At 40.1% G+C, this 230,712-nt stretch overlaps 6 protein-coding genes across 22 annotated transcripts; 3 read left to right on the top strand and 3 right to left on the bottom strand.

Annotated features, from left to right (window-relative positions):
• The first annotated feature begins 12,295 nt into the window (after nt 1-12,295).
• On the top strand, nt 12,296-81,374 carry PPP1R13B (protein phosphatase 1 regulatory subunit 13B). 5 transcript variants are annotated; one of them, XM_071557418.1, is made up of 18 exons: nt 12,296-12,789; nt 38,600-38,747; nt 45,911-46,030; nt 46,591-46,658; nt 63,784-63,885; nt 64,626-64,800; nt 65,145-65,341; nt 67,073-67,213; nt 68,037-68,217; nt 69,834-69,989; nt 72,387-72,556; nt 73,383-73,884; nt 74,417-75,186; nt 76,720-76,857; nt 76,935-77,068; nt 77,785-77,951; nt 78,750-78,949; nt 79,839-81,374. In XM_071557418.1, exons 1-18 carry the CDS (start codon nt 12,781-12,783, stop codon nt 79,878-79,880), a joined length of 3,420 nt encoding a protein of 1,139 aa, XP_071413519.1. In that variant the 5' UTR covers nt 12,296-12,780; the 3' UTR covers nt 79,881-81,374. The 5 variants fall into 5 exon arrangements, with proteins under 5 accessions (XP_071413519.1, XP_071413522.1, XP_071413518.1 ...); XM_071557417.1 differs by having other exon boundaries at nt 12,301-12,789; nt 67,073-67,237; XM_071557421.1 differs by lacking the exon at nt 69,834-69,989.
• ZFYVE21 (zinc finger FYVE-type containing 21) lies at nt 77,513-96,709 on the bottom strand. 3 transcript variants are annotated; one of them, XR_011697985.1, is made up of 9 exons: nt 96,562-96,709; nt 90,010-90,060; nt 88,130-88,298; nt 86,498-86,573; nt 85,736-85,827; nt 84,859-84,912; nt 83,264-83,406; nt 82,263-82,453; nt 77,513-79,114 (listed from the first exon to the last, which is right to left on the bottom strand). XR_011697985.1 is itself a non-coding variant. In XM_071557423.1 (8 exons), exons 1-8 carry the CDS (start codon nt 96,682-96,684, stop codon nt 82,418-82,420), a joined length of 744 nt encoding a protein of 247 aa, XP_071413524.1. In that variant the 5' UTR covers nt 96,685-96,709; the 3' UTR covers nt 81,026-82,417. The 3 variants fall into 3 exon arrangements, 2 of the variants coding, with proteins under 2 accessions (XP_071413524.1, XP_071413525.1); XM_071557423.1 differs by lacking the exon at nt 77,513-79,114 and having other exon boundaries at nt 81,026-82,453; XM_071557424.1 differs by lacking the exons at nt 77,513-79,114; nt 84,859-84,912 and having other exon boundaries at nt 81,026-82,453.
• Nucleotides 96,710-96,889: 180 nt separating this feature from the next.
• Nucleotides 96,890-113,509, top strand: XRCC3 (X-ray repair cross complementing 3). Of its 5 annotated transcripts, XM_071557427.1 has the most exons (9): nt 96,890-97,243; nt 97,372-97,451; nt 98,925-99,037; nt 99,384-99,521; nt 100,601-100,813; nt 106,576-106,730; nt 109,216-109,428; nt 110,464-110,510; nt 111,486-113,509. In XM_071557427.1, exons 3-9 carry the CDS (start codon nt 98,983-98,985, stop codon nt 111,706-111,708), a joined length of 1,044 nt encoding a protein of 347 aa, XP_071413528.1. In that variant the 5' UTR covers nt 96,890-97,243; nt 97,372-97,451; nt 98,925-98,982; the 3' UTR covers nt 111,709-113,509. The 5 variants fall into 5 exon arrangements, with proteins under 5 accessions (XP_071413528.1, XP_071413527.1, XP_071413526.1 ...); XM_071557426.1 differs by having other exon boundaries at nt 96,890-97,451; nt 98,909-99,037; XM_071557425.1 differs by having other exon boundaries at nt 96,890-97,451.
• Nucleotides 113,510-114,351: 842 nt separating this feature from the next.
• KLC1 (kinesin light chain 1) lies at nt 114,352-164,420 on the bottom strand. 7 transcript variants are annotated; one of them, XM_071557432.1, is made up of 16 exons: nt 164,060-164,420; nt 146,093-146,354; nt 142,653-142,883; nt 140,604-140,682; nt 138,534-138,759; nt 137,940-138,027; nt 137,136-137,237; nt 136,372-136,545; nt 136,132-136,231; nt 135,230-135,279; nt 135,076-135,143; nt 133,560-133,668; nt 130,186-130,323; nt 124,767-124,897; nt 120,120-120,186; nt 114,352-118,784 (listed from the first exon to the last, which is right to left on the bottom strand). In XM_071557432.1, exons 2-16 carry the CDS (start codon nt 146,351-146,353, stop codon nt 118,719-118,721), a joined length of 1,890 nt encoding a protein of 629 aa, XP_071413533.1. In that variant the 5' UTR covers nt 146,354; nt 164,060-164,420; the 3' UTR covers nt 114,352-118,718. The 7 variants fall into 7 exon arrangements, with proteins under 7 accessions (XP_071413533.1, XP_071413534.1, XP_071413532.1 ...); XM_071557433.1 differs by having other exon boundaries at nt 130,213-130,347; nt 164,060-164,419; XM_071557431.1 differs by having other exon boundaries at nt 130,186-130,347; nt 164,060-164,419.
• Nucleotides 164,421-180,112: 15,692 nt separating this feature from the next.
• On the bottom strand, nt 180,113-188,826 carry COA8 (cytochrome c oxidase assembly factor 8). The gene is made up of 5 exons (XM_071557439.1): nt 188,685-188,826; nt 187,553-187,750; nt 186,034-186,097; nt 184,255-184,345; nt 180,113-181,707 (listed from the first exon to the last, which is right to left on the bottom strand). The coding sequence occupies exons 1-5, from the start codon at nt 188,808-188,810 to the stop codon at nt 181,602-181,604; spliced, it is 585 nt and encodes a 194-aa protein (XP_071413540.1). The 5' UTR covers nt 188,811-188,826; the 3' UTR covers nt 180,113-181,601.
• Nucleotides 188,827-188,866: 40 nt separating this feature from the next.
• BAG5 (BAG cochaperone 5) lies at nt 188,867-194,120 on the top strand. The gene is made up of 2 exons (XM_071557438.1): nt 188,867-189,113; nt 189,477-194,120. Exon 2 carries the CDS (start codon nt 189,506-189,508, stop codon nt 190,856-190,858), a length of 1,353 nt encoding a protein of 450 aa, XP_071413539.1. The 5' UTR covers nt 188,867-189,113; nt 189,477-189,505; the 3' UTR covers nt 190,859-194,120.
• Nucleotides 194,121-230,712: the final 36,592 nt, after the last annotated feature.

Here is a 230,712-nt window from a genome sequence, read left to right on the forward strand (position 1 = left end):
GACTGCAAAGAGTTTTCTTTTCCCTGAAAATTGAGAAGTCACAGATGTCTTACTAGGATGGGTCATTAGTGGTTTTTGCAGATAGCTGTTAGAAGTAACTCCATAGCAAGTGTGTTTTGGACACTGTAAGAACCTCTGCAGTCTCACAACAGTGTTCAGAACTACACATACTGAATTCTATACCAAGAATACATAGTGTGTAAACCAAAATTGGACTTCATGTCATGTTTTGTTTAAATTTAGCCTAATCTGCTTTTGAGAAGATTAAGAGGCTTAAGTCATTTTAATGACTTAATGCTTACGTACATCTTTTTAACTACTTCACTAAAACATCTTAAGTCTTTCAGCTTGATTAAAGTTTTGCTTTTCAATCTCTCTTACTGCAGTATCTGGCCATAACATAAATATTTTGTATTTGAATACTCAGGAACTTGATGACTTTACCTGCTGTTGGTAAACATTCCAAATGTTGGGTTGCCTTTAATTTCTTCAAAATTTACCCTTATTCTTATGCTGAGTAAACTTACCACTGATTTTTCTGAAAGCTGTTTTACAGAAGGCAGGTACAGCATCACTGAATTTGAAAATTGTCTTTCATGCATTCTTGACATGTCTTCCACCTTCCATGGTGTTCTTATTGCACCTTCCCTTGATATGCTTTAGCTGATTCTTTAATAATTTCTTTTATGGGTTTTCTGTGTTTCCTCACCACAGAAGAATGAATGAGAAGTAGGAAGAATTCGCTGTTTGTTGAGGGGTTTTCTTACATAAAATCTCAACCATCCAGAAGAAGGGACCATAGAATGAAAACTGGAAGAAAATTGAGCTTCAAATGAATAGATTCTAGGCCAGTGGTAATTACAGGGTGGGTGAGTTGTGGTATACTTAATAAGCAGTAGATTGAAAATTTATGCCAGGTAAGAAACTATATGTGTATTTGTAATGCAAATTTATGATCACTAAGTTGTAGTTCCTAAGATACCACACATACCTGCTGTAGCAATTTTCAGTTACAGAGCTGAAGAAAACAACCAGGCAAAAGCATTAATCACTGCAGGATTTGCTTCACCTTGGCTAGAACTAGAGCACTGGCAGTGAGGCACAGCGTAATGTCTCATCTGGATCTTATTGTTGAGAGGCAAGAGGAGTTTCTGCTAGCCTGGCCTTGGAGCACAGTTAACTGTACTTTTAGGTAAACTTAACCTGCTTCAAAGCTTTACACTTCTTATTATCTGACTTGCTTGATTTTCTAGTAGGGAAAGAAAGCACATATAGGCAGCAGTGTCTGGGTTATAAAAACAACAGTTTCTACTGAATGCCATATGCAACTGGTTCTTTCATTGGTGCTTCTCTGCCAGAAATTTCTATGAAGGCCACACAATATTCCCTCCTTTGTGATTCTTAACACAAATCTGCAAAAACCAGGCAAAGTAAGACGGCTGTTTATGTTTAAATAGATGCTTGGGGTTTTGATTTGAGTAGCATACAGAAGGAGGAAATTCAGTCAGTGGCTTGACTCAAAAGCAGAAATCAACACACCCATAATGTGTAACACCTGTAGTACTATCTATCTGCTTCTTCCTCTATGCTGAAGGACACCAGGCAGTGTAAAAGACAATAGAGGGAAGCTAGCTAAGCCATTGTAAGAGCCACTTCATATTTACAGTGAGGTGTGGAAGGAGCAATTAATTTTTATTGCAGCACTAGCACCTGGAGTGTAGCCTGAGGTAGAGAAGCACTGCAAGGAGTACCCACCCTTGAAGTGAATACTGTTCATTTTACGATGTTCCTTTTTTTCTGCTTTATCTAGGGTGATTTCTAAAGATAATTTAAAACAAAAAGGTTTTCTTGTTACAGGTAAGTGTCTGTACAGATAATACTCAGCTCCTGAACAAACTAAATGACTACATAAGATCAGGACTCTAATTCAGGGAGGTAATACTCATCATGATTCACAGCTAAACACTAGTGGGGGGTTTGCTTAGTGCTCATTGACAGATCATGTTGTTTCCATTTAGCTTCTGCCTTTATATTGCTGACATTTTTAAAACAGGATTGCATTTAAACTTTGTGTAGTAAAATAGTTCAGCAACTGCATTTTTTTGTTTGTTGCCTGTGATAAGACTTCAATGACAAAACCTGACTGCTTGCTACCTTTGCCATGTTAGTGGAACCACAGATATCCATAGGGGTTGAAGAGCCTCATGCAATTACTGCAGCACCATCTTGGCTAAGTTTTGCTTTGGCACTGGAAATTTGAGGTTTTTAAATCAATACAGAATATGAAAGCTCAGCATTATTAATGTATTAATAATGACAGTGGTAATGCAAGATATGGTCTTTCTGGAGTACAAGTACTTCTGTATTTGCTCCTCTATGCTGGGTCTTATTTATGACTGGAATTTCTCATTCTGGAGATCTGGGATTTTTAGAATATTTCAAGTGTTTTCCTACAAATAGGAATCTCAGAGTATCTCCTGCATGCTAATAAAGTATTACGGAATACTCTAGGGGAGCAGCAAAATACAGTCAGAGCCAAGGAAACATTAGTCACAGGGCCCAACCTACTTAAGGTCTTTAATGGCTAACCTGGAAAAAACCCAAATGTATATTCATGTTAATTTGGAGGATGAGTAAAGCTGCAGGAAGTGATCCAAGGTAACTAAAACAGCTGAACTAGTCTCTTGTTTATCTGAATCATTACAGCAAAGCACTCTACTACAAATACAGCCCAATATAGAGCTGGTATCTACGAGTGTATTGTACTTTCAGTCCCTAAGGAAGGAAAACTGGTATCAGGTGCTCAATAGACACAGGTGATTGTGTGTGTCATCACCACCAGCTGGCTGAAATGAAACGGAGGAAGTCAATGTGTGAAATCTCTATTGTTCCATTCACGGAAATCTTTAAAGCCACCAGGAAGGAAAGAATAGCAAGATGGAGATTCCCCGAGGCATTAAATATATTAGTTAACAATTCGCTAAATGGAGGAACAAGAAGTGACAAGATAGTGCTTGAACAGCAGGCTCTTCAAACTATAATTCCATGACCTATAGCAACTAACATTTACCAGCTAATACTCTTTTTAAGAATATAAAGCCACATGACTCTGATTTGGTAATTTATGAAAAACTCAAGACAGTCTTGTAGTCTACTGCACTGCTGCAGACAAAGTACTTGGAAACAATTGCTCTCTCCTAACTCAAAATGAACTGACCACCACAAGAATAGATAATTTGAGAGTTTTAATTAAATTCTGCCAAGGGTACTATGATGTCTTTGGTTGTGGTTTAGCAGTAGAAGTACTCTGGCAGCTACACCAGCTTGTGGAGTTTCCACCCTTACACTGCAGTGCCTTGCTCCTTATAGTTGTGCTGATAGAAGTACTTGTGAATTGGATTGGGCAATTTTTCATAATTTTACTGGTTTATTTCTCTCATAAATAGCAAAACAAGCACTTTCTGGGATTTTTTTCCATTTTAATTTGGACCTATCTCCTGATCTTGTTTACAGCAAAAGCTGCTTTACAACTTGCATTATAGCACAATAGTTTTGGGGTTTTTTTCCAGAAAAGGGGCAGAAGCATCAGAATTCTGGCCTCCCATTTATTCACCAAACTTCCCTAAGTCCTTGTGTCCCTTGCAATATTGCAATGCAGGTTTTCTCCTCATGCAGCTATGCACATGATCAAAGTACTGTCTCTCCAGTAAAAACTGTCATCACTGTCAAAGTCAGAGGAGTAAAAAGAATGCACAACTCCACCCTGTATACAAATCAGGAATGTCAGCTTGTGTTCAGCAGAGGCAGAGCCTCGCTTGCTTCCTTCCTCTGGGGACAGCATGGCGCTTTCGCGAGTTTATACTATCCCTTAATAATCTGGACAGATAACAAGCTAGTGGGGAACAGGGCGAACCATTGTATGCTGATACCCTAGTGCTTAATGCTAGCAGGAAGAAAACTTTCACTTCTGGAGGATAAATTTGGTAGGGGTTCACCAAATCAAATTATATTACTGGTTTATTGGTTATTATCAAATGAAAATACACTTGATTGACCTTCAGAATCCTGAAGCAGCGTTTTTAATTAGCATGATCTTTAACTATTTCATATCCATATCATAACAGTACCTTCAGTGATCTGCTGGGACAGACAGTAAATTTCTTCAGAGCTAATGAAGCATGTTTGCTAGAAAATAATAATGGGGTTTGTGTGGGTGGTAGAACTAAGAGCAGTGTACTGAATGAATCCCATCTGTGGTGACTGCTGCCCACACGGATTTTTTCTGCAGTATCAGTTGTAGCCTTCATTTCTTGTTTTAACCTGTTGTGTTTAGCATGCTTTTGATAATATTAAGAATTGCTGCAATTAAGGGGAAATTCTTGAGGTATGAAGTAGAAACTGTTGTGAGATGTTTCATAGGGAATGCTACATAAACAAGCAAAATGGCAGCAATAAACTGAGCATGAGCAGAGTATTATGGGGAAAAAAGGAATTAATAAAATGGAGTAGAATGTGAACAGGCATTTGATAAGGGACCAAGAATACAGGGAGGGATACCCTTTGGAAGGGGTCTAACCAAAAGAATTTCCACTTTTTTAATTAACTCCATTATTTATCTTGATGAGATATTTATGCGTCAGTCTCAAGCTATACTTCTTTCCAGCACTGACTCTTTACTTTTGATGCTTCAGGTATAGCTTTTACTTTAGTGCACTTGCACAGAGAAATAGCTTTGTTTAAATTCTCTTATACCTGACATTACAATTCTCTCTTTATAATCCTGTTGTTTTATTCCACATAACAAATCACATTCAGTTTGAAAAGGAAAATTCTTTTGGTCCCAGTTAGGATCTCAAGACATTTCTTTAAAATAATTAGCTAAAATTTAAATTCTTAGTTTCTTTCAGTAAGCTAAGAATTTGAGTCATACCAATTTTAACAAAGGATCTAAATCTAAGTGTAAATAAACATATAAATACTTTTCAGCATGCTTTGATTTAGTTAATTCTTTTGGAGTAATGCAACTGGAAAAGGAATCTTGCAAAAAATACTTTTACCTTGCTTTCAAATTATGTATTCTTATTACTGTTAACTATCACACCTCTTAAATTATGCTAGTAAGTTAAATATGTACTCTGGCCTGTCTAGAAGGACAGAAACAGAAGGCAAGAAAAAAAATAGAACTTTCCCCTAGCAAATGCAAGAAATAGAGAAAAGATTCAAGTTACTTTACCTTGTGCTGTAGCTTGTCCATTTATAGAATAGAAATACTGGTTTTGAATTTGAGACATAAGCAATAGACAAGCCTTTAAAGTAGCATCTCATTATCCCCCGGTAAGTAGGTTATTATTGGGTGTACTCCTCCATGATGAACACTCTCCTCTCCAGCCTTTTAAATATTCTGAGGTTCAGCTTCATCTTATGATAAGTTCTCTGAATAAATCAACCTAAAATAGGTTCTAAACACATACCAGTGATACATTTTCTACTGTCACTATTTCTAGAGCTTTTCACAGAATCATTTTTAATAAGGTTCCATCAATGCCCTACACAATTCATCTGCCTTTACTGTTGACAGTCTTCTATTTATGCAGCTAAAAATGTAGTAATTGTAGTAAACCTTGTAGGATCACACCAGTAAAAATAAAAATTATTCAGAAATGTATTTCTAGAAGATTACAAACCAGAGCACTTGGAGACAAAATCAACTTGTCTCATTACAGAATCACAGAATATATTGAGTTGGAAAGGGACACACAAGGATCACTGAGTCCAGTCCATGGCCCTGCACAGCACATCCACAAGAGTCACACCATGTGCCTGAGAGTATCATCCAAGTGCTTCTTAAGCTCTGTTAGGCTTAGTGCTGTGACCACTGCCCTGGATAGCCAGTTCCAGTGTCCAACCACCTTCTGGATAAAGAAACTTTTTCTAACAGCCAACCTAAACCTCCCCTGACAGAACTTCAGGCCATTCCCTCGGGTTCTGGCACTGTTCCCAGGACTAGAAAATTGTTCCTTTACCTGGAAAAAGAGTATGTATACAAACAGTTAAAAAGGATGAACCTTAAGCATCAGTAAGGCATAAAACCAGTATTTTATTTTTGTAACATGGTAAAAACATCATTGCAAATATCCTAGATTGCATCTGCTGGTTAGATTACCTAAGTGTAAATGCTCTTCTATTAAAATGCACTATTAAAAATGTGTCTGTGGCAGAAAAACTCAGATTCACAATAAATTGTATACAATTGTATACAAAACAGCCATGCTCTGGCAATTTTGGGGAATCAAAAAATCCAAAAGGTTACATATACATCTATATTTATATGTATGTGTGTGTGAGAGAGAGAGTGCAGAAATGTTGTTCATAGATGTGTCTCTTAAATCAGAACCACATCCTGTTTGACAACTGCTATGGTGTTTTACTTGCACAGATTCAATACTCTATTGTTAGTTTTTGGAGGAAACTTATCATATATATTCTGATCTGTAAAATCTGTAATGAATACACACACACACACACACACACAAAAGGTAAAGAATGTTATTTCCAGTAGTGTAGTCTTAATAATATAGTTATTCAAATACTAAGTATAATCAGGTCAGTATTTTTTTAATACACATTTAATTTGATTTGTAATTTTTTATCCTAGTATATGTGAGCATTTACTTCTACTCAGAGGCATGTTTTGCTCTCTACACCTCTTTGGAAAACATCACTTTGTCAGTAATTGCTAAAAAATACTTTTCAGTATATCTCAGACTTGAGAATTGAGCAGAGGGCTCAATTTCCCAATCTCCCCTTCCAATCTGTAATCCTTCAAGTTCACCCATTCCCAGGTACAACAGCAGGAAGCATGAGCTCTGTTACATGATACTCTCTGCATGTCTGTTTTCACTAGGTCTACTCTCCTCAAGTAAGCTAACTAAGAATAAGACATATTCTAGTGGAAGATGCACCTTTCAAATTAGAAACGACTGGGTTTGAATATGGGAATCATACAGATTTAATATGGAAACAAACTTGGATCTGATACAGCAGCAAACGTAAGAACAGAAAGCAGATCCTTTTCAATTATAGTAAATAAGTAGTTGCCCCATCTAAAACAGGGAAGTGATGTGGCTAACAGAAAAATTGATTAGCTGCTCACCATTGCTGCAACATGAGGTAAAAACTAATCATGGATCACAGAATTCTGTGTTGGGCCTTTGGCTGAAAGAGATATATTTAAAATCACTTCATACAGAAATTGTTAAAAACACGTGAGTACTTCACTCACTAAATCATGGCTGAAATACCTCAGAACAATTTTAGACTTACAGTAACAAGTTAAATATCTGGACTCAAAACATGATCCATCCTTTCTCCTCTCAAATATTAGCCAAGTGGTACACTCACAATTACAGAAAATGAGTAAAGACTGAAGCATTTACTAGTTACTCTATCCCCTAGCTAATTAATGTTTCAACTAAAAACCCATCATCTAGCTTATCTCAGATACTTCCATTCATCATGTGGATATTTAAAATTTAAGAAAAAAATTTTTTTAAAGAAACATCTTGAGACCCCAAATCGTTATACATCTTGAGGTGCAAGCAGAGAGAACCTTTCCCAGAACATTTATGTTTTTGTTTTCTCCACATCTTTGAATATAGTTAATGGCTTCATTGTTATAAACTACAGGGGAGCAGAACAAGATTTTCCATGTATAAAAACGATGGCATGTCATTTGTCTTATAGGGCTGCATCTTCTGTAGCTGCAACATCAAACAATACCTGTTGGTGTAGGAATTTTATGAGACTCGATAGCAGCATATTCCCAGTGAGGCCGCAGCATTTTCCACTAAATATGCTCTTTTGTGTCATGTGTATGGGATTAAGAATACAATTTATGTTATTGTTTAAAGAAATTACCTCTCTAATCCACCAAATGCAGGGCTGAAACACATGACATACCAGACACCCAAATCCCCGGGAAGTGCACAGAGCTATGCTACACACACATAATGCTTCACTCCTGCTTTAATTGTCACACTCCTTTTCAGAATGATGCACCGAGTGTTGGGCTATGGAAATTTCAGAACATGAGTCACCTAGTCCAGCATACATTACTTTAGAATATTACAAGGCAGTGATGAAAAAGTATCTTTCCCCTGTTCACGTGTTTCAAATACTGTATACCAAACAGACATCAAAGTGTTTCCTTTAGGTTGTTATTTGTAGTTTATTTATCTCTGAACAGGTTTGGTGGGGTTTGAAATGCATTGGCTGTATATGAATTCAAACATGGTAATGTATGACTACTGTGCAGTATGAACTCACTGCTGCAGCCTTAGGAAGTGAGCTTGATTCTGGAATGAGAGGCTACATAAGGCCACAGTAACAACTTAAAATACCTTTCCTTTGAATTTACACACTTGTTTTACACAGTATTTCACTAAAGAGTTTAGGTTCCTGCTGTGAAACTCCCCTTGAAACATTGTCTTTTTGTTTGTATCGTCTGTCACACAGCACTGCACCCACAGCCACCACCTTAACTGCCTGGCAAGATAGAAGTACTTGTGTGATTCAGCTTCTAAAATCGCTTACCTACTCGGGGCCTGTTCCTCCTGCATTACAGCAAATGCAAGTTTGGAAAGGAGAGAGTTGTATTCTGTAATAAAGTAATACACTCATTCATCTAGAAAAGAGACTTATTTTTTTAATATACATACAGAAAAAAACTCCAACACTCCCACCCAACCCATACTGACTTTTTAGAGATTTTATTCTTCTGGTTGTGAGGGAACTCATGCCAACTGTAGCCATCCACAAGTCTGCTATTTAACCAGAGCTAGTCATCCAGGCTCCATCTTAAATCAGTACAGAGATAGGCACCTTCAAAGACCAGGAGATTTAGATAGTGGGATGAGTATCTCGGCATGGAATGAATTGCCTGCTGAATGGCCTCTCTCCCCTCCCCATCCCAGGTTATCTGTAGAAGGAGCCCAGATGACTGATTGAGACTACTCATCTAACTTTTAGATTACTAAAGTTGGATAAGATGGATCCCACCCTAAATGTTTGACCTCTGACACTGTTTCTGGCTATAAATAGCAGTATCTGTTATTTAAAACAATACCACATGAAAAGGAAAGGTGTTAAATTAATTCCAAAGAAACACTTATTTTCCTGTGACACTTCCACAGTGTGAAAAGATTTTCCTATGGTCTAGCAAAGCAAATGAATGCAAAACTGGAGAACACTTAAATCTCAGAAGGTAGGAAAGTTCATTTTCCTCCTTTTGTCTATGTATAAAAAAACAAGCAGGAGAGATTCAGATGTGGTAGTTTTAAAAACTTTAAAAACATCTACATTTGAAAATCTTGTTAGAATATACTTAGGAAACACAAGTAGGATTTGGAATTCCATCACCTCCTACCTGTATCTTTGGAAGTCTCTGCTTGTCCAAAGAATAACATTGTGTTTGATCAAGTAAGAGGCCTGGCAATTTATTAACTGCAGTTAATATCCCTTTTTTCAATAAATTTGTGTTGAATACACACCATGTTTTGGTAATTTTTGTCTGTACCCATAAATTTTAAATATGTTACCAAAATGCTAAACGACACTTCATACATTTCAATGAAATTTCACTTTCTAGCTAAACACAACCTCAGTACAGATCTCAAAAACTAACCATACCATAACTAATTAGCACTAATTCTTCTTTTACATATACATATATATATATATATATATATATATATACATCTGTTAAGCTGCAGTGGTTTCAATTTGTAAAGTTAAATAGAATTGCTGTTTTTTTAAGAGCCAAGAAGAGAGGAAAAGGTATTTGTACAACATGTTTTAATACTTACACCAACAAATAAGCACAAACCATTTCCTTTAGAAAGAGGCCAACAAAATTAGAACACCTTTCACACAGGAAACAGATTTGAAGCACATAATTTGGGCTCTGTATTTCTGGCTTTATCTGCTTCCATAATTCCCCAAATCTTGACTCATTTTATGTAGTCTCAGTTACCCAAAACAGGCAACTGACTTATAGATATCACTGGCCCCTTTAGCCAAGAACCATAATTTCTACAAAATTGGACCAGTCATTCGGTGTGGAAATGCATGGGCAATAGGGGTAAAAAAATTCTACATTATTTATTACAAGTGACCATTTGCCTCCTCACAGTAAAAAAACATTTGTAATTATAAGTTGGAATCAAAAAAATTTATAAAGGCTGCTCTGTTTCATAACTGCTGAAAGAGTGGTTCCCAAAAAGATTGTTCCATGGGAGATGTTAAATAGTTCATCATACTGCAGGTAGAGTTTTATGTCCTACACTTTGTAAATATTGGTTAATATTTTTTTTCCTAATTTCTGTAGAAAAATGGAGATGGGAAGGGATAAGACAAGTGGTGTTTTCAAGGGAAGCAGAAATAGGAATAGGAGCAGACTTGCATATAAAGTACGTGCTCTACCTTTTGAAGACATTTCCTCTTAGCCCTCAGTATCCAGTCTGTCTGGTTGCTGCATTGGCTGAATCTGCATCTGCCACAAGCAACACAATGTTGACAAACTTCTATACTAGAGGCCATTATTCCAACAGAGGAATTGTGTGGAGGAGTGTCTGCTTTCCCAGCAGCAATTGTCTACATCATATTCTCCCACTCTTCATTTTGTCAGCATTTCTGCTGTTGCAGGGGAAAAGTAATGGTGGGGTAATATTTACAGTATTTTAATTTTTATTATTCTTCACTGAAAACAGGGAAAAGTCAGCTCTCAAGTGTACCTGCAAAGAAATTACAGACCATCTGAGAATTGTAAAATTAACCCAGTCAATGAGGAAGACTGTAATTTTTAAAGAACAAGTGTGACAAAAGGTACACAATTCCCTTGCTGTTAAAACTCGAATTTTACAATTTCAAGTTTAAAATTGGAATTCCTACAAGTAGATTTCTTTTCACTGCTGTTATTTTGCTGACTAAAGTTCAGTATGAATTTAAAGATAAATCCCCCATTCCCCCCTCCCCCCCTTTTTTTTTTAAGATAGATGACTACAAGTACATTAGAGCCTGTTTCATTCAGGTCAGCGTAGTTGCAGGATCAGTTTGGCTATTCTGAGTAAATCCTGGTGTTCTGGGGTCTGAAGTACCATTGTTTTACTGATTTCCAAAGCTCCATGTGTGAGGTAGAATCACAGTCTACAAGAAGCTGGGTATGATATTAGTGTTATTGCCAGTGAGCCACACTCCAGTTAGTACTTGCAAAATAATGTAAAACTGGCAAAGTATTATCATGTGATGCTAATAGGTTTTCCTTGTAGGAACAATTTATTAAAAGAAGCAGAGGATTTGACCTATTACAAAGCTGCCACCAGAGCCTGCAAATACACTGACAAGGATATGCAGTGAAATCTTAGGCATGTATATATTAAGATGATTTACAGAATTATCTGTTATAGAATCTTACATGAATAGGTAGCACCATACAAGCTCATATTTGAGATTATTATGCTATTATCACTTATCCTCAAACACACAGCTATTATTTAAGCTCCTTAAAAACTTGTTATAAGTTTTTTTCACTTCTTGCTGAGATCCATCATGGTGTTCTACAAATAAAATAACAGAGACTGGAAACCAGCCACTTACAGAAACAGTTGGAGCACTGAGTAGGTCCATGCGTGCTGTAGATTAGGATTTAAAGGCTCACAGCAATATGAAATTTGTCTACATTGCATGTGTTGCAGTACCAGCATATGGTGATGTTTTGACTTCTGGTTGAGCTTGGCTTCTTCCAAGCTGTTTACTTTCATCTTGCTGTTGTAGCTCTACGGAATGCGATACTAGAGAAATGAAGAGATAAAACCTTTCAAGCACGAGACCAGATCTCATGAGTCTGACATCAGGACAAAAATACCTTCCCCTCCTGCTGCTAAGCGGAGTTTTTGCACATCAGCGGGATTTCACAAGGAAGGGACGGTAAAAGGGAGGTGGCGCTACACATGACGTTATCCGAGCCACCCAGGTGTGTTTCGGTAGACCGGGACAAGGTGTTGGGAAGCGGGCTGAGCTCTCGGGCACGGCAGAGCCCCGGCCCGCGTTACCGCCCCGCTCCCCGCACGCCCGGGGCCGGGCGGAGCCGCCCCGCATTCCCCGCATTCCAGGGGCAGAAAGCGCCCGGGGCCGCTGCCCTTTCCTACCCCGCCCGGGCCCGCGGCGTGCCCGCAGCCCCGGGCAGTCCGCCCAGAGGAGGCGGCGCCGCCGGGCCCGGCCCGGGGGCAGCGCGTCGGGAGGAGGAGCGGGAGGTGCCGGGCCCGGGCACGGCCGGCGGGGCGAGCCCCGCGCCGAACGCGGCGCTGGGGGCAGCCACGGGTCCCGGTGGGGGAGCGGGTCCCGGCCCGGCCCACGGTGACGAACGGCCCCCCAGCACCGCCCCGTACGGCTCCGCCCCGGCCGAGGAGGCGGTGGTGGCGGCGAGTTAACCCGTGGCGGGGCGGCGCGGGCGGAGCGGAGCAGGAAGCGCCTGGGGAGGGAGGCGGGAGCGGCGGCCGCGCTCCGGAGGAGGAGGAAGGGGGTTGGGAGCTCGGCCGCCGTCGCCGCCTTCGCCTCTTCCTTCCGCCCGCTGCGGGGAGCGAGGCGCGGGAGGCACCTGTCACAGCGCCGGGGCGAGCGCGGCGCCCTCCGCGCACACGGGCGGCGGCGGCGGCAGCAGCAGCAGGAGAGGCCCGGCTCGGCACGGCTCGGCTCGGCGGGCCCGGCGCGAGGACGACTGCGGAGATGATGCCGGTGAGTGAGAAGGGTTTGAGTTCGCGTCGCTGCCTGGCCTGGCGCCGCGCTGCCGGGCGCTGGGACGCCTCGCCTCTTCCTGCGGGGCTGCCGGCGGCGGATGGAGCCGTCACCCCGCGGAGCCCCGGCCAGGGGCGGCGAGGCTGCGGGGGCGACGCGAGTGGGGCCGCGGGTCGCCGCCGTCCCTGGCTCTGGGGGGCACGACCCACTCCTGCCCTGCCGGGCCGGGGTCGCGTCCCTCCGGGCTGTGCCGGAGCGAAGCCCCCCGTGCCCGGCGGTCCCGGGGACAGCGGGGTCGCCCCCGGGTCGGTGCCGCCGCCGCGGCCCGCGGGGAGGCGTGGGGTGGGTGCACTGTGTTTGGGTGAGTGGGTGTGTGGAGTGTGGGTGTGTTTGTTTCGGGTATTTCTTCCCGATCCCGCTCCCTCGCCGCCCGGGAAAGGCTGAGCCGTCCCGGGGCAGGAGGCTCCGGGCCTCGGGCCGGGGGTCAGGCGAGCTCGGGCTCAGCCACGCTCCCCCCTCGGTTCTGTCACCGCTTTTGTGAGACCGTCGCTTATTTACCGAAGATAAACCCCTTCATTTTCCCGCAAACAACCTTGATTGTTTTCTGTGACAGAATCCCTGTCCATTTCCTGCCCCCCGCTCCCCTCCTGTGTCGCTTGAGCTGGTGCAGTGGCCAGGACAGAGTTGTTCCTGATGACTGTTCGTTTTATGACTGGATCCTCTGGGACGGAGTAATAAACAATCACATTCCTTTTGATGATTTCTTTCAAACTCTATTTGATCTCAGATGTGGGTTTATAAAATAATCCATGCAAGGGACTATCTCCCATGTTGTCTCTAATTCCTGTAGAAATGAGGTTTTTATTTACAGTTCCTCTGCAGTGTTTGCAGCCGAATCACTGCAGCAGAATGCTTCTCTGGGAGAACACTAAAGCCATCTTTTACAAAATGTCATTGCTGTGGATTTGTTTCATGACTGAGAGGAGGAAATAAACAGCTCAAACTATGTGTAAAATTTCAGATTGAAGAGTATGGGTACTATTTAAAAGGCAGGTATTTAACAAGCTTTATCACATAATGTGCTCTTCCAGCTGCTGAGTTCCAAAATACTCCATTGATACTTACGAGGATGTCAGTCCACTGGCCACACTAGAAAGCAGCAACAAAGTTCATGGAGTTAGACTTGTGCCATAAAGATACCGATGTTAGCTTGTAAAAACAAAAACAAAGTGGTAGCTTCTTTATCTTCTATTGCAACCTGGGTTATGCTTTACATTCACATAATTCCTATTAAAAACCCGGCGTGTCAATGACATGCTAAGTCAGAACAAATGTATTTGCTTCCCTTTGCTAACCCTTGTGTGGGTTTCAGGCAAAGTCACAGCTTAGGTGCAGTGATTGACTCTTAGAAAGTTCCTTTTTACCTATTTGAGAGTTTCTGCCAGTGTCTCATGTTACATTCTCGCTTGTTTCAGTGTAGCAGTTGTTTGTGTTTATTAGACGGTGTTAGAAGATTCAGAGGTTTTACTATGTTTTTGAAACACACTTCAAAGCATTTTTAAATGATGGATGAATTTTAATAAAAACAAATTACTTTGCTGCAATGGTAGTAATGTTGCAGATTAGAGCTTACTGCATCTGAGTCCTAAAATAATATTTTTTTTTCTAAAGAACTTTAAGATGTTGTTCTGGACTGTCTATCAGTCAGGAATGTGTGTATTTAAGTAAATATGTATATTTAAATAAACACTGTCAGTGGCTTTAGTCTTCCAGTTTCTCATCCCAGCTATTTTATTTTTGAATTTCAAGGATGAAAAAAACCAACTCCTTTTACTAGACTCGGCAACATATAATATCAGAATAATATGAACATATAGCTGTAGAACTGGACCAAATGTTTTAGGTTTCTTACTTGAGATATTGTATTCTGAGAAGGGAAAAGCTCGTGATTCAGCTTTTTCCTGCCCAAACATTTTGAGTTTTCATTTGATTGTGGATATTTTTGGTTTTGTGGGTTTTTTATATCATTAGTAAAAGCACACAATAGCAAGAGGAAAGATTTTAATACTGCTAGACTTGAACTGTTGTAACAAGTGAGTATCACTAAGTTTTGTGTCAAGAAATTAAAATTAATGGTAACGAACTTCTGTAGTTTCTTAAGACTCACATTTATCAGACTTCAAGTAATTGATCTGGCCTTTTTTTTTTTTTTTTGCATGTTGTACAATGATTTTTAAGAAGAAGCACAGAAAGTTATCTGTTTTCCTTCTTTCCTGTGTTGGTGGTTTGTTTTGGTTTTTTTCACCTCCCCACATGAGAAACAGTGTTACTTCTGAGAGATTTTTATCAGTTACAGTGTCTTTTGTGATACCTTCCTCTCTGTTCTTCAGCATCCTTTAAGCCATATGAGGATTTTATTTATCATCCTTTTTCATGCTGCTTGATTTACTATGTTTTTGAAAAATACAAAAAGAACTATGTTCCTGGCCCTGAACACAGCTGGACTTGAAGAAGAACTAATGATTTGGACTGCAGCTTTCTCTCCCATTTGTTTGGTTTTGGGTTTTTTGGTTTTGGATTTTTTATTTTGCTTTGCTGACAAGGCATTTCTATTGTAAACTCTTTCATTGCCTTCAGGGCATAAGGGCTATGTTTATGATGAGCTTATGATGGTACACTGAATATCACCTCTGCTAAGGAACACACTAAAAGAATTGCTATAAGTATGCCTTGAAAATAGTGATTTATCTTCACTGAAAAATATATGTTAGTATTTACTGCATTCTTGGAAAAAGTTGTGCAAACCTAGAACTATGTGATATCCTTTCAAATATTAAGTCATTGGGATTAAAACAACCACAAGTGTATTTATTTGCAAAAATATTGCTGATATTAGCTTCTTTTTCAGCCTCGTAGTCTGTAACCTGATTGGAGGAACCTAATTATGTATATTTTTTTCCATTTGCCCCAGTAGACATTGTGGGGATTTTTGGTGGTGGTACTTTAAATGTTGTGGTTGAAAGTGTGTTGTAAACATTCCCTTAAAGAATGCAAACAATGCTTTTTCTTCTTGGATGGTAGTTCTGAAATTATCTCTTGTGTCAAGTGTGAGCCATGTCCCTTGGGCACTGGGGTACACACAAGAAAAAGTCACTTAGCAATAGCACTCTTTTCTCACTTGCAGAGATACAGTGAAATAAAGAGTTACTACAGTTGAGAAGCATGTAACTCTTCCTATTTTTGCCTAAATTTTGGGTGTCATTCTCTTACAGCACATGTGGGATAGCACACCACACCTAAGGCTTAAAACTATGTAGAGTCTCCACATGATCAATAAAGGATGAGTGGTGATGGTGGATGCTCTGTAAGAAATTGTGGTGGACTGAATCTTTTAGGAGTAAGAGTACTGTGTGTTCTAGCAGAGCTTTTCTGGTTTGCCTTTAACTTACTAGGCAGAAATAAGTTGCAGCATCATTCACATTTTTGGATGCATCTAGAAGGTTCCTTAATCATAGAATCATAGAATTGATTGGGTTGGAAAAGACCTCCGAGATCATCAAGTCCAACCCTTGGTCCAACTCCAGTCCCTTTACCAGATCATGGTACTCAGTGCCATGGCCAAGCTCACTTTAAAAACCTCCAGGGATGGGGAATCCACCACCTCTCTGGGCAGCCCATTTCAATGCCTGATTAACTCTTTCTGGAAAGATTTTTTTTCTGATCTCCAACTTAAATTTCCCCTGGCAGAGCTTGAGCCCGTGCCCCCTTGTCCTATTGCTGAGTGCCTGGGAGAAGAGACCAACCCCCACCTGGCTAGAACTTCCCTTCAGGTAGTTCTCGACAGTGCTGAGGTCACCTCTGAGCCTCCTCTTCTCCAGGCTGAACACCTCCAGCTCCCTCAGCCTCTCCCCATGTGACTTGTGCTCCAGTCCCTTCACCAGCCTTGTTGCTCCTTGTGTGACTTTGTGTGAGGTTTGGAGTCACGGACTTGTTGGTCACGTCTGTGTGTGTAGGATGAGGTTGTTGTGATAGTTATTTTCATAGAAGGGAGAGTGAAAAATTTGAAGTGTGTTTAGTGCTTTTATTGTGGTTTTTCCTAGTTAATTTTGTGAGAAGCTTCAACTCTTTTCCGAAGATGACCATGACTGATGCATATTTTATGTTAGACTAGAAATTTGCTACACAAGTTCCTACCTGTGAATACAAATAACATGATTGATAAAACACAAACTGAAGATGAGCATCTGCAATAGTTATTTTCTAGTTAAGCTATCTTCCAGGTCAGTTAAGAGAATTGGTGGGTTTCTTTGCATGGTTGGGGTTAGTTTGTTTGGGATTTTTTTAAGGGAGTACACACTTGTCCTGTATTCAATCTAAAACATTTCCCAAGGAGCCTGAAGTGGACATTGCTTATTCCTAATTTTAAACCAAAATATTCTTAAATTACTGTACACTGTTCTCTTCCCTTAGGAAGGTCACTACTGATATAATTATATATTGTAAAAGTCTAAAGGAAGATGTTCCACTTTAATGCACTTTAATATTATGAATTTTCATTAAATTAAATTAGGAATTTTCAGTGATATGGAGATAAAGTATATTGTGGTTAATTCAGAACTGTAGTTCTCAGCAGTACTGATATCATCCTTGTTTGCTGAATAAATCTGAACTGATGGTAGAGAATAATTTGCAAGTTTATCAGCCATTATTAATGGAGTTATTTATTGCAACAAAGCTTAAAGGCCATTTCATGTTTTTATGGATCATGTCACTGTTTTTCTAGGTTGACAGAATATGGCCTATTCTGTGATACAAATAAGTTCATCAGCTTTACCATGTCAACAAAAAGTCCTATTCATATGCTACTCTGATAATAGAATATTTAAATATATTTATTAGACATGTGTCAGTTCTGTTGAACCAAATGAGAAAACTTTAAGGTAAAGGATACTTCTCTTTTGTTAACATAGATGTGTTTGTTGTCCATTGCAGACTTCAGAGAAAATCAGTATTTATTTGACAACAAAATTCCATTCCACCAGCTTGATTTATGTTACTCTAGCAAATCCAACTTTGATGTGAAACATATTATTTTTAAAAACCTAGCTTATTTGTGTATTTATACTTAGATAGCACACAGCTGTGGAACAGCCCCCATTATGCAAAGTTTTCCATACATAAAATACAGTTCTTTTTTGTAAAGAATTTGCAGTCTAACACTTGGTACTAAAACCAGAATTCACATTTATTATCTTTTCAAATGTCTGGAGGCTTTTAGATAATTTTATTTTGTCTTTGTAAGCTACAGGTATCTTTAAAAATAAAAATTCATTGTTGAGAATAGACATTTGAAGAAGGAAAGAAATCAATGCCTGATTGTGGGGGTAGAGGAAAGGTGTTTTGCTCCCTTTACCTCATGACTCACTGTTGAATTTACAAGTCTTATGTGTCTGTCTACATTAAAAGCTCAGTATTACCATAGACTGATTACCAGCACAAGATGGCTCGAAATACTTCACCTCTTAGATGGGCATGCAGGCCTGGGATATGGGAGGTTCATTCCTGGGCTTGTGTCAGACCCCAGTAAAATGAGATACTTTTTTTCCTCAAACTAAAAAATTATCTTAGATGATTTCAAATATCTTTGAAATCTTTCTACATTTATGAACCATTTTTCCATCAGTCTTGAATCCTTTGTCTCACTAGTTTTTAAATTATTGTAAGATTTTCAAGTAAACAAATATTTTAAGATACTAATTTTAAAACTTCCGGTCAGTACATTTTTCTGGTAGTTTGGAAATCTGTGGTTAGAATCTATTAAACTTGGAAGCTTGTAGTAATCTCGAATGTTCTAGGCAATTTATCCGTGGAGTGTGCTCAATATTTTGAGGTTCTGAAAGCAATTCTTTTATGACAGACAATAATAGAATTATACTGTGCAATAATAGACACCATCCTTCAGAAGCAGATTTGTGTGTCAAAGGCAGGAATGGTACCTGGAGGACAAAGTGTAAATTTTGTCATAACTCAAAAGACCAGCAGGAATATGAACTGCTTAGTGGAAGAAAAATCCTGTTTCGAACTTCAGTTTTCAGTTGCTTTACCCGGATTTTGGGTCACTCCGTTATCTTTTTAGTTCGTGCTTAGAAGCAAGGCCATGTAATCCTGCTGGTATGGAAGAGTACAGGTTTATCATTGTGGTGCAGTAGAATGTCAAGCAACTGAATTCCTTTAGGGGCTGAGGTTTCACAATAGGGATGAGCTGGGTTAACCATTTCCTGCAGCCGGTGGAAGAGGCTTCCTCTTCCTTCCCACCATTGGCTGTGGATGGACTGCACCGCTTGTCCCAGTAAACTGATACAGGTCACTAAAAAGGTGAAACACGGTTGTATCCAAAGGATGCTGGAAAGATACATGTAGATGTGTGTGTGTGTATGTGTGTACATACATGTACACAGGTGTTTGTGTTGCACTGTGGCTGTTGTCTTGCTCATGTTGGTGCAGGAGGGAGCAGAGTGCTTGGCTGACTGAGAAAGGGATGGGAAAGTGGAATCTCTCCCTTCAAGTACTTTTGTTTATTCTGTTTAGCTTATTGTGAAGCTGTACCCCGGGGCCACACTTTGAAATTTGTTCTCTGGCCATTTAGCAGGTAAATAGAACAGTGAGATGAAGCTAAGGGTCTCTGCACTGCAGTGATGTTGTTACTTCAGAGATAAGTTATGGTTTCACCAGTTCTCACATCTTTATTTAGTACCCAGTAACACATTTTCACTGAAATGGGAAAATGTAAGGGATATTGGGGTTTTGGTAAAGTATAAGGTCTTTGAGGAAGTCTTGAGAAACAAATATGATGTTGGAACCAAAAAAACCACAAAAAATAATAAAACTTAACTGGCAGTTGCTGGTCTGACATTTTTTCTCAGTATTGCATTCCTTCTGATTTCTGCCCATTATTTCCTTATCCTCTAGATTCATGGCATGATTTAACCTAGTTCTTCAGCAGTAGAAGCAGAATTATGATGATTTTTTTGTTTGGTTGGTTTGTTGGGTTTTTTGTTTGTTTGTTTGCTTCCAATTCATTGCTTTGCTTAGCAGCAGAATAAGAATCTGTAACTATGAAATGCTTTATTTAAGGAATTCCAACTTCAGCAGGAAGCAATCTAATCTAAAGTTACGTATGTTGCAGACACTGTATTTAGCCCATGTGTCCTCATGTCTAAGTTTGACAAAAGGATTTTAGTTTTCACGTGATTAAACTGTTGTTTACAAATTCAGAGTAGGGGGGGAATCTGAGGCTTCAGTTTTGTGTAGGTGGAATTGATGTAACCACAGGGGCTGCTGAAGTCCTGCCTCCCTGCAGCCTTCTCTCTTGTATTGGCTCTCTCTCGTACTTATCTGTTTCTGTGCTGAGCTGGTTCAGTCTGCATACTCAGCAGGAAGTTGTTAGCCTTTACTTTTTTTCCTTTCTTCCCTCTGCACTCCCACCCCCCCACCCCCCCCACCCCCCCCGGATACTTTCCTGCCAGCTGAGCTCACTGAAAGCAGGGTCAGATAAGCACTGGAAGCAGCACAAGAAAGGGCAGAGTTGTGTTGATGTAGGGAAGGATGTCATCAGTTTTATCAGTTTAGGTTGTTTGGTTTTTTTCAGCCTGAAAAAACTCCATGGTGGTGAATGAATATGGTGAGACACAAGTAGATGCTTTTGGCATGAATCTGTGTCCCAAGTGGCAAAGAAGTGTAACTTCCCTGCTCTCTGAAGTCAGAACAAGTAAACAGTGCAATTCCCAAAGTCTGCTGAGCTGATCTAGGAGAATCTCTCCAGTCCCAAATCCTATGGGCTGACCCCATGCACATAAGCTCAGTGCACTGAGTAGCATCTGGATTAATTCTCTTTTCTAATCTCCTGGGAGCCAGTTGGACACTGGGAGAGCAGCAAACCTTGCTCAGTTTAAATCCAGAATGTGTCTGTCCAGACCTACTAAAGTGAATAGCTGAAAATCGTTGAGAGTTCCCATACTGGATGAAAAAAGGAGACAGGGCTGCATTATTAGTTTGTGGAGAAAAGTATTGCCTGCATTGCTCTCTGATGTTTAAAGGGAAAGAAACAAGGTGGTTGGAGACTAGCAAGGTTTACCACAGTCATTAAGTACAGGCTTACCTGCATATAATTCTGTTTTTTAATTTCTCAAAGAAGCTAAGACAAGTCTTAGTTTATAATAACATCGACAGTTTGAGGAGACATACTTTGAATGCATTTTTGCATGAGAAAATCCTTTTCTAATCCTGTTTCCTAATGTAATTTGTCTAGTGTATGATTCAGGACAGTGCTGCACCTGTTGGCATTCTTACTCCTGTTCTGCAGGTGATACCTTCAACGTACTTATAGTACTTTCAACATAATTCAACTTTTTTCTTTTTTCTTTTTTTTTCCCACCTCCTCCCTGCCATCTCCCATACTTGCTACTTTAAAAACAAGCAGGCTTCAGAAAACCTATCTAACAATCTTCTAAAATCTTAACCAGGGTGTTGGTCAAAACCTGATCTGAATTTTATCCCATGTACCCAGAGGGGATTTCAAATTACTTAAAGCCAAAATGTTGTCGTAATGTGCCCTTAATAAATGTTACAAATATCTCAGTCACTTCCTTTGAAAAGATGCAGAGTAAGGAGAGGGGTTTTTTTTTACATTGCTATGGTAAAATTGATGTCTGTAAAATGGTTGACAGGCTGTTAGTGTTTTGAAGGGAGAATAATGTGATAGCCAGAGCATAAACTGTGTGATGGTATGGACAGCATGGGAAACCAGTACCTCTGACTAGTTAAAACAGTTCAACTAGTGGTTTTGTCCCTGAAACTGTTACCTGACTTATTTGGGCATCTGAGACAGTACCAGCACCTGTGAGCTGACAGCCACGCTTACAAATCCTGTAAGGTAATTTTTGTACCAGGTGGGTATGTGAGATACTTAATGTAGTGAAATCCATAGACAGAAACAGTCAAACAGGGTTCTTGGTGTAAAGCTGCTATTCAGAGATACTAGCAGAGAAATGGTTAGATTTTACTGCCCTGTATTTAAAATGCAAGATCTTGGAATTGAAATTCTGAATGATTCCTCAGGCTAATGAATGGGTTAATTACTATTCAGGCACCAAACAGTTGGACTGTGTGTGCACTTTGGGAGATCACTGAATTCTTGAAACTGTCTTGTAAAAATAAACTATGAAACTCATGTCTGTTTGCAGCTTCATCTCTGCATGCAGCTCTGAATCTCTCAGCATGTCTGATGCTTAATTTCCTTATGTCCTGCTTTATTGTCCCAAGTCGTCTAAATTTCACTCAATTTTAGCTGCAAGTCTGAGTCACATACTTCTAGTAGTGGAAAAAAATCTGTAATGGTTGACCTCTTTTACACTTGTAATTCATGTCAGGATCAATATAAGTATTTTAAAACCATATCGCAGGGGTTGGAGTCTGTTCTAGCCCATGTCAGTTGGAAATCTTTTCAATCCTTTTTCTGAATAGCTATTTGGTGTATTAACAGTATAGTGTATTGATCATTTTATTGTCCTTTTTTAACACTTCAATAAGGACCTGCTGGATAATGAAGATGCTATAAAAATCCAAGCTTTACTTTGAAACAGATATATTTCAAATCTTGTTCGCAGAGGTCCCCCCCTGCCAAATTCCTGCTGTGCTTTGGTTTTAGTTTGGGGTTTTTTTCCCCCTGATAGTGAGGAGTAGTAGTATTTGGTTTTGTAGTATAGATAGAAGGTAAAGTGGTGAAGGAGGTTTAAATCAGTTTAAACTCTGAATTATAAACTGTTCACTGCAGTGTGACTTTGAAATCCAACTCAATATTTACATTGGAATAATTTAATTTATATATCAGCTATTGTAGTTTGCTCATTTTCAGCTAAACATAAAGAACTTTTGAATTGGATTCACTTTCACATGTACCAACCTTTAGAATATTTTTATAACCTTTTTATAGAGAACTTTTTATATATATAGTTCAGAATTTTAACCTGAAAAAGGAACATAAAAGACACACTAAATCGGATGATTTACTATACAGTGTTTCCGATACGGTATTTTTCTGTTTCTGGGTGTTTCATAACATTCAACCCAACAAATCTTTGTCATTTGAGTCTTCAAGGCATTACTGGATTACCCCCATTTACTGCTGCTCCCTTCCTCCAGTCATCTGAAGCTCCAAAAACTGCTCAGCTCTGTCTCTGAAGAACTGAGCATTGACACAAAATTACAAGTCAGCTTGATCTGGAGTGTGCATGTAGTTGCCCTTATCTTTTCAGAAGCAGGAAAAAGCTTTTGGTCAGCTTTTTCTTATTATCTCACAAATGATATTGAAATTTTTCAAGCATTGAGGCCTCAACAGCCTCTTTTCTTCCAGTGCTCAAGGATGAGTGCTCTGATTGTGTCTGAATTTCTTTATAAACCTTTTGTCTTCCTTTACCCATGTGAAGACCAGAGTATTTCAATCATCTTTCTTGTTAAATTCTACAGTTTTCTTGTGAGACAAGATGTGTCCAAGTATGTGAAAGAAAGCAAAAATATGAATGTTGTCATGTAGCTATTTGTGTATGTTTTTGTATATTGATGTCTGTAGTCATACTGGGATGAATAGCCTGATATCCCAGAGACTTGGAGATGCCACTGTGTTTCCAACATCTTTTGGAGAGCAGATTGTTAAATCCCTTCCATACAACCCAGCCCCATATGAGGAAAAAGGAAATGCTCACCAGAAATCATTCTCTGTGTACAGTATTGAGTGTACAGTTGTTACTGTAATGGAACTTAATGATTTTTACCTCAGTAAAATAGGTTTAAGAAATGTATAAACTTAGTTGTCAGTTTACTGAAGGGGAAGTGATAAGTAAACCTGTCTAATTAGGTGCTATTAATTTACAATGATCTATGAAAATATTAATTTTGTTGCTATTGTTGGGGTTGTTGTATTGTTGGGGTTTTGTTTGTGTGGGTTGTTTGTTTTACTTCTCCCAGTATGATCCATAGATTTTTGATTGATCCTACAGGAGAAAGTGGAAGAGAATATAGAGAAAACACACAAGCTGTTTGCTTTTTTAAAAATCTTGTCCACAAATTTTAAGAAGGTGATTTTCATCTGGAAGCAATATCAAGGTGTCTGTTTAAATTAATTTTGAACAAATATGAAGAAGTTTAGCTTAGAAGCCCTCTGTGCAATTGTGAACATTTGTAGTTAAATATGTTTAAAATAAACAAATTGTACATTTGCACATTAGGCACTTACAATATGGCTTATATAGCAAGAGGAAAGAAGTGACAATAGTGAGAGGGTAAGACAGTTTGGCAAAGTGGAAAAAAAGTTACTAAAACAGGTAAGCCTTAATTTGAAGTTAATTATACCCCCTGTGCAGTGAGGTGTTACATTCCTGCAGAACTCTTGCTTTTCTTCGTACTTCTCTATACTTTTGGTTTTCCTTTATATCCCTTTTTTCTCCCTACGTCATTCCATCTAGTTTTCAGAGATCACAAGTGTCTTCATATTAAAGTACTTTAGTGGAGTCAAAGATGCATTTACTTTCCTACTGAGTGATTTACATAATCTGCAGGTGTGTGGATTTGCTAAATATGAGCTTTGTCACACAGGAAAAGTCTTCTTGGATCTTATATGGGGGTTTTTTGCATTTAGTAAAGGATCATAACTTATGTTGCTGAAATATTGCATGTACTTCACCTCCTTCATTTAGAACATTCAAAACCCCTTAACATTTTTGTGAGGAAAATCCCCTTGTTTCTTTCATTTAGGATTTCGAGGCTGACATGTTAAGCAACCAGAGGCTGTGGTATTTTCATCTCTCTGCGTATATCCCAGATTTGTATTTACCTTCCTGACAGCAACACGTTCAGAGCAATGAGCCAAGGAACTGCACGGGATGAGGTGCCCAGTGTGGAGATGATACATCCCCAACTACAGGAGAGAAAGTGAGGGGCTACCCTGTGTTTGTATTGTTTTGTATTATTTATCTGATTTAACAAATTACACACAGGTGGTTTTGGTTATTTCAGAAGGGGGGAGTGACAATGAAAAAAGAGAAATGCACCAATACACGTTTATTTTAGTTTCTGTACTTTTGAAAGGACCCAGTTATCCAATAGGGATGGCAGGCTTTTACTGTGTGACCCTCCCATATATTTCTGGGGTGTGTGTATGTCTCGTCCTCCTGTGAAAAGTAAGGCTTTTATAAGTTTTGATGGGTTATTTAGAAGAATTCAGCCACCAACACCCTCAGTTGAAAGAGTGGCACAATATGTGTTAATATACACCCAGCTTTTCCTGTCAAATATTTATTCATGTGATACAGTTAGTTTTTCTGGCAGATAAAGATACAATCTGGTTTTGGAGAACAACCAGATGAGATTTTTCCATTCTTTGTAGAGCAAAACAACCCTTCCCTTTTAAAAAATATCCTTGAGTTTCTCATGTATTAAAAAAGTTCTTAGTTGGTAACAGGTTAATTTTTTTAAGTTTCACCATTTTAAAGGTCTGACATGATTCTATCAATTGTATTCTCAGACCTCTCAACATGGTATGTGTTTGCTGAGGAGGAAGGAAGAATACAGCATAGGGTCAGAATGTTTTTGTTAGTGACAAAATGAGTTCAGGGAGGACAGACCTGTTTCTGGATGTTGGAGCAGGCTAGATACAGAATCTTGCCAGCTTTGCTCTGCTGCTGCTTGTGGGGAAGGGTAAAGTACCAGTGCTGTGGTTCACAAGTGAAGCTGAGAACCCCTTTTCCCTTCTTGCAGTTAAAGTGTGAGGTGCAACAGAGAAGATGTAGCTCAAAGCTCTCTTTGGGGAGAGGTGGGTTATCCAGCTCTGTTGATCTTTCACGGTGTGGGGGTTGGGGGTTTTGGTTTTGGGTTTTTTACCCCCTTGGGTCACTTGCTCACTCCTCTCCCTGTTTTCTCTGTTAAGGGTATGGATCAGGCTGGAGAATATTCTTTGCTCCTGCAATTGGAGACAGAGCTGAATGCACTGTTGGTGCCATTGTCCCTTCAAGTCAAGGGACAGCCAATGTTTATCATCATTCCTGTCAACACTGTGCAGGACCCAGAGTGGGGAACAGACAGAACAATCAGTAACATAGTTCACTGTTTTTTATTCTCTGCTGCTGGAGTTGTGTCCAGCAAGGAGACAGACTTTGCCATGAATGGAGTAGTGCTTGAACTATAGTATGTTTAGGCATAAATAAATGGTGGAGTTGTTTCTTTTGTTTCTAAGCTGGTTTCTCCTTTTAAAACATTTTTCCTGACTTAAGAAAACCTGTCATGGAAATGTCTTTTGATAGTTGTTCCGTTCATTAAGACTTCAGGATTTCTGCTCCTATCATTGTCCCCTTCAACAGGAAAATCATTTCTTCATCTTTTGAGAGAGAGCCTTAAATGTACATTTATTTAAGATAAATGCTTACTGTTTGTCATGATTATAATAGCAAAGATTACTATTGCACAATGAGAGGATAGCAGAGCTCCCCTACTGCAACCTTGCCTAATTAGGTGAAACCTGATCTAGCCTATCTTGTTCCTGTCACAACTGTGGCCTGTCTTGTTTCTTTGGAACATCTTATCACTGCTCGTCATTGCTGCCTGAATTAATGTACCAGTAGACCAAAAATACTCCATCTAAGTAGTTTTTCACTGTAGTTGTAGCACAGAAACTGTTCTTAGGTTTTAGCCCTACACACTATTTTTATATTTGCTGCTGTTTAGAACTGTCCACATGAAGAATATTTTAAGGATGGTTCTTCAGAATATTGTAAAAACATCAAAAGGGAAATCTTGGCTACCAGGAAAGACGGGACTTAACTCTAAACACTCGACCAGGAATAGAATTATAAAAAAGAAGGTGGGAAAACATTTTTTTTGTTTATTTGCTGTAAATGTAAGCATTTTGAGATTTCCTTTTGTAATATCAAACAGTATATACTTACAGTGGATTGGAGTGTGTATATATGGGATTTTTACTTGAAGATCGTGGATTGTTGCCTTATGTGAGTTTCTCCTGTATATGAACTGTCTGAAAGTTTTCATTTTACCTTGCGTGGGTTGATATTATTGTTGTTGTTTGTTATTATTATTATACAAAATTGGACGTCTGAGTGTAAAACAGAACAGCTTTTAATTTTTAAATCTGCCATTATAAAACTAAGGAAATGTATTGGAAGGAGTTAATCTACTCCTATGGAAGGAAAATTCTGCAGGCTGCCTGTTGAATCCCTAAGGATGTATTCACTTTTCACCTTTTTTTTTTACCAAGCCAGATAACATCTTTACATCTAAGATTGAATGGTTGGTATTCCCTGAAAGCAATGCACTAAACAATGAGTATTTTGTTAATACTTTCTGCTCAGTGGGAGAAAGCCATGGCAGTCCCTTCTGCTTTCACTCTATTGAAAATAAAAAGGAAAGAATAGTGTTGGTTTCAGTTGTAACATTACATACATTTGTCTGTCTGTAGGTTTGTAAGAGTCGTTCCTTGTTTGTAGAATAAAACAATTATGTTTGGTCCTGCAAATCACCTGCATTATTTGACAAATAGTGTGATCTTTAGTAGAAATACTATGTTGGTTGGTTTTGTTTTGGTTTGTAGTTTTACTTTTTTTGTTTGATGGGACTATTTTTGTGTGTGCTTTGTTGAAAAGATAAAAATGCCTGTCTTTGTATCCTGTACTTTTTTGATGAGAAGATTTCTCAGTGCAGTAGGTAGGTCAGGCTTTTATGGAATTCAGTGGATTTTTGGATGACTTTGCTGTAGCTGTTGACAAGGTCAAATGCAACACTGTAGAAACATCAGCACCTCCCTGTCCTTATCCTCGGCCAAAATATTTTTAATAATTTGAGAACACTCAGTTCTGTGATACAAATTCAGTGGGACACTTTTGTTGCATGTGGATTTTGGAGATTCTTTTCTTTCAGGGAAATTGACCCAAACCCTCACGCTGAACTCTGCTCCTCGGCTTTGCCTTGGGCTGTCAGACTGAGCTTTCTTTCCAAATAAATTGCAGTGGTGCTAATACCAACATGTAAAAAGCTTGAATAGGACTTTGTTCCATATCCGTACCTAATACAAGTAAAATACTAAATTTTTTGTCTTTCTTGCCTCTCACCTGGTTTGTGAGTCTTGTGTGAGAGTGTCCTGGTTTGTGAGTCTTGTGTGAGAGTGTCCTGTTTTGTAGAGTTTGGTGTTTCAGGGGTTTTTGTGTGTGTAGGTTTTTTCTTGGATTTGGTTTTTTAATGGGCTTTTTTGTTTGGGTCAGGGTTTTTTTCAGACCTTTAATTTTGGTGAACGCAACTTTTTTTTTCCCTGACTGGAAAGCTGAGATTCCAATGTAATAAAATGATCTCTGAAGCTGAGTCATCTTGGATTCATTTAGTTTTGTTTTCAATTTATTGCCAGTTCACCCACGTTTACTGAGAGTTTTACAGCACTACAGTTGTGTTGTTCTTCAGCCCCTTTCCATAATGATTTGGGGAGTAAAATATTTAATAGTGTTTTTTTAACATATTATTTGTATCTCATCAGCTGATGAAATGGAATAGGCAGTTAATACTTTAGGCCTGTTGTTCAAAGCTTGTCATGCATTTGATGTGTGGTGTGCTGATTACCCTGTCAGATATAAATGGTTTAGACCTCTAAATACTGGGATTAAGTTGTGTGGGGGGTGTTGAACAGGGAGATGCAGTTGTAGTGCCACAGGGATTCCTCCCTCCTTTTCCCTGAGGGCTGTGGAGCTACACCTGTCCCTTTACTGAGGGTCCCCACTTAACTCTCTGAACCACTTGATTTGAAAGACCCTGGGTCAGAGGTGTGAAGGACACTTAGAACTGTGGGATTTGTGTTCACTTTTTATCAAAATAGAGCTGTTGGAAGTCATGGACAAAGGGACCTCATGAAAGATTGCACCAGTGCAACTATTGTTTTGATCTGGAGTCTTGCTGTCCTCTGAACTTGTGAATTTTCCTGCCTATTATGGTGTTCCATGCATTTGTAGATGCAGTGACTGCTGCAATTTTCTATGAAGAGTTTGGCAGGAATCCATTATTTAAGGAATTCTCATATTTGTAAGCCTAAACAACTATTAAAATAGTTATAGTAAGTCTCTTTGCTAGTTTCTTAAATAGATTAGCAATTTCTTTTATATTTGATAATCTGCACAAAAATTACGTGCCTGCTGATTTTTATTTGTTTCTTTTCAAGGTGCTTTAGATCAATCTCATTGGAACTTGGCAGGCAATACTAGATGAGGTTTGTTATCCTAAGATTCACAGAAAAAAACTATTCCTTAATGAAGACAGCAAATGTCAAAAGAACCTCTGGGACTTTTTCAGAGCTGTTTGTTTTGAAGATCAGTGTTGTGTTCTTGGTTGATAGATGTTAAGTCTCATTTGCTACAATTCTATAACAAATCAGAGAAAGCAAATTTGAAAGGTGACAATACTTATTTTCATGTATTGAGTTATCATGGACATTATGAGGGGTTCAGGAAGTCCAGCAGCAACTGATAAAAGCAGAGAGTCTTTCAAGAAAAGCCTCCAGATTCCACCTTTTAATAATAGTTCTGTATATAGAATCATAGAATCATAGAATTGATTGGGTTGGAAAAGACCTCTGAGATCATCAAGTCCAACCCCTGGTCCAACTCCAGTCCCTTTACCAGATCATGGAATCCACCCCCTCTCTGGGCAGGCCATTCCAATGCCTGATTAACTCTTTCTGGAAAGAATTTTTTTCTGATCTCCAACTTCAATTTCCCCTGGCAGAGCTTGAGCCTGTGACCCCTTGTCCTATTGCTGAGTGCCTGGGAGAAGAGACCAACCCCCACCTGGCTAGAACTTCCCTTCAGGTAGTTCTAGACAGTGCTGAGGTCACCTCTGAGCCTCCTCTTCTCCAGGCTAAACAACCCCAGCTCCCTCAGCCTCTCCCCACAGGACTTGTGCTCCAGTCCCTTCACCAGCCTTGTTGCTCTTCTCTGGACCTGCTCCAGTGAAGAATAAAAAGGTCTCCTTTTATAATCTTTGTTGCATGATGGAGAAATGTGCCTAGCAAGAAGTTGTCAGCATACCTGGTGTTATCCCTGCCTTCCAAAGTCCCTTACACGGTAACTGGTGTCTTGACAGTCCTTTGGTAGAATTATTTGTGTCAAGGAGCAACAACAAGATCTCTTGCTGTTTCTCCAGATGCAGCAATTTAGGAATCAAGCCAACAGATAATATGATGCAGGGATGTTGAACTCATTCTGTGCCAAATTATATTTTCCCCTAGAAAACATCATAAGAGCCATATTTTATAAGTCCCTCTAACTTCAAGCTGTGTTGCTTTAGCTGCTCATGTTCAATATTGCACTTGGACAGATAGCCTTTTAAAATAATAGTTTTATTTGTGATGCAATCGCTTTGGTTTTTTAGCTAGTCGCTTTTAAGCTGTACTCATTTTTCCCTTCTGTAGCCACAAGTTTACTGCCCACCTTAAAATTTTAATTTATTCAAATCTCAGCTCCTGCTTGCTTTTAACAGAACTGTCTGAATCTAAAAGAAGACGTTCCAATGTTGTGACAAACAGCTTCTATAATGTCTGGAGAACTGGCAGTGGTTCATTGCCATGGATTGACTGTGACTTGTAATAGAACAAAGTATGGTCTAAACTCTGATGTAGGATTATAATGTCTAAATAGTCGTGTCACTCTTCTGTCTTAGGCAGATGCTGGAAATGTAACATTTGCTAGGTCATTGTTTTTTTGGCCCTATTCATATCTTGCTCCTCACAGCCTGTGGAGTCTGTGGGCTGTTTGTGTTGTTTACACAAGTGAACTTTCAGCTGCTATTGTTTTCATGAGGTGTTGTTTTCCTGGAGCTCTGGAAGTCTATCCGTTAACTACTACATACCTTTCATTTAATAATCTGTGGGTTTGTCCTGCTGATGATAGTTGGTGTTTCCTTCCTTTGTCTTATTTCCCTGCCCTACAGAAATCCTGCACTGCAGGTGTTGGAGGCCTCAAATTCCAGATCTACAATTGATGATGTAGCAGTTTTTTCTTACAGTAACAAAGAGCAAGAAAGTGTCATAAGCATCCCTTCAGCAAATAAATATCAGGTCAGTGGAGGTTTTTGAAATAGTCAGAATCCTGCTGAATACCTGCTGTCATACATGAAAGCTCATGAGGAGGGCAAAGGCAAGTCCTGAAAGTCCTGAGAGGAAATGGTTGTGGATTCTGTTAGATCTTTAAGCCATCACATACATGTGGGCCTTAACCAGTATTTTCATAGAATCATAGAAACAATGGGGTTGGAAAAGACCTCCGAGATCATCAAGTCCAACTCCTGGTCCAACTCCAGTCCCTTTACCAGATCATGGCACTCAGTGCCACGTCCAACCTCAGTTTAAAAACCTCCAGGGATGGGGAATCCACCCCCTCTCTGGGCAGGCCATTCCAATGCCTGATTACTCTCTCTCTCCTACGTTTTGATAAGGCTTTTTTTTAATGCTGTACCTCTACATTTCTCTAGGAGGAGTTAAGTACTTGTGGCTTTTTTTTCCTTAATTAAAATGATTTCTGTGCCCCAGCAAGAGAAGTAATTTTATGCACAACTATTGTCTGACAAGCCCCTGGTGGTGTTTTCAGTGGGCGTGTTGTCTTGTGCAGAGCATGTTGAAGGGGGATATCAATTAAGGTGGGTCAATTTCTTTTTTTAAGTGAACACAAAATAGCAAGTTAATGTTAACTGGCATATCAGCTTATGCAAAAAGTGCCTTTGTGAGATAAGTACATTAAAGTACATTTAGGCAACATGAAATTTTTAGATTTGATCAAGTCACAAATGTTATCCTTAAATAATGTCAACTTTTTTGTATTTTTGAGTAACCTGATGAATTCTTGAATTTATCAATAGTAAAATTTAAGGTTTTAATATTTGTTACTAGCCCATAGCTGAATACTTTACATTTTTAGTGTCTGAGATTTATTCCCAATTTTGTGTGTTCTTTGACAGGCCATATGGCTTCAAATTTGAAAGTGTAGTAAGAAACTATTGGTTTCACAGGTCTACATTTTGGCAGAAAATTTTGCTCCTTTTTGTATTCCTTGCAAACTAATGTTTAGCAATATGGAAAGTAAATGCAGTTATTTCTCACCTCATATATGGGGAAAGGAAACAAGATGATGTTAGAGGACAAAAATCTCCTAATGAAAACCACAGCAATTGATACTGAATTTGCTAAATGTCTTAATGCTCCTATTTGAAATGACTCATAAGAATATGCAAGAAATTCTTCAATTGATCTATTTTGAGTCAAGAAAGTGCCTTTAGATGGTTTTAATTAAAACAGTTCTGTGGTCACAATTTCATAGTCTGGTTTGTTTTAAAATGTAATTGCTTAAAGTTTCACCTAATGAAGTCTCTAATCTTAAAAAGGGTCAGTGTTCATACTGCAAATAAAGTTAATATTCAGCTTTAGTGCTTGAAATACTCAACTAGAATTTCTACTGCTGTAGCTGAGGCAAGTTTTATGTAACGGCATGAATTCCAGGCAACCAAACTTGCATGAGTAATTGATAACTTGTAACTTTTTTCTCTGACTATTCTACGTGTGAACTTGTGCATATCACTATGTCTCATCACCAAAGGGGTGATTTTTCACCTCTTCATGTTTTGCTTTCCTCTCATCCTGTAGTTCTTCTAATAATTGTAAACCTTTGTCTTGCTCAAAGTTCATATTTGATTGATGGGGCTGTGACATTTCAGTAAGATACAGGTTTGGACATATCAGTTAAAACTGTTGTAGTAGTACCTTGAATATGGTGAGTTCCTGGGGCTCTCAAGTTCACAAAATCAAGGGTGAAAGTTATTAAAGCTTTATGGGACATGCCAAAGTCTCTACTGTGCAGCCTTTGAAGTCTTTTCTTCATTGATTCTTCTAGTCTTGGAGTCATAGGCACCGCTAAAAGCTCTGAAATGGCAAAACCTGTGATCACAAATAGATGTTTTGGAACTCTCTGTTAGGGCAAAATGCGTGTTGAGAGGACAATGCCTTCCAGGTCCTGTGAAACAGAAGCAATGAAGTTGGCATTTCTGCCTGAAACATGTTTTGTACTTTAAGTTCATTGTGTGTCAGCCTTGTATCTAAAATATGTGTTCACTAATCTGCTGAAACAGAAGGGTTTTTTATTTGGCTTTGTTGTTGTTGTTCATTTACACAATGAAATTTCTAGGTTAGTTTAAAGAATAAAAAGGCAAAGGGAGAGTCTGGTATGACCAAACAACCGTGTGTGAATTTTACCATATTAAGTGTCCAGTATGTCCTTTACTTGCATCATATGCTTAATAATTCTTAAATTGACAGAACTATTAAAACAAAATTCTCTATCATTCATTGCACCTTTAATATCAGGTAGGCAAATATCTAAATTTGAGTAATGAGACTAATGGATAGCACAAGGGGAAAAATTCATGGTTTTCATTTCCTTGGGATGTGGAGGTTTGTTTTCTTAACATTTGGCTCACTGCTTGAGGGATCTTGCTTCTAAACTCTCATAGATGTGATTTTTTTTAAAATTGATTGTGGATGTAAAACTATATGCAGAAAAAGTAACTATCCTCTTACCAGTCTTTGTCAACAGCTCTAGTTTTGAGTGGAAACATGGGGTTTATTTTAAAAAAATTGGTTTTATGTGAAATAAAAAGCCAGCTGAGTAATTTCCCACCTTGATCCACAGAATTCACTATTTCTCTTTTTCTAGTTCAATATCAATATTGCTCTAAGAAAATAATCTCTGGCTTGTTTTCAATTCTAATGTTTCAGCATGACCTGAAGTAGTACCTGTCTGATTGCTTTCTGATAGCCTAAATAATTCAATTTGCTGTGAGTGGGGTATCAGGAGAAACCCATTTATTTTGCAATAAATATTGTTATCAATTGTCTGACTTAGTAAATTAGCTTGTGCATGAAACAATGGAGGAATGGGTGTACAATTTATTTCTTCTTATGCTGCAGTGCTTCAGGTCTTCGTAGCATCAGGAAATAGTTGAGTGAGATGTAGTTCTTGTCTCCACACAAATTTTTAAAGAGGATTTAATTAAATGTATGCATGTTCTTTTTAATCTTTGATACTACGTGAAGATTAAAAAAATTGTTTTTTCAGTAAGATTGTAGAAAAATGGTAACGCAAAGACTTCATTCAGCAATTGGAATTTTAGCTTTCTAGGCTATATCTTAACTAAAAATCAATATGCTACATCAGTTGTTTTTCTGATGGTGATCTAGTTCTATTTCAGTCATAAGTTAATTGCATTGGACAAGGGGAGAGCAACTGAAGTAGCAAAACTCAAGTAAGGAAGTCAAGGTACTTTCTAGAACAGTCTGACCAAGCTCATTTAGAACAAAGGACATCAGATTTGTTTCTACATAGTTGTGAGGCATTTAGTTGTGGTCCTGTGGAATCTCTGCTGTGTTAGACAAGTTATGAATAAATCTCTGATTCACAGCTCTTGGAATATTGGTTTGGGATGAAGAAAGAGATGAACTGGATAGGTACAAAAGCCTAAGGAGACAAAACAATGTTTATCAGCCTGATCAGCAGCACTTTTCAGCATATTGACAGCTTGCTTGTGTCTAATGTTTTTTTAATCTCAAACAGCAAATGAGGATCTTCAAGGGAAATAATGTCATCACCTTGCAGGTGCCTGTAAGGTGTGATGAGCAACACAGAAGAAACCATAAAACCACCTGCTAAGCACATGGAGAGCAGAAACAGGTGTAAAGGACCGATTTGACACAGGCTTTTTGATAGAGAATGAAAAGTGATAGGAAATAAGATTACACTTCCCAATAAGGAAGTGAAGCCAAATAAATTGTGCTTATCAGGACTGATAGCGAAAGGTAACCAGGTGAAGGCCATGGCATGAGGAATGATTTTTGCTGTGGTAGTCATCATGAGAGAAAAGCACACCAGTGAAAAACTGGGAAACTGAGCAGGCCAGTTTCCAAACTGAGAGCAGTAGCTAGACCACTTGATGCAGAAAAAACCCTCTAACTCTCTCTGTCTTAAATATGGTACAGAAAAAACAGAGGCAGATCTGAGACTGAGGAAATGGCCTGTACAGGGATGGGTACCTGAGTGTTGTGATGAATGAAATCTATGGAGTCACTGGAGAAACATGGGTGAGGACTGTGTTACAGCCCTGTGGAACTCGAGTGCCAAGCTGCCAAGTCATAAGAGTCCATTGAAGATTGTCAATATTTCAGCTTTCTTAGCAAGAGCTCAGGTCTAGACAGATAAAACTGTGTCATCTCTGAATGATGCCTATTGAAATTTTGTAGGTTGCACTATTCAGCTGTAGGAAGAGATGAGATGATAAGAAAAAGATCTTTTACATTTACCCCTATTTTCTACCTCCTTGAGAAACTGCAGGAATTATGAAGTGTATCCTTGAAATAATACAGAAGGTATGGTTTGAAGAGGGAATGGAAAAAAGGGGAGATGATATACTAAGAGGAACACGTAGAACTGTTTGACGAGCATCTGTTGGGCAGAGAAGATTTGTGTAGAGTACTGATTTTTAGTCTCTCCTGGAAAGGAGGTTGTCTCTAAGCTGAGAAATGAGATGACAGCAGTTTTTAAGGCAGATTGTGAGGTCTGCTGTAGCTTATCTGGCAGGGAAAAGATCTGAACCGTGAAGGGATACACTAGAGTTTGTGAGGAGGTTTAAGAAAAAATAATCAAAAGAGATTATAATTCATGGGAGTTGGAATAAAGCCATTGGTTTAGTAGCAGGACATGTAGAGGGGAGTAGCAGACAAGGAACACCCATGTCAGGAGTGAGGAGAAAGGGGGGTGGAGGGTGGGTGGGTGTTAAAGATTTGGAGCTTGATGTTCATTGTGGAAAAAGCACCTAATTTAAAAGCCCTGAGGTGACTTGCTCTTGAGTGTTGGGTTGATCCTACTGTGTGACATTGTGTTCAGGTATTAAAAGTTGTGAATAGTTGAATTGAGAAATTACCAAAGAAATGCTACAATGGTTATGATAATGGGGTTTATGCAGCTGTTCCTATTTATGAATCAATTTTAAATGAGAAATCAAAGGACTTATCAGTTCTCCTGTGTCCTAATCTTTGCCTAAGGATGTTTTTTAATAAGTCTGATCTAGTTCAGTGTAGCGTGTATTTCATGTGTACACTTCACTTGTATTCTTCAGCATCAAATTTTCAGGCTCCATCAATGCTTCTTTGTACATTATTGCTATTAAATACCTATTATTCTTATTCCATCCCCACCACAATAGTGACAACTATGGCACTGACTTGCAAAACTGATTAACATTACAATATATTAATACAGTTCAATATTTTGAGTCTTCTTGTGTATGTTTCAGGACATTTGTTTCACAATACAGAGTTTCAGTTCCTTTGGTCTTACTCAGACAACCTGTTAAACATAAATCCTTACTTAATCACATTTCCTTGGGTAGTATTATGACAATAGTTGGCTACAGCACTTTGCTTCCTCATTAGTGAGATGCTTTTCCCTGGGCTGAAACTGTGACACAGAGCTTTGCAGAAACAATACTGGTGCACTCTGAGCTGAGGGAGTCAAGTGGGGTGGTTGAAGCACAGCAAACTTTGGCCTGGTCTTGCCAAGGGGTCTGTGAGTTTATGTAGTGCTTGAGCTCTGAATTTATGCAGGATTGACTGAGATACGTAGGATAACTCACACCTCCAAGGCTTTTCTTTCTTTCAGCCTGCCTACAGAACCAGATAGATAATCCTGAAGACATGAAACAAGTTTTCTGTGCCAGTGTTACTTTTACAGCAATAAAAAAATCCAATCTTGGAAACTATGTAAAACCACATGGTGTTAAGCCATACCATTTAACCTTTCATACCAAGATACCAGGTCATTCACACAAGTGATTGAGACAGTATGCATCTTTATCATAACTTTAGTAAAGCCAAGGTCTCTTGATATTCTCATAAAGTTTGGGAAGCTCAGGTTTTATTTTGAAATTGCTACCAAGTGTTACAGGGAAAATATTTAGAATAATGGCGTTAATAACTTTCTGTCAAACTGGTGTTGTTTAATTTACTTACATATTATATATTCCTTCAATTTAACTGCAGAGGAAAAAAATGTGTTCTCTAATACCTCTGTGGCTAGAAGAACTAGGGGTTTTAAATAGTGGTAAGGAGAGCTTTAACTAGACTTTAAGAAACTTCCTCTTGCAACAGGAATCCTGGATTTCTGGGGTGGATGGCTTGGGGAAGTGGTGGAATTTCCATCATGAAAGGCTTTTCAGAACAGGTTAAACGAGCATCTCTGCAGAGTAATGCAGGTATAGCTGATCCTGCCTGAGGCCAGGAGACTGCATTAGATGACCTCTTAAAGTTTCTTTTAAGCCTGTTGGTTTACATTCATATATCTGCCTCTTTCTCCTTAGATATGAGGTTGAATTCCACTACTAGATTCCACATCAAATATTTGTTATGTAAAACAATCCATAAAATCTACAGCCATTGAATATTGTGACTATGTCTGAGTCTTCTGTTGAGAGAAAAATAATGTTGAACTGTTTACAGTAGGCGGTTACAGGCACTTTAATTATTATCTGTTGGCTGCATCCTAAAGCTTCCTCCAGCTTGTACTACAGCTTTTACTAAAGCTTCCTCAATGCTGCTGGTGGAGAAACTCAGGGGTGAATTTTAGCATATTTACAGTCTGGGTTGGCTGCTTTTTGTGTTGAAGTGTGGGTACTTGAAAACTTCAGGATACAGCATGCAAACTTGGCAGGCTGAGGGAGAGTAGAAACATGGACTGAAATAGCCTGGAGAACTGACAGGAGACTGAGAGCTTGAAGCCTGGACTTTCTTGGAATTTGTCCTGTGTCTGCTTCTAAATTAGACACACTGCTCTTGCTCAGTATCGAGCTGTTATTAATGCAAATCTCCAGTTTGGCTGATGTTTGTCCCCCACAGATAAAAGTATTATGAATGTTTTTAAGAACTGCCTATGCAAATTGAAGCACAACTTATGTTTAAGTGGAGAGTACTCTTTTAATGAAGAGCTTTTAAATACTTAGGTTTAATCTTTGCGGTTCAATATGTGATGCCGTATTTTGTTTATGGGAATGATCTGGAAGAACTTTCTTAGCAGACAAAGCTACTAATTTTGTCATATTCACTAGGGACACTTACTGTTTTGGTATCTTTTGCCTTCTAAACATCATGTTACCTCTGTTCCATCCCCAGGAGTTTACAGAGCAGTATTGTGACTACAGATGGGAAATTAAGGTTCAGAAAGAATGGATAAAATATTTTGTTTCGTTTTAAGTAGGAGCTTAGGGTCAGGAGTCTTTCAGTAGATTTAGTGTATCATAGGAATACTTGTCTTTGGATACAACCTGAAGCTTCTGGTTACTTTGCCAAAGTATGTACTTATTTTCAACATGCAAATGCTGTGATTTCAAGCATCTAACATACCCATAGTTGCTTCCCTCACAGTCTTATTTTCAGACAGAACTAAACTATTTCAGCTAAAACTTTTAAAAAACCCCTGTCAATTCAATGCACTGTTGGAAAAAATCAACACAGAAGTCTAAGTCTTTGTCAAAGTTACAGGAATATGAAAACTACTTTGGAACGTCGTAGCCAGTCATAGTCATACATTTCCATTTATAAAGAGATTATGAATTTTACCAATAAACATATTTTTGTTCTTTTTTTAAAATATTCTGCTACTTTTTGTCTTATTTGTTTCAGATGATATTAACTGTGTTTCTGAGCAACAATGAACAGATTCTGACAGAAGTTCCAATTACACCAGAAACAACCTGTCGCGATGTCGTGGAGTTTTGCAAAGAGCCTGGAGAAGGGAGCTGCCATCTGGCTGAAGTATGGCGTGGAAATGGTAAGTAAAATGTGCAGTGGAAATGGATTTAAATGTGTGTACCAATTATAAAAAAGTAAGGCTGACTTTTAAATATTATTTATTTCAAATTGTACTTTGGTTTTTTCTCTTAGCAAACTGACACAAAGCATGGTAAATCACTATCTGTAGAAATTAATGTAATTCCTGACTTTTTTTTCCTGTTCTGTTTTCTTCCTCAGCATGAACCTCTTGATAAAATACATATGTAAGATCTGTTAATGTTCTTTATTTCTGTTTTCCAAATAGGATGAAGGGTATTAAATGACAGTAGGGAATCCCAGGATGTTTTCTTACAGTCAGTGGGTGTAGATTTCCACCTGCATTCTTTTCAGTCCTATACCTCACTGTTAGGTGTGTGAACACAACCTGAAATTTAAGGAAGGGTATAGAATTTTTTTCCTTCTGTGTCATGAATAGCAGATGTTCTATAGACAACATTATGCCAGAATATGGGACATAGTATATCCAGCCTATTCATGAACATTTCTTCTCAAAGATCTGACAACTTCTTTTGGGGCAGGCAGGAGTGCTCATTTCCTATTTGTGTTGCAATTGTTATTTCATAGAATAGCAAGGCAGGCAATTTTTTTCAGGAATGTGTCAAAATCCATGGATAGATTCTCTTTCTAGATGGATTGTTGCAATTGCATATACTACAAACTTCCAAGTTAATCAGTGTATGGATGTACTTAAAATTGGTGGATGGGAGAGGATAACAGTTAGGCCTGTTCATAGAACCATAGAATAGGATCACAGAATGGTTTGGATGGAAGGGACCTTAAAGTTTGTCTTGTTCAACCCCACCCTGTTCTTCTCTCTCAGTTACTGAGGTCACACACACACACACCCACACCCACCCACACAGTTCAAGCTGTTTTATGTAGTTTGTTCTATATAAAGACTGAAGAGGCCATAACTTGATATTGAATTCATAAGTTTTGCATGGAGGTGTTTTATTTTGGTCAGGGGCTTTTTGTTAGACAGATAAAATAAACATTATTCATATGCTTTGGAACTTTTACATGTTAGCAATCTAGAATATCTTGCTCCTGGGCCAACTATTCCTACTCTTTCCTAAACTGTTCTAAAACTTTGTAAAGAGAAAAGGTGCCTTGAGAAATAATTTCCTAACTGGATGAAAACTCAGAATTTAGGCAAGAGGGAGCAAGGGAGAGGTTAAGCATGTCTGCAATTCTAGGAATACAAATTCAGCATATGATTACTTAGGAAACTGTCTTTAGGGTTAGAACTTGCTGGAGGGTTAAAACTTCTTCAAATTGGAAATTTAGATGATGGAGAGTCTGATGTCAAGTGCATCATAAATTCCTAAAATGGGTCTGCAGCCTTTTTTTTAATGACACTCAGATATCCCTAATATTTTCCAATCACTTATCCTTGAAAATGTAACATATTTTTGCTTTCACAATACTTTGTGTGTGTACTACTTAAAAAATATAGGGAAGAATGCAGTCAACTAGCTTTAAAGGATTGCTGGAAACTGTAAAAGTGATCCACAGCATCTTCCTGAAACACTTACCTTGCAACGCTTGGACCTGAGAAGCACAGGTTTTCTATGGTAAAATATTTTCTCAGTCTTAGAAGTTATCTGCAGATGCATTATGTTATTTCTCAAAGTGTTAGACATGTAAAGCTGAAAGTTTTTTTTTAAAGTGGGAAATAAAAATTATCCAGGAAGTTGTATGGAGGGACTACAGCTAAATTTTGGGTATCTACTTGTGAATTATGTATGTTTGGTCACGTTAAAGTCAGTGGAGATCTGGATATTATGATGAGTAGGACATGGAGATCACTGATTTCAGCTGGTTTTGTCTGTTAATTTTGAGCGCTGTAGCTCACCCAGTTTTCTGAAGTAGAGATTTACAGACACCTGAGTGTAGGAGCAGAGTCCTGCCCAGACCTTCTACTTGTTATTGGCTCCAAGTTTCTTTTATAACTCAAGTGGAGACATGAGGTTCACAAATCCAGCTTTGCTTGCTGACATCCCAAGGTGACAACTGCGCAGATCTATTCCATTGAAAGTGTGGAACAGAAAAGACTAGAGAGAATGAGAGAACTGAGCACTTGCATGTGTTTCTGGATCTTTCAAACAGGCCTGTACTGTCATCAGAAGAGATATCCTGGACCCTGCATGCTGCCTTTAAGGTTCTCTGACAGAAATTTCGGCACAAACATTTATTTTCTTGTTCTTAAATGTAGGATATTGTTACAAAGTCTGTCACCTCATCTTCTTGACCCAAAGTCTGGGGTGCATAAATTTCTCAGTGAAATAGTTTGGGTTTGTTTCTTTTAACAGGGTGTAAATATGATAACTTTTCCTTTTGCTGCTTCTGAGAGCTAAATTGAGCTGTTTCCACTGAAGTTTTTAAAAATAATTTTGCCTAGAGCAAAGATCTGATGTGGAAAACAGGAGTTTAAACAGCTACATGAAAGAGTTAGAACAACAAATCTTTTAAACTATGGTTCTGAGTTGGAAGTGTGAAGCAATTTGCAATGACACTGCTTCATGTTCTGCCAGTAGAAAAGCATATTTTATCTTTTCTGTTAGACCATCTCTGACAACTGAGCCCTTGTCCTCAAGGAAGGTTTACAAGTGGACATTTTGGAACAGAAAATTCCAAACAAAAATTAATACAGCAAATCATGAGCTGAATAAACACATTGGATTTAGTCACACACTGTAAGTGGTCTGTTTTCCTGGCAGTCTCTCCATGTGGCACAGATGACAAATAACTACTCTCTCTATAAGAGGGAGCTGCCTACCTGTGTTCTTGTGAATGTGCTTAACTCCTCCCTCTCCTCAGGTAGCCACACTTCTTTTAGGTGGCCCAACTGAGTAATGCAAGTCTATTCCAATTCAAAGCAGCAGGATTTGTGGATTGTAGTTTTATTATGGGTACAAAGAACAATGTCTGTGCCCAGAAGCTCCTGCCCAGAAGCTCGTCCATTTTCCAAACTGTATTATCTGACAAAATACTGTCTTTTCTAATAATCTTCCTGTTCTAGATGTGTATTTACAGATAAATGAGAGACACTTCATTTTTATTTTTAGAGGGTGAGAGAGACTGTTTTTCTTCCAGGAAAATGTTATTAAAATCTATGGAAGTTGGGTTCCAGAAATTATGTAAGATTTCTAGAGTTTGGAGGAAGATTACGATAGCCTAGCTGTTGGAAAACATGTTTGTTTATTTATTGTTGTAACTTTTATCTGTTTGCTTTTGTAGGACAAAAAATGGTTGAAGAACTTCCTAAGAGTTGTAAAACAGTTTAGGTGTTCTTTGTATTAATGTTAAGAAGCTGATTCTTCTCAGAGCTGCATGGCCTAAACATTTGGCTTATTTACATTTGACTTTGGTGTTTCATTTTCTGTTCCCGCTCCAGTTTCTTGAGATGACTAATAGCTGAAAAAGTCAATAGCATTCTTGCCTGACATATCGGTATATTTGTACCACCTTGTGCTATGTCAGTTTCAATCTTCCTCTTTTTGCATAGATTTCTCACTGTAACAGAAGAATAAACCAGAATATTCTTCCTCATTCCCCTGCTATTGCAAATAGCAGTTGGTATGAAGGTGGAAAGACAGGTGTGATGCCAGGAACTTGTAGTATGTTTCAAGAGAGAATGGATTTCAGCCTTTAACTCCACCCAGTAATTCACTTCATTTACACCTGGAATACCCTTCAGCAGTTGGTCATAATGGGTATTAATGTAGTGGTAACAGAGGCAAGTGGGCGTGAAAGGAATAGTTGCTTACTACAAGTGTACTGCAAACCTGGGGGGGGAAAGACTCATTCCAGATCTCACTGTGAACTCCCCTACTGTGGAGATAATCCATTACTTTGTATTCTGGTTTCATGTAGAGCAGTCATAAATGTGTTTATTACACATAGCAGGATACTTCTAGTCAGGATAAAAAGAGATTCCGAAGCCTGAAACTTACTTTAAGTAGTGGGTATGTAGTTCCAACAGAAAGATTTTGCAACTCTCTTCTGAAACATCAGTGCAGTTTCTGTGTTTGTCTTACAGGGTGTTACTTTTCAGAATACTTAAAACTAGCCCATCCTGAGTACTTTTACTTAAAGGGAAAGGAGTTGAGCTCAGTTCTCAAAAATACTTGTGGAATTTTGATCCAATTTAAAATCTAAGCCAGTTTTGGCCAATAAGTATGGATACATGCATACATCATGGTTTGCAACATGCTTGTTCATTAAAACAGATGTTCTCTAGATAATGTTTGATGTATTGCTAAAGTATAGGGACCCACACTCTTTGTTATTACCATACACCCTCTCTCCTACTTCACCTTTTCTTCATACTTTTCTCTTTAAATTTAAAAAAAAAGTTGAAAATAGTATTGTGAAAACAATTAGTGGCAAGTGTGCAGGACTGAGGGTTGGATTTGAGAATCCTTATGGGTCCCTTCCAACTCAGCATATTCTGTGATTCTGTGAAATAACAATTGGGAAAAGTTTGAGCATTTCTCTTTATTTTGTTTTGATTTTGGCTCTTAAAGAACAGAGAGAAAATATTTCTTTGCATTATTGTATGTATGGCCAAACTTCGCGAATGAAGATTTGGGAAGGGCTGTCCCCACGTGGGTGAGCCCTTCCAGCCTGCGCAGTGGATTTTAGGTGAGGCTCAGCGTGCGCAGAACTGGCCCCACCATTTAAGTCCTGAGGTTCATCTACCACGGCCGAGCGAGCTTGGACAGTGCCAGTGAAGTCCTCAGGACTTGAACCTACAGCACCTGGCATTTCCCAGGAGGTCTCCCATCCAAGTACTAATCCGGGGCTGACCCTGCTTAGCTTCCGAGATCTGATGGCAGGGAGGCATTTAACTGCCCTTTGCATTATTATACAGCAAATAAAAGATCACGCTGTCTTCTTGCAATTTTAATAGATTTAAAGGATTTAAACTGAGGGAAGGAAAGGGGACTTCAATTCTCACCATGCCTTGTGCCAATTGTTAATGTCCATTTCTTCTTCCTCTTTTTTTTCTGAATCTGTGTCATGTAGCCAAGTTGCACAGAATGGTTAGTGCTTGTACATCTTTCTTTTCTCTGTTTCAGTGATGCTTGTGATGCTGTTATTACTTTAACCTCATTTCTGTCTAATTTAGGGCAACATATCCCAAATTGTTTTTGTAAAAGAACTGCAAAAGTAGTAAAAAATGTCTTTGCCATTTCTTTCAATTGTCATGTCTGAAAAATATTAGCCTTAAGTATTCAAGGTACATTATGTAAATGAATCTTAGTTTGACTAACTCCTAGGATCAGGGCCTTACTTTTAATGGGAGAACAGCTTAACCAGGAGCGAGGCTGCAGCCATTCCTCACCATTCCAGAATTAGCCCAGCCTTGTTCACACACCCAGTTCCTTAGTACCTTCTTACCCAGCTTCAGTTCTACCTAGCAATTTTTCTGTTTGGGAGAAATTCCTCAAGATTTTTATCTTCAGTGTCCTAAAGTCTCTGAACTAAACCACTTAAATATTTTCACGCTCTGTGATCTTTAGAAGACTCATGCTGCAATTTTAGTGGATATGCTTCAAAGCACTTGAAATCTTACTTTACTTTAGGAGTTGAAAAACCTGAAAATCATGTTTTTAAAACTCCTTCTCAAAAACTGAGTTGTAATAAGTCACTGACTTTATTCTTGTGTGCATAAACATTATTGACAATGGCTCTTGGACTCCACTTGAGTGAGGAACAAGATGAAGTTAAGAAAATAATCTATTTTTTTAATCCAGGTGTTGTGTTTTTTTAGTTTGGTTGGTTTTGTGTGGGGTTTTCTGCAAGATAAGTAACCAGTCAGCTGATGAACACAATTAATTCATGATTTAAATGACCCTACCCCATTGACAGCAGCTGGATCTAACTGTGGCTAAATTGTGTTAATCACAGATCTTTTCAACATGACATATTACATGCATTGTGAAACAAGTGATAAAAATGTATTGTTCTTTAAGTAATACAATCAAGTATCCCAAGAATAGCAAGACATCCATGTGTCTGTGTAGTTCACAATTCCTATAACTTTAGTTGAATTTTGTTATATGACAGTTTATGATGCGGTTTTCTCAAGCTTTCCCCAAGATTTCTCTTATATCTTTGAATTGTTTTGTTTTCTCATGTCAAATGGGTAAAGTATGAAATGGATAACCAATTGTTAGTGGTGCTTTTCCTGGTAGGGAGTACTATGGTTTGGGTTTTGGCAGCCAAGATCATTTTGCTTTTAACAGTGAAAAACACAAAATTCAGCTTTTGGTTTCCATTGAAGCCTGATTTTTTTTAGTAGTATTGGTTTGACATGATGCTGCATGTAGGAAACTAACTAAATACTTCTAGTATAATTTTACTCTATTTAGAAGATGTATTTTAATACTGTGCTTAGTAATAGATCTTAAAACAGAGATTTTCTTACCTTAATAAAAACATTTGATAATAAATGCAAGCATAATTATGGCAGCAGTGAAAAACTTTGCTTTTAAAATGTGTTTTCATTTTGAAATACTGATTATAGTGTACAGCATCAATTTGGAAGAAATAACTACATTATGTTTTCCATTTCTTTGGGGAAAAACAAGGGTCCTGCTTGCTGCACAGAACTTAGTCTGTATTTGTTCAACGAGTTGCTGGTGATTCCACATACACTGGGCATTGGTGTCTGTCACAGTGTATTGAAGTGGGAGCACCTGCTCAAGGTCTTAGGAGATGTAATGTCAATGTAATGATAAAGCTTTTAGGCTGAGTGGAAACCCAGAGGTTCAAACTGAATGAATCACTTTAATAATAGAACAAAATACCCATCTGGTGGTGATGGGGAGCAAAATTGCTATTTCCTAAATCAGGGTTTCTAAACACTGATAGTTTTTTTTGTATGATTCTGGGATCTGGTATGTCCTGCTGTGAAACAGCGAGCTATGTCTTAGTAACAAGTCAGCTTTTAGTGCTGTGCACCTACTGCCTGCTGATGCCTGTTTCTGTGACTTTGCATAAGACAAAAGACATTGGACTGATTGAATTGCTACCCAAAGGGACATTGTGATCATGAATAAGAATTTTGTATAACTTTGCTTGATTTAAAGGAGTTGTGACATGTTTTTATTTTTGATCTTGTGCTTGTAGAACGTCCCATACCCTTTGATCACATGATGTATGACCACCTACAGAAATGGGGTCCCCGCAGGGAAGAGGTGAAATTTTTCCTTCGTCATGAGGAGTCACCAGCTGAAAGCAATGAACAGAGTAAGTACAGTTATCCTGTCCTGTTGTTACCAAAATATATTCCAAAGATTTCTGAAGCGAGTTTATCAGTTCCTCAGTGAGCTTCCATACCTATATGTGATACAACTTCTTTGTACCAGAGCCATTTTGAACCTTCCTCAGTGGCACATTTATTCTTGTTCTCAAATTCTTTTCTACCAGTCCATTGAGAAACAGTAAGATCAGTTTCTATTCTGCTTAACTTTGATCCAAAAATATTGGTGGATATTAGAGACTTGAGAGAGTTTTTTCCTGTTTAGATAAAGCCCCTACATTTGAGAGGGTAGAATTGTTCTTTCTGACCTCCTACTCTTTCAATTGCACCAGAGAGAGACTTGGTAAACACCTTTGCCTCCTTTTGAAACTCGGATCTATTCTGCAGACATCACTGGCAGAAGTTTCAGTGTCTTTACTTTCTCAGTACTTCATGCAGGTATATTTAATAAGGGTGATTCATAGTACATTCAAGAACAGATTCAAGAGTGAAACTCATTTGTGTTGAAAACTGAACTTTGCACTAAGAGTGATAACTTTACTTTTAGGTGTCCGCCAAGCCCAAACTCAAAGAAATGGCATAAATATACCTGTGGAGAAACGTACAGAGAATGGGGTATGTAATAAATCCTAAAGGTTTGGATAAATGCCACTCAAATACCTAAGGTTTTAAAAATTATTCCTTTTCAAGATATTATGGTGAGACCTGGTGAAAAATATATCAGTCTTGTTCTGGTGTGACTATTGGTTTTTGTGATAAAGTAAATGGAACAATGTCTTTTTCATCAACTACTCTCAATTTTCTGACTAGAAAGAAATTCACATATATGATCTGAGAAGCTCCAGAGTCTTATTAATTACTACAATTCTAATCTTCATTTTTTATTCATTCTGTGTGAAATAAAAAACAGCTACATTGTTCTTTCATGCCAGTATTTCCTGTCCAGACATCTTTTCATGTTTGATGTATCTCACTGATATTGATTCATGACATAGCCTCATATGTTAAAACATCAGTATTGTATCTAGGGATTGGGATGTTGTCAGATTGTAGAAGAGCCTGCACACCCCTCAGAGCCATCTCTTTATAGTGTCTTTTATGCACTTGGTTCATTTCTACACCTGTTCTTTTTAACTAAAATATAACTAAGTTTCTAATTTAAAATGCTATTACATAGCATAGGCAACCTGTGAATCCTGGCTTGAACATTGTCTGTTTCACAACTAAAACATAGAACATTTCATTTAAAATTACCATGGATTAAAAACCTTCTACTCCTGAGCTGAAACTCCCCTTTTACTTTCTTCTCTCTTGTCTCCTCCTCAATACTAATGAAGACTCTGCAGAGCATAGTCTGCTCTTTTTTCATCAGGGCCATTCTACTGCCTTAATCAAAGCACTATAGCTATAGTTTGCTGTTTTTAAGCATTTTAAAATTCCAATAAAAACATTTGAGCTCACCAATTCATAGTTATATTGTTTCTATGAAGCACTGTCAATTTTCAAATGTGCACATGGCTCTTTCTCAGGGTAAAATAGTGATAAAAAAGTTTAAAAGCATACAAATAGGTTTTTCAAGCTGAGAAGTCACAAATAAAAAAAAAACAACTAAAATATTAAACATAATTGTGCAGATTCAATAATTCTATGCTTGCATATTGCCTGACAATTAACATCTAAAATTCACACACGCATGTAGCAACAAAGTTGTTTAGTCAGTTTGCAGCAATTTGCAGCTTGTTTTGTGTATGGCATGTGGACCCAGTGGAAGGAATGTTTTTCCCTATTCAAAACAGTTAATCTTGTATTGCTTTCTGCGTTCCTTTTCTGTGGAGAGCAGTGGCTGGTCCCCTCTGCTGCACAGATCCGTTTATCCTGCTGCCATTGTCGTATCGACAATGTAGTGAGATCATAGTGCTGTAAAGTGCTGGGGGGACATAACTCTTTCATGACCTCCCTCGATCTATTCCTCCATGTAGGTTGTAGTATTTATACTACATTTGAGACATAATGTATTTGAAAATTAGGACTGGCATGTGCAGACCTTACAATCTCACTTCTTGGCAGCACTGAAGTTTATGATAACATGGATTTGTATTTAATTCAATTTGCTGTGAACTTTTATAGGCAAAGCTTGCACCTGGTAATTTGAATAATATTTTATTTTTTTAAAATCCAAAATGGTTGGCCACAAAATTAAAACTTGTTAGGAAACTGATCACTTTAAAAGGGACTTTTACCAGGTTTAGGAAACTATTTAAATATAAGAAAGACTAAAACCTGACGGTGTTGTAATAATGTAAAATTGTGGTGGAGTTTGTGCTAAAAGTAGTACAAATTAGGTTTTGAAAGTGTTTAAAACTAAGATTTTTAATTGTGCTAAGTTTTAAATCAAAGGGGGAGGGGGAAAAAGAGGTGGCTTCAGGATCAAGGATTTAATCAGCTTACACTTACGTAATGCATTAGGCTTATTCATTGTTACTGGCATGCTGAATGTTAGACTAGCACTAAAATCCACACAAACCAATGGAACTGAAGACAGCTCAAAGCTTATCAAATACTCTGCATTCAGGTATATTTTTATTATGTATACTGTTTTAATGATGAAATAGTTGATTTTTAGTTAATATCTGGTTAAAGCTGCAAGTGTGACATGCATAGGAAACTTTAAGATGAGTGTTTGCTTTTATTGAATCAAGTAGCCCTGGAAAAAATGATGGGCAATCTATCTGGAATTAAAACTGGATGACTCTATTAATTGGCATTTTGTCATATGCAGTAGGATTTTTTTTGATCTTTGAAACTATATGTGCTTGATCAGCAATTATTTAAATATTGGTTAGCTTAAAATCACATTATGTAAATGCTTAAATTTCATTAGATTATCTTCCAAGTTAAAAATAGAACAGGCTAAGTTGCTTCCAACGGTGAAACATGCACTGTTGTAAAAAGAATACTTACCTGTAAGTGTTCATCTGAAAGCTTTGCATTCTGCATAACAATGTCTAAAGGAAAAACTATGTGAGATTTTGTGAACTGCCAAGTTACCTTATTCCTGGGATGACATTTTGGGGTTTGCTTTTGGTTTACATCTTTCCTTTTTGGAAGTGAAATTATGCTGTAATCAGGACCTGATCTCTTTCTGCCACTACACAAAGATATAGATATGTGAAGCTAAGACTTATATAACTAAACATTTCATCTTCCAAGGGAGATTGGACAGTATCTTAGGAAGGAGTCTCCTCTCTGAGAACAGCTGCCTCTTCCTTCTCTTCCTTTCTTTTACTTGTGTAACTGAGTCAGTTGTATCTGAACACGTTGTAACAGGGGAAATTCTAAATGAATATGGGGGAAAATCTTTTCTCATTAAAAGTAACAGGTATGGGAACAGAGTGGCTGGAGTTAATGGAATTTCTGTGTAGCTGAATAAAGTCCTGAGCAGTCTGAACTGCTCCAGTCAGGGCTTACTGGACCAAGTGACTTCCAGAGAGTTCTCCCTACCTAAATTTTTCTTTGATTCTGTAATCAGTGGTCATATAATGCTGGGTCTTGTTTGCTTCCGGATGTCCTGTCATGATCCAAGCCTCATCCCATAGAACAACGGCAGTCTGAGAACAGCGAGGCAGAGCAAATATAGGTGTAACCACTGGGGGTCAGTGGCAGACAGGAGAGGGACTGGGGAGCCCCATCCTGGTGCAGCACCAGCCAGCCATCCCAGTGGATCAGATGTGCTTAAGGGAAGTTCCAGAAAGAGCACTGACCCGATGATGATACTTGTCCAGAAGTTTCTTGGAGATGAGAAAACAGGGAAGCAGCTGTACCTCAGTTGGGAAAAATGGATGGGGTACCAGCAACATTATTTGAAATCAAAGGTATTGAACTGAATAAAAGTAGATTAATGTAGTGAAAAAAGTCTATATATGAAGAAATATGTTTGCTGTAGTTGTTTGGTTTAAATTATGTTTTATACTTGGTAATTTATTTGGAGAGCATAAAACATCAGTTGGTGGTTTCCTGTGCCATTTCCATTTTCTTTTTAACTTATTTTTGCTGTTTCTAATAATAAAATTGCTCCCTCTTTTAAGAGACTGATATCAAACTTTTTTCTTAATGGATGTCAGCTGATGCCTTTGCCAAGAAATACAAAGTGGAACCTCATTTCTCACTATGGAATTTGTGTTAACATTAGTGTAAAAGGATCTTGTATAGAGGAAGAAAACTTCATCACTCCTTCAAATTTTCCTAGCATTGAAGCTGTGACCAACAGATGAGAATTAAAATTTTGTGCTGATTAGGTAACAGAACTGATCTTCACTATTTCTGCAAAATAATATAACAAAAATTTTATAACAGGTAGTCCAGCTGTTCTAGCATCAGGAGGATCTTACGGGTTCATGCTGGAAAAATTCCTAGGAAAATTCCATTAACAGCTGGGCTGCAACTTCTACATATGTGTACATGCAAAGCAGTTTTTCATAATTCTGGTTTAATTTAGTAGAGTGAATGGTTGCTGATGGAGAGTAGATACCTGCTGATGCAGCCTCTGTGTTCCCTTCCATCATGCCAGTAGTAAAGCTACACTGCTTTGGATGGCCTGTGGTATGGCTTGTCAAATTTTAGGCTTCGAGTTTAGATAGATTTACATGTGGTGCCAAAACCCTGGAATAGAATTGTATATTGTTCTTTAGTTTTAACCCTTGGATCTGTACAAGTGCAACCAGATAAAAAGGTATTAATCATCTAATGTGCATTTTGTCAGGGGCAGGGGGGCCATTTACAAGTACAATTTTACGTGCGAAATAATAAATTTAACCTGTCAGGTTAACAAAATCTAATTGTGAGGAAAAAGGCAAACAAATTACATTTTTAATAGAAGTAGTAACCTCAAGAGATGAGAAGTACATTATATGTAGTTGCTTGAAGTTTCTCATTTAAAATATTGAAGGATAAAGAGCTTAGTCTGGATAGAAGTTGTTCTTCAAAGCTGAGCTGCAAATTCAATTTAATATAAGCTTGTAAGTACTAAGTACTTTCTGTTTGTAACATTTAACAATGTACCTAGAAGAGGCTGCCAGTCACATAAGACTGGTTTTAATCAAATTTGTTCAAAATGAACAAATAACTGTGTCACTGCTGAAATACTTACTCTGGGGACTCATAGAAAAGTCTAAGCAAATAATTCCATTAAAAGAATATTTAGAACAATTTAGACACAAGGAGTTCCTTCAGTTTGAAGAAAAATATTTTGTTTCCAAAGAAATTTTCTTGTAGGCTTCCTGGAACATTTTGACCTGCTAATAAAAGCATAATTAAATTAGATCCAAGTTTTCCTGATTTGCTGCTACAACTTTCTCTGTTGCTTTTGTTACAGAGGTAAACTATTATTTTATCTGCCACTCTTAGTGTCATAGGTGCTCCCTCATCTAAGACATACATTCCTAAAATTATATTTACCTGTCAGAGAGAGGAGCCTTGCTGCACCTACAGCAGAATTCTGCTCCATCAAATTCCTAGCTCAGTTCCAAGGTCTGCAGACTGATACAGTTATTTAAGTCTGTCTGAAGCGTTTTCCAGACAGCTGGCAGTATTTTGTTCTTAGAAAAAATAAAAAAAAACTAATCCAACTAAAGGATTTAAGGGTAAAAAATTGAATTAGAAGGGGAAAAAAAGAGTACAGTCTAAAGCTAATTTTAATATATACAAATAGGTTTTGAATCCTTGCTGGACTAGAAATCCCAGTCTCTTCACACTTCAGTAAAGGTCAGTTACATAGGGAAACATCTCTACAAGACTTATAATTGTGTGATCTTATAAGAACTTCTGTGAAACTGTAGGGAATTCAAAAGCTTTTGTACTCATACTTCACTCTGAGGCATCTTTTAAACTTTTTAGGCAGAATCACACAATTCTTGGATTTGGAACATCATGAAAGGTGTTTTGACCTGTCCTATGCAATCTCAAATATATTTCAGCCCATAATGGGCAATGTTATTAGATGCTTAAATATATGAGAATGACTTCAAAAGTTTCATCACACTTTCTCTGTGATTATTTGCCTGTTGCTATTTTATTTATGATAGCATTAGTTTATGACTAATATTCACTCTTAATGTCTGACAATTTGTTTTAAGGAGTGCAAGGGTTGTTTGAATAATCAGGACTAGGAAACATTCTTGGAACCCACTTGGAACATTGTGCAAGCACTGTTTTCCTCTATATCTTCTGCATGTATTTGCATAAATTTTAGTCACTCTGGATACCAGATATTTCTCTAGATGGCCATGGATATGAGAGATACAGTACACAGACTGGTATTATACAGACACTTACACACACTCAGTTGTAGTATACAGATTTTGTAGTTCTGCTGCTCTTCTGGGCATCAAAGAGAGTTGTGTTCCACAAGTTACAGAAACCAAATATGTGGTTTTCTAGTCCATAACAGCCAACAGATTTTGCAGAGGAGGAGAGACTTAAACTGCACCACTTACTAAATCTACACCTTCAGTTCCCGTTGTGTGACTCCGGGGAATGGTCCTGTGCAGGGCCAGGAGTTGGACTTGTTAATCCTTGTGGGTCCCTTCCAACTTGACATGTTCTGTGATTCTGTGGTTCTTTTTACAGCTTTGGCGTTGCTTTTCCTCAGTCATGGCTCTGCAGTTTTACGGTACTACTTAGTACAGATATCTGTGGAATAGGGAGGATAAGAAGTCCTGTGTGTGTGTGTTTGTTTAACCTCTAACTATGGTCTTTATTTTCATATGTTTGTATTGGGAACATGGAGTGATGCGATTCACCATTTTCCCCAGGTTTCTAACTAAATGAGGCATGTGGAGAATTGCCTCCAGTTATCACTGCACACAGAGATCCTGAGTTGCTTGGCCCTTACATAAAGTTAGTGCAGTGTAGACTAAGTGAGTGTTTCAGCTGACACATAACATTATATACAATAGCTCATAAAGTAAACGTTACTTAAAGCCTTAATTTCTTATTTCATGGAGTATTGCTGTGCTTTCACAGCCCTTACACCAGCACTGTAAGCTTCAATGCCTTTTGTCACAGCTGTATCCTTTTGCAGTCACTTCAGTATCATTTTTAGTTAAGTCAAATATTTTAATGATAAGTACTATAAGGAAGATGGAATTTGTCCTTTCCTTTACTTCTGTAGGTCCTTACAGGAGACAGGTTATGAAATTCATGATGTCAGTGCAGAGCTGCAAGAGCTTAATTGTGAAAGATTGAGAGTTTTGACTGTCCCTCTGTCTCTCTGAGCAGCTTTCAGTTCTGAGCAGGAGACTGCTGGTATTTACAAGGCCAACTATTCATTTTCAGTCCACCTTTAGAGTTTTCTTTTATGTAGCTGTGTCATCTGCAGATCAGTGTTTTCTCTCATCTTTTCCACAGTCTCTGTGGTGTTTCTTAAGCAGTGCTGCTGTGGCCTCCTTTCTCTGATGCTCCGTTCCATGTTCACTGACTTGTTCATTCAGTTTCCTGTCCATCTCGCCTCTGGACACCAGGCATACCTATTTCCCACCTGCATGTTTTTCCCAGGCAAGTGAACCTTTCTCTTTCTCTATTGTCTCCACAGCTGCCTCCGGATCTAATTGTTGTTAGGTTTGTTCCCCCCTGCAGTCTTCCTCAGATCAAAGCCGAGAAAAATGAAAGTCCCTCTGGCTAATTTAGGAACAAGGGAGTTCAACTTGTTTTTCTTCTCCTATTCCTAGTGGATGATCTTACTCTGCAGCTCATACCTTTTCTTGCTTGCTAAAAATAAGCCTGTTCTTTATGCAGCTGGAGTAGTCACTGTATTGTGCTTGGACATAGAGTTCTTCAGTGTCCTTATGGAGACCCATTTGGCTGGATCTCTTGTGTAAGTGCACTGAATCATGCTTGAGTTACTTTCATGAAAGAAGGAAGACAAAGTGAACTTGCATGTCATTTGTGAGTTGGACAAGGTAAATTACATCTTTTTATGTTTTGGGTTTTTTTTATCTCCTGCAATATCCTAACTTTTAGACACATAAGAAATTGTTAATGGGGTTTATTGTTTTCTTCAATGTTTAATATTTAAAAATCCTTAAGTCTAGGTTTTGGCTTGTTCCAGTCTTCTCTGGCTTGCAACTTCTTGATTTATCTGTTACACACCGTACTTTAGATTTATTTCTGGCTCATGTATTCATCTAGCTGCATCCAAGATTTAAGAGAAGCTATAGTATATAGAAAAAGGCATATAGCAAACACTGGAAAGGTTATTTGCATAAGATTGTGTTATCTATTCTGACTGTACAGTTTGCATTTTATCTTAGGCAGTCTCTGTTAATAAAGAAACTCTGTTAAGTTTCAGGTAGTATAGTTTGCTGTCACTTCAAAAAGTAAAATTATATACAAAAATTAATGATTTTCCTGATCTTTTTTGTGTTCAATTTTGGCAAAGCATTGGTAATACTTCAAAAATACAGTGGAACAAATAATTCCTGTGTTTTAAAGCTAAGTTTTCTATATTGTTTTATTTTCAGTTTAGCCTGATAACTCTGAAAGAACTGTGTATTGCTCAACATTTTCCATTGAATATGAAAAGTGCAGTGAATCAAGCTGATTATAGTTGACAGCTGACTTGATCTTACTGTGATTAGGTCTTTTACTGCTGGCAAAATCCACTAGTCTTTTCCGTTAGCTGATTGTTGATGGATGCAGAGGGACAGCTTTTCATATTGATAAAGAGTTTGGGGAAACCTTTATTTCATACGGCGTAAGATTAAAAGGTATCCTACCTTGTATTGATTGCACTGAGGCAAAAAGCTGTGCAGGAACTCATAAGATGTGTGTACAGTTGTTGTTTTGGCTTGTTCACAGCAAATAGTTAAACAATTAGTGTAGACAGAAGGTAACAGAACGATGGAGTTGGAGCACATTGAAGCGACGCAAATGTTTGTAGCTGACGGACAGTGCTGCGAAATAGAGATGTGCTCTCTTACAATTACATGGGAAAATAGCAAACAGGTAATTACTTTCAGAATTTGTTACTTTTACACTTTCATGGACATGTTATTTAAATGCTGTGTGGCTTTTGCACGTTAGGTTGCAGAACCGTGGGTTTAGTTGTCACATGACTGGACTGCAGACTGACACTGTATCTCTGAATTAAATTCTTCGTTAATCAGATTTTGTTACATGCATTTTCTATCTTCCTTCAGTTTTAAGACTTTATCAAAAGCTTGTTAGTTAAAAGTTGACCATGATATTTTGGCTTTTGACACTTTGGTTTGATGGGAAGTGTGAGTTGTACACTAAGGTCACAACATATCTTTCAAGTACGGGATACTTGTTTTCAGTGCTTTTGTGTTTTTGAAATGTTTTATCATACTATTCTCATATGAACAATATTACATCACCACAGAAAAACTTCATATTGAAACAATTACTTAAGGGAAGAATAAACATACAGTTGGTGCTAAATGTGTTACTCAGACTAATGATAAATGCATCTTATCCATCCTTAGCAATCCTATCAGAATAAGCTGTTGCTTTTCTAAAAGACCCAGAAAAATACAGCTGCAAGACTATTTCTAAAGGCACTAGACAGTGTATTTTCAGCATGTATTGTAACTTGTCTATTACGCAGAATCTTGTGAATACAAGGATTGGTGTTGTAAAAAGGTCTGACATTTTGTGCACAACTGATATTTCTACAAGACTGTGTAATCTCTTTTAAGATAATTTACTTTTCTTAGGAGTATGAGGTTATTTTAATTCAAATCGGCTACTGGATATTTTAGTCAACACTAAAGTTAATATAAACATGCTTAAGATTTCTGTGGCTGTTTAAAAGTGGCTGCAAGGACAAGGAAGAAAGTAGTGCTTTAAATAAGCAAGTTTCAGATACTACTTTCCTAAAAGTAATTTATAAGCAGTCTATCTCAAATGTAGCAGGTGTTCAATGTATACTTAAATCTATTTGTAATTTTGAAAATCTGTTTTAACATTGTTTTCATTTTTGTTAAATTTTGCGGTTTCTAGCTCTTCTAGACAAAATAGGGAACAGCCTTACTTGTGAGATCTCTAAGAAATATAGGAAAACAGGAAATCTGGACTCTGTGGCTTATGCTGAATAGATTAAAACATTTTATTATAGAGTAACTTACAGGCATCAGCAAGTTGGAGCAATTGCTAACAAAAGAGTGTAGATAAGAGATGTTACCCTTTTATCAACTATAGATAGATAGATAATGTGATTTTTTTCAGCAAACTGTGGTACAGCTGAAGTGAGTTTATTCCAAGAAACTGTCAGTGTATTTGTTTGCACAATACAGTAATATCTTATAACATTTTGGAGTAAAGTTACCCCATTCCATTTGTAATGTTAATTTGGGAGTATTTGAGTGTCAGGAGATAGCACATACTAGGTAGATTTTCCTTTAATTCCCAATATTCTGGGTTCCTTTTCTGGGTTTAATTAGCTGTTCATTTCCATTAAGCTAAAAAAGGCACGTGCTATTGTCATTGGATTCTTTAAAATGGATTTCTGCTATCGGCATGTTTCTGACCCAATTAAAAAAAAATGCAAGGCAGAGCTGTGGATAAAGTCACTAAACTGGAAATAATGTCATCCATATCGAGACCAGCAAAAGCTCTATTTCAGTTTAAATAAAACCAGACTCTTTCTTTTGTCTTTATAGCATTACACATGAGCTTTCACAAAGGATTTTCAAGTTGTCTGTGTTGTGTATGGCAGTAGGATCAGGTTTTATTGGAAGTGTGGTCAAAAATCTACTAAAATTCCTAAATGTGGAGATATATAGGATCAGTATGTTTCAGAAATGTAAGAATGTCTGAATCAATAATCTTCAGCTCCATCCTGCATTCTCCTCCTATAGACTTCAGATAGCACAAGGAGGCACGTACTTTTCTTGTAAGATCTATTTGTTACAGAATTGGTGTAATAAACTCCCTTATCTTCCATCTGTTTTCCATATCACTACCATTGTGCCAAGGACAGGTACAAGTGACAAGGTATTTGATATTCCTACCAGCAACCTTTTAAAGCTTTGTTGTCAACTGGATTGTCTAAAGCATCCCTTGTTACTTTGAATGAGGCTTAATTTAGGCAAAAATGTTCCAGGTGACTGGTGGGCTTCTGCTGCCCAGGTCCAAGTTACCATTGGAGAACTAGGAAGTCTTTTGCTGGGTTCAGCAGACAAAGCAAGCTGTTCCTTTCCTTCCTTCTCTGGCAGTTTGGAGTTGTTAAGCCACAGTTGTTCTCCCTTTTGTTGTAAATGCTGCATGGATGGGGAAATGTGGGGGTAGCCCACAGGGGTTTGGGGAGGCTGAGAATTGTCAGAGCCCTGAGCCCAGTCTGGAATTCACTGGCTGGGGAGCACTCCAACCTACCCCTGTTCATTTTGTGGTTGTCATTCTGATTTGTTCTGGGAAAATGCTCTTTTATGTAATACACTTCACTCCCTTTTTTGTCCACATGCTTGTATACCTAGTTCCAGACCTGTCAGTTGTTTGTAATGTAGCTCTATAGATAACTGGGGTTTGACAGCTCTACAAAGGTTAATTTCTAGTCTGGAGATAAGTTTTGTATTCCCTCCTGTGCCCTAGGAAGTAAGAGGAACTCCAAACTGCTATAGATTATGGAAAGCTGAGTCTTCTGGTATGTGCAATGAAATGAAAGTATTTACTTTGCATTTCTATGTTGCCATTTTAAGCCTTCTCAGGAGCAACTTGCAGTACCTCTTTTGCCTTTTCTGTCCATCCTTTTAGGGTGGTGAAGACGTTTTGGTTTTCCCATGGCAAAATTGTCTCCTAAATGAATCCCACATGGGGGTGTAAGTTCTTTCATGTGCATAAAGGAGTTGCTGCTTGGATTTTTCTCTGTTACAGTTTCTATCTCCAATAGTACTGTGTTTTGGGGGGAGTATTTGGGGTTTTGATTTTGTGGTGAGTGTTTTTCCCTGTTCCACCAGCCTTTAATAGGCTGGTATTGTCCCAGTTGGGATAGAGAGTGTTTTATTTCTTTCTTTCATATTTATTCTGGTTGAGGATACAGTTACTTTTATCAATTCAGGAGGGGAGGTATGAAGGACTTCAGACAAGGAGTGCCTTTTTTTGTTTCAGGCTGAAAGGCCTTATCTGTATTACAGTTTTAGAATGGCAGTCTATGTAAAAAATAACCAGTGTAGCTGGGCTGCAGGTGGGATATATTCTGCATTATCTTCAGTAGCTGCCCTGTATTGACTTTTTAATAAATTAACAGGCGGTTGGAAGTAGAAGCAGGAAACTTTCCATTTTGCCCTTTTGGCTGAAGTCAGAAGCAGCCCTTCTGGGCTCCATGGTAAAAGCTGAGGCCCAGACTTTCTGAGTCTCCATGCTGGTTGATTTCCATTTTATTTAAGTTATGTTGCACATTGGCAATTGGTGGTTTAACCTCACATTAATTTATGACTGTGATAAAGAGGGGGGTGGAACAAAGCACAGAAAGAGAAGTAATAAATGAGGGAGTAAGGATGGAGGTGACAGGGGTGAATGATAGGAGGAAGACTAGAAAACATGAAAGAGTTCATTGTACATGATTTGAGTGTACAAGAATATGCATAGGAGAAGGTGAAGCTTGGCCAGTTTCAGGAGGTACTTGAACTTAATGGTTCCTGGTGGAGGGCTTTGGGAAGGGAACTTAAAAAGATTTGTGTGGGAGATGGGTGTGAGCACCTATCTTAAAGAGAAGGAAGTAATAGATAAGGGAAATTAATGACATGGTGGTTCTTGCAAACCTAGAAAAAGATCGAAGAGATAATGTGCAGGAAATGATTGGTAAATTCTTGTGCTACTCTGCTTTTCTTCAGTTAATTGGTCAGAGTATGCTTTACACTGACTGTTTGAGTGGCTGGGTGTTGCTGAACCTAAACATGAGACTGCCCATCATTAGAATATTTGTTGTTTTCCTTTAATTTCTTCTGAAATCATAACAGTTCCAAGTGTGGGTTTGGTATATGATGCATTGTTATTTTCAAAGAAACTCTCTGTTCCTACTAGTGCAAACTTAGAAAATTATCAGAAATAAGTATCTTCATGGGTTAAACATGGACGCAAAGAAATGGGTAAAATCAGACCACATCCCAATTCTCATCTTTTAAAAAATAATCTGTTCAAAAGGTTGGTCTCATGGGGTTTTTATTTTAATATGGCATAATTAGATTCCTCTTTAAAGAGAGTTTTCTGTTGGGAGTAAAGGCAAAAAACCCACTGAAATCTGCCCTTACTGCTTACAGTTGCCCTTCACTACAGTACATCCTGCTTGTCAAAGAAATATTTTGAGTTTAGGTGCAATTTTTCATTTACCCCTGTGAGTTACCAATAAGCCCAGAAGTATGTAGACTGAGGTGTTTGTGATACTAAACATAACAGCATAGAAAGGAAGGAGGAATAAGAAAATGAATTTTCAGAGTGACAAGACTAATATGTAGAAATACATATTAAAGGAGGTTCCTTTCCTTAATTAAATGCCTAAGGTATGATTTGTTTTGAGGCTGCTTGTAAACTGGTTCCCAAACTATTTAATTACTAGTGTACCATTCATCTCACCTGTCTCAAAAATATTAATCATCAAATGGTAAAATATTAGCTTGTAGTAGGAGGATGATGTCAGAAGCTGAAACTCCAGTTCATTATAAATTCTATCTTTCATCATGACCTTTTCAAGTGCATGTTAAACATGTTAAATACAATTTTTTCAAGATTCTTGTCAATATTAAGAAATTGGTGAATATAGGTGTAAATTATTCTTGTCTATATGAGACATATGTAATACTTCCTTAGTGCCTAATAATGCAGTGTCTGCGCTATAGCATTTCATTTAGGAATTCATCTCTGTGTAAATGCTTCTGTGAATCAATGAAAAGAAATTTACAATTCAGCAAAACTGTCTGCTTTGATGTATCACCGTGTAGCAAATGAATCTGTGGAATCTGGAGGAGTAGGTACTTGTAGTGGCTTTTTAGTGCCTCCTTCAGAAGTCAGTTCTGTAGGAGGTCGATTTCCCTTGCTGCAGGAGAAAGGAGGAGGTCTGGGCCTTAAATGTGATAGGCCTGTGTTTGTTATGAGAGGTGAGTGTCTTACTCTGTGGATGGGATTGTTAATAACTGGCATGAGCAGCACAAACTTAAGAATCTGAGCATTAAAGAACTGAAAATGCAGTGCTGTCTTTGCCTTGCATAGCCTGCAGTTCTGAAGGACTGAGACTGACTTTTTTCAGTGGTGGTGTTTGCATACAGACAGTAGACTCAACTATATGAAATGCTCCAAACTAATTGATATAACTAGATCTCAACAAGAGAAAGCTTCAGTGTTTTTCATGCTGCTTCAAAAATGATGCTGTCCTGTTTTGGAGACCTGGAACCAGCAGCAGTTCATCTGTAAATAACTGACTTGATGTGGAAGTGGAATTCTGCTCCTTCTGTTTCCTGCTTTTGCCATGTGGAGGAAAAGGAAAAAGCTGCGAGTGAAGTTACAGGTTCAATGCTACGTTTCCTCAGCTGTCTCTCTTCTTTCCTAAGTATAGAGTAGCTCTTGGAAGTGAAAGGGACACTTGTTTGTATTCAGTGAGGAGAACATTAAAATATTTCTCATAGGGCGTTAGTATTTAACTGGGTAATTATCACTGTTTCCCATGGTCTTGTGCTTTGCCAGCTGTAATAGATTTTTGGACATTAGACTTTCTAAATGGAACATTTTACAGTAGTTAATAGCTTCTTCAAGGAGACACTAATATTTGCATTAATCTTACAATTAATCTTCTATATTTTACATGATACAAAATAATGTGGTACTTTTTCCAGGCAGTATAAGATTCTTTCAGACATGCCTATTAAAAGCAGTAAAAATTCTGAGTTTTTGGATTAAAATGAGTTGGTTGGGGATTTTTTTTTAATTATTTGTTTGTTTGGGTTTTTTTCTGGTGCTTTTACAAATTGGTTTCTTATTGTCATTGTTCATTTCAGGTTATATCACCCATTTAGAAAATCTGTAATTTTCACATGTTAAAGTCGCTTTTTTACTTTGAAATATGCACAACTTGTGTACAGATACCACGTTTTGAGTCTGGATACCTTTTTAACAAGATTTCTTAGCAGAATAAAACATCTCTCTATTTCCTGGCCAGTGTTATACTCACAATCACTACTGGAAATAGAATGAGCTATCAACGTTGTTAATTTAGACTGATGGTTGAAGCAGAAGGAAGGGAAGCACTGGGACAACTTTATGTTGTCTTGATGCAAGTTGTGTATTTCTGAGACAGAGCACGTGTATATTGAGAAAATACTATCTGTTCATACACACTGCTCTTTTTACTTTTCAAATCACTGACCCCAGAGGGAAGCCTTCGTGCCTTTCTGAGCCCCTTGTAAGGATTGCCTGCAGAATCCAGCAGAAGCAGATGTAGAATTTTATTTTTTTCGGACAGTTGATCATGCCAAAGGAAGTCAGCAGAGCCTGAACATGTTTTGGCAGCAGCATGTGTTTTTTCTGTGTTGTGTTCTTGTCTCAGATAAGCACATTTTGGTTTGTCGATGGTACTTCCAAAAGCTGCCTTACTTTCTTGGCCAATTAGTGCCTTTCAGTCACCCATCAAGGGTAAAATGTCTCTCTTGGTTCCACAAGTGTGTACAAGTTATTTGGCCGTAGGGAATATTGGGAAGGATTCTTCATATGTCATGCTCATGAAAAAAGTACACACTTCTAAGTTCAATTTTTTTTTAATAACTGTATTCACTATCAAAATGTTGAAGTAGAAAATTAGTGTTTTGAGTGGACTTTAGCTTTTTTAATTACTTTACTACTACAGTTTTCATTATGGTTGACTAGTAAGACAAGTTGCAGTTGTAGTGTCCAGTAAGAATTACAATTTCACTTCATAGTTTATTCAGTGGGAAATGTTCAAACAGGGACGAACTTTATCTGAACATTTTAGTTGACATGTCTATATAATGTGTCTAAGATAAAGCAGCTTTAAAAGAGAACGATCCAAAGCAGGCTCATTTTACTGACTGACCTTGAGGTGCATCTCCTACCTGAAGAATTATATGCAGAAACATGAAATATTAATTAAGGTAGGAAAAATCCCCCCAAAAACAACACCCTCCCCCAGCAAAGAGAAATCATTGGTTGGAGAACTGACACTTATGTAGGAATTTGATGTAGAAATATGAAAAAAAAATCCATTCCAAGTGACTGAGATACTGTGATATCAACAAGATATTAGAGGAGAACTTTACTTTTCTTATATTGAAGTACAAGTATTGCAGGGGATATTTTGACAAGACCACTGGAAGTCAGTAGGGAGGGCCCAGAAAAGTGGAGCAGCTAAATCAGCTTTCCTCTGGGATCAGGTATGATCAGATCCACAATCTGATGTGCGATCAATTTGTGTGTGTTGGCTGATTATATTTATTTAGTTATTTTCTGTATGTTTGTAAAATATTGAGACCTCATTCCATTTTGTAAACATTAATCTGAAACAGTTTTATTTATGAACATGTCCAAAACACTGAATTATCTTTTATTTTTCAGCAGTATGGACTATACTGGGGACAGGAAGCTCTGAAAATGCTATGTTGTTTTACTGAATTTTTAGAGTGCAGTGGTCCAGCTTTTACATTGATCCAATAAATTGACTCGATTACATGCCAAGATTTTGAAAGAGGTGTTGTGCGGTTCTGAATTTTGCAGCATAATTTTTCAAAGTCTGGTATTTTCTTTCTGTGGAAATTCTCAAGTTGTGCAGTTCTAAGGTGACAGGTTTTGGTTTTCTGAGCAGCAAAGCAGGTGTCTGGGAAATGTCAGCTTCTGGAATCTCTCCTGTTACACTGCACTCTCTTGACACTGTGTAGGAAAAAGTGTGGTTGAAGTAATTTAATGTCTAGATATAAATTATACTTGTTGATAGAACTATAAATATACTGAAACAATGCATTATTTTTTTAAAACTCGTGAGATTTGGTCTCACACATTATATGAATTTTAAATAATTTTGATCACTCGCCTCTCTATTCTTATTTTGTAAATTATGTGTTAGTTTTGAAACACAAAAAGAGTGACAAGGCCTTGCTACATCTTGCATTTCATTCAAAGTAACTGCTTACTTATCCAAAGGGGATAAGCTTTACTTTGTTTCACTTTGTACAGACTGGTTTTCACAGATTCTCACCTTAAATGCTCCAGTGTGTCATAAATTTCACCATCTTTAGATGTCAGCCTAAGTGATCCTTTGTATAAAGGTTCTCATGTGATCTTGTCCTGCAGTAGGTCAATAATGTGAACTCACAGCACTTAAAGCAACCAAGGCAGTTACACTGACAATGTTAGGAAAGCAAAGAAACTTCAGATTACTGTACTGCTTAAAATTCCTGATAACATGTGTGTTATCTCACGTGCCATACCAGGACGGTGTGGCAGTGCTACCAAACATCTGAACAGAGCAGAGTTAAATGTAGGAAAAGGGCTTTTTTATCCTCTTGTTTTGTCTCAGTGTTTTCCTCTTTCATTCACTTTTTGCTGCCTCTGCCCCTGTGCACAGTCTGTGTCCCTCCTCTGTGCTCTGAGGTTTCTGACTTTTTCAGAGGTGTCCAACCTCTGAGGACAGGGAGGAGGTTTTAGCCTTCCCCTCTGTGGGGATCTAGCCTGTATCATCAGAACACTTAATATACATCAACACATTAATGTAACATTTTCTGTTCTGCAGGTTGGGAATCCACGTGTTGAGCTCACTCTTTCTGAACTGCAAGATATGGCTGCCCGACAACAGCAGCAGATTGAAAATCAGCAGCAAATGCTGGTTGCTAAGGTAATAATTATATACAGATCATCATAAAAACATATTTTCTTTGAAATATGCAAACAGAAGTTTCATGGATAGAGAAAAAACCACACTGTATAATTTCAGATAAGCTTAAGAAATTGCTTAAGAAATCCATCATTTTACCACAATAATCTTAGGCTGGGCAATGCACAGCCTTTTGGTGTAAATGGTACTATAACAATTTAAGTCATTACAAAAATATTACAAGGGTTTATTTGATGGAAATGATATTACAAAATGGACAATTTTCTTTGTGGGCCCAGCAGAAGGACTGTTATTTAGAAGTGAAATGCTACCTTACAGCAGCTTGTTTAAAATGGTGTGCTGCACATATTTTGTCATCTTTGGGAAGTTGGATAACAGCACTGGAAATATATTTAACAGAAAAAACCCTGTTAATAGTGTCAGAAAACAAGTGCCAGAGGAAACTTCACAGATGTGTTTGAGTGAGTGTTCAGTCTAGGGTTGCATTTGCATATATATGTGAATATGATATTTTTGGTTTTAAGAAAAGTCTTGAATCTCTGCTCTAAAACAGATTTGTTAACTTGCTGTTAAAGTGTTTTTCCAGGACTGACATGTATTTTAACTAGATCCAACCTTTTCTGATTGTGAAAATAAAAAACCTGACTGTAATGACAGATTTTTCTATGTTAAAATCGGGGGGTTTTTGAAAAAAATAAATGGGTAACAGGTACCTCTTGTCTAAAATCTCATTTTGTCAGGAACAACGTTTGCGTTACCTGAAGCAGCAGGAGCGCCGTCAGCAGCAGTCTGTGTCTGAAAGTGAGAAGCTCCAAAAACTTAAAGAACGTGTTGAAACCCAGGAGACAAAGCTGAAGAAGATCCGAGCCATGAGAGGACAAGTGGACTACAGCAAGATCATGAATGGCAATCTGTGTATGTGGAATTCTTGGTTTGTTTTATTTGCTGTTCACTGCATGAGTAGCAAGTAATGAAGCAGGATTTCAGGGAGAATGTTTTTGTCTTACAGGTGATGCTGTGTTTCCATGAAAGTGGTGTATGACAGAACTTTTGTTTGTTTTATATAGGCAAACATAAAGTCAGAATAAGTTTTCTCTGACTATTAGGAAATCCTATGACTTTGCAAATTTGCAATATGTATTTTAGATTCACATGCATGTACGAGTCTGTTGTATTTATTAATACCTGTAGAATTAAAAAATTAACAACTTCTGCTTTATTTAATTGGGTTTTTTTTACTTTTATCTTGTTCATGTTAGCAACTGAAATTGAGCATATAAGTGCCATGTTCCAGGAAAAGCAGCAGGAGCTGCAGGCTGCAGTGTTAAAAGTGGATCAACTTACCCAGCAACTGGAGGATTTAAGGAAGGGGAAACTGAACGGGTTTCAGTCTTACAATGGACAAATGACAGGGCCTGCAGCAGTAGAATTAAAAAAATTGTATCAAGAGCTACAGGTAAGTAACAAAAAGATGCTATTTGGATTATAAATGCGGATCTTAAAAAGCTGGATTACTGCTGTTTTGGATGGCAATTTAGTTGTTACATCTCATACAAGTAGTGTATTGGAATGCTGTTAATGTGCTGTAGCTTTTTCAAAAAGAACTTCATTAGCTTTGTAACTATTTTTGTTGTTTCTTAAACAACAATGATGCAAAGTGTGCAAGTGTTCTGAAGGGCTTTTCTCAGCGTCTAATATGGAAGTACTGAATGTTCACATAATCTATTATTTGTGTTAATCTCTCTCAAAAATTTGTTTTAGAAGTTAATTTTGGTCCTTTTCTATTTTGCAATGAGCTGGGTGTATCAAGCTCACTTAGACGTCATCTTAACTTGGAGATATGACTGGACAGTGAATAAAATTAAATTTACTGTGAAAATATTGTCTGGTGTAAACTAACAAAATGCCTATGAATTAAATAACACGTTTTAACAGAGTAATTAAAAATATGGGCTCCACTGTATTTCCTGCACTGCAGAGTGCAACACAGCTGCAATATATTCATAAAGTGTTCCCTGTGTCAATACTCTGTATCTTCCTCCAAGAAGATTGATATGTCCAAAGTGTAGTTATCACATGAGTAATGAAATATTGAGTTTACATTTGAAACTTTGTCTATTTGTGGGCTAGCATATCAAGATTTTGAGGGCTTTTTTATTTACTCATGTACTTTTTTCTGATCAAGGCAACAGTCTAATATATTTAATATTTTAAAATTAATTTTAATTTCAAAATTACTCTTACTTTACATGTGCAAATACAACATAGAAATTGATCCATTCTGTTTTCATGGATTAGGAGTAAGGGTCCTTTTTCTTTCTTTTGTCCCCCTTCCCCATTTATACAAGGCATATCTGCCTCTGAGTATTTCTAAGTGCAAAGATGCTCAGTAGACGAAGATTTATCTCTTGTGCTTCACAATGATCCCAGACATGTTTATCAAGACTTAAATTTGCCTCAGGTATTTTTTGCACGTAACATTACCATGAAAACTGGAACACTGAGACAATGTCAGAATTATTGAAGGTATGAAAAAATGCCAGTGGCAAAGCAAGAAAAATAATTATGAAGACTGTCATGGTTGATTTAAACCATAAAGGTAATCCATCTTCTGAGCTACTGGAAACCTGCTGTGAAGGTTTCGGTTTAATCCCCATGCAGAGGGGAAAATCTGTGCCCAGTCCCTGCACTCACAGTTCAGTTAACCTCCCTTCCAGACTTCAAGAAGCTTCATGTAGAACTGGAAGCAGAATCAATAGCATAGTTTCTGTTACATGTTTTGCATCACTTAGTTTTCGTGATAGACAAACAGTCTTGGTTAAACATAACTTTTAACAAATATTTTCTATGATTCAATTTTTCACAGTAGAATTCAGTTCTGAAGTATCTTTATGCCTAATTCCTCAATCCATTTCCTACAAATGGGATGAAAACTATATGTATTTAATAGGCATTCACTAAGGGTTTTTTTAGGACATTCTTTCTCTGTTTTCTTCTAAGAGCTGTTCGTGGTCCAAATGCTAATTTGACAGGATGTGTGGAAGTGTAAATTAGAGATGCCAGAACAAGTTGTTGATCCAAATTGCTTTGGGTTTTTTAACACTGTATTAAAAACCAACTTGCCAACAGACAGAATGAAGTAACTGTCCTAACAAGTGCCTTTTTCTTTTATTTTTGCATTTTGAAGATCCGTAACAGGCTTAACCAGGAGCAGAACTCCAAGCTGCAGCAGCAGAAAGAACTCCTAAACAAACGCAATATGGAGGTGGCCATGATGGACAAGCGAATCAACGAGCTCCGTGAACGACTGTACAAGAAAAAAGTTGAGGCACGTCAAAAAGAAAACATTCCTGTAAGATAAACTGTTAAAAGGGCCACACTTCAGTATATCAAGGGCCTATAAAACTACATAGAATCTCACTTTTTCGCAATCAAGTAATGCAGTTACATCTAAAGAACCTATGTTAAAAGCATCAGGCTTCTTAAAACTATTTTAAGGTTTCCCACAGACATCCAAAAACTGTTAGACACAATGTGTCTCCTTTTAGTTTTCTTTATGGCACATATGATACTATATTAAAAATCAGAGTAGTTTTTATTTCTAGGATGGAAAGTATGTGCTGTGCTTCAAAGCAGGAACACATAAAAAAATTGGGTTTTATAAACCACTGATCTTACAGCATGGAAAATGGATAAAAATATAAATGGTCTGATAAAATTAGTTTTAATAGTTAGTTGTCTGGAACTTTAAAAAGAAGGACTGGAGAGATCAGTTCTGGATTTCCATTCCTAGCTTTAAGACAAACCCCAAAACCAACATAAATATTTGATAATTTAGGAACTCATTTTAGACTATTTGCCTGAGAAAGTCACAACGCAAGAGACCTGACATAAAGTTTCTACAAGAGATGAATGTGCTGTGACTAAGAAATTTAATTTTTGAGGTGTTGATTTTAAGGAAAAAAAATTGTGCTCTCTACTACTTTATTTTTTTGATCTTGTTATAGAAGCATGGAGTATGATAACTTAATTATTAATGTGTCTTGGCTACAATGCATGGTTCTAGAGAATTAACTTTAGACATTCCTGTTCATGCACAAAGGCCCAGATTAAATGGACATTCACGTTTCAATTTGTCTGATTGGTTTTAGTTGAATCGTATTAATGGAACTTCATCACCTCAGTCATCCCTGAGTGCTTCGGGAAGGGTGGCAGCAGTAGGTCCTTACATCCAAGTGCCAAGTGCTGGCACTTATGCTGTACCAGTAGATCCAGTTAAACCACAGTCTCTCACCATTGCTTCCAACTCAACACACGGAAGATCAAAATCTGGTAAGTACTTGTGTGATGTTTATTAACACATATGGTTTGAAAAGGGGAAATAAAGAAAAGGAGTAATCTTGAAAGTCCCAGTGTTGACATCATCTCTGTAGTGGAAAGGGCAAGTTTTAATGTCTTGATCCTGTTCTGAGAATTGGATCAGTCAGTTGATATGTGGTATTTTTGCCTCTCTCCAAGATTTTTTCTTAGGAGATTGAATGTTTTCTTTGACATTTTACAGTCTGCTACACCCTCAAAGGAAGTACATGTCCCTTCAAAGCTTCTATGTTGTGTCTTTTAATGGCTTTTCAATTAGTTTGTGTGTTTGGATATAATGAAATCAACTTTGTGGCAAACTATATTACAAACAACTACTTACAATGTGTTGCTTTTTGCAAAGTAAAACAAAGTTAGTGAGCAAGTGAAAATAATATTACTTCTCAGAAGGAGACTAAATTTGAACATAGAATAAAACTATGGGAAGTTTTTGCTCAAACTGAGATATGAAAATTTGTGGTACTTGAAGCATTTCTGAAATTAAATATCTTTAATATTGATGCTGTTTAGTTGTTTCTGCCTTACTTATTGAAGAAGCTTCCCCTCCAGAGTACTCCCCAGAACTCTGGCCAGAATTGGCTCTCGTGTCTCCCATATTTAATAATTTCATCATGACGTTTCTGCCTGAAGTTCTCCATTTTGGCAAGTCTCAGCTCTCTGCTCACATTTTGGCAAAATCAGAATTCTTAAGAAATTGTTAGCTAGGAAAACATGCATAATACAAATAAAAATTCATGATGCCATTGGTCTGACCACAGGACTTAATTTACCTGGTCTCCTAGGAGAGATAAAAATGGGATGAGGAATGATCAGTACACCAAAGCTTCTGCAATATTCACATACCTTCAATACTCAGCAAAATTTGCAGCATGCTTCCAGATGGGGAGGAAGAGAAGGAGGGAAGACAATCTGAACCTCTCTGTAGGAAAGAATGTCAGAAATGCACCCCCAAAAACCCCAAGGACAGGAAGTAAAACTGTGCAAACAGAACTTAAAAAAAGACCCCAGTCTTTTCCGTTGATATTAGTGGTTTAACAATACATTTATAAGCTAAAGGTATTCAAAGACTGTACAAACCCCGTCACTGTGGTTTTATGGAAAATATGGAATGACTCAATTGTGGGGTCAAGGGACAGATTTGCAACAGTTTCATTTTTAGACAGATTCTTCTTCCACATATGGGAAAGGACAATTCATAACTTTTAATTTCACCAACCAAAACCAATTCATAATTTTGTAATATCAGCATCCCAAGATATATACCTACCCACTTCTAGACCTACTTCAGGACTTTATGATTTTATAAAAGTAATTACTCTGCCTTAGGACTGACTTTGTGTTTATTACTCTAAAGATACTTGAATGAAGATCTGTAAAATAGATTTATGTAGGGAGAAGTTATATGCTTCCAAGAAGAAAAGAAATTTAGAATTTATTTCGACTGTCATGCTTTTATTTCTCATTATCTGTGTTCCTGTTCTAATTTTCTCCATTGTCATTGTTATAATTTTTCCACCACTTTTTTTCTTTCTTTTTCTGTGTAACTGGATCTGCCTTGGTGTGCCCGGTAGAGACAGACTGTGGGTGTGTGAAAAAATCTCCAGACACCTGGAAGGTTTCTGATTTAGACATAATAGTGGATCCTATTCTGTCACCTCCCACTTCTCTTCAGTCTGCTGTTCACAATGTCATCCGCCTGGCACCTACTCTGTTTGACACCCAGCACTGTGAGTCTGTAGAAGATCTCTGGCTAGCTAAGAACTCAGCTTTAATATGGTCATCTGAGCTCTGGCATACAGATGCATATTAAACAGCATCTTTAGAACAAACTTGTGTTGTGGTCTGGCATGTAGAAGATGCTGTTGAAATGTAAAATGATTGAGAAGTTGCTTTTCATCCTTGAAAGAAACAGATTTTCAGCAAATTCATCCCAGGATTACCAGGGTAGCGTACCAGGGATGAGCTTTCTTCACTGGAAAACCTTGACATTTTCTAAATGTTATTGGAAAATTTGTGGTAATCACCAAAGCATATTTAAACTTATCTCAGATTGGATAGATGTGTAACATACAGTCTTAGTTTGAGTTAATTTGTGAGAAACTTTGAATTTCCCAGTTGCATTGACCACAGAGTTGGGATAAAATCTCACTCTGTCCAAGTCAATATCAAGAATCTTGCTGCTTTGCATTGGACAAAAATGTTATACTTGGAGTGCACTTCAGTTGCTATAGTAAGTATGCTGGATCCAGACCTACGACCTTTTTAGGTAAAGTCAGAGAAAAAGCACAAATCCTTTTGTGTCTGCATGTCACTGTCTTATTTATGTAAAGTTGAAATACGCCAGGTTGTTTCTGTAAGTGCTTTCATCATAACTAAACTTGCAGTTCAAGATGCTTTCATGTTCAGCATGAATCAGTTATAATACCTTTTACTGATCTTCAGATCAAAAATTTTACTGAATCATAACCTTACTGGAGTTACAGATGGTCATATTTTGTTCAATAAACATTGATTCAGTGTTTAGTTGGGAAATCTGCCATTATTTAGGGTTTAAGTGTTTAGACAGTCATCTTTTTTGGTCTTGATAACCAGATCATTAGAAACAATAATGAACAAAACCCGCAACAGCTTCAGTTCTTGGATGTTGCCAGTACTAAAGCTGGGCCTCCTTACTTTGCTTCCTGCAATTTGCAAGTGTGAAAAGTGATTTCTGGACTATTTACTGTATTCTCAGTGTAAACATATGTAAGTGTTAACCCTGTTTTGAGGGATACTCAGGAAAGAGGGTAAGGCTCATGAATAAAAAGTAGAGAGTGGTGATGTTGCATTCACTGTCATTAGAATGCTCCTCTGCAGCTTATTCTGAGGGTGCCCACTATATAAACAGATGATGGCGAAGAATTCTAGAAATAGTCCTGCTGATTCCGTTTTCTGTGAGCTTAAAACTGAAATGAAATAGGAAACTTTGCCATTAAATACCTGATTTTCATTTGATTCTGTCTTACTATGGGGTCCAGAAATCTCAAGGCATCTGCACACTCACAACACTCCTCCATTTTAGCTGCTATCCTCTAGTAAAGTTAGTTACATGTTACATGTCATCTTTACTGATCTTAAGTGCCCCACTAAGATAATTAAAGGACATAGGGAGGGAAATATGTTTTCTGGTAATTATATTATTCTTATATATAGTCTATCTTTATTTATAGTCATGATACTATTCTTCATAGAGGAAGAGAAACCTAAAGCTTAGTCTTTTAAAGGCAAATCAAATCTTTAGGACCTAATATGAGATGTATTTGGTTACTATAAACTACATCTAATTATTAGGCTATTTAAACTTTCTTGCTTACTTAGAGAACTGAAACTGAATAGTCTGTTTGTAAAGTCATGTATCAATGTATCTAGGACTTCATCATGATTTGTTGCTTCAGTTTATGTGCAGCATAGTTTTTTGCATATGATGAAGACAAAAGACCATGACTTGTGTCTTGACACTTGAGCTGATATTGTCATTTGACTTTATAAAAGTTTTTTAATATTAAATCTCTGGGGCAGTTCTAATCAGTGAGTATGTTGAAGAAAAATAAAAGGTGAGTTAACTCCCACTTCCAGCAAAGGAATGTGTGCTTTTGTTCCACCCTGCTGTTAAAAGGAGTTGTTACATCCTGTTATGAGTGAATGAATCTAGTAACCATGGTTTAAATTTGGAGTAACTCCACTTGGAGCTTATGTAGACTTAACATTTAGCGTAGTTTGACAGTGTCTCTGGATAGTACCCAAATAATTGTCTTATGAAGTGTTTCTGTAAGGAATTTTGTTCTGAATTTTTTTGCCTTCTAATAGCAGAATATGCAACACTTAAGCCAAAATTTTAACCATCTTTTTTTCTATAGCAATTTTCAGTGCAATTCCAATGCCAAAGGGTAATGAACAGCACATTATAGGCAGTGATTTGGCTTTCAATATTAATAAATGAATCAAACATTAATAATGATTCATCTCTCTTTTAGAATCAAATAAATCCTGTTGTAATCTAAGCTATTCTATTTCACATGTTGTTTTGTTTGTTTGCAATGCTAGTATGGATTATTTTAAATGTAGTATTTCTGTCTGTTTTCAAGCTAATGATGGAAATTGGCCACTACTTAAACAGAGCTCAACCCCTGTGGTAAAACCCCCTCAGATCTCCAACACAGACTGGAAAGAATCAAGCATGGACACTGCTTTAAAACAAGGAACTATATCCAGCCAGCCTGTGCCAACTTCAACATTAGGAAGTACTGATAAGCTGGTGGGTTTCATCTCTAATATATTTATAGATTTGTTTTGCTGAAATGATGAATCTTCAGTTATGAGTTAGGTACATATTCTGTTACCTAGCTGCTGTTTATTTAAAAAATAATCAAGAAAGTGATATTTGTATTCCTTCTGTTTCATTCTGTTCTTATCAAGTTGTTTTTTGGTTTTTTTTTTCCAATTTCAGTTGTTTGTATTCTTTCCTGTTCTTTTAGATATCTGGTCTCCCTTTTCTCTCTCTTTGTTTCTCCTAGTCATCTCCTCCTCCTACCTATTTTTCTAATTCATACGTTTGTTAGCCTTTTTCTTTGTTGTAGATTATTACTATTTCAATGCACTTTTTTTCTCATAAAAATCTCACAAAAGATGTCATTAAATCCATCCTTAAGCAAGTCCTGCTGTTGTCTGTCTGCACTGTTGTTTTAGTACTTTGTAATTTCTTTAAGACTATAATCTTTACGGAATAAGTACCCAGTCTTTAAATAGTTTTGGTTAACTCTGTTATTACACTATATGTTGTGAAATATGTTATCAACTAGACACTGAAATCCAGAACCTAGAACAAGTTATTCAGGCTTGGCATGTGTGCAAATAGCTCTGAACTGCTATGTCTGTGTTATAGCTGAAGGTTCCTTTAAACAGTGGACTCTGAGGTTCTGTGGTAAATTCAGGTAGAATCATATCCAGTGATTAGGGAACACAAATTGTTTGTATTGACTTCTTTGCTGTCCCACAAGATCGTTAATATGTTTTGTTGAATGTTCTTGCTCACAAGTATTTTATTTAGTTAAATGGTATATACTATTCATTGTTCTCAACAGGGTCTTGACCTGGGGAAGGTGCCACCAACAGTTCCTGGTGTAAGCAAACAGTTGCCTCAAAACTACGGGACCTACCCAAGCCCAGTTCCCTTAGGAACAGGTTCCACAAACTCCCTGGAAAGAAGGAAAGATGGGAGCCTGCCCAGACCCGGCACCAGCATGGCAAACCGGCAGAGGCCCGTCCCGGTCCCGCCGCCCAGCAGCATCCACCAGCCCAGCTCCTCCCAGCAGATCCAGCAGAGGATCTCGGTGCCTCCCAGCCCCACGTACCAGCCCTCCGGCCCCCCCTTGTTCCCGGGAGGAGACGGCAGGCCAGAGCTCCCTTTGACTGTGGCAATCAGACCTTTTCTAGCAGATAAGGGATCAAGACCTCAGTCTCCCAGAAAAGGGCCACAGACAGTAAACTCCAGTTCCATCTACTCAGTGTATCTTCAACAAGCAACGCCACCAAAGAATTATCAACAAGCTGTGTACAATACCTTAAATAAGTCAGTAAAAGCAGGTAGAATATCTTTTACTTTGTTTTTTTTCTTTGAAATGCACAGTTAAGATCTAATTATTTGGCTTAGTTTACTTTCCACATCAGTTTTGAAAACTCATCTAAATCTATGAGGAAAGTTATTTTTGTCTGCAGCGTGGCAGCAAAATGATTTCATCTATTTTTGAGGTTATGAATAAGTATACATTGATTTACCTTTTATTTAAAACGAGATGCAATTGGACCAACATAGCCTGGATTTACTCTACCAATACTTTCTTAAGTAAGTTGAAAAACTAATGTCTAGGTAAGAGAGTTTTTCTCCTCTTACTATTTTCTTATGAAAGAGGAAATACATTCTAGATGATACTTGTAACTTATAATTCTAAGAAGCATCAGCATCACCAACAGGTAAGTATTGCTGGTTTGATAGTTTCCAGTACAAATTTTTGTTTTCTGTTTAGTGTCAAACAAGTAGCAAGAGAGTTTATTTGTAAATATTTTATTATGTAATTTGAGAACAGTTTTCACTGTTTTCCAACTTTCTTTTCTTCAGTTTATGGAAAACCTGTATTACAGTCTGGTTCGACCTCTCCCTCCCCCTTGCCATTCCTTCACGGTTCTTTGCCCACCCAGACTTCCTCACAGCCTCAGCCTCAGCCACAGACTGAGGTCTCTGAAAAAGATCAAGAACTGGAGAACGCTCCACCATCCAGTGAAAACAGCAATGTGGAAAACATTCCTCGTCCCCTCAGTCCCACTAAGCTCACACCCATTGTGCACTCGCCCCTGCGGTATCAGAGCGATGCTGACCTTGAGGCTCTGAGGAGGAAACTGGCCAATGCTCCACGGCCGCTGAAGAAGCGCAGCTCCATCACTGAACCGGAAGGCCCAAGTGGACCAAATATACAAAAATTATTGTATCAGCGCTTTAATACTCTGGCTGGAGGAATAGAAAGTGCTCCTTTCTATCAGCCAGGCAATCCACAGGACTTCATAGGCATCTTAGCTGACGTTGATAATGGGAATGCCAGTACCAATGGCAATATCGAAGAACCAATTCCTGTGCAACCTACAGTTCCTCTTCCTGATGAGCCACCCCCTTCATCAGATGCCAATGATAATGAACTACCTTCTCCTGCTACCGAGGAACTGATAAGCACTGAAACCACAAATCAAACATCTGAGACAACCGAAGACAACAACAACAACAATCCTGCAATAGTTCCTTCTACTGAGCAGTCACCCAGTCCCACGCCAGAGGTCAGTTCTCCAGTAGAAGAGGAAGCTCCTTTGCCACCTCCTCTTCCTCCTCCACTTCCTCCAGTAAGTAACACAGGAAAGAACAACTTCATGAACTATAGAATTACTGTGTTTAAGCATAACTGAAAGTCTGTAAGCTTCTGCTGAACGGTGTGTTTGCACTTTGAGTTTGATGATGCCAACAGAAAAGAAAACCAGGGGAGTGCCAGGGAGAATTCTGATGGATTAATTTCTTCACTACTGCAGCTGTTTAATAATGAAAATATGTGTAGAGGCAACAGGAGATTGTGTACATACTTTAGGTTTTAGAACTTTCTGGACATTCTTGTTGTAGAACTAATTCTGGAATTTGGGATTCCATTAAAAATATTAATTTTTTTCAATTTCTCCAGGCCTAGAAAGGTAACTATTTGCATGAAACTAAGAATAACCTATGTCAGTGTGAAGTTTTTAATTTTCAGGAAATAAGAAATAGCTGTTCTGGGGAAAATGCCCTCCTCTTCCCCTCTCAGCACAGAGGTGCGAGACCAGGGTTAACTCCAACGGGGACACAGCTGACTTGTGACAGCAGAAATGTTTCTCTAATGAGCTTGTTGCATAGTTTGAATTGCTTCCAAAGTCACTCCTCCAGCTGCACCAAAATCTTTTAAATACTTGTCATTGCCAAAATCTACTGCATTTGTAGAATTGAAAAATACAGAGAAAACTGAATTTTATTCTTAGTTGTGATATGACTCACACTTTGAAACCCATGTTGACTCAGGTAGGGACCTTGCATTCCTCTGGGAACTTGACTGCAGTGTGCACAAGGCCTTGTGTGTATCTTCTATGAGGACATGGGCCAGGATACTTCTGGGAGAATGGAATATGCTAGCAACTGATATTCATACTGTGCAGGGTTTATTTTCCAAACTGAAATAGCCATACTAAATAGGACCATAAGCAAAAACAGATCTTAGAGAGCTGGAGACTAAAAGCATTCCAATAATAGATTACTTTTTCCCCAAAAAGTGACAAGGACACCATGTAAAGAATTCAGAATATTCTCAAAACACATTTAAATGTGTTTCAGATCTTGAAAATGCTTTTCTGCACTTTCTAGAATGTCACGTAAAATACCTTCATGTTCTGTACTTTTTGTTCCTATGCAAAACTCTCAACTTGTCAGGCCTGAGCTACAGCAGAGACTTCTGCTAATTCAAGGCACAGATTTCTCTGAGTAGACTGATAATTAGTCTTAATGGTGCTGTGCTTTCCAGGCTAAGCAAAAATTTTCACATTTCTTAGACAACCTGCCAGAAACATGTTCTGCTTATATTAGATACAATTAAGATGGTGATGCTTAAAAACACTGACTTAACTGCTTCATACCTTATACTATCTTTTAATTAGAAGCTTCCAGGTTATATCGGCTTGCTTTTTCATTGTTTAACTGCATAAGACATAGTAATATATCGAGCCTTTCCTTTAGAGACTTGTAAATAGAAATGTTTCCATAATTCTAAATACCATTTAAGGAAAATGGGGTTCATAGCTGAATCCTTTTTATACTTGTAACACCTGAAATGATGCCTTCCAACCTTCATCCCTACTCAGACAAAACGTACCAACTTGAAGAAACCCAACTCAGAAAGAACAGGCCATGGTTTGAGAGTGAAGTTCAATCCGTTGGCTCTCCTCCTAGATGCTTCTTTGGAGGGAGAATTTGACCTGGTACAACGAATCATATATGAGGTAAGCTTCTAAACAATGGCAACCTCATTCCATATTTAGGAAAAAGGAAGTGCTGAACTATTTTATGTTTTCAATAGGTTGATGATCCCAGTAAACCAAACGATGAAGGAATTACACCTTTGCATAATGCAGTGTGTGCTGGTCATCACCACATCGTGAAGTTCCTGCTCGATTTTGGTGTAAATGTAAATGCAGCAGATAGCGATGGGTGGTAAGTGTCACGATTTTTAACCCAGCATCTGGGAGAGACACCATTTGGATGCACATTCAGAATTTAGTCGAGTCCCATTTTGAGAACAATTTCCTGCCCCTTTATCCCCAGCAAATGAGCACTTTCAAAGCTCTAGGTGGAGGTGAACTCAAATGCAAAGTTCCACTGTGTTCAGCTCCTCAGCAAGCACACTTAAAACATAAACTAGACTGCAGTTTGGCTTTAATTAGTGGTGTAGTTGCATTTCTTGTTCAGATGCTGAAATAATTAAACTAAATAACAAATGACAAAAGTTAATTTGCTTAAGTTTCATCACCATAGAACCCACCTCAGATGCTGGTGTTCTTGAAGAATCTCTCCTTACAGGTAGCTGGAGTATTCCTGGAGTGTTTGGAGGGAATCTGAACCCTCACCTTGGTTTTACCTTTCAGGTTTTCTTGTATTGGAAAATACCCTTCTATACCCAGCAGCTCTCTCTGTGAGCTGTGAAAATCAGTATTTTTGCCATCATCTCTTTTATAATGCTTGGCTTTACTGGAATCAGGTAGATCTTGGAATCCACTTCAGTTACTTGAGTTTTGGACAATGCATAAACATGCTATAATCCTGAAGAGCAACTTCCTTTCAAAATAGACAGGCTCTACATTACAAGAGAAACTAGTTGGGACTCATGGAAGTTTATTTTTTCACATGTACACTTTTTTGCTTTATTTCAGGACACCCTTGCATTGTGCTGCTTCTTGCAATAGTGTTCATCTCTGTAAACTACTGGTTGAATCTGGGGCAGCTATTTTTGCTTCAACTATAAGTGATATAGAAACTGCTGCCGACAAGTGTGAGGAGATGGAAGAAGGTTACATTCAGTGTTCCCAGTTCTTGTATGGTAAGCTATGGCACTGCCTTACAAACTGTCTTAGCTTTTGTAATATTCATCCTGTTTTGTCTCTCTGATCTGCATGAAACATCTGCTTAGGCCCCATACTTGATGATATGGTCCATCATGTGCCTGTGCTTTCAAAATGCTAAAACCAGAATTGTCTTCTCATTATGATGTTGCTCTTCGTCCTTCTGGTTTTTAGTTACTTCACAGGCAAAATCTAATGTCATGTTACATATTTTTGAAGCTTTAATTTGGCTTTGTTTCAAGAAAATGCTTCCACAGGGAGGTTTTGACAGTAACAGTGGGTTGTCAAGTATTTTGACAGAGATACTCCAACTTCCAGATGCACAAATTTCTAGCAGATCGCATGAATAAAGAAGTATACTTTATGAAAAATTAAACAATGTGTTTAGTTACTAAGAGATATTTTGCAATAAAAGCACTTTGATGGAGCAGACAAATTTTTAATTTCCATCAGAGGATACAAGTTTCATTAAAGCTCTGTATGTCTCACACTGTGTGACTTTCAAAAACGTCCAGTGTTTCAGTACAAGGCGTGCTGTAGGAAGCAGTATCCATTGCATATATAATAAAAACCCTCATGCTCTAAACTGTTCTGCAAGATTTGGCTCTATCATGCAGGTAATTTCTGACAGCATTTCACCATGGAAGTGCTGAAAATTGTTCACGGAATTTTATTAATACGAGACTAATATTTGGGCTACTGTGTTTTTAAAAATCGCAAAAGGCAAAAATAGGCTATTTTACCATCTAGTGTGCTCTCCAATTTGTTGTTAACAGGAGTGCAAGAGAAGCTGGGGGTGATGAACAAAGGGGTGGTCTATGCCCTGTGGGATTATGAAGCCCAGAACAATGATGAGCTGTCATTCCATGAGGGCGATGCCATTACTATTCTAAGGCGCAAGGATGACAACGAGACGGAGTGGTGGTGGGCCCGCCTCAATGACAAGGAAGGCTATGTGCCTAAAAACCTCCTTGGGGTAAGTTCTCTTTCAGTAAGTCACCCTCTCCCTTCTGTTTTCCCCTTGCACCTGAAGTAGGAACACAAGATGGATCTTTGGTCAGTCCCTCTATGCATCATCTGCCTGTACCACTATGAAGTGCTGCAAAACAGATTATCCATCTTCCTTCTGGCCTCTGTGTCACTGTAAACAAAAAGCAGAGGCTACTGTTAAGGAGATTAGTGCTGGTTTTCATTTGGCAAGTTGGTATGTTTAATACAGTTTATACTTTAATAAGATTTCTTTCCCCTTTGGCTACAACATAAGAGCCCTTAACTGAAAGCATGGTGGCTCTATTAGCCAGCTTGAAGCCTTGGCACAGAAAGTTCTTTGGGAAGGTTTTCAATACCTGACATAAGATCAAAGGTTATGGGTGAGTTGAAAACAGGAAAGAGCCTTGAAGATAACTACTATGGGCAAGTCATTCACACTGCTCTCAGTCAGATGGAACACTGTTGTCATGAGAGACCAGGAATGTAAGGTGACCAAGCAGAGATCTACAGCAGACGAAATGTGCAAGAAAACCTTGAAGAACAGGAAATAATTTCTCTCAAGTTCAGCACAGGGAATTCTTTTACTATGTAAAAGCATCCTTTGTCTAGTCTGGATCTTGCTCTAAATGCATCAGGTCATTTTCAGGGCAGGGATGTTGCTGCTGCTTGTTGGCAGGAATAAGTCAGCCCTTGGCCTCCTGCTGCTTCTGGTTTAGTTTTTCAGAAGATGCCTAAGAACATGCTGTAGCTTACAAAAACCTCAGCCCCCAAAACACTTCACCACTCAGTTCTTGTTAGTAAGTACCCCTTGATTATAAATTACTTAAGTTGGTATTAACCATGCAAAGCCTAATATTTTTATTCTGTTTTTTTAGTTATATCCACGAATAAAACCTCGACAGCGAACCCTTGCTTGAGTTCAGTTGTACAACAGTGCAATACCGTGCTGGTAACTGGAAACTTCAAACATACACTGGAGCCATCGTTTTTGATCATTTCACACAGAGAAATAAAACTATGATATTTAGTTTTAATGGTGCTTTCTCTTGTTAAATGGACAGCATCCACGACTTTCAAGATCTGCAGTTTATACATGAGGATCGTTTCTATGTGACCCACCACTGATGAGGAGAGCGATACCTCCACTACCTACAGTGTTGCACCAACTCTCGTCTAAAGCAATGTTTTGAGTCAGAGGTCCGTGGTAGGAGCTTTCTTGTGTTCCATGTTCAGAGGTGTCACTTGCAGAGTGCAGATGCGCTGTCTGGTATGCTCCAACCCCCCCCAGCAACTGTCCTACGTCAGGATTTTGGGTATTTTGTTCCATACCAGTGAATGTTGAGTTCTCATTACTGATCAACTCTTTGGGTTCTAGGACACGAGACCTTCACCTGTTACATGCATAATTAAGTAGTTACCAAAGCTTGATGTAGGCTAGGATTTTAGGTGGCAACATCCTAAACACTTAAATCCTAGTCTGGACAACCCCAGCAAAAGCTTTACCTAGTCTAGCATCTTGCATTATTTGCATTTAGAATCAAGCTAGAGAACTAACAAACCAACAATATTCGTACACTTCTCAAAGTCCCTACACAGTATTTCACATGGTGTTTTATTTTCTTATTATTCAGCCTACAGCACTGGTGTTACCTCTACAGATGTAAAGGTTTCCCTACTAACCACCTGAGCTTGTCCAGCCTGGACAGAACAGTTAGTACTGAAGTTGCAGCAGCCTAAGGGATTTGTATGTCTGCAGGGATGAAAGTGCAATAGTTGAAAAGGGTAAGAGTCGGGTAAGGGTTATACTGTGTTAGCTGAAGTCTGCCTGAGTCAATCTAGAAGAAAATATGAAGGACTGGATAGAAGGACAAAGAGGGTCGTGTAGATGCCAAGTCAAGAAGAAGAAAGAAACAAGGTTTAGAGAAGGATTTAAGAAAGGCCATAGCCTATTTGAGGACAGTTTCTGTGGTTCTTGGCAGCCTACACCTGTTGCCAAGGCAAGTTATGCAATAACCTGTTCCACTACATTGTAGTTTCAAGCAAAAAAAAAAACCAACATAAACAGGCACTTCACTGGAATTTTAATTGTACATGATTTTATATACCAAAAGTATATTTTGAATTTCCCATTATAAGTTTTAGCCATATTTCTTGTAATTTTATCCCATTTAACAGTATGCAATTTGATTAATTCTTCATGTACAAGTTCTGTGTATAATTTATATATCCATTTCTGCAGTGCTGTAACTTGCTTTTACCACAGGTTAGCATTAACTGTATATATTGTGGTGAAAAGTGAAAGGGTATTATTGTTGAAGAATTTGCTACATGAATGTGATGAATTCAAGAGCCTATGATACACTAATTCAGAGAACATGTAAATGTGCACAATAAAGTACTGCTAAGGCATGGCTGCATCTCCACTCTCTTTATAGAGGTCACAAGGGCAGACATGGCTTTGGTCAGTCTGCATGAAAACACTCATTGTACCTTGCCAGGTACTGTCAACTCACCTTTCCTCCCTGCTTTATGACCTGCAGTGAAAAGCACTTGCCAGATGCTTTTGAAACCTCCTTATCCTAGTGTTCCAGTGTTCCAAATGTGACAAAATAATTACCTGAGCACTAAAATTAGGGTGCTGTTTATAAAAAAGTCACAAGTTTCAGAGTTCAGGGACCACAGTGTCCATCACTAAATAAGTTTTATATCACAAAATTAAGTATCACCTCAGTCTTTTTAAATAAGTGAATTAATTTATTCATATTTGTACATTAAATTGTATACAATTTCAGATAGCATTACAGTTAGATTAACAAAAGCTAGTTACCAAAAAAGAAAATACAAAACTAAAAATTATTCTGGAAGCTTATTTCTTACAGAAGTTTCAAGGTCATGTTCATGTAAGTCAGATTTGGTGGTATTTGGTGAAATATTTTGATGTTTAAAATGAAGTGTTTAAAAAACCCAAGTGATTTCTATAAAATCATATCTAAGGCAGATTTTTTTTGTACATTGATTTTAAATATTTGGATAGAGGGAAAAACCTGAGATCTATACCCAAAAGCTATTCTCTGCAGAAGAGACATACACATTTGTTTGCTTTCTGTAGCAAACAGTATATATAATTGTTACTATAAAAGTTGTGCTGTACATTAGCTGTAGTGCAGGTCACTTTCATATTAAGTGCCAATAGAGGCTTAACAAAATATACAAAGTCTTAAAAGGTGAGGCTGTTTAAAGCATTAACTGTATACATATTGCACACTACCGTGAATACTCATGGTTCAAAAAACACTCACATTGCATTTGCCAGTTCTTACATAATGAACCACACTGGAATGAGAGAGTAAAGAACAGCAAATATTTCCATCTGTCAAATCAGCAAAAAGTGAGAGGCAGGTCTGTGGAGGCTGGTGTGTCTGTGTCTTCCCTCAGGAGGCCAAGTCTGCAGTTCTCACTGGTCCCGGGACTCATAGAGAAGTTTTGTTGCCTAACACAGGGACAAAATGTCATTGTGTTAACTGAACTTTCACCCCTCCAAAAACCTCCTTTAAATCCAAGGCTTTAAATTCTTGCTGTTTTCCTCCATCTCCAAGGCATGTACAAGCATTCAGGGAGTGCTGAATGCACTCACACGGTGGCAGAAAGTTTGAGCACACTGTGCTGAAGAGAGTTAAATGCTGGGGTCAGGGGGAGCTGGGGAGCTCCACACTGGCAATAAAGCGGCAAACAGACACACACTTGCCTGTGCAAGGCACCTTCTAAGTTACAGTTGTGGTGAGCAATTGATTAGATAAATGAAGATGGTGTGGCATTGGTTTTTTACACCGTAACTTTTGACTTAGGAAATATGAACCTTCAGTTTCATTACCCACACAGGGTGCCAACAGCAAAAGATTAAAGTCTTCTGTTTTCAAAAATCAGTAACTTCTCTGAGCCTTCATAAAGTAGCAAAAACAATAAGCTAAGATTCAAAAGAGTATTTCAGAATGCAATTCTTCAGCCAGAAACAAAAACCTAAGGAACTTTAAAGTCTAATTCTTACTTCTTTTCATCGAATGACATATGTAATTTCTTGGGAAACCCTTTAGAATGCCAAATTTGTTCAAGTATCTAAGGATAAAGCTCAAGTCATGTTCATTACAGCCATCCACAGCTTCTGTTTTCTAACCAATGAGGCCCAAAAGTCATTAATAAGTAATAGAAATACTCCTAAGACTGCATGCTCTCTTTAGTGCTACTAAATTCCTCATGTAAAGACTTTCCTCAGCCTTCTCTAAGTTTTGTGTGTGTTGCTCACCTTATGCATCGCTGCCAGCCAACTTGCTGACAGCTTCTTGTTACAGCTGAAATCCTCTCCGGCAGTAAATTTCATCTGCATTACCTCCTCAGACCCAGGTACCTTATACTGCAGAATCATCCCTATGGCACGAGTGTTGCCTCCTGGAAAGAGAAATACCATCTTGAATAGCAACAGGCTTTGCCAACCAAGTAAAACAACTTCCCCCAGCTCATGAGCATGTTTCATGAGCTCAGCTCACTGCACCAACAGCTGCTGCTGCACCAACAGCTACTGTATCCAAGGAGGTTGTGGCCACAGCTGGCAGTGGAACCTGCAGGCTCCATATTGTTTAACTCTCTTTGCCCATCGCTGAGACAGAACCTGCCTGAGCCATCAGGCAAAGCCACACACACCTGGAACACCCTCATGATTTACTATCACCATGTTCATACATCTGATACCACAGTTTCAAGCTGTAGCTGCAGTCTGTAAAGTGAGTTACTGGTGTCCAGTTTGATGGCAAGGTGGGATCCCTGTTGAGTACACAGTCTGGTTTAGCAGTCAGAAGTTGCTCCAAAACTGACAAAGGTTGGGAGATGCATTCACCAGACTAGGTAATAGCTGGCAAATTTACTTCTTGAAGGAAATTGCTACAAAAGAAGCTGCTCTGACAACAGCGCGATAGCGAGGTGTTTGTGTGTCTCTTACTCTGGCTGCAAACATGAACGTACATCAAAGGAAAAATACACAAAAATAAACAAGACTTTTATAAGCCATGCTTTACTGTCACTATTTCCTGCAACAATGGAAGATAAACTGAGCCCTAGAAGCAGCACCAGCACCCACAGGACACTTTGTGAAGTTCCTGTAACAAGTGTCTGCATGAGAGGGCTCCTGGAGGCTGTTACTGCAGTATCTGAGGAGCCAAAAAAATCACAGCCTCAGTCTAACTAACCCAGTCAGAAGCCCACACCAGGGTTTATCAAGGCAGCTATTTATACCTCTCCTAGCAAAAATGGAAATTCAATTTCATCACTTGCTGGTCAGAATAACAGATTAAGGGACTAATTAAATCAGTGGAAATCAAACACCTACAGCCTTGACTGGTTTGCCCATGTCTGGCATTTCAGGACCTTACTGATTGAGGCAGAACACACCTTGCATGGTAAGAGGTCTTCTTTCTTTTAAAGATATGTAAAAGCAAGCTATTAATTATCAGTTTCAGTGCAAAGCCTTTCTGGGCAACACACAGGGAGAGTATTTTTCACTTCTGGTATATCCAATTCAGTACACCTGCTGAAGCAGGTGATGTGTAACCTTGTACCACTGAAGATACTGTTTCTTATCTTCCCTTCTCCCTTCCAGCATGGACAACACAACATTCATCTAAAGAAGTCCTTGAATGCTTTAATTCTCCTCCAAAGTGTAACAAAACATTCATTCATTCTTTAATAAACAGACAGATGGGAAGGAACAGATGCATGTCAGGTTTGAACACAACTCAAACTGAACAGTGATAGATCAAGCGAATGAACAGAAGTGCAGGGAAGGAGGATGTGAGGGGGGTCATTCCGACATGCTGGGTGAGTCATGCTCAAAGTCACTGGTGATACCTTCAGTAACAGGCTGGCTCTCCAGGAGGCTGGTGTAAGTGTGAATATCTTTTTCTACCATCAAGAAGGAAGGCAGGCAGAAAAAAGATAAAGCAGTCAGAAGAGTTGTGAACAAGGAATTAAAGCAGACTCAGCAACACATCTGGCAGATTTGAATACCAAGGTAAGTTCATTCAGGTTAACATGCTGTACTGACTGAGTACTGCACAGACAGGCTGTGCAATGAGAAAAACCCAGCAGTGACAGTGTTGATAAAGAACAATTATTGAAACTCCTGACCTTCTTTGTTCTCATTTCAGTCAAATCATATTCAAGTTCATCCTGAAACACTCTAAAATCTGGTAAGAGATGAGGCAGTAAGTAGCTGCACTCTAATACTGGTGTTACCAGTTTCATTTGGCCACCCTTCATCTTGAATGAAATAAAGAAAGCAGAGTTTAATTATTATTTCCCTCCCCCCATCCCAGTTTCACTCTCTTAACTCTTTGTACCAGCAGTGGGGAAATCCCAGCTGGGATTCTGACATGAAGCTACAAAAGACTAACATTTCTGTCCCATGAACTATTAAATCAACAGACATTTTATTTATCCAAGAGAAAGGATGAGAACAGATGACAGCTGCTGTTACTCAGGTTTATGGAGAGGCTCTCCCATATTACAGCTGTAAAGGAATTTCTCAATTCTTAGGTTTTACCCAAAATTCCAGTAGCCACAGGGAGAGGGTTTCACACCCTGCACCCTGTTCTGAGAACAGCCACAATTAACACAGTTACACTGAAGTTACCAATAACCCAGAACTGCACTGTCTAGTTCAAACAATAATTACAACTTCACTTTTTTTTCTAAATAGTTTATTTGTATTAAATGAAAAACTTACCTCCAGGAGTAAATCCCTCTGTAAGTATCTGAACAGTCGAAATCTGTATAATTTCAATTTCATAGTGGCTGTCTCCATCCAAAACCAGGTATCTACATAACAGAAGGAAAACTTTTAAAAAATCTACAATATCCAGGCCAAATCAAAGGTGAAAAATAAACACAATCCCTCAGTGATGCTGTTTGTGTTCTTTGGGTAAGGAGGTAGAGAAATCAAGCAGCAAGTATTACTTTTCCTATAGGAAAATAACTCCATAAAACCTTCAGTTCAGTTTGCCAGAAGACCCATCCAAAACATTTTAAAAGCATTCTTCCAAAGCTCTGAATGAAGTGAACACAGAGTCCAAAGTGGTCTAGTCAGCCAAATTATAGGCGATGACCAAAGCAATGCTTTGATTGTAACGCTGAACAACAAGGTGCCGTGTTAGAATCATTATGAATCAAGCTTTTTTCAGTGACTACAGACTATTCCCTTCTCCTGCTTCCTGTGATCCCCTATTGGAGGGCAAAAACTCTCTATTCCAGTGGCACCAAGAAGCATTATCAGTGAGTGGAGGTCCACCCTCCCAAGGCATTCCTATGCACACTCCTAGTAGATTCAGACTCCGGAAATGTTGTATGTGTCCTTTCCACCTGGTCACTCTCTCCAATATCCCTCAGAGCACATTACTCTTACAGTATGTTTAAGTTATTAGATAATAGTAGAGCTCTAAGTACAAAAATACTACAGTTTACAAGTGCAATTTCTATCAGTCTTTCTCACCTCTGGTTGTTGGAAAGTCGACAAACCATGAGTTCAGATTTATCAGATGTTCCCAGAGTTACAAAGAATGTAGCACCTGGAAAGAAATGTTTTAGTATTCTACTGCAGAGCTCAAGAAGGAACATTCAAGTATCAAAAAGGGTAACTAATTTTTACTTACTGTTAAACTAAATTGGGTGAAATCGGAGAATAATTGAAATGTTAAACTGATTAACATCAGCAGAACACTCAAGTATAAAAATTTCTTTAATTATCATGTTCTGAATGACAGGACCTTTCACATGTGCTATGTAATTTCTCCCACATGTGGTAGGAATGCACATGATACCTAAGATGAATTTTTTAAAAAATGAGAAGAGATTTGGAGGTGGCAAAAATAGGCAATTAAAGACCCTACATGGTCATCATAGCACAAGCTATCATTTCAGTATTAAAAAAAAAAGAACAATCTTAGAATGTCATGTCTAAGTAGGACATGACTTTCAGTCCTAGACTTCATAAACAGTTAAGACACCTCTTCTTTATTGCTGAAGGCTGGCTCAGTCTTGCTGTGAGGTCACTGAACTTCAGCCTTCATGTTACGTTTCTTCCCCCTCAAAACTGCTTTGACATGGGGGAAGGTCATTGTTGCTACCTTAGAGAAGTGATTCATAACTTCAGGCAGCTTACACACCTAACCCTTTATTTCCTCCAAGCCTCATGGTCCCTGTGTTACCTAATCCCAGCACTGCTGGCCTGGGAAATGAAAAATAACAACACGGAGTGTGGCTCTACAGCAAGTCAGGAACAACTTCAGACTTTAATTGCAGAACACCACTTCAAACAGGACGAGCTTTATAAAAAAAGTCTTTAATTTAGAAGACACTGTCTGAAAACTCCTTGACACCCTCATGGCAAAGCAGGGTGAAGAAGGATTTGTGTGCTACAGGGATGAACACTGAGTCCAGGACCTCTCCAGAACACCCATGCTCATCAGACTTAGGGCTTAGCCTATCCATTATGCACACTGGCATCATGCTGAGACACCATCAAAAGGGACTGAAGGATCACAGAATAGTTTTAAAAAACTGAAGATTCAGCTTTTTTAGTGTAATTGGAACACTAATTACTGTATTGCATGTAGTTTTAATCCTATGGAAAATTGACCAGTCATGACAATCTGCCATCAACCACAGCTGTAGGCCATGGACAAGATCAAAGCTCTCAGATGAAGCTTGAAACAAGCACTGTATCTTGTTCAAAAATATTAAAATACTCTCTACTGTAAAGTATTTTTCATCCTTATTTAATGGCTAAATAGATGAAGGAATATGGCTACAAGATGCATTACTTCAAGGAAAATACCAGCTGCACACACATATGTTCTCACAGGCATTAAAAATTTGTCTTTAACTAAATCACTCTTCATAAAGAGCAGGAAGTATAAACTGAAGTGTGTAAACATTTCTAAGAAGCACGAACTTCCCTCTAAATAAACCAGTAACACAGAATTGTTACCTGGCAAACCAGCAGCGTGACAAAAGAGAGACAAAACCACAGCTTGTTGGACGAGAGGCATTACTGTTACTGTTTGTGAGGATTTGAATAAACGCAAACGGAGATCAAACAGCAACATCTGTGCGGAGTCCTTACCATTCATGAGCACTTTGAGCTGCTTGTCGTAGAACTCCGTTTCCTTCTGCGAGACGAGGGCGCACTCCGCGCACTGGCGCACGGGGTCCACAAAGCACATGCGGGGCAGAGGCACTTTCTTACTGCAGCACTTGTCACAGAAACACTTCCCACACCTCCGGCAGTGATGCTGAGCAGGAGAGAACGTTTCGCTTATTTATTCACAAAGGAAACGAGGAGTTTACAGTTACATCTCCTCCTTCCCGGCAGTTTCTCAGGTGTGAAACACACAAACTGAGGGACAGGTAAAGGAAATGTAACTGCTACAGTGGCAGACAACAAAAAGGATTGAGTGTAGCATGAACAGCAGCACTCTAAGCCTTTGCTGGCACTCTGTAAAGATGATTCTGAAGCAGATCAGACAGGAAAGGGCTTCTGCAGTGTCCAGCAAATCCTTCACCTCACTATCAATAAACACCCAAGAGTGGTTTCCAGGTCCCTTCCCACTTCCAAGCAAACACCTTGAGAAACTTCAGCTGGAGTTTCTATTCTTCTTCAACTAAAGATACTACTCTGAAAACTTATTTTCAAGTTTCTCCCAAGGAAAAAACACTAAAATCTTTGTATTTAGAATCTGAAGCTATTCCTCTATCAGAAATATCAGGCAGCACAGTACAAATCCAGTGAAGGTGCAAAACCAGAATATTGTAATGTGTTTCACAGCTGTCAAATTGCAACAAGTGGCCTGTGCTCCAGATCACTCTGGGGTGTGACAGTGCCAGCCCAGCAGATCTTCCTGATGCAAGTTCTCCTGACAGAACAAGTATTCCCAGGCAAGCAGGAACTAACTTGTGGCTCAAAGCAAACCCAAACAGTTTGATACAAGGAACTGATACAGTGCAATTTTGGTCTGTGTCAGGCCTTACTTCCAAATATTATGCAAAATTCTCTGGGGTACCCATTTCCCAGGGCCACCTCCAATTGCTTCCCAAAGGGAACGCAAGTAAATTACAGCAGCCTGTTATCTGGTATAACATGAGTGTGTCTGATTTAAAATTACTCCTTCCCTCTCCCTCCAAAGAATAAATTAAAAAACAGTGACTTTGTCACTTGCACTACAAGTCACACCTCCACACCTTTCTTCCCTTTCACAACTGCATGGGAAGAGAGTGTCAGTGTTGTCATATAAAGGAATGATATTCCCTCCTAAAAGTCACTGTTGGCCTTTTTTGGGAGTGTGTTTTCCTTCTCCATGTCATGTTCTGCACACCAGCCTGCATTCCACAGTGACCTGCTTGCTGTTATGCAATGAACATGATTTAACTCCAATGTTGGTGTTTTCATACAGAGAGATACATACTAATTATGTAGTTTACACTTTCTACTTTAATCAGAAAATCTCTATTCCAAACCCAAGATAAATCCTGGTTTACTCCCAGGACAGAAGGAGAATCTGAGTTTTGATTCTTTGCATTTTAACAATACAGTTCTTTAATGTAAGATTCTAATTCATTATTTCTGAAAACATTTTTGCTCACATTTCCCCAACTAATTTTTCTCTCCAAACACAACAGAATTAGTTGATTTGGTTGCTGTGTCAGTAGTGATGTCAGCAGCCCATTCCAGCATGATTGTCCCTCACTCTTCCTTTGAGTATAAATTCTGCAAGTACCCAGTAATTTAAGAAAACCTCCATGTATTAAACATAAAGTAGTAAGAAGCATTTCAAAGAAACAGAACTAAAAACAAGGACTGTACTCTGAAAATGTAGAACAGAAAGAAAAACTAAGTTACATCAGACTTTGCAGTATTCTACTGAAATCCTCTACATTTAACTCAAAATAAGCCCATATGAGTATTTTGCAACAGTTACTGCTTTATATTTAATTGATTTCTCTTACCTTTCTAGTTATGAAGTCAAATTTTGTATCACACTGCATACATCTTGGGCACTGGAAAACAGTACAAATTAAGATTAATCTACAAAATTTCTAAATCTTTAATTGTACCACATATACAAAGAATGAGCTTTATATTGTGCCCTATAAAGAAACACCTCTACAAAATTCCATCCTTTATCTTTCCACCATGAATGGCTTTCATTTAATATCGATGTAACAAAATAACATCATCCCTATTTGTAAGACAAAACGTTGCCAAACGTCCCCCTAAGCAACAGTGCACCTGCCAGAAGGCAAAACTGCATCTCAGAATTACTTTCCATGCTTGATAATGTTTGGCTGTCCAGACAGTTCTATATTCCAGAGTAAATGGTTTTTACAGAAGTTTTTGTCCTCACTGTATTATCCTCTGCTGACTCTCTAAAACATTGTTTACATATTTTAGTGCTCTCAATACTCACGCATTTTTGAAACATGCTTGGTTTTCTTCCAAGCCACAAAGACCTAATTTTTATTCCAGCTACAAGAAGTCACTTCCTGAAATATCTCTTTCCTAAAACAAGTTACACCCACACTCCTCCCAAAAGAACTGCCAGGAAAAAAAATGGAGTTTCTCTCTCACAACTAAGTAGAGTTTAAGGGGTGACAATTTTGATTGTCTAAACTACCAGAAATGATCAGTCACTTCTGCACAATCCAATTTTTCTGTAAATAAGTGACCTACCAAAGGGCTGATACTCAGCCATTGGATCACTGGATTTTCAACAAGATTTTACATTTTTTAGCTACTGTATCAAAACTCACTCTCCAAGGCTTAGAATGCAATTATTTACAGATTTATTTGCAAATATTAACACAAACTTATGCCTGACATCTGACTCAGGAGAACATGGTTAGATCCTGTAGCAAATTCTGTAACTCTCCAAACTGAAACTCTTCAAACCAGACTATCTCAGACTACAGCAGAATGTTATTTTAAGCACATGCCCCAAGCCAAGCAGGTGCTACTTGAACACAGTAATCACCCTTTGCCGTTAATTAACATATTTCAAATTTAACCCTTTTTCTTCTATAAATCCCTTCAAGATGTTACAACTATTCTTGGGGACTTTGCTCAATCACTGTCACAAGTTCAGCAACTACAGCCAAAAAAGCAGCACAGCAGCTAAATCAAAAATGCTCTTGAAACTGTTCCCACTCTTTTAAAGCTTGCTAATATTTGGTAATAGTTTACATGAAATATTCTGATGTCTAAACAGCCATTTAACACATTAGAGAGTAATGGCACATAAATAGCCACTTGCAGAATTTGTTACAAGAAGCTGTTTCTGATCCCACACAAAAGAGAACTAGAAGTGTTCCTGAATTGTCTCAAATGACACACAGAGCTAAGGCTCCAACCACCGCCTTTCACAAGGGCTATAGAAAAGCTTATTCCAACACTGACTGATGAATAACCTTCAGCAAGAAGCAAGTTCAGCGTTTCCCAGGCAGCACTTTACCACTCACACCACATCCTGCTCTACAATGATCTCCACTTGGTGTCTTAATTTTTGATGTATGGCTTAATAACTTATCTGGGAGCTGGACCTGGCAAGAATTTTGGCATACTTTTAATTTACTTGGAGTCTAGTTCTTATTCTTAATGCAAATATGTGGGAGTTTTTTTGGTTGGGTTTTGGTGGTGGTGGGTTTGTTTGGGGGTTTTGGGTTTTTTTTCGGTTGGTTTGGGATTTTTTCATTGCTTCTTTGGTTTTTGTCAAAAAGCAGAAAGCACAAGTAACAAACTAAAGGGGAAAAAACCCCAAACCTCACCAAAACCCAAATCCTTCTAAATACTGTCCTGCATAGATTTCATACACAATGTTATGCTAAACACCGAAGTGCTTTCAGGAAGGAACAAAATTATCCATCCTCTTATTTAACATAAAAGCCATAGAATAATATTTCTGAATTCCAGACCCATGATGATAACCTTGCCTGATACACAGAGCAGTCATAAATAAATCAGAAGTCAAATGGCATATGGCAGTCAGCACTGCAGGATGGGATTTTCTTGGGAAATTGTTCTGACACAGGTAGGTTTAATACACTGTTCCTTAAAGGAATTTCTGCTTTAAGTAACCAGAACCAACTGAACTCATTTGCATAATATCAACTTCTGCTTTGCCTGGGACAAGATTCTTACTGTAAAATATCTTGAAAGGTAAATTTTTCCTATTCATCCATACACCAAGAGAATTAGAATGTGACAAGTACTGAATTAAGCTTTATTGCCTGAAGGAGTTTTATCACATTTAGAGCGAAAGAAGCACCATGTCCAAGTTACTTTTCATGTCTTCAAACAAAATTATGTGAAGAAAAAAATGAAATAAAAATTCATGTCATAAGTATATTCAATATCACATACAATCAACCACTAATACTGATATCAGATTACTTCATCCAGCAAGAGGAAAAGGGAAGAACATTCACCAGTTGTTGCATCTTGGTATTAATTTAAAAATCATAGAATCATAGAATTGATTGGGTTGGAAAAGACCTCTGAGAACATCAAGTCCAACCCTTGGTCCAACTCCAGTCCATTTACCAGATCATGGCACTCAGTGCCACGGCCAATCTCAGTTTAAAAACCTCCAGGGAGGGGAATCCACCCCCTCTCTGGGCAGCCCATTCCAATGCCTGATTACTCTCTCTGGAAAGAATTTCTTTCTGATCTCCAACTTCAATTTCCCCTGGCAGAGCTTGAGCCCGTGCCCCCTTGTCCTATTGCTGAGTGCCTGGGAGAAGAGACCAACCCCCACCTGGCCGGAACTTCCCTTCAGGTAGTTCTCGACAGTGCTGAGGTCACCTCTGAGCCTCCTCTTCTCCAGGCTAAACACCCCCAGCTCCCTCAGCCTCTCCCCAAGTGACTTGTGCTCCAGTCCCTTCGCCAGCCTTGTTGCTCTTCTCTGGCCCCACTCCAGCACTGTTGGAGAGAGCTGGTTCATTACAAATAGAAAGGAACTTCTCAGGTGTTTGTTCAAGTGTCATAACTGATTTTCGTAACACCACCGATCCAGCCAGAGTGAGAATCCCCCAGAGGAACAGGAAGTTATAGTTACACTTCACACGCTTTATTTGCATATATAATGACACAGCGATTCAAGAAGTGATGCACAGGAACACCTGGGTGAGCTCATTAACACAGTGAACCTTTGCAAGCAGGGAAGTTCAGGAGCTGCCCAAATCCCACCTGGAACACATGTCACCTGAGAAGATGATGCCAGAAGGGGAAATGGTACAATGGACACAGGGCAGAGGTGGCTCATGGTGCTTTCTGATGCTGCAGCTGCCCCAGCTCACCAGCACTCCAAGAGCAGCTCTGACACTTCACCAGAGCTGCCTCCAAGCCTGAGCCAGGGGAGGACCATGGGAAGCTCCAGCAGCGACTGAGGAGACCCAGAGAATCACTCTCACCACTGCTGTGAGTTCCTCTGCAGGACACAGCGGTCCTCAGCCATAGACCATCTGTGTACACCTGGATATCACAAGGTCTGGCCACCTCTTACCCTGAGATTAGCTCAGTTGGTTAAAACTTGGTTGCAATAGTGTCAAGGTCATGGGTTCAATCCCCTGTATGGGCCACTGACTGAAGAGTTGGACTCGATCCTTGTGGGTCCGTTCCAACTCAGAATAGTCTGTGATTATGTAAATGAAAATTGACTCCATTTCTAGTCCAAGATTTCCTTAATAGAAACAACATCAGCTGAGCTGTGTTGGTGCTTTACAAAGAAAGTCTGGGTCAGACAAGACAACAGGCAGTGACCAATATTTTAAGCTCTGTCTCAAGTTTAATGATGCCCAGCACAAATTTTCACATCATCCACTTCAACTCACCATCTGCATTATAAGTAAGACTACCAAAAGCAAAGTTTTCAATAGTCCTGCTTCATTCTTACACTTCAAATTCTTCAAAGTAACCGATATTTTAAGACTATATAATCTTGTGACATAAAATTAAAGTCTTCAATTATATTTCAGTGCTCTATAACCTTCACAAAGCTACTAACTGCCATAATCCTCAGGTGGCCTTAATGTTAAAAAACCAACACAACAGACTCTTCCTACATAAGGCAAATAAAGCTACTGAATTTGTGAGTGTTACTGGCTGCACAGCAGAAGCCAGTGGATTTGAAAAGTCAGATTAGCACTGGCTAATACCAGTCAAGGTCTTGTCTTGGACAAAGACACTTAGCTTTCAATTATGGCTGAGATGGTAACCAGAGCAAGTATTCTCGACTAATTCATTAGCTAGGTAACACTGTCTCTATAAATTTCATTTTTTAAGCAAAACATGGGGTTTCTAAGGTTCCTTGTGTATCACATATCTGCTTTATTAACAAATGCATTTAAAACATTTGCCTGCAATACACTTCCTCTCAACAGGAAATATCACCAAGCCTGATGCAAAGACAGCATTCAGTCATAATTCAACATCATCAGACCACCAGATTATGGGGGAAAGCTGAACTCCAAGGGGAATGAATAACAGCAGTACAACTATAAGAGAAAATTCAAACTAACAACACTTTTCAGACTGATGTCTCTAAAATATACAGACTTAATTCTCTAAATATATCTAACTAGTTTAAATAAATCCTACTACAAGCCTCAAACAACCTTCAGCTGAATTAAGATGGATCTGTGTATCAGGCTGAGTTTTGAGTACCTTATTTTCCTTAAGGAAACCAGCCTGCCATAATCAAGAACTACTGACATGCTAAACTGCATTTCAAAAGGTCAGGGAGGAAACCCATTTCAATTTAACTGTTACACAAACCATATCTGCCAGGAATCAAGTTTCCAGGTGGCCCAGGTGAGTGCAGAAGTACAGCAACTCACCCACGCAGCTGAAGGAAAGCACAGAGGGAAAGAAACCACCTGTAGCAAAGTCTGAGCAGTTGTTGTGCAAGCTCAGAGATAAACACACACCCCACCTGCAACACGCCCAGAGCCCCAGAGCACACGCGATGCAAGGGTGGGAACCTGGGCAGCTCCAAGGACACTGAAAACTTACCTTACCCACACTCCATACAGGACAGAATCACAGAATCGATTGGGTTGGAAAAGATCTCCAAGATCATCGAGTCCAACCCTTGGTCCAACTCCAGTCCATTTACCAGATCATGGCACTCAGTGCCACGGCCAATCTCAGTTTAAAAATCTCCAGGGATGGGGAATCCACGCCCTCTCCGGGCAGCCCATTCCAATGCCTGATTACTCTCTCTGGAAAGAATTTCTTTCTGATCTCCAACTTCAATTTCCCCTGGCAGAGCTTGAGCCCGTGCCCCCTTGTCCTATTGCTGAGTGCCTGGGAGAAGAGACCAACCCCCACCTGGCTGGAACTTCCCTTCAGGTAGTTCTGGACAGTGATTAGGTCACCTCTGAGCCTCCTCTTCTCCAGGCTGAACACCCCCAGCTCCCTCAGCCTCTCCCCATAGGGCTTGTCCCTTCTCCAGCCTTGTTGCTCTTCTCTGGAGCAGAAAGGAGCTGCTACTGATCAGTTTCCTAAGTATGGAAGACAATAACTTGAGAAAACTCACACTAGGTATTAAAGCAGATCGCTTGTTTAAAATAAATTGAAAAAGTCAGTTTCCAAAGAGGGGTTGTTATTTCGGACAAAACAAACAAGTGCTCTGCTGCTCACCCCCCTTCTGGCAGCACAGGCTGGCGCTGCCAGAGCCGCAGAAGCTGTGCTGGCAGCCTCAGCCTCCAGAATTATTATTACTTTTACACAGAACTTTGTGCCTCAAGAGATACCAGGCAGAGGAAAAAACTTTCCTCCTCGTTCCTAACCACGGCAGGACACAGTGTTCCCGTACAAACCAGCCTGGCCACGTCCGTGGCTGCCAAAGAATGGCTTTGTTTGATGACTCGCGGCTTAAATTCACGTTGGCTCATCTAAAATAAATCCCCATTCCGGTCACATTTAAATGCACTGGCGTGTGTCCACCCCGCGGAACGCTGGCAACAAATAAACACACAAACAAAGGGTCCTATGTTGTGTCAGCATCTGGCTGCGGGCACCGGCGGCAAATAGCGCAGGTTACACGAAATTAAACACAGTATCATGATCACATCATTTCCTTGGGAAGTATTTAAAAGCAAAGTCGACTGAGAGTGTGAGTCGCTCAGTGCTTGTTCAAGACGACGAACACTCACAGAGGGGGACAGGAGGGATGGTCTAACTCTAACTGCCTTAACACTTTGTATAACTGCTTTTAAATCTGCACAGCATTGAGAATCGGCTCCATAAACATGTAAAGACTTCAGAGTCGCCTCACTAAGCACTTAAAGCAGCGCCGCACAGCTCGCTACACCTTTAACTCTGCAAGCCGCTCGCTGATTTTTGAGACGGGGCCGCGCTCCCCTGACGAACGAGTGCTGGTCCCAGCCTTGCATCCTTTAATCCATTAGTCTGAGAGAAATAAAACGAGGTGAAAGGGGAACGAGAAGGGGAGTAGGAAGGGAAAAGCGGAAGGAAGTGCGGCGCCCCGCCCGCGGCGATACCTCCTTGTCGGGCACCCAGGGCGGCTCGTCGAGGCCGAAGGGGCTGCGGGCGCCGCGGTGCTCGGGCACCATGCGCAGCCCGCTCGGGGACCGCACCAGCTTCTTCGCGTCTCCGCCCGACATCTTCCCCCGCGCGCCGCCGCGGCCGCGGGACGGGCAGCGCCTCCAGCCAATGGCCAGCCAATGACGGCACTGCGCTCGGCCAATGGGAAGCGCGGAAGCAGCAGCACCCCGCCCACCCCCTCGGCGCTCCCAGCCAATCTCGTGTCTCCGGCGGCTTGAGGCGGGACTGCCCCGCCCATTTCGCGCCACAACCCGGAATCGAAGGGTGCGGGCGCCTCAGCCGCGCCCCCCGAGTTCCGCGTTGGAGGAGGCGCGGGAGGCGCCGCACCCGATCCGCGGGCGGGAGGGCTCGGTCCCCGAGGCCCCGAGGGGCGGCTCCGCCGAGGACGCGGCTGCTGTGGGGGGGCCCGCCCAGGCCTTCTGGCCCGGCCCGGCCCGGTTTGGCCCGGCCCGGCCCCGCGGGAGGGCAACGAGCGCGTCCCACCCCCGCGGCCAGCGGCGCCCTGCCATTGGCTGTTGCGCCGTGGCGGTCGCTGGGGCGAGTTTTGATTGGCTCTCGGAGGGCAAGCTGCTCGCTGATTGGCTGCGGCGGCCCCGGCGGCGCGGGGTTCGTGACGGGGTGAGAGCGGCGTGGAGGCGCACGCTGTCCCTCAGTCCGTCCGTCTGTCTGTCCATCTGTCCGGGGCCGGGCCTGTGGGCCACCTCCGGCTGCTCCGTGACCCACTCCGGGTGTTTCCCTCTCCCCAGCTCCTCAGAAGTGCGAGGGCAGCACGCGCGATGTTTTGGAGCCCTTCAGTCCAAGGTCGTCGTAACCATGATTGGTTTCAGTAAGTTTCGGCTGCTAACCCTCGTCGGAATATTACTTTACATAAGTAACTGTTATTTCTCCTGTGTTTGGTTTGTTATTGGCATCCATCACAGCTTCTCCTCCCCGTGTTGGAAAAGGGGTTGTTGGTAAGTCGTGTGTTCTCACAGAACTTCTGGATGTGGCCGCAGTCCCTCATAAAGATTATCAGATTGACACTGGGAACCTCACAATGCTTTTCCAGGCAGCCCCAGTGCTGAGCTGCTGAAGTCTAGACCAAAGTATTAAAAGAACTGTTTAATGTTGTTACAAGAAGCAAACAGATTTTAACGTTTTAATATTAAATTTGCTTTTAGTTAATAAATGTGTGTTTGACTGTCCAATGCGTGAATAGCCTTGGCTCATCCCAAATTGCACGAGTGAGATTTTTCTTCTATTTGAGAATTAAAAGCTTTTGTGAAGAGTGTCAGAGTAGAAATGACTGCATTTGCAAGCTTCAGTCCAGAGCAAAAGCACTATGCAGAAGTACAGGCAATTAAAATTACTGGTAGTTTTAAGTGCAGGATTATGAGTTGAACTCTTTGGTAGGATACACGTGAACAGCCACCTGAGACTTCTGCCAATGGGATGAATCACAGAATCATTAGGGTTGGAAGGAACCTCTGGAGATCATCCTGTCCACCCCCCCTGCCAAGTCAGGGTCACCTAAAGCAGATGACACAGGAACAGGTGCAGGTGGCTTTGGAATGACTCCAGAGAGGGAGACTCCATGCCTCCCAGTGCTCTGTCACCCTCAGTGTAAAGAGGTTTTTCCTCATGCTGAGGTGAAACTTCTTGTGTTTCAGTTTATGGCTGTTGCTCCTCATCCTGTGGCTGGGCACCACCAAAAAGAGTCTGGCACCATCCTCTGGGTACCAGCCTTTGAGATATTAATAAGCATTAATGAGTCCCCTCTCAGTCTTCCCTCCTCTAGACTAAACAGGCCCTGCTCTTGCAGTCTTTCCTATAAGAGAGGTGCTCCAGACTCCTAGTCCTCTTTATGGCCTCTGCTGGGCCCTTTCCGGTGGCTCCTTGTCTTTCTTACTCTGAGGAGCCCAGAACTGGACACAGCACTGCAGATGTGTGGCCTCTGTAGGGCCAAGTAGAGGGGGAGGATCACCTCCCTTGACCTGCTGGCCACACTCTTCCCATAATGTAATAATGGCTATTACATCAATTTGTTGTTGTTGTTACTATTATTACTCTTCCCATAATAAATAACTATTACATCAATTTGTTGTTGCTGTTATTGTTATTATTACTCATCTCATAATATAACTATTATATCAATTTGTTATTATTGCTGTTATGTAAATAATTCACATAATAATAATCCAGGAATAATTGTTACTTCTCTAAGATAACTGTTGTATAAATTATTTAAAAGAAAAATGAACCAGAAACTTCTGACATTGATTTATGCTTCTTTTTTTCTTGCATGTGTCTGCAATAAAAGCCACTTTAATCACAGATAATCACGTGATGTGCTGCCCATCACTGTGCTGTGTCAGGAAATGGACTGGGACCAGTTTGACTTGAACCCTAAAACAGTTGCTGCCCTGAAGAAAGGTAACTTAATTTGCCAAAGTTTCACTAACAGATCTGCCACTACTTCCTTTATCTATCTGTGGCTATGTAGCATGTAGATGGACACTAACACTTTAGAACTATAATTATTTCATAAGCAAATTTTTGAGTAATTGGAAGTGATGCCTTTAACCTATGCTCCAGTAGTCATTTTCCAAACAATTCTATGGCATGTGTTCATACATTCAAAGTGGTGAGTGTTGCCTGCCCACCTTACAAGAATGCAGTGTGGATAAACTGAGCAAATGAGTAGTAAAAACTGGGAAAACTTTTCTGTGTTAAGACTGTAATCCAGCCAGAAATTTTATAAAAATTCTTCTGATTTCAGCTGACATAAAATCAATAAAAGAGATTTTAAACCTTTCTGGAGCAGACCTGCAAAGACTGATGAAACTCTCCAGTGCAGACATACAGTGCCTGCTGAAAACAGTCTCTCGTACCCTGAGGAAGAACAGCACACTCACAGGTAGTGCAGTCAATACATAAAAAGGTGTTCTATTTAAATCTTAAAATAACTGTCACTGGGAGAAAATACGGGTTGGGCTCCTGACTGACACAGTAATGTGGTTTGAAAACAAAAATGAAAGTGTTTTCATTGTGCTGTAGTGAATTATTTAGCTGTCCTAAGGGGACAGCTCCTCTGAGATGTGGGAGCAGATGGAAATGGATGGGTATCATTCCTCAGGATCAAACATGCTTGAAACAGGGCAAAATGATTCTCCAGTCTGAAAAACTTAATCAGAGGAACAATATGTTTCCTTTTTCTTTCACACTTTCTGTCACTCTCTCTCACTATTTTCCATTTGGACTAAGACTAGTTGCAAAACTTATATATTAAAAGCTCTGTAAACTGCTTGGGTATAAACACCTCATTCCCAATCAAGCAGGACATAATAGTTCCTCCAGTACAAATGCTCCATGGCAGCTCTATACCTAAAGTTTATTTTCCTGTGATTGTCTTCAGGCCTTGCCCAGATGCCTGCTGTGCTCTTTTATACTCTGCTATAGCTTTCCATTTCCCCAATTGCTGTGCTTGAACCTTGCTGTCAGTGTTTTCCCAGAGTGTAGCTTTCCATAGAGACACCTTGTAGGTGGAGAAAGGGGAAAAAAGGTTGAGAGGAAGGAAAGGGCTAAGTGTAAATTACCAGTTTTTGAACAGACACTCAGTGGTAGGCCTTGTGGGGAGAGGGAACTGGAAAAGACCACCCAGAGATTAGCTCAGTAACCCTGAGATTAGCTCAGTTGGTTAAAACTTGGTTGTAATAATGCCAAGATCATGGGTTCAATCACCTATGTGGGCTGTGGATTTAAGAGTTGGACTTGATGATCCTTGTGGGTCCCTTCCAACTCAGAATAGTCTGTGATTCTGTGTGTGTGAATTAGGAAAATTCTCCTTCAACAAAGCAAGCATCCCTTGAAGATATGAACCTTGTAGACAGTCTCTATTTTGTATTATTAGTGTGTTAGAAAGATAATAAATAAAATTGGGTTTTTCTCTCTTTCCTTTTTGTTTTTTAATCATAAAAAAAATCCCAAACATTGCAGCCCTTCAGCTCTACCAAGATAAGGATCATCTCACCTCCCAACACCAGAGGCTGAGCCTGGGATGTTCAGTGCTGGATAACTTGTTAAAAGGTGGCATTCCTTTAGTGGGAATCACAGAGCTTGCTGGGGAGAGTTCTGCTGGGAAGACTCAGATCAGTTTACAGCTGTGCCTGTGTGTGCAGTATCCCTACAAATATGGTGGATTAGAGTCTGGTAAGTGCTGAAAATTAAGTGATTAATTTGCCATTTGGAGGAGTGTACTGTTTTTAAGAACATTATTAGAGTAGTTGCTCATATTCAGAGCATGTCTAATGTCAGGAATAAGCTACTTAGTGAGCAGGGCACCTTTACAGAGAGAAAAGCATTGTGCATGTCCTACAGCACAAGACAGTGTGATTCAGAATTACTGTTGGCTGTTGTTTGCCTGCCTGACACTGGGTTGAGTTAAACACGCTCAAATGATGTAAGAAAAGTATTGCTGTCATGAGTACTCATTGACTTCTCAGGTAACAACCTCAACAAAGCAGCTGGACAGGTAATTTTCCACAAACATCTTGGGTATCCCTCGCTGAGGATTTGAAATTTTAAAGAATATTTCGTTTGATAGACAGTAATAATAGTGATTTACAGAGTAAACTTGATGGAAATGTAACTGAAGGAAGGGAACATTGTTTTGTACCTGTGATATTCCTGAGTTTGCCAAAGTGATGTCTTTAAGCAGAATTCTAAATATACAGGTTTATTCTTTGATTTGAGGATATTTTTACCAATTCTATCACATTGATCTAACTCGTGTTGTGGGGTTTTTTTACTATTCTGTGCTGCCTTAGAACGGGAGGAAACTTGTGTCACTTCTGAGAGTTTGGTGTCCTGGTAATCTGCCTTAGGTGTGTTTTCTCTCTTTGTGCCTTTCATGCAGCACTGGCTTTATTTGGCAGCTCAGTGGTTTGTCGTGGGGAAACTTAATAATTTCTTAAACTATATCCACCCACGTGGAAAAATCATGGAATGTAGAAATTAAGATCTTGCTTAAAGGGCCATAGTTAGCCCATGGCTTACTTTAAGTGGTGTCATTAATGAGAGCAGAAGCAAATATATTTGGTTTGATTCCTTTGTGTGGTGGTGCTAACTGCTGCAAATAGAATGCAGAGATGTTTTTATTCATGCTCCAGCACTTCTCCCTGTTGATGCTGAAATAAAGGAACAAACCAGAAAGAGGCACAGAAGAAGGTGCCCAACATCCTAATGGCACTCTGGTCTCTGGTACCAGACTACAGTCTTGCTTGTAGGGCTGCAGGATGGCAAGTCGTTTCATTATTTGTGTTTGAAGATGATTCTGCTTTTTATGCCCCAGGCACTCAATGTTGCTGTGATTGCTTTATCCAGTCTGTGTTCCCCCATCTACCCACTCCCCAGTGTTTTGTGGAAGGTAGGCCATCATACCAGTGTTCCTGTGAGACAACCAGAACATTTTGCAGGGCTCAGAGGACAGAACTTGAAGGTATAGAAGGTGGAAATATCCTGCTGCTGAAGTTGGAGATGTAAGGAAGAGGTGGAATCCTGATTCTTGCAGTTCTTTATTCACAGTGTGGTATCCTGCCATCTGTCACACTGCACAGCCATAGCAGCAGATGCTGTTTGCAAAGCACTTAGAAAATGAAACTTGATTTTTTGCAGTCTGTAAATAAGGGTTATGTTGGGTCTGATGAGAAATACGAAAATTAAAGCTTATGTTAAGTATGAGGAAGTTTTAGCTTTTAGGAAACTTGAGAACAGCAATGCTTAGAAACTCACAGAGCTCGAGCACTACCATTAGAAGATTAAACTTTGCTACTGTCTTAGAATTACAGTGGGCTGTATTTTTTTACTGCTAGAAACTTCTCCTTTCTGAAGTGGTGATGTTGAAATACATGTCTTTTAACAGTATGGATTTATTCTGCATTTGCTTCATTTGACTTAGTGCTAGTCTTGTTTGTAATTCTCAGTTCTAGGAGGTTGGCAGCAATGAAATCCTGAAAGTAAACAAAGGCATCCTTTGCCTCCAGGATATCTTTCTGCTGTTCTAGGAATGTCAGTTGTGTCCAGTTGCATATTGGCTGAATTTATTTTATATGCTCATATTCATAAGTAGTATGTGAATATAATGGGACAAATATATTGGAATTCATATTGGAATTCTGAATTAGAAAACAGTGTTTGCTGCTGATTGTTGGTAACAAGCTGTTTTGGTGCATGACAGATTATGTTCATAGGAATCAAAACTTGTCCTTTTGGGGGGATGAGGTTTTTAGTGGTTTTTATTTTTGTTTGGTTAGTTTTTGGAGGATGCTTCTTGTCGACAACCAGCATAGCATATTTGTTGGCCTGAATAATAGAACTGATGAAATAGCTGATCTCTGGTTTTGTGGAGGAAAGATGCTTAAGTGATCCCTGACTGACTCCTTAAGAGTCTCCCTCAGCCTGTGTCTCAGAAGTGATACCCTGACTCTTGACTTGTCAGTGTTGGCAGCTTCCTAATAATCTGTAAAAGCCAGAGGCTTTTCTGTTTTTGTTGTACAAGACTCTTATTTTTATTTAGGTCATGACTAGTCACTTGTATGTGGCTGTTCAGTGCTTTTGCCCCATAATTAGGCATCAATACTGAATTTGGTCATTTAACAATCTCTTCTAGCCCTACAAAACTGAGGCAGGAGATACTCTATGAAGCAGAACTGTTCTTAAGGAAGAATTAATTTATTTAGTTTTACAAGTGTTTCACTGAAAAATAATTACCTGAATAACTGTGTTCACTTGAACTTTAAAACTGCTGTCGTGATTTTACCAAGAACGTATCTATTGATGAGGAATTTTGAACTGAGGTTGTTGGGCTAGTGGACCAGAGAGAACCATATTTTTGCTTCTTCAGCTCTTCTCTTTTGTCTACAAGTATTAGCTGTAGGAATACCTTGTTTGCCTCGATTTGCTTGTTTATCAGGTATAAGGGGGAAACTGGGCTACAGTTCTGTGTGTGTTTGTAACAGAGCAGATTCTTGACTGTTTCATACTTTGCTGTTTCTGCCTTGTGTTTCTTCCTATCTCTGTTCTTCTTACTGAACTGAAATTATCTCCAAAGAAGAGCTTTAGGAGAAATTTACATTTCTTTTTCTCCAGATAAACTAATTCTGGAAAATACATGGAGTTTTTTCAGCAATTTTCTCAGGTTTTCTGTTTTGAAGTGTCTTGATTCAGAGTTATTGCAACATTCAAAATACAATTATTTTATCGATGGAGCCTCAATCTATCCAGAAATGCAAATCTTCATCTGGAAAAAACTCAACAACTATGAAATCTGAAGTAACAGACAATCCATCCTTTTCAAGTAAACCAAGGAGAGGACAAGGGATGCACTGCTTAAGGCAGGTCTGAATTTTAGAGAACAGATGATTTCTCTGTAGGCCACTATTGATGGTACAGAAGTCCTTGAGAACGTGGCATATTGTGCAAAAGGCTTGAATAATAGTAGCTGAGAAGTCCAGAGTATTTTCCTTTAGGAACTGTTACCCCAGCACAAGTTAGCACAGGTTTTGTGAGTCTGAAATTCAGAAACCACATGGCCTTGTGGAAGCTGCATATTTTAGTGAGATTTCTTTATTTATTCACTTGGGTTTGAATTTGTACCATTATAATTTTCAGTTTTGTGGTGTAGCTGTTGCAACATGTAATTGGCTTGTGTGAGTGAATCTTTGTGCTAGATATACCTCATGTCAAATTTGTGTTTAGGAATTTTTTTATTTACTCTACAAATTGTGAAACTGAATAACTGAGAGGGCATGAACTGCCCTAAGTAAAGATACCCACCTGCCTATCTGATACTGAGCTGGCACTGTTGAGTTGGAAAGTGATATGAAAGTCCAATTAGGAGAAAAGAACACAGGGAAGTACTCAAGAAAATTAAGTTTCACCTAATTACCTGTTTAATAATTAACTATTTAAATAGCCTTAAGCAGCTAACCAACATAATTAATAGTTTATCATGTTTTCCTTGCCTAAGCTGTACACAGGTTTAGACAGTGTTCCCCAAGCTGCTGATGTCACTGTAAACTTAATGGATTTGCCAACTTGTGGAGTCATTTTCTCTTTTTTTTTTTTTTACTTTAATTCTTTGCTGATGGAACGTCACGTGCTCATTTCTGTCTGCAGGTGTTGTGTATGACTTCAGTCACTGCAATTACCAAAGACAGCATTAATGCCCACAGTTTAAAATTCAGAATTCCATCCACATAAATGCTGGGAAAAAAGTGGGATAAGTATAGAAAACATTCATTATTCAAATTCTTAGTTTCTTGTATGTTACAATTCAGGATTTGTGATCAAATCTTGACTGCTCTGATCACTAAGTCTTTATTGTAGTCCTTATTCAATAAACTCCAAACAGCCCTCAGTTCACTCTTACAGACATATATTATATACATAATGAAATTGGGGAATTAGGAATGGAGACCATATTCTAGTGATAAATGCTATTGGCTGCCAGGGTCAATGAAAATAAAAAGGAGCCAGAGTATAATCTGAACCTGTCATTAGGTGGAATAGAAATAGAAATTGTGGAAACATTTCAGTGCCTCCTATGTGAGGCATGAATGATGGTGAAGTATTTTTCCAATCTGTAAATAATTGGGGAAGGTCTTTAACTCTCACCTGTCACAGACAATTTCTTTAGTTAGTGGACATGGGTACATTTTTTGCATTACCTGACAGCTCTCTGAGTCCTTCAGCGTTTCACGTGTGAAGGGTGTTCACATGTGAATTTACAGTGTCACTGGAGAGAGTTAAGATGAAGATGCAGTTTTAAATTTGGCTTACACTCATCTTTTTCTCATGTAGAATCTCACATTCAATACTTGGTCTTATACAGGTGTCCACCACCAAAATATTTTTAATGATATAACCATTAATTTTTACTTGATACAGTCCTGAGATCTTTCTTTTTCCACTATTGAATATAGTTTCCTATTTTTTTCAGTGGAATATGTATAGGATTTGGAAGTTTCATCTGGAAGTGGGACTCTGCACTCCCTGGAGAGCCAGTGTAGGGATGGACTGTTGAGGTGGAAATGTTTAGGATGTGTCCTGTTGCCAATCCCATCATCTGCCAAGCTGTGTCAGCAGCTTTAGCCCCTTCAATGAATGGGCTTAATCCTTAGACTTCTAAGTCTTAGCTATTAACTCTGATTAGTTCTGCAATAAAGGTAACAAGTTTTTTGTAAAGAAAATTCTGCATGTATTTCTGTTTTCTTTTCCCAGCATCTTTGAAGTGTATGGTTAATTTTCTCTCCATAATGCTTGTCAATCAGAAACCACAGTGAAAATACTTAGACATCACTCACAGCAATGTGATTGAAGTATAATGTTGTTTATCTAATTCCCATTTTCAGGAGGAGTTAATTGGAATGAGATTGGATGAGTGGTCCTCTTTAAATTGGCTGTAAATTGTGGCTATGAGTACCCTTCCAAATGTAAATTTGAAACCTAGAAACTTGAAAATAGTGAGGGAAATACATCAAAAGACTGGGTTTACTGGTTTGCGCTGGAATAGTTATTTTCTTCATAGTCCAGTGCTGTGTTTTGGATTTCTGATCAAAACAGGCAGACCACACAGTGTCACTCTGTTTGTGGGCTGGATAAACTGTGATATTCTGATCACCCTGGGCGGGTGTTTGGGTGTTCCACATCTGTGTACAAGGAGTGTCACCCAGTGGAGAGGACAAAATCCAGGTGTCATCAGGCACCAAGAAGCAAAAAGGCCGGGCAATAACAGGAAAGTCACAGGATTGAGGGTTTTGTTCATCATCAATTCAATATGGTTGGAAACAAACATGAATTTCCAGGTACAGATGTGTAGCCTTTGAGTGTGGAATGTCCTGTGTTATTTTTGTGGTATGAAGAAAACTATGTAAGAGCCCTGTTGTAATCACAGGTGGTTTCCTTGGCTGTAGGAGCTGTCTACATTTGCACAGAAGATGCATTCCCAAGTAAACGTTTGCAGCAACTCATAGAGCAGCAACATCAGCTGCGTGCAGATGTTCCAGCTGAAATCATACAGAAGATCAAATTTGGAAACAGTATTTTTGTTGAGCACGCAGCAGACCTAGTAAGTAGTAGCACAAAACAAGAATGCATAATTATTACACTGTAATCCAGTAACCATGGGGTGGTTTTTTTATATGGGAGACCTTTCAAAAGGCTGAGAGTGAACTAAGATCTGTAATGAATAAATAGTACTTAATCTGGAATTTGCTGTTAAAGAACTGTTAGGGTTTTATTATGAAATATATAGAAAGATAATTATTAATATATTTTTAGAATGAGTCATGCAGTAGATTTTGTAAGTCATTATGGTTATTGAAATGTAGTAAACTTACTGCTGCTAGTTCTACTGCAGCTCCTGAGTTTAAGGACAGGATATAATTCTGTGTGCAAAAGCTGGTGTGTATCCTGCCTATCCTGCAATACAACACCACAGTTGTTAAACTGCAGGTGGGAGGAAAGGTTGCAAAAAGGGATGCCTGGAATAGGCAATGGCAGAGCATCATCACAGCAGTGCATCTCTCTTGCCCCCCTACCTACCTGTGAGGTGTCAGAGAAGAACAGGAGGGGAAAATACACAACCTCAACACTGTATCCTTGCCTTGTAAACCCAGTTTTATACATTTTCTTGTATAGACATGACTGTTCTCTTTATTGATAGAATGTCAGAAGTTCTGTTTTCTCTAAAACTTGAAAGTAGCAGTTGTCATTCCAGTTTTGGTTTGTTTTAATTGTAGTTTGCAAGGTGTAAGATCACCTTACTTGACACTTATTCACTGTGTGGTCCAGGCAGCAGCTAAGCCACCTTTTCCATGTCCCTTTCATTAGAAATATTAAAGTTCTAATGGTAGTTCCTGGAATCTACAGAGTGTGTTTTTGTAAAAAGGAGAGAATTGTCCTTTAGTAGTACATAAATCTATCTAAAACACCTTTAAAACTAAACAACTACACTCACTGTTAAGTCCAGCACAACAGATTATCACAATTCATTGTAGCCAAGTACAGATTCAGTTTGTGTGTATCCATACACATGGCAGTCATTGCTACAGAGAGACAGGCAGAGTACAGCAACAAGTAGAAACCCAAATCTTTGTTATTTTTTTCACATAAAAATCTTTTTTTACTTGCTTCATTTTGAAGGATCCAGTTGTTCATGTATTCATTTGGAAAGAATGAGGCCTGTATGAGCAGAAGTGTTTGAAGGCAGCATAGTTACCTGTAGCTATTAAAAAAAAAGCCTTTGATATGATAATATTGTTTATTTTGTAAAAAGCAGCTCCTTTAGTAGAATAGATGTTAGTGTAATTCAGACTTGAAAATTACATTTTCCTTTTAAAATCTGTGGAATGCTGGAGGATAAATGTAATTTTGGGTGCATGTAAGCTCTTAACTGTGAACCTCTATTTAGATGTACATAGTGGCACCAGTCAGAAGAACTGTGACTCTCACATTGCTTTTTGTGCCAACACTTCCGATGGCCAGAAGCCAAGACTCTCCCCAGGAGCTGGTTCTGCTTTCTGCTAAGCTGCTGTAGCCCACTCTGTGCAAGGACCTTCACCTGACTAATACAGGCATTGTTATGTGACAGAAGTTGCACCCTGCAAAATATTTGTTAGTTACACTTCCTGCAATTGAAATGTTGGGTGACTTTAAAATACTCAATTAGTAAAACCTTTGAAAAGGAGGATACAAGTTTTAGCTACTTTTGTTTCTAAGACTTTTGATCAATGTGGATTTGATGTAGTATTTTACTGTTAGTAGGTCATTAGTAGAACAGCAACACAGTCCACAGCTTCTGTTTGGAATATTTAATGCTAGTCTTGAATCCTGAGTGTTTCAGTGAGAACAACTCGTCCCCTTCAAAGACAGGCTGAGAAAGTTGGGGCTGTTGAGCCTGGAGAAGGGAAGGTTGCCTGGAGACCTCATATCAACCTTCCAGTATCTGAAGGATCTATAGGGAAGTTGAATTCTCTGTCAGGAATTGTAGTGACAGGACAAGGAGTAATGGGTACAAACTGAAAGAGGGGAGATCTACGTTAGATATTAGGAAGTTCTTTACTGTGAGAGTGGGAGGCACTAGAACAGGTTGCCCAGGAAGGTTGTGGATGCCCCAACCTTGGCCGTGTTTAAGGCCTTGTTGGATAAGGCTTTGAGCAACTTGGTCTAGTGGGAGATGTCCCTGCACATGGCAGGGAGGGTGGGACTAAATGATTTTTAAGGTCCACTCCAACCCTGTAACCTCCTATGAGTCAATGAAAATAGGAATGGTTTAGGTGTGTAGTATTGCACCCTTGAGATTTTGAAATACCAGTAAAGAATTAAAAAGTTATAGCTACAGGTAACGAAGTTGCAGTTTGGACTCTTTGTTTTTTTTCTTAAGTAAAACTTCAAGATGTTCGCAAAAAATGCTCACTAATGAGACTGAAAATATCTCCAAGTTCCCTTAATGATTAGAAACTCCTTGAGCTCGTGTTGCAGTGACAATACCTGTAGTTACTCTCTCGCTGTGACGAGTCCTTTGCCCTGTTTCACTGCTGTCTGTGTGGCAGGACACCTTCCACAAGTGCATCACCCAGAGGCTCTCCCTGCTGCTGGCGAGGGGGATGGTGAGGCTGGTGGTCATCGACTCCATCGCTGCCTTGTTCCGCTGTGAATTTGGGGTTTCTGAATCTATTGTGAAGGCTCGGTACTTGCAGACCTTTGGAGCACAGCTTCACAGTTTGAGCACTAGATTCAGGACTCCAATAATGTGCATTAATCAGGTATGGCATCAAAATTGCTGCTTATTCTATAGGGACCGTTTAATAAATAGCTGGAGGGTGATGGTGCAATCTCTGTATGCAGGTTTCACGGTGTTGTATTTACCACTGTCAACTGAGTATTAACAATCGATGGAAGCTGAAGCTTCCTTAAGCTGATGTACTTTAAACCAGTAAATTTTAACTACTCAACGTTTAAGAACATCACCTAAGCTTTTATAGACTGTTAATGTTCTCAAAAGTTTTCCACTAAAGCTAACAAAAATAAGTGTATGTAGCAAGTGCACAAAGGATCAAGCCAAAATAACAGAGTTCTTTCTTAACACTGGCTTCAAATGCTGTTGCCAGCAGGATTGCTCTGGTAACTGCAGGCACAGTTATATTCCAGGAGACAGTGAAACACCAGGGACTTTGCTGCATTCCTGTGGAGCTCAGCTTTTTTGTGTAACTGCTGAATTACTGAAGCCCTAGAATGCATGCCCAGACTTAGCTAAACAAAAAAAAAGGCCACAATACTGGTCAAAAAGAATATTTTTTGAGAAAAAGGCAAGACACTACTCTTAGTCCATTTGCAAATCAAAGGAGCTCAAGAATGCTGGTGGTGAAACACTCACTTTTGGAATATGGCCTTGGAAAGGGATAAGTAAATGTGCAGGCAGGAAAATTCAAAGGTCATGAAATCGTTGAGAACAGAACACTTTTTGGTGATTTGGGCTTCAGTACTTTTTATCTCCAGCTACAGCCTTGGAACAGTTTTGTAAATGTGGGGGGGTTTGTGTTTTCTAACAAATGAAGCATCTAGAAGTAGTTTAATTCATACAGGCTGTAGTAGCTAAATAGTTCTAGCACTGTAAACTCAGCTTGTAGTTCACAACTGCCTTTTAGTTTGCCTTGAAAGAATAAGGGTTTTCTAACTTGGCTTCATATATGATCCAGTAACTTAGATATTCGTGTCTTTGTTCCCTTCCCTGCCCTCCTGCTTGCTAAACACAAACACACAACCACAGCTGAGCTGCAAACGTTGTTTTTCTGCTCTAGGTGACAGATGCAGTGAGTGAGTTGGAAGCTGCTCAGTGCAGTTACAGGTGAGTCATCCCCAACAGAGTGTAACAATTTCAAACACAGCAGCATTTAAACACTGTATTTTTTCTAACTCTAATATAAAACTATGAGGACATGTGAAGAGCAGTAGGGCATTTACCCAGCAATGCTGTATTTGCTGGAGATCAGCACTAACTCCTGTGCTGTAAAGGGGGAGAAGCTCTCACCTGCATTTAGGTCATAACCCCTCATCAGCAAGTTAGCAGGAAAACTTCCCTGGACACAATGGCTGATGTACTTGCTTGCACAGGAGTATTTTGCATCTCATTTTGTCTCTGATACAACTGATGGCATTTTCTGTTTGCTTAAAAATAGCAACCAAACCTTGGCAGCTGGCATTGTTAGTGGCTTTGTTAAGAAAAAAACCCAAAGTAGTATCTTTTGACACCAACATATTAGCAGGATTCAAACATACATATTTGTTGGTTGAAACCTTGATTTGCGACATAACCTGGGTGCTACATAAATGAGTGTTTGTGAGAATATCCCTCTGACCACCAAATCTGGAAACTGACAAAGAACAAGGATAAGGTTCAATTATTATTTTTTAACCTGGTTATCTGGTAAATCTTTTACTTGCACTTCAAATCCAGTTTCAACAGTTACATATTTCAAACACAGTTCATTTGGGGGTTTTTTTGGTGGTTTTGCTGTCACAAGAGGGGGCCCAGCCAAAGAGAAGCAGGTATTCCCCGTGGCTGCAGTTGGAAGAATGACATTTGTTCTGTGTAGAAGCCCTTCTCTTCCAGCTGTTACCTTGCCATAGAGAGAACTTAACATACAGTTTTGTGAAAACACCCTGTCACCTTTGTTTTAGAAGACTATGGCTTTCTATATAGTAACAAATGTTAAAGAGAGAAACAATAGATCACTTCTTCCAGTGCAATTTTGTTACAAAGGAAATGAAGATACTTCGTATGAAATTCATGCATGCAGAGTGTGCAATACTGTCTTTGTAGGGTAATGGGCAGCAGAGTTGTTCCAGCACTTGGAATAACCTGGGCAAATCAGCTGCTGATGAGACTGATGGCCAACCGGGTATCGTGGCCTGGACAAGCATCTGGAGTGGCATCACACTGCACTGGAAGCTTGAGGACTTTAAGAGTAGTTTTTGCTCCTCATCTCCCTCCATCCTTTTGCTACTATACAGTACAGCTGGAAGGTGTAAAAGGAGTAAAATGACTCCTGTGTACACAGTGAGTACTCTGCTCCAAAACTGTGTCAGAACTACACTGCGTCAGGAGTAATTCCTAGTGAAATGCCATTCTTGTTAGATGAGAGAAGTGGATGGTGAAGTACATGAACAATGGTATGACTACCTTTAGCCTTGTCTACATTGTGAAAGAAGATGTTTTTACACTTGGGTATTTGGCTTTCCCTCGTGAGAGAAGTGTTGTGGAGGAGAGTGAAGCTGTGGGCAGGGGGAGGCTCCACAGTGAAGTGGGATGTGGCAATCCCCATGTTGGGGGAGACCTGATGTCTAATTTTATTTTAATAGCATGCTAATCTAGAAACAGTATTAACTGCAGTTGTGTACCCTCTCTGTTTCCAGACCCAAAGGAACTTAAATTCAATCACTTAATGTTGCCTAATGGTGGTTCTGGGCCTCAGGCTGCTATTAAGGATAGCTGTTCTTTGAAATAACACAAGGCAGTTTTGTCACAAAGCAACTGTCCTATTTTAAAACCACTTGTTATTAATATTAGGATTTTTTTTAAAAATAGTACCAGAAATGTACTTGACTTGCTGTGAGAATTAAAATTGTACTGCCTTTGTACTAGATGAGTATGCCCAGCTTCATAGCACTTTAAAATATTTTTAATGGTTAATTTCCCCTCTCTTCCTGCTTTCCAGTCCCCTCCCTTCATAGCAAAAGCCTCTTTAGCCTCTTTCATTGGAAAAATAGCAAACCATCCCCCCCATGCCCTTGTTCTGTTTGCCTGTCTCTGAAGCTGAGTAACCTCAGGGTTAAGGGCTCTCTTCCTGTTCTTCCTGATATTCTGCCCCGCTCTGTGTTTTGCTGGATCTGGACAGTATTCTGGATTGCTGCCTCTAGCATCCTGTGTCCATACTGCTGGGCTCTCAGCCAAACTGTGGTTCTGAAGGGCATCTTTAGCTGTTTTCATTAATCTATGGAGCTATTGCTCTTCTCAGGTGATTTCTAGTGTTTAGTTACAGGTTTACATGGTTTGTCTTCCCAGCTTTGCACTATTTATCACATCTTTTTCTGCTGTCCTCAGATCACTGCCATGACACTTGCTTTTCCTATGACTGAATTTTTCCATTGCTGAATTAGGTGTGAGAACAAGCCAGGTGAGGTTACTCACAGAACTTCCAGAGGCCTCAGACCTGACCAGGCATCTGCTCTGTCGATGCCTCCTCTCACCAGGGTGTGATGCTCCCTTGCATCACACGCTCATTAAGCTTTCAGATTTCCCCCCTCCTTCTACCTGCATCCCCAGGTGGCCCAAGCAAGAACTCTGCATGTTTCTGTGGTTAGAGCTCAGGTCTGTCTTTTGGCCAGGGTTCACTATAGTAGGGAAACAGACACCTCCTCTACCTTTTCCCAGCCATCCTCTTTCAGAGTAACAACAGCCATCTTTTCACGTGGAAACACACAGCTGGGTAGCAGAAAGGAAAAGCTGTGGCTGGATGAGCACTGGCTCAACTGGAACTCTCTGGCAGAACACTTCTCAGGGGACAGCTGCACATGACTCAAGGAAAGAGACCTTTGTGACTGCCTCAGGAAGCTCCAGAGGAGAACAGGCACAGCCGCAGCTTGAAGCTGAAGGAAGAAAACTGTAAGTGAGCAGAAAGGATGAGTTGCTTTCAGTGCCTTCTGCACCCCCTTCAGGTATCTCAGGGGATCTTGTGCAAATAGCACAAGCCTGTCTCTGAATGGCTTTTCTAAAGTGTCTTAATTCCCTATATTTGGAAATGACTGTGCTTAATGGTGTTTTTTAATAAAATCCAACCATGAACCTTAGAAGTCTTTGTGTACTGTAAGGAAAAACTGAGTGCCACAGCCCAGCACCAGGGCTACCTCTGCCTTCAAATCCCTACCTTACCTCCTTACTAACAATTCACTGAGGATCAACTAATGCAGCACAGGTAACATTCCAGTTTTTCTCTTCTGTCCCAAGCCTGTGGATCTTGGACTGGAATTACAGACAGTATAATGCTCATCCTAGTACTAACTGGTAAAAAAACCAAAAACACAGAGATGTAGCTGATCATTGTGAGTCAGTCAGCCCCCACCTGGACATCAAAGCCTGGGCTCCAATCCCAAGAGTTTGCCTTGCTGTGTTCTGAACATGGATCATTCTGATACAAACCTTAGGGCTCAGTCTGCAATATTTTGATCATTCTTTTTTGCAAGTCAGCTGCTTGCAGGAATGAGCCATAAGCATTAAAAGTCAAATATGAGTCTGCCATCCAAGCCCCAGTGTACCTGGTGAAAAACACTTTTACCAACAAACTGAAATAACATTTCACCTTAGCAAGTCTTCCCATCATTGCCTATGTTGGTTCTTATTTAGCGGAGTCAGGGCAATCAGTTTGTCTCCTGGCTCATTATCACACATCCAACCTGCCAAATCCAGCTGCCCTCACAGCCATCAGTCACTCGCTCACTTGTCGGGGCTGAATGTTCATCTCCAGGTCCTGCCCCATCCCTCAGTCCATCCAGCCTTGGATGTCCACACACCACCACTGCAGCTTTGGTGCTGCAAACCCCTGGGAACGGCACAAAGTGCCTGCCTGCTCTGAAGTCTTGTGTCAAAAGTAACACTGAAGTTTTAATAAATGCAATTTAAGAACCTTCCCTTTATACAGCTTTATTCATCTTTGGATTTCACAACTCAGATTTGTATCTATACAAGAAAAAGCTTAAGTAGTTTTTACAAAGTTTTACATTCTAGAATTATTAAGTCTTTATCCTGCAAGACTACATTTAAATACTTTTCTACAATTTAAAAGAAACGTTAAATGACACTTGAGAAACTTAAACATTTTCAAATTAAACTACAGATCTGTGATGTATTGAGGAGGCCTTTTTTCAGCAGAAAGATCATATTCTGGGATCTTTGTAAAAGGAGAACCAAATTAATTTGTACTTGGTAAAGAATTCACACAACTGACCTATTAACAAATTTAAAACTTGCTAAAAAATTTCATTACAAGTTTCTTCAAATCGCAGTGATTTGCTACTGTGTTACAGATAACATTTGTGGAGGGTTATTTTCAGTGGTTTTATGGGGTAATACAGGCAGGTGAACTCTCAGTGAGATTTCATCTATACCTGTGAGGAGCAGTAATACCCAGAGAGATCAAATGCAGCATCTGAAACCCAATCTTAGAAGGTTTATTTATCTTTTTAAAATCAAATATAAAAGTCATGTACAGGGGGTGGGGGTGATCTCTAGAAGGATACACTGACATTACAAATGGTTTTCTGGTTTCACTGTTGGATTTGGGGTTTTTTTGTTGAACAGTTGGGGGGTGGGGAATAATCCAATGTAAATGTTTGAGATTTCCCTCAATTCTAACTATTTACAAAAGAAGTAAAAAGCCAGCGTACTTCTGTAAGTCGGTGACAATGACACTTCACAGCAGCACATCTTTGAACATTTATTCTCCGAGTACAGACTAACATGACCAAAAATGCAATTCTCTTAGCAGCTTTCAGACACAATACATGACCTGCACAACAAAACCCAAAGTAACTTAAACTCACCAAATACTGTAAACAAACTCAATGCAGCACTGCACACGTCTTCTTCTAGATATTTACAAGAGAAACCCACCATTTGCAAAATTTCTAGATTCAAATGGTATAATTTAAGCACAGATACTTCTCAACCTCCAAACCATTTTAATTTACTACCATTCAGGAGGACTTGTGTGGATGGGGTGTCATTTATTTTAAGGTACAAACTAGATAATGTGTCCAATGGTTTTTGTGTAAGTGCCTTCTTATCACTGCAGCACAGCAATCACCAGTACCACCATAGGCCAGTTATTCCTCCGTAAGAGGAGCAGATTATGAAACAGGTACATTTTACAGGAAAATTTAGTAAGGTCTAAACTCAAGACTAAATATTGCCAATGTTGGTAAAATAGACTGGCAGACAATCAGAGACAGAAGGGCTACAGGCAGCTTTCTATCAATAACAATTCCATGTATGATTCATTCCACATCCTGCTGTACAATCTGGGACTCACCACTGTTCAAAGAATCCAGAGGAACTGGCCTAACCTGGAGGCCTCATTATGTCTTGCATGAAGTTTCTCTTAACTGGTGAAGGACAAAAATGACAGATTAAAAGCACAACCACATTACCACGGCTGCAGTTTCCCTAACAAGAGTCTGTCACTTCTGAAACTCTTTTCTAGTTTTCTGTTGCATCAGAGCTGTTGAATTAGTTTAGTGCTGAAGACACCCAGGAACTACACAATTGGATATTCTGGATGTCGTCTTTATACAGACTGTTACCTACAACTGGAATAGAGAAAACCCAGGAAGAAAATCTTGTATAAAAGGGAACTGAGAAGCCCATCTGAAATATAAATGTACACAAACCATGTCCTGACAGTACCTCATTCATGATTCAAACACAGAGAATGTTGACTTTAACTTGTTTTTCCTACTTTAGAGTTCTCAAACTGCAAACAGCTCACTGGCTCCTAACAGGAAGGACTTGGCTACCATTCTTGAGGATTTATGGATTAAAGAAGTCTTGTAATTTGTCTCTTCTCTGAAAAAAATAGTTAACCTTTTAAATGTAAGAATTGTTTAATAAGCAGTAGCTCAACAACATAACCTTCCATCACACTTTAAAATACTATACAAAGGATTAAAACATTTAAAAGCACGGTATTAGTAACGCCACCAACAGCAACACCCTGAACAAGAAATTTCCCCTGCTATAACCATCAACACACCATAGTGTTGCACTGTGAAACTTCCTGTACACTGTCATTTGGCATGGTTACATAGTTTATGGCTATTTACATGGGACTGGGTTCTTTTGAGAGGTTGCAGAAAATAATTTTCCTTCAAAACTGAAAGATGAATGTGGGAAACATTCTTCAGTTTAAGTAATTCCTTATTACCGAATCAGTTCTGCGTCTGAACAGTTTTGTGGTATTTTGGAAGCCACGTTTTTGTGAGGCTCTCCAAGCAGAACAAGGCCCAGTGAGCGGCTCCTGCAGCAGGAACACTGTGCTGTTGGAACAGGGACTCCAAGGGGTGTTTGCAGTGAGTGTCCCAGGGCACGAGGCTGGGGCAGGGCTGTCCAGCTGCCTCCCGGCGGGAGATGGGACATGGCCAGCCCTGGCCTGGGAGCCTGGCCACAGCTCTGTGTGCAAAGCCAGCTCAGTCTGCCTTTGTGTGGAGTCTGTCTGCCAGTGGGGGCACAGAACATGCTTTGCTTTAGGGAGGAAAAAAAAAGTATTATATATTACATATTTTTTAATATAAAAAGCTCTTAATAAAAAGATTAAAACTCAAGGAGTTGACATATGAGTATCTACTGTTAAGATAACCGAGCAACAACCTGTTCCTGCTCAAGTTCATTAATGAATTGCACTACTCTGTGCTAAAACTTCTACATAATTATTAGCAGCATCATATCTCACCATTCCTAAACTGTCTCTGTAACAGGGGCACCACACACAGCTGTCTTTGAAGAGATGCTCAGATGGTACCTCCTGGTAAACATAGTTAAGTGCATTACACAGACACTTTTTCGCATCAGTTACTGTAACCAACTTAATACCAGGTGCAAACCCAGTCAAATACTTCTACTAACTACTAATTCTAATGACTTTTCACAGCCTTTTCAAATACTAAAACTTGCATATGTTCCTATATTTTACCTCCTTCAGCTGGCACTGATCTTGATGAATATTCCAGCTTTTCCCAAGTTAATTTTGTTCAGCATTTTCCAACTCACAACTATGACACAAATATATTTGTACACACACCGGTTGGGGTTTTTTTTCACTTCCTCATCCAACTTCACACAAAGAATTTTTACAAAAGAACAAAATTGCAAGCTTTATAGAAAAGCAAAAGGAAACCCAAATGTTTATAAAATCCTTAAACATACATAGTTCCAGCAGCAGTCCTGTATACAGACTATATATATATATCTATATCTCCTAAGTGGATTTAACATGGACCACACAGGTCACTTGCCACTTTTGGTGCTTCCACAGGGGCCATTAAAATCTGAGTGGTTGTTTGCACAGCAGCTACTCCACAGTGTAACACCCCAGTGTATAGCTGCCTGCTTCTGCTGTCACCAGCTCTTATGGAGAAAGGGATAAGTCTAAGGAAACATTGGGGCACTTTCACCAAACAGAGATTGTGAATTCCAGTGGCCAAGCAAGAAAGTCAACCTGAGGCTTGATGTGCCCCTGAGAGCTGCAGCTGCTGCTCTGGGACAGTTCAGTCCAAAACTTAAGTAGCTATTCTTCAACCACACAAGGTAAAAGTTGTTTCCATTTCTCCTGATGGACATGAACCATCCTATCTCCATTGATTGTGCTCTAAGACTACCATTAGCAAAGTTATGGTCACAGAGGTTGCTATTCATGCTATTTATATGTAACACAGCCCCAGCCATCACTTCTGTAAAATGTAACAGCTCAGTCTGGTGGTTCATCAGCCACAACTAAGTGCTGTTCTGCCAGCCAAGGCTTATACCATTACAAGGATCAGTGGTGCAAGGGCAAGCCAAGCCCCCCCCGGCACAGAATGCTCAACTGGAATTTATACAGTAATGCACATAAATTTATCCTTTTCTCATTCCAGTGCTCTACATATTTACTGCCACACATTTAGTTTTGCTTGCATTTTCAAACACTGCTGCATTTTGGTACACTGAATGTGTTTGTATTTTTACCTTTTTTTTTGGCTGCTGTAATAGTCAGATCTATTAAAGAAATCAATGTAAGTAGCATGAATGGGAGCAGTGCAATGAGCAATACATATCTATTGCTTTCCTTGAAAGAAAACACGCTGTGTTTAAAATTGTCCTTATTTAAAAAGTAAAAACAGCAGTCCATTGGAAAAAAAACATCTACGAACTAGGTGTTCCTATACACAAGGATGAGGAACCAAAGCTTTGAAGGTCTCAGTGCTTCTTTATTCACACAGGAATATTAACTAGCTTCTGTCCAAAATCTCAATGCGCCAAATCTGTATGACTGACACTCAGAGCTCGCGAGTCTGTCAGACAATTATTTCGTTCCTGTGTGAAGGGGAAAAAACAAACAAATACATTAAGCAAATGTTCAGATGGTTCAAGAAAACAAACAAAATTACTAGTTTTAACAAACAGAAACAAGCAAATACAATGAACTATTGGGAACTGCTCTTGATGGCAAGGGAGCTGCTTTTCCATATTCTAATAAACATCATTTCCCTCAACTTTCAACTAGCACTGCTGTAAAGTATATACACCTTTCCAGTCCTGATCCAGGCCTTACCAGAAATGCAAGGGCCCATTTATGGGAATTGCCATGAGTGTCTGTAGTGGGGGAACTACAAAAATTCACAAGAAGTGACAACTAATTTTAGTACCACAGTGTACACACAAACAAAAAGCTCCTGGAAGCCACACCAATTAAATACACACTAAGGATCTGGTCCAGGGGCATCCCGGGCATGGCACTTTGAAACACTGGCACTGTTGCTGCAGAGAATTGTGCTTTACCCTGCACTTTTTTTCTGGCTGAAGCTCACCCTAAGCAAAGTTATGCACACAGTTCCAACCACAGAAAACCCTGCAGTATGTTCCTTACAAATAATACAGTTACAACACCTTTACACCACTCAGGAGTAAAATGAGAGCCACACACTTTGGGCTTTCCTACTTCAGGACACACGGTGTCCTCACCTACAGTTTTGTTAGTACAGAAGCAATTTTATTTTCCTAAAATTAGTTGCAGTTACTGTGTTAGTGAAATGCACAGCAGTGTTTAGGAGGCAGAACATTGCTCACTTATTTGACAATCTAAGAAACAGCGAATTGTTAACAGGCAATGGGGAGTAGCACATGGGCACACTATGTACAGTTAAGCAAAATAAGTTTTTGTATTAGCAGAAGCACAACACAGATCAGACAAACTTTAGAGACTGCTCCTGTGCAACCTCAGAAACGACTGAAGTTGTGTTTAAGGGAACCTGATAATGTACAGCAATTAAGATAATTGGGCTCTTTGCAATAAAGGGGCTGAATTTAAAAAAACCCCGAGCTGAGCTTTAACAGTTCCTGCATTTTTAAATTGCTTTTACAAGAATGTAATATTCCAGTTTCATATCCACTGGAAGTCCAAAGACAGAGACTGCTTGGTATCATAAAAACCAATGCTCTTTACTGGATGGGCTTGAGCCCTTGCTTAAAATTAAGCATAATTCACAAAAGTGTCACAGGGTGATGCCTTAAGCATACACTTCAAACATCTTATTGAAGTAGGATCTTACAATCACTGTGAGTTTGTCGTCTTATTATTTATCACACTTTTTTTATCCCAAACCCTACTAGTGATATTTATTTTTGTAAGAGTATTGTAGGGCTTCTTACTTGAAAATGATCTTCAGTAGCCTTGCCACCCATGTTAAGAACATTCAGAGAACTGGCACGCTTCATGCTGCAACCAGGACAGTGAACATGCAAGGATAAACCGATCAGAATGGCTGAGAACTAACAGCTCTAAAAACACAAGTACAACCACAAGCAATGCACAGTTAAGGGAATGGAAACAATGCCCCAGAACTGATCTCAGGGACACCCCTTAAAGTAACTACAGAACTTCAAATATGTTCATATTCGTCTCTCAGTTACATGTAAACCCAAAAAATTACAAGCTCCTTAGAGCTTAAACATTTCACACAACTAATTTAATTCCAACTTGAAATAAAAATGTCAATTTTTAAACCCCATCAAATTCATACAATGGCTCAGCATTGATTTTTAAATAATTCTCAGTTTCAATTTTATGTGGCTTCTTTCAAAAGCATCAAAACATTCAGATAGTTTGGAAAAAAAAGTGAAACATAAGTACATTTGTCATGTAGGCAGCGTTTACCTTGGAAAAGCTACAACAAAAGTTAGTTTTCTGCCTCATTTAGGTAAGTCTTCACAATCAATTTTTAAAACCATTTTAAAATGCTTTATTTTAAACATTTCTAAGTGAAGAGAAAGAGGATGGTTGCTGCTGTTAACTCTGGTTGTGCTTTTGGCTTTACAACAACACTGAGCAGTGGTAACAAGCACCCTGGAATACGGTATTGAAAGCAAGAGGAGGAGAAAAATTAATCACCTACACAGGAGGTACTGACAGCCAAATATCACTGCATTAACCGCAATATCTACTGCTGTTTGAGATGAGGATTAATAATTTACCTAATTTTTACTTCTCAAATACAGACAAAATTTAATGAAAATATTTTGACATGTATGTAATGAAACTCATTATCAGCATCAGGATTCCTGTTATAGTGGTGGACCACCACAGGAATGTCTGATGTCCTTTATCCCAGTGTCTGTCCATTACTCAGAACATTCTGTGTTTGCTCTGATTTTGTCACTAACTCTTTAACTAGTTCAAAACTACCAAATGAGAGCTTTGAATGTGTATCTGATGAACAATTCACAGGACAAAAAAGAGCCCTAACCCTGCAGTGCTACCAACTGAGACAACTGGCCAATGTAACGTTTCCAGTGTCTTCCAGGAACATGGAAAGGTTTATCCATACAGATCACATTAGATGCTACCCAGTCTTCCTTTCTACTGAAGCAGGACTGCTAACAGTCCACAGCGGTGGATTCTCCGACCCTGGAGGTTTTTAAGGTGAGACTGGATGTGGCACTCAGTGCCATGATCTAGCAATCAAAGTGGGGTTGGTCCAAGGGTTGGACTTGATGATCTCAGAGGTCTCTTCCAACCCAACTGATTCTATGATTCAAGCACGAGCTTTAAATGCTTTCATAAAGCAAAGGCTTAGCAGGACAATGAGCCAGAACACAAACACAGACAACAGCTGCCACACATCACAGGCCGACTGGTTTCTCCTAGTTAAATCTGAATGTTTCAATAGCCAGAAGCACACAATTTAAAATATTTGACATGAGTGTTAGCAACAACAAAGCAAGGACTCATGCATGCTGTACACCTCTCATTTATTCAGGGTAACAGCTACAACAGAGGTTATGTATGGAAGTCAAAGGAAGTTAATCTGTAAAACAAACAAAATGTTACAACAGAAAGCTCTCCAAAAGAGCATAAAGGTTTATGGAAAACATTCCAGGGAAACAGATAATTGACCAGTAAAAATTCACACCCATATTTTAGGTTCTTGTTAAAGTGCCAATTAAAAAAAATTATTCACACCTGAAATAATTTAATTGTGGGTTGTTTTTTTATTTGTTTGGGTTTGTTTAAAGCAACATACTTCAGTCTGGCAAATGCACTTCTAATTCCCTCCATGTTAGAAACATAACTGTACAAAGGGCATGCAGTTGTTTTTCTGGTGCATAATGGAAGTTTGTTTTTCCCTTTTAAGCTGCAAATCTTAACTGTTCTGCTGTATGGTCAAAATTTTTGAAGCGAAAAAAAATAACACTAATTAAACAAAGTGAAATGATTACAGAAGTGCATTCTGAAATACGAAATATGTTTTGGGAATTACATGTTTCAAAGAACAGTTTTAAGATCTGTTTTTTCTCAAAAAGGCTTTTGCAGAATTGTGAAGAAACAATTTCCCTGGTGAGTTTTCCACTTTATTCTCTTCAACATTCTGTACTAAGCCAACAGCATGAAAACTAAGTCTTTCTTTCATCCTGTTATATTAGTGCATTGCTATTCAAGTATTTCTCACTCAGAAACACACCAGCCCTGTCAATTCCTGTTTAGAGAAGCAGAGTATAAACGAGAGGTGTAAATCAATTTCAAGATAAAGTCTTTCTAGAGACACAGGCAGGGAATGCACTGGTAAGGAGGGAGGCACATGAATCTTCTACCTGGAATGGCTGATTTCACAGCAAAAACGATTTACATCCATGCTATATCAGTACTGTAATATTCAGCTAACAAATACACTAAAACACAAAAGTCTGCATTATAAAAACTGAGTATCTCTTTTGTTAAACTCAGAAACAGAAAAAAATTAATTTTTTACTGAAGTTTCTTTAGAAAATGATTCCTTGGAATATCAATATGTACAGCTATGCTTCGTGATCTATAAAGCTGGTGATTAATACCAGCAATCTTTGCATTTGTTATTAGAACCAGCTAATATAAATTAGGATTTTAAAAGTCCGTTTACTACAGCAACAGAAATTATAATATTTACTGTCTTACACACTCAAAGTGACTATCTACATAAAAGCCTGTCAATGCAATACACTTATTTAAAGTTTTAAGATCAAATTACTCTTTGAGAACTATGGTGACATCTAAAAACCAAGAATATTTTGTCAGAAAGGGAAAATATTGCTTTGTTTGAGTCTGTTTCACACGACTGCTTTGATTTGAGGAAATCTCATCTGGTAATACAGACCCCACAATGTAATTACTGTTGGTGTGGGTAGGTGATTTTTACATGGCTCAGGTGACACAACTGAAGTGCAGACAGTGACAAGGCAGGCCCAGCTACACATCAGCATAGTTTCCTACACCTACAATCATGGGGTTTTCTTTACCTGCAGAAAGAGTCAGCTATAAATACTACAGAGAATAAGGAATAAACTCCTGGCTTTTATGGAACAGAAAACCTTGCCAGGTCTCACAGAAATGAGGAGAGAATGCAAAATTAGCTGTGGATATATCTACCTGTTCATACAAGAATATATCTGAACTATGATGTATGAACTCTGGACAGAACTGAACAGAAACAGAAAACCATCCTATAAAAATGCTAATACTGAAGACAAAGGAGGAAATCCCTTTTATTCAATTTTGGCTTGCCTTTGTTTTCCCTAAAGTATTTTACATTTACTGATTTCCTTCTTGTAATCACATGCTTTCCACAGTTTATTCCCAATTTATCATCTCAGAGGCAGTACTTAGTGCTGTATCAATAAATGCAAAGGGATTTTTGCATTTGAATTCTACTGAGTGACTGCATTATCAAGCCTCTGGCAGCGAAATTTTAAGTAAAAATTCCAAAGATCAGATCAGGCTGAATTTAAAACAGATATGCAAGGAAGCCAATTCTACATGTACTGCAGCTGTACATATTTTACAGCCACATAAAAACAGTATGGCAAAACTTCACTTACACAGTGAGAAGCTGCCTCCAGGTCACTGTCTCATGTAATATCACCACCATCTACCACATTACTCAGATTCAGTTCCTCCAAGTTCTCCAATATGACTGTTTTAATCGTAAGTTCACACAGTCACAGAGTTTCCTGTGAACTAAACGAGTCCCAGTTCTCCACAGCAAGGGCAAAAACCCCTGAAGAACTGACTGCAGTTATGTTGGGGGTGATGGGGAACACTCACAAGTGCTATTATGAAAAGCAGTAGGTGCATTTTAACATTTCTCTGCAGCAGTCACGATGAATGGTTTTATAGATTTATTAGAAATATTACATACATTGAAATCCACAATCATATGGTAAATAGGACACGGTGAGCAGTCAGACTCACTAGAATTTGAATTTTTACTACTGACTTCACTGAGGCCAAAATGTTAATAAGATGCATGACTAGGTTCAAGTTTTTGAACGTTTTCCTCTGCTCTCTGAGTTTTCCAAAAACAGAAACTGAGAAGGGCTCAAGTTGGTAATTCTCTTTACACCCACAGGAACATATACAGCTATATCAAGAATATATCAAGAATGTTTGTTGTGGGTTTACTGTATTCAGGCTTTACCGTAAAAATCAGTAACATTTACTATTCTCCACTGCTGTGTGAAAAGGATAATTTTTCAGATAGCTAACACTTATCAATGATTCTATGATGCTTTTGTAATCTCCAAGTAGCTAAAGAAGTAAAACAGAAAAAAATGTTAAAACTGAGTTAACTCTTAAAAGCAAATGTAATTCCTCAGATGTTACAGAACTTCAAGAAATTACTTCCTATTTATTTTCTTTTGAGATCTAACTCTGTAAGATATGCAGTTGGCTAAGCAGGGAAGGAAATGCTGCCCTAGGCACTACACTAGGCTACAGTGGGGGCACAGACTGAGGGCACAGCAGCACAGCTGAGAACAGATAGTTACCCTGGGTTCTTTGGTTCACTCTCCCGTGAGTTGCCTCCCTTCAGCTTCCTAACCAGCTTCTCACTGCTGCGTCTAAGGGAAGCACGGAGCTTGCTAAAGGAACCACTGCGCTTTAGAGATCCAGTGCCATCCTGAAAGAAATTGAATACATGTGAAACTGCAAGAGTTTGCTGCCCTCCCTCTAACATGGCTCAAAAACATTTAATTGATGAGTTATTATTTTTAATTGCTGTTAATATACACTTACACGATATACTATTACCTAAACATGTAATACCATTTAGCTATGACTTTACCAAAACAAAAGTGTTCCTTCTGAAGTGTAGTAAAGATTTCTAAGCATGAAGATAAGCCCAAGCCACAATTCACAGTAACTTATAAAACCCCACCACAGTAGTCCAGCAATTCACCACCACCATGTCACCATTTCATATAAGCACACCGTGGCTAAGAGTAAGAGCCCCAGGCAAAAGCATTCCATCAGTCTAAGAAAAAAATGTTTTATTCTTTCTAAACATCCACATCACTTGCAAACATGTTTAATTAATCCTAAAATTCCTAAACAAAAAAGTATTGCTGATCAGAAACACCTGTGGTCAAATTCTTGTGCTTCATTTTAACTTTCCATCACAGAAAACATAAAATACAATTAAATTAATTTTTCATCTATTGTATTCATGTTTTACACTGTTGTGCTGACCCAGAGAAACTTCCAGCTCACCAAAATTGTATTTTTAAATATTTTACTCTTAAAAAATCCCCAGGAGTTTAGTAAGATTAGAAGTGACCACTTTCTACTCCACAGAAAATGTAGGTGATTATGAAAGAAGAGTTGTAAAAGAAAAAAGCACTACTAAGCAAAGACAGACACCTGAGTTGGAGTGAGTTTATTAGAAGTTAGAAAGACAAATACACAAATCACTGAACACCAAGATTAGTAGAGAAAAGCATAATTGCCAAAATCTCACACAAAGACTAAACAGCAATGCTACTTTAGAATAATCATAAGTGAAGACATCCAGAGTTCCATATTGATGTTAACCATATAATAGGTCTCTAAATACATTTTAAAGCACTTGGAGAACATGCCTTACTTTTACGGGTTTGTTTTTTCTCCTGTGAAGATCACCATCATGCCATTTCAATAATACCTTGTGTGATACTTTTAACTACCTTTATTCCATAGTGAACAGCTACTTATAAAGGTCATTGTTACTTGTTTGGTTTTTTTTTTTTACTTATGTATTACACAGCAAATGGTTGTAATAACATTTTGTATGACTAGATACATATCCGGCAAAGCTACACATGTACAGAAATAGAAAACCAAAAAAGACACCAGCACTGGAGGAATGGCCAGTTTACAGGGAAGTGTAGCTCTGACAAGAATCTTAAGGGGTTTGCTAAAACACAGCAGTCAGTACTGAAGAGAGAAGTTAAAGCTTGAAGATGGTGCACGCCCGTCATGCAGGAGACAGTATAAGAATCACAAAAGGCATCTAGGCCTGTCAGAAACGGAGAGAGAAAAACTGAATGAAACTGTTGGGAAAAATTCAACAGTTTTGCATTTTGAACAGTTATGTTTACAGTATTTCTAGGTCACATTCAAAACCTTTGGAATACAGGTAAGTATTAGGAAGGCCGTGAAGTACAAAGTGCAGGCCCTTGCAATTACCAGAACCTACATCTTTATACAGTTTCACCTACACTGCTGATATGGGACTGACAGATGAGCATGACAGATGCTGTGCATTCTTTAAGTCACAATTTGTATATAATGCAAATCACCTTTAAGGGATGATAGCTTTAGTATTACATTTTGTCCACCAAAAAAAAAAAGATTATTTTTTCCAGCTGACATTAACACAAAAATCAAAATTAAAAATAAATACATGAATGAATGAAAAAGCAAGGAACAGAGCAAGGTGCATTCATTTCAGCTTTAACTTCTGTCAGGAATTTTCCTTGAAAGAAAAGTGCAAGAAGAAAGAGGTCCTCACCTAACCTCCAGACAAAATTCTGTTCATCCTTTAAGGAACTAGAATCCAACTGACCTGGGTAAATAAATGCAGTTTCACAACTATTTTTGAGAATATATCTCTGTGCATGTAAATATATATAATCCAAGTGGAATTTTCTCTACTTTCCCTAATACAGTGAGGCAGCTGACAGAATCCACCTTTAAAATAAACTATGGTTCAATTTACACACTTTTCTTCTTGGTCTAAGTACAGAGGCCATTATTGATAGGCTTAAGACACCTGTCTTGAGAGCCTTTACCTGCAACCACTTGAGCGAACAGTGATTAAAATTATCCTTGGAAACAGCAAAATGCCTTGCTACCAAGTGATTAGAAGATCACAATCTAAGTGAGTATTCCTGTTTCAGACTACACTACATATACTGTTCACACTTTTAAAAACAGACTTCAGTTTTGCAGGATTGATTAAATTGAAGTCCAAGTTCCAACATGAGTATTACATCACCTGAAAGGCTGAGTATTCTTACAGTCTACAACCAGCAATGCTATAGTAGTAATAGTGACCCAAAGAACAAAGGCAAGACAAATTTGGTAGGTAGAGAGTGTAACTCTAGAATAAACCTAATTAGCACATTAGGAGTAAGCAGACAAGCTTTTGAGTACTACAAATCTGAAATAAAAACATCAAACTCCCAAGTCAGACACTGACTGCATGATTAACAGACCACCTCTAAAACATGAGTTCAGGATATAAAAATATTTGTAAATCCAGAGTAAACAAACAAACCACAGGAGATTTTTATGGCAAAGTTAAATTGACCATTTTTATGTCATTCAGGATGACAGTCACCTTATTAGTTTGTTTACACCTCCCCACCATCACCATCTCCTGTACTTTGTGGTTGTTGGCTACAATGCCCCTCTGACTGACAGCTCTCCTCAGCTGTCTATGGGAGGGATGTTTCTGCTGTCACTGCACACCTAGAAATGGATTTATGTGCCCAACAGCCTGTCCTTGTGAAGGATATGGGTTAGAGTAAGAAACGATACCTCCTCACACTAAGAACATTATCTTAAATTAAGTATCACAAAGATGTTTAGCTATCCTGCAATGGGGTGGAAGATCAAGTTGCAAAAATGCCAGTTGCAGGTGCTACTCACTGCTATTTTTTATATATAAATGTAATAAGAGATGCAAGTCTTGGCCTTGCTACCTTAAATTTTTTAGGCCAACTATTTCTCTGGATGGAGCTTGTAAGTAACATGTAAACATGCACTGGAACAACCTCACTTAATGTGTCTGCTACAACAGTTCATGGCAGATTTGCTTCAGTAAGTGTTTCAGTTCTTTTCTAAGAGTGCAAGAATTTACATCAAAGCCTGTAATGCTTAATATGGATCACATTACACATGGAAGGCATTAATTACATCTTCCAACAAAATTTTTTTGTTGAAGTTTGTCACTTTATACACTCCACGTATTGTTTCTGACAGCCAAAGAGGAGGATTCAGCTTGGCCACTTCAGAAGAATCTAAATGGAAAGGCAGGCCTCTCTTCAGGCTCTGCACACAGAACTGAAAGATTCTACTACACTTTATGAACCAGAATATTTTGACTGGAGGGAACACACAAGGATGAAAAAAACTACACAATATAAAGTAGAGGAAAGAACATCACTGAGATAGAAACACTCGCAGGGTAGAGGGAGAGAGAGTTGCCTACTTCATGTAAAACATGTAATACAAAACACCTTCTCTTAAGAAGGGGAAAAAAAGAAATAACAAAGATGAGAATAAAGCAATGCCACTTCAGCACACTAAAGATGAAGGTTTTTTACCCTGAGATGTCAAAATTTAATTTTTCACATCAAAAAATTTTATCATTGAGTTTGTTTCAAATATTGACCTAGAAATACTGTCTAATGCTTTTCCCCAGAAGGCCCTTTCCATCCAAAACCTGCATGCATGCTTCATTAATGTCAATAACAGAAAAAAGTTTAATCCATTTAGAACACATAGTCATGCAAAGTACAGCGCAAATTAAGGGAGGAGTACAGTACACAGTTCTACTGCTGAATGGGCAAAATGAGAATTAAAAAGAGAGTTATCCAACCTGACTTTGGATTCATTAATGATGCAGTATTATTCACAATAGATGCTGATTGACTGTCTTGGCACTGAGAACGCCAATGCCAAGAAAACAATAATAAAGAGACAATAGCAAAGATGGAAGAACATTCTCCTTTAAGACTAAAGCACTCTGTGTTTTATCAAGGTTTCTTTGGAATGCTAAGCTTTGTCTCACATGGCTAACAAAAAGATGGGAGAAAAAAAGATTGCTACCCTAACAGAAATGAAGCTTCAGAACACTCAGTATTGCAAAGTAGGCTACTTCCCCTCCCACACAGCAAAAGCAACACCACTTTATAAACTACCAGAATATTTTCAGCAGAACTGCAGCTGGGAGTTAGTTACCAGTGCAATATCTATCCCATTGCCAGCAATGGGATAAAGCATGGGAAAGCTGATCACAGAAGCAAACAACTACATAAGCCAGACCAAAAACTGAAAGCTTGCACTGTCTTTCAAATTAAAGGAAAACAATGGTTAGAAAAATGCATATTTAATAATCACATTGTATATATGCTTTTACTCTACAATGATCGGTGTGACACAGTGAAGCCACTATATGGGAAACAAATAGGAACAAGCCTGACTCCTGTCAAATTTTAATGTGGGGAAAGTGGTATTAATTTCAATTAAGAAACATGAAGTCACCATCACATTGTTATGTGATGGCTTTGCCTCTTAAAATGGATTGTATAACAGGTGAAAAGTTACATTCCTTCCTCCAGCAGGTTGGTAAGGAGGAGATTGGAATTATTTTAGTGTTAGACTGGTCAGTTTAATTTACTTTGAAACAGCTAACACCCAAACCATCTTCATGGCAGATATTTTTTGTCACTCCAACTGATGCAGTATTTTTAAAGAAACATTTAAATTACAGGCAAATATGGCATCAAAGGGCTAAAAGCAAAAGTAAGTTAATTGCCAGAATATTTCTACCAGTAAAAAGAAACCACTGACAAGCAATTGTACACCAGACCACCACCAGGACACTCAATCAGCATTAAACAACATGCCATTAAATACAACTGCTTGGGATTCTTGCAGAAGTGTCACCATTCAGGACAAGGATGCTTTAAAATTTTAAAATACAACAATTTTTTTTAACATTATGACAGGCAAAACGTTAATTCTTCATTTCTTAATTGATTCTGCAAAATTACAAAATGCAAAGTAGATCAAGGGAAAAAATACCTAACCAAACAACCCCAAACAAACTACTGAAAGCAGGACAGGCTGGTGGGTGGACAACCATGTCTGTGAGGGTGGTGGTTTCTCTAGGCTGTGTTCTCAACTGTGTACTGTACTTACCCCGTTCCACTCTACGCTCATACTCACTTCCTCGCCTCCGTCAGGGCCACTCTCGTACTTTACCACATCCACGTTGAGGCTCTCTCGGCTCCGCCTTTTCTCTATGCTCTCAGGGTCATTCAGCACTTCAGCAACTCTCTGTTTGTGAACATTGTCAAGACCCTGAGAATTAGATAAAATGGGAAAAGGCTTTACCTTGTTACAAGCTGTATTAATCTACAACTTACACACTGCAGGAATCAACACAGTGTGAAGTGGACGGAGAGTTTAGTGGTTTGGGAATTCAGTGACTTGATGGTCTTTTCCTCCTTTCTTATCACTTGTCTAAGCCTCATGGTGTTTGTGTCACTTACCTTAAGCAATCTGGCCACCAGCTGAATATTTAAGCAATTTATAGACCACAAACAGTCAATGTAATAATTCTGTTTTCCACCTATCAAATGCTGCAGCCATCACCCACCTTAGGAACGAACACTGCGGGTGTCTGACTATCTAAAAAGTAGGTTGTGCTATTTAAAAATACTGACATATGACTTGGCACTACAGTATAACCTATCCTTCAAAAAGAAATCAAATACAAAATAAGCTTATAATAAACAGACTATATATATGGTCAATAAAATACATTTACTTTGTGTTAAAGAAGGCCCATCAACTACCAAATAACCCTTTAAATATCTTAAAAGTGCTGAAGTACCTTCTATGAAAACCCCGCACTAAAAACAAAGGCAAAATCTTTGACATAGAAACTAGAAAATAGCAAAGCTCAAACTATGCTTATTTTCAGTTTTCTTTACAACAAACCTACTTCACATCATAAACAGTATTTGCTGACAGCAAGAGATCCCAGATGAATTCCTTACACTTAAAAACATGTTCTACATCTGTTACAGTACAGCATTAGCAGCAAATGCGGCAGGGACCTGTGTGACAAATCCATGAAGTCAACCACAACACAGAAAGTGGAAAGGATGCCAAAATTCTTAAAAGTAAAGTGCAGGAATAACAATGAAACTTGTTTTAGTGGCAGGGAGAAATCAGGCTCTTGGTTCCCATAGAACTGTTTACTCCTAATTGAAGAGCGGAACGGTCCATCCTAATGGAATTCTTCACACAAGGAAGCACAAAACCAACACACAGTGATGGTGTATTTTCCCTTCCCCGTGGGTGCAGAGTGCAGACAGTGGCTGCAGCTCTCAGACAGCACAGAAATAAAGGCCTACAGCAGCTTTTGCTCCAATCCCCTTCAGCAGCACAGAGCACAAAGTGCATAAAACTATTTCAAATCACCACTGAGGAGGTGAGGCATCACAGACAGACTCCAGGTCTGTTCCAGAACTATCATCTCTCACTTATCTCACATGTGAAGAAACAAAATAATGAAGGGCCAGGAAACTGCACCCTCTCCATTTGTTCAATTCTATCAGGAAAGACAAAGGACAAAGAACACTGCTCATCTTCAAAAGTCTAGCACAGACATCCCACCCAGAAGCTAAAGCAAACCAAACTTGAATGAAGGAGAACAGAGATGTAGGGAAACTGATGCAGAAATGTAATAACCTGTGTGTTCCCCTTGAATGAATGAGAATAAAAAGTTAGTGTTAAATGCTGCCAGTAACACGCCACTGTTTCCTACATGTCTAAATCTAGTGCTGTGTGCACACTCATATATTATGGATTAATGGTATAATAGGTGGTATATGATGGAAAATGAAAATCTGAAGCTTGCTTAAAAATAAAGTGGCAGCAGCAAATCTCCAGCAGGCTTTAAGGAAAATGGGGACAAGGAAGAGCTTTTGCAGTGGTACTGACAAGCTAGAAGAGGGATGATTAAACAGGGACTCTAAGAAGAGACTGTCTCCAATAGCAAAAGTCTTAATTCCAAACATCAATGTCATGCTTCCCAGCAAAAATATGACCTTGAAAATATGGGGCTCTGCTTTTTAGATTTTTTAATATAAAAAAGGAAACAAACATAACTACAAGCTAAGTTTACTTCCAGGCTTCTTAATTACTATTACATTATGCCAATTTATCCTGGTTGTATTTGTTCATGCTAAAAAAGTTATTTGTGTAGTGGAAACAGTAAAACTAAGAACTAAAGCAAGTTATGTTAAGATGCAATACACGTTCATTTCTTATTTTCAAATCGCATTTGAATGAGACCCTCTGAAAATGGACCTTCAGTACAACTACATGAAAATCATCTTCAGTAGAAGAAAGTATCTGTGTCAACTATTCTCCCCCACTCCTTGAATTTTCTTTGCTGAACAACTTTTCTCCAAGATTTATGCTTTCCTCTTACCAGTTTTATTCCAATTCTTTGGCAAACACTCACAGGTTTTCCATTCTTTTTCGTGGAAGAAAGAACTTAGGCAACCTTATATCAAAGGAAGGTGTTGCTGAATTCACTAGAAGAGCATGAGGTTTGCCAGGAACTTTTTCACCCTCTCCCTTTAGCAGATATATATTATTATCAAACACTGTGGTATCATTCTTTTAAAAACAGCTTCAAATCAGTATAACCAATAAAAATCAGTATGTTGTCAATAAAGATATGGTCCATCAACTAAGTCCACTTACTTGAGTTTAAAATTTAAGTTTAAAATTCTACATGGACATATAAGGGAAATAACCCACAACAAAACAAGACCCTTCTTGAAAACATACAAGTCTTATTTCCTACTGTATAAAAAACTAAACTAAAACTGAACTGTCCAAGTTGTTTATGTGTTATTTTCTTATTTCGCTTCCCATTTTAACACTGACTGACAACCCATGTTTTTTTGTCCAGTCTTTTATAAAAGACATTGTATCAAATCATCCAAAAGGGAAAGAAAAAACAAAAAGCCAAAAAACCCCTCCAAAAATCAAACTCTCTTGTACCTTCTAAGAGAAGGGAGAAAAGGTTACTTGAACAGGAGATCTGAGAGCACAGACAGCAGAGGACTTTTCCACCTTAAAAGGAAGTCCCCACTTCAACTGTGATATCCATCCCATCAGTTTACAGAAGTAACAGAAACTGATGAGGTTTGCACCAGTCCCTCAGCTGTATGCAGAAACTGAGTATTTTTAAGTATGACACCTCTTTATTAAAAATAGAACCGACCACACAGTGTTTGCTGCTCTTCCATTTTCCACATTTCACCTCCAGTTTGAATCATATCCCCAGTACATGGTGTCACTGCCCTATCAATTAATCAGACTGCAAGTGTTAATAGTATCAGTTTTTCACCAGTGCTCTCTGAAATCAGAGAGCAACACCAGGCACTAAATAGCTCCACATTTATATATTCTGCAGCTATGACACTGAAGTTGAAAATCTGCATAACCACAAAAACAGAAACATCATCAAGGAGAATTTTCATACTTGCCTGTTTACGAGATCTCATTGCTGCCTCTTCTAATGTTTCAGCAGCTTCAAATTTGCCCTGTCGTCTGTAAAGTGCCCCAAGGTTCTTTAAAGTAGTTGTTACTGTTGGACTATTCAAAGAAAAAAAAGAATACAAATTTGTGTATGTATACATACATATATGTGTATACATACATATACACACACACACTAAACTCTTCTCAGTTCACTAACAAAAACTTAAGACAGTATTTATCATATTTTTGTACTAATTTATTGATGCTTGCAATACACTATACTGTACTTCACGTACACAGAATAACCTGCTGACCCCTTTCAAAGTGCATTAAGGGCTCACAGTGGGATTAGCCAACATCCCTGAAACTGGAGTGCTATGCTCTTGTGTTCCTCAGTTGCATCTCAAGGTGAAAATTTAGCTCTAGAGGAGTGTGTCCAACTGCATAATTGTGAAACTTCCAGCAAATATGCTTATTCATGCATACAGTGACCATTACTCTAGCATGTGTTAGTCACAGAAGTAATTAACAGTTTCTTTCATCAGCTCTTCTTTAATACCTATTTGCAGTTTCTATGCATTCAAACTGTGCTTGAATAACAAAAGGAAAAAAAAATTGCCTGTTCCATTAACAGGTCTCACACATCAACAAGACGTTTTTGTTTCAATGGCACAAAATTAGCTCAGTCACAGTATTGCTGTGTGAATTTTTGCTCCAGTAAGAGCAGAGAAAAGATCTTCTCATGCATTAGAATGAACTAGTACATGAAAAACAAACCAACAAAACACACTGCACCCAGAATTCAGGATGGAGGAAAAAAGAGTCAATTTCAACAGTACAAAGGTTCTGATCCTTTTCAAATACAGGCATTCAAACACTCAATAAACTTAAAACCCTCACTGATTATTAGTACTAGATGCAGGTTTTTACACAGATTGTACCACCTTGCACATTAAAAAACCTGAGGTAACGGAACAAAATTAAAGCAAATAAAAAATGCTTCACCAAGTATAATGCAAGCTGAAGTCCTTCTCTCTTACTGCACTTGTAAGTACAGGCTTTCATTCACACAGCTATATTCTTAAAACTTTAGAAACTCAAATAATGCTTAACTGTGGTGGCCTGTTTGCTCGTGCCAGTTAGGTAACTAAAGGCTCAGTTATTGGCAGTCTCTTTTTTAGCCGTCTCCAGAGACCTTGGTGGGGCAGGGAGGGCACACAGTCCACCAGCAACACAAAAAGAAGGAATGGTGACCTGTGTTGCCACATGAAGGACTGCCAAGAACGTTAACAGTTGCAATGTTATGTCACTTACTAGATCTAACCAGCCTAAACTAAAAGCAGTCTCAGGACTTGAAAATTGCTACTGTGTGTTCTGAAACCCAGTCTTGGGACCTGAATATTTAATACTGTAGTTTTTATAGTCCTATGCAAGCAGCTGGTTTAGTTTAATTTTTAAACATGCTTTAATCTGCCATAATGGGTATTGCTGCATTGTTTATCCTGTAAGGAAATGACCCACCTGTCAACTTTGCAAGCTTTGTACCAGCCACCATATTCTCCAAATGATGTGCCATCTTTTTGCTTTCCCTAGAATAAAACCATAGTTGAAGAAAAACTTAATTTTAACTTAAACAAGTAAAAGCTCCAAAAAATATTGATGACCATGGTCTTACTTTGCATTCTTCCCTCTCTTCTGCATGCATCCAGATAGGCTTATTTTCATCTGGTGAAACAGAAGAAAATATTTTACAGAAGAACAAAAGCACAAAGCATTTATTGTTAGATTTTCACCATTCTGAAAGGAAGTCGTGAACCAGGGAATTACACTATTACCACCACAAGAAACATACTGTCCATACTGCAAGCAGCACATAAATACAACATGCACCTCTTCTTTTACAGTTTTACAATTCTGTCTTCTTTTTTTACCTGATCTGAGAAACAGTTATTCTTGAGAAGCTTTGAAGTCAATATATACTGCCACCCATTTGTCATGTGCCTAGTTTTGTGCTAGAAAACATGCACTTATTTCTTTTATCACAACAACTGCTTTGACATCTACTAAGTGGTGCATATGCTACTGTCATGGAATGCCATGAAAATTCTTTACTGTGATTTAGAGTCAGTAAAATGCACGTGACTTCAATGTACAGTGTAATTCCCAATTTAAAGGTATTCTCCCCATTCCTTAAATGTATAAATGGAAGATTTGCCTTGACAATGTCTTTATTTATATCATTAATAGTCCTGCATTGTTTTTTCCTGTGACTGGAATGTGACATACATTTTTCTGCCTCCACAAAATACCAAAACTGGGTTCGGTTGGGCATAATTTAAAATAATTCATAAATCATAAACCTACCAAGTGCACCTCATGTAAGAAAAACTCTGCTTTTGAACCAAAAATTACTGTTGCAGCTAAAGGCTTTCTTATGATGAATGTACTTCAACCTATGTCCCATTTTAAGACCACCTTAAGCAGACACCACTTTTAATTAAGATACTTCTGACTTCATTTATTTCATAATAACTACAAACATGAAAGATACATTCACATCTAAGGACTGTTTCTTACCATCTACAGAGCCAAACTCCCGTTCATGAGCGCGAGTCAGAATCTCTTTGTATAAAGTTTCCGCTTGCTTAAACTTGCCCTGTTTTAGATAGCAGGATGCCTAAAAACAAAATACCCCCCAAAAGGTGTCAGCACACTGCTTTATTTATCTTTAGAAACAATAAATACAATACATGATGGATAAAAGTGCATTTCAATCACCAGAACATTTTTCTCGTATTTACTTTAGAAAAGACTTACCAGATTGTTCTTTGTTTTTGCAACATTTGGATCATCTGGTCCCAGCTTAGTCTGGTAGATTTCAAGTGCCCTCTGATAGTAGTATTCAACCTCCTCATATTTACCCTGGTTCTGGCATAGTAAAGCCAAGTTATTTAATTGTTTGGCAACATCAGGGTGATCTTTCCCCAGGACCTGAAAATTAAACATACTGTATTAAAACATTCTCTAATCACCACATCAGGGCTTAGAAATACCCTGTTTTATTCCTCATCAATTCGACATGAGGATGGGAAAAACAAAAGTTGCATTTGAAAGACAGGAAAATTACTCAATTCTACTACAGACTGAGAATGCTGCAGAGAAACCCATAAGAGGGATAAAGTAAGTACTAAAACAGCATTATATGGAGAATATTGTACAAAGCCTGAAGATGCAGGCATTCATTCTCATGGACTAAAATAAATACCCACATAGAGAATAATGAACTTTAAAAATTTTAATGATGTTTCATTTTTTAATTCCAACGCCACTGTCAAATCATAGACTATTTAGCTATCAAAGGGGAAATGGTAAAGAAGATTAATTACAAAATGCACAATTTAGTATATACTCAGAGTGCCCCCAACAGTTCTGTAGTACTACCAGAATTTCCTACTATTTTGAATTTCAGACACTGCTAACTATTGTGATTTATCTGGGAGATCTACCCAAACAAACATTAAAAAAATGTGCTCTTTCCCTCAAAAACATCCATTCAAAGGTGCTGTATTTGGCACTCATACCTTTTCTCTGATTTCCAGAGCTCGCTTACACAAAGGTTCAGCTTCTTTGTACTTTCCCCGTTTACCATAAAGTACTGCAAGATTGTTTAGAGTTGCTGCCACCTGTCAACAGTAGAGAAATATTAATTACACTGAAATTTGCTGGTACAAATACCTGACAAATTAACACCTCTGCAAGGCTTTGATGTTTTCTTAATCTTCCATGCACAGGGTAGATCTCTTGAAATTTGCTAATTAAACACATGCAACGGAGGAAAGAAAAACCTCCAATCATGACATAATTTTGCTTCATTTGTGGAAATGTCATTTAGTGCACACATCTTCTTCATCTGTTCATCTTTTACACAGGAACCTGTCACATCTGTGCTCAGAGCTGCCCTGCTTCCCACAGGCTGCAAGAAGTGAGGCATCACATGAATCCTTCAAAGGTTTGATTTGTGTTTCATTTACAAGCAGTACCAAAACAAATTAGAAGTGCCCCTTCAATCTGACTACAATAACGTGATTTTAGTAAGCAAATTAAAATCTTTCTTCACAAATTGATTTTCTGTAGAAAATCCATGCAATCCAAAATCAAGTATTTGGAAGTCATTCAATGGTGAAACCGCATCAAATATAATGCTCAAAAGGTATGATAAATATTTAAGAGAAAACAAAGGATGTTACATTGTGGCCTCCTACCTGTACTGTTTAAAGACAAGCCAGGTCTTACAAAACTTTCCTGTTGAGTTTGACATTAGAATTAGTTGGAAAAAAATTTAGTGAAATACACAACTAAAATTATGATATTGCAGGTATACAAACCGCTGGATGATCTTTGCCCAAAGTCTTTTCACGGATAGCCAAGGCATCATTCAGGAGATTTGCTGCATCTTTGTATTTGTTCTGGTCTCTGAATTTTAAAGAGACATAATTAATACTAGGAATTGAGACCAAAAAGTCCCAAAAATTAAGCTGACTCCACTACTGGCCTAAAGATGATACTAAAAAAGAAGAGTAACTGAGAATATATTCAGAAATAAGGATGTAAAAACCTGAAGGCTGCACCCATAAAGTCGTTTGCTGACTGAGGACTGTACTGGGCATGTACTCTTTTTACACTGCTGTCCAATTTCTACCTCTAGATTACCTCTAAGTGGGTAATCAAGGCATGCCCACTCACAAAAAAGCATCAAAAGCAGCTTCATTACCCAAGCAAAGGCACAGGCAAAAATACAGCACATTGTTTAAGTATAGGGAGACATGCAAATATTTCTGGAATATTTGTTCTAATAATTAAAAAAAAATTAATGAAAAACAGAATAGTCAAAACAAAAAGAGCTAGTCGGGACATTAAAAGGTTGTAGCCAAATACTAAGTATTTACTGCACTGGTATTTATCTATGTCAGTATACAAACCTGTACACCAAAGCAAGTATGTTCAACATAGTGGCAACATCAGGATGGTCATGACCTGAAGTCTTCTCCAGATCTTCAAGAGCTTGTTTACAGAGAGGCACAGCAACCTCATACCTCCCTTGGGAAGCATACTGAATAACAAGATTATGAAGGGTCCGTAATCTTGCTGGAATTTCATAGCCACCTTGTTGGGCAGCAGCTGCTGCACTGCTGTGCTGCTGTTGAACTGAAAGAAACCAGCAAGGTTTCAAGTTGATTAAAAGATTGCAACTAAAGCATCTTACTGCTCAATGATACAGTGAGAGCCACCAGATTTTATTTCTTCAATAATCTTTCTCAGTGTTAGTACTAGAGATACTTCACAGCAGTCACATTGCCTTGAACAGTGACAGTGAATATGATTTTTTACTCTTCATATTTTTTCTAGTCCGGCATTAATATTATTTTACAATTCCAAAGGGCCAAATGCAATAAACTAATGAAAAAAATAGGAAACTATTTCAGCTTATCAAACCACTAACAGTTCTCAAGATCATAATTTTGCACTTAAAAATATAGTTTCCCTATGGAAAGGAACACTTAACATAGACAAGTTGAATACCTGCAGAAAAGCCCAAATGAATTGCCCTTTTTCCTTTATTCTCCTCTAAACATACAATTTTTTTCTGTTTCCCTTTGTTTGCTACGTCAAGGAGGTTGGCAACATAGAGGACTGAAGCACCTTGGATGCCAGAAATAACAGCTGCCAGAGCAAAAGGCAGTGAGTCATCAGAGCCAACATTTAGGTTTTACTCACATCAGGCTTAGCCAGTTATTTGCCAGGGGGTCCTACCCTTTGTTTGTTGCAACCCTCACTCTCCCACTGCCCAAAAAAACCTACTACTCCTTTTCCCTGAGAGATTTATGGGGAGATTTAGAAAATTCCTGCTAACCCATTTTCATTAAATTCTGGAGAATGAACAGCATAAGGGTTCCAGCCAAGGGCCTGACTTTCTTCTGTCCTTTTTATTACACAAAACACCACTCTCACAGCGAGCGGGGGCCTTTTTAAATCAGTGGAATCACACAATTCCAAGCCTATACCCACAATCACTGCCTACTAAGGCACTGAAGCATCTCAGTAATTTTCTGGGAGGTCAGAGAATTAACACGTTACTTTCATCTTATGTAAAGCAAAATAAGGGAGACTACTATGCAGATATACAGAGAGCTTTGCTACTCACATTTCCTACTACAAAATTCTAGGGAAGGATGGGCTAAGGAGGAAGTTTATGACCAACAATAACCTACTGTAAACTCTTCAAGCCACCCTTTCATTGCTGGCTATGGACAGCATTACCATGCTATCAAAAATGCAGTGTACCTTCTGTGCAAGCCCATAAAGGAAATCTGAAACTCTGTGGGGTTTGTAAAGGTGGTCACTTCAGACCTTTTTCCTGAAAACATCTGTCTACTAAGAATCATTCTGCTGCTATGCACAGCCTTACACCCACCCAAACCCCACATTTTACTAAGCAAGGCATATCTACAGATAGCTTTTTTCACTCACACTACCAAACCTCTACCTCAAACTCCACTACATACTCCTCAGTCCTTCTGACCTGAAGACAAACAATACTTCCAGAATGAGCAGTAAAACTAAGGCAGACAACCTCAGCAAAGGACTATATGAAAAAGATTTCATACAGAAACCTACCATAAAAATCCTAAATCAGACCATTAAAAAGGTCATTAACAGAATTCACCATCTGGTCACAATCCACCTCAGTCACTTGGAACTAACTTTTTCCATTCTGGGGCCCACAGGAGAGACTGTGGGAGGAATTCTGAACCTAAGTCAGCCTGAAGATCTTTAAACCAGCTAGTAAAGTCTCTTTAGAAACACAGGCCCCAGTTCTGTACACATCAATGTATAGAACGTGCACCAGTAAGTTTCCTTATTCCCGGAGAGGCATTCACTACTCCAGCTGTGCCCCAGAGGATCCCAAGCATGGATTCATTTTTGTAAAGAGTATCTTTATATTCTGCTTTGCAGAAACACACCAACATTGTAACCTGAAGTGCACTTACTTCCTTGTCCTTGGTCATCCTCATCATTGGGAAACAAGTCATCCAAAGGCTCTTTGGTGGAATCCGTATCTTTATCCTCCTATAGAACAAGCCCAAATCCAACAAATTAAATCTAAGGCAACCCATTTAATCAGCAATGTTAAAGGAAAAGCCCACATTCAGAACTTTAAAATTGACAAGAATAACATTTCTCGCAGTTTTATAAAGGTCTTACATTCAAATGTATTTACACACCCTGTCCCAAAACAACACAGGACAGGACACCTTCAGAAGAGCCAGGAATAGAAATCAGGTCTCCTAAATTTCAGTCTCAATTTCAGCACACCAGAACACATTTGATATTCTCACAGAGGCATTAGATCTAATGAAAGTACCCAGTGAAGAGCAAGCACTGCTGAATACAGAATTGACCATGGTACTGTTTTTAGTCATACAGAGCAGTTACAGATGGGCAAGGGAGAGGATTAAGGAGACCTCAATTTCTGAGTACTCAACTTCTGCACCAAGAACTGATTTTGCAATTGTAATCTCTAAGGTTCAAAAATTTAAAAAAAACACTTGGAAGGAAGTTCATCTCCAATAGCCTCCATCTGGAATCACACTAATTTCTGCACAATCCATCAGTATATATAGATTTTAAACATCCAAAGATCATTCCAGATGTAAAACAGATCACCCCTCAATCCCATTTTTAAACGTGGAGTCTACTTAAGTTCTCAGAAATGTTAAGCTCAGTAAGGAGAAGACCCAGTAAGGAGCAGAACACATTTCTATTTTTCTGGCTCTCCAGTCGACACCTTTTCCCATAGAAGAGAAAAAGACAACTGCTGCTGTTGGCATCCAAAGTCAACAGTGGCAAATCAGGTGCACTGCCAACACAGCAAATTGATGGGACCAGACCTTAGAAGGGAAGTTCATAATTTTAAGTGTGCAGATTCCAACCTCATCCTGATTCTATACAACTGACTATTTCAAAGACTAACAACAAAGACTGTCCATATGGTTAGTGATGATAAAGATGCTTTGCTTACTTTGACTCTATGTGCCAATTAAACTTCAAATAACAGTGCTATTTAGGCCATCTGCAGATTACATTTTGACAGTTAGCACATCAAAATCCCAATATTCCCTCCTTCTGCCACTTACTTTTCTGAACAGGCTTCACTGGCAGTATTCAGCTACAGATACCAAACCATGAAACAGCACTGAAAAATTCCATGTGCAACCGACCAAAACGACTCTCACTGCTTACAGTATGTGAAAAAGGATTAGTCAAGCAGTCAGTCAAGCATGACTAACCACATGTACTTTCAACCATTATGTTGCTAAAATAATTAGTTAAGAAAAACTGTTCTTTCCGAAACACAGCTGAGAAGGTCTGAACACAAAAAATGAAATCTTTCTCTACAGTGCCATCTAACTGAAGGAAACAAAAAGATTTTTAAAAAGGGCAAATCAGAAGTCTTTTTAAGTAGTAAGTTACTCGTTCACATAAATTAAATTGTATCCAGTTTTTCTCTGAATCTAAGAATATGCAACACAACGGGCCTGAAAATGTGCAGGTGATCACAGTGTCTGACAGGAGGTCCTGAAAGGACTATCCCAGTGTAAATTCTCAGCAGATGCAAAAGCTACACACTGATTTCACTAGATGAAAATTAAGTATTTCTCCTGCAGTCAAAATAAGCCAAATTTCCAAGGTACTTAGAATCTCTCATAGGTTACATTCCCCACTTATTTTAACTGCTGAACTTACAGAAGTGAGATTTTGGGCTGGGTCAGTTCTTTATAATTTTTAAGCTTACATGATACTAAATGAATATTTATGGATTTTAATCCTCATGTATTTTATTATCTACAGACAGTAAAATACATAACTCTCAAACTAAGAATAAACACTCTTCTGCAAACCATGCAACACTGGTACAAGGTAAGTTTTAATGACAAGTTTATGTTAGAGACGAATAAAATGTATCTGTCATTTCTTGCTGAATAGGCAGATTACAACATATGTAAATGTAAGGTGCTTTTTACTGTACAGCTACTTACTGATGGTGAAATGTCATCGTCGTATTTTTTTAATTGATTCATGAATTCTAGATGTTTCTTTTCTTCCTCCAGCTGAGCCACAGACTGCTCACTTTTCTGTAGTTTCTGCTGTGTATTGGCTAATTCATCCCGTAGCCACTGATTTTCCTGGCATAGCCGTCGAACCTGAGCACGCAATTTCTGCTTCTCTGATTCCACTGCATTTAAGTGATTTGACAAGGCCATCATTACCTAAAAAGCACAATGTGTCACATGACATACTTTCCCTAGAATCCAGGCCTGCATTTAATATAAAAGCCTTTTATTATTTAAACCTGTCAGCTGTGAAATCTGGTAAACATTCACATTTCTCTTCTTTACAGACCTGTTCTCGCTTTTCTTCTAAACTCTTTTACCTTTTACAATCACAGAATGGTTTGGGTTGGAATGGACCTTATCTAGTTCCAATCCCCCTGCCATGGGAAGGGACACCTTCCACTAGATCACATAAAGCCCCATCCAACCTGGCCTTGAACACTTCCAAGGATGCAGCACCCACAACTCTGGGCAACCTGTTCCAGTGTCTCACCATCCTCACAGGGAATAATTTCTTTCTTATACCCAATCTAAACCAATCCTCTTTCACTTTCAAGGCATTACTCCATGCCTGTATAAGAAGTCCCTCTCCAGCTTTCTTGTAGCTTCTTTAGACACAGGCAGGTGCTCTAAGGTCTCCCTGGAGCCTCCTCTTCTCCAGGCTGAACAATCCCAACTCCCTCATCCTGCCTTCACAGGAGAGGTGCTCCAGCTCTCCGAGCATCTTCATCACCACCTCTGGACTTGCTCCAACAGGTCCACGTCCTTCCTATGTTGGGGGCCCCAACCTAGAGGAACTCATTAATGATTGTTTTCCATGATGCTAATCAGAAGTTAAAATGGTTTTAGGATTCCTTGAAAATGAGATATAATCTTAAAATAGATGAAAAATTTGAACTAGATTACTGAACTGGAACTATTTGTTCTGCTAACATCAAATGGAGCACTTTCAACTTGAAGGATCACAAAAATAACCTAAGAACTAACCCAGAGTTCTAATTTAGCAGCTTCCAGACAGAAAAGGATTGCTTTAGATGTTCACAGTTCATGAGGATGAACACCTCAGCATAACGATAATACTTCAAAGGGACAGTTATACTACTGAGCTCTAAATGTGCAATTGATCACAGAATTATATAAGCACTTTATATTACTTACAAGCTTGACTGTACAGACATTCAAACACAGTCAGAGTAAGGACAAAAATAGAACAGCCATAAAAGCAGTTTGCTTGGATTGGGGTTTTTTTGCCAAGCAAAGTTAAATGCAAAAGAAGCTTATTAAGTGAAAGTTAGACACTACCAGCAGAAGATATTCTCCCTTCACTGTTTATGCAATCTCCCACTGGCATATGTAGAACAGCTGACAACAATCCCAGGAAGCACACCTTGCAAAAGTGGAACACTGGTGAGAATACAAACCTTTTAGATCAGTTTGATGTCTTCCTGTTACTAGTATTTCACCTCTTAAATTTCATGAGTTTTTTAAAACAAAGTTACCTTTAAGTGGTTTTATACTAAGTATTTAATGTGAAACAGGTAGTGTCCTTAGCTGAAATTTGAGGTGTCAAAAAATTCATCAAGCCTTTAGAAACAACTTTTTCTTATAAAGGCAAGAAAAACTTCACGTATAGTTTCCTAATACAAGTCCAAATGTCCAACCTTCAGCATCTACCTATTCACATATCCAAAACTGTTTTAATATTTTAAATTACTTGGCCTATTCAAACAGTGGCATTTGTAAAATCAGAAAGTAAATTTAGGAAAGTTTAATAAGAGGGTGAACATATTCAAAAACTGAACAAGGTACAATAGTAAACTAAAACCTTTTGTAATCTTACTCTCTAGAATTAACTGAAAGGAAAGTCTGGTCACTTCTCCAGTAAAGTTAGGTTCATTTTCCTGGAAACAACACTTATGTCACCAGACCTACATGCATGTGACAAAAAACATCTGTATCATATCTTCATTTCTTAATTTAAATAAACAACAACAACAAATTATTACTGCAGGAAGAATAGCCTTATCAGGTCTGACAGTAGTAGTTTGAAGTGTAACTGGTTTCCTAACAAAGGCAGCAAATGAAATGAAGATTTCTTGGCTCCTTGTCACCACAGTTCACAAAGGAGCAAACAAGGCAGGAACATCTGCAGCTGAGGCGGATGAATCTGACAAAGCCAAGGATCAGAACTAGGTTTTCAGAGTCCAAATACCACACCGAAGTTAGGATTCACTCACAGATCTTCTACAACCAACCATTAAAGGTAATTGAAGTACTGCAATTTTGTTCCATGTATCTTCTAGTATTTCCTTCTAATACAAGGGATCAAAGCTTGTATAACATAATAAGGCCTGACAGTCTGTACCATGATGTCCAGGGCTTCCAAGTTCTCATGTGTGGTAACCCATATTTCCTTCTCTCAGTCTCAATTCACCATGATCCAATGCCCACAGCTTCCAGATCACCATACAGGAAGAGCTTGATCCACATGAGAAGTCTGAGCACAGTTACTGACTATAAAGCCTATATTCTATATTAATATAGCCTATTAATACAGAAACAAGTCATTGGCATTTTCAACTCACGTGCAAACACTCTGCCATTTTACACTGGTGACTGTCACATCACATCTTTTCAGGTTTTTGATCTAGTACAAAGTACCCTAAAGTTGTCCTGTAAATACAGTCCTGACAGCCCACACTAAACATACATCTTTTCACTCATCTGCAGATGATACCTCCATCAACTAAAGTAGTTCCCAGAAATCAGCTCAGAGTCTTCCAGGGAATGTTGTTCAGATTCTGCACTCAATTATTAATCTTTCAAATGCTTTTAAATTCCATTTTGGTTTAGTGAAATGTTCAATAAGCATTAGAGATTCTTAAGCTCTAGGAGCACCACGAGCTATGATCATGAGAACCTCAGAATTAAGGGAACACAAACATTATATAAACATATAAACATTAAGGTTACACCAGAGCTAAAAGGCTGGAGCAAATTCATGTATATGTGTGTAAATATGTGTGAGACCTTCCTATGCAGTGATTTAGAGCTAAAATGCCACTGCTCAGTTCTTGAGTTGCTTGAACATTACCTGCTTAATGCTGCAGAAAAGTCCAAACAGAAAATACAACTGTCTCACTGAAGTAAAGAGGAGCTCAGTTAAGACCTTCAATGCTTTAACACTGAATGCACAATTAGTTCCATAACACACCAAGACAGACAGTAATTACCTCTATTAATTACAGCACTCTTTCTTCCTTAACATGCACGAAAATATAAATGGCCCAGCACATCACTAACATTCAGTAAGGCAAATGCAAGTCCTTAAAGTCTGAAATGCTTTATTTCCACTGCAATTTTACCTGTGCTTCACTAAGGCCAAGCTCCAGCATTTCCAGTGACTTTCGAATCATGTTTGATTTTTCTTCCACCAGATTGGTTTCATCATCTTTCTTCAAACATTTCAGTGTTTCAAGTAAGCTCTGTAAAATTGAATTGTGTTCATTCTTCAGTGCCTCTAGTCCATTGATCACTTGCTTAGTTTTGGCAATGATTTCATCTTGAGTAAGCTTCTCCAACTTCTCTTCCTTTAAATACACCATTGTGGACATGTTTTCATACATTCTGAAATGGAAGAGTATGGTAGTCAATACAAAATTAAAAATAAAGTAGGTAATTTTCCGTAAATGAATAGTTTTCATTTCAGAAGTCATTAAGACACACAAATTTGAAATGTATAATCAGAGTGCAATTATATTTGTGCACAACATTCTGGGTTTGAACAGTGTTTCAGGTTTTCCAGTTTCTACTTCCAGACTTAATATTAACACTCACTCATGTATCAGACACCACCACATAATAAAATACAGACTACAACATGGCAGAAGAATTACTAATGAACAGTGAAGAACAGGATTCTGGTTTGTGCTAAAACTGGTACAAAAGTAGCTGGTGTATAAAATACACACTATAATAAATACAGCTATTCACAAACGTCACTGATCTGCAGCTCTTTACAAATAACCAGAGATTGAAGAATTTGAAGAAATACCATCCAGCCTTCTAAAAGAGACGAGAAAAAATCACCCTATTTCTGTCAAAAGGAAACACCATCTTCATCCTTTCCCAAGGGCTAAAAAACCTGTTATCACTACATCTTTTCCCTCTGAGACTATTTTACATTCATTACTGTAACTGTGCAGTTACACACAGACATTCAATTGCCTACAGGTCTAGATAAAGCTGTTTTGCTGAGGATGCAACAGCTGCCTCATGCTGGAAAAAGTAGTTTGCATAACACAACCCTTGCAAGACACATTTCACTGTGCAATTTTTCAGCACCTTATGGCCTACACTGAGGATAGCAGATTTCTGAATGTTTGTTAACACCTCTACCAAATGCAAATGAAGATCCAAATAAAATTTAGAAACTCAGGTAACTTAATTATCACACGTGCTGTTACTGAAGTGACAAACAAGTATAACAATGTAAAAATGCAAAGAGAAGACAAATAATTTGGCCCTTTATAAATGTCACCAGAAAAATGTTCTGTAATGAAAACAAATAACTGAGAAATTACACCTTTCTGCTTAAGATACTTCCATCTTTGACTGAACCAGAAAGTATAAATTAAAATAAAAAGGAAAAAGTTATCTAAAACAATAAATTAAATTATCATATCCATGTGAATACACTTGGGGAAACATTGATAAAATAATATTTAATATTAATTATACTATATTAATACAGAAACAAGTCTAGTTTTAGAAGGAAAAAAATTACAACCACTTAAATATTGAATTAAAACTGCTATAAAGAACATGCATATATACACACCATGACAACAGCAAAATGATGTGCACTTATGCTTTTCTAATACATTAAAAATAAAAGGTTACTCCTGTTTATATGCACTCCAAATGCCCTCTCTGTTATGACCTCCTGCAATGCAACACCCCAAAGGCACATCCATTTGTGCCCTGCCCACAGAAAAGCTGCACGCAACACTGGGTTTATTTTCTAATAATCTACTGTCTGAAAACACAGTTAACTTGGAGAAGCAGTGAAATTAGTTTTACCCCAGTTTAATTGAGCATGGCCTAAGAAATTAACTCATGAAAATCTGATGATAATTTACACATTTCCCAATTATAACCCGAGAACTATTACCCAGAACGCTTAAAAGGCAGTTCTAAAGTTGCGTAGAAAAATTAAGTTCAATTTAACACAGGACAAATTTGTAAATAAATGCTTCTAACACCCACAGTCATAAACAAAATTGTTACAGATTATGGTAACTGCAACATACAGCTCAACCTGAATTACCCTTGGTATGCTTTCTCACCTTCAATTAACAAAATCCATCCTGAATGCAAAGAACTGAACCTTTGATTACAAGGAAATAAAACCAGCAGAGAACATCTAATAAAGTGACCATCTGTGTGTTATGTGAACAGGGGCAGCAACTCCTTTTGCAAGCCTCATGTTCTGTCATTCTACAGTAAGGATGAAAAGCAGGTGTGTGCATGCATGGATGTAATATATATATAGATAACTTTTTTTTAAAAAAATTGCACATTTTAAACACCACAGTGTATGTAAAATGAATTCTAAGTGATGAATGCAGATAAATTAACACCCACTCACTGCTACAGAAAACCAAGAAACTGATACAAAAAACTACATTAGGCCTTGCAATAGTCATGTCTTCATAAACAAAGAATGAAGTAGCCTGGAAAGCACCTGCCTGACACACAAAATTCAGCCAAAAGACACATCTGTGTGCACAGTTACAGCTAAGCTGTGAAACCAGGACACAGGTTTGTTTCTGGAAGGAAAATAGGGTTGTCAAGAGCACCAATACAGTCAGGACAGAGCTCTGGCAAAATACACTGAAGTGGCAATTCAGGATGGCTGAGGCAGCACTGCAGCTTTTGAAGAGAAGCAAAATAGGTTTAAACCTGATGGGGCAAAACCATCCTTAGCAACATCCCAGTAGCAGACCTGCCTTACTAATGCAATGCTTCCTGTGTAAATCCAAAGTGCCAGGTTTTGTAGCCACCTCATTCCAAACACCAAATGTGGCTAAAAAGCTTCCTCTGCCCCAGCAAACCACACTGCAGCCAGAGCCAAGTGCAAAGCTGCATCAAGACAGACTGACCAAAGGTCTATGCAGCCTGGACAGGGATTCTCACATCCCCTCTAATGAAAATTGTAAGAATCCCAGTCTCTCTCACTGAGAGGAAGGGAACAAATCTTTTGGTATACATTTTGTAGGGTGTCTGTTGTCTTGGTTTTGTTTTGGCTTCTCAGCCCCCGAGCTGCCTCTCCTTCTCCCTCCACTCCTCAAAGCAGAGGGAAAGAAAAGGGGAAAAAAATGAAAGGGGGGAAAGAAAAAACTTGAAAGAAACTGAATTAAATTGGAGTATATAGGTATATTTTTAAATGCTTGCAATTATATATACACAATCTGCACTCAACATAGGAAAACTTCCAGGGGAAAAGGAAAGGGAAGGGGAAAACAGAGACAACAAAGGGACAAAACAGAACAAATAGGTACAACGAGACACGCCCGCCCACCCCCCAAGCAAACCAGTCCAATACAATCCTACCAACGACTGTCAAAAGAAGGCCAGCTCTTTCTCACGCTCTCTTTCTCTCTCTCTGATCTTCTGCATGGCTCCAACAAGGGACCAAAAACAGCAAACTCCCTGCTCCCAACCCTCACCAGAAGAATATGACCAGCCACTTATCTCCCTCTCTGATATCCTCCCTTGTCACCTGGGAGGGGAAAAACAGGTGGGGAATACCCAGGAGATGGGCCTTTCCCTGGTTACACCTGGTTACTAGGGAAGGCCTGGATCAAAACTATCACACTGTTTAAATGACCTCTGTATCAAACACTACAAAAAATTTGGACAATGTTCTCCAGAGTTTCACAGATTGTGTTTGGGAGAATAATTTAGAAAACAGAAGGGTAACACACACATCATTTTCCATGCTATCAGATCTGATTCTCTGTAGGAGTAAAATGAATAAATAAATATCCAATATGCTTTAAGAGCAGCATGGAGGTGTGATGATATTTCCATTAATTTTTTTAGGATATTTTACAAAAGATAGTTACCTATTCATCAAACAACATATGTGAACACACAATCAAACAATTACAATTGCATACCCTGAGGCAGCAAACCCCATACAGGAAGCCAACAAATTAAGTCTGGATGCAGGATGTATACAGAGGAAAAGAGACAAAACCTACCCTGCCTTTCTATTGTCACTTTTCAAAAAATGTTAACTCTTTCTTCCTATACTTTTTCCCCTAGAGAAGAAAAAGGATGTAGGCAAAGACTTCCTAAGCTCCTGTCAGTTTTATCCTGATGCTGCAAATTTTATCTGTTACAACGCAGGAATTATAGATGAAAATACTAGTTTTTAACTCAGTGTACAATTGAAAACAAAATAAGGAATTGAGATGCAGAAAGGTTTATTTGGAAAACAGTTTTGGATGAGGGGAAAAAAAAACAAAAAAGGACTGCAGCCAGAGTTGCAGAGACACTCACCAGCTCAGCTGGCTTAAGCAATTTACATCTCTTATTGAGTATGTGCCTGTGCAAATCTTGAGTATTACCTTCTCTGTTTGTTTTCGACAACATAGACCATGTTAAAGTACAAAAGTAACTGAATGCTTTTTTAAAAATCAAGCAACCTTCTAAACCACTCAAATTTAATTAACTTTGACAGATCAACATCAAAAGCCCTGAAGTGACATCTACTAAAGTGGTTCCCACAAAATTTTATAACATAAATTCACATCAAAGAAATGGATTGAGAGTAGCAAGAATATGAACTAAAGAAAGCATGAAGAAAGCAGGGCCAAGCCTCCTGCCTTTCAGTCGTGTAACCACTGGGATAATCCCATCATACACAAACGACTTAAGTGGCTGTTATCTGTAATCAGTTTAAGTATTTTGTTATTCATAAAACTTTCAAACCAACTGCACTAGTAATGCTGACATCACAATTTGTGCCTAAATTCTCCTACTGACATACACACATCACAGACAGCTCCTTAAGCTCTCCACTCGTATTTAGGGATCTCTTAAACACAAATAGCTTTTCCTACTCAGCTACTTTTAAAGAAGTGTCATTTTTCTGTAGATCACCCTAAAATATTCTTGAGCCAAAACATAAACATATGAATCCCTCTTTGCATAGGAAAACTTATCAAGGAAGAATTTCATTCTAAAAACCCCACAAGACTTTCTTTTTCCTTGACTGAAGATTAGTAGAGGTCCTGAAGACAAATAAACAAAACCATTCTAATTTTTAACTTGTGATGAATCCCTAAGGATTCCCTCTCTCTGTATTGGTATTTTCATTATTTAACAGGTTTCAAGTACTAAAAGCTTGGAAGATAAAGTTTTAATATATCTAGTGTCTGATCATTATTCCTTCAAAATACAATTTAAAATAAATAAATTTTAAGACCCCCAAAGTCTAAACTGCTGCATCAAGCCAAATTCTTCCTAAACTTTTTCCTCTCAATATAGCTAGCAGTCAGCATAGCTGAAAATTACAGCAAAATGTGTTTGCATACAAGAAAGAGTAAATTGTCTTCCTAAGAGTAAAAGCTGCTACAAGTAAACGCAGATTGGACATGGCACTGAGTGCCATGATCTGGTAAATGGACTGGAGTTGGACCAAGGGTTGGACTTGATGATCTCGGAGGTCTTTTCCAACCCAATCAATTCTATGATTCTAAGACTGTCTCAAGCCACACCTGTCATCTACATGCACTGCAAATTCCACACAGTTATAGGATATACTAATTTGAGCTTTTTGTATCTCTAATATGTACCTAGCAGTTCACTGTTTCATAACAATAATCAGTCTATTCAGGGCTTTTAACCCTAATTTCACCCTCAGTTCCTCCTTAATTAAATAGCAAGGCTCAGCATCCTACATCTGCCATGTGCTTGTTCCAGTTCTGTATGAGCTGGAAATTACAAATCATTAATTCCCTGCTTAGACCACGAACATGTCTCATTACATCACGGAACGCACCATCTTCAAATACTACGAGCTGCTTTAACTGCTAATCCTCAAAATATGAGAAATTGCCTTCTCAAACAATCCTCAAAACATCACAGGCCTTCCAAGCACAAAAAGAAAATCAGCAACAAAGGCAAGAGATGAAAAACAGTCTGTGGAGGGACCGAGTTGTGTGTCAAACACCGCATTAACTGCACCCTTCCCTAAAGCAACTCAGCCAAACGCAGAAATGACAGGGATGAATCACCCATGGGTGTCTTTCATGCACTTAGAAAGGTATTTGTAGAAGGATTCAGATAACAAACACTTTGGGGTTTGAATACATTTCTGTTATGGTTTACAGTCAGAAATCTCTGAAAGAACAATAATAACTTTTTTTTAATCTAAGATGTTAATTTCTCTTTCTTTGTGAGGCTACTTCTGCCATCACAAGTCATGTTCTCATACATAAGGAAATTTAAAATCTTTCTGGTTTTGTTTGATTTGCCCTCCTTTTAGTTAAAATTGTTCCTTACACCCATGAATTTTATTCCAATACATTATCTCTAGCCTCTCAAAAGAATTAAAGTAGTTTTTCCTCTTGCCATATTCAGCACTGTAGCTTTACTGCTACTGCTATCCATCCATCACTATTTCATCATCTGCATTTGAACTGACACAGAATAGAAAATCTGGAACTGCACCTGCAAACAATGTCCTGTTGGAGGCCAGACGGAAGGCACACTCGCTGACCCAGTTCTATAAACAGAATCCTGCTGCACTTCTGCACTGCCTCGGGTTTCCAGATACACGATCTCAGAAAGCATCTTCCCAGTTCAGCACACAGGTACACAGGCTACCTTACACACCACTCGGGGGAGGCTGCAAATCACTGACCAGAAGCAGGTAAGAAGAGGGAGCTGCACAAGTCTAGCAACCAATACTGAGCTACAGAGAAACTCCCCCTCTATTAGGGGAGTCACTTTTCTACCAACACGCTGCTAATAAGCACCTAAATAAAAAAAAAAATCTTACTGTGCTACTTCTGTCAGCCTTCAACTCCGAGCTAACCCCGTATGCAGAAGTTTGACCTACTACTTGGTTTAAAATGCAAGTATGCAAGGTAAATACTATAAAAGGGACATGTGTAGTCCTTTAATGTCAAGGGCACATATCCCAAGAAAAGCTCAAAATCACATCTATAATTCGACCTCCAACCTTAACACAAGATGTCTGTGTTTGTAAGCAAACAGGACACACACTCATACTTTGCAGAGTTCTACCAATTATAGTAAATGCATAATAAGCAGAGGACAGTTTGACTAAAATGTGTAGAAGACCAGAAAACTTCAACACGGGCAGAGATTCCCACTGGTGTAATGTGGCTGTTGCTGTTCTATCAGCACTGCCAGCACTGCCCACTCTCCACAGGGCATCAGTGGGAAGAGGCTGCGCAGCCTCATGTGCCATCCCTGCTCCACAACAGCATCCACCTCTGGAAAATACTGTGCCAGGCCCCAGGAAACCCCACTGGCTGTCAATACACCCATGCACTGCATTGAACTATGTTTAAGTGAAGAGGATTATGTACTTGTTTAGCTGAAGAACACAGCCACTGTATACCTACCTTGATAAATCTTGTAATCTGTTAATGTTGGAGCCTGCCTTAAAAAAAAAAATCACACCTTTCAGGAAAAATCTTGGCATTCTTTGGAAGATGAAAAAATTATTAAGGAGAAAAGCAGGCTAACAGACTATATTTGCTAAAAAAAGAGATGATAGCAAAAATAGCTCCTATAAGACCCTTAGCAAGGGTGATGCTGACAATTCTCTCTGAGAAAGCACAAGCTAAGATGATTTGCTCTGCTCAGAAAGTACAAGCTATGAAGATTTGCTCTGCTGCAGAGTCCTTTTATTTAGATTTCTACAGTATGCTACTTCAGCACTAATGAAGCATATACTGTTTCTTAGCAATCATATCTGCATTCTTATAGGTAACAAACTTAATACTATTTTGAAATCAGTACTTTTTCACATTTCAAGGATAACTGATAAAACCCTTGGGAGCAATTTCAGCCCTCAGCTTGCCCTCATTTCTAGCAAACTATATTCATTAAAATTATTACTTCTTAGTGAAATAGTTAATTCAGCAAAAAAAATCCTATAAGGTATTAAAGTCTTCAGTGACATAAAAGCACTCTGTAACTACACAGATTATTCCTTCCTCTTAAAGGAAAGATTATGGTGTCAATCCCCTGACAGTGCTGCACCGAATAAACACCAGCTACTAGCTGGCATTTCAATTACCATGATACAGCAAATCTGCATCCTTCTAACTGCAGACAATCCAGATGACCTGTCAATCTATTTCCAAGTCTCTTTTAGATTAAAGCATATCTGGAATTCCATAATGCTGCAGGCCAAATCCCATCTTGCTCCTTCTGCTCACATACTGCAAGAGACAGAGACCCACAGATACTACCCCTATTTTTTGTGTAAAACAAATCAAGGGAAAATATCCTCTTTCTGGCATATCTCACCAACTACATTTTACTTTTCTGAAGGCCTAAAAAGATATAGTTACTAAAACACAGAATAGTAACATGTCCTAAAATCACCACCGATTCTCTTTCTCTGAGAAGTGTCACCTGTTTAGATCCTACAATCAGTCCACATGTATCATAAGTAAGAGAAAAATTTATTCTCTGTGTACATTCCCAAGCCCTTCTAACATCTCAGGTTTTGGATGAAGCTGGGTGTGTATTAAAATCCTTCTACGCATTTGTTGTCACATCAAAGATCACTCTCAGTCAAAGCTGAAGCAAGTGCAAAAGGAACCTGAGAGGCGTGTGTGTGTCTAAGGCAGTTCAGCAGACACAGTCAGAAGTCCAGAGGAACTGCACTAAAAGCCAGACTTCCAAGAAGGTACATCTTACTAATTCTTTGTTAATTGAAGTTATTATCATCTGTTACAGGCTGGTGGTTCGTAACTTCCTTACTCAAAACCTGAGACAACACACCTACCACCCCTCAGACTTGGTGGCAAGATGGAAATCCCATTCTTTTCCAGACTAATAAAACTGAATACAAACCTCTTTTGCTGTTTAGTAGCATTAGGTAAAGGCCTCTACTGCTAATTTTTTGATTTTTAGTTATGTCCATGCAATCTCTGAAGGCACACAGCCTGCAAATTGCAAGGTCTCCTACCCCTTGGAGCAAGGGAGTTGCCTCCTTTCTGTAGTCCTGCTGTGTCAGCAGCAAACAGCGTCTCCTTCAAAGCAAACGCTTCCATAGCTTCTGTGAGGACTAATAAACACTTCCAAGCTGCCACCAATGGACCTTGAGAAAACAGAGCTTTCTGCCTTCACGAAAACAGCGACAACACACCAGTCTGGACTACAGAGGATCTGCCTTCTGGTTGTGTCAAAAAAGCCCATCTCACTGGATCATTGCAACAAAATGACCATGACTGTATTAACAAGTCTTTATTTACACAAAGACAGAATAAACATATTTAAATACATCAGAAGGCAGAAGTTTAATCATTAAAACATTAATGATTAATGTTTTAATTAATTAATCATTTATCATTATTTAAAATAATTACATTTAGTCTTAGTTATTAAAAAGGCTTGTCACAAGAATCAAAGGTACATCAGGGAAAATCAAGGCTAACTTGTTCAAAAAATTGTATTGTAGTTTAGTATTTTGCAGTTACAAAGACACGCTTCATAAATTATCTACATTAAGTGGATTGAAGGGAAATTTTGACTGTATTTTTCAATAAATACTGTCAAGGCAGTTTGCATCACAAATCCATCGTCATTATCAAATTCCAGTTTTTATCCTCAATATTCCAAGAATCTACATTTATTTCTGTGTGAAAATGGCACTTGAGTCTTCATGGACTGGCCAACTCTGTGCAACCACGTCTTCAGTGAGTCTTGGTAAGACTGATTAGAGATGGTGAGAGAGTCTGAGACTGGGATAGAGGGGTACAGTAACATCAGAAGTGTTTTCAAAGCTACTTGTCTTATAATTTTAAACTGTCAGTAGTGTAGACAAAACATTTTTTGAGCTTGCCTCTAGTTCTTTCATTTTGCACTGTTACTTTTGGACAAGAACTGCTTTATTGACTAGTGAGAGTAAGCATCCATTTACGTTATCTATTTATCTAAGCTCTAAATAGCACTTAGGTAAAAGCACAGGAATGTTCCCATCTAATCAGACTTCCACAATACATTAAAAACTCCATCAGCCACCATTTACTAACACCAGATCTATAATTTTGACCAAATCTACTTTTTATAGCGTACCTATAAACATCTAAAAAATGCATTCAGGAAGGGCAGAGAAGGCCACATCTTGTCTCATATCACTGGAATTATGTGGGAAACTTGGCTGACAATTTACTCTGAGTACAGATTACGTCGCTTTTATGTGCTTGAGGACATTGAAGAGAAGGGTTATTTGAACTGAAACAAGAAAATCAGCAATTTCTTCTTCAGACATAAAAGGAACATCCACTAACATTGTTCAGCACACACTAGTCTTTGGGTTTAACAAATCCTTAAATCTGTTTTTGAAGCTGTCTTGATTACATTTTAAGATGCACAAACTGTACAGTGTATTCCTTCAACCTTTAGGAAAAACAACGTCCTACTGCTTATTCTTCCATTAAAAGAAAGAAATACAAACCCAATAACCTAATTCTTACAAAATTACTACAGAAAAAGTTTCACCATTAAATTGTTCAGGCATCATCCTTACTATTGAGAAGAAATTAATGCTATGCCATAAAAAATTACATCAAATTGATACTTTTGATGCTAATCACAAATTATCAAACTAATTTTTTTATACCTTACATATTTAATTTCATAGAAAGCATAGCAAATGATGAAAAAGAACCTTATTTCACTCACTGAATAAAGAACCTCTTATCACTCACTGATTCTTACCTACTACTGCAGAGAGCTGATTTAGCTGTGGGGTTGGGAATACTTTCCTTGTTAAGGACTCCATAATCTGCAGGGCTTACTCAGGTGGTCTGAACTGTACAGGCTCAGGAGGGACAGTGCAGTACAGCAGGCCCTAATACAGGATTTGACAAAGGCACCTTTGCATTATTTGCACTCACACCTGAGGACCAAATGGTAATTCCAGATCGCTCTCCTGTGATCTTTCCCATTCATGATTTATCTTGGCTAGTGCTGGGCACTGGCTGACCCTTGGAGACTCCTGAAATCCTTGCTGTGGTTAAGGCCACCAGCAGTGTAGTAGTTGCCACCATCCTGCTGCAGTACAACACCCTTCTGGTGGACTGACACACAACCAGAGCACACACTAACTGGGAAATAAACACAAAGTAAGTTAAAAGTTACATTTCAGTATTATTTCTTAAACTATCTCACAAAAGTGTTTTGAAACATCCCTTTCCTGCAGAATGGCAGAATAGTGACTTCCTAAAACAGCTGTGCCACTAAAAGCACCATACCATGTGCTTGCAAGTCTTGCTCCCTGTGCAGCCAGACTACAGGCTGAATGGAAAAAAAAGGCAGTGAGTGTATTTTCAGGCTTTTTTATTGTAACAAATGGGTGGGGATCAAGATTCAATGGCCACACAACCTACGAGCCATCACTGTAATTCAAACCCTGCTGCTCTCAAGAATGTGCTGTACATCTTTACTCTGCACCTCCATTCTGCACAGACTCCAAATTCAGGAACATTTTTTGTTAATTTAAATTATTTATTCTAAAAACAATATTTTAAGTGTGCTCTAAAATCAATATGCAGGATATAATCTTTACTTAAAAGTACTGTGAGAGAAATTGACAGTAACCGAATAAAAATAATACTTAAAAGCAAAGTAATTGATTCATTAATCCGCCTTTATCTCTTTTCTGAACAATGGAAAGGAGACGTAATTAAGCAACAGCAAATTACTGTGACTGATTCAAAGTCACCCTATGCTGTCTCTTGTCTTTTCAAAAGGTATAGAATGGATAAATTTTTTAAAAAAAATTAGGAAAAAATCTGGCTGTTACATCTGCCAGTACCATTAACAAAACATTACACGTCATCTCTGCACATTTTCTTAAGACACTGGGCATGCCAACCAAGGACCAGGATCTGCATTCCAGAACGCTCCCAGTCCTGAATCTTGTGAAGCACTTTTATTGCATCCTCTCTGTTAAACACAATTCTGCCTTACCACAGATACAGTGATCAGGTTTGCACACCAAACCCTTCCAATACTTACCACTCATCAAAAATAACATATCTTCCTGAGGACTCATTCATTCATACCTCTAGTGAGACCTACGTCACTATCACTTGTGTCTAGGACACTGACAAACATCATCGTGACCCCACCCCTCTGTGTTTCAATACAATAATATTCATCACACAGAATGCAACTGGGCTACCACCTCCAGGGAAACTGCAAATATAAACAACAGCACATTCTTGTATCTTCCACACATTACTGCCTTCTAGTTATAGAGGAATTTAAAGACAGAAATGGCCATCCAGTCACCTGGTCTGGCTCCCTGCAAACACCACACCATGAGCATTTGTTCACTCACCAACGCTGTGGCTACAGATAATAACCTGGGCATGCTCTTCATCCAGTCACACATTCCATTTACATCCCCCCGCAACACAGGCACTCCTGTCCATAATAAATCAGAACAAAGATATTCATGCCTTTTACTGGATTATTTTTCAGTCAGAGGTGAGGGGACAGAAAAGGAAAAGGTTCAGGACACAAACAGCCAAAATACACCTATTTCCCCAGCCTGCCATGCAGCAAACTGTGTTGATACAACATGGACACAGAACAAAGGAGCAGGACTGTGGACCTTCATAAACCAGCACCAAGATGGAAGAACAGTTCAACTATACCCTTAGAGATCAACTATATACTCCTATCCTGTCAACAGAAACATTTTAGGAGGTTGTAGTCCCCCTTCTAGCTCAAGCCTGTAAACTCCAATAGGACAAGGGGGCACGGGCTTAAGCTCTGCCAGGGGAAATTTAAGTTGGATATCAGAAAAAAATTCTTTACAGAGAGAGTAATCAGGCATTGGAATGGGCTGCCCAGAGAGGTGGTGGATTCACCGTCCCTAGAGATTTTTAAACGCAGATTGGACGTGGCGCTGAGTGCCATGATCTAGTAAATGGACTAGAGTTAAACCAAGGGTTGGACTCGATAATCTTGGAGGTCTTTTCCAACCCAATCGATTCTATGATTCTATGATCCTCACAGATTATCATCCCACTAGTTCACTAATCTGACCATACACTGCCAACCTCTACACTGAGGGGGAGGGAGGAATCCCACCTCTTTAATCAACCCTTCTCTCTCTAAACACACACTGAATACAACTGGGAGCGGGGAGCAAGGATGAACATCCAGTTTGAGTACATGTAGAAACAAAACATTAAAGGTGGAGGTATAGTAAAATCCACTTGTGGCAAAGACACGAAGAAATGGAAGCTGCTCAAATCACAAGAGAAAGACAGAACCATGACTTTCACACACTATTCAGCCATTGTTTGATAAAGAAACATCCACAAAAGCACTTAATCTTAAAACACAATATTCTATTCAGGAAAAAAAAAAGGCAACAGACCCACCCAGCACAACCGAGTTCCTCGCCAGCCAGTCCCTAACCTGTGTGACATGCTTTGCAAAATCATTCAGCTACTGTCAGCTGGAAGGAGCAAACTAAAGATACATTGCAGGAATGCAGTTGCTGCAATCCCTTACTTAAAGCTTAAAACCACCACACTCTGCACTGTGGAACTGCACACACACACAGAGATAGCACAGTACCAGCAATCTTAATTTTTTGTTAACACATAACACTACAAACACTGATAAGAATGAAAATAAAGTTATCTGATAATTCTGAAAAATGTAAGTATTGCCCTTTAAAAAAACCTACTTGTAGATACAACTTTTTAAGTAGTACCAAAACGTTGGGTTACGTCAGAGATTCGAAATTCTGAACATTAGTAAGTGCAATGTTAACTTTTCAAATGGTTTGCTGGGGTACATCACACAGCAAGCAGCCACCACTCCAACCCTACAGATATGTAAGGAAGCCAGAACTACACACTGAACTGGTTACATCCTTTGTTCTAGTCACTTTAAAATTTAATAAAATCAGCTATAGTTCTGACATGATCCCAGAAATAAAATCTAAATACAATGGTTTTATGGCAGAATCCAAAGAACTAACAGGAAAATGGTCACCTTTTAGTCTCTGCAAAAGGTATTTTACTGCTTTTACCTGTAAGCAAGACTTGACATTGAGAAACCATATACAAAACCTACATTTAAGTAGACAGAAAGCATATTTAGAACATAAGGTGACTTCCTAATTTTGCATAGGAAACATAACCAACAATAATCTGACAAACTCATTTTAATTCTACAAAAATGTTAAAACACAGCTTTCATGAAGACTGTTCCCAATGGCACTAAAAAGAGTTAAACAGCAGAATCCCTGGAAGATAAGTAGGATTGAAGAAACAAACAGTGATTAAATCAACACAAAGATACTGTTACATGAATCTGTTTTCTTATCTGACTGAATCTGAAGAAACTGTAAACTATCAGAGATTAACTGTGTCTATACACTGCAAGAAATTAGCATACTTAGTGTCAACTGTGCTTTAGTGTTCACCCTCCGTTCACACTCACAAACATATTATGGGTACCAGAGGCACAAATACCTCCTTGGTCCTCACGCTTGCCAATTCACTATGGCCTGTCATTATGAAGTGCATTAATTGTCTAGCACAAAAACCCCCAAGTACAGTGTCATCTTATGCCTGATGACTACAAAGTACCTCAAACAGAACCCTGGGGAAAGGATTCCTCTATCACTGAAAGCATCTCTAATTCTGGTTCTGATCCTTCTAACAGAGTGTCCAATTTAAACCCCGTAAGATGATGGCAACAAAAGCGTCTCAGGAAGTCTAAGTCAGCATCAGTGCACCTTTTTCTTCTCAGGCATTTACCACAGAATTTTTCAAAGGAACCACACTTTATTGTACACCCTGATTTCAGAAAGGAAAATGTTTCACTAAAAAAAAAATCTGGAAAATCCTTAATACTTCAAAAATACCTGAAGCTGACTGCGACTCAGGATAACTATTACAATCATTTCTATTTGAAGTTAAAGAGGTTCCTTTTTAGAATGAACAATCTGCCTTTGACTGGTACTTGGTTACAGCACAGTATGTATTAGACATTACGTTTGTCGTGCCTTTGTTTGAAGGAAAATGGGAGTTAACATTGAAAATAAATGTTTTTCTAGACTTTGGCCAAGCTAAACACAATGTTCTTATAGAAACAATTGGAAATAATTCAGAAAAACAAAGTATTATGGAGGCTGCATTATGAGAAAAGCCTGTGACTACTCCCTTTATTGCAATGATGATGAAATTGGTCCATTTTTATAATAGTTGTGTCATACTGAACACCATCCTGGAAGCAGACAGACTACAAAGGACCTTTTTTTAACTAGACCTTACATGCTTGTCCCCATCACTATCAACTGCCCTGCTCTTCAACATTAAATACAGAAGTATAATTTGCTTATTTATGAATTTTCCCAAATATTCATTTTTCACTCCTGTTATACAAACATTATTTTACCAGTATTTGTACACTGAATTGAGTTTTAAAATAATCATGAGCTGTGCATCTGAAGAGATGCCATTAATCCCAGGGTAAATCTAATTCCACGTCTGCCACAGGAGTCAAATGGGAAGAGATGAAAGAGTAACTGCACAAGCCCACACCTCAAGAGAAACAGAAGCTGCATTAAATGGACTCAGAACTGAGTATGAGGCTGCAATATTTTCCCAAACTCCCAGTTAAATGACATACATAGGAATGTGTGTATACACAAAAAGATACACAGAGAGAGATGTGCACTGTGTGAGCAGCGCACAATGAGGGGTTTCTGACATTATTATGGGAAGTTCTTCGGGAACACAGGAAGCAGCAACTGCTCTTATATCCCTTATGTGTCTGTACAGCATATTTAGAATTTTGTGAGTCAAAAATATTCAGAGATTGTATTCCAGACTCTTGCATATTTATTTAAAAATTGTCTATGTGATTCTTCTTTTGTCAAACACGGACCTTTTAAATAATCTCTTTCCAACAATAAGGCACTGCTATTAAGCATATCTTAGGAATCTGACAAACAGTACATGAGGGTATTTCACAAGACCTCTGGAGGATAACTTTATTCTCTTTTTTAATGACATATGGTAGCAAGTAGAAGGGCATCTAAGCTTGAACTGCTGTCAAAATTTCTGATTACCAGAACTGTCCAGCTCCATCATCATCCTTTAGAAACATGATGGTTGCCAAACTTTAACTGCAACATGATGCAGAAGTGATACTGCATTCATTGGCGAGTTTCAGGAACAGAAAATTTAAATTCCCTGCACTTACCCACATGCATCTGCATTGTATAAAATGCACATCTCAGTGAACAGCAAGAGTTGTCCTTATCCACTGCAATTTCACGAAAAAGGTCCTTCTAAGCCATGTGGTCACAAAAATAATTGTGCAAGTGACTTACAAGGTCTTCTGCTCAGACTCACCAGATGGATCAGCTTTCTCTCTGCTGCCAGTAAATGCTGAATGTGTAACTTCCAATTGTATCTGTAATCCCAGGGTTATAATATCCTCTATCATGTTTTGCTGAAGCTTTGGAATTCATACTCAATTAAAATAGAGCTATTTTTCAAAAGAGTTTTAAATCAACTGTGCATTCAAGAAGGTGTTGCTTCCAGTTTTGTTGCATTTCTTTTTAATTAAAATGCTAAGTTGTCTAAAATCTCGAAGGTTCCTTTTTAGCTTCCAAAGCAACCCTTTGCGCCTAAGTTTGCTAGTTAAGTGATGAGCAAATACAAAAGTGGAAGTGAAAGAGATGATTACTTGGCAGAGCAATTGTTGTTAAACCTCCTGCCAATCACAAAAAAGCTAAAAATGACATTTTAACAGTTTTGCGGTTATGTATTTTTATGTATAACCATGGAAGCATTTTATATCATGAATGCCACTGGCTCACAATTTTGCTGTTCAAAGCAAACTATAAAAACAGACTCATTTTTTGCCAGTTGGTTTATCTTCTGAGTCTGTATTCTGGTTCCATGACCAGCATTTGAGTACCGATGCTACCTTTACATTACATCCACTAATGTAAATCATGTCCAGGGAAAAAAAAACAAAGCAGAGTAAGAGCACCATCATTTCATTTAGCACTGCCTTCAGAAATCCAGGTGACAGCATTACAGCAGGTGATGCCACCTTGGTCATTAAAATATGCTTCAATATAGTTAGAGCACAGAATTCAGTAAGCTGTCAAGAACTTCTTGTGATTACAGACAACTGCTATGCAGATCTACAAATCTGGCATCTTGTTACCTATAGAAATACTAGAAAGACGAGGACAAAATGAGTAAGGTTTTAAAGCTCCTTACAAATTATCGTCTGCCCTAAAGATGCAGTTACCAAATTAAATCAGTTGTGCATTTTCGCTAGAATAAGGTGTCCCTCATCAATGTTTTCCTTGTTCTAGAGGTGTAGAAATCCAGCCAAGAACCAAGACTAAGAAACGCCTCCGACTACAGGTGACCTACAATGTATAAAACCGGTCACTCTGCACAAAGCCCAGGCAGACCCGTGCCCGCCTCGCCCTGCCCCGTTCCGAGCCGGCAGCAGGATGCGGTCCCGGGCCGGGCAGTGCAGACAAAGCGCTGAAGGGCCCGCACCCCCGAACGGCGGGGACCCCCACACGGCCGCACCGCGAGATCCCCGCACGGCAGCACCGCGGGGTCCGCATCCCCGGACCGCGGGACCCCCGCACGGCCGCACCGCGGGGACCCCCCCACGGCCGCACCGCGGGGCCCGCTCACCCCGCGCCTGCCAGGGCGGCGCCGCCGCAGCGCCGAGCGGAGCCGGGGGGAGCCGGGACAAAGCCGAGCCCCATCCCAGGGGACAGCCCTTCCCCAGAGCGCGGCGCGGAGCTGAGACAGCGCCCCAGGACCCTTCCCCAAAGCCGCCCCACCCCGGGCGCAGCGAGGACGGGGCCGGCTGTCAGCGGGGGGACCCGGCGGCCCGCGCAGCCTTTTGTTGTTTGCGCAGCGGCGGAAAACAAGGCGAAAGCATTGAAACACCAGGCACACCCACAGCCGAACACACAGGCCCCGGCCCCGGCCCCGGCCCCAGCCCCGGCCCGGCCCGGCCCCGCTCACCGCTCGCCGCTGCAGCTCGGGCGATGTGCGCAGCGCTCGCTGGGGCGGCGCGGCCGCGCTGCCCGGGCGGGGACGCGGCCGGAGGAGGATGTCAGCGATGGGCGGGCGGAAGGAAAAGGGTTTTTGGGGGGGGAGAGAGAGGACCGGAGAGAGGGAGGGAGGGAAGGAAGCGGGTCAGCCCCACGGTGCGCTCAGCGCTTCCCCCACGCCCGCAGCGCCAGCAGGCGGGAGGGTGGGTGGGTGCCCGGCGGAGCGGGGCTGACACGGTGACAGGGGCTGACAGCTGCCCGCAGCCGCCACCGCCGCCCCGCTGCTGCCGCTGCGGCTGCGGCCGCCGCCCCTGCCCCGCCCCGCGCTCCCTCCCTCCTGCCTCCCCTCCCTCCCGGCATGGCCGCTGCCCCCCTCCTCCCAGAAGCGCCCGCGCGCCCTTCTTTCCCCCCATGGCGTCATCCCTCCCGCCGGCAGCGGGGATGGATGGATGGATGGATGGATGGATGGATGGATGGATGGATGGATGGATGGATGGATGGATGGATGGATGGATGGATGGATGGATGGATGGATGGGTGGGTGGGTGGATGCTCCTCAGGGATGCCAGGCATTCAGGTGCATCCCCGAGAATGCCGGTGGAGGCCACCCTAGCCCTTGCTCGGGTTGTGCCTGCCTGAGGTGTGTGCCAGCAGGGAGCAGAGCACGGCGTTCTCCAGCGGTGTTGTCCCAGAGTGGGGCACCACTGGTGATGCTCTTTTTGCTCGTTTGGCCCCGTGTTGTGGAAAGAAGTGCAGGGTTTTGGTGACTGTAGGACTCATGAGACTGATGGCTCCATGTCAGTTGAATGCCACTGGGAAAATTTTTCCCTTGCTTTAAAAAGGACATTGAGGTTCTGGAATGTGTCCATCAAAGGGCAACAAGGCTTGTGAAAAGTCTAGAAAATATGCCCTATGAGAAACGGTTGGAGCTGGGCTTGTTTAGTCTCAAGAAGAGGAGGCTTGGGTGAGATGGCGTTGCTCTCTCCAAACACCTGAGAGCAGGCTGTAGTGAGCTGGGGACTGGTCTCTTCTCCTGTGCCTGCAGTGAGAGGACCAGAAGAAATGACCTCAAACTGAGACAGGGAAGATTCACATTACATTTTAGACAAAAAAAAATTTAAAATCCACTGTTAGGATGGTCAAGTATTGGAATAGGTTGGCCAGGGAGATGGAGTCACCATCTGTGGAAATGCTTAAGAGGCGTCTGGATGTGAGGCTGGGCGATGTGGTTCAGAGGTTACAGTGGCAGTGATGGGTGGACAGTTGGACGGGATGATCTTCAAGGTCTCTTCCAGCCTTGATGATTCTATGAAATGCACACGAAGAGCTCCACAGCTTACAGAGCAAGTCCCAACAGAGGAAACAGGCTGAAGGACAAATTCTGTGGTGAAGGCTGGGCACCCCCTTAGGGCTCAGTGTGCACTGCCAACATATTTCAATGTCCTTGTCTTTGTTCCACATGGAACTAAGTGAAAAATCCCTACTCTTCTATGGGTTTATACGTGAAAAGTAAGACTTCTGTGAGAACTCAGTGACACTTGTCACAAGAATTATTTCTTTGCTTGAGCTTCTAATTTCATTCCTACTCTTGCTAGAGAGGAAGGAACAGCCACAGTACTTTCTTTATGTTGTGTTCCACTAGGTAGAAGTTTCTGAGAGCTGGAAGGAATTGAGGTCTGAGGTGAAAGAAAACTGTTAAATATAGCAAAGTGGTAAAATGAACATTGTAAATCATCAGGGGATAGTGACAACCTAACTTTATGAAAGAGTTATATTATGGTGCATTATCACCTGAGCTCCACATGGAATAGAATAAGCAGCACGTACAGGGTGTGAATCGTAAGCTAATGGAAACATACAGAGGTATAGTGGTAAATCAAAATGTGCAGGCTCACCTAAATGGTAATATTAAAAATATTCAAGGAAAGCTGAGCTTACTTCTGTTTGCCATCACATGCAGCACTGAGCAAGTCCACAGAATGGCAGATGTGAGAACAAGCGGGGTGAGAAAGCAAGACTCCTAAGAATAAGCAGGAAGCCAGAAGAGGAATCAAAGCTAATGCTGTTGTCAAAGAGGCAGAAGAACAGGAAGAGCCACAAAAACCCACAAGAAGCAAAACAAAGTTAGGGTAACATGGATAGTTTGCAAATACAGAGAATCACTGTTGGATTTGAAAAGCTGAGTGAAATGAAGTATACTTACTGAATTCCACTCACTGATTGGTACCCTACAAGGTCAAGCTGTCCAACAAAAACCAATTTTGCTACTAGTATTCCAGAGCAGCAGCTTCTCGTGTTCTTCATCTCCATTTAAACCTTTTCTCTGGCAATTTTGTATTGATGGTTTTCCATCATATTTTAGTTTTGACAGGCAATACAGCCTAACTGTAACAATGTGAAATACCTGTTTGCACAGTAATGTGAAAGGGGAAAAAAAGATTGAAGGGCATTCCTTTATATAAACTACATTTTAAAGAGTCATCCCAATTGGTCTACAGGTTCAGAGTATTTTCATGAATATGCAAAAGATTTAATTAAAAATAGAACATGCCCTAATTACATAATTATGCAAGAGAACTGATTCAAAGGAACCACTCCTGCCTTTTGAATAAACAATATTCATTGCTTTCTTCCTATCCCACATTTGCTTTAAAAGATTTCCTGCAATTAGCTGCTTACCCGAGGGATCTGAGCATCTATGAACAAAGCAACTACTCCAGCTATGACCCTGATTCATAATATGCTGGCTAATCAAGTATATGCATGCTGGCAATTTCCCACATAAACAGCACACACTATAAGCTCCCTCCTGCAGGAAGGTTGATTAGCTCAATGGAACTCAAGTGCAGTGTTACTCCTCTCTGTTTACGGCACACTCATAGACACAGGAGAGACTTGGTGAACACACTTCTCCCTCTAAGCTTCTGCCTGACCTGAAATATCCAAAGAGTTCCTCTCCATTTGAATCTTGTTTTTCCTGTCTCATCATGTAAAATTATCCAGGTTCATCTAGACATAAAAACTATTACTGCTTACATTTCCATTTTCTCTTAGGGAACTAGATATGCTGTATGCCCTGCTTTTGGGATTACATTATCTAGACATCTGGAATATTGTGTCCACCACCACCAAGGTCACCACGGTTTTCTGCAGACATCTGAGTGGATACTAAAAAGCCCAAAACATTATTTACAATGCTGGATTCTTTATTCTCAATATACTAATTTCCCTCCTCTCCCAGAAGAAAGAGGGTGGTTTGTAATTCACAGTGGGGGAATGGAAAGCAAACAATTCAACTAATGCAGCACAAAGCCCTTGGGTTTTTGAAGTGCAACAGTGTGAGAAATATACACAGCAAACTAAGGTCATTTTAAGTGACAGCCACAAATAGAACAAGCCTCTCTACAGAAGTTCAGGTTCACTTCATTTAAGAAGTGTGGGTCACTTTATTTTACCTTTGTGTTAAAAAAAATTTCTGTCTATCTTAGAGGGTCTTTCTTCCTAAGGAGGATTTTATTTTTTTTAAATCTAATCCTACAATCTTTAAAATCTATTACTTCATTTTAGAAATATGGGCCACAATAAAGCACTACATTGGAATAATTTCAACTGCTGCTAAAGTGCTGTTTAAAAGCACCCTGGCAGTAATAAATATTGAAAGGCCAGATTCAGCAACCTGTCTGGCTTTTCATCACAATCACTTGACAGTTGCATTTGCTTTTAGTTTGTATTTCCTACAAGAACATCCTTTATGGAAAAGAGGAAATGTGAAAATCAGTGCTCAGGACTCAGAAGTGTCAAGTGCACAGTCCCAGGCACAATTTTAGCCCAACTCTTTTGTGCATGTGTGCAATTACTGCATGCAGAGCTACCCTGTTATCAGGGAGTTCAGGCGCTTTGGGGTAAAAGGGCTGTGTTTTGCTTCACTTGACTCATTGTCAAGATGCCTGAACTCACCATTGGGAACCCACTGTTGGGCAAGGCATTAATTCTAAGTAAAATAAACACTGGTCATGATCCTGCTTCCCAAGTCAATAAGCTTTATTTACATGCAAGTGAATTCTCTTTTTTCAGAGTCACAAGGATTTCTAGGAAGCTGTAACAAATGAAAGCCAGTGTGTCTCTCCCTTCTGTTTTCCATCCACAGAGAAATAACATGGAAATAAAGCATACAGTGTTAATTCAACTCAACATTTAATTTCTGTTGTTTGGGGTTTTTTAAAACAGAGCAGGATGCTTACACTGAACATTCACATTTTGTTAACAAGATATTTTTTCATCTCTCAATTACTACAGAGCTGTGCTCTTGCTAAAGACAAAAAGCTACTGACTGAAAGGTTTAAGCAGCACATTTCATGAGCCTTAAAACACTTCTACTATGAAAAACAGACTTCTAAACCTCAGATAATACAGGTAAAGTAAGCACTGGAAAGCCAGAAGCTATTAGAGAATTTGCATGTCAATATTAATGTGAACATAAAGAAAAATGCTAGGTAATTTCAGCAACACAGCTATATTTATATATCCCAATTTCCACTGTTATCTTCAAAGCAGTAAATGTCCAAGGAGCTAAGGATTACACCCTTTGACAAACTCTAATACTCTATGCTGTATGAATTTACAGACACTGTCAGTGTTTTCCAAAACGCTACTTCTAAGCATCGAAATTCCCAACAGGTGAAGGGTTTGCAGAAGAGAGCTCATGATGATAATTAGACTTGTATCTTTACTCCTTGCATTCAGGTAGTAGGCTCCCACCTCTATGTACCCCACTACATACTGTGCTCAACCAAGAATTTCTGTTCTGGCTTTATTTCTGCCATACCTCTCATTTCATTGAAAGATGAAGCAACTTTCTTCCTTACTTGTTTCCATGTTCTGTAGTTGACTACCAGCACCTTTCTAGCTTGGAAATACTCTCTTCTCTATATTCACTCTGCATGATTTTTAGTTCTTATACATGAAGAAAGATAACATTCCATTTGTGCTTCTCCCTTCCTTCCTCTATACTTTCACTTCTCAGTGAGTTTATTCTCTCCTGGGGTTCCAATTGCTTATTCAAGGTTATGAGGATTATTAATCGCTGCATATGAGTCACAGGAAGTTACATTTATTTCTGCATTCACCTACCTCAGCCACTGAACCATTGCAGAAGTGTATTAAATGCTCCAGAGGAAATAAGAAACATGCTATTGGTGGACTATCACAGTCTTGGCCCCTACTGTAATAAGAATATTCAGTCTGTGGTACAGTACTTTTGTTCACCCTCCCTTATCCTTACTTCCCAACTATGACTCAGCTCCCTTTTTTACCTTTATATTGGGATAAGGCCTAGTATTGATAGGAGAAAAGTTTATTGCACAAACATAGCAGACTCTTCCAAATATAAAATCCTGTGTTTGTGTTCAAACCCAGGAACACACAGGTAAAAGCAGCAAAATTGTAAGTGCCTGCTTTATTACTGTTTACACTATCCCCCTTCCTTTCTTTGAACACCAGCTCTTTATTACCTATATGGTTTGTCAGCATTTCTTCACAGAGATTTGCTAATTCATCAGGCTTGGCTGCCAGATTACTTGCAATTAGATTAGGTGAGACTCTCTCCTTGATAATCTCAGTAGTCATTGCAGGATCCGTGGCAAGGGAGGCTTTTAGGAACCTTTGCTCAATAAATTCTCCAGAGTTTCATTATGAAAAATTCTTTTTCCTAAAAAAAACCCCACAAAACAATCTGTGAGGGCTGTGATTGTAATTTCAGTCACACATCAGTGTAAATCTTGGATAATTTCATTAACCAGTATGAGATTTTTCTTATTTTGAGAAGCAGATCTTTGAAAATGCAGGAAAGGCATTAATTTTTTCCAACCAATATCAGGCAGAGGCACAGACAGGAACATAAACTCATCTTAGCACCAGGAAAACCGGTGCTTCCTCATGGAGATACAGGAGATGTAGTCTCTTTATTCTCACTAGGAGTCCTACATACATTTACAGAAGAGGGAAGTTGTGATTTTTCAGATGCTGCCTTTTATTAAAGCTCATGCATAAGGTAATCACAAGAAATGCTAATGCCAGTGTATGCCTGTGTGTGACCTTTTCCAAGTAGAAATTTGCACATACTGATGAAAGAGAGCTAAGTCTCCAAAGTCTAAAAGGCATTACAGATAACTACCTCATCTGGTCTTTCTCTAAATATAATTATCAAACTACTGAAAACCAAGCAGGCATCTTGCCCTTCTTGCCCAAGAACATCACTCCTCCAGTGTTCAGTCTCAAGGGTAATATATACATACAAATAATGTGCCAAATTGTGTTGGGTTTTGGGTTTGTTTTTTTTCCCTCTAGCTCTTTTCCCTGGCTAGCGATTGGCCCCCTTTCTCTACATGTTTGCATTTCTAAGGAAGTTCTCAAAGGTAACTTTAGATGTTTAATTAAATTATTGTAGAGAAAGAAGATCCTTCTCTCTTAGCTGGTCATTCCTCTGCTCACCTATGTAGCAGATTTTGCACTCCTTTTCCCCTTCCTGACCATCAGTTTGCTTGGCTGAACAAAGTGACCTTTTAATGTCTTAAATAAAGATTCTACATCTCCCTGATTATTCTGTTTGCCCTTCTCTGCTCCCATTTCCTTCATCTTTCTTGAGCCTAATGTGCTGCAATTGTTTGTGCCATGGTCACTACAGAAAATGCTTGCTCCTAAGTCTGATTTAGCAGTAACCTCCATTTCACTTGTATTTCCTTTTCTGCACATGCCACAGTAATTGCCAAAGCTTTACTTCCCTTTCTTCTGGTAAATGCTTTTCTCTCCTCCTCAACTAAAACTCAGTATGGATTTATACCAAATTCACTTGGCATCCAAGGCTGATTGAAATTTCTCATTTTTTTTGATGGGAGGCCATTTTACATCCACTTTTCATTGCTGGAGTTGGCCTTGGTTAAGAGGGTATTCAGACCAAGGCAGTACCCAGCTGCACTGGACTGGAGAATTCATGGTAATACAGTTTGCCCCAAGGGAAAGGGAAATGGAAATGTTTGTGCTGTGTGACAATTGTTTCTGTCATTTCTGTGCCAATGACCAATTATGTCTCCACAGAAAATGGCTTCTGTGAATATGCCCGTGGCAAGATGGATGGTAGACAGTACATGGGGCTGAGAAGGGCAGAGTCACTCGAAAAATCAATAGCAAACAGAACTGCCTGTGCTAAGTATTTTGTTCTTTATCCTGTCTCCTGGGAAACAGAGCAGATGCAGGATAAGGACAGATGATCTTATTCCCAGGAGTTTGGATATCAAGCTTTTCTCCTTGCTGCTTTCTTCTTCCTCCAGTAAGTATGTACTGTTAAGTTTTTGCTTAATTTTCAGATGCTGTAATTCCTATTCTTTTTACTGTAAATCTCTATTTTTCTATCTGTTTTAACAAAATATTTTCTTGCCAATTTACAGTGAAATCCATTGAAAAGTATTAAGTTCAAAGACAGTCCATGGGACCCTCTTCATTTCTTCTGGATCCTCACAATGACACAGAAGAAAACAAGATATGTACATCACTGCTATCAAGTCTGAGACTTGAAACATGAGATGACTGTGTAATTTACTCCTACAGGATGGACAGTGGCTCTCAGCTCCTCAGGCTTGTCTGTCAGTTACCTGAGAGCAAATATGCTTGAAGAACTCAACCTGTGGACAGTCTCCAAAAATTCTGGAACTAAGAGTGATACCCAAGATGAAAAAAGTTTGAGAGAATGTTTTTAAATCAACTTTGTGCCTTTTCAGTCCTGTACTATTCCCTGCTCCCTGTGTGATTTGGACAACCACAAGGACCTGGCTCCCATGTGATAGTTCTGCCCAGGAGCTCCATGGAGCCCATCTGTAATCTAGCCTATCCAAATTTAGTATATCCAGCCCCTATACCAGGGGATGTGGAAGGAGGTCTTATAACCTAGCCTTGTATGTGTCTGTTTCTGAAGAAAGGAAGCCTTCATACATCCATGTATAGGTGTTTACATGTACATATATACATGTATTTATTGACCAGTAAATACACGTATAGAGAAAAACAGGGAGGGGATGCTATTAATTTGTCAAGTTTGGCAGATACTGCTGCATCACATCAGGTTCTGATGGTCTGCCTTGTGCCAAAAAGGCTAGACTCAGTTTAGGTAATTTATGCAGCAATTGGCTAAGAAGGCAGTTATCTAATCAGTATGTAGGTCATTACAGATATTCTGAGGCTACAGTTTTGCTTTAGAGGACAAATAATTATAGATAGAAATTTAAAGCAGAACTCTTTGACCTTTGACTTTGGTGGCCTGCTGGGCATGGTAAAATTCAGAGAGCAGAGCTTTGAAGGAAAAAAATCCATGCTCCCACAGTTCTCTATGACACCATTGTCACCTAAAACACCTGGACTGTTTGTGGTGTTTTGATTACACAGAGCAGTTCACTCCACCACATCAATTAATTACAGTCTCCTGGGGAAGTTCTGGGGAATTGCTGCAACTGCCATATGCAGTAATTTAGATTTTGAATCTGTGTATTTTAACATAAGATTATTCCTTAATATTTAAAAAAAATGTTTTGTGAAAACCAAAATAGACTGAAATGGTTTCAAAGACATTCATAGTGCAGTTCTACACAGTTTTGTATCAAGCCTACCTATTGAAGATAATGTAGCTGTAAACAGGAACTGACACATACCTCAGTAAACAGTAGGAGAAAGCTGGGAACAACTGATAAATATAAATTAGCTATGAAAGTGAAATGTTCTGCCTACACAGAGTTACATTTCTTATTAGATGCTGAAGGGCCACAAAGTACACCATCACCATGTGTTTGAAAACTGCCATGAGTCACAGGGAATAGGCTGATGAATAACAGTATCTTCCTTCCTCAGTGTATAGCACTGACCAGAAATCTGCCCCATAATGGTCCCCTTGTGGGGAGCAGTTTAACATGCCCCATATCCTTGTAATTAACTATGTAACTGCAAAATGTTGCTGCCAGCTTTATAGTGCCCCAATGCAGAAAGAACTCCACATATCTTTAAAAGATGGTTCGCACATTTGTCATTTCCCATCCCACTCATTTTGCAGCCAGAGGCAGCTGGAATGCTGTGTTCTGTCATTAATTTCACTTCTTTACTTTCTCTTTGAATTTTTGGTTGTGAACTCTGTTGGGTAATGCCCAAACCCAAAGTTCATATTGTAAACAAGTGAGACTGCTTTTCTAATTTAGATGTAAACATATAGTAGAACTAAAAGCTTAAATAGCACTGCTAATTACATATAAAATTGAACATTGACTACTAAGTGGCTGTTAGATAATACTTACAAATTATAGACTCAAGACAGTAAGTAATAATCTGCTTTGCTGTCTTTGGAGACAGTGTGAACCTCATGATTTAAAAGCCTGAGAAGAATCTTCCTGAGATGGAAACATGCTCTGTCCAGTGGCAGCTCTTCAGCCACGTTGTCCCAGTGTCAGCTGTTTTACTCAGTCCTGTGGCACTCAGATTTATGGCTGCAATCCCGTGGTAACTGCTCGGCAAGCCTTCGGATGTCACACGGAATAGACCTTCCTTTTCCCAACTGCAGAAGCAACACCGTGGGAGAAACAGCAGAGGAGCACAGCAAACAAATTAATTTTGAGCATCTCTTGTCAATTAAAGTTGCTTGATAATATCCTATGGCAGAGTTGATTTTTTCCTTTGAAGTGAGCTTGAATTCTATTTTGGCACAAATTGGCACCTGTGGCTATTTACTCATATGTCAGCTTAGTATTTTGTTCTGGTTTTCATGGTGGAATTTTCATGAGGCCTGAGGAAACTGGAAGTTTTCCAGACATGACAGTAAAAGTGAAATACTATTTTGGTAAATGTGAAAAGAAGATGGGTAAATCCAGAAGACATTTTCTTACATATTCATTGGAATTTAGTTTCCATTTTGTCTTTTATTCTCATAGAATTTTGGACAAATAAGAGTTTTCTACCTAAGTATTTATGGTTCTACAATTACTAAGGTCAGAACTGTCTGGAGTTGTTTTTATTTTTTAAAGAATATTTATGCTGTGTCATACCAGCTATTTTCTATACGATACTCCAAGATAATACAATCACTTGGAAAGCAATCAAGGCAGTCAATTAATCTCTTCTGAAATTTGTCTTATTAAATATTCTTGACTACAAAGTCTGTTTTGCAAAACAAGACATATCCCCCTTGCCCTCCCCCAGGAATTTAGACTTCTAATTATTCAGGTCATTCTGGAAATTAAAGTCTGTAACTTTTCCGGAACCCTTTAAGAACAGCCAATGTCTGCTACACCCTGATCACCATATGAGAATTTTTCCATGGCAGGGATTTCACAATTTGTCAACAGGAAGTTCTTTTACAATGAGATATGAATAGTGACCTGAATTTCTTATGAGTCTGAAACTTGTGTTTTGCCTGTTAATGTGTTTTGGCTCAGCTGATGGAAGTATCACAGCCAATTCTGCAGCTGAATCATATCAGTGGGCTCTGTGGAGGCAGCAGTGTGAACACAGCACTGATCAATGACAGAAATTCTTGGGTGGCATGGGGGCTGCTGGAAACTCATGCCAGTCATGGTCCATCCCAGGTCCAGCTCCAGGGCTGCTCCAGCTCAGGATAAGTGCTAATTGCCTCCTGTCAGCCTCAGGAGACATATACAATCATTTGCTCTGCCACCTGCTATTTTAGGACCTGGTCACAACACACCTGAGACCACCCCACAGATGAGAACCTGAACACACCAGCAAGCAAAACCACTGTGCCTTTCCCTGCAAAATATAAGAAACTCAATTAAACGGGTATCTGGTTTGAACTAATAAAACACAAGCCACTGCATGAAATGAACCAAGTCTTCAGAGCATTTGACTGTGGGCAAATTATTACAAAATAATACCCCTGAGCAAGATCACACTTAAAAGGGATCACGTAATTTTTTACCTTTACTATTTCTAGCCAAAAGCAGTATTTTTGCACTTGCACAGCACCTGCTATTTGAATGTATCAGTCAGCTAAATCTCACAATACTTGGGTAAATCTTAATCCATTAATGAATGCAAAATCAAGGCACAAAGAAGTGATTTATAGAATAATAAATATTAATGAGCATGTACTTCAAGATGATTACATTCCATGTACTTATAAACTCTTTTTAAAACATAAAATGGTAAGAAATAAAGTTGTGCTTCCCTTACTGTTTTTTTTAATGAGAAACAAACCTGAATATTCAATTATGGGGTTATTATTCTGTAAATCAGTTTACAGTGATCAGTGGATATAATTTTTAATATGAAAATGTTGTTATGCATATTACAGTTCCAAGTATATATTATCCTCTCCTGAAACCATTTCAACCTTCCAGTCTTTATGCAAAAGACTGGCCCATGGGCTCTGCACAAGATGTAAATTAAGTTCTTGTTTGGCTAAATCTGATTACCCTGGAGGGTACCAATCTTGCTTAGTGACAGTAGAAGGTAAAAATTGCCAACAGGACAGTCTGCTTAAAATGGGGCCAGGAAGGGTCAGCTTCTAAATAACAAATCTGAGTTTTGAACTAGATTTTAAAATTATCCCTAGGAATGTTGAGTTAAACATAGAAGCTCTGTCTTCTCAGTAGCTGCTACCATTACTTTTAAAACTCACAACAAAATTGAAAAAGGCATTTAATTTTTTTTAAGATATACAGTTGGTTATTAATCATATATAAAGGTGTTACAGTCAATTCAACCCAACCTTTAGTCAGTTTGCTGCTCATTCTCCATTTGACACTTCTTCTTACTCCTTTAATTTCTATCAAAATTAATGCCCCAGTAGAGAAATTCAGTGAATAGCAAACCCCCACACAGATTATAAGAACATAACCACCCGAAGTCAATACAAATTAACTTATGTGAATATTACCAAAATACTGTTTCTTTATTATGCACTTATTGAATGCATGAGAGAGATTAAAAAGGCACATGCTGACACTACTAAATATGCAATACTGCTGTTCCTTCTGACAGGATTAGCTAAATACCTAAATGATAAGAACACTCCCCTAAATTTTTCCTATACTCAGAAAATGTGCACAGAGAAGCCACACTTTGATATATTTCACTAGCTTCAGTTTCTGTAGCTGGCCTTCATATATATATATATATATATATATATATATATATATATACATATATATAATTATTTTTAGTAGTCTTTGGCAGCTCCTTAGTTTTCCTTTGATGTATAAAGGTTTTATGACCAATAATATCTGAAAGAAGCTGGCATTATTACAATTGCTCTGAGTCAAGAAAAAAAACAAACGAAAAGTAATGCAACACTGGTGAAAAGGATACGGCTTTTGTCTGTTCAGAAAATGTAATTATCTCAGTAAATGTATGTGGGTTTTGGTAATGAGACTCAAAATTTCAGATGGATTATTTTTAATAACATCTTTTCACAGTGGCTTTATTAGATATTCCAAATCAGAGCTCAGCACTTACCTAACAGATAAATACCTCACTCCTTCAATAGGTTTTAGATTATGGGACTCAGCACTCCACAGAATTCTAATGAATTTGAAGGGGGAAATGGATAGAACCAGGCCTGCTAGAGATAAGCCTGGAGGCAACATGCTGGTGTTTGAGGTGCAGTGTGCTGCAGAGGTCCTTTGGTCTGTTGTCTTGGTGGAGATAGGGAGATTTAGGTGATACATGTGGCTGCAAAACCACTATAGAAGTGCTTGAGAATGGCCCTGTAGGAATTAAAGCTTCTCCCTCAAAAAGGTAGTGGGATCAATATCCCAGCTGAAGTGCATCTACACCAGTGCACACAACGTGGGCAACAAACAGGAGGAGCTGGAAGCCATTGGGCATCAGGAAAACTGTGATATAGTTGCCATCACTATGGAATGACTTGCACACTCACAGTGCTGCCCTGGGTGGCCCTAAACTCTCCAGAAGGGACAGGCAAGGAAGGAGAGTCCCAGATGTTAGGGAGTTTTAACTGTCTAGAGCTTGACGATGGTGACAACAGGGTTGAGTGTTCAAGGGTAAGAACCACGAAGAAGGCCAATAAGGCAGATATCCTGGTGGGAATCTGTTATAGACTATGCAACCAGGATGAATAGACAGATGAAATATTTTATAAGCAGTTGGGGATAGTTCACAATTGTTAGACCCTGTTCTTGTCCACGACTTCACCTTACCACATGTCTGGGAATACAAGACAGCATAAACGGTCTAAAGGATTCCTGGAGTTTGTGGAAGAGAACGTCTGACACAGTGAGAGAGACAACTAGGGAGGGTGCCCCATTGGATCTGTTGTTTGTGAACAGAGAAGGACTGGTGCGTGATGGGATGGTTTGAGCAGTCTTGGGCACAGTGATCACAAAATGACAGACTTTTTGATTCTAAGAGAAGTAGGGAAGGGCATCAGTAGATCTGCCAGTTTGGACATTTGGAGGGCAGACTTCGGCCTGTTTTAGATAAGAGTTCCTTGAGAGGCAGTCCTGAAGGGCAAAGCAGTTCAGGAAGGCAGGACTGTCTGCAGGAAGGAAGGAACTCTTAAAGGTGTAGGAATAGGCCATCCACATGTGTTGAAAGGCAAACCAGATGACAAAAAGACTGGCCTGGCTGAACTGAGAGATGTAGCAAGAACACAGGGAGAAAAGGAGAGGTCATGACATTTAGAAGTAGGGGTAGGCAACTAAGGAGGACTACAAGCATGACATGAGGTTACATAGGGAGAAAATTAGAAGGAACAAAGCCCAACTAGAACTTAATCTGGCTACTACTGTAAAATATAGTAAAAATGTTTCTCTAAATACATTAGCATGAAAGGAGGGCTTAGAACCTTGATCCCTTATTGGATGGGAGGGAAACAGTGACAAAGGCTGAGGTACTTTATGCCTTTTTTTCCTCAGTCTTCAATAGCAAGATCAGTTGTTCTCCAGGTACCCAGCCCTCTGAGCTGGAAGACAAGGACAGGGAGCAGAATGAAGCCCCCATAATCCAAGGAGGAATGACCAGTGACCTTCTACACCACTTAGACATGCACTGGTCTATGGAGCCAGATGGGCTCCACCCAAGGGGACTGAGGGAGCTGGTGGAAGTGCTTACCAAGCCACTTTCCATCATTTACCATCAGTCCTGGCTAACCAGGGAGGTCACAATTGTTTGGAGGTTGTCCAGCATGATCACCATCTACAAGAAGGGCCGTGAAGGATCCTGTCAACCTGACCTTGGTGCTGGGGAAGGTCAGGGAGCAAATCATCTTGAATGCCATCAAATGGCATTACAGGACAACCAGGGGATCAGACCCAGCCAATGCTGGTTTGTGAAAGGCAGGTCCTGCTTGACTGATCTGAACTTCTGTGACAAGACGACCTGCTCAAAGGATGAGGGAAGGGCTGTGAATGTGTCTACCTAGACTTCAGTAAAATATTTGAGCGTGTTTCCCACAGCATTCTCCTGGAGAAACTGGCTGCTCATGGCTTGGTTGAGTGTGCTCTTTGCTGGGTCATAAACTGGTTGGATGGCTGGGCCCAGAGAGTGGTGGTGAATGGTGCTGCATCCAGTTGGCATCTGGTCACTACTGGTGTTCCCCAGGGCTCAGTATTTGGGCCAGGCCCATTTAATACCTTTATGAATGATCAGGATGAGGGGATTGAGGGCACCCTCAGTCACTCTGCAGATGACACCCAGTTGGATAAGAGTGTCAGTCTGCAGGATAGTAGGAAGGCTCTGCACAGGGATCTGGACAGGCTGGACTGATTAGCCGAGGCCAGCTGTATGAAGTTCAACAAAGTGAAGTGCCAGGTCCTGCACTTGGGTCACAACAATCACACAATGTTGCAGGCTGGGGGAAGACTGGCTGGAAACCTGCCCAGCAGAAAAGGACCTGGGGGTGCTTGGTTGACAGTGGCTGAACAGGAGCCAGCAGCGTGCCCAGGTGGCAAAGGCTGCCAACGGCATTCTGGCTTGGATCAGCAATAGTGTGGCCAGCAGGACCAGGGCAGTGATTGTCCCCCTGTACTTTGCACTAGGGAGGCCACACCTCAAGTTCTGCGTTCAGTTTTGGGCCCCTCACAAGGATATTGAGATGCTGGAGCGAGTCCAGAGAAGGGCAAGGAAGCTGGTGAAGGATCTGGAACACAAGTCTTATGAGCAGCAGCTGACGGAACTGGGGTTGTTTAGCCTGGAGAAAAGGAAGTTCAGGGGTGACCTTATTGCTCTCTACAACTACTTGAAAGGAGGTTGTAAAGAGGTGAGAGTTGTCTCTTCTCCCAAGTAACAAGTGATAGAACACGAGGAAACATCTTCAAGTTGTGCCAGGGGAAGTTTAGATCAGGTATTAGAAAAATTTCATCGCCAACAGATTTGTCATGCAGTGGAACAGGCTGCTCAGGGAAGTGGTTGAGTCACTGTCTCTGGAGATATTTAAGACAAAGAAACTCAAAGCAGAATCCTAGCATGATCCATTCTGTGCTGATATTTTTAGGTGACCAACACTGAAATTAGATGTTCAGAAAACAGTTTTAACTGTGAATTTACTGAAGTGCAGTCCGAACCTTCCATCTGAATTCCCACAGCTCCCCCATGCCAAACAACACATATCTGCATGATGAGGCAAATTAATTCAACTGACATCCTACAGAGTTTTCCTTGGATTAGTTCTAGCAGTGAATCAATTTCCTGATCTGGTTCAGCAGGCAGACACAAAAATGTCTGTGTTAATGGAAGTGAGCAGCTCAGAAGATGAAAATGCTCTTGATTGAACTCTGCTCACTTAAAGCAAATGTGAAACTACCTTAGGGATCTTATACACAGGCTGTCAGAACACATGGACATTAACCACCAGCCCACTGGGGTTCTGGTCCCTGCCTTTCTGGGATATTTTCTTATGTTATCCTTTTTTACATTGGAACTATTTATTCAAGTGTGCATTCACAGTGTGGTCAAAGCTTGTATGCTGTAAGGTATGATTTGCTGTAAAGCCTTGAAGAATTACATTACATAGCCACAGTAGTCTATTAAAAAAAATTTATTTTCCTAAAGATGGCATCTTGTAAATTTTTAATAAATATATATCTTTTAAAGCACTAATGCAGTGTAAAATGCACATATTTTTTCTAGAAGTGTTGGCTATTATCTCAGCAAACATCATTAATGGCTGTTTTAATTTACTAATAACATAACACTTAAAAAACTCAGTGACCATTTTAGCCCAAATAATATCATTATTGTATGAAACAGTGTGATCCACTACTGTATCGTTAATATTTATTTCACCCTGCAAAGGAATTATTACAGTTGATACAGACAAAGCTCTTTTTGCTTCATCTGAAAGTCTGTGAATAAATCACATCATGTTTAGATATGAAAAACAGGTCAATGGATACTGAGATGATGTTTCCAAAAGCAGAATCTTCCCTACAGCACAGCTTTAGGAAAACACACTTCATCTGACAGCATACATTCTTTTTAACAAAATCCTCTTAGTAGATACTGAATAAAAAAATCATTTAACTGTATAAAAAGGCAGAGAAAACATTCTGAGGAATGAAACTTCTTTTAAATTACAAATACATGGCATAACATTTTAAGACTTAACTTGAATTGACCTTTTCCAATTGATGTTTCATACTTGGAGGCCAGAAAAATCACCCTCAGGCAAGTAGTTTTGAGTGCCCCAGAGAAACTGTAGGGAACAGCATGGGTTTTTTGAAAGAAATGAACCAGTGGCACACTTGTAGTAATGCTCATTTTACAGCTAATTATCACCTTTCTTTTCTACCAAGACTAAGCAGCTGGCAACGCATCTGTTTTATTGCTCAGCAACTAAAACCTTTACCAATCACAGGTTAGAGGAACTCTTATCCAAGGAGGACACATTTCTTTTAATAAAAAAATGTTTTTATGAAGATCCTATTGCATTAGTTATTTCCATTAAATCTGATCTTAAATCCTTATTAAAAATAGGAAATAATCACACTGAAGAGAGCATTATTCAAAATTGATTGTATACAGACAGTCACAAATCATACTTGTTCCTTCATCCATTGTGTATTACATCTGGATTGCTACTGCCCCAGACAGGCAACTGCAGAAAAATGAGGCATTTTTGTCTTTACATACTAATTAATATGGTTGGTGGAGACATCATTCTGTGACCAGAGTTCAGGCACAGCAGACTGAATCACATGTTATTTAGCAGCCATGGTTCTGTGGTAAAAACATGACAGTCATTACCCATTCACATTGATGCAAATGAAGAACAGCTGTTAATAGTTTTCTCAGTTTTATTTTGGTGGAGAAATATTTTATATATTCTTGGAATAAAAGGTAAAGGAAATCTACATAGTGATTATAAATTAAGACCAATGTTGACCTTTATTTACATAGTTTAACAAACAGATTCAAGCAATTATTACACCAATCAGAATCCAAACACCACTATAAACAACAAGTTTGTACCAGGCCTAGCTAGTGCTGCATTCTTCATGGAGCTGTGATTAATGTTCTACATTTTTCTTTTTCCAACGAAGCCACCTCAGAGCTCTCGCCAGTGCTACTTGTCCCATGAGGAATGTGATCGTAAAATTTTGTTTATACCAATCTCTAGGATTCCAAAGCCAAGAAAATCATCAGCACGAAGAACAAGAACAGGAAAAAGTAACAATTACATTAAAATATCCTTTGGCATTGACAAATGACAATTCAGTGATGGACCTGCACGTGCTGTTCTTTGTGAGAACACTTTTCCTGCCTAGTATAAGTTAAATAACCTATGAAAAAGTCTATGTGTACATCCACATCCATGAATGGATTACAGGGTTACAACTGTATTTGAAATCAGGTAAGATAAATTAGTTAAAACCGTCTCTCATGTTTCAAAAGTAAAGCTGATCACCAAACTATCCAGAATAACTTCCTGCCAGTGCTGTGCTATCTGTTTGTGAGTGGATGATGGTGCAAGTGTTGAAAAGGGCATAGCTGGTCACCTCTGAGGGCAGGGAAAAATAAAAGAAAATCAACTTCAAAGACTAATTGTATAACCCAATACAGGAAATATTATGTTTCTACTATAGTATCTTTTAAGGTGATGCCTTTAATACTGCCAAAGTTAGTCTTTATACCTTTAAATAATTTAATTTTTATGAAGCATGCATGGCTTCTGGAACAACTCAAGTTATACACAGAATAGTCTTTATCAGCCCTTTTTAACCCCTAAGAACTTGCTTCAAATTATATCCCTATTACAAACTAAAGTAATACCAAGTTTCTTTCCAGTTTCTAACAATGTCGCCATTTCACAAAATGCTGCACAAGCAACAGTAGAATATAGAGAATCTTAGAACTAGCAAGGGATATTAAACAGCAGGATTTAGGTCTTCTGTTGAGATTGTTGTGGCAAACCTTGCATGTACAGATCTAACATAAGCCCAAGACATTAACCTCTCAGTAAGGATAGTAGGCAAATTCACCCTGACAAGCAGCACTGAGCTACCCCTTCAGATGTCATGTTAAATCAAAATATCATGCTAACATTGCAACTGTTTCTTTTCCCCTTTCATGTTTAATTTCCTATATCATTCTTGAATTTTTTTCCTAAACTAGACTGTATTTCCAGTCTAAGTACCCCGAACTAAATATTCAAGGCATCTATGTACAGTCATTGCTTCAATTTTATCTAAATTTTAGAAGCTGCAACACTTCAGCTGCCACAGTTTTCAGGCCAGCTGGCAATACTGCAAAAGAACATACAGCTAAATGCATAAACAGATTTTTGTAACATGACCCCTCAAAATCAGAGTGCCAGTAAAAAGCTCTGCTGCTTTCAGGGCTGAGCAGTTCCACTTTGACACCACAATGATGCAGCTGCCACCACCTGACTTTACACAGCAGCAACAAGGAAGGTCTGTTTAAGCACAAAGCCTGAATTCTCTCACCATGAAGATGGGACACTATCCCAAGGTCACTACAACAATGGCAACCAGTTCTAACATAAACTACTTGCATTCTCTTTTATCAGTTATAGGCAATTTTAACAACAGTCCTCCCACTAAACAATTTCTAACTTTCCATCTTTTTACGCTGTCACTTCAGTTTACAGTGAGGTTACCCCCTGTCCCTCATGGGCAAGACAAGATGTGCATAGTTGTTTTAAACATTTGTTACAGTTAAATTGTTCTTACAGGATAGTATTTCATGGTTTATGCATGATACATATGAAGAACCTTAAACCACAATTTGTTAGAGATCAGTTACAGTGGTGGCAGAACTCTCACTGGCATCACACCATTAGAAATCCAGTAACACTCGATACTTTTGAGCCCCATAACCTTTCCATCCAATACAGAGAGGAAACTGAAGGTGTGGTTTCATACTCAGTGGGCAGTACTACTGTAACTGGATTAAGTGCTGTCCTCCTTCAGCTTCCCATTCCTTCCTCATTTCTAGCCCTTTGTCAAGTGTGCACAGCTCCTTGCAGGGTTATGTGTGTCTGCAAGTAATTTTTCAGTCCTTTCAGACCCCAATCCAGTTAATCGAGTTGTTGTATGAACATAACACTGAAACAATGCAGTAGATGTTGTGAAGAGGTGGATGTGGGTTTACCAAGTTGTAGCTGAGGTTCTACACAGTGTAAGTTCAGGCAACCCATTCACTAATGCCTCACCATACCAAAACTCAAGGCTATTCGCTTTCATTTTTACTATATGCTTACAAAATAATAGAACAAAGAATATTAAATATTACTTTCATCAAACCATTTTCCATTGAGATAAATCACATTTATTAGTCCTCAATTAACAGTCAACTATAATCTGTTCTACAGGCATTTCGACCCCTTTATTTGCATATTTATCAGTTTCAATTAGCAGCATGGAAAGACCCATGCCCTAAGATAAAAAAGTGAGTGCTTGATCTGGTCTCTTTAAATCTCAGACATGAGCTTCATCTCTCCACTAAACAAACAATAAGCAGCAGCAGAACTCAAATGATAATGCAGATTTGTCAATGCTCATAGCATTAAAAAATCTAAAATTATTGTTTTAGGTGCTGTTTTACCAATTATGGGAAAAAATATTCAAATTTTAAAGTTGACTTTATGCCTTTCACTTAGACTGTAATGTGTAATAGTAAATATAAACACCTTCTACATACCTGTTATACTGCATATGTTTTCTAAAATTTTTACTTAGAAAGTCCTTGTAAAAGTCAGCCATTTCTTCTGCATTCAGTGTTGCTTTTTGACCTGAAAATAAGTTTTGGCATAAAAAGTCAAGGCAATCCTTTGGGTTAAAACCCTGGGTTCAGATGCAGGAGAGCGAGGTCTGAATCCTTGCTCCTACAAACTTCCTGTGTAACCCTGAACAAGTTAATATTCTTTATCTTCCAGCTTTTTAAAACTTATTTAGGGAGCATGGCAGATTAAAGCTGGCATAGTTCTTAAACCCCTATTACTTGTGGAAGTGATTAAGTTTATGAGCCTTTAGATTATTTAGGGAACTAGTGAACCCCTATAAAAATTCCCCAGATCTAGGAGTATCTATTCTTTGAATAAAACTAATTTCTCACAGGTCTGAAGTCTAAACAGCAGCACCAGTAAGAGCACTTAGTTATTTAAATTTCACCCCCCAAAGCAAATATTGAAAGAACACCGTCCACGACTGACATGGTATTTTGAGATGTACATTTTTTTCTGTTACTGTTGATAAATTTCAGGTAACTTCTACCAAAAAGTGTATGCTGTGAGATGTCAGATTTATAGACAATCTGGTAGGCAACTATTTTGTGACAAAGCAAATACAAAAGATTATTTTGAATATCTCACTCATAAGCAGAATATAAAAGGAACAGGAAAACCTGTGGCTACAGCACCGATGTGAAATCCTGAGAACCAGCAAATACTCTCAACTCCATCAGACAATTCCCATACAAACCTTCTGGCAGAAAATGTCCCTACAACGAGGATCAAATTTAAATGTCCCAGGGAGCACGGATAGGATGAGGGAGATGGACTTGTGATATTCAACTTATTGTTTCAAAATGCATTTGAAGGCTCCTGAGACTGAGCACAGGAACATAAATTATTGATTGATTCCATTTGTCATACCGGTTTCAGCAGAACTGATTCATTATGTAGAAGAGTAAGTTTTGTCCCAACTGTTCATGTATGTGCTTATTCCTTTTATTTTATATACACTCACAGCTAAAATTATTACTCAACCACACACTGATTACCAGGATAGAAACAGAAAAAAAATGGTCTGTGATATACAGAGTATTGGAGCAGATGCTTTACTAAACTCAAGTAGATCATTATTCTGTGAACAAAATGTTCAACCTCATATTACAATGGCCACTTTACTGCTATTATGAAGGCATTCTGTTTTCAGTTTCACATAGTGAATCAGAGAGGCAACTATTTTGCAGCAGTTGTGCTCAGGCAAAGACAGGCAGACAGCAGCTGCCATCACCCCAGAGTTGTCTTACTCTCCCTCAAGGAAAAATACTGTATTCATTGTATTCACTGTGGACCTGAAGGCAAAGACTGACTTTATTCACCCAACCATAACATGCACTTGAGGGAAATGCTCTATGTTTGCCTCAGCCAGCTCACTGGGTTAGGAGGTGTGAAAGTAAAAAGCCCCTTCCTCCTTAGGCTACAAAATTATTGTATCCCTGGGCCAGGATTTCAGCACATCGCCTCTGGCTGCAGGGAAGGAATTAGGGAAAGAATAGTGCAACAGATGATCTGACCCCCACAGGCACTTCTCTGAAGAGCTCCTTCCTTCTTTTTTCATCATGCTCCTGAAAATAATCCTAAATCCTACCTCTAAGATTTACTTGTGACAGAACACAAAGAACATAAACCAACAAAATTCCAAGTTAACCAGAATTCAGAATGCATCCTAAACTATAAACAAAGATCCCACTAACCTGTTTCATCTCTCATTTCCAGACCCTTGGCTTTCAGTCTTGAATAAATAAATTCTTCTTTTTCCTAAAACATGTTTTTCCACATTAGAATCTGATGTAGTCAGTCCTTGAAGTTAACCACTGTTTTTAATTACATGGCAATGTGGTGTTCAACACCCTCTGAAATAACAAGCAACACTCACTATACATGGAACTGTCAACTGAATGTTTTCCTGAATCAGTGAGTCAACTTCATCATTTAGATTCTGCTCCCTGCATGCATCAATGACTTCATGGAAACATTCTACTTACACTTATAAAACTTATTTGTGGAATAAATCTACAGCTGAGCTTGAGTATTGTTTGACAGGATCCAAACTTCCAGTTTTTAAGACAAACTATGGTGATGTGCTGTACTGTGTAACTGGGATTTCGAGCATAGTGAAAAACATGCAGCCTAAAAAAGTAATTACATAACAGTTGTGTCTAGGTATTTCAAACTTAAAATGCAGTTATGTGAAATTTAAAAAGTAAAAAAAGGCTTCATTTTTTTCTGGGATCCTTGCAAGTTTTGGAAGGATATGATGTACAAAGTTCATCACAAATGATGGTGAATTACTGAACTGTTACTGTTCTTCCAAAAAAACCCAAAAAATTGCACCATTGGTTAGGAAGATTCTGAAACCAGGAAAGAAGACAGATCATGGCTGAAAAGTCGTCACTTGAACATTGCTGAGGGGAAATGGTGCACGTCCCTCTTCTACCCTTGGTAATTACACCAAATTTCTCTCATTTATGACAGAGAAAGACAAGCTATGATATTGTTTTCAAGAGCTACTCTAGTCACAGACAGGTCTTTTACGTAGGGTGGCTACAACTTCATACTTTCAAGGCAAGACAAAAAAGGCAAATATTCTGTAACACTGAACAGCAATAAAACATGTGGGATTTTTGTTTTGCATATAATTTTAAAGAAATTAACGACAAAAAAGGTGATTTCTGCAAATACACTGTGTATTAGAAGAAACTGTATCAACTCCCAGCCACTGAGGACGGGCAGAACTGCACCCTACCTCAGAGAGCCCAAACCTCCTGATTTCAGGTGGCTGGCAGTGCTGGGTGGCAGCAGAAGTGGTGTGTGGCTCACCTGGCTCAGACAGCCCAAATCCCCCAATTCGGGTGGCTGGCAGTGCTGGGCGGCAGCAGGTGTGCCATGGGGGTCACCTGGCTCAGAGAGCCCAAACCCCCCTGACTTTGGGTGGCTGGTGGTGCCAGGTGGCAGCGGGAGTGGTGTTGGGCTCACCTGGCTCAGAGAGCCCAAACCCCCTGATTTTGGGTGGCTGGCGGTGCCAGGTGGCAGCAGGAGTGGTGTTGGGCTCACCAGGCTCAGAGAGCCCAAACGCCCCAGTTTCGGGTATCTGACAAGTGCTGGGCAGCAGCGGGTGTGCCATGAGGCTCACCTGGCTCAGAGAGCCCAAACTCCCCCGATTTTTGGTGGCTGGCAGGTGCTGGGTGGCAGTGGGCGTGCCGTGGGGCTCACCTGGCGGAAGGCACAGTTGTGCCGTGCCCAGAAGCGCTGGTTGCAGGCCTGGGCCTCCTGCCGTGCCTCCCGCAGCCGCCGCTCCAGGGGCGACTCCTCAGGGGGCACGTGGAAGATGACGGGGCGCAGGTTGGAGTGCTTGTCTGGGGGCCCGATCCAGTCGCTGTGGGAATGCGCGGGGGGTGTGAATCCCAGGCCCTGGAAAATATGAACAGAACTCGTTATGAACACTTTGGAGTTTTTGAAGAACATCCTGCTTTGAAACAAATCCTAAAACTCCACACAACCGTAACGAAAATTATGCACATTCATTTACCATAACCAAAACCAATGAGATACATTTATAATTTACTTTAAAACACACTACAGAGAAGATACCTTTGACTCTTCACAGACATGAATCACAGGGTGGGGTTTTTTTTAAAAAGCAACTTATTTTGTTTGTTTTCATTTTTCTGTCACTAACAGTCCACTTCCTTAAAATGCGTGATGGCAAGAACTATCAAGTATTCAAGCTTTTTACAGCACTGATCTCTGCTCTCCAGTGATCAGTGCCAGGACCCGAGGGAATGGTACGAAGCTGTGCCAGGGGAGGTTTAAACTGGGTATTAGGAAAATGTTCTTCACCCAGAGGGTGGCTGGGCACTGGAACAGGCACTGTAGGGAAGTGGCCATGGCCCCAGGCCTGACAGAGCTCAAGGAGCTTCTGAACAACCCTCAGGCACATGGTGGGATTCCTGGAGCTGCCCTGTGTGGGGCCAGAAGCTGGACTTGGGTGACCTTTATGGGTCCCTGACAACTACAATTCTATGCTTCCCTCACCCCCGCGTTTTTCCTGCATCCATGTGAGCACACACACATGCACACATCCGTGTCAGCACACACGCACACATCCGTGTGGGCACACACGTGCACACATCCATGTGCCGATGCGCCGGCCGGGTTCGGGGAGCCCTGGCGTCACCCCAGATCCCGTCACTAACCGCCGGGTGACAACAAACCCCGAGGGCCTGCGCAAACACACCACCAGCTGGAGGCCGTGGGTTTTCCCCGGGTCGCCCCCGCCCAGGGCTCTGCGGGGGCAGCGGCCCCCGAGGCCTCCCCCGGTTTTCCCTTCCCCGCCCGGGTTTACCGCGTTGTCCGGCCGCTCCCCGCGCTCAGCCGCACGGCCGCCGGCGGCGCAGGACGAGGAGGAGGAGCAGGTGAGGAAGGCGATGCGGAAGCGGCCGTGCTCCCGCAGGACCCGCAGCGCCGCCATGTCCCGGCGCTTTACGGCGCTGCCGCGCGGTCGCTGCGGGACCGCCCCGTCCTCTCCCCGCCCCTGGCGGCGCGGCCGGGCCGGGCGGGGCTCGGGCGGTCGCGGCTCGGCCCGTGGCGCAGCCGAGCTGCGGGTCCTGGGCCGGGCGGCCGGCGGGAAGTGAGGCGGGGAGGGCAGGGGGCCGCGGAACAGCCTCCCGCGGGTGCCGCCGCCGCGCCCCCGTTGTCATTGCCTCGCGTCGGGCCCGCCGGGGCAGCGGGAGGGGCGGCCGTGCAGGGGCCGCGGGCTCTGCGGGGCAGCGAGGTGAGTGCGGGCGGGCAGCGCTGCCCCGGGGCCGTCGGGCTGAGCCGCTGCTCTCCCCTTCCCCTCGGGTTCTCCCCGGGGCTGCGGTGTTTGCTCTGCGGTGGCTTCGGCTGCGAGCAGGTGGGGAAGGGAGGGCTGGAGGCTGCGGGTGAACGCCGAGAGCTGGGCGTGTGGCAACTGAAGCATCACCCCTGCCCCACCGGCAGGGAGAGAGGTGTCAAAAACTAGAGAAAGCGCTGGGAAATATCAGCCGAGCGGTTTATTGCCAGCGATATTTAAAACAGCTTTAAAGCTGAAGTGTTTCAGGATGTGTAAGTAGCAAGTATAGCACTTAAGCAAGTCTTGTTCTCATTTTCCTTGTAGTTCACCTGAAACTGGACGAGAGAAGAGGAATGGATATGGGTAACCAACACCCATCCATAAAACGGTTGCATGAAATACAGAAAGAAGTCAAAGAGATTGAACAGCAAGTGGCTGTCTTCAGTGGTCTGTCTAGTGACCGAGATTACAAGAAATTGGAAAGGAGCCTTACTAAGCAGCTTTTTGAAATAGATTCTGTGGACACGGAAGGAAAGGGGGATATTCAGCAAGCCAGAAAGCGAGCTGCCCAGGAAACAGAGAGGCTGCTGAAGGAGCTGGAACAAAATGCAAACCATCCATGCAGACTGGAAATAGAGTCGATATTCAAGGAGGCCCAGTCACTTGTGGAACGTGAGATCACACCTTTTTACAAAGGAGGAAACTGTATTAGTGATGAATTTGAAGAAGGAATTCAGGACATTGTGTTGAGGCTGACCCAGGTGAAAACTGGAGGGAAAGTTTCTCTACGCAAAGCACGATACCGCACTCTGACAAAGGTATGTGCAGTTCAGGAGATCATAGAAAATGGTGTGAAGCAACAGCTGTCCCTGCCACTCTCTAATGATGCACATCCTTCTGTCGCCAAAATTAACTCTGTAATGTGTGATGTGAACAAAGCAAGAGGAACTCTGATTGCGCTTCTGATGGGGGTGAGTAGGAATGACACCTGCAGGCATCTGTCCTGTGTGCTCACAGGCCTCATCGCTGATCTGGACGCTTTGGATGTCTGTGGTCGCACAGAAATAAGAAATTACAGAAAGGAAGTAGTAGAAGAGATCAATAAATTGCAGAAATACCTGGACTTGGAAGAAGAAGCAAATTCTACTCATGCTTATGATCTGGCACAAAATCAGTCCATTCTAAAAATAGAAGAGATCCGCAAGAAAATGAAGGAAGTTAATTCTTTGCTTTTAAAAACAGAGAATGCTTCTGATTTGTATCTGGGATCTAAAGCAGAATTGCAGGGATTGATTGCCCACCTAGATGAGGTGAGTCCAGGAAAAAATCCCTGTATTAGAGAGGCCAGGAGAAGAGCAGTAATTGAAGTTCAAACTCTTATAACATATATTGATTTGAAGGAAGCACTGGAAAAAAGGCAAATGTATCCAGAGCAAACTGCTGCTGAACATCAGTCTCATAAAGCAGTTTGGACTGTTCTTGGAAACTTGTCTCAAATTCAGCAAGAAGTGATTTCATTTGATGGTAACAGAACGGATAAAAATTACATGAGACTGGAAGAACTTCTCACGAAACAACTTCTAGCCCTGGATGCTGTTGATCCTCAGGGTGACGAGCGGTGTAAGGCTGCCAGGAAACAGGCAGTAAAGCTTGCACAGAATATTCTTTACTACCTGGACATGAAAACAGATGAATGGGAATACTGAAGCAGCCATGGCCTGACACAGAAGACCATTTTTTCCTTTGGCACTTTATGCAGATCATTGGCAGCACAAAATAAAGTGGTGTGTTCTGTGCTTGCTGAAATCACGGAGATTGCATAAGCAGTTGACTGGGCTATATGTCTGCTATCCCACGCAGTCACCCACTTGCCATGGCAACTGTCAGTACACCATCAGCAATTCTGGTCACTGCTATAAGCAAAGTGGGATTCTCTGAAGGAATAGTTTAATACTTGAACAAATGGCTGCTTTTTTCTTGTTTTTTTTTTCTTTTTTTGTTTCAGTAGCCTTGTGCAATATTCAGTGAATGCAGATTCCTCAAAGACACAGAAAATTCCTTATGATATAATACTGGCAGCACTGTTTAAAGAGACTGGACATGAAAATTAGTATTCAAGCATGAGGCTCCATCCAGCAACTTCACAGCAGTCTGGATATACTCTTAAAGTGCTGTTACAACAGAAAAGGGCAAAAAGCCTGCTGGCTTATGGATTGTACTTGATTTATTCCATCCATCATACCGTCTAGATTTCTCAGTTAATGGAGCTATAGTGCCAGCTGCAAATGAGCATTTACATAGGCAAAGACAATTATGTCAATTTTTTATAATACCTGAGCCCTTTGATTTGCAAAAACAGGTCTTTTATTGCTGGAAACTCCAAGTCATTGCTTTAAGGTACTGAGACTTGGAGAGGAAAATCTGTGCATTTATACCAAACAGATAAAGGGGATTTCAAGGATTTCAAACTGCCATGCATAAACCCCTGAGAACTGCACTGAATTTTACTTAGTGGCTGCTTAGGTGTCTTTTAAAACTCTGCTGTTCCATCTTGTTTTCACATTTGGGGAAAACAGAAACGATCCACTTTGAAGTGAAACAAGCATTTTGGAATTATTTTTGTAAAATTAGGTAGCTAGCTATGGAGATGTCCCTAATGATGTAAATGTGTGATATATGGTCAGGTGTGGCTTCAGGAATGTCTCAGAAAAGACTCGTGGCAAATGTCTCTCCTTGCAACTCATCACTTAATTGTTTTAGTAGCCTCATAAATAAGCTTGCTTGTACTGTTGTATGCACATGCCTTTTTGTTTGTGGCTGCTAGTGCCAATGACATTTCTACTATAGCATGGGTTTTGGCATTTTTTGAGAGCATGGCATTAAAATGGATTAATTATAGAAATATATTCAGTTATGGATAATTTGCACTCAGCTCTGTCATGACGAACTAAGGATTTATTGTTCTATAGCTGATGATTTGCACCACTTTAAGGAGTAAAAACCATTTCAGATGTTAAAATAATATTTTTAAGATCTATTTTTGACTGATTAGAAAAGACAGTACTGTCTGTGAGAGACAAGTGCCTTTATGACACTGCTAACTTGCACCGTCATATGTAGATACAGGAACTGTTTACTGGCAGCTTGGTACTTTGTAATCTTTGCAAACTGGATTTTTCACATATATATCTAATTCTACTATAATATATGTCAAGTTCACGTAATACAATAGGTGACAGTTGCCCTGTAGAGTCCTGAAAATTAAGAATCAAATTTCAGAAATACGGATTCTGCTTAAAAACTAAGACACTGATGTGGAGGTGGGGGACTTTGGGCAGGTCTTCTGTGCCTCTTGCTACAGGAAGAATATGTTCTGTAACATACTCCAAGATGTTGATTGAAGACTGCATAACTTTAGAGTGTGAATAGATGTTTGTGATTGTACAGGTGTTTGCTTTGCACATCTACTTGCCAACACTGATCTAATTGAGTACAGTGCCTAAGGCACAATTTGGCAATGACAGAATGTTTGTTGAAGGAGTCTCTCTGCTCCTTCAGAGACACAACCCCATTAAATTATCTTTCCTTCATTAAAAAAAAAATTCCTCTAGTTAAAATTCCAATCTATATTTGAATATTATGTAGTTAACACAGAATATTAATGGTGTTAAACACCTGAATTATTTTACCTATTTCAAGCTTCTTACACATTTGAACTGCAACTTCAGATTTGCACTTACAGTTTTTAGGAAATACAAGAATTTGATAGCGTAATTATATTATTTTTCTTCACTATTACTGTTGGGTCTGCAATGATTACCTGTAGTTTGTTTTAGCAATTTCGTGTCTGTGTTCTCCTGAGGTTACGTGTCGTTTTATAAATGTTTGAGCCTCTTATGTAAAAATGAATATAGTTATCAGATCTGTTCTATTTTAAATTTGTCTTTTAGCTTTTCTGAATGCATTATTACGCCTGCATCTCTAAGAAGGCAGATATGTAAAGTTACTGTAATTTTGACTGACTAGAGTTAAGTAGCAAGATATTATGTGGATTAAGCTTTTTTTCCATTGTTCTATAATAAATTGACTATTTAAATTTTGTGGTAAAGTCCTCATCTGGAATGGGATTAATTCACAGTTTTTGCATGAATGAAAGTAATAAAATAAATGTGCTTAACCAAAAAAAAAAAAAAAAGAAAAAGAAGTGCACAGATTTCTCAAAAAATTGCTTCTATGCTGAAGAATGTAATTTCTCTGGTTTTTATATCCAAAGGTCAAGAGACACACAGCTTTTCTTTCTCATACAGCAGGCTGAAATAATCAGCAAAATGTAAATGGACCAAATGGCAAAAGCCTGCATTTTAGTACTATACTGAAATAGAATAACTTTTCTGTGTCCTGTGTTGCTTACCTTAGAGAAAAATAATCAATTGGATATTTGGAGGAGAGGTAATCCTGCATACTGATTCGTATTTGTTAATTGAGTTTATTTTTAAACTAGTTAGTTAGTTCAGTGTTTATTTTTGTTGTTTGCCACTCAGAGTGGTTTTTCTGTGATACCAGTTTGGAAGAGGTTTTCGTCAAGTACAATTTCTGCCTTTTCAATTTAACAGGAATAGGTGTACCTGCTCCTAATTGTGTGTATGTCTTCAGTTATTGCTGTGTAGGATATGGCATTTCTATATACAGATTCAAGATTAAATATTACAGTGTTACATTCTTGATTATTAATACAAATACATTACTACTTTTGCTAGGTATTCATTTGAATGTTATGCCCTGATGCCTTTCTCTTTATTTTTGAATGTGAGTTATCAGAATGTAAATGATTTTTGTCTTAGAGAAAGTGTTTTTATTGAACATATAGACATAAAGCTCTCTTCTTTCCCCCCTCCTCCTTTAAAAGTCTGCTTTTCCACTGCTGTAATTATGAAAATAAAGTTCTTTGTGTGGAAACCACTCTTACTTGCTAAATCTGGTGTCTTTTGGCTTTTTCTGTGTTCAAGCTTGTGTTATAATGGTCGCGTCAGTCGTTTCTTGCATTCTTTTTCATTGATAGCTTTGCATCCTCCTGGGTTCCAGCTGGATGATCACTGCAGAAATGCTGGTGGCTGTGTCAGGATCGTGCCACTTCCCTGCCGGAGGATGTTCCCTGAACAGATGAGCTGGCAGAACGGATGGCATGAGTCTCTTCATGCAAAGTCAGTGTGGATTCCAGAACCTGTAGCAGGAGTTCAGCTCATCTGGTTTTAAACTGTGCAGATGAGGCAGGTTCCCTGATTGTTCTGTTGGCTCGGTGTGTTTGTTCGGGATGCAGCGAGCCACGTTACTGGCTCACTGCTGACGGAAATCGGGAATTCTGTTTCTGCCCAGAAAGCTGCTGGCTTTGTGCAGTTTCTGCTGCTTGGCCAACTCCACTGAGCTGATTTAATCCAATAAAATGGCAGAAAACAAACAACCGAAATGGAGGAGGGGGCTTTAATGAGCCAAAATGGCTTTTAGTAAGGTATGTGGGCCAGAAATATTGCAAAATGCCGTGGTGGGTCATGCAGCTGTGGGCTGGGGAGCAAATGATAAGATTCTCAGCAGTCATTAGATCAACTTGCACAGTTCAGTAACTGGAGGAGGAGGAAGGGAAGGTGTCACCATTGACTCCTACAGGCAAGTAGGAATTTTCTGCTTTAGTAATGGGATATGATGAAGACAATACAAATGAATCATGTATGGAAAATAAACCAATTCCTTTCAATCGCCTTTTGTGATTATGTCACAACTGATCATGTAATCATTACAGAATCATTAAGGTTGGAAAAGAGTTTCAAGATCAAGTCCAACCTCTGGACAAAGTACAATCTTGTCAATGTACTACACACAGTCTGGATAAGTCTTAACCCTGAAGACATTGAATAAGTTTTATAAAAGGTTGAATGTTCCTATAGGTAACAATTTCACTGTATCTTCTTTCTCTCCCTTCTAACAATATAGCTTATTTGAAGGAAACATATTCTTCAAAGGCCAGTAAATCACCTGGGCTGTGGCCCTAGATGTGGCTCAGCCAGTTGCTGACCTGTTTGTCTTGATCACCTGTTCACTTGTCAAAGGAGAGAATTTACTTTGCTAAGGATTTTTTTGTGTGTGTTTGGGACTGGCAGATTTTGGTGCCTGAATTGGTTTAACTGGAAAAACTCCATATTTTATTTCCATATAGATTTATTCTCTCCAAATTCTCAGCTGAGAACTTGAAGGAGTGGAAGGACATTAATACTGAGCTCTTGGATTGAAGGCCTGGGAGTTCAAGCTGTCTGCCAGTAGGAGACATTTAAATGGCAGAATCCAGGAAAACATTCCTGCTAGAGGAAACTGATAGCAGAGATGTGACCAAATGTTTTTCAGAGCTGGTGTTTTGAGTGAGCTCTGTGTTTGCTCCCCTGTTGCTTATAAGCTTTCATTAAGAAAGTGGATTCTTAGGGGAGTATTCCATGAAACACTGTCAGGCTTTCTGTTCTAGATGAAGCTGAGAAATTATGTTTAAAGCTTTTGCTGAGCTACGGTGGGGCAGGTACAAGTTGGTGACTGACCTGGATATGATTCTGGTTTGCTACATGGAACAACAACGTCCATAACACTTTCACTTCTGTGAGTAGGCATGTACATGTCAGCGGAAAGCTGGTCATTAACTGAAGAAGCTGAAGGATGAGCTGTGCTTTTGTTGAAGGCTTTGCACAACACTTACCCTTTCTCTCTGCACCATTTGGTTCTGGGGACTGCCAAGCACAGATGATTGCATGACTTGCACTGCTTGTCAGCTCAAAAATAATGAGGACCTTTTCTAAGTCTGCAAACTCTTCCTACAGGACATAAATTGTTGGAGAGTTTGCCATTAGAAATGGAAAAGTACAATGAGTTTCTTAATTGGACCATTTCTCCTCAATTAGTTTTGCCAGACAAACTTCTGTGCCACAGGAATTCCTTGTGAAACCTGTATTTCAGGCAGCTAATCAAAAGCATCTCACGAGGAGGAAACACAATGATGTAGTCCAGCATCCTTAGTGAGCTCCAGAACACATACCCCAAACCAAACCTGTGATCATGGCCACCAAGAAGTCTATAAGCCAACTCAAAAGGAAGCAGACAGATAAGAAAGGCTGGAGAAAAACAAAACAAAAACTAGTATAGTTGTCAGGTGGGTGGTTGACTTACTTCTTCCAGTTTTATGACATAAGAAAAGCAAGCAAAGCAAAGCTCCCTTTTGCCTTATTGCAGTTATGCCTAGTCTACACCCTGCAGTTCCACATTGTTTTCTACCCTATGTCAGCCTAAGTGCTCCTCCTGGGCACAATCTGGCTGATGGGGTTTAGCTGTGGTATGCCCTTGGGCAAGAGGGTGCCACCCATCTGCAGGGATGCTGTAATTACCCTCATTCTCTCTGAAATGTCTGGTCATGGCAACTCTTAACACACTCTTGGAATACCAGTGCGGCTTGCAGGAAGGCAGTGTGCAACTAAAAGGTTATATCTTGTCATAAACTGGTAACTGGAAGGGATTGTATAATAACTAGTAGCAAGTCCAAGTAAGATTTTTTTGAGTGTTTATGCTGAATTTACTAGTTTTTCAAAAAAATTTTTCATATCATTGACTTATTCAAATCGACCTGTAGCCTACGATCAAATGTCTCTCTTACCTTCTGAGTGCCTCATGTTAATACCACATGAAAAGGAGTTTTGAAGAGCTCCACTGTCTGGATATTAATGAATGGCCTGTGCCCACCTTCAGACATCTACTAAAAGCCAGATTTTCCAAAACACTCAGCATCCAAAGTTTCATCTGTGACAGGTAAGGGCATGTTTTGAAAAGGAGACAGACTCACATGCTCTGTCCTTTCTTGTCACAGACAACCACAGGATCATCCCTGCAGCTAATCAAGATGCAACTTAAAATGGCTTTGCCTTATTCCTCCAGTGAAAGGTTGTTCCAAAGCATCATTGCTGTGAGGACTGACTAACCTTCTAATTTCCAACATATTCATGAGAAGCTTTCTTCTCCCCTAGCATGTAGTCTACCGTATATTTATTTATAGGCCACAGCTGAATTGCCTCTCAGCTCCTGTTTTGCTTGGCTACCAAGCAAATACACCCATACAGGCTGAACTCCTTTGAAAATCTCTATTCTTTGAATCCAAAACAAGTTCTTAATAGTATTTTTCTGTTTCTTTTCCTCAGGAGCTTTTTCAGTTTTGAATGTATTTAAGACTAAAACTTCCAACTTGACTAAGAGTCCATACAGCAGGTGTAGAAGGGTGGTTTACATTGTTTGATGCATTGTTTAAAAGAAAATAAACTAAAAAAACTAAAAAAAAATCATATCTGTAGTAGTGCAATTATAAAAAATAAATTAAGTATTTTTAGTACTGTCTTCATGGCATCATTTTCATGCCCAGCTTGCTTTGCCATGTGGATATTCTAGCAATTGATAATTTTGAGTGCAGAAAGCGGTTGGAAACATTTTCAACCTCTACCAGGTTTTTTTCCCCATCAGTAGTAGGAGTGGTGTTGTTTGAAGGAACTACATGTGAGCGGTTTTTAGATGAGAGCCTCTCCCTGATTGTTCTACTCAACAGAAAGTATGAGTTTACTTAGCCAAGGGCAATAGTAGCCAAACTAGATTAAAAGGTTCCCCAGAGAAAGTCCACCCCAATTCATGATAAAGGTCTTTGAAATAATCAGTTAAAACAGGAGACTGCTTATTAAGTGTGGCCATAGTGTAGAAGGATGATTTAATTGCTATAATGTATAGATGTGTTTTTAAATTTTCAGTATTAGGAGTACTGAACTCTTTAAAAATAATCTAATCGACAAAAAATCATCTTCTTGACCACATATACACAAATGGACATTCAAGTGGAATGTGTGCTGTGGCTTTCAACCTTCTTCAAGTTACAAACTCAAAAAAATACATATGGCTAATTAAAATCTACTGACAATAGTTGCCCTTTGGGAGCTTCTAAAAGTGCCAGGGATCACTAAGGGTCTGTAGAATACTAGCTGGAAAGATTACTGAAATGCAGTAAAGCCAGTGGCTGCTTTAGAAAGCCTCAGAATAGCCTTGTTCCAGCTCAGTGTTTTGGGACATTTCTCAGTATCCCTGTTTTCAGAGCAGAAGCCAATTTATTGTCTCTTATTTATAAAGAGCTATTGTATTTCTGACATGTTTTGTCTCTGTCTTTTCATTAATAACCATTAATTCAATTTTGTGGCAAATTTCATCCTATCTGGTCCATCTTGTTCTTCCCAAGCACAAGTTGCTTCCAAAGTTACTAATTCTTTTATGGACACTGTTTCCACCATTTGACCAGTGGCTGAGTTATTTCTGTGTCCTGATGCAAACCTTATAGCTTTACATTCAGGGTGCATTTCTCTGGCAAAGATCAATTTCGCTCACTTGGTCATACCTGGAGACACTGGAAACAGCACATGGTCTCCACAAGAGTTACTGTGTTATTGGCCTCTGGTACCAAGGCTCTGGTAGCTGAGACGAGGCTGTTTAAGATACAGGACAGCTGGGAGGACTTTTATGAGCTACATTCCTGGTACAGAAAAAGAGGATGTTAGACGGTTCCAGCAACAAATAAGAAAACATGAGAGGGTGGAAGAACATCCAAAAAGGTGACTAAAAATACTAATACTCGACAGATGGATGGTGTTGGGGCACAAGGTGTTGGATGGGATGGGTCTCCACAAGGCAGCATGACAGCAGGGCAGGGCATGTCCTGAGACAATATCCAGGCTCTGCCAGGAGTCCAGATCACCAGACAGAGCTGGTGATAAAGCCGGTCTGAGGTTAGGCCAGGAACTCAGCCAGAGGGTTTGGGTCAGAGCCCCAGGTCCAAATAACGAAGGATGATAGCAGTGAAAAATGACAGTTCTTTAGAGAGGCTTTGCTAAGCAGTTAGGGGAGCACTGAAGAGCTGGTAATAGAGAATAATCAACAACTGAGTCAGCACAAGGATAAACCATGGGAAACTTGGTGTTGGTCTCAGGTCATAAGGCTGCATTCCTATAAATCCAGCTGCTAGATATTTCAGGAACCTGAGCATGGAAAAGGTCTGGACCTTTGGGAAATAAGCAATTTTGATCATATGATACAAAGTCAGCCACACACCTGAACATTCAAAGTTCATGATGCAATTGCATTCTGTCTTGCTTATTGTGGGATGATGCTATGTGGGATCATGCTACATGACTGAAGAGTAGAAGATGCAGTATTTATATTTAATGCAAGGCCAATTGATCTCAACTCACTGAAGCTGCACAGAATTTCATGTGGAAATTTGAGTGAGCACTGCAGTATCCTTTTCGGTTTTGGCACTGCCTCACAGAGAGCTTTCTGGAGTATTTCTGCACAGCCATCCCAATGGTGTGGACATAAAGATGATGAAGATGTTCCTACAGTGCACCAGAGATGGTATCTCTGTTACAGAAACAGAAACATTCCTGTCATTGCACAGGGCAATAGGGAACCCCCCTTTGAAATATTATATGCACTTTCGGTCATTTCTCCACTCAGGGAAGCTTAAGGATCACAAGAGGTGCAAAACAGACTAGGAGAATGAAGGGCCTGCTTTAGTGGAAGGCATTAAAAGAGCTGGGTTTTGTAACTCAGAAAAATGAAAAGTGCTCTCTCTAAATAGTAAGGTAAGTATCGAAGATGAAAAAGTGATTAGTTAAGCTAATGTATGGTGTGGGCAAAAATACAAATGAATAAAAATGAGACAGCCTGAAAGCAAGAAAACTGACAGTTTCTGAAGGAAGCTGTATAAGATGTTGCCTTGACTTGATTACCCCCAAAGTAACATTGAGTCCTTGAGTATCTTCATTCTTTAGTCTTCTGTGGATATGCTAGTACATGTCACATGTTTCTATTTATTATTTTTATTTATATTGCTCTGATTTGGAAATAATGCACCATCCACTTCGGAGTAGCTGTAAGGTTTCAAATTCTTACAAACAAGAAGCCATCCTGTGATGGTAATGTGGCTAAGTAACAATGTACAAAAAGTTATTCAGTATTTCTTTTGAAACCCCTTATTCAGTATCTGGGTTCATATCCATATAATTTCCTGCAAATAATATGAATCCTACTCTGACTATACCATTAGTAATTTCATCATAGCCTGGGCAGGTTTCAATGACATTGATGAGTTTGATTTCAGAGCACCCCTGGGGAGCTCAGACTGCCATTATTCCCTGTTCCCAGCTGGCTTTGGAGGCCTGTTGGTGCGAGAGGCTGCACTGCACTCAGTATGTAGGCTGTTAAAATCTACATGCTCATCTCTAACACGCCTTCACTGGCTGTGTGGGAGCACACTTTTCAGGAGCCCACAGCCACCAAATGAAGGCATTTTTTAACAGTATCCCAGGAAGCAGATGTCTGGCAGACATTAAGTCACAGAATCAGCTTGGGAGGGACCTAAGGAGAGGATGTAATGAAAACCTTTGTACTAAGAGGGGATTAATATCAGCACATCATGAGTGACCAATATTTTTTTAATCTTTTCAGAGAAACCACGTCCTCCGCAGGTAGCCTGTTCTAGCTCTTTACTACTTCTATAGTTAGCAAGTTTTTTCCTAACAGCTTGAATCTTGATTTAAAAACTTAAATAATGCTGATTTTTTTTTCTTATTCTATCCCCATGAATCTGGAGAGTAAGTAATAATTATTAGTAAATAACTAATCCCTTATTATTCACAGAAAATAAAGTTTCCTCAGCTCCCCTTTTAGCATTTGCTTTTATAGATTAAGCACCCAAACAGCTTCAGTATTCCATTGTAAAATAAGTCCACATTATTTACATTTCTGTTGCTGAGGTGGCTCTACCACAGATGCTTACCATGGGCCTATTTCTTGAAGTTGTATTCCCAAAAATGGACACAGGACTACACCTGGGGAGTCAATGGCAATTAGTGGCCTGGCATAATTACCTCTCATATTTTAGCTATTACAGTCCTTTAAACACAGCCAAGAACACCTTCCTTGCAAGAGCATCACACTATTGACTCACATTCAGCATATGATCCTGCATAAGCCTGGACCTGCCTGATCTTACCCATCAAGTGCAGGACTCCTGACCCTGGTTGCTGCCTCTGCCCTGCCTGCAGTGAGGGTGAGAGTGGGTGTTTGCTGTGCCAGCCAGGGGCTCCTGCCAGCACCACAGCTCCACATGCCAGCCAAGGCTGGCTGCCATCACCTGGGATTCACTGACCAATTCCCAAACAGCCCTTTGAGATGACCACTCCAGCTGCATCCTAGAGCTTGTGCTCACTGCCCCATCATATGGATGGAGGTGCCAGGTGGCTCCTGCCCAGCCAGACATCCTATGTGCTATTAATTTGTGTGGATTCTTGAAAAACCTACAACACCTAGATCCTTTCCTGTCCCACTTCTGATCCTGTGATCCTCTGAAGGTTCAAAAGGCAGAAAGGATTCAGATGGAAACTTCCCTGTATTATCAAGGTGGGCAACTGAAAGGAAGGTGTTTAACCAGAGAATGGGGCATATTTCAGCTATTCAATCTTAAAACTTCAGAAGAGATCTCACTCAGAGGTAGTTCCCAAACATCGGAAGAAAAAATGTTGCTCAGAGAGTTCTAACAGGGCACTTAAAAAGAACTCCATACTCACTATAACTTTTCATATTGCTGAGCCTTCTGATTCCCACACCCTTCCTTAGTGTTACATGTTCAGCTGCTGAAAATAGGCGTGCCTTCTGCTTTCTGGCATGCTCATCTGCTCATGCAATCAAGGGCATTCTCTCTGGGGTTTTATAGGCTTGTGTAGCTCTTTGGCAATGAACACATTCTCTTCCATGTAGTCTGGATTAAGGCAGACAGTGCATTGTATCACTTACATTAGTGATTGCCAGGCTGTGTTTTAAGGTGAAGCTTTCTCTGTATACTATTTCTGATCTGCATTATAGCTTGAAAGGGAATAATATTTTAAAAGATGAAGATAGATGTGGGTGGCAATCATTACCACAGGCTTGGGAAAATCTTTTGATATCTGCCTCTTGAGTTTCTGGTTCCTGGGTTAGTGATTAGATCCCTCAACGCAATGGTTCAATACCCAGCACTGTGAGGAGTTAGACTGGTGACACTGGGGAGAAGGGTAGATGGCTGTGCTTGACTTTAAGACCTGCCTCTTTCTGAACCCATTGAGTTTGAACTCAGTTGAACTGGAGTTTCCAGCCTGACTTCAGTGTCCCACAGTAGCTGCAACCCTGGGTACGTCTGGATGGAGGCATTGCTAAGATAAGCCACCACTGTGAAGATAAGCCACCACAACTAACAGCAGAGAAACCTTTCCCAGGGGTAACGCAGTTCACAGGTCACTGAACCTGTTTTCAATATGATTTTTGAATGTAGATATTGAGATGTCAGCTTTGCTGTCTCCAAGGCCCTTCTGTGAGAGCCACACCTTCCAGTACAAACACCTGCACCACAATACACACTTGTGATTGCCAACCTTTACTTAATCTCAGCCTCTCCCTCAAATGAAGTCACCCTGCAGGGACCCTGAGATTAGATCAGTTGGTTAAAATTCAGTTGTAATAATGCCAAGGTCATGGGTTCAATCCCTTATGTGGGCCATTGACTTAAGAGTTGGACTTGATAATCCTTGTGGGTCCCTTCCAACTCAGAAGTGTGTGATTCTGTGTGATTCCGAGAAGTTCCCTCCCCAGTGGGTCCTCACCTCCCATTAGGGATGCAAGGCCATTGACCCACCTGGAGAAACACAGGAGTACAAAAGGCAAACCCAGCTGTTTGTGGGACTCTAACTGTGAAGCCAATGCAGGCAGGAGCCTCTGATGATGGATGAAAGCAACCCCTTTCTTCATGCTCTAATATGAGGAAAGAGGCTGCTTTCATCCATAGTGAGACAGGGTTAAACACTTCATTTCTTTGCAACAGGCACTTGGATACTTCCAGCCATTGTTTGAGCTGCTGGGTGTGTTGGGAGTGTCTGTTGTCTTGCCTGGACCATTGTTCTTTCCAGCAGATCACTCTCTGCTGTAGGATGTCTTGTATCTCCTCCTCCTCCTCCTCCTTGTGGGTGGAAAATCCACCACTGACAACACCTTGCAGTGTCTTGTGCTGCTCCTTGATTTTCTTTCTGATTTAGTTATTTGCTGTGACCTTTGAATCTCATCAGGATGGTTCTACTTTGAAGCACGAAGCCACATGATCCCTTAGTTGAAGTGTCACTGCAGTTTGGTGTAAGTAGGTTTCCTTTGGGAAGGAAGGGGGAGGGACAGCACCAGCTTTCTATTTCTGTGTACAGCTCCACATCCTTGCTCTCTGCCATGCACGGCTGTTGCCTTGCAAGGTATGAGCAATTCCATTTATTCTCTACTTACCCGTTTTGTCTGACATGCTCTTGTGCTTGGACTCCAGACTTGTGCCTGGTTCCCTAAATCTCATGAGGGTCTTGAAAGAAACAGGACACCATCTAATCTGCTGGTTTTGGTCTATAACTGGAGTGCATGACACACTTCTCAAAATAAGCTCCAGTACTTAGTGGCTGCTGTGTTGTCACAGGGCGCAGAACAGGAAGAGCAGTTTCTCAGCTTTCATCAGGGCTTTTATTGCCAAACTGACTTGTCACTTCTCTAACTGAAAGCAGCAGGGCTTTGACGACTTTGTTGCCTTCATCTTTTTACAAAACAACTAGTAGAACAAATAAAATAAACAGAGTTTAATGGCATTTTGTCAGTGCTGGAAGTCAAAGGGATTATTGCCTGTGGATTTGGAGGGAACAGGATTCAGCTCCTCCACTCACCTAGAGAGCCCAGCTCTGACTTTCACCCCTCAGCACAGGGTTCTCCAAAGCTATCAGGAATGCGGTCTTGCAAAGCCCTCAGCCCCTCCTCACTTCAAGTGGCCTGGCCTGTGAGGAGAGAGGAGAGCGTGTCTGCTCACAGTGCCAAGAAAGCACTGGCAGATGTTTACAAGGTGCTGATATGTCTTCAGCTGCTGGTGTTAAATTCCTGAAGGTACAAGGCTGTGAGGGGTCTGATAAATGGCTCAGCCAGGGCACTGCAGCTGCTCTCACTGAGTGCCCAGTGAAGAAGAGATTGTGATTTTCCAAAAGTGAAACCCTAAAATGGAAGAAGAGTAGTGTTGTCTGCATTTTCCAGACTGTATTTCTTAAATACAACTCATCAACACAAATGCTGGTGTGAAGGTTTTTTTTAAAGCCCTTTACAAGTGTAAATGGTAGGAGAAGCACTAAGAAAGTCAGTGAGCAGGAGGAGGTTTAGGTTAATAGCACTCCTTTCAGAAAACATCATGACTCTAGTGCTTAGCCAGCTTTTTTTTTGTCTCTCAGTTGTTTCTGGCTCATAAATGCAAACTCTATTACTTCAACCAGCAAAGTCATTTGTATATGTAAACCCATTCACAGGAGACAGCATGAAAGGCCAGGTGGCATCTGCATTATGACTTGCTTAGCAGAGCAAACACTGCCTGGGACTGTGAGATTTTACCTCAGGGTCAATATGACCCGAAGACCCAACCTAAGATAGCTCTTACTGGCTAAGAGCACTATGTATCAATGATAAAACAAGAGAAGATTTACCTTTCAACAACAAAAAGTAGAAATAAGCATGGCCAGAACAGAAATGGCCCATAGAAGACTTTGTTAAAAATTCAATCCTGGGTTTCTGCTTGATGTCTGCTTGTGAAGTCCAGTGTGTTGACCTGGGGGCTTTGCTCTTCCACTCCTGCTGGTTTAGCATATGGAGAAGGGCAGCATTTCCAAGAATTGCTGTCCATCTTGTTTGTGTAGCAGAGTAAGCAAATGAAGGCAATTGGAGGCCCTCGGAGGTGCGATAGGCGGTGGGACACACCCAGGGCACCATTCCAGCTCCTTGGCTCTATCACCAGCAAACAGTTCCACAGCTGCCCAGCGTGAGGACAGCCCTTCATGTGCAATCAGCTGGAGCACGGCGCGGGCTCGTGCCTGGGCACACAGGTCAGCACCAGGCAGGCACTGTCTTGTGCCCTCGCAGGGACCACAGCCAACATGTGTCTGTGCAGTGCTGTCTGCCACTGCGTGGGTTGCTGCCTGATGACCCCAGCTATTGTGAACACCACTGTTCAAATCCTCTCCTTTAACTCATCAAGTCATTCCCAGAATACTCCCATCACCCTGTTCTCAAGCCCCCCTGCTAGCTGCAGTCTGGCAGTGTCCCACCTAAGATTGCTGACTACCAACCATTTGTTCTTCTGCCAGCTTTGTCCTTTAGCTTCAAAATCACACCCTCTCCTGGGTCAGCTTGTGGCAGCCTGTCCCAGCATGGTTTGTGCAGGGTTTCCTCAGGGTCTCTGTCTTCAGGAACGTGGGCACATTTCGCCAGCCTGGATGTGCCAAGGCTGTCCCTCAATAAACAACTTTCTTACTGTTTTTCCAAAGGTCTCTCATGTTTCCTCAGAAATAAGTTTATCTGTGCACTAATTCATTCCTGGCTGCTTTGCCTACTATGATCTCTGGTCTGTCTCTGTGAGTCCAGACTGTGTCACAGTGGCCAGTTGTCTTAGGTCTCCCTGCCTTCCATCCCCATTGCCCTGGGAGAGCTCCAGCCTTGCCTCTGCAACTCCAGCCTGGCTGCACACAGCTACGGTAGACCAGGGCACGGAGAAAAGTAAATCCTCTTGCTCCTCTGCAGGAGGCTGGAAGACTGCCCACATTCTCCAGAGATGCTGAATAGAAGCTGGTAGGTGTGAGAGGTGCAGATGCTTTAACAGGAATGCTGTTCCAAGACCCAGCCCTGCTGTCTGGAGACGGCGCCAGAGTGTTGTGTTTGCTGCGTTTGAGTCAAAGAAGAGGGATAAAAATAGGCTTGTACAGGACTTACCACAGAGGGTGTACTGCTGTCACACGGGTACCAGCACACAGCACTGCTTAACCTTTATTTCCCTTTGTTGATACTGCATTCCCTAATTTTTAACTCCACTTGTGTCCACCCTCCCTAGCCCAGTATTTAATGCATGAGGGATGAATTTTCCTTCTGACCTTCTTCACAGCACGGAGTGCAGGTACCTGGTACCCTCCTGATGAGGTGAATCCAAATTTAGGAGAATTTCCTTGTGAAGCAAATGACTTTTCATGTGATAAAAAGCACCTAGCTGAATTGCTGAGAGATAGTTTCATTTTAGACCTTTCTGAGAAGCAAAAATCAGCTCTTACCCTTGTTCTGGGTAGTCTCAAGCAATATAAAAATCTAGCAGTTATTGATCCCCTGTAGTTAACTCCACAAATTTTGCTAGTAAGCATTAGGGTTTTTTTTAACATCCCTGAATAAAAGCTAAGAGGGGAAGCAGCAATTTTCCATCTCTCTGCCAACACTGATCTGCCTCAGGGATTTGGCAGGACAAGTGACAGCCAGGCCTGACAGCCCTGTCTGCAAAACAACATGAGATGGTGGAAGGTCATTTATCACATTAGCTCCACCTGTGAGGAGAGGGGGCTGCACTCACCCTCCTGCTGCGGCCACCAAGTGGTTGTGGCTCAGGAGGGAAATCCACATTCCCTGCATAGCCACAGAGCATCCTGGAAGTGAACAGACATGGTCTGGCAGATAAGCACCAGTCCACTTGTTTCCGTGAATGCCCTCTGCATTGTTGTGGCCTTTCTGCTCTGGGTTTTTCTTCTCGGGGCAATGTTGTGCCAGCTGTGCCTCCAGCTGTAGCCACACTGTGTATTTGCACCTTTGAGTGCCAGGTAAGAGAGACTGAATGAACACAGAGAGAGCAGAGCATTGCTTGTGTGTTTGGGATGGAGAGGAAGCAGAGAAGACTTGGAAAATGCCAGGGGAGAAAAGATGAGCAACCAGGTGAGGTTGGGAAGGAAAAACAGAATCTTCCTCGATTTTTCCCCATGGCTGAAATTTGAAAGCATTTACATTTTTTATGTACTTTTGAAGAATGAAATAAAGAAAATAGGTGCCTCTCCTCTGCTTTACTTGTATTTAATTATTCTTTGCAAATTCAGCTGCTAGCAAACCAGCAGGCTCAACCTGGAGGCCCTTCCTTCCTTCCTGAAGACAGCAGGGGTGGCAGCAATGGGAGTAAGCAGGTGGCAGCAAGCAGGTGGCAGCAATGGCAGTAAGCAGCTGCCAGCTTCCCTTTGCCCTTCTGCAAATTCAGGGATCTCAAAACATTTTTGTAGAGAGGGCACAGCCATCAGCTCTCTTTTCTGAGGAGGAAACCACAATAAAAGGAGAGGAAGTGATGGGTGCAAGCTGACATGGTGTGGCTCCAGGACCCCTCAGCCTGCAGGAGGTGAAGGATGTTCTGGGGACTTCCAGTGACCTGGGACACCCAGGCCCCAGTTCTCCTGGGGATGTGTTACCCACACAGGCAGCCCTGCAGATGGCCTTTTCTGTTGTTCTCTGCAATGAAAAAGCAACTCAGAAACACCATCTCTATATGAAATAAAAGTTTACCCTCATGCCCTGAGCTGCATCAACAAATTTGTATTTCCCTGAATCCTGCTACTGGCATTTTCTGCACTGTGCTTCCCATGAGGCAGTTCACACTTATGTCCTTCAGGCTAAGGTCAATTTTTATCCACTGTATTTTCCAGTCTAAGAGCTTTCTATCTCTGAAACCCCTAAGAAAAAATTTTGCAGCAATGCTTTAGTACTGCAAGGAACAAATGTAATGTCCCCTCTGGAACTGTTCAGGAGTCTTGAATTAAGCAGCTAAATCAGTGGCAGACATGACAGATGCTTTTCAGCAGTGTTTAATTGAGGTATTTAGGCCCATCAAACTCATGGCCAAGCAAGCCAGCAAGCCACACTACAACCCTGGCTCCTTCATCCACCTGCCTTTGTCCCCTGCAGCATTTCCACCTCCTTCCACAACCCTTTTGGCTGGGCAAGAAGAGCTGCTCCAGGAGTTACATGTGCCCCAGTAGCCCCAGCTGAAGCCACTGGGTGAGCTCAGCCTTGTGCTTGTGGTGTTATGGAGGGAGATCCATGGGGCCTTTGGGATGCTTGAAGAAGGAGCACAAACTGCCCATGCCTCCTGCCTTTGTATGCTTTGTACAGGTTATTGGCTCTTTCAAATATTTTTCAGAACTGAGGATTAGCAGGTGGGTTGTTGAAACAATTTATAAACATGTTCTAGGAGTACATTAACACCCCTACAGCCAGGGATTGCCTTGCAGCCTGTCCCTCCCACCCGCAGCTCCTGCACACATCCCCCCCTTCCTACCTCTTCTCCATGGAAGCCAGGGCTGTGCCTTTTGGAGTCAGCTGGTGGCTGTTTGTGTGAGCTCATGGAAAGAAGTGAAGTCAGTAACAAAATCAGTCCTTGCCCAGCTGGTACTTGCTTTGGCTTGCACAAGGACATGGGGTTTCAGCTGAAAGGTTTGTTCCTGATGTTGATGAGGAGCAAACACAAGCCCTCAGTCTGTCCCATCTGTATCCAAGTGAGCAGAAATGTCAGGCCACACTGCCACAGGCTCATCTCTTCCCTTCCTTTGCCTCCAGGGCCCTATTAAAACCTCAAGAGTTTTGAAGAACTGGTGGCTCTAATGGCCACACTATTCTCAGAGGGGATAGCAAAGTACTGGTGCATTTCCAAATGCTTTGGTGACCTCAGTGAAGGAGGATAGTGACCAGTGATCCCATGACACTTCACCAGAGGTTGATGTGTCCCAGTGCCTACTGAAGATTTTTTCTAGCTGAGGAAGCTGGGCTACTCAATAGACATTTAATTAAATTCTGAGCATGACACACAGCCCATTTATTTTCTTTTTTGGTAACTCTACATGAGGCAGCATGTCACGAGCTTGAGTCCCAGCAGATACATGTCCACATAACAAGGGAAAAATAATTCTCTACTGCTGGAGTTAGTGACAGAGACTCTGGTTTGGGTTAAGCAGGAGTCACACCAGAGTACTGCAACACTTCCTCTGGTTTTCAGTCTGTGAGTCATGTCTGACAGCATGAGAGTAATTTCAGCAGGTTCAGGAGAGTGGGCAGTGGGTGCTGTTAGCCCTGATCCACCCTGACCCTGGGTGTCCTTGCTGAGGGGCACTCTGGTGGCAGTAGAGTCAGGGAAAGGTCCAGACTGGCCTGCCTTCAGCATGTTCCTGGCCATGTGCTTCATGCTGCGGGGTCCTTGCTCACTCCCTCTTGCACCAGCACATGGAAATCTGTGAGGTCAACCATCATCCATGAGAAGACACTGAGTGTCTTTTCAGGCATGTCCCTGTGTCCCTCCACAGGCCATCTCTGAGGTTTTCAGATCACAAAGGGCTCTGCAGTGCATAGCAGCTAACTCTGGGTAGCTGTAAAATCAGGCAAATATAAAGTGAAAATTGAGCAGGAAAAGGTGTTAGGCCAGGAATTTTCCAATCCAAACAGGTCAAAACATGCAGCAGAGTTCCACCATGCAAATTTGATTGTATTCATAGGACCATGTGTTCATAGGCTGCAATGACAATGCAGAAATAGCTCAGATAATAAAAGTAACATTGACCCAAGGAGAACCTTAGCAGTGTTTTCTGTAAGAGAATGGAGGGAAAAGGTCTCTTGGAAATTCGTATTTATCCGTCTCAGATGGACTTTGAGGAATCAACTGGAGAAAAAGCCATCTTGGCAGAGGAAAGGTCCATACAGGCCCAGCAAGACCTGCAGCTTGGCCCAGCTGGATGAGCTGACAGCTGGTGGTAAAGAAGAAGCTTTACTTCTGGATGATGAAAAGGGGGTAATTTCTGACATATGGATTGGAGGAAGGTTTTGTGGAAAAGCTAGAGTGATGAGTAAGGAATGTGCCTACATTTAATGGGGATTTTCAAAAGGAAAGGGTGTGCTATATAGTCCCCAAACTTTGTTTAGTCAGCTGGATTTGAAATATTGTGTTTTCTTAATGGTAATGACCTGTGGGAGTTTACTGTAATGTGGGATGACACACATGTATGTTGGTCAGCCTCAGCTAGAGGAGCTTCCCAAGGGCAGATGCTGCAGGACTTGGCCTGACGTGACTGCTGGGTGAGTCAGTGACTTGGTGGCTCTAGGTTGGTGCAACATTCCCATGGAGAGAGAGGCAATGCTCAATTCATGGACCGCTGATCAGAGTGAAAGGGTGTCTCCTTATCTGTGTCACAGAAACAGGGAATTATCTAAGTTGCAAGGCACCCCTGGAGGTCATCTACCCCAACCTCCTGTCCAAAACAGGCCTGTTTTGAAGTTAGATCGAGGTGCTCAAGGCTTTTTCCAGCTGAGTTTTCAGTATCTCCAGGGATGGAGAGTCCACCTGTTTCTGGCCCTCTGCTTCAGTGCCTCACTCTTGTCATAGAGAAATATTGCTTGGATCGATACCTTCCTCTAATACACCTGGTTTGTAAGGATGCTGCCTCTTCTGTTTTTCTATAGACAGTATGAGATTTTAGAGGGATTTATGTTTTATCTCCAAGGATTAAAATAAAGTTAAGATTGTCCTTGAAGCTGGTTTCCTGCAAACAGTACCATAATGAATGCTTATTCTGAAATCTTATCAGCTTCATGACCCAATAGAGGAATGAGAGACACTGCTTGAAAGACTAAGTATAGTTATTTAAAAAACAATTATGATCTTTCTTGGTTCTTACTGGGAAAGATAAACCCATGGCTTGCTGCATGTAAGCTTTGCCTGCAGTTTCTCCTGAGAACCAGAGATACGTAAGAAAACACAAAGCAATATTTCAATCATTCATATTTTGTATTCTGGCAGCAGCCTCTGCAGCTGTTCTGTGATTGCCTGTTCCAGCTACAAAGTCAAACCTCAGGCTGCATTATGACTTGGCAGGTGCTGCCCCATGCAGATGGCAAAGTGAAGCCCCTCTACATTAAAACTGGGTATCAAACAGCAAGTCATTTTTCTTATAGAAGTCAGTGGAAATTGTGCTTCTGTCTGGAAGCAGACCAGGACATCCCCTCCCCAGAAAGCAAGTTCATGCCTGTTGTCCTCAGTGGGATGAGCAAATGCTCTTCTTCCCCCTGTCAAAACCTGAGTTGAGTGCAAGGGATAGTGGGAGCACAGCCCTGTTTCTACCAGGCAAGGAGGCATTCAAGGATGGAATCATGTCTGACCCCTATACAGAGTGCTGAAGGAAGAAGCTTCTCCTGCTGACTTGGCAGAGATCAGGCAAGAATCTCACATTTTCTCTGTAGTGTCAATAAAGAGAAATCAGATCCAGGCTGCAACTCAGTGGATGTGACCTGGCTCACCCAGCATATGCTTCCAAAAGTAATCCTCATTTGCAAATCTGGGGGAATTTTAGCAGGCAGAATGGAATATTGACTCAGAGTGGCTTTATTTAACCCACAAAATGTGGATTTTGAGGTATCTTTTGAAATGCCTAGGCCTCTGGTTCTCTGAAGCTTGAAGCTGTCTCCTTGCTATCTGGGAGTGACCTGGAGCTGTGGATGATCTTCAGGCCCATCCTCCCTGGATGTGCCATCCCTGGCCCACTGAGTCCCACTGAGTGCCACTGAGTGCCACAGGGTGTCCACCAAATACACCCACTGTACAAAGACCCAGAGTAGACCAATCTACTTTAGCAAACTGGCAATAGCATAACAGCAAGGACACCCCTTCCTAAGAAAAAAGAGTTTGTAATCTAAGCAGAAGATTTTTCTTGAAACTTAGAAAAACAGTGATGAGACTGTGAATGGTGCTGTTACATTCTGGAGGCAGCTGGCTGAGGAGAAGGCAGGGCTTAGCCATCAGGTGGCACTCTGAGCATGCTGTTCAGCAGAGATGCCACTCACAATGTTACTGGGCTGGAGGAAATTCCTTTAATTCAAGAATATGACATAAACTTCATGAGCTGTGATTCATTTCAGGTTAACACCCTTTCTTTATTTCTGCAAAATTAATCATCCAGCTACTGCATTGTTTTAATACACAAGAGTCCTAGGAAGAGAAGTACAGAAACTCCATGTTTCCCTAATGTTTCTTTATCTTAATAATTATTACATGTCTTAATATTTTTGCCAAAGCAGAATAATTACACTATTTGTCCTCTGTAGTAAACTAGCATATCTTGGCATCTGTTCTGAATTTATGCCTGTCTTTGTCTTAATCTCCTACCATCAAGCTGATCTCAAAATAGGAACCTGAAATAATGATCTGCAGGTTTTCCACATAAATCCCTTCTTAACCTTTTCAGCCATTTAACAGTATTTGCAGTCTCTGCTATTGTTCTGCATGAGGTTTCACTTGGAAAGAATTTAACTTGAGAGTTGTTTTTAGAATTAGACATCTAGATAAAAACATAGTATTTAAAATGCCTTCCTGGTTTGTTCCTTGTTAGTTTTTTAGAAGTAGAGTGTTTTCTATTTTGATATACAAGCACTAGTTTATTGTTACTCTGCTGGTTCTACATTAGTGCTTCTACAGGAAAAATTGTAGTGACATTAATTGAAGGGTGAAATGAAAGGACTCGTGGTTAGCACTGCAGAACAGCACTGCAGAATATAAAATCACTGTTCTGTTGCATGAAGCCAGGACTGTGTAACTGGCATCAATGGGAGAGAGGCTGGGCTCTGTAGTGGATGGGCAAATACTACTCACATGCAGAGGACAGCAGGGCTGAACAATTTTTGCACACAATTCTCCCCTCCTGCCCAGCATATTTGTAAAACATATTTTTAAACTTTTCTAACATACTCACTACCAAAACCAATTTAATTTCTTACTCCTGCATATCATATGATCCTGATCCTTGGTGTATTCCCTGCCATTCATGGCTCCCATCCCCAGAGCCACGAACAAAGCCGTGCTTGTTAAAGGGAAAAGCATGAGCTCATCCATTGTAATCACCCGCCTGCTTTAGCTGCTGCTCCAAAGGAGGTTTTGTGGCAATGTCTGAATGCCTTCAGACAAGCCAGCACTGGATAAACTTTGGTTGAATCTTCAGGGAGCAAAACTGAGTGGATTAAGTGCTTGTTTCTGCTGTAAGAATAGGTTTTCTGAAGGCAGGGAAGCCCCAGTTATCCAGACAATACAGTGATGTTTCAGCTCCAAACACAAGACCTCTTGGAGGCTCAGGGAAGCAAGGTCCCAGTGTAGTCTTTGGGCACCCCCACAGCCGGGTATCCCAGATAAGGCTTTGAATCCTCTGACATTCAGGGAAACAAAGGTGAGAAAATGAGAACTGCAAATGAATAATTTTGAAAGTGTGAAGAAAAGGACTTGTTGAAGCTTAAGCTTGCCAAAAATAGAAGCAAAACAACTGCATTTTATACAGGCTAGTTATAATCGCATGTAAATTGCATTTTTTTCAAGTTGGATTCACTGTAGCTTTCAATTTAGAGACCAGCCTGAGGTCCCTAAAGTACCATAGTCTCTCCTCCAGCTTTGGCTCCAAGGCACAAAACCTTGATAAAATGATTCATGTGCTGCCTGGCTCCTGAAAAATAAAGCATCCCATGCCTTTTGTGCATTAATTTTATGAAAGGCTTGAAAGATAAACAGAGGGCACTGACCTGTACTCATTAACTATGAAGAACAGAGTTAACCAGTGAGTAGGAGTATTCCCATTGCACACCTCGGTACAATGAAGCAGCTGTAGCTCTGCCTCCATACCACCTTTTCCTGATCTCATAGATTAAAGAATAGACCAAATTCTGAATTTTTAGTAATTCATAATCCAATTCAGTTATATAATCAAGTTAAGAGGGAAGTTTGGTGTTGAAGTTCAAGAAGTTCAAGAAATCTTCACAGGTCGTGGGACTTTGGGGGACTTGCTTTGCTTCTCTAGACATCATTTTCCTCAACCATTACAAATAAATATGTTGTTACATTCCTGGCACCGGACTGCTAGTGACAGAGGAAGTACTATGGCTTGTGTAGGATTTCTTTCATCTGACTTGTCTCAGTTAACAGAGAGAAGTAAAAGGCATGCACACCATTCCCCCCCCCACCTTTGTAAGTAGTTGTTACTCTCCTCTGCTGCTGAGATGAGCCTACAAAAAATGTCAAGGTCTTCACTTTTTTCTGATTTCTGTTTCATTACATGAACCTGACTTTGAATCTAAAAATTAGGAGCTCAGACTCTTCTCTTAATGCTGCGAGGGCAGTAATCTCTTTATGTAACATGGGGAAGTGGCATCATTCTGCCAGGCGGCTGCAAACTCAGTGGGGAGCTAAGCATTCAGACCCTTATCTATTGTTTTCCTATCCTGAGTCATACCAAGTAATCTTTTCTATGCTTTCTTCTGATTTTTAAATATAATGTAATTCTGGTTTAATTTTTTTTTCTCGCAGGCACACATCTGTCTTTCATAATAAGTGCAGGTTTTATTCAACTCATGCACTAATTATCACTGCCCTGAGAGAGATCCACACTAGAAATGCAGATGAAATGGAAAATAGAGCTACAGCAAAAAGTACAGCAGCTTAAACCTAACTCATGACCTTTTAAGACTTGTGGGTTAGCTCTGTGCTACATATTGTGATAACATGGAATTTCCTGGCTTTGGTAAAGACATACTCAGATCTCTTCCCTCCAAAGCATTTACTGTCAAAGAAAAGGGAAGATCTTCTTTGTCATATGCCAGGCTGGTGAGCCATTTGTATTTTCCCCTGTAAGATGAACACATACGTACCCAATTGTAGTTCCTTTATGTTAAATTATATATTATATAACTAATATGCAGTCAAGAACACCAAAATAATGAAATCTTGAAGTACCCAGGAAAGTAAATAATTGCTTGTAGTATTACCAGCTTACAGGTGGGAGGGAGGGACAGAAGCATGAAGGGATTTATGTGACTCACCAGACGTCAGGAAAGGCAGGTCTGCCAGAGCCAGAGATATTCTCTCTCACAGTCTCATGTTTTAATCCCCAATCTTTCTTTCTTTCTTTCCATTAAGATAAAGTATGCTTCCCTAATCCACAATATTTAAGAGCTTTTTAAGGTAACCCCCGAATCACTGGAATTCTCTGAAGCTTCCACTGCAAAAAGCAATGTGTTCAACTAGCATTCATGAATATTTTAGTTAATGTCATTATTTTTTTAATATGATAAATTTTACAGGGAAGAGTAGAGAGACAGCAAGACTTTGCATTGGGAATAACATTAAATGGAGACAGAGAATTCAGGGCAAACAGCTTGTTGGTCCTGCCTGTTTACTAAAGCATCTCTCCATGTGCAAAGATGGATCACCACAGTATGTGCTTTTAAGTCACTCACAATGCCTGTGTCATGCAGAGAGATTTGCCATCCCTTTGCATGGCCACTGCCACCCTTGGGTCCCTACACAGTGTCTCCTGTCCTGTCCCCTCTTTGTCACCAGCCACCACTAGGTGATCTTCCACCACTGCCCTGCCTCCGAAGGGAGGGTGTAAACAGCGAACAAATTTTTCACAGAGATGCTATTCATGAAAATATTTTTGCACGCGCCGCTTTGCAGCCTGCAAGCTGCAGTTTCGAGTTTCCTGGGAAGAAAGCCTATTAAGCTGCCTTTCTGCGGGATTGCCATAGCAACCCTAGCACAATGCCAATGGCCCAGATTCCCTTCAGCCCCTTCTTTCTGAACTGACAGCAGTGATTTTAATGCTCCTTGAACCAAATCTTTGCATGTGGAGACCGCTTTGGAGAAAAGAAAAAAAAAAAGCTTTTAATCAGGGCTGGTTGTTCTCTTTTCTCTTTCCTTTCTTCCTGGGAAGCGAGTGGGAAGGCCTTTAGCATGGCGTCCCCCTCGGCCCCTTAAAGTCGCAGCCAGATAATGACCACAAAGCAGTCCCATGTTCGGCAATTCCAGTATTATTTAGAGCCATAGGACACCAAGGGAATGATGCTTCCACAGGGGCTGTTTGTACAGATATTTGTGCCTTTGGGCAGGGAGGTTGGGAGCACAGCATGGATAGAAATGAAGCTATCACAGCAGCAAGGCAAATTCCCAGTTAAGTGTGAGCGGGACTGGGACTCGGAGCAGCAGTACTGTGTAAAACAGGGCATGTTGTTCTGCTCATTTTAAGCATCCCAAAGAGGCCAATATCTGAATACAGCCAGGTCTGGATGTTGTAGTAGGGTCCCCCAATGACACTTGGTAGGGCATAATGCCCTAATCAGGACTGGCTTCTGGTGGAAGCTGGTGACATGGGAGAAGGGAAAGCAGAGCCAACACCTGAGGATGAGCTCAGAGCCAGCTCCCTACAGGGGTGAAGCCACTCGCCATCTGACTGCAGGCACAATGTACCCCAGGTGCCCAGAGCTGCCAGTGAGCCAACATATGGGAGAGCACTTAGACACAGTTCAGGCAGGAAAAGAAATAAACATCCCCTGTGTCTGACTAATGCAACATGAGATTTATGTGAAGCAATCCCTGAGCAGATTTAGTGATGGGGTACAGTGCTGCCACAGCCCTGAGGCACCCCCTTTCTCTTGTTACTCCCTTCTGTCATCTTCCCTTTTCTTCTGCCTGCCCTTGGAGAGCCTCCATGATTCATTGCCTACAGCAATGTCACAGAGAAGGTGGCAGGGTGGAGGTAGCCTGGGGAAGGTCCCTGGAGGTGGGACATCAGATCGAATCCTGGTGTATTCAGCTCCAGCATCCCAGAGTGCTGCACCCACAGCTGCAGAGGGTGTTTGGGGTGCAAACCCCACCACATGCACCTTCTGCAAGGGAAAATAAATCAAAGCTATGTGTGCACTGTCATGCCTTCTAACAGCCAGACTCCAATCCTTTCCTCACAACTGCTCATCATATCCATTGGCAGCATTCCCCAGCTGCATCCCTGTTTGCTGTAAGCATCTGGCCCTCAGCAAACACAGCTTGCTGCACAGTCACGAGCAGTGCTTAGCGCATCTGTCTTTAAAGTCTGCACAAACATTAGAAACAGAGGGAGCTCCTGAGTCGCTGAATCCAGCCTTGGGCTATCTCAGGTAACCACATCATGTATGCTAACTAATCCTCCCAGTAGTGCCCAGATGGAGGGATAAGCTGCCCTGGTCTGCCTGGGGAAGGGAACCAAAGCTCGTGGTGAGCAGCAGAGATCAGCAGGGATTCATACCCTCCCCAGCTGAGCCTGCCCTGGTCAGTAAATATGAGTGGTTACCACTCAGACAGGGATCATGCCATCAGGCCAAGTAAATGGAGCATGGATACAGAAGTGATGAGTGGAAACATGCTTTAGGGGAGAAATAGAGGCCAATTCTTGTTGTCTGCACGAAACCAAAGAAGCTCTGGGAGCTGTCCCAGGCTGAGGGAGCTGAGCACTCCCTGCATTTAGTGTCTCCCTGTGGATGCTGGATTGACCCACACCAACCCTGCTGTGCTGTTTACTGCTGGTATCCCACTGTCCAGTCTGCTCGATGCCTTTCTGTGGTGAGGATGCACCTCCCCAAAACTGCCCTCTCTCTACAGCCAGCTCCTCCCATAAATCCTACCTTGGCAAGGGCAACCTCCCTCCCTGGGGCCTGGGAGAAATAATGTCCCTAAAACAAGAGCCTGCAGAAAGGCTTGCAGCAGCGGAGATGATGCAGCAAATTCCCCTGAGCTGTAAATGTATTTATATCCCTATCCCACTGGCTTGTGGTGAAAACCCCTTACTAATGCTGTGGACGGGAAGGAAACCACGTTTGCATTTTTCTGCACTTTTTCCAGCGGGTGGTTTGATGGGCTGTGGGTTCTGTCTCCCTCAGCAATCCTCTGTGAGTTACTTTGGTGCTGGAAGGGTGGGAGAAGAAATGAAATGCTCCCTTGCTGGTTTTTCCTCCCCTCACTGTAAGTCAGCACTCCGTGGGGCGTCAGGATTGGGCATCCTCCCCATTGCCCCTCTACCTGGGCAGCCCTTTCAGCAATACTGAGGGCAGCAGTAAAGGGGAGAGAAGGATGGGACTCTTTTGGGAGATTCTCATAGTCTTAGAGCAGACACTTACAAGTTTTTGTTAAATTCTCTCATATATCTCTGTCACTAATTCTGTCCATCACAGCAAAATGATGAACTATAAACTCTATCTTACCATTTCTTAGTAAAAAAAAAAAAGTCCCATTAGGTTTTTCCCAGGATAAATATAACCTTCCTCCCATTCAGAAAGGTAGCAGCCTGTACAAAACTAATTTTTACAGGACAATTTGCCACTGTGGGAGCCAGGCCAGGTCCCAGTCTGACCACTTGTATTATCTCTGTGCCCATGTGGGGCTGGAGGTACCATGCACAAGCAGAACTCCTGGCCAAGCTGCCTGGAGAGGCTGCTTCACTGCTCTCAGCAGCTCTCAAAGACAGAACAGCACAAATATTTGTGTGTGAAATAGAAAACAAATTGCATTTTGCTGGAGGACTGGTGGCATTTGTTTTATCATGTTATGCCTGCAAACGTTTGTAAACACTGCGTCAATTTGCCGTACAACAGCAAAGATTAGAATTCGGTGCTTTAAAGCCCGTGTTGAGGCTTGAGACAAGTCTTTTTTTATGAGGTATTTGAGGACCATTCATACTCCAAAATGTGTGGTTTGGGTGTGTGAGTCTGCCTGTGTTTTCTTACCAGACATGCCACAGCTTAGGACAGTGGAGCAGATGCACAACCTCCTGAACATGTCTTTCCACCCAGTGACACACAAATGCCATGTCACCAGAAAACATCACTCTTCATGTGGCTCATGCCACAGACCAGGCTGAGTTTACAGCCCCACACTGCAATGAAGGCTTTTAAGCAAGAAGTAGGTTAGAAATTCAAGGAGCTGAGAAAGTTGTGACTCTTGGGGATGATCCTGTGCAGGGCCAGGAGTTGGACTCGATGATCCTTGTGGGTTCCTTCCAACTCAGCATATTCTGTGATTCTGTGGGATTCTGTGAAAGTCCACATGAAGCTGTCAGGAGACAGTCAAAGCACCACAGCAGCAGATTATAAATCTAGATTTTATAATCCAGGCTGCAGAAAACAATCCTTGAAATCCCATTTTTTCAGGCTGCCTGTTCTGCTGGTGATGTGGAGTCTCCTGGGCATGCCTTGCTCCCTCACGTGCTGTTGCTGTCCTTCTTACTCCCCCTCTCCCATATGTGCCCCTCAGGACTGTAGTCCTCAGCCACTGCTGGGGTTTAGTAAAGGTGGAAAACTCCCAATGGGACAGGGAGTCAGCTCCATGGATATGTGAAAAAACTAACTTCATTGCTAACCATTTGCACACTGGAGAGGAGGCAAGAGCTCCCTGCCTTGGGCAACCCTTTCACAGGGTGTGGTACTTCAGAGTGTGGGGCAGGCATGCCTCAGGCAGGCGGGAATCTTCTTCTCAAGCCTCTCCTGAAGCAATGTTTGCCTGACATCCTGCCGGAAAAAGCACTGAGCTCATTGTGTGCTGGGAATACTCCTGGCAACTTGCTGGCTCATGCCATGTCTCCTCTGCCAGGCCTTTGCCCTCTCATAAAAGCAGCAGAGGAACCACAGGGCTTAGCAAGGCAAAGCCTCCCAGAACCACTGAGCATCTCCTTTTTGTAGGTCCAGCCATCCCAGCTGGAATACCATAGACTAGTGCAAATGTCAGTCAGTTGCTGGACTGGCACTACAACCTGTAGTGTGATAGACCCTCATAAATATTGTTGGCCAAAGCTATGAGGGCCTCTGTCACAGAGACTTGCATTTGTGTCTCTTTTTATTGTGGAATAAAGCTGAAGAATCTGGGAGCCTGAGTCATATGGGCGTGTAACACTACCAACAGTTTTTATGAGACTGAGCTTTTGGCAAGAAACTCACTTCAACTGCTTGCTTGACCCAGCTGAACTGTACCTGGAATGGGGGTTGCCAGATAATCCTGGTCCTCTGAGTCAAAGTCAAAGCTTGACATACAGCTCATACCCACCTCCCATCGCCCTGATTTATGACACACATAAACCATGAGATTATTCACTTTTGTCTAATTCACTTACATATTTAAAAGTTGCCACATATTTGAAATCTGATGGTCACATGAGCTCTGACTTTACTTGTAGGCTGAGGGTCTCATCCCTTGCCCTCATATGGGAATTTTCTTTTACTGTCAAGTCCATCCCTACATATTTTATCTTTCTCTTTAAAGCTGGCAAAGCCTAACTCCACTGCTTGTTTTGGGTTTGTTTTTTTGTCATGAGTACTGGAAAACAGGCAGGAGGTTTGCTTATGACTTCTTGTTGGCCTTTAACAAAATACTTCACATTCTAGGCACCAGTGTTTTCTACTAACACTGACTAGTGATGCCTGCCTTAGTACTCCCAGGTGTACCACATGGTTAATCTGTGAATGCCTCTAGAAAAGTGATGGAAGATGAGAGATAAATATATATATTCCCTTACTGAGACCTGCAGCACTTCATCTGATTTCTCTGGTAGAGACATCTCTTTTGTATATAGCTCTTATGACCTGCCTGCACCCAGGACAGTACCCGATCCAGGCATACACTATAATTTATGTCCTGTTGGAGCATGTTCCCAGAAAAAGCCCTACATGAGTCATACCACATATCACTCCCCCAAACCCCCTGCCTGCTGCCAAGACGTCCAGCTGCATGAGAAGGAAGCACAAACTGACACATGAGGATCTTTTTGACGGTGGCGTCCTGTCAGCCATGCATTTGTCAGAGCCTCCTCAGGCAGCGCTCACCAGGCTGTGCTGCCTGATTTGCAGCAAGCCTTGCTTTGCTGTGGGAGATGTGTGGTAACAAATTCCCTTTGGGTCACCTTCATCTGCAGCAGAAAACCAGACAGATGGGGCCTGAAGGAAGCATTTCCATAACGAAGCAGAGAGGCAGAGTACCTCTAAGGACGGCAGGAGTTCTCTGGTATTCATAACATTCGTCAATAACAAGCACTTCTGATCTTTTTTCACTGTCCCCAGAAGTCCCTTCATTCAGTTTTAGTGATGCACTGGAGTTTTCTCACAGCCTCATTCAGAAATTTTTATTATATTTCAGCCCTTCATGGACTCATTCATTGTTTTGCCACAACTCCAACAGAGCTGTTAATGGTGCAGGTGTGTAGTCATCACATATATCAGAGGTTCCTGCTGCAAATGTTGAGTTTAGCCTTAGTTAAACTCAGAATATTGCTTTTCCCATCAGAGATGAACATTAACAAATGCCACATGTGAGGTGCCGGACAGGGAGCTGGAAGAAGGAAAGAGTGTGAGGAACACACAAGTGGTTTTCATGGAAATAACTTCCAAATGAATCATTTTCTGTCACTTAAGGTCCAAAAGCTAATGAACCACAGGCAATATCTTTACTCCAGCAGCATTCTTTGACAACTCACTGTCAGAAGTCTTCCATGTGTCATGTCCTTCCATGTGGGCACATGGTTAACATGAAATGGTAATGTCCTACTCCTCAGTTTTCCAGTGATAAACCACACCACTGGGGCAAAGCACTTGGCTTCTCATGCTTTTAAGAGTGAGGGGGATAATGCCCACGTGTGTAAATCACTTTGCTCCCTATGGCTGGAGTTGGCCTGTGTTAATCTCCACCCCAATATAATCCAGAACACTGGAGGCGGCTGACGCCAAGTCAGTAATTAGCCCTATTTTGTGTTTTTATGCATTTTTCTGCTGCAGATTCTTTGGAGAATCATGAAACTTCTGTAGAACACAGGAGTGTCAGTGAAGACTCTGGTTTGTTCATTGACTGCTGGCTGGAGCGAGTTAGAATTAATAAGACTGACTTGAAAATCACAAGTCATAAAATAATATGTATTTTTAATATGTTTGCCTCCTCCACTTGGAGCCTCCAAGTACAGCTAGGGCCACATTTTCAGTTGTTTTTTCTCCAGCAAAAAGGGTGCAGTTAAAAAGGGGGGGGAAAAAAAGGGATGGTATAACTTTTAGGATGTGAGACCTGCAGAAAAAAAGCAACTACAGTGAGCATTGATAAACACAAAGCAGGTGGTAATGCTGCTTTAAAAACAGGTTTGGAATTTAATTTAATTTTAAACTGTGTTTCATTCCTTGTCTGCTACCTCCAGCTAATTTTGAGTCCAAGCTAACTCTACTGTTGCTAAGCCTTCCAGGAGAGAAATCCACATTTCTAAGGGCCATTACAGTTGACACAGCAGGACTTCATCTGAAAACTAATCTGATGTGAAGGTTGGGTCTGGAGGACACCCTGGTGCTTATTGCCATGCCCCTGGCTCCTGGGTCACAGAGAACTCGGTGGAGCTCAGCGCCGAGTATAAGGGTAGCAATTGTGCTGGTGTGGTGGGTGGTGAGAGACAGCCTGTTCCTGTGGCGTGGGGGAGGGATGGGAGGTGGAGGGGGCTGGGGGAGGAGAGCTTCGTTTGCCACTGCTCCCAGGCCCTTAATTGCAGCGGCATACATGGTGATAAGCTGCTGAATTGCCTTTCATCGGCCGGGAAACCCAGCATGTGAAAATATTCAGTCTGTCATTGTCTGTTTGCATCGCTCTCCCCCTGACCCGCCAGGCTGCACACAGGACGGGAAAATAAAGGCAAATATCACTGTCACTCTAAGAGACACTGGCCTGGTCGAAGGACCAAGGTGGTGGAAATCAGCTCACGTTGGCCGTGTTGTATGCTTTATTTCTCTCCGTTTGGGCCATGACCTCTGTGACAAAGCGTTTCCCCAGCTGCAGGTGAACAGCTGGGCCATATGGAGCTCAAACCACTGCGCGAAGGGTGGCACACGCTATAGGGACTGCGACTGGGAACAACTTCCCTTGGATTTTACAGTTCCCGGGGACAACTCTTGAACACGGCATTTGCAGCGAACTTGTAGTTGGCTTGTTTATTTATCTAGCTCTTCCTGTGACTTCCAAGGAACGGTTTCCTTGTCCTTATGCTAATTCAAGCCCTGCTGAATAAAGAGGCTTTTCTCCCCCATCCCATCCTGCGAGAGGTCATCTTTATTCAAGAGCCGTGAATGATGTGCGCGGGGTACTAATCGCGCACAAAGAGCCCGTCCGGAGCCAGCCAAGCGTACAGCTGTCCTTTTGTTTACAGGGATGGAGAGGGAACCTAAAAAGTGCTCCTGCCCCAGGGACAATAGCAGCGGCTCGAGAGACGCCTGAGATTTGGCAGGGCCCCTCTTTCCTGGCGTTAAAGGGCCTTTATTAAACATAAATCATGTCAGCTGCTACGACAGCCCTTTCTCAGCTTATAAAAGATTCCCCTTTACTGCTTAAGTGACACGATGGAAAGGAATTGCTCTGAAATACCCCAAAGACCAAAGCAATGGAGCAGGCTGGGGACAAATGACACTTCTGACTGTTTAATAGTGATGCTCATCTGTCGCTGTTACAACGATGCTCACAGCTGGGTTAGTTTGTTGGGCTGGATGGTGATTCAATGTGCTTTATTGATTTTGTGTTGGCTTGAAATGTCACAAGGTCACAAGGACAAATTTTATACCTGTGAGTTATGAAGAATAACATAGAGCCCTACAAGCCCTAGGATAAATAAGGTGCCATATGTTATCGCTGAAAAAGTGTGATGCCTCAGGCATAATAATTAAGTGTAGAGCATCTCTGCAAAGAGTGGCATACCTCTGGCAAGGGAATAATTATTTGACTTTCTCATGCAGTGATGTACAGCCTGACAACAGCATTTCCTTGGGCTGGGGAGCAAATGCTCTTTCTTCTTCCCCTTGTAAATAAAAGGGCATTCTGAGTGTAAGGAACAAAATTGCTCACGGAAAATGTGTAGCTTCAAGCACTGCTATTGGCAATTCCTGTCCCTCATTAAGCAGCAGGTGCTTCTGTCTAAGAAGATGGCCTGAGATGTCACTGGGAGTGCGAGACATGGCAGCCACAGAAGCTTTGGGCAAGATGCAGATGTGTCAGGAGGAGTTTGATGTCCCTCTGGAATTTCAGGCAACTGGATGCCGGTTGCATCTGGAATTAACTAGTGAATAACTTAAAAGTCTTACCTGGGGGACTCCCTTCAAGCTAAAACTGTCTGGGCTGGTAATTCCACAGATGACATTAATCCCTTAGTTTAGCATTGGTGCAATGCTCCATGATCATACACTCTGGGAAAGCATATTAGTGGCTTTCATAGGTGAGGTCCTGCTGGCACTGGGTAACAAGCAGAGCTCCTGATTTGAGCTCCTTTTTCATGTTTTCGACACATTCTCTGGTTTTGACAAGGATCCCCACCAATGAACCAAGGATTCATAAATAACTGAGCCTACAGCTCTGTGCGTCATGGCACAGCTCCCCTGCAAAACAAATCACTGCTCTGAACCACCCCTGATCTCCAAGTCTGTTTGCAGAAAGCTGTGTTGACTGTTTGGATTTTCCAGGCTGGCTTTAGGTCTGATTTGGTCCTGTCAGATACTATTGCAAGTTACTCAAGCCAGTGAAAAGTGCTTAGTTTGTACTAGCAATAACTTTGGTCCTGAATCTGCAACAATTTGTTCCCATTTAAAAAAGAAAAGATGTTGTTTGCACACCACTGGGACATTTGCAGAGAACAGTAAGTCAAGTTGTTTGATTTGCCTCACCCATTGGCTGTTGCTCCTTGGATTTGATATTTGCCTTGTGAAGATCTGGGCAACATTGCACTCAAGTGAAGGTTATTCAGAAAGACACATTTTTCCTCATGTTTGTAATGGTCTGGAAAAAGGACTAATGGAGTGTTAGTAACCAGCCATCACACCGTTGTCTTCAGAAAACTCATCTGTATGAAATGATCATCTTTTTTAGAGGTGACATGAAACTTCAGTTTTCTCCAAGATAATATATCTCAGAATTGAGATATATTACTTATATATTTTATTATTTCATATACTTTTACTATTTTATATATTTTAAACTATCTCAGAATTGAGACATGTATCAAGATATTGAGAGAGAGATATACATCTGTATCACAGTGCACATCTCATATATAAAATAAGTAAAGCTGAAGGATGAACACGTAATTTACCCAAGTAAATCTTAATGGAGATGATGGAAATGAAAGGCAGAAAGAAAATGAGGTACTAATGGCTTTGGATCTTCAGATATGTTATTTCTGACTTGCTACAGACCAGAATAAAATTCATAATAGCATAGGTGAATCATTCTATGTACTCTCTTAACACTGAGAAGGTTTAACCACTTTTTAAATGTTGGTTTTTCCCCTTTAAAATACTTTTTCAATTGCTAGGATGCACTGACACAAGTTTCAAATACCTTTCACTTGCTCATTAAATAGAGAAAGAAGGACAACAAATGTCAAAGTGAAAATGTGCAGAGGATGGGGAGATGATTCAGCCTTACTGATCGCTATTTACCGTGGCAATTGCTTTATAAGTTGCAGATGTAAATTTTAGCAAAACAGGATCATTTTTTGTCTGTTTCTTTTCTGTGCCTTACTGTCTCCATCAGTTAAAAAACTTTGCTATGGCTAAACACATAACTTGTGGTTAGTCATACAATCCAAAGTCAGATTCTCACAGTTTGTGAGCTCCAAATTCAGCCTAAGTGTGGCCACTCACTCCCCCACCCCACGATCTTTCACATTCAGCACTGTCCTGGAAATGTCAGCTGTTGGAAAGACTCGGGACTCGGCAGATATTCCTTGTTTGAGTCTCTCTGAGAATGCAGATGTCTGCAAGTGTGGAATCTTGTTCCTTTGCACCCACGCAGGACCACTGAACTCTTTTCACATGAGTCACAGCCTCAGGAGCTGGCCTGCAGCTCCATTGTGACAGTGGTGGCTTGGCTCTGTGCCTGCCAAGCCAAGCAAGTTCTTGGGAATTTAGTACCATGTCCCATTTCCAAAGGTATCCACAACTTCTTGCATGTGAAGGTATGAGATGTGCTCTCAGAGACTGCTTGAGCCAGTAGAGCACAGGTGCTCCCAGAAAGCACATGGGGTGTGGATGGACTGGGTTCACTGCTTTTCGGGAAGGATTGCTCTTGGTTATATGTGCAGAGCTGAAACAGCAGAGCATCAGTATTTCTGAGAAACAGCTTTCCAGTTAGTGACTAATAAAAGCTTAATATGCAAGAAAGTGGTCACAGATAAATAAATGGTACATCCGTGGTGACCCTGTTAAACAGGCATGTATCTGAGGGGATGTGCGAGTTCTGACAGTGTCCCAGAAAGTGCTGGGGAACAGTAAAGGATTCCCCTACCATGGTGTTTTTTTGGTTTGGTTTGGTTTGGTTTGGTTTGGTCCTGTCTCATTGTACAGTAGGATGTAGGTTCAGATCCCTGAAATTTGTGACACCAGTACCTCATACCAGAGAAAAGGAGATCTGCTTGTGGTCTGCTACCAGAGCACATCCCTGACTCTAGATAAAAGATATAAACTCCCTACTCAAAGCTGCACTTTGATTGCACTTAGGTGCACTGTATTCTTATGCTGTCTCCTGAAATGATCCTGATAACTAGGGCCTTTCTACACCCAAGCAGAGTTTTAGCCCCAGAAAAGCTGAATTATGAACCCAAAATTATCTAGACTTGCAGGGAAATGTGCTCCTATTGATTTTCTTTCCACTCAAACTGATATGAAGCTCTATTAATCCTGGAAAACTTCTTAAAACATTTTCCCAGTTCAAGTAGCACACGCTTGATTGACACTTCTGCCAGAAAAGGGATCTGAATGTGAAATCCTCATTTCTTTAGTGGCATCATTCACACATCAGAGCTGCCAGATGGCTGTGCTCTCCTGGGCCAGCCCATTGAGGGAGCAGGAAAAGCAGCACACGACATTCTGGTGACTACGGGCTCTCTGGTGCGTGGGCCAGAGGAGGCAAATCCCACCTCCTCCCTGCTTCAGGACACGCTATCAGCAAATGACTCCTGCCTCTGCATGTCAGCCCTGCCTCTGCACTACAAGCAACGGTGCTTACCAGTTCTGTGATGCCACACTGCATCAATGATATCAATGGGCCTGGTGCAGCAATGATGTCAGAGCCTGGATTAGGAGCAGAGAAGGTGGAAGGGGATGGGCAGGGTCTGCAGGTTCGGCAGAGCAGGGTAGGAAGGTGCAAAAATTGCAAGGAGCTATCAGAGCTCAGAGAGTCTGTTGTGCCTCCAGAAAGGCTGGGGGGTGCAAGCCTGGCACAACACTGGCACTGGAAAGGAAAGCAGGGCTATCTTCTGGAGCCAGCTGAAGAAGCAGGCAGGGGTTTTGGGGTGGTGACCAGGAGTTTTCAGGCTGCTGCAGGGAAATTTTCAGCATCCAGTGTTGTGTTCCCTGCCTAACAGATCAAGGTCATCAACATGAATTCAGACACTGCCATTTACACTTCGATCGATTACAGAAACAAGATCCTTTTTTAGCAATCCCCACTGTCTGCAGGTGAAGGCACCAACTTGAGTCCCAGCAGAAGTGCTGCTGCCTTCGTTTGCCTCAGCCCTCCCCACTGCCCTTGCATGCGACGGCTGCTATTTTTATCCTCTGTAAAAACAGTACAATCAACTCCCTCTGCTACCAAAGGAGCTCTGATGGATAATTTAATACCAAACACTGAGATGATTAGAGGTGCAGGGCGGATTTTTTACAGTCAGAGAGAAGCTGAACAGGCGAAGGTTGCGCTGCAAGTCTGAAATCTCCCAAAAATAGCCATATGGAAAACTCACAGGGGAAAAAGCTCTGCAGAAGTGTCAAACACCAAAAGAACCTGGTGGCTTAGTGGGAAAAGAAAGGCTCCTCAGAAAGGGGGCTGTTCACCCCTTAAGCCCCAGCCTGCAAGAAGGGCTGGCTTCTGGTGTGGCCAAACAAAACAAGGTGACTATTCAGGTTGTCAGTGAATCCAATAAAGTAGGCCATGCTTTTAATTACATCCACTACTGTTGGACCAACAGAGGAGTAAACAACTCTACTTTCTCCACTGATGGAAACACAGATTTCTTTGAAAAAGGTCCCTTGATATCAGAGATCATCTGTTTTACTTTGCTTTTTAACACACTGGCTCTACTTGTTGATCACCTTCCTGCATTGTTGGAGGAAAGGTGTTCATCATGTCTTGCAGAAGAGCACGTTTTTAGCAGACTGTATTCTCTCTGTTAGCTTCTGCTGACTGCAAGGTGCCCTCATGCTGAGCTATGCACAGTTAACATGGCAAAACTTTGAGTGGGGTCGACCTACTCTCTTACAGATGTGCTAATACAAATACATCTGTGTTGGGATAGCTAGTCATGGAGAGAAATTAAATAACTCTCCTTGTCTAATGCATATACACATCTGTTATACCAGAATTTCTGCACTGAGGGAATTAGCCATAAAACTACAGTGGTGGAAATGAGATTTACTGTCTAGTGGGATGAATATTTATTCTTGTCCATACAGAAGTACAGTTAACATGTTTATTATTGATCTGTCCTAGGTAGCAGACACAGTATAGACCCATATGGCTAGCAGGGTGAATCCTATAACAGTGAACATCCTATAACAGTTTGTTTGGTGGTTTGGTGGATTTACCAATTAAATAAAAGACCTTGCAAAAATAATTATGTCAGGACAAAGACTGCCCATGCCCTGTCTGAATAGCTGTGTTGAAATAATTATGGCCAGAGGTGGGTTAGGATCCTCCCTCAGTCCTCCCTCTGGCTTTGAGATTTCAGTCATACCAGTATGATAAAGGAAAAAACTTTCTCTTATTTTGTGACATTTCAATAAGCTCCTCAGCTCATGTGAATTCCTCCTACATCAGCCAACACTTTGGCTTGTCAGTGGGAAACCCTATTTAAACCTAAGATGGATCATCAAGCTACTGTGATGAGAAGATGCATCCTGGGTCCCCCTGTCCACCTTCCTGATGTACTGGGCATAGTTCCTTGTCCCTGGTCCTTTGCAGGGAGTTGGCACAAGGGAGACACCAGGGATTGTCTTCAGCATGAATGGGTGCCAGTCCTAGGGCCATGGCAAACTCGTTTCTTTTCTCTTGGGTGTTCTGAGGAGCAGAGAACAGCGGGACATGAGCATTAATGCTGAGCTGGGGCATTCACATTCCACCCCTGCTTATCACTTTTATCTTGCACTGATATACCTGAGCCTCGAGGCTTACAGGATCTGGCCTTTGCTAGCATTTTGCTCGAGCCCAGCAACAAGACTTCTATTTTGTCTGGCAGGGCTCATTTCAAAGATGCCTGGTCCCCAGAGAGGCAGCTGACATTCTCTCTTTCTTCATTTTATCCTGCCAGCTGTCTTCCCAGTTCTGTCTTTTAGACCTGTTTTGTTCCTGGGCAGAAATAATTGTGCAGGTCAGCACTGAGCTTTCATTCAATAGCAAGCTAAGTAGTTTTCAATGACATAATTTTAGCCTGTTTTAATCTCTGCATAAATTCACTCTCCTATAACCTGGATACATATAATTTAATGATAGCATTCAGCCACATCAAGAAAAAAATTGGCGAAAGAGGTAAAAAAAGAGTCCCAAACCTTTTCTTTTGGCTTTCTCAGACATACTGGCAAGCAGATGGTGGACCCAGAAATAAACCTTATGCTGCACCACCTTGGTGACTTCTCCAGACCAGCAGAGCTCTTACTCAGTACCTGCTATTTCAGTTCCTAGCTCAGCCAGAGATGTCACTATAAAGATAAATTTTCTGCCTTTTTCTGGGAGTTGCTGACGTGCGGAATAAGAAGACAGGTTGCAGAATCAAGCCTTGTGTTTCCCAAACCAACAGGGAATGCAGCAATGATTCTCAGAGTCTTTGGCAGTTCACCAACACCAACAGGTTTTCCCAGGATGAATATCAACCAAAAAAGCCTTCTTCCTGGCTTAAAAAAAACATCTCAGAGCCATCTCTATCTCTGCTTCCCCAAGGTCCCAGTTACAGCCATGTGAGAAACTCTCCTCTCCCTTCCTTTTGCTTGCAGCCATGTCTCTGTGGTGTGGGTGGAATTGCTGTTTGTCGGTAGCAGTGCCCCGGGCTTCATTCTGTGAATCGCACTATAGCAGCCACCTCTTCTTATCTGCCAATCAAGGTATTCTCCCACTAGTCATTTTATAATCTACCATATAATACTTTTTACAATCTACTGTAGGGTAGACTTTTGCCAAGATATTTCATGGTTTGTTCAGAGTAAATGCATGTTAAGCTCATTTAATCTGAAATGCATGCGGTTTCCAAAATTTCCTGTTCTGTGTCCTCTTTATAAAAATACCAGCTTTTCCTCTTGCATATTGGAGGCTAACAGGACTTTATTTCATTCTTCTGCCTTTTCCTTCTTTAACTGAGATTTGCTACCAGCGTCTCCTGAAGACAAGGGCGATGCTGTGATGGACTACAGCAAGTGAAAGGTTGGGTATTCAGCTACCACATTCATCTATCAGAAATGAGAAGACCAGCACCACCTCCATGGGATGTGAGGGCACCTTTGAAACACTTTATCCACCGTAAAAATTAAGCTGTCCAGCAGCACAGCTGCAGGCAGAGCACTCACTCAGTGACAGATCAAGTTACCAGAGCGTGGCTAAATTGTAAAGAAGACTTTACACATTAGTCCTGGCAAATGCTGAGAGAAGAATCATACTGTGAACATCATGTTGTTGTTCGCAATGAACGTGCTTGTTGCCAGCAAATGAGAGGTTTGGGGGATGCAAATATGATGTCATTGGGGGGCTTTTTTATGCCCTGACTGGTTG

The sequence above is a fragment of the Pithys albifrons genome, chromosome 6 (assembly GCF_047495875.1).
Source record: "Pithys albifrons albifrons isolate INPA30051 chromosome 6, PitAlb_v1, whole genome shotgun sequence".
In the NCBI taxonomy this organism is placed as follows: domain Eukaryota; kingdom Metazoa; phylum Chordata; class Aves; order Passeriformes; family Thamnophilidae; genus Pithys; species Pithys albifrons.

Excerpts from the sequence above, each read along its gene's own strand:
- PPP1R13B (XM_071557417.1), top strand. Across the intron at positions 46,659-63,783 it reads AGAAACGTACAGAGAATGGG|GTTGGGAATCCACGTGTTGA; the intron begins GTATGTAATAAA and ends TCTGTTCTGCAG. Across the intron at positions 72,557-73,382 it reads TAGGAAGTACTGATAAGCTG|GGTCTTGACCTGGGGAAGGT; the intron begins GTGGGTTTCATC and ends TGTTCTCAACAG.
- ZFYVE21 (XM_071557423.1), bottom strand. The coding sequence starts at position 96,684 with ATGTCGGGCGGAGACGCGAAGAAGCTGGTGCGGTCCCCGAGCGGGCTG. Across the intron at positions 90,061-96,561 it reads CCTGGGTGCCCGACAAGGAG|TGCCCAAGATGTATGCAGTG; the intron begins GTATCGCCGCGG and ends ACTGTTTTCCAG. Across the intron at positions 85,828-86,497 it reads CGACTTTCCAACAACCAGAG|ATACCTGGTTTTGGATGGAG; the intron begins GTGAGAAAGACT and ends TCTGTTATGTAG.
- XRCC3 (XM_071557426.1), top strand. The coding sequence starts at position 98,983 with ATGGACTGGGACCAGTTTGACTTGAACCCTAAAACAGTTGCTGCCCTG. Across the intron at positions 106,731-109,215 it reads TTGAGCACGCAGCAGACCTA|GACACCTTCCACAAGTGCAT; the intron begins GTAAGTAGTAGC and ends TCTGTGTGGCAG. Across the intron at positions 109,429-110,463 it reads CAATAATGTGCATTAATCAG|GTGACAGATGCAGTGAGTGA; the intron begins GTATGGCATCAA and ends TTTCTGCTCTAG.
- KLC1 (XM_071557431.1), bottom strand. The coding sequence starts at position 146,353 with ATGTATGAAAACATGTCCACAATGGTGTATTTAAAGGAAGAGAAGTTG. Across the intron at positions 136,232-136,371 it reads CAAAAACAAAGAACAATCTG|GCATCCTGCTATCTAAAACA; the intron begins GTAAGTCTTTTC and ends TTTTGTTTTTAG. Across the intron at positions 124,898-130,185 it reads TGAGCGTAGAGTGGAACGGG|GATGGCACTGGATCTCTAAA; the intron begins GTAAGTACAGTA and ends AATTTCTTTCAG.
- COA8 (XM_071557439.1), bottom strand. The coding sequence starts at position 188,810 with ATGGCGGCGCTGCGGGTCCTGCGGGAGCACGGCCGCTTCCGCATCGCC. Across the intron at positions 187,751-188,684 it reads GGGAGCGGCCGGACAACGCG|GGCCTGGGATTCACACCCCC; the intron begins GTAAACCCGGGC and ends CATATTTTCCAG. Across the intron at positions 184,346-186,033 it reads GGAAATGAGAGATGAAACAG|GTCAAAAAGCAACACTGAAT; the intron begins GTTAGTGGGATC and ends ACTTATTTTCAG.
- BAG5 (XM_071557438.1), top strand. The coding sequence starts at position 189,506 with ATGGATATGGGTAACCAACACCCATCCATAAAACGGTTGCATGAAATA.